The sequence below is a fragment of the Mustela nigripes genome, chromosome 3 (genome assembly GCF_022355385.1).
Source record: "Mustela nigripes isolate SB6536 chromosome 3, MUSNIG.SB6536, whole genome shotgun sequence".
NCBI lineage: Eukaryota > Metazoa > Chordata > Mammalia > Carnivora > Mustelidae > Mustela > Mustela nigripes.
This window is the reverse complement of record NC_081559.1, coordinates 73,665,619-73,897,787: the sequence shown is the minus strand read 5'-3', so window position 1 is coordinate 73,897,787 and position 232,169 is coordinate 73,665,619. Positions and strand designations below refer to the sequence as shown.

General features: G+C 37.4%; 1 protein-coding gene across 5 annotated transcripts; it reads left to right on the top strand.

Annotated features, from left to right (window-relative positions):
- The first annotated feature begins 81,488 nt into the window (after positions 1-81,488).
- SESTD1 (SEC14 and spectrin domain containing 1) lies at positions 81,489-218,606 on the top strand. Of its 5 annotated transcripts, none has more exons than XM_059394253.1 (18): positions 81,489-81,740; positions 125,531-125,607; positions 129,436-129,544; positions 148,884-148,974; positions 153,349-153,462; positions 163,542-163,655; positions 165,073-165,170; positions 167,369-167,424; positions 169,720-169,931; positions 189,434-189,556; positions 199,666-199,860; positions 200,389-200,503; positions 201,945-202,104; positions 209,981-210,062; positions 210,891-211,013; positions 211,766-211,957; positions 215,161-215,282; positions 217,885-218,606. In XM_059394253.1, the coding sequence occupies exons 2-18, from the start codon at positions 125,553-125,555 to the stop codon at positions 218,012-218,014; spliced, it is 2,091 nt and encodes a 696-aa protein (XP_059250236.1). In that variant the 5' UTR covers positions 81,489-81,740; positions 125,531-125,552; the 3' UTR covers positions 218,015-218,606. The 5 variants fall into 5 exon arrangements, with proteins under 5 accessions (XP_059250236.1, XP_059250235.1, XP_059250238.1 ...); XM_059394252.1 differs by having other exon boundaries at positions 125,528-125,607; XM_059394255.1 differs by lacking the exon at positions 125,531-125,607.
- The last annotated feature ends 13,563 nt before the right edge of the window (positions 218,607-232,169 follow it).

Here is a 232,169-nt window from a genome sequence, read left to right as displayed (position 1 = left end):
GGAAATAAATCTGGCTTCTGTCCCAAAGGGAGTCACTATCATCTAAGTCTGTTTGCTATACAATCAATCTTCAAAAGAGTCTAGAAGAAAGGCAGTTAGTGCCTCTAAGAGGTGCAAAAACACGGACCTGTGGAGAATTGTGTCCCAGTAATCAGCACCTAATAAAAACCTTCAAGACAGTCATTACTTCACTTACTTTCCAGAGAAGGAAATGAGGATGACAGAAGTGAAGGAACTCACCACAGGCCTGATAGTGGTGCAGTTGGGATTTACACCCAGACCTGTCTCCTTCCATATCCCTTCCCTACCAAACCACTGTGGAGACCCAAACATGTTTATGGTTAATGTTTATGACAAGCCAAAAATCATGACTAAATCCTTCTAGAAGGAAAATTTTCAGCTTATTATGCCTCCCCAGGATGAAATATGTTATTTCTTGAAAGATATCTGGAAGAACTATAGAAAAACATTATAAATGAGCAGCTTAGCATGCCTTCTCCAAAATGGAAGGTCTTTACAGTAGGACCCCAAATTCTCATTGTCAACAAAAGACAGAGAGGAAAGAAAGCTGTTATTCAAAGTGAAGGAATATCCTAGGAATCTGAATGGATTATTTGTCTTCTGTTGTCCATTTTCAGAAATTGAGCTGCCACAAACCTGGACAGATTTAGTAGCTTGTTTGCAAGATGGCCACCATCAATTTCTTCCCTTCCTGTATATATATATATTTCATTCTCCTCAAGAGAAGTAATGTCCATTCATCCCCCTTCTCCACTCTCCTCACCTTGAATCTGGGCTGGACTTCCTAAATTCCTCAAATAATAAAATACAATAGAAGTGACATTCCAGGGCTTTTAAGAGTAGGTCATAGGAAGCCTCATCACCAGGGTATCCTTGCTACACTAGGTCTTTGACCTCTGTCCAGGTCTCTTGAAATATATGCTCAGGGATAATGTAAAAAATCTGACTATTCTAAGCCTGCCATGCTGTAAGGAAGCACTGCTGGTTTCATGGAGAGATAGATGTCCAGCCAGCCCCACGCTTCCAACCACCCTGCTCCATATACACCAATCACATAAGCTAAGGAGGCATCTTGGACTTTCTAGCCCCAGCAGAAGCAACATGGAGGAAACTAGAGAAACTCAACCAGTAGGCAGAGCCAAAGTCCCATACATATGGCTCAAGTGAGCTGTCCTAAGCATCTCTAGCCACTACTACTATGCCCTGTCCAAATCCCTAACTCATAAAATCATGTATGTAACAAAACAGTTTTTGGTTTATTCCATAAAGTTTTGAGATGGTTTGTCTAAGAAGCAATAGACGACTATAACAATATGTATAATTGAAATACATGTTGAAAACTGGTTTCAAAAGATTTAAGGTAAATATTAAAGATAAATTTACATTGTGAGCTAATTGGAAATATAAAAGGGCAATTAAAACTTAAAACCGAAATGTTTCACAGAGTTAATAGTATTACATTTCTAACGATGTTTGAAAACTCTTCAGGTACTGACCAATTGACCTAAAGTTGGTATAGTTATCCTTCTAGGGTAGTATATCTCAACCAAGGTGTGCATTTGGCAATGTCTAGAGACATTTGATTATCGCAACTGGGGTTAGAAATGCTATTAGAGTCTAGTGGGTAGAGACCAGGGTGTTGCTGAATAGCTTTGATGCAGTGGACAGCATATCCCACACACACACACACACACACACACACATACTGAATTATCTGGCCCAAATTGTCAACAATGCTAAAGCTGAGAAACCATGTTCCAGGATACCAGAAGCAACTATATTTGAATAAAGGCTTTGGCAATCCATTTCTCAAACAAATATATAACCTCTTACATTTGAAGAGAGGCTCTCTTTGTTCAAATGCGCTTGTCCAAAATAAAAATTTAAGTGTTTATATGGATCAGAACACACGAGTTGAGTCTAATATATAAAGATATATTTCTTCACATATTTATTTGGCACTTTATTTGCAGTAAACAATGCACTAGGCACTATGGAGTTCAAAATAAGTTCCCTACCTGCTGCACACTACTGTCTAATGCAGAGACAGGACAGAATTCATATTACCATGGGATAATTATAGAACTAGAGATCGAAAAATAAGACAAAGAATACCAAAGTAGGCAGGCAATTCTCAGGAAAGGCTTCAAGAAGGAGGGGCTCTGCTCTGAAACTCTATGGATAAGAAGTATTTTAGACTGGAGGCTGGGGGAAAAAACCAAACAAACAAACAGACTTTGTAGCAGGGACACCCAAAAAACCATACCTCTAAGTCTAATTAGTTATATAAAATAAACGATGCTTTCCTTTAAAAGTATGTGGAGCAATTAAGAGTTAAATCAGATCTAAAATCATTAGAGGCTTCTGAAAACTTGATTGGAAAAAGTGTAATGGCTAATAATGTGAATCTCCAAGGGGAAAATCAAGAAAAATAAGCAAGTTTCCAGAATCTAACTTTCTTCATGGTCCAGAGATTTAAACTATAAAAGACAAAAAACACAAAAACAAATTTTGCCATGACTAAGAAGAGAATTTTTTTTAACTTTTAATTTTTTATTAACATATTATGTATTATTAGCCCCAGGGGTACAGGTATGTGAATCTCCAAGTTTATACAAGAAGAGAAGATTTAAAACAGAAAGAACATTTTAAGGACCCAAGGCTGGCATTAAACAAAGGGGTAAAGAATACAGGGACATTATAACAAGCATGCAGAAAGCATTAGAAGTAAAAACACAAATTAAACTCTGGAAATAAGTTTGCCTTTCTTGTTTTCTAAATTCTTTTTCAGGCTGGAACAAGCATCTTTTGAAATTCCATTTAAAACCCAGAAGATTTTTATGATAAACAACCTAGAGTCTCTATGCTATCTCATGCCTTCAATTTTCCCACATTTTCCCTTTAGAGATGCAAAAAAAATCCCCATGGGCTTCAGAATACATTAAGTACTTTAGTCATACAATATTCAATTTGAACTGGTATCACTTGTAAGTTTTTATGATTCAAAAATCATATGGTATGACATTTGAAAATAGCCCCAAAGATTACCATAGCATTTCTATAGTCATTTGCTATAATGATGTATTCTAACACCCAAGAAAAATGTACCTGATTTCAAAAGACACATTTCCCTTGGCAAACACCTGTTTCAAAGTGGAGCAAAGCTTCTTACTTCACAGCAGACTCTGAAAGCATGAAACATCACTGACGCGACATATGTCAAAGGGTTAGGGACTAACAGGAAACCAACACCAGAATCCCACTGTGGGATTGCCCTGGTTATGCTTAGCTAGGTAGGGCCCTGGCTCTCTCCTTAGGCATGGAGAAATCCTGTTTTCTAAAAATCAGTTGTTATATAATGATTGCAAAGTAGGTAAGTGGAACTTATGCTAGTATAACTGGTGCATGAGTGTCCCAAATAGAAAGCACATGATGTGATTATGCCTTTGCAAAAAGCAGAAACCAGATCAGCCCCAGAGGAGCTCGTCTAGATTGGTCTCGTCCGTGCATAGCTGCTTCCCAAAAATGTATCTGAAAATGTAGTTCTCAGACTACTCACATCAATAAAATCTGGGGTGCTTATTAAAAAGGCAGTTTTCAGGACACCTGGGTGGCTCAGTCAGTTAAGTGTCTGCCTTCAGCTTGGATCATGATCTCAGGTCATGGGATGGACACCTGCATCGTGCTTCCTGCTCAGGGGAAAGGCTGCTTCTCTCTCTCCCTCTGCCTCTTCCTGATCTTTCTCTCTCTCTCCCCCCCCCAAAATAAATTAATTTTAAAAATAAATAAATAAAAATAAAAAGGCAGCTTTCTTGGTGGTCTCTCAGAACCAGTGGTTAAGAATCTTTAATTTGGTTCTTAGGCATGCTAGAGTTTAAGACCTATGTCTTTTTTTTCTTTTTTCTTTTTTCTTTTTAAAGATTTTATTTATTTATTTGACAGAGAGAGAGAGAGAGAGAGATCACAAGTAGGCAGAGAGGCAGGCAGAGAGAGAGGGGGAAGCAGGCTCCCTGCTGAGCAGAGAGCCAGACGAGGGGCTCGATCCCAAGACCCTGAGATCATGACCTGAGCCAAAGGCACGGGCTTTAACCCACTGAGCCACCCAGGCGTCCCAAGACCTATGTCTTTATCAAGGGTCCAGCAAAATTTTGCATGGGAAAATTACTTATTTTGTGTTGAACTCAGTATGTAAAATAGTACTGAAAATATAAATTTTCACTTCCTTAACTAATGGTGTTGAGTGTTATTAGCCTAGGTCTACTATCCTAGGTGATGAGATATCAACATTTGGGGGTAAGAGGGGAATAACTACTGATTCTTTGCTTAAAAAATAACCTAATTCATCATAACACTTGTCTTAGTGGGCCATTATAAGTGTTAACACTGTTCCTCAGTTTTGGAAGATTTGGTGGAGTTATGTTTCTCCAGATAGAGGAGTCTAACTCACAAGTCCAATTTCTCTAAAAAATTTTTTTTCTTTTTTTTTTTTTTTAAAGATATTATTTATTTATTTGACAGAGAGAGATTACAAGTAGGCAGAGAGAGAGAAGGAAGCAGGCTCCCTGCTGAGCAGAGAGCCCGATGCGGGACTCGATCCCAGGACCCTGGGATCATGACCTGAGCCGAAGGCAGTGGCTTAACCCACTGAGCCACCCAGGCGCCCTAAAAATTTTTTTTTTCTTAATTTAAAGAATGAATATGGCCTGGTCCAGGAAAAGATGATTGATTTAACTTAAGAGTCAAGATGAAAGACCCCTCTCCCCTTGCTAAAGGCTTGTTTAAGTAACCTGATGTCCCCACAGCACCCACTCTCCCCTTGCTGAAGGCTTGATTGTCCCCATAGCCGGATGGCAACACATACCAGGATGTCTATTGTCTGTGATCACCCGGTCTGTCAAGAGAAAAGACAAATGAGGAATAGAGTGTACCTGGGACTTTCCAGAGTGCTGAGCCAAGGCCCATCAGAACAAACCGTTGTGTCCTTGCCTTAAACCCAGTGCCTGACAATGCTTGATTTAAGTTAACCAATCAGATCCCTGTAACCAAGCATCTGCTTCTGTAAGCTCGCTTCCCGCCACCCCAACCCTTGCCCTATATAATCTGCTCCCCAATCTAGCCCAGTGCGCTCAGCCCACAAAGGCTGATGGGTCCGCAGGCGCCTGTGTAACCAATAAACCTCTTGCAACTTGCATCCAGTGGAGGCTTGGTGTCTGCTTCTTGGGTGCGGATCGAGGATCTTTCAAACTCAGTAACGGTGATGTTAAAATGAGTTCAGTATGTGTGTTTACATGATATTTTTCAGACATATGATATATCACATAAAAACATCAGTCTTCAAATCATGCATAGATCTTCAGAATGTCCCATGATACCTAGCAAAGTGTTATTAATACCTTGGGGAGAAGGAATTTACATATTCATGACTGAATAAATGAAGTAAATCTTCCCTCCCTGCCCAGCTGATTGTTCCTGAAGTAAATTCCCAAGGGAGCCAATCCACTGGTTAGCCAGGGACCTTGGGCTCCACGGAAATACATAAGCTGGACAGGATTCCTCTCACTGCCGTTTTGGAGTCACGAGAAAGACGAGTGAGCAGAGGAAACTGTGAGTAGAGAAAAAACCCCAAGGGAGCAGAGATAAGACAGAGACAGAAAAAGAGACCACTATTTTACTATGTAAATACAATATTTTACTATGTAAAATAGTACTGAAAATATAAATTTTTCAGTACTATTAGTCTATCAGAGGCTTAACTAACGCTGGTTTTCCAGTTCTAGTTGGCGCCACTTCACTGAACACCGTTAGTTGTTCTTGCATTCGATGAAATCTGAATGCCTATAGGAGCCCTATTCCCCTTTGACGTGAGTGCTTTAGTGGGCCTCTGTTCTTCAGCCTTGAAAAAAAACCAAAAGGGTTCCAAAGAGAATATGATAAATAATCGTGTGAACTTCCATACAAAACATACAATAGGGACTCACCCCCTCACTTGGTTTCATCAGTAGCCTGGCTTCTCTGAAATAGTTTCTGTCTTTTCTCAGCACTTTGTTGCATATCATGTGCATAAAAATTACACAGAGAAGAAGGTATCTGGACTCAAGTCACACTGTCCTGATTGAGGTAGATAGGATCTTTAATCAGCTGAATTCCCTTTAAGGGACAGAAACTAACATTTGAGTACATTGCATAAGCAAAGATCTTTACGTCATTTAGCTCTTTAATCCTCGGAATTTTTTTAAGGTTCGAGCTCAGGGAAAGTAATTGATTTGCTCAATGATCAAAGTTAGAAAATGGTAATGTTTATGCCATAATCCAGGCTTGTACTATTAGTTCAAAACTCTTTCTACTCAGCCAGTGCCTCACGAAATATGGCACACATATCAACTTTGCTATTCAAGATTACTTTAAATAGATCGTTTAAAAAAATCTTAAAAAGTTAAAAGTTACACATTTATTTGAACACATTGTAGAGAAATCATTTGAATAAACTTTGATTTCATGAATATATATACATATATATAGTAAATAATAGTACAGATGGCATATAGATATGGCAAAAATCCTGAAGAGAAATTACTGAGATTTGAAACCCTCACCACAGCAAGTTCATGTGAAATTATAAACAACATATTGAAAATCTGTTTAGAAATGGTCCAGTGGCCATATTAAGTTCAAGATTTGGATGTAAATCAAAAATTTTTAGGAAAGAATATGTTGATTGTACATAGAAGTCATTATGCCATTTCTGTTTTTCTATAATCCACATCTAGTGTCATTGCTGTTCAGTATAGTAAAATATAAAAAATGATGAATATTTTTCTATATGCAATACATGGACATTAAATTTGCTGAATAGTAATATAAGTAAACACGGGCCACTAACTCTAATGCTTTAAAGAATGCTAAAGAGGGCTCCTGGGTAGCTCAGTGGGTTAAGCCTCTGCCTTCGGCTCAGGTCACGACCCCAGAGTCCTGGGATCAAGCCCCGCATCGGGCTCTCCGCTCAGCGGGGAGCCTGCTTCCTCCTCTCTCTCTGCCTGCCTCTCTGCCTACTTGTGATCTCTCTCAAATAAATAAATAAAACCTTTAAAAAAAAAAAAAAGGATGCTAAAGAGAGGGGGACCTGGGTGGCTCAGTTGTTAAACTTTGTTGTTAAGCCTTTGACTCGGGTTGTGATCCCAGCGTCCTGGGAGTGAGCCAAGCATAGGGCTCCAGCTGTGCCGAAAGCCTGTTCTCCCTCTCCCATTGCCTCTGCTTGTATTCCCTCTCTCACTGTCTCTCTCTGTGTCAAATAAATAAATAAAATCTTTAAAAAAAAAAAAGGAATGCTGAAGAGATTGAAGCATAAAAACTTTATTCATTTATTTATTTATTCATTCATTAATTCATTTGACACAGAGAGAGGGAGAGCACAAACAGAAGGAGTGGCAAGCAGAAGGAGAAGAAGACTCCCTGTGGAGCAGGGAGATTGATGTGGGACCCGATCCCCGGACCCCGAGATCATGACCTAAGTGGAAGGGAGATGCTTGACCGACTGACTACCCAGGCACCCCTCAACAACTTTATACATACTGAGAATGTTTTTCCAGGTAACCAATAAGACAAGACTGGGTAGTGTTGTAATGAAGGCCGAGAGACTTCAACCACTGGAGAAACACAACAACCCTCCAGTGACATACTGCCTGGGCTGTCATACCTAGGTGATGAAATGGGCCTAGGAAACTGAAAGGGCTATGAAATTGAAACTATTTATTCCTGATACTCAGGACACAAACACAAGCACATTCACAGACAAATAGAAAATTCTTCTCATATTAAGTCTAAAGTTCTTTCCGAGAAATATAATGTAAATGTGTCATTAAGGAGATTTGACACTGAATCATTGTAGATGAATGGGGACCAGAGTTTGGCACCAACAGGACTGGATTAAAAAGCGGTCCCAAGTTCCATTCTCCCAGAACCATCCTCTTCTAACTAAGAGACATTGGTAAGGCCTTTCCCAGCCCCTAGGCTCTGTTTTGTTATTCAGAAACAGTAAATAAAAATATCTACTTGGCTAGATCAGAAGATTATTATAAAGGTAAATTATACGTTTTAAAATGCTAGGCACCAGTTAAGCAATATTATACTTAAATAGTTAGGAATGCCTGGGTGTCATGATCTCAGGGTCCTGGGATCCAGTCCCGCATCGGGCTCTCTGCTCAGCAGGGAGCCTGCTTCCCTCTCTCTTTCTCTGCCTGCCTCTCTGTCTACTTGTGATCTCTGTCTGTCAAATAAACAAATAAAATCTTAAAAAAAAAAAAAAAAAAAAGGAATGCCTGGGTGGCTCCGTAGGTTAAGCATCTGCCTTCTCTGCTCAGGTCATGGTCTCAGGGTCCTGGGGTCCAGCCCCATATTGGTCTCCTAGCTCAGCCGGGAGCCTGCTTCTCTCTAGGCCTGCCACTCCCCCTGTCTGTGTATTCTCTCGCTCTCTCTTCCTCTCTCTGAAAAATGAATAAATAAAACCTTAAAAAATAGTTAGTAAAAAAAAAAAAATAGTTAGTAAAAGAAGGCTTAAATTTTCCTCCTTATAATGAGGTAAGATTGCTTTATTTTCCCCTATATTACAAAGCTTGATGTTTTTCTCTTAAGAAGCACAGTATTCTGGAACACACAACAGTATTCAAAAGTGAAAGGCTGAGTGCATGTTTATAATGGGAAATAGGAGAAATCCTATATTAAAGAAGTGATTTTTTTTTTAAGAACCATTATAGGAGATTAAGTGGTACATTGGGTGAGATGATCCAACTCTAACAAAAAAAAAACTGCTCTTCTTTGAATTCTAATGAGAAATGTATTTACTTTTCACAACATGGGCTCAATGGGTCTGGAGAAATACCTGAAGTGAGGAACTCAGAGGCTCTACATCTGGCCCCCACCACTGTCACTGGCTAGTTTGAGAATGTTGTCTCCTTTTACTGCCAACACAGATCTTGCTGAGGTTCTTAAGTCTGTGTCATCATTTTGTTTTCTATGCCCTTGTGGAGTTTATCTTTCCAGAGTAAAATCACTCCAGGAGAAGCTTTAATCAACAACAGGCTTGCTGAGTGAGATGGAGTCACAGTTTCACGGAAGTCTGAAAGGCTGATCTTTTTTTTTTTTCCTGTTTAATTACTTCAGAAACACTTCTGTGTTTCTTGATAAACTCACTTTTACCCAAGATAAACACTGCCCTTGAAAACCACTTGATAGCATCTGTCCTTGGTTACATGTCAAATCTGATGAACATTTCTAAAAGCCATTTCTCTTCCAGATGACCTGTGGGGGTTCTTCCAAGTACTGTGATTCTAAATTGCCTTTTGTTTCTCTGTAATATTCTTCTGCTCAAATACCTAGAAAAAAGACTGCTTATTGTACCCTCTAGTGGTGATTGTGACACTTTTGAAAAATATATTTAGTTAATATTTTGACCTTTTGCTATAAATGCGCTGTATATTTACTATAAAAAATATGTATTTAATTCTTTGGACTCCTACTATAAATTGTACAGTGTAAAATAAATTCACTAATCTTTAAAGCAATACAGATAATGAAAGTCATTTTCATTACACTTTCATCGTGTTGATAAATGCATTGAAAGTAGTTTAATAGGAAAGTGATTCATTTTCTTCACATTTTATTAACCCAAATTTTATTCCACTTTTTAAAAATGTTCTATTTCTTCTTTCTTCCATTTTGGAATATTGTCAGGAAGTATCTACAAGCAGGAAATAACTATAGCATGCTCCATATCACAAGATATCATTTTTCTTTGAGTTGAGAACTAGTTTGTACTCACGTGTAGTCACGTGTACCTCTTATTTTCTTTCTTTCTTTTTTTAAGATTTTATTTATTTGACAGAGGGAGAGAGATCACAAGTAGGTAGAGAGTCAGGCAGAGAGATAGAGGGAAGCAGACTCCTTGCTGAGCAGAGAGCCCAATGTAGGGCTTGATCCCAGGACCCAGAGATCATGACCTGAGCCAATAGCAGAGGCTCAACCCACTGAGCCACCCAGGCACCATACCTCTTGTTTTCTAAGAATTCACAGCATTTGAAATAAAATGAAGAAGACACACACTGAAATTCTGTTTCTACAAGCACTCAGAATTTAACCCCTACTCCTTTCCTTCTTTCTTTGCCTTCCCCAGACTTCATTTTCTCCCTGCCCCAAAATGTGCCCAGGTCCATCTTTAAACCAAAAGGAAGCACACACTTTGGAAGAGCCACTGCTTAAAGAATTACTGTCTTTCTGTCTCCATTCTCCTCAGGTAGAAACTTAATTCAATATTTTTATTTTAAAGTTCATGCTTCCAAATTCTAATGAGTTACACTTTGTATATAGAAGAGGAGAATAAAGGCAGTTAAGAAAAACAAAGGAGATAATCAAGCAGAACAGGTGGTTCTCAACAAAACCTTGAAATTAAGACTTGTTTTCAACTGAGAGTAATTAAGAGATACCCATAAATTAAAATGACTTTAATAAATAGATGAAAATGTCTTGTTTCTGGGTAAAAAGACTCAGTACTTTAAAATGTCAGTTTCCCTATCCTTAAATTCAGCGACATCCCCACAGAATTTCAATAAACTTGACCAAATGCTTCTAAAGTGTTTCTGAAAGAGCATGCAAGTGAAAATGGCCAAGAGCAAGAGCAACATAGAATAGGGGTAATACAGGGAAAAACTAGATTTAATACATTTTTAAAGGTGGTAAAGATCCATAATAAATAAAACAGTATGTTATCAGCCCAGTAAAAGAGAAGCCTATTAATAGAATAAAGAGTAACATGTGGTAATTTTGTAAACACCAGCATTGGCATTTTGAATCAGTGAGGAAAAAGGGATTTGAACTGCTAAATAACCATTTGGAGAAAAAAACACAAAGTCCTTCTTCTCTCACACCAAAATGTATTCCAGTTAGATCCATGGGTTAAGTTTGAAAAGATGGTAAAATACTGAAAATAAATAAGAATTAGTATTTTAATAAATCTTAGAGTGAGGAGAGCATTCATAAATGTGAAATGAAACCCAAATGTCATAAAAATAGGTATAAATACAACACAACACATATTTAAACTTTTAAAGTATTTATAAATTCTCCCATAATTGTGGTTAGAAGGCAAAAAAACTGGAAAAATATTTATAATATTTGTAAAGACAAGTGCTAACTTTCTAATTTACAAAGAGTTCTCTTAACAACTTCAAAAAAAAAAAAAAAAGACAACCTAAAAGAAGAATTGGCAAAGAACTTAAATAGGGAAACCACAGATGAAAAAATATAAATGGGCAGGAAACGAAAAGATGCTTCTTCTCACTAGTAATTACAAAAACACAAATCTAAGCAAGCTTAAAAATTTCACTCATCATCTTGGCAAAGATTAAAAGATGTGATAATGCAAAATTTGTAAGAGTGTGATGAAGCAGAGAATGTCAGTACTATAGATAGGAATGTAAATTAATACAATCTTCTGGGAGGTAAACTTGGCAATATTTATTAAAATGTTTTTACTCTGAAATTCCTCTTCTACACTTTAGGACTTTATCACACAGAAATACTTTATATGAATGTGCAGATATATATCTATATATATAGATATATATCTTTTTCTGTGATTAAAAATGACCCAGATGCCATTGTAGAAAACAACATGGTAGTTCTTCAAAAGCATTAAACATAATAATGTAAAAAAAAAAAAAAACCATGGTAATTCCATATAATCCAGCAATTCCACTTCGAGCATATTCCCCAAGGAAGTAAAAGCAGGAATATGGGCAGATATCTGTATACCCTTGTTCACAGAAGCATTATTCACAATAACCAAAAGTGTCCATGAACAGATTAATGGATCAACAATTTGTGTGTGTGTTTGTGTGTAGACACAATGGAATGTTGTTCAGCTTGGAAAAATGAAAGAAATTCTGATACATACTACAACATAGATGAATCTTGAAAACATGTTAAGAGACTAAGTCAGTAACAAAAGGAAAGATATTATATGAATCCACTTATACAAGGCACCTAAAGTTGTCAATATATAGAGACAGAAAGTAGAATGTTTGTTGCTGGGGGCTGGGAGAAGGAGAATGGGGAGTTAATATTACATCGAGTTAACCAAAGGTGAGGCCATCTAACTCAGATTATGGAAAAAGCAACCTCTTTGTGGTTTTCTTTCTGGGCACACAGAGGTAGGTCTCACTTCTATATATAGGTGTTGAGTATCCCTATGAGATGGATATTTTCCACTGTCAAACATACTAGGAAGAAATTCATCCTGGGAGAGAAAAGGAAGACTTAGGAGCAGAAATTAAACTGAGGTAAGATGAAAATATCCCTTTTTCCCCTGGGTTTGACACTTGGAGATTGGGAAAGGCTAATAGCCCTGACCTGTGCCTGACGACATGGAGACAAGCTGATGACAAGTCAGGAAAATGGCTCAGCTCATGAGGAACCCTAAGCAGGCAGGACTTCAACTGCAACAGCAATAGATTTTTCATGTTGGACTTCCCTTCCATTAGTTCCTGTCTTTCTGTAGGCTCTCAGGCTGGGGGAAATTTACTGGCGAGCCTGTGTCCATGCTGGTGGGCAGTGGCTACTGTCAGAGGGCTGCCATGTTCTCTGGACTAGAAATGGTGAGTTTCATCCTTGAAACAAGAAGAAACACTTTGACAAGAAGAGGGGACAAGAGGGAAAGAGCCCCAGGGATGTGTCCCTTAGCACATATTAGATATCAAAACCATTAGACATATCAGAGGGACATTCTTTGTTAAGTATTCCATCTTAATCAATAAATAAGACTGGTGAGAGGTCTTATCATCATGGTTTGGATAAGAGTAATTATAACCCGGCTATTATCTGAGGTCTTTCTGACCTTTCAAGATAAAAGCGGTTCAATATCAAACCCCAATTTCAAGTCCTGTAGATTCCAAAACTTCCCCTAAGTGTTCTGTGAATTCAGGGGAAAGAGACAGCAAAGGAGGAAGGGACTTGCATCCCACAGCTTCTAGTGTGGTCTCTCTTCATACAGCTTCAACATGGTTTTGACACTCTGCCCTTGAGTGTACACACTCCCACAAGAAAAACTGACACATACCAAGCATTTTGTAGACATAACAGTCATCACTAAATTACTGGGGTCCAAGAAAGAGGGGGCACTGTAACGACATAGCACATGGCATGAAGCCCATGGGAGAGAATGCTGGTCTCCAAATGCCTCTGGCATGCTGGTACTATGAATTCTCCTCACTTCTCCTCTGAGCAGCACCCAATCTTCCACTTGGGGTCCTCTCCCTGACCCCCATTTTTCCCCGATTATTTGTTCTTAGCTTCACCTTCTACCCATTTGGGGGAGAGAAATAAGGAGAACCCTCCTGACTCACATGGAGCAGTTCTGCCCTATTCTCTAGGTACACCTTGGTCAACATTTTTTAATTCGAACACTTAAGGTGTGTCACTCCAGCCTCAATCTACGATGTGTCACTCCAGCCTCAATCTACGATGAATGTTTAGGTCAGCAGTTAAGATAACAAAACTCTTTCCACCTTGTTATCTAGTATAGATAGATTAATAGTGATCTAGAGAGCCCCTTAGAAGACTAAGAGACAATTTACTGAACAGTCAATAATAAGTGATCTCTGGGGCAGCTGGCTGGCTCAGTATGTAGAGCATGGGACTCTCATCTCAGGATCTGGAGTTTGAGCCCCACATTAGATGTAGAGATTACTTAATAAACTTTTAAAAATAAATAAATAATTAAATACTCTCTAAATGAATAGATTATAGCTTACTTTCATTTCCTCCATTGTTGGGTTTTTTTTTCCCCCAGTGATTTTTGAATTGTTACACTGATCGTATATCTCTTTCCTCTGGGATTTTACAGTGATGTAGATGCACTCCCAATACTGGGGGGGGGGGGGCTCACAGTGAATAAAGCCCAGGTATCAAGCCTAGTGAGATCCAGCCGATCAGCGCTGCTTGCCCTAGCCATTCATAGAACCAAGATGTCTAATTGCATTATCTGTACTTGAATTCATTTTCTATTGCTGTGAAACATTTTCGGAGTGGCAGTAGACCCACTTTTTGTCTCCCAGAGTCAGAAGAGGCCATCAGTTCCTGGTTTTAATGAATCTCCTTAATGCCTTCTTTCTAATAAAATCAGCATTTGATTTTCTCTGTCATTTACACTGCAATTTATCTTTTGTTAGGTCTTAATTGAAAGTATCCAAATATTTCCTCTGGAGCTATAATGCCAAAGAGCCAGATATGGTATTAGCATACTTTCCTGCTTGTCTTGATAAGAAAGTCAGGGAATTCGAATTTTACCAATTTTTCCCTAGGTTTGAAATTTAAATTATTTCAATATATTTATGAAATGAGACAAGTTGATAGCAAGAGCGTACTTGGTAATCGAAAAGTCAGTTACCTTTTATCTCTTGGCTAAAAAGAGGAACTAGGTCAGTTCCTTGTTGTTATTATTATTAACAAATACTATTTATAGCATGGTATATATTACTGGAGGAAAGACATCCTAATTTTCATTTTCAAGCAGGAGGCGATAGTTAACTCGTTCTTATTCTTAAATATATTAAGAAGGCAGTAGACCAATTTTTTAAGTATCTAAGTCCTTGCTAAAGGACTAAGTCCTTACAAAACAAAACCGAGTCCCTAAGCCATGTTCACTATTCATATCCAGTATCTGCTAGAAATGTTTGTTACAGATGCATATTTCAGCCACATATCATAGGTCAATGTGACAGAGAGAGAAATAGGAACTTGAGAATAAAATATTTATGACAGGGAGTTACTCATGACCCTTTATTTATAGACACTTCTCTGTGTGTTTCTATCACAACTGTCAAACTAAAATGAGGGTAGATGCTTCTGTATTTGTATCTTCTAGTGAAGAGATAAAAATTACCCATCCACTAAATTGAGTGCAACTGAAATAATTCATGAGGTGTTTATAAATATCATCATTACAAAGGCCAGGAAATGATGTCCATGAGTTTGGCTTATTACTAAACTGAAAAGAAGGCTGCCTTGGAGGCAACAAGATTCCCAAACAGCCTCTGTGCTTGCACACATCAGAATAGATGTCGATTTAATGCAAGATACAAAAGCAAACATTTTTTAGGAAGAAATATGATTTCCTGCTGTCCAATTCTATCTCACTCAGGGTGGAAACTTTACCAAAAATCAACTTCTCTGCCTTGCTCCTGAAAAGACCTAAAAGAACTGGTGACATCACACTTTAGTGTTTAGAAAAGGAGGAAACTATATTTCAACTATAAAGACCGGAAACATTAAGACTCCTCAAACTCGAAATTTCCACAACAGCTGACAGTAGACCGAAAGCCGTTGGGACAAGTGTGCTCCCAAACACTGTTCCACTTCCAAGCTCTGTTCCTTTCTAAACGTTCCTCAGTCCTCAGCTTTGCTTCTGAAGAATGCTGGCCAGAGTCCCAGGGAAAATGGTTCCACAGGTAATGACTGCTTCATGCTGAACTCCTGCACAACCCAGGCAGATCCTAGACACCATCCTGTGAATGCTCACTCCAGGGCAGGTTGGAAATCTAATCTTCAGGAGAAGCCTTTACACCCGCCATGCTCCTGGCCTCCCCAGAATCAGTTCTGAGCCTTTAGATTGGGAATTAAAGCAAGAAAGCTAAAACTTTCGATACATTGCCTTGTATCAGTTTCAAAATTTAGAATAATCTTCAAAGACATGGGAACTCAGTCCTTGAGTTATAATTTTGTCAGTAGTTCTTTGCTTGCTACTTTCACTTTTAACACCTCTTCAAGTTCTGCAGTTAGGTAAACCCATGGATGATTTAACTTGAATCATAATTCTATTATTGGTAGCTGGGAAGAGTGACCAGGGATAGAATATGCTCAGTTAATGTTGAATCTTTATTTCCCTTCCCAAGGATATTTGTTTTCAGTCATTGCTGATCTCCTGGGCTTCCATTGCCCTAAATCCCTAGTCCTATATATTCCTAAAATACTTGAGTCCTTTATATGACCTATTTCTAGAATGCTTACATCCTTCAGCCAATTAAATTTACAGTTACATATTAGCTTATTGTTTCAGTTTTTAAGCATAGGAAAGAAAATACATTTGCCATGGTTTTCTCATTTTCTCCTCCCTTTAAGACATTGTTGAGTCACATTAGAAATTCAATTTTATTCTCTGATTGTTATCAAGGCAGTATCAAGTCTCTTTAGACTTGAAACAGTATCAGGTTTTAGCCTACAGAATTTTGCATGTCTTGTAAAATGTTCCTGTAGCTAACTTAAGAATATAATGAACAGGGGCACCTGGGTGGCTCAGCAGGTTAAAGCCTCTGCCTTCGGCTCAGGTCATGATCCCAGAGTCCTGGGATCAAGCCCCGAATTGGGCTCTCTGCTCAGCAGGGAGCCTGCTTCCTCCTCTCTCTCTCTGCCTGCCTCTCTTCCTGCTTGTGATCTCTCTCTGTCAAATAAATAAAAAAAAATCTTAAAAAAAAAAAAGAATATAATGAACACCTGAGGACTCATCAAAGAATTGCTTAATGAAGAGACAGACCATCTGAACTGTAGAATTTGAGAAAGTGGCCTTGGAGACCTCTCTGTTATCTCATCTAGGTCTTTTCCCCCACATCCACCTAGTTGCCAGCTACCATGGCTCTCACAGAAAGCTCACATTGTGCACACTTATCTTGGATGCTATGTGGGCTAGTTTAAAACTTAGATTGGGTGTGGTTCTGGTCTTTCTTAATGAAGTGGTTTTCTTCCAAAGTGTAAAGTAAAAATAAAGCTTACTTTAGAAACTGTTTTGGGTCTGTGTCCTTCCCAAACTTTATATGTTGAATGTAAGGACTTTACAGAGGTAATCAAGTTAAAATGAGGTTATTGGGATGGACCCTCATCCAATATGACTGGTGTCCTTATAAGAATGGGGAATTTGGACGAGACATACCTGGAAGATGAGTGCAGAGACATGGGGAGAAGACAGCTGTCTGTAAGCCAAGGAGAGAGGCTGGGAACAGACCCTTCCCTCACAGCCTTTGAAGGTACCCACCCTTTATCTTGGACTTCCAGCCTCCAGAACTGTGAAATAATAAGTTTCTGCTCTTTCAGCTACCCAGTGTGTGGTGCTTTCTTATGGCAGCCCTAGCAAACTACACAGAATCCAAATGTATTAGATTGCTTTCCCCTCTACCTTTCCTCCAGCACCTTTATTTTTTTTTTAATATTTATTTATTTATTTGAGAGAGAGAACATGAGGGGAGGGACTAAGGGAGAAGGAGGGAGAAACTCTAAGAAGATTCCACATTGAGTGTGGATCCCCACTCAGGGCTCGATCTCTCAATCCTGAGATCATGACCGGATCAGAAACCAAGAGTTGCATGCTTAATCAACTGTACCACCCAGATGCCCCCAGCATGTTATATTAAATACTAATGTGTTCACTGCCATATCTGACAAAAGGTTAGTATTCAAAATCTATAATGGACTTATCAAACTCAACACCGAGAAAACAAATAATCCAGTTAAGAAATGGGCAGAAGACATGAATAGTCATTTTTCCAAAGAAGATCCAGATGGCTAACAGACACATGAAAAAATGCTCAACATCACTTATCATCAGGGAAATACAAATCAAAACTATGATGAGATACCACTTCACATGTGTCAGAATGGCTAAAATTAACAACACAGGAAACAGCAGATGTTGGTGAGGATGCAGAGAAAGGAGAACCCTCTTGCACTGTTGGTGGGAATGCAAACTGGTAAAACCACTCTGGAAAACAGTATGGAGGTTCCTTAAAAATTTAAAAATAGGATTACCCTATGATTCAAATTGCCCTACTAGATATTTACCTAAAGGATACAAAAATACAGATTTGAAGGGATACATGCACCCTGATGTTTGTAGCAGGTTTATTAACAATAGTCAAACTATGGAAAGAGCCCAAGCATCCACCAACTGATGAATGGATAAAAAAGATGTTTATGTGTATTATGTATATATTAAATATACATATATATCATATATATGTATGTATGTATATATGTGATATACATACATATATATGTGATATATATATGTGGTGGCTGATTTTCATGTATATATGATATATATGTATATATACATGAAACTCAGGCACCAAAAAAGATGAAATCTTGCTACTTGCAATGACATGGATGGAACTAGAGGATATTATGCTAAGCAAAATAAATCCATCAGACAAATACAAATACCATATGATTTCATTCATATCTGGAATTTAAGAAACAAAACAGATGAATATAGGGGAAGAAAAGGAAAAATAAAATAAGATAAAAACAGAGAGAGAGAGAGGCACCTGGGTGGTTCAGTGGGTTAAGCCTCTGCCTTCAGCTCAGGTCATGATCTCAGGGTCTTGGGATTGAGCCCCACACCAGGAGCCTGCTTCCCCCTCTCTCTCTGCCTGCTTTTCTTCCTACTTGTGATCTCTCTATCTCTAGCAAATAAATAAATAAATAAAATATTAAAAACAAAACAACAAAACAAAACAGAGAGAGAGGCGAACCATAATAGACTCTTAACTCCAGAGAACAAACTGAGGGTTGCTGGAGGGAAGTTGGGTGGGGGGATGGGTGATGAGCACTAAGGAGAGCACTTGTGATGAGCCCTGGATATTGTATGTAAATGACAAATCACTAAATTCCACTCCTGAACCCACACTATAAGTTAACTAACTTGAATTTAAATAAAAACTTAGGGGGGAAAAAAAGAATTGTTGAATCACTGTATTATATACCTGAAGCTAATATAACACTGTATATTAACTATACTGAAGTTAAAATTAAAAACTTAATTTAAAAAAAAAAGAAAAAAGAAATACTGATGTTTTCATTGTGATAGCTGTGATGGTTGCCTCTTTCCCTGAAGCTTCAGCTCTGAGATGCTAACTCTCTTAGAATTGGCTACAATGCTTGGGGTCTCATACCTAAGATCTGAACTTAGACTTTGATGTCACAACTCTGGAAAGGCTCCTCTAAAAGATAAATTTGATCAGCCCTTTCTAAGTAGTATGTGACATATTATCTGTCAAAACTCTGGGAGATAGGTACTGATATTATCCCCACTATATGGATGAAGAAACTGAGAATCAGAGAGGTTAAGTAACTTTCTCAAGGTCACACAGTGGTTGAACTGAGATTTTAACTCAAGTAGTCTGAATGCAGCAACTGTGTATCTTTGCAGAAGCCAAGTGAGGTGTAGTCCCCTGACCAGAGTGACCAAAAAAAAAAAAAAAAAAAGGAAAAGAAAAATAGAAAAGAAATGCCCCAAATAGTGGAATGACTAAATAAGTGATGTTTTATCCATGCAATAAAATACCAAGGAATAATAAAACATAATAATGATTTTATAAAATTTAAGGACATAGGAAAAAGCTTATAATATTAAATGAAAAAGTACTACACAGAAAAATCCCTCTTTTGTACTTAAAAAAAAAAAAAGAAAATAGAATATCAATGCAGACTGTCTCTAAAGATTGGATGAAAAGTGATTTAATTTTCTCCTTTATGCTTCTCAGTATTTTCTTAATTTTTTGAGGTGGCCATATTTTGCCTTTAAATTTTAAAAATTAAAGCATAGTAAAACAAAAGGATTCCTAAAATAAATTTCTCCTAATTTCCAGCACTGAAAAGGAAGGAGTTTGTTTTGTTTTTGTTTTTGTCTGAGACAATCAGTGCTACCCCTATGGAGAGGTAGGTGGCCTCCTATCCATGCCTTTGTCTGGATTAGACTCCTTAGTTTTCATAAGAAAATGTCAATCCTACCACCAGTTCAACTAACTTTGATAGATGTGTCCTTCATTGTTGTCATAGATTATCTATTTTTGAGCATCTCTCCAGGGAGCAAAACCTTGAACTCTGCTGTCTAAGACCGTTAAAAAGCTTGACTCTAAAACGACAAAATATTCAGGTAAAATCCCAGATGACCGTAAAGTCTGTCTATTTCTCTGGTTTTTGACATTGTACCACCAAGTCTTACAGCTGTGTCCTGTAACCATGTTGTTGATCTTACAGAATTGGCTTTACTGAGCTGAATTGGGCTACAAAACCGTAAGTTTGCATTTGAGAAACTTTATCACCACCAACTCGGTGAAACCCGTTACCACATTAGTGTAGAAGTGCTGTTGGAAGAGTTACTCAACGCATTATTACATTTCAGGAGGAAATTTCTCCCAAGTTGAAAATCGCCGTGATCTTTCTAAGCAACAGGTTTTTTTAAAATCTTATAGACACTATAATTTGTATTATCAACTTAAAAATTACAGGTCGCACACACCCTTCTATCTTAACTGCTGTAAAGCTCCGGACCAAGTCTGCAAATGTCCAGATTTGCGTTTGGTGTGCTGATACCTAATTTTCTTCTGTACTGGTTTCTTCCGTTGTTTTTGTTTTGTTTTGTTTTTTGTTTTCATTTTTAGATTCTCCTTCAAAGCATATAAAGAGGGGGAAAGGAGGAATGACTGAATGAATGAATGAGCAAATACCCGAAAGCAATTTCCTGATGGGAACTTATGACTATGATATCAGATTAAGACAAAAAGGAGGAGAGTTTTATTGTTTCATCTGTTTTTCTAGAACAATCTACAGTGATTTAAGAGCTGCTGACATGATGAAAACCTGACAAATGGAAGATTCTCATCTTACTTGTTTTCAAGAAGAATGACAGATTCCAAGTCCCAGGCTCTGAGAAGATCCACTATGACAATACAAACAACCTAAAATGGACTATTTCCTCAGGAAACAGGCCAGCGGCTTTGGGTTCCCATGGACAAATCAGAGAGGCCAGGAAGAATGGCTTTTTTCTTTATTTCTCTGAAATTTTCCGAGTTCAGATTTGACATTGCATCCATTCTTTACACAGACTACTAACAAACTTCCAACTTCAGAAAAACGAAGACAGCCAAAAATCAGAACAAAGGCGTGTAGGCCTGTCCCCCAAGAGCAGTGTGATCACTCGCTCAGGGCCCCCTTGCTCATGGTACCAGTGGATTTACAAGCAGTGCCTGTCCTGTGCAGACCTAAGAGAATTCCCTTCTCCTTTACCTTGTCCTCACGGGATTCCCTTCAGCTGGTGTTTTTTCCATTCAGTGTTTTGAGTTTGGTGTTTCCGCTTTCCCTGTAGTCAGTATTTGATCTCTTTCTTTCCTGTAACCAGCAGCGTGGCCTGCCTTAACATTCCCTTCAGAACAGCGTTTCTCCCCAAGGTGCTGAGTCACTGAAGGGAGCAACACACATTCTGTGGGCAGTTGTGGTCAATGGAGAAAACAGAATCATTTCCCAGGACTTAAAATTTTACTTTCAAGAGGGGGCAAATTCAGGAGGATCCAGGAGTGTGGGTGAGAAGTTCCTTCAGGGTAAAAGGCACAAAGTCTATTTCCTACAGTTTGTGGAAGGTCAGATTTCATGAATGAAAATGGTATGATTGGAAATTTCCTTTATTTAGCAGCAGGGAGGTAGTGCATCAGCTCTGGGCTTTGACCGCAGAGAGTTCACATCCTTTCCTACTGGCCTCTGCCTTCAGCTTTCAGTTAAATGAGAAGACCTCTGTTCTGCCTGTAATAGAAGAGTACAGAGGGGCACCTGGCTGGCTCAGTCAGAAGAGCATGTGACCCTGGATCTCTGGGTCGTGAGTTCAAGCCCCACATTGGATATAGAGATTACTTTAAAAAAAAAAACTTATTTAATATAAATATATAGTATGCATATTTTAATAATATAATATAAAATGTATAATATAAAGTATATACGATTTGTTTTATAGGAGAGTAGTGAGAACATAAGTGTATGAGAGTTCTGAGATTTGGCTACCTTGATTTAACTATTGATTTTCAAATATCTACTGTTTCAAATCAGAGTCTAGGTACATGTGGATTTTCCATTTTCCATTCCATTTTATAAAGGTCATTCAATTAAAGGGGAAGTGGGTTTTTTTTGTAATTTTATTTTATATTTTTCAGTGTTCCAGGTTTCATTGTTTATGCACCACACCCAGTGCTCTATCCAGTACGTGCCCTCCTTAATTAAAGGTAAAGTTTTTAAACAAAAGAATGATGTGCAGCAGGATACACAGGTAAAGCTTGACATCAGAAACCTTTAAAATGGATATTGGCAGAGGGCATCTGGGGGTTGTCAGTTAAGCGTCTCGCTCTTGGTTTTGGCTCAGGCCATGATCTCAGCCCCAAGGTGGGTTCTGTGCCAGGTGCAGAGCCTGCTTAAGAGTTTCTCCCTTTCTCTCTGTCCTCCCCCTTCTGAAAAATTGGCAGCAATTTCTTGTGAATCAACAATATTTCAAAATAAAAACAATTTAAAAATGGGTATCTTCTTTACCATCTAACACAGATGGGCTTCCCATGAAATAACATGTAAGTGTAATTGTTAGGGCCGATTTAATGTTAAAACCTGTTTAACTCTTAGGGCCTGCTTAGCCAAAGTGACTCCACATTACCTGGGTAGCCATATTGTTGTTTATATCTACGGACTTCATTCTGGGAATAAATGCCCCAGCAGTTCTAAATGCCCCAGCACGCCCCAGCAGTTCCAAACATCCCAGCAGTTCCTGGTATCAGTTCCAGATATCGATTCCGGAAGTAAACGCCCTAACAATAGAAGCCATGTACCTTGAGGTCTGCAGTTATGCTCTATAAAACCAGCCTGTGAGGGGCGCGTGGGTGGCTCAGTGGGTTAAAGCCTCTGCCTTCAGCTCAGGTCATGATCCCAGGGTCCTGGGATAGAGCCCCACATCGGGCTCTCTGCTCAGCAGGGAGCCTGCTTCCCCCTCTCTCTCTCTGCCTGCCTCTCTGCCTACTTGTGATCTCTGTCAAATAAATAAATAAAATATTTAAAAAAAAAAACAAAAACACCAGCCTGTGAGATGGGGATGGGGCCGCTCTCTTCGGAGGCGGCCCTGGCCAGTCAGTCTGACTTCTAATGCTTGGCATAGAATAAGGCTTTGCATAACTTTCACTTTGCCTCAGTCTTGTTCCTTTGATAACGGACCCCAACAGTAATATTTCAACAGCTTCTTCTTTAAATGTTTCCCAAATCTCGATCATATGCCGGCTACTATTCAAGAGATCTTATTGTAAATACATCATCTAAAAAATACATTAGTAAGAAGCATGTAAGTGACATATAATTATCCCACATTTCAAATAAGAAAACTGAGTCTCAGAAATCAAGTAATTTATCTAAGATTATACTACAGTAAGAAGTAGGTGCCTGGCCTATCTCAAAGCCACTCTATTGCCACTCTTTGGTCAACCAATCCATTACATCAAAGTCTACCTAACTTCCTTCTCTTGGCTGCATTATAGACAAGGCATAAAATTTAGAATTACATTCTCTGTACCCTCACTGTGTCACTGGTTATGGTACACAGCTGTCTGAATCTTAATTGCCTCAGTTCTAAAACTGGGATAATAATGTCTACCTACTCATGTGTTAAAACCATTAAATGAGATAATGTATATAAAAAATGGAGCGCCATGCCTCGTTCATACTAGGTGCTTAATAAATATCAGAACATGATCATGCCATCATTTACCTATACCGAAATTCTCTGATCTTTACCCTTTTCTTTTTTTTTTTTTTTTTAAGATTTTATTTATTTATTTTTCAGAGAGAGAGAGAGAGCACAGGCAGACAGAGTGGCAGGCAGAGTCAGAGGAAGAAGCAGGCTCCCTGCGGAGCAAGGACCCCGATGTGGGATTCGATCCCAGGACGCTGGGATCATGACCTGAGCCGAAAGCAGCTGCTTAACCAACTGAGCCACCCAGGCGTCCCGACCCTTTTCTATATGTATGGTTGTCTAGCTGGATTGAAAAGCTTATGGCTCATACTTTTGCTGTATCCTCCTTGTGTCAATTAGCGTGCTATTGATCATATATTCTGGAAACTAAATTTATGTTGGTTTAAACAGGAAGGAAATCAATTTCATTACATGGGATGATGGCCAGAGCAGGCTTGAGGGATGGTTGGGTCAGCAGTCAACGATGTCCTTAAGGACCTAGATTCTTTCTCTCTGCTTTACCATCCACAGGATCAGCTTCCCCCTAGGCCATGTTACTCTCACTGGTGAAGAAAGGCTATGGTCACACTACTGTAGCAACTATACTTCATTTATGTCTGAAAGGAGAAAAAAGCTACCTCCTGCAGTTCTATTAAGGGCAAAAGCTTATCTTTTATTATCAACTAGTCTCTCCTTACATCTCATTGGCTCATGTTGGCTTTAGCTTGCCCACCCTGAACCATTCATTGGTAAAGAGAAAGGATTTTCAAAATTACTTTGATTAATCATCTGAAGGGAAATAGAGTTTATCTGCTACCCTCTTTAAAGCTTTATACTTCAGAGCTCAATTACGACTTCTGAAATGGAGCAAGCTTAGTTATGACTATAGATGAAGATTCTAGTAACATCCAGAAAATTGTCAGTGAATTGGCATAGAAATAAACCATGTCTTTCTGGCTTCAGAACCCACAATGCCTCCACCCCACTGGTTATGCAGAAAGGGGTGTAAGAGTGGCCCACACAGGCATACTTTACCTTAGACCAATTCTGATGTGACACCAATTAACATTGATCTATAAATGTACTTCTCAAGGACAAATGACATGAAAGTGCAGGAAATAAGACTCTTACACATTATCTACAGCAAGTTCCCTAAGAAATTATTTTGGTGGTGCACATCCACATTGAATTACATAGGACTTAATCTCTACTCAGCTACTTTTCAGTCCTTGTGATACTATCAAAGCAAATGCCAGATTTAGTGCTAGGAGTCTTTAACACTCTCTAACACTTTTTATAATCTCCCTTTAACAAAGACTTAGACTTGGAGCTTTGAAGGACATCTATCTGAACTTTTAAGCATTGTTTTGTTTTGGTTTCCTTTCAATTATTTTTACAGTTACCATGTATTTGTGATAAACAATATTGGTCTTTCCATTTGAGGTGATGATATAAGTTCCCTTTGAAAACAAATCTATTTAAAGAAAAGAAAACCAATTAAAATAATTATTTTGGAGTAGAGATTGCACATAGTTATGTTAGAAATTATGAGGGGATGTGTAGTGGTATTGAATATGGGAAAAATTCTAAAGTGTTAAACCAAGGTTTGAAAAACATTTACCTGGGAGAGTTACATAATGATGGAAGATCTTTGATTAAAGATAGTAATGTTGGGTGGCCTGGCTGGCTCAGTCAGTAAAGCGTGCCACTCTTGATCTCAGGGTTGTGAATTTGAGCCCTACATTGGGTGTAGAGATTGCTTACAAATAAAAACTTAAAAAAAAAAATGCTAGCACAGGGGGCAATTACTTCAGGAGTCACGAGAGGATAGCGTATCAGTGACTACAAAGCCAATCTGATCAGAGCAAGTCTTCCTCGCTAAAGACCTTATTCCTCAAAGTGTGCACAGTCAGCATCAGGGAAAGCATGTTAGAAAGGCAGTGTCTCTGGCCCCACCCCTGACCACTGAATCAGAATCCACAGTCTAACAAGATTCCCTACAGGATGTTTATGCACATTTAAGTTTGAGAAGCACTGATGTAGACTCAGAGCTCTTCGGCTACTTTTGAGGTCCTCTTTGTGAACTGGGTTGACAGTTCTAAAGAAGTATCTTTGTTCATGGATTCTACAGTCATACTGGTTAGTTTTCATTCCCAGTTCTTCCTCAAACAGTATGATGTGGGCAAGAAACCGCATTTCCAATGCTTAGAGCATTACTTTGATAAACAGATGGATGGATGGGTAAATGGACGAATCACTCAGATGCAGAAAATCACATTTCCTGACAATGTTCTATGTTTCCGCCATCTTCTTTATTGGTGGTCTGATGGAAGGTAAGAGTTTGTGTCTCTTGGTATCAACTGCTTTAAATCTTTTTGTAATAGACAGAAAAATAAATGTTCCTACGCATACATGTTCAGCTATTCCTGCCACATTCTGGTGAGCTTTCCAGGGCTTCCCCCATAATCTGGTACCTGTTCCTACCAATATAAGCCCTGAGTATGCAAAGCATGTATGGGTAGAGAGAAGTGATTTGTGCAAGCAAGCACTCACATCTGATCATTTCCTTGGTGTTATAACACCTAGGACTTAAGGAAGTCAAGTTAAGAGAGCAAAACACACTTATGTTTACTTGCCTAAAAATCAATAGGTATTCTAGACAAATATTAAAAATGACTTACATAGCTCAAGGAGTGGAGCTAACAGCCAAAAAGAATACTCCAATATATTCCCTTTTAAAAAGTACAAGCGCAGGAGATTGAAAAAGCAGTAGAATGCTCCAGAAGTCTTAAATGGGAGGCCTACCACTCTGTAAGCTTTGTGTGTTTTCCAATCATTTGCCCACTACAAATCGATTTATGGTTCAATAGTTCCTCTGTTTGTTCTAGTGCCAGAATATATTGAGGAGAAAGAGAAATCTAATTGATGGGTTTTTTCCTGGACTGAGGTGAATCTCCCAGGCTCCATCCTTGCAACAAGGTAACTGGCCAGTAACTCAAGAAAGCAGGGGTTGAGGGGAGAAAGTAGCATTGAGGGAGGAGGTTCTTATAACCCCAGTTTGTAAAGTTCTTATAAAACCAGTTTGTAAAGTTTTCACTATCACTAAAGACTAAGTGCTGGGATACACTTTTCTCCTTTCCGGAGATGCACTTTTGTGATTTTTCTTTCCATAATTTCATTCTTACCTCCATTCATTTGTTCATTCATTTTTTTTAAATTCATTTGTCAAATACTTATTCAGTGCCTTCTAGAGGATAGGGATATAGAAGGAAAAAGAATAATTAAGGTCTCTGCTTTGAGGAAACTGACTTGTATAATGTAAGAGAGGAGATACACAAAAACTAAATAATCAAAGAAGATTTGGGTTAATTACTGAAAAAGAAAAAAGAGGATGAGGTGATTGTCAGTAAACTTAGAATGAATTATCAGGCAAAGCCTCTTTTGGAATGTGGTCTTTGCTCCAAGACCTGGATAGGAATTAGCCTTGCAAGCCTTGCAGGAAGACTTCCAGAGGAGGACAGCTACAAAAAGACCTGAAATAAGACCAAGTTTTGCATGTTTGAGGAACAAAAAATAGCCATGTGTCTGTAACAAACTGATCAAGGTAGAGAGTGTATGTATAAAAATATGTTAGCAAAGATTGAATGAAAGGCTATATTTGTGTTAGATGGAAGGTTGTTAGAGATGACATGAGAGCACAATGTGCTGAGCCTGGAAGCCCCACACTCTCCTGCAATTCCACTTGTTTGTATTGCCTGTAATTAACTAATGGCTATAGGGAAAGGAAGATGCTCTGTATATTGGGGCTGGGTTGACTTGAGTTCTGTTGATGCTTAGAAGTAGACCTATTGGAATGATCTCCATCATGAGCAGAAGTGGCGTCTGAACCCCTCTCACTTTACGTTGTATGTTGTACGTTGAATTATTTTGGAAGCTGCTTAGTCATGGTGGCTCTCGAAGAGAAAATCATGATGTAAAAATACAACCCACTCGTGGAAAGTTTAAGGTTTTAAAAATTCTAGATCTATCAGTAACTGTTATAATTACTGTTGGCTGAGAATCCTTTTTTATTTTTTTCAGAACATCATTACTCTTCACAATTAGTTCTATAATTTCCCCATAGAATATGATCCATTTTATCTGAAGTGTAAAAACCAAGCACTAGTAGTTGATTACTGTCTGTCTATAGTTTATATTGTTCTTTGTCCAAGAAAATATTAGTTCTTATTAGCCAGATAGAGATCTATAATGAATGTCAATGTAGCTTAATTAAAGCATAATATTAATAATAACTTCCACATTCGAATACTTCCCCAATGATGTTTACTTGCCTAGAACTTCACTGATGAAATGTAAGATGCTTTTGATGAGTAGGGAGATTTAACTAAAGCCTTTCTTAATGAAAAAAATAATGTAATAGAAAGTATAGAAAGAATTGTCTGCTAAATTATATCCAAAAGAGGATCCCAATAAAATAAGAAATTTGTTTTACTGACTTCATATCTAAACAGTAAATAATATTTATTAAATCTCTGAGTATTTATTGCACTGTGCTGAAAGTTAGGCAACAAGACATAGTTCCTACCTTCTACTAGTTTCCCCAAATTTTGTTCATTATTATTTATGATGAAGAAGGCAATTTCAGACATTATAAAAATTTCAGCCATATTCATCATTTCTTGCCTAGTATTTTTTTTTCTTTATGAAGCAGATTTTTTAAATCTATGTAAATTTATTTGAATCTATGGATTCAGGAAAACATTTTTGTAAGGGTGGAGTTTTGAGATAAATTTTCTTAATATTAATCCTCATTGGTAATTTAAATGCACTTGTGTTTAAAGGAAGTTTGCTCTCAAAATTTCTTATTTCTTATATAGAAGCTATTATATTCTATATATGTTCTATAGTCTGATTTATTTATTTTTATTTTTTTATTAACACATAATGTATTATTTGTTTCAGGGGTACAGGTCTGTGATTTATCAGTTTTGCCTAGTATTTATATAATGTAATCGCATAGAAAACTAAATTGTGTTTTATATTAGTGGGGATGGTTGCAACTTCTTTGAGGAAAATTGTCCATTTCTTTGGAAAAATATTTTAATAAATTTCTGCTCAGTCAAGAAATGGCTTAAAACTTAGTGCTAGAATGGTGTTTGGGTGGAGTAGGAGAACATTCAGGCAATGAGGTGTTATGGAGAGATGATAATTCTGTCCATAAGCAAATAAAAGTCTGCCTTCCCTAAATATAAAAGTTATTATAATCACTAATTTGGAACTTCCAGGTTGGGATTGTAGTTTTAAGAAATAGCAGAGTCATCATGCTGAAACTAAAGTGGAAAAGAGAAAGTGGAAAAGCCACAAGAAAAGGCAACAAGAGAAACACAGAAAGAATCACACACCCTGGTCATCCTCAAAACAGTTGGAAAATGCATAGCACTTCTACCTGTCTCCCAGGATGAAAGCCTGAATTATGGTTTTAAGAGAAGGAATTACCCCCAGAAAGCTGAAGAAATTTGTGGTTACTCAGCTTAATTTATGTCAGCTGAAATTCTTTTGGATACAAGTATCAAAAAACTCAACCCGAACCGAATTAAATAATAAATGGGAATTTTTGACTCAAAAGTTCAGCAATTGTGTGGGGGTTGAGGCAACATTCAGTCAGGGTACACACCCTGTGAGAAATGGTGCTTTGAATCTACCTTGCCTCATATATCAGCTTGGCTCAGTTGGCTTCCCAATGTGACTGCCAACATCAATGGGAGCCACCTGCTCCATGTTCACATCTAAAACTAGAGAAGAGGGACACCTGGGTGGCTCGGTTGGTAAAGCATCTGCTTTCTGCCCAGGTCATGATCCCAGGGTCCTGGAATCGAGCCCCATCTCGGGCTCCTTGTTCGGTGAGAAGTATGCTTCTCCCTCTCCCTTTGCCTGCCACTCCTCCTTCTTGTGCTCTTTGTCTCTCTCTTTCTTAAATAAATAAATAAAACTTTTTAAAAAAATAAAACTACAGAAGAGGCACACTTCCCACAACCACCACCAAGGAAAATTCCATGTGCTGATTACTTAAGCCTGAGTTACCTGCACTAATAAAGGTGTCAAGGGTATATAATTACACTGATTGGTTTAGATATAGTAAGCCCTGGACCTGGAAAAAGGAATACTCAGAATAGTGTGAGGGAGTTAGGGAACATGTTTGGAAGACAACTCTGCTGTCCCTTATAAAATCTAATTACCTTTCTGAACTTTGACATCAGGAAGACTTTTAGGAATGAGTTTAAGATCCACTAAAATTTCAGTTAAATGGTCAAAAAAAATCCAATTTTAATTCTCTTTCCATAGCTCCTACAAATAAAATTATTTTAAATTTAATAACAATGCCACTTTCTCAGAGTTAGACGATACCCATTTAATCCATATATATATATATATTTTGGTGAAACCTGCTATACTTAGGACTGAGCATTAATGAATTGATAGTGTTTGAAAGCTTTTAAGAATGAATCAACTCAAGAATTCTTCTTGTGAAAGCAGAAACTGGCAGAAGAACTTGAAGATCCGAAGACAATACAGAGGAGTTGGCTTCTCCATCCCGACAGACAGAAGGTAAGTAAGGCACGCTGCGCCAACAGAATGCCAGCTGCGAAGTCTGGAAAGGGAGCCAGCTGTGAAGCTCAAAAGGATTTTCCAGGACTCCCTCTGGGCATCCTTGCACCAGGATTCGGTGCTCTCCCAATAAATACCAAAAGTCTGAGCAGCAGGAATTCCTGCCAGCCACACACAGTTGGAGGGATACTTTAAGCAGCGAACAATATTTTCCAGATGTAGAGACTCGGTGAGCTAGACCGGCTTGGGGAAGACAGGGTAGCTCTTAATCTAGGCTGACTGAAGAGGGTGTGTGGCTAGTGCCCTGCTAGACAAGAATTAAGAGATTCAGGTGTGTTTGTTATAACACAGTGAAGAAAGAACCAAAGAATAATGAAGGTGAAGGTTTTAAGACTCAGGAGACCCTGGGGCTCAGCCCCAGGCTGAAACTGAGAGTATGAATTTCACTTTCTTCCTGAAAGATTTGGCCATTAGCTTATTACTATTATGCCTCAATGTGGGAGGTTTGGGAACACACCAGTGAATGTCGGTCTGGCATTTTCAGAGATCTCCGAATACCTATGGAGGCGAGGGGGTCATCCTCTTCATGGTTTCCTTCTGACTTACTCAGGAATTTGTCAAACGCTTCCCTTCAAAAGTTTTCATGAAGCGCACCTGCTAGAGCTTGACTAATGGTCCACTTAGCAAGATCTTCAAAGATTAAAAACATGAGTATTTGCATGTTGAAGAAAGTTAACTCTCTTGATTGTGAACCCAGCCAGGAAAACAGAACAAAGCTAGGTGGCAAATACATTGTGTAAGTTTGCTTTTTAACTGGTTGATTTGAATAATCTTCCTTGTGCTGGTTCAGATGGACAGAGGGCTTAGGCTGTTCTCTAGCTGCTGCCACAGACGATGGTGGCCTTTTCTGAAGGAAGGCGATGTTCCATCTGTGCACACTGACCTCGGACAGGAGAACAGATTGTCTGCCTGCTGTAAACTCGTTCAGCTGCTACAGAGATTCTGCTTCAAAAATATCTGTCTTGCAGGTGCTGAAATCCCTACCCCTCTACCTCACGGCGTCACAAAGTTCATTTCAGGAGTTGCCTCCTAAAATGTAAATATTACCGGGAACAGCCTTATATTTAGCCAACACATCTGGTTCATATAGAACTCAATGTCTCCTTGAGTTAAAGTTTTTGTCTTGCACATTCCAGTCGGGGCTGGTACCTGAATTTTTTCCCCATACCATCTGAATTCTTTATGTTTGAATTATTCCTCCTTCCTTTTTTTTTCCCCCAAAGATTTTATTTATTCATTTGACAGACGGAGATCACAAGTAGGCAGAGAGGCAGGCAGAGAGAGAGGAAGGGAAGCAGGCTCCCTGATGAGCAGAGAGCCTGATGTGGGACTTGATCCCAAGACCCCAAGGCCACGACCCAAGCCAAAGGCAGAGGTCTTAACCCACTGAGCCACCCAGGCGCCCCGATTCCTCCTTCCCATAGACATGATTATAAAATTATGACACACACGTGCACACACACACACTCATTTGTTTATGCCACAATCCCCTGAAGCATGTGCCACAAATCATCATTTTATACTGATGTTGCTGTGAATGTAATTATAACCTCACTGATAATAGGCATTTTAGCCCCCCCGAGCTCCGCGTTGCATCCTATTCTTGATATTCTATTTTGCCATTTTCTAACAAAAACAAAAAAAAAAAGTTACCCTGTTGCTAGGTAACCTAGACAATACCGTCTGTAGCCCTCTACTTTCTGCATTCTTCCGCCCTCCTTCTTGTGGTCTAATTATAATTGTTTTTCTTCTGAAGACTGTCTCCCCATTCATGGCTGCCATTGTCATCAGATAACTGTCATCATATTATTGTGATTATTGAATTCAGTGATGAGAAGCCACAATTTGCTCTCCCTTCCACAGAATAGAAAATTGATGTGTTTTCATGATGCATCTGTGTACTTTCAGAGTAGTTCCTCTCCTAGAGGTTACGTTCCCAAAGAAGGTTTTCAACATTTGGCAACCCTCCCCTCTAATTTGCCTCATCTTTCCAACCCCCTTTTAAATCCTTTTCTTTCAAACAGTAGGCTTGTGACTAAAATATGGTCATGGTTTGTGTATGAGGATGAAATTCGAACAGAGTTAAGTTAGAGGGGCTTTGCCATGAAAGATGCTCAGTGTGTGGACAGGTAAATCTCAAAAGCAAAAAAGATGACAATAATTATGATTACATTTAGCTGCACATCTAGTGTCTACCAGGCACTGTTAAGTGCCTCACATACGTTATCTCATTTAATCTTCATAAACTCTAAGGTACCCTCACTCCATTTTGATAGATGAGAAAGTTGAGATAAGACTCAAGGAACCCAGGATATATGGTCTTTGGGCAGCAGAAGCAAGGTTTCTTCACCTAAAATGCCAGTGATTATAGGGGCACCTGGGTGGTACAGTCAGTTGAGTGGTCAGCTCTTTGCTTCAGCTCAGGTCAGGATCAGGGTCCTGGGATCGAGCCCTGCACCCGGCTCCACACTCCCCAGGGAGTCTGCTTTGGGATTCTCCCTCATCCTCTGCCCCTCACGCTGTTCTCTTGTGTGTGTGTGTGTGTGTGTGTGTGTGTATGTGTATGTGCTCTCTCTCTAAAAAATGAATAAATAAGTCTTTATAAAAAAAAGATGTCATTGTAGGATGCCTGAGTGGCTCAGTTGGTTAAGCATCTGCCTTCAACTCAGGTCATGATCCCAGGTTCCTGTGATTGAGTCCCTCATCAGGTTTCCTACTCTCCCTCTGCTTGCTACTCTTTCTCTCTCTCTTAATCTCTCTGCCAAATAAATAAAATCTTTTTAAAAGATGTCATTGATTCTAAGATGTAACATCAATTTAATAACAGCTTTATATTAAATATAAATGTTAATTGTGAGATGAATCTTAAATTCAGAAATATTACACTATGCAAAAAAATATGTCTTAGAATAACAAAATACTCTAAGTATATAGCTTACTACCACTATCTTGCTTTTAAATTGGAATTATTCCCTAGATACCTTGAATGGCTCATTCTGAAGAGCATGCAACTCTTAATCTCAGAGTCGTCGTGAGCTGGAGCCCCATGTTGGGGGGTAAAGACAATTCAAAAATAAATAAATAAATAAATAAATAAATAAAATTTTTTAAAAATATTTTATTCATTTATTTGAGAGAGAGCATGAGCAGGGGAGAGGCAGAGTGAAGGAGGAGAGAGACAAACAGACTCCCCACTGAGGACCGACTCCATCATGGGGCTCAATCCCAGGACCGCGAAATCATGACCTGAGCCAATGTCAGACACTTAACTGACTGAACCACCCAGGCGCCCCAATAAATAAACTTTAAATTAGAATTGTTCTTTAATTATAGTTCCCAATAAATAACGGAACTGGAATAATGTCTTCTAATTCCATTGTTGCCTTCCTCCATAGCCTAACCCTCATCTCCCCACCCCCATTTAATGGGGCTCCTTTCAGTACTAGTAATGCCTCAAAAGTATTCCTGTTTGTGAAAATGTACCTCTGAAACTGAAGACCTGGAGTCAAAGTCCACATCCGCCTCCTGCTTGGTAAATTTATCTGAAGTGAGACGATTCTCTGATTCTACTTCTCTGGTTATATTTTGTTTACCCTAATCACATTTTTGGCAGAGAGACAGATTTATATAAATGTCTAAGTTCCCCACCAGCTCGTGGCTTCTTTGATGGAAAAGTCTGTCTTTTATTTATCCTGGCATTCCTCTACTGTACTTAGCCTGGTACCTTAAACATATTGAGGTACATATTCAATAAATATTTATTTAATCAAATTCATTAATACACTTTTCCTAAATAAGCTACAGTATGCTGATATTATGAGAAGTAATCAAGTAATTGGAAGAGAACTCATTTCCATTTCTTCCCTAAGAAACATCATTTCAGAGCCATGCTTTCACTTGTTCCTTGAGGCTTTCTTTGCTTCAAGAGGCTGAAATAACATACTTAGCACAACAAAACTACAGCTTCTCAAAAGTTGGATGTGTGCCTTCTCCCTTTAAGAAATGAATGATGTAGGGAGAAGGTTGAGCACAGAAGTAATTTTACGAGGCTTGGATATCTTGTCATCTTTTGTAAGTTGACTTTTTAAAAAAATTCACAGAACAAATAGAACATATTTTGTCTGGGTCTTAGAGATGATTTGAAATGTTATTCATCATACATTGCATAATGTGCATACACATTCATAATCTCCCCGTCTTAAAAAAATAGCCAATTTAAGCACATAAAGTGAGCCATAAAATATGGTAAAGGACATCTATTTCCTAAATATTTTTACTTAGCTAGGTGTGAAATAAATAGATTAACTTTGATTGTGGCACTATTGTTTTGTAAAATACACTGAACTCCTCATAAATGTATAGGTATTAACCAACTCAGAATGTTGCCTAAAATAGATTCAGCCAGTCAGAGAGATAAGCCTCTAATTTAGTTAGGTGATTAGTCATTTTATTTCATTCACCTTCTCTTTGTTTCCTATTACATCTCATCTCAGAATTGTTTTATAAAAGAAACTAAATTAAACTGAAAGAGAGAGGTAGAGAAATTTCTTGACTGGCAAATTACAGAAAAAACTCTATTTGGAATCAGCATTTAAAAAAAAAAAAAAGACAAATGGGAAAAGACCTTGAGCATTAAGTACTTGTTCAAACCTTAGGCTTAAATGGTGTTTAGATTCAAGATTTTAAATCTTGGATTTAGCGGAACTAATCAGTGATGGTTGGATTACACATCTTTGGAAAATAGGAATGTATACTTTCTTTGTTTTGATTTAGTGTGTATCTCATTACTTATTTGATGATTAGCCTCATGTTTCATGCTATTTCAACTACATCAAAGTTCACAGATTTCAAATATATATATATGTACATATATATTTTTTAAGATTTTATTTATTTATTTGACAGACAGAGATCACAAGTAGGCAAAAAGGTAGGAAGAGAAAGAGAGGAAGAAGCAGGGTCCCTGCTGAGCAGAGCCCGATGTGGGGCTCCAACCCAGGACCCTGAGATCATGACCTAAGCGGAAGGCAGAGGCTTAACCCACTGAGCCACCCAGGAGCCCCACAAATTTCAAATATTACGAGATTGTAGAATTTCTTTCAAGAGCTATTAATTATTAATTATTTCCTATCAAGAGCTATTAATTATCTCTTCCCTCATCTTTTATTTAACCAATGTTTTACATACTTTGTGGGGGCCAAAAGATCAAGTTTTCCTTTCATTTTTAGGAATCCTATTTTCATATTACGCTCCAGACACTTTTTTAGCATGATGGTAGTACATTAGACTCAGTCGGGCAAATACACTGTGTGAGTGCTAGCTTCTCCAACTCCACACCCAAAGCAAACATCACTCATTGATCTTCCGTGTTTAGCCTGTACTTACACTTGAGATCCAATACTGATGAAGTTCTAGAACTTAGGTGAGGTTGGGTGGGCTGAGGTCCGGAGCCGATGACCAAGAAAGAATTCTTGAGATATCTTTGGTGCAAAATGGTGGTTTTTTTTTTTTTTAAAGATTTTATTTATTTATTTGACAGACAGAGATCACAAGTAGGCAGAGAGGCAGGCAGAGAGAGAGAGAGAGAGAGAGGGAAGCAGGCTTCCTGCGGAGCAGAGAGCCCGATGCGGGGCTCGATCCCAGGACCCTGAGATCATGACCCAAGCCGAAGGCAGCAGTCCAAACCACTGAGCCACCCAGGCGCCCCACAAAATGGTGGTTTATTAAAGCACGGGGACATGACCTGTGGGCAGGAAGAGCTGCTGCCCTGGGTTGTGAGGGATGGCAGGTTATATACCTTGCGGTTGGGGGAAGGTGAGGGGAAGGGAAATTTCAACGGAGTTTTCGTATGTTAAATAGGGCCTATAAGGTGCCAGGAGGAAGCCTTGCCCTTGTGGCTTGATCAATATCGTCTTTAGGCCAACCATTAACATCAAGATAGTTGGGAGATTCTTGGTGGGGTGATAGGATTCTGCTATCATTTAAATTCCCTTCTACCTCAGCCTCCTCCAGTTTCGTTTATGGTGGGAGGGAGGCATTACGGCTTGAGGAACTGAGAGTTATTTGCCTCTGGAAATTTGTGCTATTGATAAGGTAACCTTCCTGTTTGTAGATCTCCAGGACATTTGTAGAGCAAGGGAGATTCCTGTCTTGCAGGATTGTGATCTCTGCAAGTTAACTATTTGTTTATCGTTTATGGCAGTCAGGGGTGCCTGAGGAATGCTACACATATTACTGAGGGGGAGCAAATGGAGAGGGGGTACAAGGTGCCAGCCCTTGCTCTGTCTTCAGCCAGCCTCCTGCTCCCTCACCAATACCACACCTCAGACCTCCACTACTAAAGCTATCTCAGCCTAAAATTTTTTTTTGCCAATCTACACTAGACATTAATCTATCCCCTTCAATTTCTTGAGTTATGATAAGTACTGTGCTACTAAACTAACTTGCTCCTTTCTACCCCGATCACATTTTCCCTATCTTAATATATTTTTCTCTTGAATTATAACTTGATACTCATTCACTAGATCAAGGAGGATCCTTCACAAAGGAAAAAGCCCTCCCAACAAGAACTCTAATATTTTTTTTTTCCTAAATAAGCTCTAGGCCCAACATGGGGCTTGAACTCACAACCCAGAGATCAAGAGTTAACGTGTTCTACCAAAGGAGCCAGACTGACACCCTAGGAGTTCTAATCTTAAGGTTTGCTTTGTACTTTATTTGACAGACATGGGCAAAAAATCTAGGACTTTGTGGGTGAAGACATGGAATTGGAATCACAAGATAAACGTAGAATTTTAGATCTTTGTACCTTTCTTGTATACCTGTTTCAAGCATTCTTAGAACATTTTTTTTTTCTTGAGAGAGGGAGAAAGAGAAGAGGAGAGTGGGAGGAGTCGAGGAAGAAGGAGAGAGAGAAACCCAAGCAGGCTCCCTGCTGGGTATGAGGCTTGATCTCACAATCCTGAGATCATGACCTGAGTGGAAATCAAGAGTCAGATGCTTAATCGACTGAGTCACACAGGTACCCCTCTTAGAACATTTTTAAGTCAATCAGATCAGAAGTGGAGGATTTATCATTAATGTCCAGAATATACACTTTCTCTCCCATATTGCCTAAAACATACAGAGCCTGTTAGAAGTAACCAGCTTCTACAGACTGCATGTGAATTTTGGATTCCTACAAGAGCACAACCTTGTCCCTCTGATTATTTTTTCTACTGTGCTCATTTGCTTCAATGCAGAAGCCTTTCCTGAGTTTGCTTAGCAAAAATGCAGAGCATGTCAATTTTCATGCATAATAAATTCTGATAGAAAAAAGACATTTAATTAAAAGATCCATCTAATCTTTTCCTCTAGATCAACTTCTTCAGAATTCTGACTAATTTTGTTAGTTGGAGCAAAGTTAATCAGATCCTGCTGGAGTTGTTTGAAGCAGAAAATAAAGGGCCTAACACAATGCCTGGACTATGGTAGAGTCTTAATAAGCATCTGTTGATTAGTTTGATGGCAATAGTTGAAAATTTATTTCTCCAGGTAAATCTCAGTAAGATGTGGTAGGAAAATAGTGCTTGGGGCATCCCATCATCATGGGATAAGGAAATCTCTCCCATAACTATGTCTGGTTAGAAATATAAATATGAAATACTAATAAAAGATGGGAGTTGAAAATACAGTTAGGTCACCTTCACATCTCTATTGGAAATATAGATCATAACTACAGGTACTGCACAAAGATATGGAATGAATGGAACTCAAGAGAAAACAGATTTTCTTGAAGGAAGAAAGGGTCTACCTTATCAAAGCATTTTTTTGGGTAGAATATTTCATTTAAAGCAGAGTTGAGTTATGATTACAAAGAAAAGATGTATCACAGAAAGTAAAGGGAAGTTTACAGTTAGGATTGTGGAAAGTTGAAAAATTTGTTGACTAAGTCATTTCTCTGTTCATGAGAAATTGAAGGTAAAGTCATTCAATAAATATAAATGAAGGGAATTATGAAAGTTTGCCACAGCTGCTGTGCAGATGGAGAAGAGAAGCAAGTAGGAATAAGCAGAAATATTTTAGAGAGCTTTGAGAACCCAGGTGAGGCTGGAAAGTACAAGTTGTAATGGCACCGATTTATGTCACTATACAAGTTCTCTTAGCAGCCCAGGTGCTCAGAGCAGCAGGGAAACAGTAGAATGAATTCCTTCTTACTTATAACACAAGACTTTAAAAGGTTAATCAGAAACTAATGATAGCCGAAGTCGTACCTGAAATCATATTCAAAAGTATCCAGGAAGGATGGAATCCATTTTAAAGCTTGAGGTAGGAGTCAAATGATGTGGGTGCTAGTCATTGGTTCTGCCACTAACGGCTGTGTAACTATTTTAAATGACCAGCTTACCTGTCCTTCACCTTTCTACAACTCAGTCCTTCTATGCAATAAAGTAGAAACAGTTTATCTTAAAGCCTCTTAGAGTTCTTCCATCTGAAACCTAGGATTCCTTCTTTGTAATATCCATGTATTTATTTAACAAGTATTTACTGATTATCAATATGTCCCAAGCACTGTTCATGACCCTAGAGTTAAAGTAACAAACAGCTAAGATGAGTTTCTCTTCTGCCTTCTAGAGGGAGAACCAACAATATACAACTTAAATACAAATAGATTTTCCTCAAGTTTTAACAGGTGAGATGAAAAAAATAATGTGATGGGGAGGGACACAATGGGAGGTAGTCTTAAATGGAGAGTTAGGGAAAGAGGTCTCTAAGGAGATGACATTCAAACTAGCTCTTCTATGAATGACAAGCAAGGGTCAGCCATGCAAAGATCTAAAGGAATAAACACAGCAGGCTGCAGAGACAGCTGGGTCAAAAGCCCTGAGGTAGGACTGAGCTTGGTATGTTTGTGGAACAAGAAGGGCAGTGTGCTGAGTCATAATGACTAGAAGGAGAACAATACAGGTGACAGCTCATGAAACAGGCTGGAACCACATGGCGAGAGCAGAGCCTCTCAGGCGATGGGAAGGAGCTTGGATTTTAAGTATGATGGGAAGCCATTATGCGGTTTAATGCAAGAAGTGAGTGTTATATGTTTAGGCTGCAGTGCCAGTAGTACTTCACCTCTATGGTTTTCTCTCCCCCAACCCATAACTCTAGTCGAATCATGAGAAATCATGAAACAAACCCAAACCAAGGGGCATGGGACATTATTCCAAATGTCTGACCCATACTCTTTAAAAGTGCCCGCCAGAGTCCTAAAAGATAAGGCAAGACAGAAAATATGGCAGATTCAAGGAGACTAAAGAGACATGTGAGTAAGTGCAAGGTGATATTCTGGGTGCGATCCTGGGACAGAAGAAAAGGCACTAGTGGGAAAATTGGTGAAATGTGAATAAAGGGCACAGTTTACTTAGTAGCCCCATACCAAGGTTAATTTCTTAGTTTTGGTAATGCACTAGGGTTATATATAAGATGCTAACATTAGAGAAAACTGAGAGTGTATGGGAACTCTGTACTCCCTCTGCAACTCATCTGTAAATCAAACATTATTTCAAAACAAGAATTTAAAAGATGACTTCTAACTTATTTCCTAGCAATGTGGCATAGAGAAATTAAGATACACTGATTATGATCCACATTTTAAAAACTAATAAAAATTTGACTGTTCGTGGGGGAAAATAAAAATCACTTGGGTTGTTAAGACCAGTTAGATCACAGGTGCCTGGTGGCTCAGTTGGTTAAGCGGCTGCCTTCAGCTCAGGTCATGATCTCAGGTTCCTGGGATTGAGCCCAGCATCGGGCTCCCTGCTCAGCAGAGAGCCTGCTTCTCCCTCTCCCTCTGTCTGCCACTCTGCCTACTTATACTTTCTCTCTCTATCTCTCTGTCAAATAAATAAGTAGCAAATAAATAAATAAATAAATAAATGTTTAAAATCTTAAAAAAAGGGCGCCTGGGTGGCTCAGTGGGTTGAGCCGCTGCCTTCGGCTCAGGTCGTGATCTCAGGGTCCTGGGATCGAGGCCCTTGTCGGGCTCTCTGCTCAGCGGGGAGCCTGCTTCCCTCTCTCTCTCTCTGCCTGCCTCTCTGTCTACTTGTGATCTCTGTCAAATAAATAAAATCTTTGAAAAAAATCTTAAAAAAAAAAAAAAAAGACCAGTCAGATCAGTGTCTCGTGTAGAAGGTGTGGTGGCTTGAATCAGGTGATTGAACGGAAAATGAAGTCTCAGAGTTTGGAATCTATTCTGAAGGTAGAGCTGACAGGATTATCAGAAAGATCAGATGACAGGGGCAAGGGTGAGGATGGGGGAAATGAGACAAAGAGAAATATTGAGGCATACCCAGATCTTTGAACTTCACAGCGAGAGGCTTGTGGGTACCATCTTCTAAAACAGGGAACCTGTGCAAAGAACAGCTTTCCTAGAGATGGTCATGGAAGAGTTTTCAGCATTCTCTTTAGACATGTTGAGTTGAATATACATATTGCCATCCAGGGGACAGGTAGAAGAGGTGCAGTGACCACTAGATAAATCTTTGGAGGTCACTGGAGCATAAATGCGTTTTAAAGCCATGGGGCAAATGAGATCATCTAGGCGCAGAGAGTAGCGTAGATAGAGAAGACTGAATTCCACCCCACTCCAAAACAGAGAGAACAGGAAGAGGAGAAAGAACTAGAGACAGGAAGTGCTAATATTGAGGCAGGCAGCACAAGAGAACTGGGCACAAGAGGATACAAGGAGGGAGTTTTTGAGTGTGTCAGCCCTGCTGAGAGGAGGAGGAAAAGAGAGGACAGATACATAATCCCCAGGTTTGGCAATGTGGGGAGCACTGGTGACTTAAAAGAGTATTAGTGGAGTAAAAGGTCACAAACCCAATGGCGATAGAATTATGGAGCTGGCAAATAAAGATGTCTCTTTTCAGTATATTTGCTGTGAATGAGAAGCAAGGAAATGGGGTTGAAGTGGGAAGGGGTTAAGTTGTCAAGAAAGTTTTTTTTGTTAAGATGCATATTGTACAAACTCAGGTCAAGCACATTCTAGCCAAGTTATTATGCATTGCTATTAATGTTTGCTGCCTGTCTCCTAATCCTTGGGAAAAGAAAAAATCTTTCTTTATATGCTTCCTTTCTTTGTTGTAGATTCTTGGTCATTTTAACTGTAGAACCTACAGCTGTTCAACTCATATCAGTCCTGACACCTGATGAACAAATCAACTTCTTCCCATTTTTAAATTCTCAATATATATTGAACTAAATTCTAGAAGGGATTTTAGTGATTTAACTCAAGTATTTTATAGATGAGAAAACTGAAGCTCAGGAAAACAAATACAATGCCTCAGCGATGGATCCAGAAATATAATCGAGATTTTCATTGTTTGATAAGGCACATTTCTTCTCTTGAATTTACCTCAATTCCAACCCCAGATGTAGCAACCTGCACATCTGAATGCAATAAAGCTTCTCACCCTTTATCACTGATATGTGAAAGCTAAACCATTTCATACCGTATTCAATGCAATTTCTATGAACAGTTGATATACCTTTATTAATACATTGAAGAAATCCTTTGAAATTTTGAACTGGGTAATGAGTACTTTATTACAAATGGTAGGACATGCTTTGTTCTTACAGATTAGGAGCTCTCATTAGACCTGACGTCAGAGAAGGCAAAGATCTGAGTGAATTTCCAGTGCATGTTACAATGCCTTGATCATAGTAGATGTCTAAAAATTCTTACTGATGGAAAGCATGAACAGAAGAGTGACTGCACAGTCTACTTCTTAGAAAATGTCATTGTAATGAGGACTCACAATTCTGGTTCTTGCCTGCCTTTCTTTAGTTTAGTCTTCCTTTTTTTAACTTATTTTTTATTTTTATTTTATTTCAACTCAATGAACATATAGTGTGTTATTAGTTTTAGAAATAGAGTTCAGTGATAGTTTAGACCTCCGATGAACAATTATTACTTTAATATTCTAGGCTATATTGTTCATCTCCTTTTTTCTGGTCAGTTCTACATAACAGTTTCATTAAGAATTTGTAAAGCTGGGGCACCTGGGTGGCTCAGTGGGTTAAAGCCTCTGCCTTTCGCTCAGGTCATGATCCCGGGGTCCTGGGATCAAGCCCTGCATCGGGCTCTCCGCTCAGCAGGGAGCCTGCTTCCTTTCCTCTCTCTCTGCCTGCCTCTCTGCCTACCTGTGATTTCTGTCTGTCAAAATAAATAAAATCTGGGCGCCTGGGTGGCTCAGTGGTTAAGCCGCTGCCTTCGGCTCAGGTCATGATCTCAGGGTCCTGGGATCGAGTCCCACATCGGGCTCTCTGCTCAGCAGGGAGCCTGCTTCCTCCTCTCTCTCTCTCTCTGCCTGCCTCTCTGCCTACTTGTGATTTCTCTCTGTCAAATAAATAAATAAAATCTTTAAAATAAATAAATAAATAAATAGAATCTTAAAAAAAAAAAAAGAATTTGTAAAGCTATGTGTCTATTTATTATCCTCTCTGGTTCTTGGTCTAGTAAGAATCTCAACATCTAATCATTTTATGAATCCATAGTATTAATACTATGAATTAAAAATTTCTGTGACATATACATAGAAACACACCAAGGTATTATTTAAAGGAAATATTATTGTACACATCATCTTCTATAAATTTTCAGAGATCATATGGTTTGATAGTCTAAGCCTTGAATATAAGATCTATTATGTCTGTTTCTGAAGCTCACTCTATAAAAGTGGCTTCATCAGGAAAGTGATAAGTGAGTCTTATTAAATACTTGATATAAAAGTGAACCTTTGAGAAACCATCTGAAATATCACTTTAAATAGAAGATAAGAAGAAAAAGTCAAATTCTAGTTAGAGTAATTATACTTAGGTGGCTATTTTAATGTTTTAAGGTAAAAATTGAAAACTCAGCATAGAAATTTCAAGGAGTGGGGGAAACCTGTGCTATTTCTAATGGTGTTTTTTGGAATGTTCTGGAATATCCAAAGAGATTTGTCAGCCTTAAGGAAAATCTATTTAACTTTATGGTTTTCTTTTTTAAATTAAGATGAGGAGCAACTCAAAGGATAAGCTAGATACTCAAATCCAAGGCATCCAGATTCTCTGACAACTTTTAGGAAAATTACTTGTCTGTGGTACTTTCCACATCTGTAAAATTATTTGCCAGTAAGGACTTTAATAACAGTAAGCTTTAATGTCAGATAAAGTACTCTGTGTAAAACTATGGAAATCTGGAATTTTAAAGTCTAACTTTCCTTTAGAAAGTAAATCTATATCCTACTTGAGACTGGGTGAGTTTTGTGTTGGCATGATCTAGTTATAGCTAAGCCAAAAATGAAGAGAATTGAGAGGGTCAGACTCAACAGAGCAAACACCAAATATCTAATTGGAAGAATGGAAGGAGATTTATGAAGATTGAGATTTTCCTACCAGAATTGCACCCTTAAGATATGTGGCAAAACCCCCAGTTACCCCTAATGGTTCCACTACCACGTCAGAGCAAGTGGAACCCAGCCTAGTCACTTTATTCTCACCTGATATGTGTAAGAATTTCCATTTTACAATTCATGTGGAAAACATGCAAAAGAAGCAAAGGTTTGCCCCTACTGAGAAACCATCCACTTCACAGCAAGCACCAGCAAGCACCATATATATATATATATATTATATATATATATATATATAATATATATATAATATATATATTTATAATAATATATAATATATTATATAATAATAATAATAATAATATTCTTCTGAATATTATCTAGAGGCTGCCACAAACCCAATGTTTCCAAAGGCAAAGGAAGCAAATCATGCATGGCTAGGAGTTCAGTACTGGTTCGTGGTTGAAGCCAGGCTGGAAAAGTTTTTTGAGTTCAATGATGACTGAAGTGGAGAGCAGAAGAGGGAAAGGCTGACCCAGAAGGTAGATTTAGGTAGAAATGAGGCTAAAAGGATTGTTTTCTGGCATTTTGAAATTTTCCAAATGTAAACATTCAATATGCAAATAACCTCAGCTCCCTAGATACCAAATGTCTTCTTTGATGCATGGAAAAACATCTTTGCAGGGCAACAGCTAGAGCCCTTCCAGGGCTTCACTGATCATTTTGAAGTAGGAACCAGATGATAGATTTTTTTTTTCAGACTTTAATTTGTGCTTTTACATGAGCATGGTAGAGAGTGGGTGGGTGAAAATTTTATAGATATTTTTGTATCATTTTAAAGTTCTTCATTTTATGTGATAAATTATAGGAAAGCTGTGTGCAAACCAAATTATATTTTAAATGTACTCATTGAGACTGTGGAATAAAGGGATACAAGCATGTCCTCTTGGTAAAGTAAGCAATCAGCCCGCAATCTCCTTTGTGTGAATCTAGACATTCATAATTGGGTTTGATTAAAGCCAGGTCCACATGCCTTATTAAATTCCATATTTATATAGCAATTTTACTTCTTGTATGATGTAATATCACTAATTACTTCTTTCAATTCTCCTTTGAGAATGAGAGGGTAGCATTATTAATCCAATTTTATTTCTGCATCTGATTAACTAAGCCACTTTGACTCAAATGGAAGCTAGTTATTATCTCCCTATCATCCTGATACAAAGTAGTGGAGTATATAAATCAGTGAATTCAAAACTGTTAGAGATCTACCTATGAAACTGGATTTCTGGCTCCTAACTAACACTGTAATATTTGTTATGCCCCCAAAACGGGTCTGTGATTAAAGGAGCGAGACTGATACAAAAGCGAAGGTCAAGCAAAGCTTTATTTCGCACCAAGCATTAAGAATCTAACCGAACATTTGGGGCCGCACCTCTTAGAAGAGAAGGCAACCCTTCTCTGTTTCACAGCCTAGCTTTTAAGGGCAAAGGCCATGTGGTCGGGCCTGGCCACGCACAGGTGGCCAATGAGATTGTAACACACACAGGAAACTCCACAGTGATGCTAGGTGACCAATTGAGTTACAATTTATCCTAGTAGACATTTGATTTAGCCTATCACACCTTGGTTAGGATTGGCACCCAAAAGGCTCCCAAGGGGCAGGGCCCATACTCCTTGGTAACCAGGGAGACAGTATGCATGCCCTCCACTGATTGAATTTTCCACCTTCCCTGACCCACCCTTGTGTCTAGGCTTTGTTACCTGAAGCTGGTTTCCGGGACTTGTCTCCAAGTAAATCCCCTGGGGGAAGGGGAGCAGGGACAGTTTCTAAATAGGTCTTTACAATATTCATTCTTTACCATTAAAAGTGGATAGGAACCATCATTTTGAAAGTATTTCTAGTATGTATGGATGTGGCATAATACATAAGGTGTCAAACTATGGCCCATGGGTCAGATCCAGCCCATGATTTGTTTTTGTATGGCCCACATATGTGGTTTGTACATTTTTAAATGCTTGAAAAAAATTCAACAGAACATTTTGTGGTGAATGAAAATGACATCAAGTCTAAATTTCAGTGTCCATGAGCAAGGTTTTATTAGAATACAGCCACACTCTTTCATTTACATATTATCTGTGGCTGCTTTCATGCTACTAAGGCAGAGTTTAATAATTCTGACAGAAACTATATGTTTTGGGGCAAAACCTAAAATATTTACTAGCTAGTCCTTTACAGAAAAAGTTTGATGAAACCTTACTTTTTAATGTACAGGGTAGTTTTGCACCCCAATAGTAAATAACCTAAAATTGAAGAATGGTATTCCTATTTATTAAAATACTAAAATATAATGAAGTTGTCTGAGATTGATATACATACAAATGTTGTGGGCATGTAGGTCTAATACTCTAAAGAGAAAATAGTCATGCTGAGACATAGGTAATTTTAAAATGAAGTTCATTGCCCCTTAAATAAAAGAAAAATAATAATTATAAATAGATGTGGAAATGAATATAATTTCCATTTGGGGGCACTTTGATCTATGATACAACATTTCTTTTGGCCGTGACTCAAAAGAGCAAGGGATAGGAAAAACAATGAGAAAAGAAATAACTTATTCAGACTATGGAGAGAAGCAGGATAACACAAATGGTGAGACAGCATGTGAGTTGTAATAGAAGAAAGGGGCTCGGTAATGTTGTCAAACCCTTCCTGAGTTCTAGACATCACGTGCTTTTTCAATATTTAGTTCTGTTTTAGAAGTTTTGGCATTCTCGTGCAGCCTGTTAAACAATGCTGACATCAGGCAGAGCCAGAAATGAACTTACAAGGCAGCATGGTGTTCTGACCTAGCTGAGCCTAGGATTATACCGCATTTTCATTTAGGTAAAGCTATCCGATCAGGAGGGGGAAATAAAATCATTTCTTGCTCATCTATTGTACCTCCTTGAAAACCAATGTTAACGATCTTCAGTCATGCCCTGATTGATCCTTTAATTCTAAATTTGTGTGTGTGTTAGGGTCTTCTAACACCCTCAAATTACCTCCAATAAATTACAGTAAGGCGATATGTCACAATAGAGATAAGAGGGTTTTTACAGAAGGAACAGAAGTTCATTAAACGTAGTGTGGGCTTCAGGAATGCATGAATACCACATGGTTGACCAGAATGCCCACAACAACTCCAGGCGTGGGGCAGCAGGACATTCTCCACTTCCCATCTTTATGATAGCTTATTGCCTTTTGTCATTTCTGTGACTTTTGCCGTGACCTGCTAAATCCCCAACAATTATTCATCTTTAGAATTCAGAAACAAGAAATCAGGTTTCCTTGAAATTCCAAAATCAAATGTTTTCTGTATTGACCATAATGCTTTATTTATGTGTTGTTCACTAATTAGCAATGAATCATTTTTCTGTGATATACAAAAATTTTCAGAGGTTTTTCTATTAAATGATATAATTAAATGATATAATCATAAATTAAGATTATTACTTACTTTGCTTTATTTTATTTATTTATTTTATTTATTTTATTTATTTAAGTAGGCTCCATGCCCATGGAGCATGTGCTACAGACTGAAGCAGCCAGGTGCCCCTAAGGTTATTATTATTATTATGGCCTTGATATATTAACATGTAAATATATATAGCATCTAAATAGTATATATTAATATGTAAATACATAAAAACATGAAAAAATAATCTCTACCTGATCATAAACACTAAAAGAAGGTAAGAACAACACAAAATAAATCTCAAATAAAAATAACTTTAAAAATCAAAATAGAATGCCACGAATATTTACTATTTAAAATTATCATTCTTTTTTTTAAAGATTTTATTTATTTATTTGAGAGAGAGAGAGAGAGAAAGCATGAGAAGGGGGCGGGTCAGAGGGAGAAGCAGACTCCCTGCCAAGCAGGGAGTATTTGCAGAGGGCAAACCAGAAGACAGGAGCCAGAGAAAGGGAGGACAGGAAAAAAAAAAAAAAGAGAGGAGAGGCCAGGAAAAAAAGGAAAACTTCTTGGTGGTACAACCCAGGGAGGGACTTTAAAATCAACAAAGAAGCAAAAATAGGAATTGGGTATCTTTCATTACATGACCTAGTCTCTTCCAGAGGTTTATTTCCTTCTATTCTTTTCCCTCTTTGCTTTTTTATGGGGTTATAAAATGGTGTGAAAACAGAGACTTTCGGTCATCTTCCAAAATCCCTTCTCCCTTCCTGTGATGACAGAGCCTCTGACAGTTGACAGCACGAAAGACCATCCAGTTTGGAGAACATTTCCCAGCTTTCTCTGCAATTAGGAGTGGCCACTTGACTGAGTGCAGGCCACAGGGAATTAAGGAGAATGGTCCTGTGGCAATGTCTGGGAATCATCTTTTAAAGAGAGCACAAGTACCCTTGGCCTTTTTTCCTTCATTTCCCTTCCTCTTTCTGCCTGAAACACAGATGTTTTCATATTCAACTTTGAGGTTGAGCCCATGCACAGTGGAACAAGATTTGTATCTGTGGGCTGTTACCATGAAAGCATTGGACAGCCAAGTGGATGTTAATTTAGCAGAGAAATAAGTTTCTCTACTTTAAATCACTGTTATTTAAGATTTTCTTCAAGGATTTTCTTAAGTGATGTAGGAGCATGAATTGTGCTATATTCCACCCTTTTTACTGTATTTCTTTTTTTTACTGCCAAATACTCTTTATAATTCCTATATGCTGATTGTTTGCATTCCCCAAGATTCATATGTTGAAATCCTATCCACTAACGTGATGATATTGAGAGGAAGGCTTTGGGAAGGGATTATGTCATAAAGAGCCCTCATGAATGGAACTAGTGCCTTTACAAAAGAGACCCCAGAGAGTACCCAAACCCCTTCCACTACATGAGAACCCTGTGAGAAGACAGCCATTTATAAATCAGAACGGGGCACTTACCAGATACAGAGCCACGAACAAGTGTCTTAACCTTGGCAGCATCTAGAATTGTGAGAAGTAAATTTCTGTTGTTTATAAACCAAAGTATCATATTCTGCTATAGCAGCCTGAACAGATTAAGACAGTAATCATAATTTTTAATAACTGTTTACAATTTTGTCTCATAAATGTGCCATAATTTACATAAGCAATTCCCTATTATTGAATGCTTAAGTTGGCATTTATTTATTTGTTTATTTAGCTCTAAAAGCACCCTAGTTTTATTTATTTTTTTTTAAGATTTTATTTATTTATTTGACAGAGAGAAATCACAAGTAGCTGGAGAGGCAGGCAGAGAGAGAGAGAGGGAAGCAGGCTCCCTGCTGAGCAGAGAGCCTAATGCAGGACTCTGTCCCAGGACCCTGCGATCATGACCTGAGCCAAAGGCAGCGGCTTAACCTACTGAGCCACCCAGGCGCCCCAGCACCCTAGTTTTAATATGCAAATCCTTCTTAGAAACACTAGTATAGAGCACAAGATGGGGGTAATTATTTTTGTGGCTATCTGGTTACCATGACACTAGGTAATAATATTCTCATACCCTTTTGATTTGTTTTACTGCTGTTATCTGATATTGAATTCTTATACCATTAATTTCTGGTTTATTTATTCTCTCCCATTAATTGATCTGTTCTTAAGCCAATACTCAATCTTCTTAAATTATCAGACCTATAAAATGGCTTAACTATAAATGATATGTTAAAATACTTCCAACTTTTTTTTTCTTTTTTCTTGGGTCAATTTTATCCATATGTCATATAACCACTGGGTCTGTTATTTAAAAACAATGCCAATAATAGTGATACTTTATTTTCTTTCTAAACAGCATTCATTTCACAGACCTCTCTCTCTCTCTCTCTCTCTCTCTCTTTTTCTTTTTAAGAATTTATCCATTTATTTGACAGAGAGAGAGAGAGACAGTGAGAGAGGAAACACAAGCAGGGGAAGAGGGAGAAGCAGACTCTCTGCTGAGCAGGGAGCCCAACACGGGGCTCAATCCCTAGAAACGGGGACCAATCCGAGCTGAAAGCAGAAGCCCAAGAACTAAGCCACCCAGGTGTCCCCACAACTCCTTTAAATGTATTGTTTTGTTTGAGTTCTAAATGGAGCTATTATGACATTATTCAGATTAGCTTCATTCAACTACTTGGTCTCCAAAATTTGAAAGCAAAAGATTTTAAAAAGAGTTACAGTCAGGCTCACTGAAGTTGTTCTGAAATGCTTCTAAGGAGACAGCTGTCAACAACCTTGGCTTCAGCCGCCGGTGTTCCCTGCAGATTAGTGATGGTGTTCCACAGTCAGGTCAGAGCCCGTTAGCCTCTTGCTAACTTTGGTTGCAGCTGTCCACAGTCACGCTGAGCATGTGAGGTCCAGCAGCACAGACCATCCAAACCCTGTTCTCTGCCTGCTTTAAAAATAAACTCCTATAAAGTAGGACAAGAAATCGAAGCTTTTTAATTTTTCAGCTTGAGGCCTCAACTCTGATCTTAAGTTGATGAAGCATTAGTAGATCTGCTTAGAAGAAGGGTGAGAAACTGCTGTCCAAATAATAAAACACGAGAGAGACATTTTACAGATTTTCAGCATGTACTGCTGACAACAGGATGATATACTACCTCAGAGATCAACTGACCTCTCTGGATAATGTGCAAAGGGATATGGAAAGAATATGGTCTTCTGCACTTTCTGTTTTCTAACTACCAATAACGTATGGTTCACGCGGGATAGGACAAGAAATTGAAGCAATTTCTAAGATAATGTATTTTATAGAAAATTTAAGTGTCAACAAGATCAGCTGGAAAATTTGTATAAGTATGTAGCTATACAAATGTCTTAAAATGTTACAAAGAAAAAGCTATAGCCACTATAATCAGTAGCAGGAAAATAAAATGGAAGTCTTATAAGGTGGTGTGTATATAACTTTAAGAAATGCTATAGAGGGGCCCCTGGGTGGCTCAGTCCTTAAGCATCTGTCTTCAGCTCAGAGCTCAGCATTGGGCTCCCTGCTCAATGGGAAGCCTGCTTCTCCCTGCTTGTGTTCCCTCTCTGTTTCTCTCTGTATAATAATTTAAAAGAAAAAGAAGAAGAAAGGAAGAAAGAAGAAGAAGAAAGAAAGAAAGAAAGAAAGAAAAAGAAATGCTGTAGAAATAAATTCTTATATTGGGGCAGTCTGAAACAGAAAAATGGATTCAGTGGAGATAATGGTCTGATTGGAAAAGAATCACCCAGGGCACTTATCATGCCATGAAATAGTCCTAGCTTAAGTCAAGCTGCTTATACAAGGAAGTTTATGAATGACCAAAAACTAAAGGGAACAGGAGTAAAGGTTGCTCTCAGAGTTTCCCAAGTTGGTGCCATCATAACAAATTGCCACAGAATATGAATACATGCCCCATGATAAAAGTGTTCCACATTCACATTGGTTAGGGAAGTGCTGGATAGCACATTTCTACACTGCTAGACTTCTCTGAGCCTTCAATAAACCAAAATAGGTTGCACACTTTCAAAAAGGACTTTAAAATGCAGCAAGTTCCCAGATTTACTTGACCTCCGCTGAGGTGACCTATTTCCATCTCTTGGAATACTGGTTTGGAGAATACAGCTCAGAAGAAACATGTTGTTGTGCAGACTTTTTTTATCCCTCCCCAAAAAGTCAGGCATGCCAAGAGAGCAAATGAACACTTTCTTTGATACCTGCTACCCTGAGGTATTAAATGGGTCCTAGAGAATGTGGAATAGCATTTTTTTTTTTAAACATCCAAGGAGCATATAAATATTGCCTGAGAACAGAAGAAGGGGGCTCCAAGTTCTACTATGAAGTTGTTAATTCGTTCCATTTGTAAAATAGTAAAATTTTAGAGTTAGGAAATATTCTAGAAGAACAGCTAGTTTAGCCAATCCTGATTTTACATGGAGACTTTGAGGCCCAAAATAGTTAAGAGGTTTGGCTGGGGTTACTCACTTTGTTGGGAGTCTAGAGAAGGGCAAGTTAGGGCTGCCTGGGTGGTTCAGTTGGTTGAGCATCTTCCTTCAGCTCAGGTCATGATCTCCAGGTCCTGTGATAGAGCCCTATATCGGGGCTCCCTGCTCAGCAGGGATTCTGTTTCTCCCTCTGCTGCCCACCCCCGCCCCCGTCCTGTTCTCTCTCTCTTACAAAAATAAATAAGTAAAATCTTAAAAAAAAAAAAAATTTTAAAAGAGCAAGGCCCCAGTTCAAACAACTCTCATGTCTTTCATGTCAGGCTCTCTTGGTCTTATAACTTCTATACAGCCGGCCAGTTATTATTTTATTTTAAGATTTTATTTATTTATTTGAGAGAGAGAGAGCGTGAGAGGGGAGAAGGTCAGAGGGAGAAGCAGGCTCCCTGTGGAGCTAGGAGCCTGATGCGGGACTCAATCCCAGGACTCTGGGATCATGACCCAAGCTGAAGGAGTTGCTTAACCCACTAAGCCACCCAGGCACCCCAGTAATTATTTTTTTTAAATCAAGTGTATAAGGAGGAAAATGAAAATTCCTTAGTTGACCTTCCATCTCACAATTCCCTCCAGAGTCAACAGTTTTGCTGCCTTTTTATTTTGTGCCCAGATATCTATACTTCTCTAACTGTATTCAAGATGTGTTATGCAGCTGTTAATTTATTCAACAAATATTAACTGAGCATTGACTCTGTGCCCGTTATACACAGTTTGAGTTCCTGTTGTCAGATCTCTCAATCTTGTGGGAGAGAGAATATTCTGCGATGAGTGCCATGGCAGAAGTTAGATAGGGAACTCAAGAGCCACATATCTTGAATTGTGAGAAATCAAGGGAGGTTTTCTAGAAGGGATAGAATCTAAATGGAGCTTCCAAAGGGCAAAGAAAAGTAAGGCAGACAAATAATGGGGGTTGTCATGAGCAACATAGCAAAAGCATAGAAGCAGGGACGGTACAGTGCATGTGGCAGGTGACATGGAGATAAATTTGGAGACACAGAGAAATACCAGGTTACAAAAGGCCTCATATGCAATACTAAAGATTCTGGATCTCATGTGTTAAAAAAGACCCAACTGGCAGCAATGTGGGAAAGGAATTAGATTGTGCCAGAAAGCAAGAGGTGATGGAAGTGGTCCAAGGGCAAGTGATGAGGCTGGGAACATGACATGGGAGGAAGAATAGAAACAGGGACCTCTCATCTGAAAAGAGACAGACATCGCCTAGAAGTAAGAGAAGAAAGCAAGAGTGGAGAGTGGATTGGTTCAGGGTTTATTAAGGAGGTAATATTACAGGGCTTGCTATTCAACTGGATGGGATGGGTATACACAGGGAGAGGATGGAACGGAGGATGATTTCCAAGTTGTTGACATAAACATGTAGGTAGATGATGGTGCCCTGTTCTGAGCTGCAGAGCTAGGAAACAAAGCAGGATTGGAAGAAAACATGTTCTGCACATGTTAAGGGGGATATTCAGAGAATTACAGGTTCATAACTGGATATCCAAGCATTGAGGACAGAGGAGAGGTTTGGACTAGAGATGTTTATCTGAAAATCCTCAGCACATAACACAGATGTTGTATATACAATCATGAAATGGATGAGAATTTCTCTCTGGAGAACATGCACAGAAGAAAGGAGAAAGCTCAAGACAGAGAATATTGAGGTCAGGAAAAGGAGAGGAGCCAACCAAGAAGACCCAAGAATGGTCCAAGAGTGGGAGTAAAGGAATATGAGTGTCGACATGTCTGTGGGACTTATCAACTGGGAGCAAAGAGGGTGAGTAAGGAACAGGAGAAGAAGAAAATGGAGATGGAAGAAATATAAGAGGAAAAGTGCAACTCTGTGGAGTTGGTCGGAAACAGGGAGGGGCCCTAAAATAAGACTTTTCTACAGGAATTTGAGGCAGAGCAGGTGCCAGCGTGGAAGGGATGGGTGAGATGGATGAGATGGCAAGGGGAGGGCAGGTCACATGGGGCCTTGTAGATCATCATAAGGTCTTGGTGTATTATTCTGAGTAAAATGATGTCCAAGCTTTCAGTAGAACAGTGACATATTTGCCTTATCTTTTAAAAGTCAATGGCTGAGGGGCACCTGGGTGGCTTACTCAGTTGAGCATCTGACTCTTGATCTCAGCTCAGGTCTTGCTCTCAGGGTGGTGAGTTCAAGCCCAGAGTGGAGCCCACTTGAAAAATAAGTAAATAAACAAACAAACAAATAAATAAATAAATATGAAATAAAAGTCACTGGCTGCTGTGTTGAGAATAGACCTTCAGAAACCAGTGGAGGATAGGGACCAATAAAGAGCGTTGCCCAGGACCCAGGAGAAGGTGAAGGCTCAGGTGAGAGCCACAGCCGGTGGGATGGTGAGAGGTGCAGAATGGCAGGTTGCATTTTGATATTTATATATTCATCAAGGAAGCATTTCTTATGTACTTGTTATTTGTAAAGTCATGATTGCTAATGGAAAAACACTCGGTCAAGAATGTGAATAGAAAGATTCAAAGTAAAAAAGGAGATTATAGAAAAAAGAGAAACTAGGAGAACTTTTTTTCTTCGAAAAGAGGAAAATAAGAGAAAGGTTTATGAAGGTGGTGAAATGTACAATCATTAAATGGCTAGGAAAAAAACGATAATTTAACTAGAAGTCTATGGAAAAACCCTAGAATTTGACAAGGAAGAATGCCATCCCAATGATTGTCAAGAGCTCTGGTACCATCTATTGCCCCTTAACTTTCAGCTTCTCTATTTGTTCCATTCAAAATAAAACGACATTTTTTCCTTTGCCATATAAAGACATCTGGATGCAGTATGTGGGTCCTTTCAAAAGCACTGGAAGGGGAAAAGCTGAAGGGGAACAAAGGGCAACACACTAGAGGGAAGAATGGGTAAAAGGAAAGAACACAGGATGTTTCCTGAGGGTAAGAGGCAAACAAAATTTTTCCAGGCCCCATGCCAAGGTCTACAAAGCAAACAAACAAATAGAACTTTAAATTGCATTTAACCAAGGGCTAAAAGGATACGAGGGGCACCTGGGTAGCTCAGTCGGTTAACCTTCTGACTCTTGATCTTAACTCAGGTCTTGATCTCAGGATCTTGAGTTCGAGCCCCACACTAGGCTCCAAAATAAATAAATAAAAATAAGTAAGTGGAAAGTGACTTAATGGTTACAATTGTGACACTTTAAAAGAGCACTGTATTAGTCAATTAACAAAATGCCATAGGACCGGTGACTTTAACAACAGAAATTTATTTTCTCACAGTTTTGGAGGCTGGAAGTCCAAGATCAGCATGTTGGCTGCAAATGGCCACCTTTATTGTGTCCTCACATGGTGTTTCTTCTGTTCTGGTATATCCTGGAATCTATCTCCTTGTCCATATCTGCTTTTCTTTTTTTTTTTTTTTAAAGATTTTATTTATTTTTTTTGACAGAGAAGGACGCAACAGGAGAAGGAACAGAAGCAGGGGAAGTGGGAGAAGGAGAAGCAAGCTTCCCCCTGAGCAGGGAGTCCCAAGCAGGGCTAGATCCCAGGCCCCTGGGATCATGACCTGAGCCGAAGGCAGACGCTTAATAGCTGAGCCACCCAGTTTCCCCCATATCTCCTTTTCTTATAAGGATATCTGTCAGGTTGATTAGGGCTTATTCTAAAGGCTTCGTTTTAACTTAAACACCTCTTTAAAGGCCCCATCTCCAAATATAGTCACATTCTGAGGTACTGGAAGTTACTTTAAAATATGAATTTGGAGTTTAGGTGTGGGTGGAGGAACAACCAAGTTCATAACAGTACCTAACCAATTTCATTTAATTAAAAAAAAAAAAAGTCATATATTCCTTGAGTCCATGTTGGAGTTCAACTTACAGCTTTAGAGAATGTACATTTATTTTTTTTTAGTGTTTTAATTAATTAATTAATTAATTATCAGAGAGAGAGAGAGAAGGAGAACAAGCAGGGGGAGTGGCAGGCAGAGGGAGAAGCAGACTTCCTACTGAGTAAGGAGCTCAATGCGGGACTTGATCCCAAGACCCTGGGATCATGACCTGAGCCAAAAAACAGATGCCCAGTGGTCTGAGCCACCCAGGCTCTTTAGTAGAACTACAACAAAGAATTGCAATGTTTAGAATTGTAATAAAAACACAATAAATATGATTTAAATCTATTGCTTTTTCAATATAGGGAGACAAAAGTTTGATTAGCACAGTGAGCCTTCTGGCTATGTGTTACAACCATAGGCTTTTTCAGGTTAAGAACCTATGTTAATTAACTCTCTATTGTTTTATAAACAGAACAAAGATACAGGATCTATTTTAAGTCAACGATATTGTGTATGACTACTTGTATAAATAATGGAAAGCTAAATGCATAATTCCTATCATGAGACAATATGTTCAGTTGGGTTTCATTCATTATATTTTCTTAGGATAAAATATTTTGATTTTAAAAATTCTCCATGAGCTTGAGAATAATAGTTATTTGCCCAAATTCAAAGTCAGCTGATAGAGGAGTTTGGAGGGATATTAATTCTCTCCTAAAACAAAAAAATTTCACTTAAAATATTATGAGAGACCACTTCATATTTCTTATCATAGTTCACTCTTTGTGGAGCAGAGGGAACTATATTTGGGTGAAGTTCCCAAAAATGGGAGTGAAAGGCATCTATTACATTTTATGGAAATGAAAATGTGTGTTTGAGTATTATATTTTCTAAAAAAATTTTCTTTTAGGTGCAAATAAATATTTATCTCTCCGAACAATACCCTTTTTTCTTCTTCTGCCCTTCTTTTCAAAGAAAATATGAATCACTGATGAGAAAGCAAAATCTAATGCTTTGACTTTGCAGCTGCAGAAATTTTAGTCTCAAACTGTCCTGTGTCCAGTGTAAACATTTGCTCATACAGGTGTATGCAGAAAATGGCTCCTACCAGGTATTTGTTTCAGGGTGGCTAACACTGTCAGTCAGTCAGATTGCCACATTTTTTTTTCCTAGCTTATTTTTTCAAGTTGCAGATTCTAAATAAGTAATCTGCTATTTCACAAAATTTAAAAATAGTATGTCATTACCATCAAGCACGAAGCAGAATGATTTCATTTAAAATCCTTTCTCCATTCGTTTACCAAAGCAATGGTTCCATGATCAATTTGACCTTTTACCAGCATAATTGCCAAATAATTAACAATGATAAATGATTACAATCTGAAATATTTTTAACTAAATCATTAAAGGGCAGCATACGTTGCATAGGAACCAGGAGCTTTCTATAAAATATTAGAAATATTTATTTATTTATTTCATCAAGTGCCTACTATGTGCCAGAAACCATCATGGTGGGATTTGTATTCCTAAACTAAATAAGACAAATAAGTGATATAGCATATTAGAAGATATTAAGTGCCACAGGAAAGAAACAAATGCAGGGAAAGAGAATTGAGAGCGTGTGTGTGAGGGTAAGAGGGTATAATTTTTTAAATAGGATGGTCAAATAAGATGCAATGGAAGCAAAGATGGAAGGAGATGAAGGAGTAAAGCTTGTGGATATCTGGAAGAAGTTTAGGTAACCAACCATTCCAGCCTGTCAGGGACTAAGAGGGTTCCCAGGTTGTAGGCCTTCCTGGACAAAACCCCCAGCAAACCAAAACAACTGATCACCTTACAAGTGTTCCAGGCAGAGGGAACAGGAAGAAGAACAAAGGTCCCGAGAGGGGTGCATGTATGGTAGTTTCAGGATCTAGGAAAGAAGTCAGTGCGGTTAGAGAGGGCATGAGCTTGGTAATATGAAGAGGTCACATCATGTATGGCCTCACAGTAGATGCAATGGCCCTCTACCCAACCCTGCTTTTCAGGGTTGATGCACCCAACGCTAGCTGCTGCTAGTGGGCTCATGGTGTATCTTTCCATGGTCCGTGCCCTTGGCTTCATAGAACCGCATCCCTTTTAGGGAACAGCCCATGACTAATGACTGGCTAATGTGAGAATACAATGACTAGGCTGAGGCCCCTTCTGTCAGCTTGGTCCACCCAGCTTAGACCTCCCCTTCAAACTGGCCGAGACCTCAATTGTAACCAGCTGCAGTTCAGCTTTTTACTCTGCCTTTCTTCTTTACAGGTATATTTCCTGAGATAACTCCCCAATAAACTTTCCAGATGCAACTCTCCACCTAGTATCTGTGGGAGCCCAATCATCTTCAGAGGCCTTGAAGATGATTTTGAGAGGGATGTGAAAACTTTGAAGCATTTTGAAAGAAACGGAACCCTGAAATAGTTTCTCTCCTTCTCTCTCTCTCTCTCTCTCTCTCTTTCTCTCTTAGGTTTAGGAAAATATAGAACTTTCTCAGTTGTTTGGTTCAGATTATTCTTCTGAATAATATAATCTTATAAATTATAATATTTATAATATTATATATAATAATATATATATAATAATATATATTATATAATATATATATAATATATATATTTTATATAATATATATATAATTATAATATTATAAAATAATCTTCGTTGCAATGATTGTATAGGATGGGAGAACTGGGCTCTAACCCAACTGGAAACTGTAAGTTTGCTGAATAGTTAGAATTTCCCCCTATGTCTTCCAATGTGCTCTGTGGGTAGACCAGCTCTTCAGCTGAGGCTGTTCCCAGATGGATCACATCCCATACTGAATTCCATTGTTTTGGGGGCTCCAGTTGTTTTACATAAAACAAGTAAATAAAGTAGGTACATCAAAGTGCAACAAGCGCAAAGGAAATCCTTGCCCTCAAGGATTTTATTCTACTCTTTCTTCCATGAGCCATTTTATTGAAAATGTTCAATAATAAATGGCTTACTACGCATACCTTAGGACCTTAATTTCCTGTGGAACCAGCATTGGTAGGTAGCGGTCAGGGGGATGAAGCAATGTCAAGTGGGAAAACCACTATTTCCTTTCCAGTCACACACACCAACTTAAATATCCAGCCACCATGGATGTATTTTAGCTGCATTTAAAATGTCCAGCATTTTCATCCTTTAGGCTTCACTGAAGAATTTCTAGGCAAGCAGTGGACTTCAAATTCATATTACTTAGGAAAAGATCAACAGGAAAATATGAAGTAGGTGGAAGATCTATTATTTATTATACTCATGAAGAGGCCCTTTATCTCTCAGTTCACAGTTGTGTTTTGCACAAACTTTTCCCGTGTAAAAATCCCCCTGACATAAGGGTTTTTTTCTGCGTATACATTAATTTTCTATAAAATTAAAAATTCCTACAGAATAATATAGTTAACTGTGTATATGGTTTGTGTGTACAGCCATAACTGTTCAGATTTGAAAATGGAAAAAAATGATCTTTTTGCTTGATAACATATGTATAAGTTGTGGCAAGTACAGTGGTTTGAGAGTAAGCAGATCTGAACTTACTCCTGGCTCCAAAACCAATTCACATGTGGACTGGAGTGGCAGACCTTGAAAGGAAAGATCCTCTACGACAATGAGATTCAAAGAGAGAATCCTACCCAAATTTGACTTAACAAGTAGACAGTGGACAGTGGACACTGGGACCCAGTTCTGGATTCCGGGACTCACTAAACAGTTTCACAACCTCCAGTAAATCCCTTAAACCTTCAGAGCCTTGGCTTCCTTATCAATTAGATAGGATTGGTACCTACTCTAGCTCAGAATGGATGGCATGTGTTAAAAGCTGTGAGCATGATTTGGAAACTAAAAAGAAGAACAAGGTTTAGTTTTCATTTTTAAAATTTTTAAATGGAAATGACAGCCGCAAATTCTCTCCCTACATTAGAATGCAGTCTGGAAGTTAACTGATGCAGTATGTATGTAAAGTGATTTTAGCTCTTTAAAAAACATTTTATGTTCATAAAAGGTCAAATGCAATTACACACGCACACAAATAAATCAGTTAGCAGAATCCTGTAATGTACAGAGTGCAGCACATTTTAGGTTAATGAATAGGGCTGAAAAGCAGCAGAGGATTAGCACATCTATCATATTAAATCATGGGAAATATTTTTCTAATGTTTTAAAGCCAGTAATACCCACAAAAAATAATGAATTTTAATTTTTACAGTTACAGTTATATTTAAGTTTTTACAGTTATATTTAAGTTTCATAGATTTAGACTTATAAACAGAAACCTGGAGTCATCCAGTGATTTCAAGCAAATATTAGGTACTATTTAAATTAACAAATGGTAATTCTTTGAAAAGTATTAAAAGAATGAGTAAGTGTTACAGTCCCATGTTACCTTAGCAATACAAATAAACACTCAATTACAGAATTTGTTGTTTTCCTTCTCCTTTAGAGATTGGTGACTTTTGATGGTTGTTCTTTTACCTATCCAGAACCAGACAGATCTCTGACTATGGTCTTCCAAATACATCACAATTTCTCCTTACACTGGTTTCATCATCAGACATATTCCACTCTATTTTGATTATCAGAGCACTAATTAAAATAACATTTCTCTATTTTATTGTCTTAAATGATTTAGGAAATACAAAGTTATGTCAGCATTGCTTAACATAGTTAGAGCTGTTAATGACCCTTACTAGTACGAGAAAGTAGTCTAGGAGGTCTTTTTTTTTAAAAAGATTTTATTTATTTATTTGTCAGAGACAGAGGGAGAGAGAGCGAGCGAACACAGGCAGACAGAGAGGCAGGCAGAGGCAGAGGGAGAAGCAGGCTCCCTGCCAAGCAAGGATACCTATGTGGGACTCGGTCCCAGGATCCTGGAATCATGACCTGAGCTGAAGGCAGCTGCTTAACCAACTGAGCCACACAGGCGTCCCTAGGAGGTCTTATATGTGTTAAATTAACCTTCACAACAACCCTAGGAGGTAGGGGTGATTATTATACAACAAACAAAGGCACAGAATCTTGCCTAAGGTCACACAGCTAATAAGAGATAGAATCGTGATTTGAACCCAGGCCAACTGGTTCCAGAGCCCACTGGCTAAGTGATCAATTTTCTTGCTTCTGTTTGATCTTCTCAATTGAGTGTGCGATCCTTCACTTGTTTGGGGCTTCTACCTAGAAGCCTGGAAAAATATCATATCTTAGCAAATACACACTTGCAAAGAGTCTTTACCAGTCATCTGCAAACTTTTTCTATAAAGGAGCAGATAGTAAATATTTTAGGCTTCTTGGGATATTCACTCTCTGTTAGAACTACTCAAATGTGGTGTTATGGTGAGAAAGCAGCATAAGCAACATAAGCGAATGAACATGACTTTATTTCAATATAACTTTATTTATAAAAGCAAGCTGTGGTGGCGCCTGGGTGGCTCAGTGGGTTAAGCTGCTGCCTTCGGCTCAGGTCATGATCTCAGGGTCCTGGGATCGAGTCCCGCATCGGGCTCTCTGCTCAGCAGGGAACCTGCTTCCCTCTCTCTCTCTGCCTGCCTCTCCATCTACTTGTGATTTCTCTCTGACAAATAAATAAATAAAATCTTTAAAAAAAAAAAAAAAGCAAGCTGTGGGCCAGACTTAGCCCGTAGGTCATAGTTTGCTGACTCCTATCCTAAATCTTGACTCTGTTTGATTTGCCCAAGGACTTCCAGCTGTTTAAGAGTATAGCTTTAGTTTAGCAGGAAATGGCTACTATTCTTTTTTTTTTTAATTTTTTATTTATTTGACAGACAGAGATCACAAGTCGGGAGGCAGAGAGGGAAGCAGAGAAAGTTGGGGGTGGGAGGAAGCAGGCTCCCTGCTGAGCAGAGAGCCCAATGGGAGGCTCCATCCCAGGACACTGGGATCATGACCTGAGCCAAAGGCAGAGGCTTTAACCCACTGAGCCACCCAGGTGCCCAGTGGCTACTATTCTTGCTGGCATACATAGACAGCTCTTAGAGGAAAGAGACCCCTTGTTGGTATATTTCTTACTTCATAGCCTTTTCTTTGCTTTTCTACTGAAATCTCAGTTCTGTGCTTAAACCCAAGCGCCAGCTTCCCATTCTCTTCAGAAAGGACAATGCATTTTTGTTATTGGAGCTTCTAAAAGTTTTGATATTTTTTGTTATTTTTGTTGTCTAAAGGTGAAAGAATACCATTTTGTTACCGCAAATGTAATAGCGATTCAGGAAGTGATAATTAATTAGGCACTAAAATCATCAGATAAGAAGTTGTCAAGGAAGAGGGTATTTACCAGATCTGGAAGTACAACCCACAAGGAAGAAGCTTTATATTTTAGTACCTTTAATAACACTTTTTCTTTCTTTTCCAACCAGGGCTCCCCCTCCTCTTCTCCCCCTCCTCCTTCCCCCATCTCCTTCTCCTCCTCCTCTTTCTTTGCACTAGGCTGCACGAGTGATATCTCTGATCCTTAGAGTGTGTGTGTATGTAGGAGAGAGAGGTAGAGGGAAAGAGAGAGAGAAGGCACATATCCGTATATTTCAATTCAGAAGACATATATAAGCCTACTATGTGCCAGGCACATGGCCCTATACCAGGCACTGATATGATACAAAACTGAAGAAGACAGATTACACTTTGGCTAGTGGAGAACGATAATTAAAATTTGGAACTTGTTGAGTTAAAATAACAGCAGGGGTGCCTGGGTGGCTCAGTTCGTTAGGCATCTGACTTTTTTTTTTCTTTTTAAAATAAAATTTTTAGGGACGCCTGGGTGTCTCAGTGTGTTAAAGCCTCTGCCCTCGGCTCAGGTCATCATGATCCCAGGGTCCTGGGATTGAGCCCCACATTAGGCTCTCTGCTCAGCAGGGAGCCTGCTTCCTCCTCTCTCTCCCTGCCTCTCTGCGTACTTGTGATCTCTGTCTGTCAAATAAATAAATTAAATCTAAAAATAAATAAATAAACTTTTTATTTTGGAATAATTTTTGATTTACAGAAAAGGTGCATAAGTGGTACTGAATTTCCATATATTTATTCAGTTTCTCCTGATGTTGACACCTTATAGAACTGTGCCATATTTGTCAAAACTGAGAAATTAAATTAACATTGGTATAATATTACTAACTAACTTACAAACTTTTTTTTTTCTTTTTTTGATTTCACAAGCAAGCATCTGACTCTTGATTTCAGCTCAGGTTTTTTTTTTTTTTTTAAAGATTTTATTTATTTATTTGACAGACAGAGATCACAGGTAAGCAGAGAGGCAAGCAGAGAGAGAGGAGGAAGCAGGCTCCCTGCTGAGCAGAGAGCCTGACGCGGGGCTCGATCGCAGGACCCTGGGATCATGACCCGAGCGGAAGGCAGAGGCTTTAACCCACTGAGCCACCCAGGCGCCCCTCAGCTCAGGTTTTGATCTCAGGGTTGTGAGTTCAAATCCTACATTGGGTTCCCCATGGGGCTATGGAGTCTACTTAAAAAATAATAAAGCAAAATAAAATAACAGCAGAACTTTCAAGTGGAAATATCTAGAATATAACTGGCCATATGTGTGGTGCTTCTAAAAGACTCTAAGGTAGAGATATCGATTTAAAAGTGATTTGCACAGGGACACCTAGCTGGCTCAGTGGGTTAAAGCCTCTGCCTTCGGCTCAGGTCATGATCCCAGGGTCCTGGAATCTAGCCCTGCATGGGCCTCTCCGCTCAACAGGGAGCCTGCTTTCCCTCCCCCTCTCTCTGCCTGCTTCTCTGCCCACTTGTGATCTCTGTCTGTCAAATAAATAAATAAATTTTTTTAAAAATCTAAAAAAATTAAAAAAAATAAAATAAAAATGATTTGCACCGACATCACAGATGTTGTAACAGAACAAAAAGATGAAATATGAGAATAAACTTTAAAATAAATGTTCATCATTTATATAAGAAAAACACTACTGAAGGACACAAAAGAAGACCTGAACAAATCAAAAACATACATGTTTTTGGATTGGAAGACTCCACATCATACAGATGTTGATTCTTCCCAAATTAATCTGTAAATTTAAGCTGACTGCAATCAGCATAACAGTAAGCATTCTTTTTTTTTTTTTTTAAAGATGTTTATTTATTTTTTGACAGACAGAGATCACAAGTAGGCAGAGAGGCAGGCAGAGAGAGGGGGAGGGGAAGCAGGCTCCCTGCTGAGCAGAGAGCCTGATGCAGGGCTGGATCCTGCATCATAACCCTGAGATCATAATCTGAGCCGAAGGCAGAGCCCTTAACCCACTGAGCCACCCAGGCGCCCCAACAGTAAGCATTCTTTAAAAAAAAATTAGAGCTAGACAAGCTGATTCTAAAGTTCATATGTAAAAATACATAAACAAGGACAGTCATGAAAAGCTAAGAACAGAGGAATGAAAAGGGACTGCCCTACTCTATAATATAAACCTATAGTAATTAAAATATGTTGGAGCACATTCATCAATATAACTTGATAAAATATCCAGAAATGGACTGCAAAATGTAAGTAGGTGATAAAGACAGCATTTCAACTTGGGAAGGAAGGTATAATTATTCAAAAAATGGTGTTGCAGAGAGTAGATAGCACTTAGTAAAAAAAAAATTTTTTTTTATTCCTACCTTACATTTCGCATGTAAATAAATCCCAGATAGATCAAAGATCTAGATATAAAAATAGCTGCATATAAGTATAAGAATAAAACATTGGAAAATTTTGTCTTAAGTAATAACAATATGTGAAGACCTTTCCAAGTATAGCACAAACTCAGAAACCATAAGAAATGGTTTATTGGGGGCACCTGGGTGGCTCAGTGGGTTAAAGCCTCTGCCTTCAGCTCAGGTCATGATCTCAGGGTCCTGGGATGGAGCCCCGTATGGTGCTCTCTGCTCAGCAGGGAGCCTGCTTCCCTTCCTCTCTGCCTGCCTCTCTGCCTACTTGTGATCTCTCTCTCTCTCTCTCTCTCTGTCAAATAAATAAATAAAATCTTAAAAAAAAAAAAAAGAAATGGTTTATTGGTTTACCAATTACCAATTGGTTATTATAATAACTACAGAAGTTCTATAGAAAATAAAACACAGGGGCGCCTGGGTGGTTCAGTGGGTTAAGCCGCTGCCTTCGGCTCAGGTCATGATCTCAGGGTCCTGGGATCGAGTCCCGCATCGGGCTCTCTGCTCAGCAGGGAGCCTGCTTCCTCCTCTCTCTCTCTCTGCCTGCCTCTCTGCCTACTTGTGATCTCTCTCTCCGTCAAATAAATAAATAAATAAAATCTTAAAAAAAAAAATAAAACACAGCAAAATCATTCTATGTAAAAATTAAGGCATAATGTATATAACATATACTAGAAGCAAATTTCTATAAATTACTAAGAAAAAGACCAACTACTCAATACAAAATAGGAGTAAAAGTGGGAAAGGCTATTAAAAATAGTTTACTGAAAAGGAAATACAGATCTCTCTTAGATATGTAAAAAAGACAGCAGTCCTCGCCTTAATTATACACTACAATGAGATACTCTCACCTATCAGACTGGCAAAACCCCCCAAATTTTATAACACAATTACCAAGCATTGATAAAGGGGCTGTGCATTAGTACAACCTTAATAAAAGGAAATTTTACAATTAGTTAAAATAACAAATGTACATACTTTTTTAATTTAGCAATTCTAGTCCTAGGTAGTTATTCTATAAATACAAAAAAATGTTTATAAGTGATCGCAATAGATTTGAAGCTATCCATTTTGAATAAACGAAAGTTTATTTAGCATTAGAAGCCTGGTTTAAAATGTTATGGTATATTCACATAATGAAATACAATGCTGTCTCGTGTGTACTGGTAGGAAAAGATCTCCAAAATCTATTGTGAAGTGAAAATAGTAATATGTAGAACAGCATATATAGCTTGTTTGCTAATATTTGTATGAATATTTATAAATGCATAGAATATTTTTAGATGACTCCACAAGAGAGTGTGATAATGGTTGCCTCGCAGGAGAGAAAAAGACTGGGGATCATGGAGAAAAAGAGACTTATTTTTCACCTGTATACTATTTTGTACTTTTGAATTTGATACTATGTACATATTCAGAAAAGCTGTTTTGATTAAGAGAGTTGATATTTATAAAGACTGAAACATTTGGAATAGATTAGCTTTCCGAGCATAAGGACAGTGAGTAAAAAGGCCAAAGGCCATGAAAAATGTCTCTATTTGAAGAAGGAAGAAGTGCCATCTAGACACCATAGAGAATTAGACTGAGAAATAGGAAACAGGGCAAACAGCATCACAGACACGGAAAGAAAAGTGTTTGAGAGGAAAGCAAAGGTTCCAAATGAAAAAGTAAATAAATATAGCTATAAAATAATTCTAAAACTACATATATCGATATTTGTAAAAAAAAAAATGTCAGACAAAAAGGATCAATATACTTAATATATAAAGAATTAGAGATTCCTGGGTGGTTCCGTTGCTTAAGCATCCGACTCTTGATTTCACTTCAAGTCATAATCTCAGGTTGGGGGATTGAGCCCCACATGGGGCTCTGCGCTCAGCATGGAGTCTGCTTGTCCTTTTCCCTCTGCTCCTCATCCCCCCAAATAAATAAACAAATGAAATCTTCAAAAAAAAAAAAAAACTAATACAACTCAAGAAAAAAATTTCTAATAGAAAAATAATCCAAAAACATAAAGGAACAATTCACAAAACAAGAAAATACGAATTTGTAATAAGTATATTAACTTGTAATTCTGGAAATGCAAATTAAAAGAAGAAATCTTTGTCTCTACACCTAGAAAAGAAAAAAAATCAGTGCAATTCTCAGGGCTAATGGGAACATCAATTGGGACAGTGCATTTGAAAAACAGTTTGTCAATATGTATCAGCAGATTTTATTATTGTACATAAATTTAACACTCTTATTTCACTTCCAGGAATTTTTAAAAAATTTTACTTATTTATGTGACAGAGAGAGAGAGAGAGAGAGCACAATCGGGGGAGCTGCAGGCAGGGGTGGGGGAAGCAGGCTCCCTGCTGAACATAGAGCTCAATGCGGGGCTTGATCCCAGGACCCTGGAATCATGACCTGAGCCGAAAGTAGATGCTTAACTGACTGAGCCAGGAATTTCTACCAAGGAAATAATCAGAGTAATCTAATGTTATATGCAAGGATGTTTATCACGACATTATATCTGATAGCAAAACAGAAGTCAATCTTAATGTTCATCATAGGGAAATATAGTTCATTCATAGGATAAAACACCGTGCAGTTATTAAAGTGATATATTTAAAGATTATCTCAGGCAGAATAGTGCTTTTAGTATATAATTAAGTTTTAAAAGCAGGGTATAACATTCTATATAGGATATTAAACAGATTTTGAAGAATGTACAATATGAATAGTTCATACTTTTAGAATGTTTTGTAATATCTAGATTATCAGATATAGATATTATATAAGATCTGGTGGCTTTTCTTACTTTGCAAGATATTTCAAATCATCTGCAATGAAAGTTATATATTTTATAATGAGGAAAATAATCAGTATTATAAAAACAACAAAATCAAGAGAGCCAAAAAGTAATACATGGTCATCAGTTGGAGTAGACATCTTTTGGGATGCCAACCAGCCCACACGCCTCATCTCTGAGAGCATCTTCTTAAAACCTGCTCCTCTCTCTCCTGATGGGACTGTCATTCACTCAGTTCACCATCTCTCACACTTGCCTGACCCATCTTAGTTCAGACCCTTACCCTTTCTCACTCAGAACTGAAAAGTTTCCTAACTTCCTAACTTCCAATCCAGCCTCTATCTTCTGTCAGAGGGTTATTTCTAAATTGCAAATACAGTAAGAGGATGAAAAAAAAAAAAAAAAGAATGCCTTTAGCATCCCCATTAGTGCCCATAAGATAAAGTCCATGCTCCTTCGAATGGGATCAACGCCTTCCATGATTTTTCATCCCCTGTCATTTTAACTTAGTGCCAATTTTGGTTGTTTTGTCCCAAGTATATTGAGCTATTTGTGGTCCCAGCAACATACGTGGATGCTTTATGCCTCTATACCTTTGCTCATGTGCTCCTCTGCCTCAAATGATGCCATAGTCTTCGCCTATCCACCTGGCAACACACATTCTTTCAAGAAGATCCAGGTGGCAAACCTGTCCCGACTCCTTCAGGTGGAAATGAACACGCCCTCATTCATGGTCGCACTTTTTCCTTTAGTGTTTTATTTCACTTCATTGTGCACTTGTCTTCTTTGATAAGTAGACAGGAAACCACTTGACATCAGAGAACCATTTGATCTTTTTGTCTCCATGGCCTACGTATAGATTAGTAAAAATTAGGAAAAGGTTTGCTGATTAAAAGAAGGAAATGAGTGCTCAACAGTATCAAGTACTATAACATGGAAGGGAGGAAGAAAATTCATTGGACATGATAAGTAGTCACTGTTAACTTTAAGAGAGCTGTTTCAGGAGGTTAAGTAGGGAGCAGAAGTAATGAATGGTGATCAAATAATCATTTTAAGTCTAGTTGATTTTTTCCCCAAGAAATTTGTCACTGAATGGGAAGGGAAAGCAAAGATAATATCTGGAGGGGTGCCTGGGTGGCTCAGTGGGTTAAAGCCTCTGCCTTCGGCTCAGGTCATGATCTCAGGGTCCTGGGATCGAGTCCCGCATCGGGCTCTCTGCTCAGCAGGGAGTCCTCCTCTCTCTCTCTCTGCCTGCCTCTCTGCCTACTTGTGATCTCTGTCTGTCAAATAAAAAAAAGATAATAGCTTGAAAGAATTCTTTGAATTTTGGTTTTTATAAATAGATAGAAACTTAAGTATGCTTGTAGGCACAGAAGAAGAAACTACCCACAAGACAATTCTGATGTCACATGGCAAGATTAGTTGTACAGGAAGATTATAGTCCTTCCTTAAAACGGGTGCACTTTAAGTGCTCTGCTGTTTACACATCACATTTATGACTGGTAGCTGGGAGGAGAAACTCCTGTTGGCTCCGCCATTTTCTCAACTCCCTGCCAACTTCCCCCCCAAAAGGAAATAGAAATCAGATCAATCTAAAATCTAAAATTTGGTGGCTCAGTGCTGCTGTGTATGAACTACATGTGTTTTATCTTCTGCTTCCCTGCCTGGTGCTAGGTATAGGGAGCGAATGGGCTTTCTCTTTCTCTTTCCCTAGTAACCTCATATGACTATTTCCATAGCTATTAATCTTTCATATTTGTCAACTGCTATCTTCTGTACTGCATTCTGTATCATTTCTTCAGATCTGGCATCTAATTTACCAATATTTTTATTCAGCTATGCCTAATAAGTGTTTTAACCAATTAAGATTGTTTAACAATTTTATTTTTTAATTTCTAAAAGCCTTATTGGTTTGTTTTCAAATATGTCTTATCTTACAGGAGGGCCTCTTATTACTTGCTCTTCTTTTATTTCTTTAAACATTTCATAATTTTTTTTCCTATTTTTTTGTCTGCTAAGTCCGGTATATCTGAAATCCCTGGGGGTAGATTTGCTGTTTGTTTTTTCTGATATGCTCAAAATTTGCTTGCTTATCTCTCATTTAGTTGATATTAATACATTGAAGATATGTTTTTCCAAAACTCTTCTTCTCTTTGGAGAAGCCAAATACCTCAGTAGTGACCTGAGACGACTGTTACCCATTCTAGATCTCTAGCTTCATGCGAGAACTGCTTTCCATTAGTTGTCCATCTTGCCCAAAGGCTCTTTCTCTGGGTGCTCCCCAACCAGGACAGCCCCAGGGGCTGATAGCTCACTGTGTTTTCCTTCCCCCAGGTCCTGGGCCCCCAGAAATACATGGCATTTATGGTTTGCCCTAGAAGGGGACCTCCTCTCATTTTCTTGTGAACTCCTTTCAGTCAAGTTTTCTTCTCCCACCATTCCATCAAAGTGCTCCCTAAGGTTGCGAATAACCTCCATGTTGCTAAATAAAATAGCTACTTCTCAGATTTGTTTCACTTTTTGTGAAACAATTATTTTTATGTTTTGTCTTTGCTGAGGTAGAGTGACCAGCTATTTGGTCAAACATTTTTCTGAACGTTTGGTGAAAATGTTTTTGGATGAGATTTACATTTAAATTGGTAGACTTTGGGGGTGCCTGTCTGGCTTAGTCATTGAGTGTGCGACTCTTGATCTTAGTTTTATGAGTTCGACCCCCACCGCTAAGCATGGAGCCTCCTTAAATAAACAAATAAATGGGTAGATACATAAATAAATAAACTGGTAGACTTTTTTTTTTAAGATTTTTATTTATTTATTTGACAGACAGATCACAAGTAAGCAGAGAAGCAGGCAGAGAGAGAGGAGGAAGCAGGCTCCCTGCTGAGCAGAGAGCCCAATGCAGGGCTCCATTCCAGGAACCTGGGATCATGACCTGAGCCAAAGGCAGAGGCTTAACCCACTGAGCCACCCAGGTGCCCCAAACTGGTGGACTTTTTAAAAAAAGATTTTATTTACTTATTTGACAGAGAGTGATACAGTGAGAAAAGGAACACAATCAGGGGTGGTAGGAGAGGGAGAAGCAGGCTTCCCCCTAAGCAGGGACCCCAATGCAGCGCTCAATCCCAGGAGCCTGGGATCATGACCTGAGCAAAAGGCAGACGCTTAACTACTGAGCCACCCAAGCATCCCAGTTGGTGGACTTTGATTAATACATTCTGCCTTCCATAAATGTGGATGGGCCTCATCTATTTAGTTAAAGGCCTGAGTAGAACAAAGGACTGACTTTTCCCCCAGCATTAGATGTGATACAATATCTATCTATCTATCTATCTATCTATCTATCTATCTTTCCTATTGGTTCTATTTCTCAGGGAACCCTGACTGATTAACTTGCCCTGTTAGTAGCATTTGACAAAATTGATCACTCCCTCTTTTTTTTTTTTTTAAAGATTTATTTATTTATGAAAGAGATGGGGAAGGGGCAGAGGAGAAGGAGAGAGAAAGTCAAGTAGACTCTTTGCTCAGTGTGGAGTCTGACGCTGGGCTTTATCTTGTGACCCTGAGGTCAGGACCTGAGCCGAAACCAAAAATTGGACACTTAATTGACTGCACCAGCCAGGTACCCCAATCACTCCCTCCTTTTTGAGATACTTTTACTTAATTCCCAGGATAACATGTTCTCCTGGTTTTTCTCCAACCTCATTTGCTGGAGAGGTTACACCAAAAAATTCCAAATGCATATTTCTAGTTCAGGCCTCTTCCTTTAACTCCAGACTCATATCCAGCTGCTTATTTCAAATCTAGTCTCATTGTCTGATAAGTATCTTAAAGTAACATTTCCAAAACCAAATTATTAAGCCTCCCTTCCCAATCTTCCAGCCCAAACTGCTTAACCCCACAGTTTTCCCCAAAGTATGTGGAATATTATTGTTCTAATCACTTAAACCAAAAACACCACAGTTATCCCTGGATCCCTCTTTTTCTCTGACACCCCACAGACAATCTATCAGGAAGTCCTGGGGTTCTATCTTTAACATATAACTAGAATCCAGCCACTTCCTACCACTTCTGCTGCCCTCTCCTGGGCCAAGCCACCCTCTGTCTGTCCTGAGCAGTAGCTCTCACCCCCCAGCGGCTCTCTGTTTCTACCCTTCCCTCAAGGCATTCAGCTCTGCACACTGCAGCCTCAACGAGTCTTTAAAAAAATACAAAGCTCACCTATCACTTCTCTGCTCAAAATCACTGAAAGCTTTTTTAATTTTCTCAGAACAAAAGCCTTGATCATTACAATTCTCTAAAAGATCCTACGCAATCTCTCCCTCTCTTCCCATTCCCCTTAACCTCCCTTCCCAGGCAGGTGTGATCTCTCCTCAGGGCCTTTGATTGATGGTTTCCTCTGCTTGAAATGCTCTTCCTATAGATGTCTGCATAGCTCCCTATTTCACATCCTCTAGTCTCTGTTTAATGTCTGTCCTCTTGGTGAGGTTTTTCCTGATTATTATACCTAAAATCCAACCTATCTCCCATTCTCTATAGGTTGTCCCTCTTTTATTTTTCTCCATAGCATTTATCCAACAGCCACAACTTTTACTTCTTTATTTTGTCTGTGTGCCCCTCATAGAATGTAAGTTCCATGAGAATAGGAATTTTTGTTTTATTTGCTGCTGTATCCTCAATTCTTAATACGAATAGCTCACAATAGAAGGCATTTAGTAAATATTGGTTTAATGAATGAAAAGTACTCATCTTGGCAAGGCTATGGGAACAGGCAATCTCTCACATTTGGAGAGGTAAGTATAATTCCGTGCAATATTTTTTAGAGGTTTTGTGTCCTCTAGTGAGCCATCTGCTCAGGCACTCACAGCAAATACTTTTGTACCCAGACCTGCCAGCCTTCTTCAATCATTTACATCACCTACGGCTGGCAGGCTATTGAATTTTCCACCCCCACCCACATTTCCCTGCCTTAAATGACCCTCTGCTCATGCAGCCACAGCAAGAATACTCGAAATACCCCACCAAATGGCATGTTTTTTCAGAGCCTTGCAGCCACTGTATACACTCTTCTGCTTCTTCTCCCTTCTCCCAGCCAAACAGCGCTGACTCTACTAACCTCAGTTTAAGCATCAAGGCCCCCATGAAATCTTCACTAGACACATTGGCAGTGACTCCTGTGTCTCTTGGTAGCATTTTATGTAGAATTTAATAACAACTATGTAGCATGTTGCTTTGAATGTTTGGTTGGTTTCCTGTCCCCCAGTCAGACCAAGAGCAAACTCCCAGTGTCCTCATCATTGTCTCCAGGTCCGTAAAGCGACACTGGCACTGAATTCTTATTTCATGAACAAATTAATCCTTCAACATCTCTCCTGTTTCTGTTCATGCACAACTTTTTTCCAAGTAAAATGCTTAAAAGTTGGTCATATGATATTAAAATGTCACACTGGGATACAACCAGGAGCACCATCTCCAGATGCTGTTCCGGAGTAGGACACTCTCCCTCAGAATGTTCTAAGCAAGATTTCTGTACAGTTGTGACATCTAGGATCATCTTTCAGGAGGCTAAGTTCAGCAAGTGCAGCAGCTCTTGCCCCAAATCTGCCATCATCTCAATGGAGAACTCTGGACTATAGTTTTCCCCCTCTTTCAGAATGATGATAGAACATTCTTCTTGGTTTATTTGTATAATTAGTATATGGAAGTTAAGGTTTTGAAATAAAAGGATCAACCGGGGCTCGCTCTGTGGTTCCCTTTCTTCAAGTTTTGAAAGGGAAAGAAGCTTTCCTTTTTTCCCCTAAATTTCAGATACTATCAGCGAGCCACGGACCTAGCTTGTGTCACATGTTTTGGGCACACTGATCCACAGTGCCGGAATCAAGTAACTCCACACCCTAAGAAGTGGCTGTAACCCAGGATGACACAATCTGTGTTTGTCAAGTTGCCAATTCAAAAAAGAAAGAAATTGTTTAAAGGCTCTTTGTTACATAATAATGTTTTGTTCAGAAGGGGAGGAAAAGTTGGACTGATACAAAGGGCAATTCTTTCCATTTTCCACTTTATCCCACAACCAAATCAATTCTTTGCTTTTGTGTTGGCAGAGCCTCCTCCGACTTTAGGCAATGGGACTTCTCCTGGGCTTCATTCAGCTGCTGGGCTCGCAGACCCATGTCACACACCTCTCCAGAGCAGCTGGAGACGTTGACAGAGTGGAGGGAGCCTGACGATGGGTGGAGATTATTTTTAAATGTGGTTTGTCCCTGTTTTGCTCATGAACATAGGATTTTTTTCTTAAGTGTAGATAAACAAGAGAGCCGTTTCTGACCACAGGAGAATTGAAGCTAGGAAGGAAGACTTTGGTCTCTGGCTTCTGATTTTAGAGTCTAGAACAGAATACGTTGCTTGATGGCTGAGGTAAATGTTCTTGACCTTTGTATTCAGGCTGATGACTAGAGCACATTAGAAAAACAAAGTAGACCTTATAACTTGGACCAAGCTTGTTTTTAACATTCTTTTCTATCTTACTAATAACTAGGACCTAGCCCCATATTGAAACACCATGTTACAGAAACTAAAGAACTCTCTCTGTAACTTAACTATACTCTTTAAATGAGACCTATTTCACTGTGCTGATTGAATTTGATAATCAAGTGCTTTTACCTCTTCAGCTTTGAATAAAATATTTTTAGATCTAAATTTTTTCGACTTAAAATGTAATAACTAAAAATGCTCTGATCAAGTGAAATTGTAATTTCCTACCATAATCATGAATAGACTGAAGGATTTTTCTAGCCTAGGGTTTTAAAGTAGCATCAACAAACCAGAAAAAGGGTACTTGAGTATAGTTCTTAATATTATATGGTGAGGGGTGCCTGGGTGGCTCAGTTATTAAGTGGCTGCCTTTGGTTCAGCTCATGGTCCCAGGGTCCTGGGATCAAGCCCTGCATTGGGCTCCCTGCTAAGTGGGGAGTCTGCTTCTCTCTCTCCCACTCCCCCTGCTTGTGTTCCCTCTGTGTGTGTGTGTGTGTGTGTGTGTGTGTATGTCAAATAAATAAATAATATATTTTTAAAAATATTAAATGGTGAGACTCGATGTAATTTACATTACAATTTTAAGATTTGAGTAGGTAAGAAAATTTCATAAAAATCATCTTTTTGGGGGCACCTGGGTGGTTTAGTGGGTTAAAGCCTCTGCCTTCAACTCAGGTCATGATCCCAGGGTGCTGGGATTGAGCCACACATAGGGCTCTCTGCTCAATGGGGAGCCTGCTTCCTCCTCTCTCTCTGCCTGCCTCTCTGCCAGCCTGTGATCTCTGTCTGTCAAATGAATAAATAAAATCTTTTTTAAAAAATAATCTTATTAGTGTGAGCTTAGCAGACATTTTGTATTGCAGTAATTTGACTGGCCTGGTATTCCTTTCTCCTTTGTTCTGGTAATGCCACTAACTTCTTAGGAGATTTCCTCCCCTAGAGGGAGCTGCCCTTTAGGCCAGACCTGTTTTACTGTTGAGTGTTTGAATATTTGTGTGACCCAAAACATCAGCAACTCTTGACAGTTTTCTACATGAAGTGTCCGTAAGCTGAGGTTATACACCCCGTGCCACTGGGACTCTTCTCCATATGGTCTAAAACAGACTGGTTTGCAGCTGGACAGAAGGAAGGCAAGTCACAGAGAAACAGGTCTCACAGAAGGGGCTGAGAAAGATGCTGCCTTTCTTGGCTCTCTGCTCTGGTCTCAGAGGTCCCCCCATGTTGACAGGAGAACTGGGGAGAACCCTGACCCTTGCCCTGGGTTCTGAGGTCTCAATCCAGGCCGTCCCAAAGATATCGCAGAAGGTTCTTGGTCTTGTCATGAGAAAGAATTCAAGGACAGACACACAGTGTAGCAAATGAGGGACACAAATGTGAAAGTTTATTAAAGCTGAAGTACACTTTGGAGATGGGAGAGCTGGCAAACTCTAGAGAGCGAGAGTCCGTGAGAGAGAAAGCTGCACACCCTCAGGGCTGGGATTCTTTCTTTTACTGAAGGTTGTTAATTAGAGGGTGGAATATTCATTACTTGGGGCTGGGATTTCTTGGAAGCAAGGTTTCCATACTTTTTCTTCCTTATTTGGGCAGGGGTTTCCTGTCACGGTACCCACCATTTTAGGCCTGTCTGCTTTGATCTGGCTCTTGTGAAGTGCTGCCAGGACAGGCCTCTGACCTTCCTGATAGTTGGCCATGGTTTCCTTGTTGCTGGCCTCCGCATATCCTGTTAGGACCTAACTGCCTACTCGAACACCCAGAAATGCAGTTCTTCCTTTAGTGTGTTTGAGCTACCTCACTCTTATTCCAGAAAATCCACAGGACTGTTACAGAAAATTCACCACCCCTTCATCTCAATCCAGTTGAAATTGGCTCTGGTACTAGCAACTGAAGAATTCTGACTCAGGGACACCTATTTGAGAATATAAGACAGTGACAACGGTACTTATTGGAAGAAAATTTATTGGAGAGAACAATAAAAATTGGTATAGTCAGTTTACTGTATTTTATTATGTAATGTCTTGTATGTTGCCAGGAGCATTTAAAGCAATTTACCTAAGCAATTTGTTTTTAACTTGGCCTCCTTTGCTAATCTCTATTACAAAGCTTATGTTAATTAAGAGTGACAGTAAATTGCTGAAATTAGAACCTTCCCTTGGTCTGAAATTTTATTTCATTTTCTATTAGTTCTAATAGTTTTAAAGCACTACTGATGTTTAAGAGACAAATCTGTGTTATGCCTAAACTATGTACCACATCTACTTACACACAGATGATCCTACAAATATTCAAATGCTTTCAGCTTATATTAACAAATCTAGGTCAGGAGGCCTAAATTCTAGTCTTTGATGTTTTCTTAACTAACAAAGTGTTATTTAAATAACTTCAGGACCATGAAAGTATATTAAAAACAAAACCAAAAACAGGTCTTAACTTCCTTAGTGAGAGAAAATTTGAGCTTTGAATTACAATGTCAATTGTAAAAACTGATAAATTGAGTCCTCAAACTATTTTATAAATAAAATTATTAAATATTTTCTTAAAAATTCAGTAATATATTACAGGTACATTCCTAAAACAAATGTTATACACCTTAAGATTTTAAAATATGACATTTTGGCGATTTTTCAAATATTGATATGGAAATGTTAAAGAAATATCCCCAAACTTCCATTTTTGTTCTGCCCCTAAAGGTGAGCATTGCAGCACGGAGAATAGTAACCCAGGGCTACGGTTCCAGCACCAAAATTTCTTGGCTTTGTGGTTGTGGTATGTTACGCAATTCGGGATTACAAAATTCTGAAAATGCAAACATGTGACCTCAGGGAATAGGGTTGGGATTTGGTTCTTGTTCCTTCGTAAAGAATACATGTGCAAATTAGAAAAACTAAAACTCAGCTGTGGGTATCAGGCTACCCAGGAATAACAGAAAAGTTGAACAATGGGAAAGCGGGATACACACTGGGTTGGGCCAACTGGAACACAGAATTTAAAGAGTGTTTGGAATCCAAGGCAACAGTTGGTAGAGCAGGGGTTCCCATTCTGCTGAACATCCCAATCACCTGCAGGACATTTTAAAAAACTGAGAGTTGGGGCACCTGGGTGGCTCAGTGAGTTAAAGCCTCTGCCTTCGGCTCAGATCATGATCCCAGGGTCCTGGGATCGAGCCCCACATCGGGCTGTCTGCTCTGCAGGGAGCCTACTTCCTCTTCTCTCTCTCTCAGCCTGCCTCTCTGCCTACTTGTGATCTCTATCTGTCAAATAAATAAATAAAATCCTTAAAAAAAATAAAATATAAAAAACTGAGGGTTGCTGGAGGTGGGGGAAAGGGATAATTTGGTGATGAGCATTAAGGAGGCCCTTGATGTACGGAGCACTGGGTGTTACATGCAGCTGATGAATCACTAAATTTTACCTGTGAAACTAACAAAAAATATATAGATTTGTGAAACTAAACAAAAACAAAAACACAAAGCAAAACAATACAAAAAACCCTAAAACAAAACAAAAATACATGGATTGTGGGGGGGGGGTACCTGGATGGCTTAGTCCATAGAACAAGTGACTCTTGATCTTGGAGTGTGAGTTCAAGCCCCACGTGTAGTGTAGAGTTTATTTAAAAAATATAAAGAGAGGGTGCCTGCTCGGCTCAGTATTTAAATCTGCCTTTGGCTCAGGTCATGATCCCTGGGTCTTGGGATCAAGCCCTGCATCAGACTCCCGGCTCAGCGGGGAGCCTGCTTCTCCCTCTCCCTCTGCCTGCTGCTCCCTCCTTTTGCTCTCTCTGTGTCAAATAAGTAAATAAAATCTTTAAAAAGTATATGTAGATAGAAAGATAGATAGATGATAGAGACATAGATGGATAGATAAATAAGGTAGATAGGAAGACCCCGTCAGCAAAGGCTCTGGTCTAGTCCATGTGCATTGGTGCCCTGATCATTTGGTTGTTAAAAATCTTCCACATGGGTTTTGAATGCCCTGCTCTCTGCATTGCCTAATTTTGCTATTGTTTTATTGTCTGCTTCCTGATTAGCCCACTACAGTTGCTTCCCTCAGCTTCAGCTATATGTGTCTTTTTACTTATTTATTAAAGATTTTATTTATCTACTTGACAGAGGAATAGGGAGAGAGGGAACACAAGCAGGAGGAGTGGGAGACAGAGAAGCAGGCTTCCTGATGAGCAAGGAGCCCAATGTAGGGCTCCATTCCAGGACCCTGAGATGATGACCTAAGCTGAAGGCAGATGCTTAACAACTGAGCCACCCAGACCTTTTCACAGGATCAGCGCTTCATCTTCTTCAAGACTTAGCTCAAATAATACCTTCTCAGTGAAGCCTTTCCTATTCCTATGATTAAAAACTGTACCCCTACGCCTTACACTTTCTAGTCCCCTTTCCTGCCCAATTTTTATTAAACACTTACCACTTTTTAATATACTTTTTGATTTACTTATTTATTATGTTTGTTGCCTGTCCCATCCACCAGAACGCAAGATCGAAGAGGCAGAATTTCTGTGTCGTTTGTCCATACTGTATCCCTTCCACCTAAACCAGACATACTTAATAAATATTTGCTGAATACATGAGTTGAATGTATAATGAATACATGTTTTCTGTTTAGACACTGGCTGACATTATTCTGTCAGAGCCCTGCTCAGCCATGGACACCATCTGTGTCTTCTTTTGGATTCAGCTGGTCTGATTTGGTCTGATTGGACCAGCTTTTTGGGGATTGTGTGTTTTTTCCATACACCCCAGGTCATTTTTGAATGGGTGTGACCGGGTGTGTTTGTATGCCGGGGTAATCAACAGTGATTCAGGGATTACAGGAGTGCCGTGGTACTGCCTGGGGCCTCCCCTTCAGCATGGGCTGTGGGTGGGGCTGTTTCCGCCAAGAAGCCAATTTTGGTGCAGAGTGACTATTCAGCAAATTACCTAAGCCTGTTGAGCTTCAGTAAAATGGCCTCTTGGTCTGACTTACTTTGCTGAATTCTTCCGAAGTTGCAGTGAATAATGTGTGGGAAACACATGCACATAAAAGGTGTTTTCAACATTCATTTATTATAAAAATAAAACAAGAGGAGTGTAAAAAGTTATTTGATTTTAGGGAAAGTTTAAATGTGGCTTTTAATAAAAAGCCAGAGGGAAATTGTGAGGGAGAAATTAGGATGGAGGAATTTGTTACTTAAAGGGCCTTTGGGATTCTTTTGCCCCCATCACTCAAAGTTGTTTTCAATGTTATTCTCCTTTCACTGATTTCTATTATGGCAGGGGCTCCTGGTACATAACCTCCAAAGTGATATTTTAGAGGAATAAATGCAAAGATCTGCACTCGGTCTTCAAAAACAAATTGTACAAATACAGGCTGAAGGAGATATGGTTTTATAGCTAAAGCTATATTAAAAACTTCTAAAAGATTTGGGAGTATTTTTGTTTCTAATCAGCAACACATGACATTTATGAACAGTGGTGTGGTAATAGAAAATGATATTGTGATACCAACTGATTGAAAAATCATAAAGTTGTAGAAAATTGTATTTTACTATTCCTCTCTTCATACCTGGATTATTGGACTTACCTCCAAATGCCACAGTTTAAGAGTCATTAAGTTATGTTTAGATGAGAGGGTGTGGAGATGAAGGGGGCATGAGAGGGAAGCATCTTGTTGAAAGGTGTGTTCTGTGGTTGCTGGCTTCAAATATTTAGAAGATTATACATGGAGGGGAATAGGACTGTTCTATACTCAATACACATTACTAGATTCAGATTCACTGAGCACTTTAATATATGTTGTATTCATATTTGTAATAATGGTTTCCCTTTTAGAGTTGAACATACTCATCCTTGGAGTTGTTCTGTGCTAGTCCAAGTTTAACAGTTAAGAAGTTCTATAACTGGGATCTGACTACACTGCTTTGGAACTTAAACCCAGAGGTATTTCCTACCAAGACAATACCATGACTACCTACAAATTTATAAGGAGACACATTTCAGTTCAATGTAAGGACTAGAAGGACTGTTCAAAAATGAGTACTGCTGTGAAGTAGTGAGTATTTCCCCATCACTTGGAGTTCAAGTCTATGCTGCACAGCTACTTTCCAAGGATCTGGTAGTTCCTCAATTTATACATACACTGTATAAAGAAGGACATGCTTACCTCAATAACAAAATATTAAAAATGAAGGCTAGTCATGGAGCCAAAGGATCGTTATAAGCGAGGCCTAGTGAATTTAAGTGATTGAGCTACATTCATTATTGGAAAATATGGCATTCAAACTTCATTCTCTGGTTTTGCAAACTAATTTTTTTTCCTATTGCAGCAGTTATCCCTTATCTACTAACTGGGTAATACAGTGTGGAACTAGAGGATATGGAAAGAGGAAGGGCAGAGATGTTTGGGAATTATTGTAATGGATTGTTTGGCATGCTCTTGCTTTATTAAAACAAGCAAAGAATGTGAGTGGTAGTAAGAGAGGGTTTTAAATGATAAGCAGAGAATGCCACCTAGTAAAGGAAGAACAGAATACTGTGGAAGGTTAAGCAAGGCAAGGGCTGTGGGTTGTACTGTTATTTCCCTCCTGATGAGTAGATGCTCAACATCTACTTGCTGGAAGGAATGACGTCAGCCCTCAACACATGTTTAAAGGGAAACTTCTGAGTGCTGAGCACTTTGCGATGTCTGGGAACCAAAAATGAACTAGACAAAAATATCTATCCTTTTAAGGAACTCAGTCTAGTAACAAAAGACCACCAAGCCAAGCAATAGGAAAAAAGAAAAAAGTACTAAGGACAATCATGGAGAAGAGATGAGAGATTGCCGCAGGAAGGCATAAAGGAGAGTATCTAATTCCGCGGAAGTGCATAGGGAGAGCATGTGGGTGTGGGAAAAAGAGTGGATGTCAGGGAAGATTCTAAAGAGCAAGTGAAGCATTTATTATCTTGGAGGATAGTAGGAGTTCACCTGGTTAAATGAGGAATGGATTTCAGGTGGGGGAAAATGTATGGAGATACTGACAGAGCCTGTTGTATCTGTGTGTAAATGTGGGAGTCAGAGCTGGAGCTGAAGAGGTCTAGGGATCGGGTTATACACGGCTTTGCGTACCATGGTAATTAGCTTGCACCTGATTGTCCAAGTGGACAGCCTCTGAAGAATTCTAAAGAAGGAGGCTCTTTGGTTTCGCAGCATATTCTGACAGTCATGCGGAACAGAAGCAGAAGGGAAATTGGGAAGGCTGGACCTAGAGAGTGGCAAAGAGGTTGAAAGAGTGGAGACAGATTATTAGTCACAGAATTAAGAGGAAGAATTCATCCATGGGATTTCAAATCAGAGAACTTCAGTGGGGAGAAATTTGATTGCCTAGTTGTTGAAAGGGCAAGATTTTATCAATGGAATTAGGTGATACTGAAGTGAGAAATAGGGAAGGTCTGGGATTGGGACCATATGGCCCTCCCGAGCTTGTGTGTATCAGCTGATGACTCTTTTGAACTGAATTCAGGAAATGACACAAAAATGATTTGCGCAATAAAATCAGGAGAACGAAGACTCTGAAGTCTGTACATTTGTAGAAAAATAACTAGAGTTGGTGAAGGTGGGGGAAGTAGCCATTACCAGAGGGTCATTTGTGAATAAATTTGGGCTGAATGGAAAGATCCCCGAAGAAAACCAAATGCCCTGAATCCAGCTCTTCCTCACTACGACCCATTCCCCCCCAGGTGCCTTCATTCTTCAGGTTGTGGGGATCAGAATTTTGAAAATCTTGAAGACCATGTACTCAAACCTACGTATTTCAGGATGAGGACAGAGAAAAGCAACGACTTGCAAGCCGTCCAGTAGAGGGGTCTTTCCTTGAGCCCGGGCTTCCAGACTCTAGTTCCAGTGCTCCTTTCATTATCTACACCACTGCAGGCTGGGCAGCGCGGAGTCCCGGGCCCGGCCAGGTTCGCAGGGTCCACCAGCTGCACGTTGAAGGCCCCTTCCTCGCCCCGCCCCCGCTCCTGTGGGATTCCCTGTCCCGCCCCCTTCCCGCGCCGGGCGGGGTCGCTGCGCCGCCGCTTCTCGCGCGCTCGCGGGGTCGCGCGGACGCGGGTCGGGCCGCGGGTGCGGGGAGGTCGCCCGGCCGCCCGCGCCGCCGCCCCTTGCCTGACGCACGGAGGGGCCGGGACGCGATTTGCCGCGAGTGGCTGGAGTCGCCGCCGCCGCCGCCGTCCAGGGCCGCTCCGCCCCCCAGCCCGCCTTCCTCCCGCCTCGCCCTCCGCCTCCGTCCGCGCCTCGCTCGCGTCCCCGCGTCCTCCCCACCAACCCCGGAGGTGTCGGCCGCCCGCGCTCGCGCCAGCGCCAGCGCCAGCCAGGTGAGTGTGGCCGCCACGCGGCCCAGGCGGCCCGGGCGGGAGGAGCGCGCAGGCCCAGCGGCCGGGTAGCGGGCGCGGGCGGGTGGAGGCGGTAGCGGTGGCGGCGGCGGGCCCGGCTTTCTTCCTGGGCTCGGGCCGCGCGGCTGAGGGAGGGGCGCCCGTGTCCCCGCCGCCGCCTCCACCGCAGACAAAGCGCCTGAGGTGGGAGCCCCGCGGGCGGCCTCTGCCTCCGCGCTGGCTGCCGGGTGCGGCCGCGGCCCTCAGAGCCCGGTCGCTCTGGCCCCCTCCCCCCCAAGCGCCCTCGTTCATTAATGGGTGAAAGGGACCCGCATCATGCAACAGGTTTGGGCGTTAATCCTTATTTTCCGGCGGGTCTCGTCTTCCCGGCGTGCGGGCACCACATGCGGCGGCGCCCGGCCCCGGGGACGAGCCCAGCGACCAGCTCCGGCGGCCGGCTTCTTTGTGTGGCCGGTGACCAGCCTTGCCCGGTGGGTGGGGGACTCCCGTCCCGAGGCCCCCGGGGCTCGGGATGCCTCCTGGATGCCTCCCTCGCGGCGTGGGTCTTGGCTTCCCCCGGGCCTGCCGGATGTTAACATCCCTCCAGCCTTTGGAGGAGTCACAAAGGGAAGGAAGAGGGTTGGCAAGGATTTGTGGTTATGTATTTATTTTTTATATGTTAGGTAGACTGATAGCAGAAAGGAGCCGCAGTCTGGCCGGCTCGTGAGGGTGCGGGTGGGATTTCACCGTGGGATGCACGGTTTGGACTCGCTGCTGCTCTGACAGCAAGTGGTTTTCTTGGTGCTTTGACATCTTTCTCTCATACACAGATAGCGTATCGCCCCAGAAGTTGGAAGTGCTGTTGAGGGAGTAACTCTGTAGCAGCCGTTTGACAGGTCATCTCTTCCTGCACCTCTTAATGCACCTATTTCTGTGATAAATACACCCGTTACACATCGTGGCATAGGTTAAATTAAAATTGCCACTGAAAATACCCCCATTTTGGAAAATGTTAATCCATATGGTTTTCTTTGGCTTGATTTTGGCGTATTTTGTTAGATGTGAACACTCCCCCCCCCCCCCCAAGCCCCAAGGAAGAGTACATAACAAAGCACAATTTATTTTTGTTCACATACCTTGGTCATGGTGTTACCTAGCTGGTTTCATTGGTATGCTATTTTAGTATAACAATACTAAATGGAAGGAAAATATCTTACTTTTGCTTTGAGCAATAAAATGCTTCTTTGTTCTAGAACCAGGAAGCTTTTATACATAATACTTTCTGTGGACAAAAGTTGGTGACTCTCTTTACCCCATGACCCAATATGTGAAAAAATTCCCAAATGACTTAGCATTACACAACTCTATAGATTGTTTTTCTATCCCAAACTCCAGGAAGTCATTTTGCTGTGTTTTTATTCAGGCAATCTAGACTAAATTTCGTCTTAAAATTTGGGCCTTACTCTATAAATTTCCCAGCATTAGGGAATGAGTTGATTATATTTAAATAGTTTGCTAAGCATTTTGAGCCCTGAGAATAATAATAAGAAAGAGTAATGGAGATTAGAAGCTGGTGATGGATTTAGCAGAGTGACAGCAGATTGGAACACGGAATGTGGTAGAGGTTGCAAAGTTCCATCTACTTGGGTTTTAGTTGATCAGTGGCAAGGACATATCTGAAAAGTAAATGTCCAGTAATTAAAAAGGCAGAAAAGGGTGTAACATTTTGGCTTATCCCACCCCCCTCCCCCACCCTCTGGTGTACTCTGTAAAAACTCCTTGAAGCTCTTTCTACTCCCTAAAAACAAACTTGCTATTAATAGGGACTTTACTTTTAAAGAAATAAAATTATGCCAAATTAATCTGATCCATGGAAAGTTTTTCTAACATGATTAGTAGTTTTACTTTACCCAAAATACCGTTCATCTTTGTAACATCGAACTTCAAAGAGCTTTCATAGCTGTTCCAAGATACAGGAACAGCCTCTTGAGAAAAGTAGCACTTTGAATAATGAAAAGGAACAGAAACTTACATTTCTATAATAGTTTTCTTTTATAGAGATATAATTCATATACTGTAGAATTTACTCTTTTAACGCATACAATTCTGCGGTTTTAGTATACTTATAAGGTAGTGCAAAACATCACCAGTTCAAGAACATTTTCAATTGCTGAAAAGAAACCCTTATACCCATTAGCTATCACTCTCATTCCTCCTCCCCAGCACTTGGCAACCATTGATCTAGTTTCTGTCTAGAGATTTGCCTGGACATTTCATATAAACAGAATCATACAAATATGTGGCCCTTTGTGTCTTTTACTTAGCATCTTAGTTTTAGGGTTTATTCACATTATGCATGTATCACTACTTCATTCCTTTTTATGGCTGAATAATCTTTCTTGTATGTATATGCCACATTTTGATGATTATTTCATCCATTGATGGACGTTTGGGTTGTTTCCACTTTCTGGCTATTATGAGTAATGCTGCTATGAACATTCATTTACAAGTTTTTGTGTGTGCACATGTTTTCAGTTCTCTTGGGCATATACTTCGATGTGGTATTGCTGGGTCATATGATAACTGTTTAACTTTAGGAATTGCCAAACTATTTTCCATAGCTGCTGTAGCATTTTACATGTCCACTAGCAAAGTATGAGGGTTCCATTTTCTCCAGTACTTGTTAATGTTGTCTTTTTGATAATAGCCATCCTAGTGGGTGTGACGTGGTATCTCATTGTGGTTTTCATTTGCATTTCCCTAATGGCTAATGATGTTGAGTATCTTTTCATGTTCTTATGGATTATTTGTTTATCTTCTTTAGAAAAATGTCTAATTTATAATAGCTTCTAACTTTGTGTTTTCACGTGTATTTTCTATTTCGTCTTCGAAATAATTCTGTAAGTTAAGTTTATCCCTATTTTACTGCTGGGAAGCTAAGGTGCAAAGAGGTTAAATAATTTGCTTGTTTTTTAACCTTACAGAGTTAGTAGGAGGGTTTGAATATAAATTCAGGTCTTCTAACTCTACTTCCTGCATTCTTTTTACCCCAAGAGGCATACAGAAGTTAAATTGTGTTTGCAAATTTGCTTGGCTAATCATTGGCAAAGTGGGGGGAAATAAATAAAAGCAAACCAAACAACAAAAAGCAGGTAGTCATACTGCCTGATACTCATCAGATTTTACTATTTTCTTAAAAAAATATTTTAGTTTTTTTTTTTTTTTTAAGATTTTATTTATTTATTTGACAGAGAGATCACAAGTAGGCAGAGGGGTGGGGGAAGCAGGCTCCCTGCTGAGCAGAGGGCCCGATGCTGGGCTCAATCCTAGGATCCTGAGATCATGACCTGAGCCGAAGGCAGAGGCTTAACCTACTGAGCCACCCAGGCATCCCAGATTTTACTATTTTTAAATAAATTCTTTGGGTTCTCCTATCCTAAGAAATTAGGTAGGATTTTCACATTTCCTCTAGGGAAGCAGTCAGAACAATTAAACCTAGTAACCCACCTTATTGGTGGCATAGCTAATCCTAGAACCCACTCTTCACTGAGACATCGTGTTTTATATTATCCTGCAGCTTCCGTGTTCTCTATTTTTCCACTGATTTATTCACTGTATCTTAAAATAATTGAATAATATAACATTTTTCATAAACACTAAAATTCTGGGTGAAACTGAAATTAACTTTTATTTTTGAGCAGGGCAGTTTGCCAGTTTCATTTCGAAGTACAGGATAACTAAGATACGAATTTCAGTTTTTATGTGGAACTCTGTATCAGACATAGGTATACGAAATTATCAGCTCTTTAGAGGGTAGGTAGAGGCATATGTTAATTATTTATCTTTGCAAGTCCATTATCTGACATAGTGCCCAGTACTCTGAATACAAATGAATTTTTTTAACCTGCCCCCCCCAAAAAACCCAGCAAAAATTATCTAGTACTCTTTTTTAGAAGAAAGGCAGTACAAATTCCAGAAAAAGAATGTATTTCTTACCCCTGACACATGACCTAAAAATATAATAAATGATAAAAATTAGAACTTGATTTAAAATTCAGCACTTATGGAAGGAAGTAACTGTTGTTCCATCCTGTGTTTTAAAAGATAGGCTCTAGACGGGGCACCTGTGTGGTGCAGTTGGTTAAGAGTCCAACTCTTGGTTTTGGCTCAGGTAGCGATCTAGCCCTGTGTTGGGCTCTGTGCTCGTCTGCTTAAGACTCTCCCTCTCTGGGCCCCTGGGTAGCTCAGTGGCTAACTGCCTGTCTTTGGCTCAGGTCATGATCCCAGGGTCTTGGGATTAAGCCCCACCTTGGGCTCCCTGCTCTATGAGAAGCCTGCTTCTCCCTCTCCCACTCCCGGTGCTTGTGTTCCCTCTCTAGCTGTGTCCATCTCTCTCTCTCTGTGTCAAATAAATAAATAAAATATTTAAAAAAATTTTTTTTTAAAAAGAAAGATTCTAGCTCTCCTTCTGCACCTGCTCCTCGCCCTGTGGACACATACTCTTTCTGTCTCTCTCTCTCTCTCAAATAAATAAATAAATCTTTGAAAAAAAAAAAAATAGACTCTAGGGATGCCTGGCTGGCTGGCCCTGTTGGTAGAGTATGTGACTCTTGATCTCCGGGTCCTGAATTCAAGCCCCATGTTGGGCATAGAGTTTACTTAAAAAAAAAAAAAAAAAAAGGCTCTAAGTACCTGGTGGCTGGCACAAGTGTCTATTAGCTCAGTGCCCATACATAGGAACTACACCCTGAATGTTGGTTAAATAAGTGAATGTCCAATGAGTGAATAAAAGGATTAGTTTTTATTGTAGCATGTAGAAGAGATAACAGCAAATGAGTATTTAGGCTGTGCTTTTCATTTGTATATTTTAATAGCAAACATGATACATGTTGATTATAAAAATTCAAATAATATGTGGGTATATTCAATAAAAGCTGAAAATCTTCTTTACTTCTGGTCCCCTTCCCTTCCTTCACCCCCAAGATCATTCCTGTCCCAGGTAACAATTGTTAAAAGTTTAGGATTTATATTTCCACTTGTGTCTTTGGTTTCTGTGTGCATATGTATAAATATGCATTTACAAATCTGGCCATATTATATACATACATTCACAATGGTTTTTCCTTTACAAATAGGATCATACTACACTTTTAAATGAAATATATTAAGCATTTATAGTCACAAATGATAAATGTAATATTTATTACTATTGCCTGGGTTTGGTATCAGGATTAAGCTTACCTCTAAGAATGAATTGAGAAATATTCCTTTATTCCCCCGTGCTTTAGAATAGTGTAAAAATATCTGCCCTCTAAGCATTTATTAGAAATTCCTGGATAACCTTGGGAGAGGGAAGAGCTCTGAGGCAACCTTTCAAATTTTTCTTGTTTTTATTTGGTCTGTTAAGTTTTGGTTCTTATTTTCTGTTACAATTTTGGTGAAAGAATCCTTTAAAACTTTCTAGGCCATTTAGAGTTCGAGTTTAGTAGACCATGATTTGTAAATACTTGTATGGTTTTGAGGCAGCTTAGTAGGGAAAAGTAGTGGTGTAAACACTTGATTTAATCCGCTTTATGATTTACTAGCTTTGTGACTTTGGACAGGTTAATAATTTCTCTCAGTAAAATGGGATAAATATACTCACTTTATAGGGTAGGTATTAGGAAAGAGATTAGTATATGTTCAGCATCTAATAGGAGTTCAGACTTTTAATTTTTTTCTTTGTATGGTCATCAGTGACAAACATGAGGTATTGGGTTCTGCTGTTAGCATGCTGCTTGGTGTACTGGAAAGAGCATTAAGACCTTGGAGTTTTAGCCTGTGTCTCACGGTTATTAGCCATTGGCTTTGGACAAGTCTGTTTAGCTTCTGTTTCCTTACCTATAAAAAAAACAGTAGGAAAACTAACACTTGTTGAGCACCTATTCTATATGCATTTAGACAGTTTACAAATCTTAACCTCATTTAATCCTTTCAATAACTCTATCAAATAGAGATGACATTTATTTCCCATCTTAACAGTCAAAACAAAGGTGCAGGAATTGGATTTTCTGACATCCATTTAAAGGTACTGCCCACCCTCTACGCCTGTCCATGTTTGTTCAGTCTACTCGGTACAGCTATCCTCTCTTGGGGATGAGAGGGTGTGCCCCTGCGTACAGGGAATTCCAGATGAGCATACTGCAAACTGAAAGACCAAATTTATTAAAAAAAACAACAACCCCAAACTGAACCAGTATAGGATGAGACTACTTATTTATTAATGATTCCCATTAATAAAATACAAATACAGGATGGTTAATGTATCCTAATGCATATACTTGAGAGTAATAATTTAAGTTTTTATTATTATTATTTTTTAAAATTTATTTGACAGACAGAGATCACAAGTAGGCGGAGAGGCAGGCAGAGAGAAAGGGGGAAGCAGGCTCCCCGCTGAGCAGAGAGCCCAATATGGGGCTCGATCCCAGGACTCTGGGATCATGACCTGAGCTGAAGGCAGAGGCCTTAACCCACTGAGCCACCCAGGCGCCCATAATTTAAGTTTTTAAGTACTTGTGTTGTTCATTTACAGAAATTACAAATTCTTGGAAAGGAGTAGAGAAATGCATTATAATTCATTGTCTACTTGCAGACTTGCAGAGTCATTTAAAAAATGAACCTACCTTTGTCAGCTGGTGTATAAAGAGCTATTGATTATGTCCTTGAAAGGTAGTCAGTTGTATTGTATTTCCTTTGATAGGGTTTGCCAAAGCTTTTGCTCTGAGTTTCATTTTATTTGATCAGAGGCAATGATATTGATTTGGCTTTTTTGCTAGCTTTGTGCTAGGGATACTAAAAATAAAATGCTGTTAGGACATTACAAATTAAATTGTGATTGAATAATAGTATAGAAGGTCACGAAATTCTGTCTACTGAAGCTTCATTTATCATTTTTATTCTATTTGGTAGGAGTGGGAATTCCTATGTTTAGTTTAGAGAATTTTTATCAGAATTAGGTTTGAGTTGTGCTATGTAAATTCTCATTGATACTGAATTTTTCTTTTTGGCAGAATACAGTACAAAGTGTCATGAGCTCTATGTGTTGGAAAATATGGTTCTCCTCTTCAAAGAGTTTATACTCTTAGGGAGGCACTGAAGGAAGAAACAAAGTAAAAGGACAGAGTGAGTTCTTAAAGCTTGTGCCTGCTTTTTGGAAAATCAATTTTGCTGCATTGGGTTTTTGTAAGGTACCATATGTATCGCCTGATGGGCCCTATCACAAACATCCCAGTTCTTTGAAAACTGGTAGTTGTTTATCTTCTATATCTTTTGCATTTTATAGTGTTCTCTCTCTTTTAAAATTTTTTTTTTAATTTTAATTTTTTTTAAAAGATTCTATTTATTCATGCTACAATAAAAACTAATCCTTATTTATTCATCATTCATTCAAGAAGCAGGCTCCTTGATGAGCAGAGAGCCTGATGCGGGGCTTGATCCCAGGACCCCAGCTGGGATCATGACCTGAGCCGAAGGCAGAAGCTTTAACCCACTGAGCCACCCAGGTGCCCCCCCCCGTTTTTTTAAAAGACTTTATTTATTTGTCTCAGAAAGAAAGAGAGGGAGCGAGTGAGCACAGGCAGAGTGGCAGGCAGAGGTAGAGGGAGAGGGCTCCCCGCTGAGCAAGGAGCCCAATGAGGGACTGGATCCCAGGATGCTGGGATCATGACCTGAGCTGAAGGCAGCTGCCCAACCGACTGAGCCACCCAGGAGTCCTGTTCTTTTTGTTTTATAAAAATTCCTCTTTGGTCTAAGTAGATAGAAGTTCCTCATTGGAGTACCTTTCTGTTTTATCTCCAGGACTGTGGACTGGGTTTTCCTTTTTGTGATGGCTACTAGAAAGCCAAAGCCAGATTTGTGGCACACTCCAGAGCAGGCATAGTGATTTTGTGCTCTACTTTTTTTTTCTTTTTCTTGGCACCATTTTAGTGTATTCTTTATTCTTTTGCTTTTACTTTAAAAATTTATTAACTTTTTATAGTTCACATATTCTTGTCTCAATCATTTTCAGAACAAAATAGTGGTGTATATGTAAATAAATATACATGAAATCCATGGAAGAACATATCAAGGCAAACAGATTAATATAGTAGAGACCAGATGTGGCAAATAGGTTTTATTCATGGGCTAGCTTTGATTGATGGTGGCTTTGTGGAACATTGCATTACGGAGTAGTTGGAGGCAGCATGCAGATTTAGTGGGAAAGACCACTCTGATCACTGAGCAGTTTTGTTGTTTTGGGTGTGGGAGTAGTGATAGCACGGGTGCCTCTATTTGCCATCCCTTTTATAGAAAAAACATACAGCATACTGAATAGTACAATAAGTAGGTGGATTTTTATGTTTAGAGCTAGGTTTGGCTGGAAAAGATGTAGATTTGAGGAACAAGTTGGTGAATTTTTGAAACTGGCAGTCAGATTGGTTCATCTAGAATACAGTGTCTCTAGTGCATTAAGGAAAAATTAGGTCGGTGGAAAAATTGAGGAATGGAATGTGATAGCCTTAACAGGTAGATGGAGGTGATTAGACTTTTTTATCTCTTAAAATTCTAATTAATTCCTTATATTATTTCCAGTGGTTTTGCTTTAGTTCAGGTCTTTGTCATCCTTTTAATTTTAAAAGTTAAATTATTTTTTGAGTAGCTAATGCATTCATATATTTCAAAATTAAAAAGGTACGAAAGGACACATTAAAAACTCTTCCTTTTACTCCTGTTTCTCAACTACTGAGTTTTCTCCTCCATAGGGTCAACCAGTATTATCAGATTTGTAAGTATCTTTCCAGAAATATTTTCTGTATACATTTGTGTTTTCCTGTCCATTTTACACAAATAAATATTTCTGTACCTATATATGGAACTGTTTCTTCCATACTATATACAATATTCTGTATCTTACATTTATCATTTCTTAGAGATTTTTTTCATATCAGTACACAAGGAATTTTCTTCTTTGTAAAAAAATAAACCTTTTGGGGCGCCTGGGTGGCACAGTTGATTAAGCCTCCAACCCTTAGTTTCAGCTCAGGTTGTGATCTCAGGTTGTGGGGTTGAGTCATCAGTCAGGCTCCATGCTCAGATCAGAGTCTGCTTAGGACTCTCTCTCTCTGCCCGTCTCTACCCCCCATCCCAGCTCTCTTTTTCTAAAATAAATAAATCTTAAAACCAAAAACCTTTTGCTTTGGAATAATTTCAGATTTACAGGAAAGTTGTGCAAAACAGTACAAAAAGTGCCTATATATAACTCACCCACTTCATTTCCTCAAATGTTATTATCTTACTGTGGTACATTTATCAAAACTGGGAAACTGAACATCAGTACCTTATTGTTAACTACACTGTAGACTTTATATGGATATCACCAGTTTTTCCATTAATGTCCTCTTTCTGTTACAGGATTTCATCCAGAATACCACATTGCATTTATTTATCTTGTCTCCCTAGTTTCCTCTGACAGTTTCTCAGTCCTTTTTTTTTTTTTTTTAACTGTCTTGAGGAGTGCTGGTCAGATAGCCTACAGAGTCTCTCTCAACTTGGGTTTGTCTGATGTTTTCCTCATGATTAGAATAGGGCTATGGCTTTCTGAAAATAATACACAAAGTTGAGTTGCTTTTCTCATCATGTCATGTGAGGGAATACTTGATATTTCTGTGACATTACTGGTGATGTTAACCTGGATCACTTGGTTAAGGTAGTGTTTGCCAGTTTTCTTCAATGTAATGTTACTATCTTTTTTTCCCTTTTTGTACTTCATTTTTAAAAGTGAGTCACTGAATTCAGTCTGCCTTCAAAGTAGGAGGGAGAACTAAAGGACTTTCTTTTAAAAAATGTAATACCCTTGGGGGTGCCTGGTTGACTCTGGGTGGGGAGTTCGAGCTCCAAGTTGTGTGTAGAGATTAAAATGTAATACTCCTGGGGTGCCTGGGTGGCTCAGTCAGTGAAGCATCTGCCTTCAGTTCAGGTCATGATCCCAGGGTCATGGGATCAAGTCTTGCATTCGTCTCCTTGCTCAACAGAGAGCCTCCTTTTCCCTCTGCCTCCTGCTCTCCTTGCTTGCGATTTTCCCCTCTCTTTCTCTGAAAAAGAAATAATAAAATCTTAAAAAAAAAAAAAGTAATACTCCTTAAATGGATGTACTATATATTTTATTCAGTTATTTTCCTGTTGATCTATATTTAGATGATTTAACATAACAGTTAAGAAAACGGGCTCCAGAGCTAACACTACCAATGATCAAATCTTGGCTACATGTTAGTTACGTGATCTTGGGCTATTTTTACTTGGCCTCTCAGTTTCTTCATCTTTAAAATGGGGTTGTTAATAGCACATACCTTATAGTACTGTTGAGAGAATTTAATGAGAAAATATGCAAAGTGCTTAAAATAGTGTCTGCTGCTATATTAAGTGCTAGATAAGTGTTTGCTATTATTCACTTTTTTGTCCTTACAATAATACTGCAATAAGTAAGTTTGTATATGTTATTTCGTACACGGTGGTGGGGCAGGTGAGTATACCATATGATAAATTTCTAGAAATGCTTACTTGCCTTTGTAATTTTGATAGATCTTGCCAAATTTGCCTCCCATAGAAGTTATAGTGTTTTGCATATTCATCAGATACATGAGAATGCTGAGTTGTTCTAATAACAACGAAAAAAGATATGAGAGCATCTGTGTTTCTGTATCCATGTTATCAAATTATTTGATCTTTGCCAATTGATTGGTGCCTACTTTTATTATGAAATAATTTGAGCATCTTTTTTTTTAAAGACTATTTATTTATTTGACAGAGATCACTAGTAGGCAGAGAGGCAGGCAGAGAGAGAGACGGAAATAGGCTCCCTGATGAGCAGAGAGCCCGATGCAGGGCTTGATCCCAGGATCCTGACCTGAGCTGAGGCAGAGGCTTTAACCCACTGAGCCACCCAGGCGCCCTGAGCATCTTTTTATTGAGCCATTTAAGAGTTTAGATTTTGATGCTCCTTGTATTGTAACCTGGACTTCATCAGCTGGGAAATGATAAAAAATGTTGATGGTGGAAATAATTATAATTACTAGGTAAGGAATAATTTGTACCTGGGAAAGACTGTGGTTGCAAGAAGTGGGTCATTAGTGGGTCATTAAGTTGCCGGCCTCTCTTCTGGTGTGATAGTGGGGTGTCTTTGTAACTGTTATTTAAAAAGCTTTTTTTTTTTTTTTTTAAAGATTTTATTTATTTATTTGAGGGTTGGGGAGAGCATAAAGAGAGAAGCAGACTCCCAGCTGAGCAGAGAGCCCTTCACGGGGCTTGATCCCAGGACCCTGGGATCATGACCTGAGCAAGAAGGCAGAGGCTTAACCAACTGTGGCACCCAGGCCCCTGTTTTTTAAAAAGTTTTAAGAAGGGTTGCCACCATCCTACATTTGCAGCTAGAAATGAAGGAAGCTGTAGGGGTGCGGGTTGGAAGGAAAGGCTGCAGTTGCATTAAAGTAAGACTGAAAGTTAATCAACCTGACACATTTTTTTTATGATACTTATTTTTATGTTGCATAATAATTAGGCAGAAATTAAAGTATTTTGTTATTAGTTGTATATTTATAATTAAATTTTTTTTTAGATTTTATTTGTTTATTTGACAGAAGGATACACAGTGAGAGAGGGAACACAAGCAGGGGGAGTGGGAGAGGGAGAGGCAGGCTTCCTGCCAAGCAAGGAGCCGGATGCGGGGATCGATCCCAGGGCCCTGGAATCAAGACCTGAGCCAAAGGCAGACGCTTAACAACTGGGCCATCCAGGCGCCCTTGTAATTAATTTTAACATCCAGTTTTAGGAGTTTTTCTTTATTATTGCATTCTCTGGTATGTATAATCATGGTCAGTTTGTAGTTCTTTTTCTGATATCATGTATTTTTTTTTTTAAAGGTTTTTATTTATTTGACACACACAGAGAGAGGGAGTACAAGTAGGCAGAGTGATAGGCAAAGGGAGAAGGCAAGTGGACTTCCCACTGAGAAAGGAGCCTGACTCGGGACTCTATCCCAAGATCATACGAACATGACCTGAGCTGAAGGTAGCTGCTTAACTGACAGCCACCCAGCGGCCCCTCCGATATCATATATTGTGTACTGTTAAGTGGTTATGGTTAACTGCCCCCCTCTAATCCCCCAACCCCACCACTAACTACAGTATAAAAACCAAAAGTGTTGAATCTTACTTTACGTAACCTGGATGGGCAGGGTAGTGGGCTTGATGGCCCTTTGCTCTTTTCCTTTGTTGAGTTTCATATTTGGAGTTCATGAGCTTAACCTAGCCCATCTTGAAGGACACAGACCCTTTCCACCAGACAGTCCCCGCTACACACTGGAGGCTCTAAGAACTCTGAAATACGAGAACAGATTAGGGGGGATTGGAGGGGAGAAGAGATACAAAATGACCACCATTCTGAGAGAAAGAAAGAAAGATAAAGAGATACCAAACGAGGAGAAGGAAGTAGACACCATGAAATTGGAATCTGGGTCCTTAGAATTTGAGATTCTTGGCTTCCGAATAGGATTAAAAGAGTGGAGAGGGCAAAGTAGAGCTCTTGTAACCTGTGAACTCTTTTGACCTGGTTTCCCCAGGCAGAAAGCGGTATGAAAGCATTTCTAGAGGACTCAGCAAAATAAAAACAAACATCTCCTACTCCCTCAAATCAAATCAAACCAAAAGGAAAACATATCTCCTAGATGCCTTAAACCACGAAACAAGTCTGAAACAAGTCTGTTAAAAGATGGAGTTCAGTTCTTTATAAGTCCTTTTCTGTTTTGATAGAGTAAGCTGGAAGAAAGCTCCCTCCTGGGGGCCAGAAGCATGAAGGATATCCTGAGGGTGGTAGAAAACCCAGAAGGCAGGGGAAAGGGAAGCTCATAGGCAGCTGAGAGGACAAATGTGGATTTTTGCAATTTTCACCAGATTCTGGGTTATCTTTACTCAGACAAATAAAAGCTCTGGTCCAAATATTTCCTCTCTGCAGGACAGGCAGCTAACCAGAAAGACGTCTTGTCATATGATGGAAACTATTACTGCTGCTTTGTAATTTGGCCTTTGTATCCAGTTTACTTTAAAAAAAGCCACAACTCCAAGATCAGAAATTTAGAATCATGCTTTGGGGCACCTGAATTGAACAGATGACAACACTTGGAGTACAGTTAATTCTATTTTTTTTTTTAAATTTAAGATTTTATTTATTTATTTGTCAGAGAGAGAGAGAGAGAGAGAGAGCACAAGCAGGGGGAGCAGCAGGCAGTGGGAGAAACAGACTCCCTACAGAGCAGGGAGCTGGATGTGGGACTGAATCCCAGGACCCTGGGATCATGACCTGAGCTGAAGGCAGACGCTTAACTGACAGAGCCACCCGGGCATCCCCAGTTAATTCTTTCTTAAACATACAGTTTCTGTTTATTTTTTTTTAAAGATTTATTTATTTATTTGACAGGGAAAGAGTGTACGCATGAAAGAGGATAACAGGAGCAGGGGGAGCAGCAGAGGGAGAGGGAGAATCAGGCCTCCCGCTGAGCAGGGAGCCTGATGTGGGACTCAGTCCCAGGACCCTGGGATCATGAGGCTAGCTGAACACAGGTACTTAATGACTGAGCCACCCAGGTGCCCCCATACAATTTCTGTTTAAATGCCATTTGAGTTGGGACACCTGGGTGGCTCAGTGGGTTAAGCCTCTGCCTTCAGCTCAGGTCATGATCTCAGGGTCCTGGGATCAAGTTCCACATTGGCCTCTCTGCTCAGCAGGGAGCCTGCTCCCCCGCCCCCACTCTCTGCCTGCTTCTCTCCCTACTTGTGATCTCTCTCTGTCCATGAATAAATAAAAATCTTTAAAAAAATAAAAAAAAAGCCATTTGAATTAACTTGCTTTTGTAAATTGTGAGACTATTTAAGCCTATCAGTTACTATCTTAGTGTGAATCATTTAAGCATATAATTACTGCTTTTTTCGTTAATACTTGTCTAAGATAAGGTATTAAGGAAATAAGAATGTTGATAGAAGAGGAGAGGTAATTTTATAACTTATATCTTTTGTTCAGGATCATGCTGGACATTGGTTTTTAATTTTCCATGACATTGGAGAATTGAGCGTAGCCTGGTGAAGGAAGAATAGGTGTTGGAGCCAGGATAAGTCTGGCTTAGCACAGAGCCTGGCCCTCCTTAATCATCCACATATGGTAACTAATATCTCCCCATCCACTGCTATTTGATCATTATTATTCTTATAATTTACTTTTATAGCACATCATTTAAATATCAGAAAGTGCAAAGGTTTCAGTGAAACTTCCCACCCGTTTGTAGTAAGATACAAAAAGTTTTTTGTTTTTTCAGTCATACATAACTTCCTTCTTACTTACCCCCTTTTTCTTTAATACCTGTCAACTACTCATCTGTTCTCTCTTTTTATAATTTTGTCATTTCAAGAATGCTATGTAAATGAAATCTGCATTATGTAAACCTTTGGGATTGGCTTTTTTTCATTCTTATAATCCTCTGGATATTCATTTAAGTTACTTTGTATTTTAATGGTTTGTTTCTTTTTAATTGCTGAGTACTTTTTCACACTATGGATGTACCACAGTTTATTTAAACATTCACCCATTGAGGAGAACTAGATTGTTTTAAGTTACTGGTTATTATGACTAAAGCTGCTACATACATTTTTGTGTAGTTTTTTTTTTTTTTTTAAGATTTTATTTATTTGTTTGGCAGGGACAAAGAGACAGCGAAGAGCAGGAACACAAGCAGGGGGAGTGGGAGAGGGAAAGAGGCTTCTGGCCGAGCAGGGAGCCTGAGGTGGGTCTTGAGCCCAGGATCCTGGTATCATGACCTGAGCTGAAGGCAGACACTTCAGGACTGAGCCACGCAGATGCGCCATGTAGGTTTTTGTGGGAAAATGAGTCTTCCTTTTTCTGTGATAAGTGATCAGGAGTGCATTTGCTGGGTTGTATGGTTTTCATGGTTTTTTTTTTTTAAGAAGTTGTCAAACTCTTTTCCACATTGGCTGTACCATTTAATTCCCAGTAGCAGTGTATGAATATTATGTACTGATTTTTTTTTCTGATGAAACAGAATTTTGTTATTATTTTTAATAACTTTTGGAAACAAAGGACACTATCCAAAGCATATGCTTAATTATACACCACTAATATATAACTATTTTAAGGTATAATGAATTACTAATTTTTAGAAAATTTTAAATTTTTTATTAACATATAATGTATTATTAGCCCCAGGGGTACAGGTCTGTGAAGCACCAAGTTTACACACTTCACTTCACAGCACTCACCATAGCACATACCTTCCCTAATGTCCATACCCGCCCTCCCATCCCTCAGTTTGTTTTGTGAGATTAAGAGTCTCTTATGGTTTGTCTCCCTTATGGACTGGATTTTGATCCCTCCAGAATTGATATGTAGAAGTCCTAACTTTCAGTATCTCACAACATGATTGTTTTGGAGGTAGTGCTTTTAAAGATGCAATATATGTTAAAATGAAGCCTTTACAGTGGACCTAATCCAATCTGAGTGATGTCCTTATAAGAAGAAGAAATGTGGATACACATCCTTGAGAGATATCGATTCACAGAGGAAAGATCATGTCAGGGTGCAGTGAGATGAGATGGTAGTTATCTGCAAGCCAAAAAAAAGAGGCCTTAGAAGAAATCAAACCTTCCGACACCTTGATCTTGGATTTCTAGCCTCTGGAACTGTGAGAAAATAAATTTCTGTTGTTTAAGCCACTTAGTCTGTGGTATTTTGTTATAGCATCCCTGGCAGACTAATACAGTGAGTGATCCTTTTTTTTTTTTTCCTGCATTCTTGGTAACATTTGGTTTTTGACTTAATTTTAGCCATTCTGATAAGTGCATTGTGAGGTCTCACTGTTGGTGTAATTTGTATTGTGTTGGTGGCTGGATGATATTGAACATCTTTTCATGTGCTTATTTGTCATCTGTACATCTTCTTTGGTGGAACTCTATTCATGTTTTTTGCCCATTTTCTATTTGGACTTTTTTTTAAACTGTTGGAAATTTCAGGTATTGTTTTATATTATCTAGATATTAATTCTTTGTCAGATAGGTAGTTTGAAAATATTTTTTTCCACTCTGTAGCTTGTGTTTTTTCATTCTCTTAACATGGTCTTTCACAGAGCAATAGTTTTTGATTTTGATGAAGTCCAGTTTTTAATTTTTTTAATGGATTGTGCATTTGGTGTGAAATCTTGCTTAGCTATAGATCCTGAAAATTGACTTCTGAGATTTTGGAAAACTTTTTGTGAAAGTTTTAGAGTTTTTTACATTTAAGACTATGATCCATTTTGAGTTAATTTGTGTTAATTTTGTTAATTTTCTTTTTTTTCCTCCCATGTATATCCAGTTGTTCTAGTACCACTTGTGGGAAAAGTAGTCTTTCTGCCTTGAATTGATTTTGTACCTTTGTCAAAAAACGGGCACATTTATAATTCTATTTCTGGGTTCTTTGTTCTGTTCCATTGACCTATATGTTTATTCTTCTGCCAATACCACAGTCTTTTTTTTTTTTTTTAAAGATTTTATTTATTTATTTGTCAGAGAGAGAGCGAGCGAGAGCGAGCGCAGGCAGACAGAGTGGAAGGCAGAGTCAGAGGGAGAAGCAGGCTCCCTGCGGAGCAAGAAGCCCGATGTGGGACTCGATCCCAGGACGCTGGGATCATGACCTGAGCCGAAGGCAGCTGCTTAACCAACTGAGCCACCCAGGCATCCCTGCCAATACCACAGTCTTGATTACCATAGGTATATAGCATGTCTTGAGATCTGGTAGACTGATTCCTCCTACCTTATTCTTTTCCAAATTTATTTTAGTCTAGTTCCTTTGTCTTTTTTATTTTATTTTATTTTTTTATTATTTTTTTAAAGATTTTATTTGTCAGAGAGAGTGAGAACAAGCAGGGGGAGCAGCAGACAGAGGAAGAAGCAGGCTTCCCGCTGAGCAGGGAACCTGATGCAGGGCTCGATCCCAGGGCTTGATCCCAGGACTCTGGGATCATGACCCGAGCTGAAGGCAGCTGCTCAACCCACTTGAGCCACCCAGACATCCTGTTCCTTTGTCTTTTTATATAAATTTTAGAATAATCTATCTACAAAGGATCTTGATGGAGAGGGATTTTGCCAGGAGTTGCGTGAAACCCATGTATCAATTTGAGGAAATTTGACATCTTTATTATATTGTGTCTTCCAATCTATGAACATGGTATCTCTCCCCATGTTTTATAGGTCTTTTTAGATTACTCTCATCAGCATTTTGTAGTTTTCAGTGTGGAAGTATTGTATGTTTTATTAGGTTAATATCTAAGCATTCTGTTATTTAGAGTGATTATAAATCGTGTTGTATTTTGTGTTCACAGGCTTATTATTAGTATATAGAAATACAGTTGATTTTTGTATGATATTTTTTATCCTGCAACGTTGGTGAACTCATTTATTTTTAAAGTTTTTTTTTTTTTTTAAGATTTTTATTTATTTGACAGACAGATCACAAGTAGGCAGAGCGGCAGACAGAGAGAGAGAGAGTAGGAGGAGGCAGGCTTCCCGCTGAGCAGAGAGCCCGATATGAGGCTCGATCCCCGGACCCTGGGATCACGACCCAAACCGAAGGCAGAGGCTTTAACCACTGAGCCACCCAGGCGCCCCTATTTTTAAAGTTTTTTGATAGATTCCTTAGGATTTCCTATATAGACAAATGAGTCATCTGGAAGAAGGGCGAATTTCATTTCTTATTCATTGATCTGTATGCCTTTTCTTTCTTTTTCTTTTCTCTTCCTTTCCTTCTCTTACCTTTCCTTTCCCTTTCCTCCTTTTCCCTTTCCCTTTTCCCTTCCCTTCTGCATTAAGTTAACTGTAGTATATACTGTCCTACTGTAATAATTTTGAAGCCACTTTTTATTTCACATTATCTTAATTTCTGATGCCTAGTGTTATTAATATTCATAGTATCTATGGTTTTGTATCCTGTAGGACTGTATTGATGTAGATTTGTTAGTACAAACAATTCATCTTGTAAAAACAATGTAATCTTATAGTATCAATAAATGCAGTTCAGTACTGTAAATGTATTTTCCTTAGGATTTTCTTTCTTTCTTTCTTTTTTAGATTTTACTTATTTGACAGAGAGTGATATAGTGAGAGAGGGAACATAAGCAGGGTGAGTGGGAGAGGGAGAAGCAGGCTCCTTGCTAAGCAGGGAGCCCGATGTGGGGCTCCATCCTAGGATCCTGGGATCATGACCTGAGCCCAAGACAGGTGCTTAACGACTGAGCCACCCAGAGGCCCCTCCTTAGGATTTTCTTAACCTTTTCTCTAGCTTACATTATGGTAAGAATAAAGCATATGATACATACAAGATATAAAACCTGTGTTCATTGACTTTGTGTTGTCTGTGAAGTTTTTGGTCAACAGTAGTCTGTTAATAAAGTTTTGGAGAGTCAAAAGTTATGTGTGGATTTTCTACTGCCGTGTTCAGGGGCCAGCTGTACTGTATTTTTCTTTTATATTCTGTTCAGTTCAGTATATTTATTATTATTGTTGTTGTTGTTGTTGTTAGCTCAGTGTATTTTTAAATTTTTTATTCAGTTACTTTACCTTTTAGTTCAAGTTCCCATATGGGAACTTTTATCTTCTATTTATTTTTTTGCTGAGATTTTGTTTGTTGAGGCTAGTTTTTCTTTTGTTTCAAGTATGTTTACAATTGCTCATTGAAATATTTTTATTATGGCTGCTTTAAAACCTTTATCTAATTAATAATTCTAACAGCTTTCTATGTGGTTTTCACTTACATACAGGAATGGCAGGTACTGGAGGGTGAGGGCTCATTTCTTGGCTATCTGTGACACCATCCTGCTTGGGGTTCTAAGAGCACCTCATTACATACTCCTGAGGGTGGAAGTCTGGTCTCCTCACTCAGGTTTTGCTGACATGGATAAGAGTGGGGTCACTTTTTCGTGTATTGTTTAGCTAGAATATCACAGTCATTATCTAAAAGTTTTGTATCTTGCTAGACTGCCCTTTCCTGGTCTTTTGGCTAAGGAGAGCAAGCTTTTGTTGGGGTCTTTCTAATTTTGATCTGTTGGTGTTTGCAGGTGGTCAGCATTTTAACTCTAGCTGTGAGATACATGAAGACAAAAGAAAACCCAGGGAATTTACCACAGACTTGTTCCTTGGGTCCTGAGGTCCCTAGCCAGTCTGCCTTCCTTTTTCCACCTTTCACAGACTTCTTAGGTTTGTTTTATGTGTGAGGGTGTTCAGTTTTACCTAGTGAGAGGAATGAGAAAAGTATTCCATCTTGTCAGAAGTGGAACACCCTGTCATTCATTTTTAGTTAGTGCAAGTAGGACAGACTAATGAGTCTGTCATTCTGAGACTTTTCAGTCTGTACAGAGTCTTAGCTTTTCTTCCCATATCTGAGTATTCCTGTTTGACTCCATCACGCTGAACTTCCGCCTCTGTTCTGTACAGATTCTACACTTGTACTGTCTTTATAACATGGCCTTGATCAATTGATTCTTCTGCCTGAGAAGCCTCAGTTCTTCATCTCAAGGCATTTCCTATCACCCTGTAACTTGCAGGTTGTTAGGTATTTCATTGCATCTCATCAACTGTTCTGGAGAATTTGAACCTTGAATTACTGTAAAATACTGAAATAACATATTTGTATTATAGTAGCCCCATATTCCTTTTAAAATAATAATCATAGTTTTAATTGTTGAAATTTCTGCATCACCAGCAAATGATAGTGGAGGACCTCATTTTTGTTGAGGAATGGTCTTAAGTGCTGTCATACTGCTAGATTAATTTAAAGACTTAAATTAGTTGAATGGCAGTTCTTTAAGAATAAAATGTTGTTTGTGCTAAATGATAGCTTAATATTTTATTAAGTTAATAATTATGGACTCCTAATGGTTTTGAATTCTAATTGAACATTATAGTCACCTGGGGAGGTTTGAAACGGTTCTCATGTCCAGGTTCAAACCCTAGAGATTCTGATTCAGTTGACCTGGAGTGGATATTTCTTAAAAGTTCCCCACGTGATTCTCATGTATAGCCAGATTGAGAACCACAGGTCTAGAATGATACTATCAAAAAATACAAGTGAGTATTAGTGGTTTCAGTTACTTTTAAGGTTCTATTCTGAAATGCTTCTAGCTGTGCAGTTTTGAACTTTGTCTTTCATTGTTTTTACCATAGCAGGCTTTTAAAAACCCTATTGTCCATCCTACAAATGACACCTGTGTGATTGTAGTATGAAGCATTGCATGAAATATGATCTGATTTGCAAAGAGAAGGCATTTAATGAAAAAAGTATTTCTTTAGATACCTTAAATTACTAAAAATTGTTGGTTTTTTTTTTTTTTTTTGCAAGATAGTTGTAGGGACACTGCAGATAATGTAGCATTCTTTTATATAATCTAACTTTGAGTATTTATTTTTTGTCAAGCACTGAGATACACAGAAAAAATATAATAACTTAACTAATTGTAAAAAAAGGAATGTGCTACCAGAGCAATCAGACATTGGCAGTGATTAGTAAGTGTGGCACTCTTAAATGTCTTATGATAAAATTGGTAGACATGTATCATCTAAGTAGTGTATTTAACTTTAGAGGTAGACAGGACTTTAAGTTTCAATAATAAAAGCAGTTAGGGCTAAGGAAAAAAAAACACAAGTTAGAGGAGGAAGAAAGAAAAGAGGTCAGTTAGTAGAGAACACTAGAGAAAAAAATAGGATCAAAGACAAGAACTCAATTAACTTTTATGACAACAAAGCCTTTCCTCTGAGGAAGAAGAAATTAGGTGCTCTACTTTGTTCTTTATTTTTGGGACACTTACTCGGTTTGCTTTGTTATATAGGACCTTTATAAGGAAGATACACAAAGAAATATAAGATGACACTGACTTTGTTCTATAGTTAGTAATTTGCTAATTTCTGATTTTATATGGAAACTGGCATCACTGTGAGGGGACTATTTCAAAAGAGTTGTAGTTTATATTAAGAAAATTTTAATGCATTGTGAAGTGTTATTAGATTACTGTCAATTGTTAGATTTTTTGTTTTTCTAAATATAGTGTATGCTATAGATATAATGTTTTATTTAATGTATATTATGGAATATAAAAGTTTTGAAGGAATTTAATTCATGATCATCAGACTTTTTTTTTTTAAGGTGTTACTTACTTATTAGAGAGAGAAAACATGTGCACATGAGCAGGAGTAGAAGCAGAGAGAGAGGTATAAGCATAGTGCATGCTCAATGTGGACCCTGATGTGGGACTCGATACCACTACTTTGAGGTCATGATCTGAGTTGAAATCAAGAGTTGGATGCTCAACCCATTGAGCCACCTAGGCACTGCATGATCATAAGGACTCTTGAGGGAAGCTCAAGAGAAGGCATTTGTTTTCAGTATGCCAGCAGTTTCCTGTGGGTGTATCAGTGTCATTATACTTACAGAATCATTTCAAAATTTGTTGCCAGAGTTGTATCTCTGTCCTTCTAATAAGCGATAAAGGTACCAATGCCCGTGGACTCTGTCTTTGGTTAACAGTTGCAGAAGACGTTCTACAAACATTGAGGGGGAGATTTTGAAGTACCCTTTATTGCTACTGAAAGTAGGCCTTTAGACCTACTAAAGGTACGTCTAAAGGCCTACTTTGGCATACATGTCTGATTATTAGTGCTTATTCTGGAAAATAATCGCCTTCCTTATTCCTAAAGAAAATAAACTGTATTTATATGAAAATTACCACTTAAAATGTCTTCCAACTAATTCAGCCATTTCTCTCTCTTTTTTAAAAAAGATTTAATTTCTTTATTTGACAGAGAGAGAGAGAGAGAGATCACAAGTAGACAGAGAGGCAGGCAGAGAGAGGAGGGGAAGCTGGCTCCCTGCTGAGTAGAGTCTCCCCCCACCCCCCGCCCCCGATTGGGGGCTCTTTCCCAGGACTCTGAGATCATGACCTCAGCTGAAGGCAGAGGCTTAAATCACTGAGCTACCCAGGCGCCCCTCCACCCCCTTTTAAAAAAAATTATTTATTGAATTCTTTTTATGCTCCACACGCTGCGCTTGTCATTTGTAGGGAAAGGAGAGATGTCAAAGTAAAGTAAAATTGGCCCAGTCTTTGAACTTCTGGAACATATACTGTTAATAACAGATGCTAAAGTTTGTACTTGGAAATATAGGCTGTGATAGAAACACTTAGGAAGGACCAGGTAAGCAAAGGTCAGATCATGCCTGGTCCTCAAAATGCTAAGACAGAGTGACCATTGGAAAAACCAGGAGGGTTTTTTATCAAGACCAGAAGGAGATATCAAAGATGTCAACAACAGTGCTAATTTTTATAGTTATGATTTTGCATATTGGTATGTGACAGCACTTTTTTCATGGAAGCTTTAACATGGATTATTGATAATTTGAGCACTGATAATTGAGCATCTCTCTCTGAAAATTAGAAAGCAGTTTCATTTATCCCTATAATGTGTATATCATGAAGTAGTGCAAGTGTAATGATTGTAGTGTTTTTCTTTAAACTTCTTTGTGATAGATTATATAATCAGTTTAGTTTTAGATAGAGAAAACAAGATTAAGAGGTTTTTAGATTTTTATAGGGTTGAATTTAAATCAGGAGTTAACTGCTTTTAAAGTACTTTAGCCAAAACAGTGATTCTTGTACTAATTATTAGGAAATAAAATTCCTTTTGGTTTCCTATTATTTCATTTACATAAATTTACTTCAGTTTCATTTCATGATTTAAAGGCCTATGAAAGGGGCTTCTGAGTGGCTCAGTGGGTTAAAGCCTCTGCCTTCAGCTTTGGTCATGATCCCAGGGTTTTGGGATCGAGCCCCACATCGGGCTCTCTGCTCAGCGGGGAGGCTGCTTCCCTTCCTCTCTCTCTCTGCCTGCCTCTCTGCCTACTTGTGATCGCTGTCTGTCAAATAAATAAATAAAATCTTAAAAAAAAATTAAAGGCCTATGAAAAACAAAGTGTTCTTAATCATCAAATCATAGAAAATAAAAATTAAAAAATGACATCAGATTATTTTTCAGAGATAAAAGCAAAAAACCCTTACATTTAGGGCTTGTTCTAATTTATATTAAATAACAAGCAAAGCACATGTCATCTCCCCTGTGAAATATTTATTAATTTTATGATTATTTTTTATTTTCTCAACTTTTACTTTTCAACATATAGTTTGAGGCTTGCTTAACTTTTTTTTAAACCTGTATTCTCATAATTTGTATATTTGTAAATGTAATTACTCATGTTAATAAACACTACTTGAGGACCTATTGTATTCGAAGTTAATTCAGTGAGTGAGCATAACTTAATCCTGTCTGTCATGGAGTCCCCATTCATCTTAGAATGGGAGATAGTTATGCTGTGTGACAAGATAAAAGAGATGGCAGAAGATAAAATAGTAATACTGGGAAGGGAGAGAACAGTTACTTATCCTGACATTGAGTATTGTGTCAGGGAAGCTTTCATAGACAAGGTGAAGCTAAGATAAGTTTTAAAGAATAAATGAGAATTTCTTTGACAAGATAGAGAAGGGTATTTCAACAGAGAGAACTGCACATGCTAGAACACAAACAGTTAAATAGCATTGCAAGTTCAGAGAACTGGACTTGGTTTCTTGCTGATGAGAACATTAGGTAGAGAGAGTCAGGGGCATGTTCTGGAAAGACTGAAGGCTGACTCCAGAGTTGACCATGGAGGACTGTTCAGGATTTTCTAGTAGAGTAGTCAGGTGATTCATTTTGCAAGCATGCAAAAGACGAGATTCTGAAGTAGGGAATCTTTTAGAGGTTATACAGTAATTGAAGCTATAGTGCTGTTGAAGAGAAGAAGGTAGAGCTGGCAGTTTATGTGGCCATTTATATAGAGGTTTTAGGAAAAGAATAACTTGAAGGTCTCTCTTTGGTTTTTGGTTTCAGTTTTTGTAATAATGTGTGTGTGGGTGCACACATGTGGGGGAATGATGTAGAAAGCCCTATTATCAAATACTTAATTTTACCCAGTTTTAAAATTTTGAAGTAACTTCAGACACACAGAAAGATTGCAACAATAATTCAAAGAATTCTATATATTCCTTAGCCCCAGTTCACTAAATGTTGACTTTTTATCACATGTGATTTTCATTAAGCAGTAAATATATATATATATATATATTTTCTGAACCATTTGAGAGCAGTTGCGGACATTATGTCCTTTCGCCCCTAAATACTTCAGGATGCATTCCTAAAAACCAAGGATATTTTCTTTCTTTTTTTTTTTTTAAAGATATTTTCTTATATAACCACAGTACTATAACCAAAGTCAGAAAATTAACTTTGATAAAACAGTGTACTGGTTTTATTCAGATTTTGCTGAATTTTATAACAACCTTTGAGTAAACAAGAAACTTTTTTTTTTCCTGGCATAGATTCCAGACTAAGAGTGTGTATTATTTTCTCATGTCATACCTTTAAAATCTTTCATTTAGAACACTTCGTTGGTATTTCTTTGTGTTTCATGATAGGACATTTTTGAAGAATATATGTCAGTTGTTTTGTAGAAATATTGCACCATTTGGATTTGTCTGACATTTCTTCTTGATTAGGTTTAGGTTATATGGTTTTGGCTGGAATACTACAGAAGTGTATCTGTATATCTTATCTGGAGGCCCATGCTTTTGTTTTTCCAGTACTGGTGATGTAAATTCTTATCACGTGGATATGGTGGTGTCCTCCATGTTTCTCCACTGTAAACTTACTTTTTTTTTTCCTTTGTAACTAATAAGTATCTTTAGAGGAGATGCCTTGAGAATCTCAAAATATTTGATTTTTCATAATTTTTTTTACCTATGTGTTTTACCATACAATAATTCTTACCTGAATTATTCTGTGTTCTTCTGACATGTACCTATAAATCTTTAAGTAACTTTATATTCTAGAAACAAGATTTTCCAGAGTCAATTTACATATTCTCCACTGGCCTTAGAATATGCCATTTTTTCAAGGAGTCCTGATTTTTTTTTTTTTTAATGGTAATAGTAGCTAGAAATCATGATCCAGGCACCTATGCTCATTGCTACTGAGATGTTATTGATTTTAGACCCTTGTATTAGGGTTCTCCAGAGAAACAGAACCAGTAGGACATATGCATAAAGAGATTTATCATTAGAAATTTGCTCCTGTGACTATGGAGGCTTCAGGTGTAGTTTGCTGGTAGGATGGCAGGCTCTGGAAACCAAGGGATGATCCAGTTCAAAAGCCATCAGGCAGGAAGAGTTGATGTTGCAGATTAAGTCTGAAGGCAGTCTATTAGGGAATTCTCTCCTGTTAGGGAAGGGTCAGTCTATTTGTTTTATTTTTAGACCTTCAACGGATTGGATGAAGTTCACACACAGCACAGGGCAATCTGCTTTATGACTGAAGTGTTACTATCATCAAAAACACCCTTGCAGAAACATTCAGAATAATATTTAATCAAATATCTGGGCACTCTGTGGTCTAGTCATATGACACATAAAATTAATCATCAGAACCCTCTCAGTGGACAGAGCTAAGGAACATGTACACAAACTCACACACACAGCTCTGTATCTAAATGTTTTAAAAGCTGTGATTACATATTAAGGTTTTGTTTTCCAGCCATTATTATGGGGTGCATTTAGGCTCCCTCCCTGCTTCCATATTTGTAACTCCATTTGACAGTGAGAAATCTGACCCTCATTACTTATTTATTTGCTCAATCCTAGAAAACACAGAAAGTAACTCAGAATTGCTACTCCGTAATGTTGTAAAAACCAAACAAACCCATTTACTGGTGTTCAGTATTTACAGTTTTGTTTTGTTTACAGCCTGAGGGTATGTAGTAAAAATAAGGTATTCAGAAGTTACTTGGGTTAGTTTTTCCCCTCTTTTCCACATTTAGTGTAGAATGTTTGTCATTTGAAATGCTACTAGAGACTTTTTTTTTCTTTTTGATTTCATTTTGGGTATTATTTTTTCTCTCATTTTTGTTGATCTTGTTATATATTTTTTTTAGTATGTGAAACATTAGCATGGTTTCAAAAGTCAGAACTACATGAATCAGCTCTTCTCTTTTTCCAGCCTCCTAAGTTTGGCACACAATCTCCCCTGTTTTCTGTAGGCAACTATTCTAGTTTCTCATTTATCCTTTGTTTCTCTGCACAATGAACAGATAAATGTATATATTCTTTCTTCTCTTTATTACCTAAAAAGTAACACATTGCAAAAACTTTTGTTACTTTTTTCACTTAACAGTCTACTAGATACACTTGTTAGTTCATAGAGCTCTTCATTCTTTTTTAGAGCTGCATAGTACTTCATTGTGTGGCTATACCCATTCTTTATTAAAATACTCTATTACTTCTGGACATGCAGGTTATTTGCAGTTGTATTTTCCAACTCTGTACTGTAGTGAATAATCTTGTGTAACATGTATTTTTTTTGTATTGTTATATTTTTGAAAGCCTATCTTCCCCCTTATATATTTCTTATTTTGCATATTTGTGCTTTCTCTTTTTTCCCCTGAATTAACCTTGTGTATTTTCTTAATTTAAAAATTCCCTAGGATTTCAATTTATGAATTAGATACACTTTTTTTTTCTAATTCTCTACCTCATTAATTCCTCTATTATTACCATCCTTGTGTTTTCCTCTGATTTACTGTGTTCATTTTGAACGAGGAACTTACTATTTTTACTATTGATATAAATGTTCACAGTTCCAGATTTTCCTCTTTTCAGTACATTAGATTTATCATTTTGATATTAGTTTTTAAAAATCTAATTTTCGTTTTATTCAAGATTTGCTTGGTAGTAGAAAATTCTAAATTTTTGAAGTAGAATACTGTGATTGTTTTTGATTTTGTTAGTAATGTCCAGTTTTTTTAGAATTGTAATCAGTGTTTATATCATGAAATACACTGTTGCTTTCTCTAAGACCTACAATATGACCACTTCTTTTTTTTTTTTTTTTTAGTCAGTATTCATGTCCTCCTTGGAAGGAGGTAGAGTTTTTATTATCAGGCTGTAAAATTTGATATATACCTATAAGAGGTACCTTATTTATGTTATATAAGTTTATATTCTCAGTAATTCTTATATTCTAAGTTAACTTCCTGTGTGTTGGTTTTATGTATTATTAAAGTTGTTTTCTGTATTTTTGTGTGCCTGTAGTTTCTGCTTTGTAAAGGAAGTTGTTTTTTGATGCATACATATTCTTACTTGTTATGCATCTTCATTGGATATTGTGGCTTTTAACAGAGTTTCTCTGTCTTATTTATTGCTTTTTGGCTTGAATTCCTTAGTATCAAGATCACTGTTCTTGGTTTCTTATTGTTTCTGTTTGCTTGATATGCTTTTCCTATCCTTTTATTTTTTAGTCTTTCTGATTTGCTTTGTTTTAGGTTATCAGTTATCTCTTTATATAGCAATTAGTGAGATCTTTTTAAATGAGTCATATTAAAAATCATTTTCTTTTAATGACTTGAATATGATCTCAATTGTCAAATTATTTTATGTTATAAAAACTTTTACATTATATTATGCTTTTCTTTGTTTATGATGTGCTTTCATTTAAAGAAATTCTTTGGATATAATGGATTTTTTTGTTGGTACAGAAGCTACTTAAGTATTTTGCTTATTTTCTTGTTTTTTTTTTCTGCTATTCTTTGTTAGTTTTTAATGGTATGTTTTGATTCTTATTCTTATTTCAACAGTGAGTTTATTTTACACTTTTTTTTTTTTTTTAAAGATTTTATTTATTTATTTGACAGAGAGAGATCACAAGTAGGCAGAGAGGCAGGCAGAGAGAGAGAGAGGAGGAAGCAGGCTCCCTGCTGATCAGAGAGCCCGATGCGGGACTCGATCCCAGGACCCCGAGATCACGACCTGAGCCGAAGGCCTATCCCACTGAGCCACCCAGGCGCCCCTATTTTACACTTTTTTCTCTGCATTTTTAGTTGCATTTTATCTACTTTGCCTTCAAAACTTTGTTTTGCTTTTAGGTTTACAAATAAATATATTAAACCCTCACCATCAGTTCTTTGCTTAAGTTTCCTAGTCACCCACTGGTTAGATACAGCTCAATTTCTAGTAGATTTCTGAAGAAGCACTCAGGGCACAGTTTTCCCTAGTTCTTGGATATTTAAAGTATTTTGGTAGCCTTGCTACTTGAAAGACAGCTTGGTCAGAAATAAAATCCTTGGTTTTTACAATGTGGTCTTGAAGTGTGTGTGTGTATATTTTAAAGATTTTATTTATTTATTTGGCAGAGAGGCAGACAGCTGGGGAGGGGGAAGCAGGCTCCCTGCCGAGCAGAGAGCCCGATGCGGGGCTCAATCCCAGGACCCTGAGACCATGACCCGAGCCAAAGGCAGAGGCTTAACCCACTGAGCCATCCAGATGCCCCTGAAGTGTGTATTGTTTATGAGAACCCTTTTGTCAGCCTTAATTTTCCTTTTCCTTTTCCTTTTTTTTTTTTAATGTAGACTTAACACTCAATGTGGTGGATCCAGTGCTCAGTGTGGAGTCCAGTGTGGGGCTTGAACTCAGGACCCCGAGATAAGACTGGGGCTCAGATCAAGAGTCAGATGCTTAATCAACTGAACCACACCTGGGCCCCTACCAGTCTTCCAGTCTTAATTTTCTTGTTCTTTTAAGTTATTTCATCTCTTTGCTTGGAATACCTTGTCTTACTTATTTTTCCTTTTTTTTTTTTTTTTTTTTTTAAGATTTATTTATTTAGAGCATGCACGCTTATGAGAACAAGAATAGGGGTAGGGGCAGAGGGAGAGAAGTAGAGAGAATCTCAAACAGGCTCCATGCTTAGTGCAGAGTCCAATATGGGGCTCTGTTTCAGGACCTTGAGATTATGACCTGAGCCAAAATCAAGACTTTTGGATGCTAAACTGACTGAGCCACTCATGTGCCCCTTCCTTTCTTTTTTAATTTTAAAGTCTAATAGTCTTACTGGAATTTGTCTTAGAGTTTATTGTAGCAGTTCAGTTTTTCCTGCCATCTAGTGTGGGTCTTCTGTTTCTGAAGTTTTTTGGATTATAGTTTTTTTTTTTTTTAAGATTTTATTTATTTATTTGATAGACAGAAATCCGAAGTAGGCAGAGAGGAAGGCAGAGAGAGAGGGGGAAGCAGGTTTCCTGCTGAGCAGAGAGCCCCACACGGGGCTCGATCCCAGGACCCGGAGGTCATGACCTGAGCCAAAGGCAGAGGCTTAACCCACTGAGCCACCCAGGCGCCCCTGGATTACAGTTTTATTTATTTATTTATTTATTTATTTATTTATTTATTTATTTATTTTTTAGAGATTTTATTTATTTATTTGACAGAGAGAAATCACAAGTAGATGGAGAGGCAGGCAGAGAGAGAGAGAGAGAGGGAAGCAGGCTCCCCGCTGAGCAGAGAGCCCGATGCGGGACTCGATCCCAGGACCCTGAGATCATGACCTGAGCCGAAGGCAGCGGCCTAACCCACTGAGCCACCCAGGCGCCTCTGGATTATAGTTTTAAATATTAGTTCCATTCCAGTGTTTTGTTTTTCTTTAGGGGCTTTACTTACACATAATTATATCTTCTTTGTCTCTCTTCCATATCAAAAACTTTCTATTTTTACTTTATTATCTCATTTTCATTCTCTTCTTTCTTTTACTCTTTTCTTCAGTGTGTTTTATTAAATTCTTACTTGAATTTATTGTGAAGCAGCATATAATTTTGTCTTCAATCCTGATGTGATTTTCTTTTTATTTTTTTAAGGTTTTATTTGTTTGAGAAGGGGGGAGAGAGAAAGAGAGAGAGAAAGAAAGCATGTGCACCTGAGCAGGGAGAGAGGTAGAGGGAGAAGCAGACTCCCTGCTGAATAGGGAGCCTGATGTGGGGCTCCATCTCAGGACACTGGGATCATGCCTGACCTGAAGGTAGATGCTTAATTGCTTAAGCCACCCAGGCACCCCTTTTTCTTTTATTTCTTAACTGAGATTAGTCATCTTTTTTTTTTTCATATCTTTTTGCTTTTGTCATTTTTAGGATTTTACAAATTTTTGATTCAGAGTGTTTTTTTTCATATTCCAAATGCCCATTTAAAGAGATATAATTCAGTTTGGGATGTTTATTAAAGTTTCTGCTTCATTGTTGTTTGGGAGGTACGTTTCATCAGCATAATTTTTCTGATTTCATTTTTTTTAAATTTTTTTAAATTTTTTTTTAAAGATTTTATTTATTTGATAGAGATCACAAGTAGATGGAGAGGCAGGTAGAGAGAGAGAGAGAGGGAAGCAGGCTCCCTGCTGAGCAGAGAGCCCAACTCGGGACTCGATCCCAGGACCCTGAGATCATGACCTGAGCTGAAGGCAGCGGCTTAACCCACTGAGCCACCCAGGCGCCCCTCTGATTTCATTTTTTATAGTAGTATTATATAGATTAAGATTGGTTATTCCTCTGCATTTCTGTGAGCAAGGCTGATGTTTTTGGCGGTGGGGGGGGTGTCTTAGAATACTAAATCAAGAGTACCCTCTCTGTCACTGTAGCAAAATATAGTTTGTTAGACATCTTTATTTCTTCTTGTAGGGGAAAGGATTGAGTCTCTCAGTTGGCCTCAGTGGTAGATTCATAATAGATTGCTGGGAGGTGTAAGAATCAGTCCTAGGAAAGGGCTCTGGATGGGTGATAGGTGTGGTCTGTTTAATTTTAAGCGTTTAAGCTGGTATAATGAGCTTAAGTTAAAAGGGGGATTTAAAAAGACAATTCTGGCATATCACCCATCCGACAGACACAGAACTGCAGCTGGGCCTTCTTGAGGTACTGAAGACCAGGGTGAGATGTAAAGCAATTTGTCACAGCTAATAAGGGACAGAGTCAGGATTTGACCCCTTGTCAGTCTGACTTTCCTCTTAATCATGAACCCCTGTTGCCTCTGCTTGTTTTCAGGAATTCCATAAACAGTATTGAAGTCATTAAATGTGAGAAGTGCTGCTTTGTGCCTCCTACCTAAGTGGTATGCTTTGTACTAGAAGCACTGGTCACATCAAGAAGGCCCTTTTAAACTTCAAGAATTCTTTTAAGCAGTCGCCATTTCTTCTCTTTTAAAAATATTTTGATTTGTTTAATTGCCGTTGTCACAATCTCACATCTAGAGTATAATATTGGGTGATGGCAGAAATTACATTGCCTCGATTATTAGAAATATTTGCTAGTGAAGGGGCGCCTGGGTGACTTAGTCGGTTAAAAAGTGTCCGACTTTTGGTTTCAGCTCAGTCTGTGGGATTGAGCCCCACATAGGGCTCTGCACTCATTGTGGAGACTGAGATTCTTTGCCCTCTGCTCTTCGCGCCTGCTTATGCATTCTCTCTTTCTAAATAAATGAAATCTTAAAAAGAAACAAAGGAAGGAAGGAAGGAAATTTTTTTTTTTTTTGCTAGCAAAAAACTTCTTTTTGACTGTCTAGAGGAATCCCAGAGTTTCCTCTATGTTTCTTTTGTGAATTTTACAGATCAGATAATCTGCCCAGTGAGATGTGGGTGCTAGAATCGGGAGCCATCTAAATATTGCAAGAAAGAAATAGAAGCTGGGAAGTATTTATAGTTACTAAAGTGAGAAAATGAGTTAGTTGGAGGAGGGGATGATGGTGAATATTACAGTAAAATTGAAGATATAATTCAGAAAATGGAAAAATATTCATGTTATATTTAGTGATTTTTTTCCCCAAGCGTTGAAATATAGATAATGAAAACTCACTTAGGCTCTAAAGGTAGTAAAAAGTTAAATAAGCCAGTTCTAAAAGTCAGAAGTTAGAATGGGTTACAGCATAAAGAAGGCTTTTATAAAGTGCCTCTCTCCATTCATGATCCTGATGCGCCAGGTCCCAAGATGTTTCAGTAAAGGTTCCTGAACTATGTAATTTAATATTCTGCTCAAAGTAAATGCATGCTCTATTCATAGTGCTTTGTCAAGTTTAAAATTACCTAAGCTTGTTTTCTCTTACTCTTTCTCCTGCTTCCTAATTATTCTGCCCAGTGACTCCTAAATGAGAAAGCCACGGTGGGATCATGAGAAGGGAGTTAATTCAGCAAGTATTGTGCACTGGTCGGTCATGTGCCGAGTGCTGTCCTAGGCAAATACACATATTCAAACAAATTGAACTCCGTCACCTACTTTAGATTTCAGAAATAATCTTTTTGGTTCTGTTGACTATGTAGCTAAAATAAATTGATACTAAATTTGGAACTGTGCTCTCACCTGTTGAATTGTGTTGCATGCAAAACCTTTGGACTGTTTTAGGATTAAACAATATGATACTCATTCTTCACCTAAGAGATCTGCCTGTCTTGGACCAGCCACTGCTCTTCCCACATTACAGTGAATGCCTGTTGTGGACATATGCTTTTCTTAGTAATTTATTCACTTAAAAAAGAGTATGGTATGGTGATGGTGGTAGAGGGAGGGAGAGACTGCTGAGGAAGTGACCCCAGTCACAAAGAACGACCTGAAGAGACTGGAAATCAAGTTCTCTAGTGCCAACAGAACAGCAGGGACAAGGATCCAGCCTGCCTGCCTGCCTGCTTCTCTTTATCTTCTGGTTTCTGCCTCTGACAGAATTGGTCTCCTCCTCCTCAGCAGTTTTACATGAGGATCAAATATTCAGATCTTTCTCCATAAGGGGTTTAGAATATGATGGTGAATATGTGAATATTTAAAAATTATGTGTAGTCTAGTTCCTGTGTTTTCTTGATTTTTAAAATAAAATATTGCTAAATGCAAAAAAAATTTTAAGAATTGTAGCTTCCATTTTTACAGTATTGGTGTGTTTAAGGGTGAGTCTTTTTAATTTTATCATAGGCATTTTCAAACATATAAAAACAGAATAATAAAATGAACCACTGTTTACATATCTTCTGCTTTTGGCAGTTATCAACACATGGCCAGTTTTATTCCACGTATGCCTCTCCAATTATTGACATAAATCCCAGACATATTCCATTTGCAGATATTGAAGTATGGTATTAGAAGATAAGAGGCTCTTAACAAATAAAACCTTCATGTCATTATACTTTAAACATGAGCAGTTCTGTTCAAGAGCTATTAAAGACCTTTATTCACATTATAATAAAGGTTACTATATTAAACAAGAGCATGAGAAATAAAGTTCTTAGGCCTTGGACCCAACCTTAGGTTTAAATGCTAGTTTTGCTGTTTGTGAGCTACATGACGTTGGGCAGGGGATCTTTTCTTTATTTCACTAAGCCTAGTTTCCTCAGCTGTTAAATACTGACAACACTACTTCTAACAGGATTGTTAGAAATGTTAGAAATAAATGAAGCAGTGTTGCAAAGTGATTAGGATACTGTTTTGTAAAACATTCTAGTAATGTTATTCATTGTTACTTTTTATTTGGAGGTATAAGGAAATACACAGGTTAAGTAATTGAAGATTCTACCTTTTAGGATAGGTGTTATTTTAAAGTGACTTGCATTCAATTTTAAGCCCTTGATATTTGGGCCTACAGAACAGTCTTAGTATTGTTTTAATTCAAAGGCACATTTTATGCTTTTCTCAAAAGCAGTCTTGATTTGTTTTAAACTGTGATGATTCTCTAGATTGGATGTTTGTGTCCCCCCAAAATTTATATGTTGAAAGCTAATCCCCGATGTGATGATATTTGGAGGTGGGCCTTGGAAGGTGACTAGTGCTCTTATAAGCAAGACCCCAGAATGCTCCCTTGCCCTTCTTACCGTGCGAGGACACACATAGAGGATGGTCCTCTTGTGGGTCAGGAAGTGGGTCTTCACTAGACACCTGTGTATTGATCTTGGGCTTCTCAGCTTCCAGAAATGTAAGAAATAAATATCTGTTATTTGTAAGATACCCACTCTATGGTATTTTGTTATAGCAGCTTAACCAGAACTGTGAGAAATAAATTTCTGTTGTTTATAAGCCACTCAGTCTGGTATTTTTGTTCTAGCATCTCAGGGAGACTAAGACAGTTTCCTTATCAATAAAATGGAAAAGTTGGAGTGAATGCTGTCTGTGATTCTGTGATTTATAAATCTGTTAATTTTTGTATGATCTTGGGGAAATTCCCTGTACCTCACTTATCAAAAAAATAGACATGCTAACAAAGTAGTATGTTGTTGTGAGGATGAAATAATAATCTTGAACATAAAAAAAAAAGTAACAGGATGTATTGAGTTACTTAAAGATGTGGCCGTTTTAGCCTTGGGAGGGAATGCTTTGGCTATGGCCTGTGATGAATCAGTGGTAGTAAGTCAGTAATTAGTGGAGGAAAGAAAATTTACCTGCTGATAGATTTATTACCTACCATCCTGGAGTATATTAAATGCTATTTTTTTTAGCTCACCTAATCCTCAGTCCTGTGAGTTAGTTCATTGATTATGCTCATAAGAGAAACTGAAGTAATCGCCTAAGTCCCCTACTTTGTAAATGGCTGCTTTGAAGTCACACCTTGTCCCCAAGACCATGATCTTTACCATTGCACTAAACTGCCTTTTGGAAAGAATAGCTCTTTGGAACAGAATCCCATGGCAGAGAAGTTTTCAGTGGGGGAAGTCTTTGCTTGGGAAAAGGTAGCTAGTATTAATAGTCCTAATGAGGTATAAAAGAGGTGATCATTTTATAAATAGTTTTTCATATGTCTTATATTACTTTGTTCCATTGATGGTGAAGTGATATTTCAGTTAGTGGACAAGTTAAAGGGTTTGCAGTATGTTCAGTATTGCATTTGTAGTTTTGTAGTTTTACTTAAAAAAAAATACGTTACATTACACATTATTTTTTTTAAACGAGATGTTTAGTATGATGGAAAACAACTCTTTTACATGTTCACTGGCTTCTTTCTGCCAGGTAATACTGTAATTCCATTTTTGAGTAGTTTTCCATTGTATTAGTTAACTTAAATACTTTTAAACATTTTTTTAGTATTGTTTTTTACTTTTTTCCCAGTGTGGTGTTTGGTATGTGTCTTAAATTGACATCATATAAACAACAGAATGTGGTAGTGCCAAAATCTCAGTTCATGTTTTATGTATATTTCAGTTGAACAAAAGTTCTCTTGTGAATGTATGGTATCCAACAGATAAATGATTGGATACTAAAATTAGTTTTTATGCCAATTCTTTGGAATTAGAAATCTGATGATACATGTGAACCTTTGTTCAGATTCATTAGACTGTTAATATCTGGGATATTGGATTTTGTCTGAGATCATCTCCATGAAAGGCATGTATGTCTTTGCCAAGGATAGAGGAAAACCACTTTTTTTCTAGGGTTAAGGTTAAGAGAGAAGAAGTTTGGTGATTACCCAAAGAAATTCTGAGATGAAGAGAAAGGCAAGAGATACCTGTAGCAGGTAAAGAGGGTTTGAAATCTAGAAATGAGAGTTTGTGAAGTTATTATGGCTGGATGTGCTTTTTGCTTTGGTAATGGAGGGAGACCTACCCAGCAGGTGAACTCGATGGACATATTCATTGCCCTGGTGAAGGAAGTGGTCCAGGTTTCTTGGAGTTCAGGAAGACTGAGATGCAGAAACTGTGCTGGTAAAGAGCTTATCTAAGATCTTTGGAAACATATAAAGAGGCTTTAGCCACAGGCTTCTCTATAGCTGGGGAGGCCAGAAATATCTACCTTCCTGGGATTCTTCAATCCTGATTCATTTTACTAAAACAATATTCCCTTTTCCTTCACCTCACTTTTGGTGAAGAAGCAGCCAGACTCCTGAGTGTATCACTAAACAGACAAGAGGAACCAAAGATTTGAAAAATTTTTGCAGTTGAGGAATTTTTAAAGTTGGACTTTCAAAAAATGGAGGTTTGCAGCTGCTAAGGGTTTGATAGAATAGCTGGAGTTGTGGAGAAATCTTTAAGGAACTGACTTCCCTTTGTTTCTTGACCTTCTGATATTTTCATAGCAAACTCAAAATATTTCTCTTTCTAACCTTTCTTCCTTTTTTCCTCCCTTACTGAATAAACTAGGTCCTGATGCAGTTTTATTATAGAAATTATAGTTTTGGCTAGATGTATATTATGGTGCAAGTTTATTGTTATTAATATAATAATATTTATATTAATTATGGTAATTAATATAATTAATATATATTACATAGCATACATATAATAAAATTAATGATAATTATTATTTAATCACTTTTATTTAAAATCTTAAAAAGTGTTGTTATTTCATTTAGAATTGTCAATACTATTGCAAAACTAGATTAATAATCATCCTGGCATAATGAAAAATTACATAAATTTTTAACTCTTGATTTGCTTCACTGTTGTATTATTGTAAATCTGGATAAGTTTATTTCTGTATAATTTCATATATGGATATGTAGAGTGATATATCTAGTATCTATATGTGTGCTTGCTTATTTTCATCCCCAAGATTGCTTTTATGTCATAACAACAGTTGAAGGTATTTCTAATCTGAATTTAAGGACAGCTGTAGTATTTCTTCTGGAAATGTAGGCTAAGGAGCCAGCATTCTGATTTTGTTCATCGCCATTATGTGTCTACATGATGTAGACTTATTAGAGATGATTTAGTTAGCCTTAGGCTATCCTAATGGGTTTTCACTGGTTGTTAAAGCTCTTTGAAGAATCTAACTAAATTTTCCAAATAAACTGGTTGATTTATATTTATTGAGAGAGGAGTTCCAGTACACCCACTCATATCATCAATTACAATCTGTTATGAAGTGTAATTTGCCCAGTCTTGATTAAAAGGCTTGCAATTCTCTTTCCCTGACACTCAGCACATCCTCTGCTGCCCTCTAATGGCTGCCCATTGGTAGCATCATTGTTGTCCCTCTAACTGCCATCATGGACCTGCATTTCTCCAGCATCTAGCAGTTTAGTTTATATGCCTCCTGGATCTGTGAGAGACTGTCCCAGTAGAGAGAAACTGGGAAGAGCTTCTTTGAAGGAAAAGCATGCATATATGATCCGATGATTGCTCCACACTTGGGGTGATGTTAATATTTGTAGGGTGTTTGTTTTATATATTTCTTTATTTGTTCATTTATTTATACATTCATTTATTAGATATTTTTTGAATGCCAGGTCTATCACCTAGTGTTGCCTAGATCTATTAGGTGCTCATTATAGTTTTGTTAAATGAGGAATGAATGAGTGAGTAAATACAAAGATAAATCAGAGAAGATCTCTGGCCTTGGGGAGACACATACCAATTTACCTATTTGGCTTTTCCAATTTTCCTCTTTTAATGCTCCAAGATCTTGGGAGAGATGTTCAAAGTAGAAGATGGATACAAATAATAGTTGAAACTTAGCCTCCTTTACATATCTAATTCTCAGAATTCATCATCTCTAATTGTAAAGGGCTCTGTTTAATTTGCTTATTTTGTTTATTTATTTATTTTCCCACTCATATGATGTGCTTAGAGTAGTGAAACTCATAGAGACAGAGAAGAGAATGGTTGCTTCTTTTCTTGTTTGAGAATATGATCCACTCAGGTATATATATCTGAGTTAATATATTAACTATATATATTATATATAATATATTAATATTAGTTAATATATTAAAGTTGTGAAAAATAATGGTCTGTATCTATCTTATTGGAGAAGAGCATGAACAGATACCTTTGTGTTATATAACATTTTATTGTGGTGATGGTATTGGGTGATTATATTTTGCAAGATTTTCCTTTGTTTTTTGTGTTTTGCACTTTAACTATTTTGTGAGATAGAAGATAACCAGAGATAGGCAATTTTTTTTACATGGCTGTGCTAATGAGTTGAAAAATCTAAAACAAGTAACTTTTGAAAAACTATTTAATTGGAACTAGTAGTACAGTAATTATTTTCATTACCCATCTCCTTTGTGATGAGGACAATGAAAAATTGGTGGGAAGCAGATTCTAGAAGGATTAACATCACAGCTTTCTTTTTTCTTAATTTTTCTATTTTTTAAAGTTTTGTGTTTTTTTTTTTTTTTTTGAGAGAGAGAGTGAGTGGAAGTGGTAGGAGGGTTAGAGGGAGAGGAAGTGAGAGAATCTTTTTAAAAATTGTTTTATTTAAATTCAATTTAGGTAAGGTATACTGTATTATTTGTTTCAGGGGTATTAGTGATTCATCAGTTGCATACAACACCCAGTGCTCACCATATCAAGTCCTTCATTAATGCGCATCATCTAATTACCCCATCCCCTCCATCCACCTTCCCTCCAGCAACCCTCAGTTTGTTAACTGCAGTTAAGAGTCTCTTGTGGTTTTCCTCCCTCTCCGTTTTTATTTTATTTTATTTTTCCTCTCCTTCCCCTACGTTGATCTGTTTTGTTGTAAGTTCTACATATGAGTGAAATCATATGGTATTTGTCATTTTCTGACTGACTTATTTCACTTAATATAATACCCTCCTTGCATATGGCAAGATTTTATTCTTTTTGATGGCTGAGTAATATTCCATTGCATATCTAGGTAGATAGATAACACATCTTTATCCATTCAGGTGTTGAAGGACATCTGGGCTCTTTCTATAGTTTGGCTGTTGTGGACATTACTGCTATAAACATTGGGGTGTACATGCCCCTTAGAATCACTATGTTTGTACCCTTTGGATAAATACCTAGTAGCTCAATTGCAAGGTCATAGGGTAGTTCTATTTTTAACTTTTAGAAGAACCTCCATACTGTTTTCCAGAGTGGCTGTACCAGTTGGCATTCTCACCAGGTCTGTAAAAGGGTTCCCTTTATTCCCCATACTTGCCAACATTTGTTGTTTCCTGACTTATTAGTTTTAGCCATTCTGACTGGAGTGAGGCGCTATCTCATTGTGGTTTTGATTTGTATTTTTCTGATGATGAGTGATGTGGGACATTTTTTCATGTGCCTATTAGCCGTAAGAGAGAATCTTAAGCGCAGGCTCCACACCCAGTGTGGAGCCCAGGGTGGGGCTTGATCTCAAGAACCTGAGATCATGGCCTGACCCGAAATCAAGAGTCAGACACTTAACCAGCTGAGCCACCTGGGTAGGTGCTTCATCGGCTTTCATTTCTTGGCTGCTTTACATTTTATCCATGAGGTCATTTGAAGTGGCCTACACACCCAAAAGCCTTTATTTCTCATTAAGCTACTTTTTCATCACTATCAACATGTTCTTAGGGAAAAAAAATTCTTTGTATTTTCTCAAAATGGGATGGTTCTACAAAGTAATGGAAAGTTTGGATAAAACATCCATCTCTCAGGAGACAGTGACAAAAAATAAGATTGCTTCTGGATATCGTAGTGTGTCAAGGTAAATCTAGACTGGAGACTAAGACCATCTGTCTTTTTCACTTTTAAGTTTTTTTTTTTTTTTTTTTTTTTTAAGATTTTTTTTATTTATTTGACAGACAGAGATCACAAGTAGGCAGAGAAGCAGGCAGAGAGAGATGAGGAAGCAGGCTCCCCGCTGAGCAGAGAGCCCGATGCGGGGCTCGATCCCATGACCCTGGGATCATGACCTGAGCCGAAGGCAGAGGCTTTAACCCACTGAGCCACCCAGGCGCCCCATCACTTTAAGTATATGGAGAATAATACAATGGTGAAGAATTTGGCCTTGTCTGCATACAATCAATAACCTGACTTGCAAAGCTTGGATAACACGGATACTACTTTAAAGGTCAGCTGCAGTTATCATTTCTTATGACTCTTGGAATCCTAGGAATTCCATATATTCTTTTCTCTTGGGTACTGGTTAATTAGGTTTTATTGTGGCAGTGGTTTAAACCTTAGTGTTGATGGACATTTTCAGTCAGAATAAATGGCAAAAGATTTTTTAAAAAGCATTAAATGATGGCAGATACTACTAAACTTTGAATTACAGTTTTGCTTTCTATACCAAGCAAGTTTCTCTATTGACTAAATGAGAAGGGTATTCTAGCTAACTTAAGCAGAAAAGGGATTTATTGGAAGGATGTTATATAACACGCAGAATTGATAAGAATCATGGAGAAATAGACTCAGAAAATAGGAAGGAACCAAAGACAGTTGAGAATTGGTTTGTGCTTATGCCAAAGGGAAAGTTTGATTAGAAAGCCCCTTCTGTTTCTATGACTAAGTTGTTCCTGCATCTGTATTACCTCTTCAAGGTTGAAATTACTTCGTGGCTGCATCCCACTGACTACCTAGAGCAGTAGTTCTCTTGTTTCCAGCTTATTCTCTTGGGTCAAAACTTTTTGTAACAATTCTTGTATCACTTGGCATTTGCACTGTTGTTTGTGGAAGCAGTGGTAGCAAAAGTTACAGCACCTAGCATGAATTAAGACAGCACACATGTATATATCCTGTATATATAGGATACACATATGTGTGTGTGTATTAATTTTGTATATAGTCTAGAGCTCCATCTTTCTCATTTGGCCAAATGTCACTGGATATTTTCAGAGCTATTTTACCAGTAAGTTGATAATGCAATGTGAGAATATCATTATGGAATATATTGCCTGGGTGTGAATCCTAACTTCCCCACTTAACTAGCTGTGAGATGCTGGGCAATGTTTAAGTTGTCTAAGCCCCAGTTACTTCTTCTGTAAAATGGGGATGATGATACTTACCACATAGAAAAATTGTGAGGATTAAATAAGTTAATACAAATAAATTATTTAGAACAATGCATGGTTTATGTAAATATTAGGTGAATATTAATTTTCATTATCATTTTGATTATTGTTGGGGAAGAAGAATTTTTCTCTGCTTCTGAAGGTTCTTTTGCTCTAAGTTTTTTTTTTTTAAGATTGTATTTATTTATTTGAGAGAAAGCGAGCACAAGCAGGGGGAGTGGCAGAGAAAGAGGGAGGAGCAGGCTCCCTGCTGCAGGTGGGTCTTGATCCCAGACCCTGGTATCATGACTTGAACCAAAGTCAGATGTTTAACTGACTGAGCCACACAGGCGCCCTGGAACTGGTCTGAGAATTAAATTCACATGAGACAGATTGAGAGAAGAAAATCAAATTAATTACCTATAGGGAATCCACATAATTATGAGATTCTAAAGACAGCCAGGCAAAATGAGATATATATGTCATCCTGAACTTAGGAGAAAGGGGTAGGAAAACAATTCACAGGAAGATGAAAAAGAGTAAATGTTTGGTAAACAAATGTTAGGCCCTATAGCAACTGTAGGAACAATAAGCTATAGAGAGAACTTAATCAAAGATCAAAATTGCTTAAGTTCCTCAAGGTCTACTGCCCTGAGTTCATATTTTAATGCGGTTTATCTACAGTGATTAATAGCTCTCCCTGGAGCAAGTCCTTTATTTGAGTTCACTTAGGCAGTTAGGGGGAAGGTCAGAGTTTCTAATTATGTCTTTTGGGCCTTGATTATTTTTGTTTTTAACTCAAAAATATCTGAATGTCCCAGGGACTTGTCTGGGGGCAAATAACTCACTCTGAACCCCCACATTATCTCATTTTCAAATCTGGTCTCTGATAAGGTGGTCACAAGAGAGGGGACCGTAGATATGAATCTGAGCTCTCTGGTTTTTGTAGAGCTGGGTAACTGACTCCTCAGGTTAGGGTATTGACCTGCAAGTATGAACTACTGATTTAATTTAATTTAATTTATATTTGAGATAGAGTGAGAGAGAAAGAGTGAGAGAGCACAAGTTGGGAGAGGGGTAAAGGGAGAGGGAAAAGCAGGCTCTCCATTGAGCAGGGACCCTGATGTGGGGCTTGATCCCAGGACTGTGGGATCATGACTTGAGCGAAAGGCAGATGCTCAACCGACTGAATCACCCAGGTGCTCTTGCTACTTGTTTTAGATTTAAAATGTATAATGTGAGTTTTTCCATCACATTTCCTACTAGTTGTATGTCAGCAGCGGCCAATGTAGAACAAAAATGAACAAATTGCAAACAAATATTCAAGAATAAAACTTGAGAAAAATCTATCCTATTTAGTTTGATAGCGATTTTTTTCTTTGTAGACAGGTACAAATAATGGTGATTTTTTTTTTTAGTTGTGTATATAGAAGCTGTAAAATAATATATTTCTTTAAGTAATCTTGTTTAATTAGTGATTATTTGACAAATATTAGGATCACATCTTTTTTTGTTAATATCTGAGGTTTTTTTTCCTTAATAGACTTTTTTTTTCTAGGGTAGGGCTATGACTTGAGTTTTTAGCTCCAGCTAATAACATAGTATCTGTAATGGGATAAGTTCATAGCAAATTTTTGCTGAATAAGTAATATATTTTCATTTGGAGTCACATTTTCTACTCTGCTCGAAAATTATTTTCAAGAAAGTATGCTTTGTGGTGACTATGGTTTATAATACTATACTGCATATTTGAAATTGCTAAGAGAATAGGTCTTAAAAGTTGTCATAAGAAAAAAAATTTTGAAACTGTGTATGGTGACTGATGTTAACTAGACTTATTGTGGTAACTTTGCAATACATGTAAATAGTGAATCATTGTGTCCACTTGAAACTAATATAGTGTTATATGTCAGTTATATCTCAATTTTAAAAAAGGAGGCTGTTAAAATTCGCTAAATACAAAGCAAATTCATGGAGTATTGCAGGGAGCTGTCACTATATTGTGATGGTGGGTGGGTGTGAGGTGGGATGGGGAAGGAAGAATAAAATGTGCTGGAGAATACATCTCAGATGTGTAGTTAAGTATAGGTGGATAATAATAATTGAAACTTTGATTTTTTTTTTTTTTTTTGCTTTGTTTTAAATGGCCTGCTCTCCTCAAAATCCTATTTTAATAGTATATGGGGCTGGCCAAGTCTCCAGATGCCTATGCTGTTAAAGCTCCCTTTCAAGGGAAACTGTCTTGTCCTTAGGCCTTGCTGTGTGGATAGTCCCATTTTGTATTTAGGCATAACCCCTCTCTGTGGCCAAGTGAATACTAGAAAACGAAACCAAGAACAGTGAATTATAGCTTGATAGGAGATCAGCTGGGTTAATCAGATCTTTCCCTGGAGATTTAAAAAAAAATTCATGTTGTGGAGAGACGGAGATAATTAACAGTGGTGACAAAAGTTGAAACAGTATATTAGGAAATATCTTGAGGTAAACATGAGGATAAGAAGTGATATGGAGAAGCAAAAGTATGAGAAATTAGGAATAGCTATTTAATAGTGCAATGGAAAGAGTCAGATATTTGGAATTAAGCTGTATAATTAAGGAGGAGAGCAATAGAGAAAAGATTGCCTCTTTGAGTAATTGATTCATTCCTTTATTCAGCAAGAATTATTGAATTACTATTGTTCTACCCCAAGAGTATTGCTCCGGAGAAGAGTTAAGTCAGTGGGGCACCTTGCTGGTCCGTAGAGCATGTGCCTTTTGATCCCACAGTCCTGAGTTAGAGCCCCATGTTGGGTATGGAGCCTGCTTAAAAAATAAAAAAACAAAAAACAATAACAAAAAGAGTTAAGCCAGTGATTCTCAACTGGCTGTGATTTTTGCCTACCAGAGTATTTGGCAATGTCTATAGAGACATTTTGGTTGTCACAGCCTGGAAGAGGGAGTGTTGTTTGTATTCTAATGGGTAGAGGCCAGGGATGCTGCTAAACACAATGCCCAGAACAATTCTTATAAAAAAAAAATCTGACTCAAAATGTTAGTAATGCTGAAATTGAGACTCCCTGGGATAAGCCATCATAAGTATGTATTTCACAGAATAGTTACTTTCTTGTAGTTAACATTTACCTTTCTTTGTTTTCAGAAGTGAGGACATTTACTGGAATAAAATGGAGGCCTCAGTAATACTACCCATTCTGAAGAAAAAACTTGCATTCCTTTCAGGTATGCTTTCTTCTTAAAACTGGAAGAGTTTCATATATAAATTTGTTTAAACTTTTTCCTTTGGTAAGTTCAACAGAAATGCATTTTTCTGTGAAGGTTTCATTTCAGAGATATTTCTGAGACCTCTGTTAATCAGAGTGGATAGCTGTGTGCAAGCCACCTCTGTCACTGTTGGTACTTGGCAGTACAATATTTACTCTGTAATTGATTAAAATGACCTCTGCAAGGTAGATGTCATATCTTTTTATATAAAAATGAAATAATACGGGCCAAGAATAATTGACTAACCAGCACCTAAGTAATTGTTTTTGAAATATAGAATTAGTTTTTATGATATCCTGCGTCATAGCTTTTGTCTTCCATCTTCCTGTGAGATAGTTTCAGTGCAGTAGGAGTAGTTAGGAAATACCAGTTACATGGTTTTCACTTTTTACTCTTCGAATTGGTTTATACAGGCTTGAATTTTTCTCTGGCTAAATACCTAAAGTGTGTATTTGCTAAGAATCGGAGAGAAGCTGAAAGATACTTTATTAGTTGCAGGGTACTTCAGGTATAGTGATTATCTGGAATTAAGGATCATTGAGTAAATGATATCATTTGCATATGCTTTAGAATAGGTAATATGGCCTGCCTGTTTAGAGTTACTTGGACTTTTTTTTATCTTGCTTTTTATTTCTTTTTTACTTTGGATCCTATCATAATTGTCTTGATCATTATGCTACCAACAATCTTTTTTAAAAATTATATTGTATCTCTGAATTGCTATGTTTTTCTAGTGCAGATTATAAAGGACAAAATAAGATATTGAATTCCATTAGAATTCTTGTTTCCTTATTTAATGTATTTTCTTTTTTCTTTCTTTCTTTTTTTTTTTTTTTGGTAAGATTTTATTTATTATTTGACAGAGTCACAGTGAGAGAGGGAACAAAAGCAGGGGGAGTGAGAGAGGGATAAGGGAGCTTGCTTAGCAGGGAGCCAGATGCAGGGCTGAATCCAAGTACCCTGGGATCTTGACCTGAGCTGAAGGCAGATGCTTACTGACAGAGCCACCCAGGCATCCCTGTATTTCCTTTTTTAAAGAACAACTTCTTTCCTTACCAGTTGATGCTGATGTTTTTTCCATTCTTTTCTGATATTAATGGTGTTACAGGAAACATTCATCGTTCATGCACTTTGTACAAGTTCAGCAGTATAGATTCCCATGTAAGTAGAGCTGTTAAAGAGAATTTACATTTAAATTTAGTAAGGTTTTGTCAGATTACCCTCTAAGAGTATTTCAATTTCTGTTTCTCCCACCAGTGTAAGAAAATGCCTTTTTGCCCACATTGTTGCTGTGTGGATATTATTCTGTAATTTTTATCATTGACATATTTTCATCTTTATGATACTTATCTATGTGCAGCATTTCATTCTGTTGGACATATCTACTTTTTAAAAAAATTTTTTTTATTAACATGTAATGTATTATTAGCCCCATGGGTACAGTTCTGTGAATCGCCAGATTTACACACTTCACAGCACTCACCATAGCACATTACCTTCCTCAATGTCCATAACCGCACTACCCTCTCCCTACCTCCTTCCCCCAGCACCCCTCAGTTTGTTTTGTGAGATTAAGAGTCTCTTATGGTTTGTGTCCCTCGTGATCCCATCTTGTTTCATGTATTCTTTTCCTACCCCCAAATCCCCGACGTTGCCTCTCAACTTCCTCATATCAGGAAGATCATATGATAATTGTCTTTCTCTGATTGACTGATTTCGCTAAGCATAATACTCTCTAGTTCCATCCACGTTGTTGCAAATGGCAAGATTTCATTTCTTTTGACGGCTGCATGGTATTCCATTGCTATATCTACTTTTTTTTTTTTAAGATTTTATTTATTTATTGGACAGACAGAGATCACAAGTAGGCAGCGAGGCCGGCAGAGAGGGGGAAGCAGGCTCCCCGCTGAGCAGAGAACCCAGTGTGGGACTTGATCCCAGGATCTTGAGACCATGGTAGCCGAAGGCAGAGACTCAACCCACTGAGCCCCCAGGCGCCCCCATATCTACTTTTTAAAAAACACATTATATTTATTTATTTAGAGGGTGTGGGTGTGTGTGCACATGTGCAAGGGTAGGGGGAGAGAGTCCTTGAGCAGACTCCCTGCTGAGGATGGAGCCAGTTTCCAGGCTTGATCTCAAGACCCTGAGATCATGACCTGAACTGAAACCAAAAGTCAGTTGCTTAACTGACTGAGCCACCAAAGCACCCTAGCCATATCTACCTTGAAGATCTTTTTTCTCTTGGCTTTTTCTTTTACTCTAGTAATTATTTTATTGTTCCTTAGTGAAGGCTGAGGACAGGAGGTTAAATGTAGCTCTGTATGTTAGAACTGTCCTCTGAAGACCAAATGCACAGTGGGTCAGGATGCTGCAGTACAGATATGAACCTTTTTTGCACATTTAGTTTAATGTAGGCATAAAACTTAGCAGTTTTTGACTAACAAATGAAATTTTCCTTAGCCATACTTCTTTACTTTCTCTATTGACTATTCATTTTATCAACCCATAATTTTCACCTTTTTTAATAATAGAGAAAAACTTTTCAAACCAAAATCATTTCAGGGATTCAGCTTGAAAACCATGGGTGCAATCCACTTAAAAACAAAAAACAAAAAACAAAAAACTTGAACAAAAACCGATAGTAGTTGAAGTCACTATTGATTATCTATTAAGTTGAACCATTTGAAATTACATTTATTCATATTACACAGACTGGTTGAATGTCATTCATTTATAAGTTTAGCCTAATAAAAAGAAGATTGTCTGTGGTTGGTCCATCATGAATTGCCCTCTTGTCACTCAAAGGATTTGTTTTTTTCACTTCACGGCTTTCAGTTTTTAGTGATAGATTTCTAGAGATCATATAAATTTTTTACCTTTAGTATTTACTGTTTCTTAAGCTTCTGAAATTGCCAGAAATGTCAGTTGGGTCAGAGAATGGACATCAGTGTCAAAGCTAGTCACATGGGGAATTTTCACAGAAGATATGTGTGTATAAAAGTATTAGTTAGATTTTAATGCCTATGGAAGATTGAAGAGGGCTTGAGCATCCACAAAATGCGAGTATGTTCCACTGCCTGGCTTTCAGGCTTCCACAGCAAGGTCCCATGTGCTCTTCACAGCTGGGCAGAACTTTCTTTCTTGCCTCCTGAATGCAGAAGTCCTGTCTGACCTCTATGAGTTCACTCAGATCATTCCTCATCACAGAATATTCTAATACTCTTAACTTGGTTTATAAATTCTACCCATTTTTCTTGTCTTAACTTTTCTACGAAGCTTTTCACCTTTATCACAGCTCTTATCATTTTCTCATTTTCTAAATCCTTTTTTATAATACTTTGTATGTATTATACAACACAGCCTAGCAGATAAACTTATATTTCATACTGTTATTTCTTATGATGTAAAGCCTTTCTTCCTGGGTTGATTGGAAATTTACTTTACTTGTAAATGCTTATAGTGCTGGGTGTACAGTAGGAGCTCGATGAATTGATTACATTAAGAAGCAGCCTGAATGAAGAAAATTAAACAGAATGATAATAGCTGTGCTTAAGTGAAGTTTTCATGGATGAATTTTTTTCTCTTATTCTTTCTAAATTTGGTATAATTTTTCTATACTACTATAAACATTTACAATGTATAAAATAAGCAGCTATTAGATAGTTCTATTTACTTATATCTTAAATACTATTTGTTTTAGTAGCATTGGACCCAAACATATTTATTTAGTTAGTGCTTTAATATCTATTACATGTTGTATTTATGTCTTTTTTTTTCTAATAGGAGGAAAGGACAGACGGAGTGGCCTCATTCTGACAATTCCATTATGCCTGGAACAGACAAATATGGACGAGCTGAGTGTTACCTTAGACTACCTACTCAGCATTCCAAGGTGACTCTGCAGGTGTTTTTTAAAAAGCTTGATATGTTATTGTTCACTTATTAATGTTTTCTGTTATTAAGGTGTATGTTGCTATGTCACCTGCTTTAATTAGTGAAATTATAATTAAAAACACTAGAATCAGTCTTTTCTGATACAACACCAAATAAAAGAATTATTGTATGCTTTTAAGTCACTGGATAATGTGATACAGATTTCCAAAATGTATGCATTGTCAACTTTTAAGGAACACAAAGACTGAGCATCTATGTACCATGCAACTTGAGAAAACACAGAGAAGTGAATTTGGTAGAAAGCATCTTTTATTTAAATAGCTATTTCACTATATAGATATAAATCTGTAAGTTTATACACTGAGTAAAGGCTATTAAGGAGTTCAAAGCATTTTCATTTAAAAAAAATGCAAAAAACGTTTATGTTTTAATCGAAGATCCTTGGAGTTTGTATTTCTTGGGTGAAGACAGACAGACTTTTCTTTTTGCTTGAGCTTCCCCATCACTTCAAAAACAAAAATAAGCTCCTTCCCCAACCTCCTCTTTTATATGTGATATTTGGAGGCTGAAATCTGTGTGTTAGAATCATCTGGAGATTTTTTTTTTTCTTCAAAATTCTAATGCTCTTGAGAGAATCTGATTGTATTGTTCCTGGGAAGTCTGCTCATCAGATGTTTTAAAAAAAATTCTTTAGTGGGGTGCCTGGCTGGCTCAGTCGGTGGAACATACAACTCTGGATCTTGGGGTTGTGAGTTCAAGCCTGACATTGGGTGTAGATATTACTTAAAATCTTTAAAAAAAAAATCCTTGGGGCTCCTGGGACCCTCAGTTGATTAAGTATCTGACTCTTGATTTTGGCTTGGATCATAATCTCAGGGTCCTGGGATCAGGCCCTGTGTCGGGTTCCATGCTAAGTGTGGAGTCTGATTGGGATTCTCTTTTTCCCTCGGCACTCCCTCATCCCTCTGTTCATTTTGAGTAAAATCTTTTTAAAAAAATCCTTTACAAACCTTTAAGCTTCCCAGATAATCCTTATTTACAAGCCACTGCAATAAAGAATGAGAATGAGGACAGACTTTTTTGTTTGTAAAATATAGAGGTGGTAAAAGGAACAAAACTCTCTTATATAATGCTCTTAAGCTCCAGATAATGAATTTTAAACATTTTAGTCAGAACAGTTCTTTGTATTCTTCCCATATTTGCATTATTGGTACAATAGATTATTTCATCTTAAGCCACTTTGCCGAGAACAGGGTTAAAACTATATTTTAGAACCACTGACTTTAATCATACCTGCTTCCAGTATTGGCCTGTAATTTAATGATTCTCTTGCTGATTGGTTTTTCTATGTTGGGGAAATAGATGTCTTCAAGTGAGAATTTTCAATTTTTTTTTACTTCTGGAAAGGAAAGTTAGCAGAATTGACAGTGTGTTAGTATTTAATAATCTTCCTAATCTACTATGAGCTGAATGCTGATTTGTATTATTCACCATTAAATAACTATTTCTAGGTAAATGATACCAGCTGGAGTACAGCTAACAAATTCTAAAAAAGTTTGCATGATTCATAGATGGTTACATGTGGTAACCATCTATGAATTAGAGGCCATCTGAACCAACTGCCTTATTATGTAGACGAGGGAATTGAGACTCAGGTTATAGTTACTTGCCCAGGATTACACAGCTAATTAGTAGTAGAGCTGGGACTAGAATCTGTCATTGCTGATACCAATCCAGAGCTCTTAATATTTCAAATGACTAGAGTTTAGTATAGTTGAATCTTAGGTGAGGTGAGGTTAGGTTCTGAAGTTGGAATGTACTATGCAAATTACTGACGGTCAAAATTATCCATGAAAAATGCCTGAGTAAGGATTAGAGATTAGAGACTTACAAACTGTTTTTTCATGAACATGCTAGTTTTCCTAGCATGGACACTGGAGAAATGTGTCACTGAGGCTACGTTCCAGAAGACACATTCAGCTTGTGATTTAGTTTGTAATAAAAAAGTGCATGCTTACGGGGTGCCTGGGTGGCTCAGTTGGTTAAGTGTCTCCCTTTGGCTCAGGTCATGATCCCAGGGTCCTGGGTTCTGCTCAGCAGGGAATCTACTTTTCCCTCTACCTCTCCCCTCACTCAAGCTCTCTCTCTCTCTCTCAAATAAATGAATAAAATCTTTAAAAAAAAAAAAAAAGAAAGAAAATGCATGCTTGTATATTCTAGACTCACACTCAGCCTAGCAGGTTGCTCCTATTATAAGGGGCACTGGGTGACTGAGGCAGGCTAAGGGACCAATAGTTTCACTCACCTCTTTTGTCTGTTCATTCCGGGTATATGAGCAGCAAGTACAATGGAGGGCAAAATAGCGTACGCTATTGGAATTTCTCTTTTTCTTAGATAAATATACATATAATGCTATTCCAGTGTAAATTATGAATCAGTTTCTGCATATTTACACATACCTGCCATCTAATAGAGAAGATATGAATTGAAGCAAGATGAAAGAACTTATTTTAGCAAGGCAGAATAGATACCTGGATACTTTATTTTTGAAAATTGTTTTGCAAGGTTTTGGCCCTCAAATATTTGTGAAAACTGAATTGTTAACCTTCTGTTTTCTTGCAGTAGCCTCCTATAACTTTGGCAGCTCTCTATATCAGTACTTGCTAAAGCGCTGGAGTATTTTTGAGCTCTTCTTTGCAACTCTGGAGATCAGTTTATTAGGTGCAATCTTTTTTTTTTTTTTTAATTAGGTGCAATCTTAAAAACTGATTTTTCTCCTTCAAAATGTCTACCACTCAAAAGTGCATTTACTTTATTATTTTTTTTTTTAATTTATTTTTTTAGAGCAGGGAGGGGGAGAGGGAGAGGGAGAGAAAGAATCTCAAACAGGCCTCATGCACAATGCAGAGCCCGACTCATGACTCAGATCATGACATCAGCTGAAATCTATAGTTGGACACTTAACTGACTGAACCACCCAGGTGCCCACCAAACTGCTTTTCAATTATAATTGCCCCAGGATTTTATTGTGAAAAATTTCAAATGCACTGAAAAGGTTAATGGATTGTATAGTAAACACCTTTATGCCCCTCACTTAGAAATTTCCAACCAAAATTAGACTTGATCACATATGTATTCATTTATCCATCTCTCTTTCTACCCCAGAACTGTTTCTAAGTTTACCCTGTTAGACTGTGCTCAGCCTGGAAAGTTGTCCATTTTAGTAGTATGTTTTCATTTTTTTTGTGGGACCTGCTGTGTCTCCCAGTCTTTGGCTGTTAAAGTTTGACCCCTCCCAAGCTGTGACTGTCTCAGGACAGGTCCAGTAGTGATGCTTGTCTGGTCCCTTCCTTACAGCACATGCCCCAAAGTGGTCTCTTTTTGCAATGAACATGTTAATATTTTGAAGGTAACATTAGATTTTTAAAAGTTTTGTAAAAATGAAAAGAAACTATTCAGCTTCTTATCTATACTTCATGCATATTTTATTTGATACATATCTATTTTATTTTTAAAAAATATTTTATTTATTTATTTGACAAAGAGATCACAAGTAGGCAGAGAGGCAGGCAGAGAGAGAGAGAGGGAAGCAGGCTCCCTGCTGAGCAGAAAGCCCGATACGATACGGGGCTTGATCCCAGGACCTCGGGATCATGACCTGAGCTGAAGGCAGAGGCTTTAACCCACAGAGCCACCCAGGTGCCTCCATATCTTGGCTCTTGTGTATAATACTGCAATAAACATAGGAGTGTATATATCTTTTTGAATTAGTATTTTTGTTTTCTTTGAGTAAATACTCCTTAGTGGAATTACAGGACTGTATGGTATTTCTATTTTTAATTTTTTGAGGAACCTCCATACTGTTTTCCATAGTCATGGTATCATTTTATGTTCTTACCAATAGACCATGAGGGTTCTCTTTTCTCTACATCTTTGTCAGTACTTGTTATTTCTTCTCTTTTTGATACTAACCATTCTTACTGGTGTGGGGTGTCTTCTTGTGATTTTGATTTGCATTTCCCTATTAGTGATATTGAGTGACTTTTTATGTATTAGTCATCTGTATCTGGAAAATACAGATGACTTTGGAAAAATGTCTTTTCAGGTCCTCTGCCCATTTTTAAAATCCTATTATTGTTTTTTGGTGTTGAGTTGTAGAAGTTCTTTATATATTTTGGATAGTAGCCCCTTATTGTATATGTCACTTGCAAACAGCTTCTCCTAGGTTGCCTTTTTGTTTTGTTGATGATTCCTTTGCTGTGCAAAAGCATTTTATTTTTGTGTAGTCCCGGTAGTTTATTTTTGCTCTTGTTTCCCTGGTCTGAGAAGACATATCCATAAATACGTTGTTAAAGCCAATGTCCAAGAGATTACTGTCTGTGCTTTGTTTGGATTTTTATGGTTTCATTTCTCACATTTAGGTCTTTAATCCATTTTGACTTTATTTTTGTGTATGGTGTAAGAGTGGTCCAGTTTCATTCTTTTGCATGTAGCTCTCCAGTTTTCCCAAAACCATTTTTTGAAAAGACTTGTTTTCACATTGTATGTATATTCTTGCCTCTTTTGTAAGAGATTAATTGACCATACAAGTGTGGGTTTAGTTCTGGTCTCTCTATTCTGTTCTGCTAATCTTGTGTCTGTCTTTGTGCAAGGCCATACTGTTTTGATACTTGAGTATCTTGAGATCTGGGATTGTGATACCTCCAGCTTTGTTGTTCTTTTTTTAAAAAATATTTTACTTATTTATTTGACAGAAAGAGGGAGAGAGATTACAAGTAGTCAGAGAGGCAGGGGGGGGGGGTAAGCAGGCTCCTTGCTGAGCAGAGAGCCTGTTATGGAACTCGATCCCAGGACCTGAGCCAAAGGCAGAGGCCCAACGCACTGAGCCACCCAGGTGCTTTGTTGTTCTTTCTTAAAATTGATTTGGCTATTCAAGGGCATTTGTGGTTTCATATAAACTTTAGGATTATTTGTTCTAGTTCTGTGAAAAATTTTGTTAGGGATTGAATTGAATCAGTATTGCTTTGGGTAGTGTGGACATTTTAACAACATTAATTCTTCCAGTCTGTGAATATATATCTTTCCATTTGTTTGTGTTGTCTTCAGTTTCTTTCATCAGTCATAGTTTTCAGAGAACAGGATTTTATCTCCTTGGTTAAATTTATTCCTAGGTGTTTTAATATTTTTGGTGCAATTGTAAATGAGATTGTTTTCTTTCTTTCTTTCTTTTTTAAGATTTATTTGTTTATTTGAGGTACAGATGGAGAAAGAGCGAAGGAGAAGGAGTATGGGTAGGGGCAGAAGCAGACTCCCCACTGAGCAGGGAGCCCAACTTGGGGCTTGATCCTGGGACTCTGGGACCATGACTTGAGCCCAAGGCAGATGCCCAACTGACTGAACCACCCAGGTGCTCCGAGATTTTTAAAATTTCTCTTTCTGCTGTGTTGTTACTAGTGTATAGAAAAGCAACAGATTTCTTTAATTTTGTATCTTACAACTTTACAGATTTCATTTATTACTTTAAATAGTTTTTTGATGGCATCTCTAGAGTTTTCTGTGTATGTCTTCAGATAATGACAGGTTTACTTCTTTCTTGACGATTTGGATGTCTTTTGTTTCTTTCTGTTGTTTGATTGCTGTGGCTAGGACTTTCAGTTCTATGTTCAATAAAAGTGGTGAGAGTGGACATCCTTAGTCTTGTTCCTGATCTTAAAGGAAATGCTTTTCATTTTCACCATTGGGTATGATGTTAGCTGTGGGTTTTTCTTACATGGCCTTTATTGTGTTGAGGTATGTTCCCTCTAAACTCACTTTGTTGATAATATTTATCATGAACAGATGTTGTGTTTTGTTAGATGGTTTTCTGCATCCATTGACGTAATCATGCAGTTTTTATCTTTTCTCTTGTTAATGTCATGGCATCATATTGATTGGATTTGCAAATATCAAACCATCCTTTCAACCTTGGAATAAATCTTACTTGGTCATGGTGAATGGTCCCTTTAAAAAATGTGCTTTGCTTACATTTTGTTGAGGATTTTTGCATCCATGTTCTTTAGGCATATGGCCTGTATTTTTCTTTTTCTGTATTATCTTTGTCTGGTTTTGGTATCAGGATAATGTTGGCCTTATAGAATGAATTTGGAAGTTCTCCTTCTTCTTCTACTTTTTAGAATAAGTAATTATTCTTATTCCTATTCTATTCTAGAATAAGAATAGGTATTAGTTCTTTAAATATTTGGTAGAATTTACCTGCAAAGCCATCTTGTCCTGGACTTTTGTTTGGGAGATTTTTGATTACCAATTCAGTTTTGTTACTAGAAATTAGTCGGTCCAAATTTTCCATTTCTTCCTGATGCACTTTTAGAAGATTGTGTTTCTAGGAGTTGATTCATTTCATCCAGGTTGTTTAATTTGTTGGCATATTTTTTATAGCATTATCTCCTAATTCTTCATATTTCTGTGGTGTCAGTGTCCTTCAAGCTTTCTGACTTTACTTGAATTCTGTTTTTTGTTGATTAGTTCAGCTAGCAGTTTATCAGTTTTATCTTTTTAAAGAATCAACTCTTCATTTATTTGAACTTTTCTAATTTTTTTTATAATCTCCACCCTCATCTTTATCATTTCCTTCCTTCTGATATTGGGTTTTGGTTTTTGTTCTTTTTTTAGTTCCTTTGGGTGTAAGATTAGATTGTTTATTTGAGATTTTTCATGTTTCTTGAGGTAGGTTTGTATCATTAAAAACTTCTGTTGTAGAACTGCTTTTGCTGCATCCCAAAGATTTTATTCTCTTTTGTTTTTGGTTTTGTATACATGTATTTTTTTTTATTTTTTCTGATTTCTTCAATGACCTGTTGGTTGTTTAGTGGCACGTTTGTCTTCCATCTTGTTTGTGTTTTTTCTAGTTCTTTTTCTTGTAATTGATTTCTAGTTTCATAGTGTTATGATAGGAAAAGATGCTTTATATGATGTCAGTCTTCTTAAATTTACTGAGACTTTTTTTTTTTTTTAAATTTTATTTGTCAGAGAGAGAGAGAGTGCACACAGTCAGACAGAGTGGCAGAGGGAGAAGCAAGCTCCCTGCGGAACAAGGAGCCTGATGTGGGACTCCATCCCAGGACACTGGAATCATGACCTGAGCTGAAGGCAGCTGCTTAACTAACTGAGCCACCTAGGCGACACTTAAATTTACTGAGACTTATGTTGTGACCTAACATGTTATCTATCATGGAATGTTCCATGTGCATTTGACGGTATATTTATTCTGCTCTTTTTTGGTTGGGTTGTTCTGTATTTACTTTTATATTTTTTAGGTCCATCTGGCCTAGTGTGTCATTCAAAGCCATTGTTTCCTTGTTAATAATTCTGTTCAGCTGATCTATCCACTGATGTAAGTGAGGTGTTAAAGTCCTCTACTATTGTATCACTGTCAGTTTTTCCCTTTATGTCTATTAAAATTTGTTTTATGTACTTAGGTGCTTTTATGTTGTGTGCCTAGATATTTACAATTGTTACATTCTCTTGTTGGGTGATCCTTTTATCACTATGTAATGTCCAGTGTTTGTCTTTTGCTGCAGTCTTCCTTTTAAAGTCTGTTTTGTTTGATATAAGTATTGCTAGCCCAACATTTTTTCTTTTTTGCTTCCTTCTGCCTAGAGTATCTTTTTCCATCCCTTCACTTTCCATCTGTGTGTGTCTTGGTTAGAAATGAGTCTTTTGTAGGCAGCTCTTTTTTTTTTTTTTAAAATCCATTCAGTCACCCCATGTCTTTTGATTGGAGTAGTTAATTTATATTAAAAGTAATTTTTGATATGTATGTACTTACTGCCATTTTGTTAATTGTTTTCTGGTTCTTGTATGTTCTTCTCTTCTCCTGCTCTCTTATGACTTGATAGCTTTTTTTAGTGTTTTGCGTGGAATCCTTTCCCTTTATTTTTTTGTGTATCTATTATAGGTTTTTGATTTGTGGTTACTGTTAGATTTATATGTAATATCCCATATGTATAGCAGTCTATGTCAATAGTTGCTTAAGTTGGAACACATTCTAAAAGCACTACATTTGGGGCACCTGGATGGCTCAGTTGTTAAGCGTCTGCCTTGCCTCAGGTCATGATCCTAGGTAGGGTCCTGGGATCAAGCCCTGCATCGGGCTCCCTGCTCAGTGGGAAGCCTGCTTCTCCCTCTCTTGCTTCCCCTGCTTGTGTTCCCTTTCTTGCTGTGTCTCTCTCTATCAAATAAATAAAATATTTAAAAAAAATCACTAAATTTTTACTATCCCTCCATTTTATGTATATGTTGTCATATTTTTTATCTTTTTATTTTGTGTATCCCTTGGAATTTTTTGGATATAATTGACTTTACTTTTTTTTGTGCTTTAACCTTGATATTGGCTTAAAAGTAATTAATCTATGTTTACTTTTACCTGTGAACTTCTCTCATAATTTTCTTCTAGTTATGTTCTCTTGTTTTCCACTAAAGAATGCCCTTTCACATTTCTCATAGGATTGTTTTGGTAGTGATGAACTCCTTCAACTCCTGTTCGGGAACCTCTTTATCTTTCAATTCTAAGTGATGATCTTGCTAAGTAGGGTATTCTTGGTTGAAGATTTTTGTTTGTTTGTTTTGTTTTCTTTGAGCACTTGAAATATATCATGCCATTCCCTTCTGGACTGTGTAGCTACTAGTATTCTGAAAGGTATATATTCTGTATATTCAGAATTTTAAAAAAATCTATCTATGGACATTTTTCTTCAGTGAAATTTATTTATTTGACAGATAGAGATCACAAGTAGGCAAAGAGGCAGGCAGAGAGAGAGGAGGAAGCAGGCTCACTGCTGAGCAGAGAGCCCGATGCGGGGCTCGATCCCAGGACTCTGGGATCATGACCCGAGCCGAAAGCAGAGGCTTTAACCCACTGAGCCACCCAGGTGCCCCTCTTCAGTGAAAATCTGACACGGAAGCCAAATTTATAAAACATATAGAATTGGAGGGCCATAGCCATTTCTGCTCATTATCATCTTCCCTTCTCAAACTCCACTTCCACTGCTATGCCCCCCTCTCCCAACTTTAAGGAGCCTTCTTGGAGTGTTTAGGACTCTGCAGAGCAATTAGAAGATAGTTTGAATATGAATCTAACACCCTTAATTGATCATTGATTTGTCTTCTTAGACTTTGGAAGTTTCAGTATAGTCTATAAGAGTATGACTGGGATGGCTTTCCTCTTTTTTTTTTTTTTAATGAGACTTGTAGGACCAAGGCCGTTTGAGCCACAGCACCTTGCTTTTTCCTCCTTAAGAAATGTACTTTTAGCAAATGGGGTTATAATTGCCTTGACCTTAGAGTTACTTCAAAACACTGTGGTTAAGTGCTTTGAACATACTTTTTGTTTTGTTTTAATTTTTAGATTTTTTTAGTTTTTTTATAGAGGGAGAGCAAGCAAGCATGGGATGGGGAGGGGTCAAGGAAGAGAGAATTTTGCGAAGACTCCACATGCAGTATAGAATCTGACACAGGTCTCAATCTCATGACCCTGAGATCTTGACCTGGACTGAAATCAAGAGTAGGACATTTAACTGACTGAGCCACCCTGGCTCTCCTGAGCATTCTTTATGCTCTTGATGAGTGTTGTTGTTTTCAATAATCATCTCACTTCATACAACACATATGTATTGAAAATTTATAATGTGCAATTTCAAAGCCAGTCCAATACTAGACTACTAAGCCAGTATTTGCTTTCTTTGTCATGTAGTTTTTTTTTTTCTTTACTTTCTCTTTCCTTTTCAGATATGCTTCAGTTCACATCAAGGGATGGCTGAGTTGTCAAGCTGGACTAGTACAATAGCCAAGCTAACTTCTCTGTCCCTATTCTCTTTCCACTTTGCGCACAAGAACAGGATTAATTTCACTGATGTGATGGTTTCATCCTTCCCAGTTTTCTCTGACCTCCTCTTTTTCTTACTGCACAGTGAATTCAGTTCAGTAGCCACTTATTTTATTTTATTTTTTTTTAAAGATTTTATTTATTTATTTGACAGAGAGAGATCACAAGCAGGCAGAGAGGCAGGCAGAGAGAGATGAAGGGAAGCAGGCCCCCTGCTGAGCAGAGAGCCCCATGCGGGACTTGATCGCAGGACCCCGAGATCATGACCCGAGCCGAAAGCAGTGGCTTAATCCACTGAGCCACTCAGGCGCCCCAGTAGCCACTTATTTTGTATGTCTTGCATTGTGAAGGCAGGAAAGAGTAGGTCTTTGCTCTCAAAAGCAGTCTTTCAGCCTTCTTAAATGCTGTGCCAAGACCTTATATGATTCGACTCATCTTTTCAGTTAATATTTCTTAAATACTTACTATGCAAAGCACTTAGTTTTAAGTATTGTATTAACTCAGTTTTCAAAATAATAAGGTAGTATTATTATTTCTGTTTCATAGATGAAAAAGGGCAGAGAAATTAAGAAACTTTATCAAATTAGTATTTGGTGCCTTTGATCATATTCTTTATGTTCTATATTCTTTATGCTCTTTAACACATCCTCCTTTCACATTAGATTTTATTATCTTCTTTATGTAGATCTCTTCCAGATTCTGCTGTTATCCACACTTACAGTCCTTGCTGCTTCTGATTCTTTAGGAGTTAAGCCATGATATGTTTAATGATGATTCTTAAGTATTTATTTATTTACATGTAAAGATTTTATTAATTTGAGGTAGCAAGAGAGAGAACATGAGCAGGGACAGAGGGAGAGGGAGAAGCAGGCTCTCTGCTGACCAGGGAGCCCAATGTGGGGTACAATCCCAGGACCCTGGGATCATGACCTGAGCCAAAGGCAGATGCTTAACTGATTGAGCCACCCAGGTGCCCAAATTTTTATTTTATTTTTACATATATTATTTGTCTTTTTTTTTTTAATTTCAAAAGCATATTTTGTTTCCCTAGTAACATTAAATAATATAATGTCAATGAATATAGAGTAGACACTAAGGGATTCTGAGCTCCTTGAGGGGAGAAACTCTTATAATTTGTATTTTTCACAAGTCAGTGTAGTACCTCATTCTTAATCAGTGGTCAGTATGGCTTATGGGTACTTTTTATTTTATTTTACTAGTTTGGTTTCTCAAGTGTGGGCTGACTGGACCTAGTAACTGACCATTCTCAGCACATCTTACATTTTGTTGGAAAATCAAATAAGCATACTGAAGTTGGTGGCTCAGTAGAAACTATTTTGATAGATAAGAAGATTTTCTAGGATGGTCTTGCTTTCCTTTTTAGGACTTTAAATTCAAATGGACCTGAGGATTTACTTACGGATGATTGGGAGGCATATATGAAAAGAATATCTTATATTTAAGGAAATAACAGATAACATTAAGTCATTTAATTCTCATAACAAACATGATGAATATAGTCATCATTATCCCTGTCTTGTGTATGAGGGATCTGAGACATAGAAAGAGTGGGCAATTTTAGGTATCTTGACCGAGAGCATGTGGCAAATCAGGGGAGAAGGGGTATTTGAACCTGGCAGTTTGGCTGCTAGCCTGTATTCCTAATTACTGCCCTACAGCCACCTCTGCTGTAATCACAGTGCAGTACCTATTGATAAGTGTCCGTATTTAGTCACATTTAATGTAGATCTCTCACAGTTGATAATTAACAAATTAAATAATACAGTATTACAAAAGAAATATTGAAAACTTTTTTGTCTTAACATTTTCTTTCAACAGTGTATTCAGTGTATACAGGCAAATCTTGGAGATAATTGCAGGTTCAAGTCTAGACCACTGCAGTGAATGAATATGACAGAAAAGCCTTATTTGCATTTACTTCCTCCACTGAAGTCTTGAATCCCTAAGTCATTCATGAGGGTCGGAATCAGCTTCTTCCAAACTTTTGTTAATGTTGATATTTTAACCTCTTCCGTCAATCAATGAATGTTCTTTAATAGGACCTAGAACAGTAAATCTTTTCCAGAAGGCTTTCAGTTTACTTTGCCCAGATCCATTAGAGGAATCACTATCTCTGGCAGCTATGGATTAATGAAATATTCTCAAATAATAAGACTTGAAAGTCAGAGTTACTTCTTGGTCCATGGGCTGGAGAATGGATGTCATGTTAGCAAGCCTGAAAATAGCATTAATCTCATTGTACATCTCCATCAGAGCTCTTTGGTGATCAGAAGGATTCTCAACGAACAGTAATACTTTAAAAGGTATTTTCCTGAGCAGTAGGTTTCTACAGTGAGCTTAAACCCATTCAGTAAACCATGTTATAAACAGATGTATTTTCATCCAGAGTTTGTTTCATTTATAGAGCACAGGCATTGTAGATTTAGCATAACTCCCTTCTTTTTTTTTTTTTTTTTAAGATTTTATTTATATTTTTTTAACAGACAGCACAAGTAGTCAGAGGCAGGTTGTGGGTGGGGAGCAGACCCCCTGCTGAGCGGAGACCAATGTGGGGCTTGATCCCAGGATCCTGAGATCATGACCTGAGCTGAAGGCAGAGGCTTAACACATTGAGCCACCCAGGCACCCTGGCATAATTCCTTTTTATTTTTTAATTTTTTTTTTAAGTAGTCTCTATGCCCAGTGGGGCTTGAATTCACGACCCTGAGATCAAGATGTTAGCTGAAATTGACTAACTGAGCCACTCAGGTGCCCTAGGATTGTCAGAATGGTAAATGAGCATTGGCTTCAATTTAGTCACCAGCTGCATTAGCCTCTGAAAGAGTCAGTCTGTCCTTTGACTTTTTTTTTTTTTTTAAAGATTTATTTAATTATTTTAGAGAGAGAGAGTGCACATGAGAGAGCATGCCCTGGGGTGGTTGGGGGCAGGGGGAGAGGGAAAGAGTCTTCAGCAGATTCTGTGCTGAGTATGGAGCCAGACATGAGACTCAGTCTCAGGACCCTGAGTTCACAAACTGAACCAAAGCCAAGAGTCAGACACTACCTGACTATGCTACCCAGGTGCCCCTGTCCTTTGAAGCCACATTGACTTCTCCTTTCTAGCTCTATAAGTGCTAGATGGCATCTTTTTCCAGTAGAAGGCTGTTTGTCTACATTGAAAATCTGTTGTAGAGTATAGCCACTTCCATTAATGATCCTAGCTAGATGTTTTGGTGGAGAACTTCCTACAGCTTCTTTATTAGCACTTGCAACTTTACCTTGTACTTTTACATTACAGAGATGGCTTCTTTGGTTAAACCTCATGAACCAACCTCTGCTAGCTTCAGACTTTCTCCTGTAGCTTCCTCACCTCTTTCAGCCTTCCTAGAATTGAAGAAAATTAGGGGCTTGCCCTGGATTAGGCTTTGACTTAAGGGAATGTTGTGGCTGGTTTGGTTTTCTAACCAGACCACTCAAACTATTTCCATGTCAGTAACAAGAATGTTTTGCTTTCTTATTATTCATTTGTTCACAGGAGTAGCACTTTTAATTTCCTTCCATAAATATTTTTTGTATTTACAACCTGGCTGACTGGTGCAGGAGACCTAGCTTTTATTTAGCCTGTGTTATTTTTAGCCTATAGCTCATGCCTTCCTCACTAAGCTTAATCATATTTAGCTTTTGTTTCAAAGTAAAAGACATGAGACTTGTCACTTCATTTCAACACTTAGAAGCCACTGAAGGGTAATTAATTAGATTAATTTCAGTATTATTGTGTCTCAGAGACTAGGGAGGCCCAAGGAGAGGGAGAGACAGGGGAACAAACAGTAGATAGAATCAGAACACACAACACTTATTAAATTCTCCATTTTACAAGGGTATGGTTTTTGGTACACCAAAACAATTACAGTAGGAACAGCAAAGATCACAGATCACCATAACAAATATAATAATTTAAAGTTTGAAATATTACAGGAATTACTAAAATAAGACACAGAGACATAAAGTGAGCAAAAGCTGTTGGAAAAACGGCACCTGTAGAGTTGATAGATGCAGGGTTGCCACAAACCTTTAATTTGTAAAAAATGTAGTATCTATGAAGTGCAGTAAAGCAAAGTACAATAAAAATAAAATACCTGGGGGGCGCTTGGGTGGCTCAATGGGTTAAGCCTCTGCCTTCAGCTGAAGTCATGATCTCAGGGTCCTGGGATCAAGCCCCACATTGGGCTCTCTGCTCAGCAGAGCCATACATGCCATCTTCCCTCTCCCTCTGTCTGCCTCTCTGCCCACTTGTGATCTCTCTCTCTCTCTCTTTATCAAATAAAATCTTTAAAAAATAAAATAAAAAATAAAATAAAGTAAAATACCTGGGGCGACTGGGTGGCTCAGTTGGTTAAGTGACTGCCTTCAGCTCAGGTCGTGATCTGGGGTTCCCAGGATTGAGTCTCACATCTGGCTCTCTGCTTAGCAAGAAGTCTCCTTCTCCCTCTGACCACCCCCCTCCATGCTCTCTCTCTCTTTCTCATTCTCTCTCTTAAATAAATAAAATCTTAAATCTCTCTCAAGTAAATAAAGTCCTAAAAAAAAAAAAAAGAATGTGGAACAACAGTTAAAAAAAATAAAATACCTGTATTTAAAAATCAGTATTTTTCTAGTGTAAAGGGAACTTGTTGATCATCCAATTGTAGAATCATGGAACCTCATTAGGGTTGGAAAGTACCTTAACAATCATCTAGACTACCACCTTTTCTATTCTTAAATCTTTTGTAGAAATACTGCCAAGTACTTGCCCAGATTAATCTTTATCAGATTACTATTGATTCTGTAGTGATTCAAAATCTATAAAATTTACCTTTCCACTTTTTTCAAGTTTTGATTTTTTTTAAAAATTCAAACTTGGATCTTAAGTCAGTTCTTCCTAATTGTAGAAAAACTCATTTATGTTACAGAATAAAGATCAGAATGCAGAGGTTTAATGATTTACCAAAAATCACATAGGCATTAAGATCATAAGTCTTCAAGTCATTCAGTAAATATGTAAGACCCTATAATAAGCTTCTCATTGTTCTAGATGCTAAGAAAATTGGTGAACAAAGGAGACCCAGTCCCGCCCTCATTATGGGCCTTATACATAATGATCCAATGAATATTACAAATAAATTCACAATATATTGGATATTCATAAATGCTATGAAAACAAAGCATGAAAAGAAGAGAAGATGGCATGTGTGGCAATATTTTTTAAAATGAGAGGATAATGTTTTACCAGAGATGATGGGAGTGAGAGACAAGCTGTACAGATATCTAATGGAAGAGCATTTAAGAAACAACATTTATGACAGAGAGAGTTAGTGCAAAGACCCTGAGGCAGGAACAGGATCAGCACAATGTGGGATCAACAAGGAGGTGATATGGTGGGAGCAGTTTGAGAGAGGTTCAGAGTTTTAGAACTGTGGTCAGGTGAGAAAGGCTAGAATCAGATCATAGAGGATGTTGTTGTAGGCCATGGTAAAGGCTTCAGTTCTGAAGGAGAAGGAAAACCATTGTTGCTTTCTGATTAGGGAGTGATGTGTAGTGCACCCTCTACATTTTTGAAGGCTGTTTGTGTTTAAAGCACTGTCTAAAAGCTGCCAGGGTATCAGTAAGATAATATCCTTGCTTTCTGGAAGCATGTTATCTAATGAAGATAAATTGTAAACAAGTAATTACAATAAAAGCATAAGTGAAATTAGTTGTAAATGTAATAGATGTAAATAATGTAAATGTAAGCAGAGCTGTATGAGTGGAAGAAGAAGGAACCCTTAATTGTAATCACAGAAATTAGTGAGGAGCTACTGGACCCAAGAAATCAATTGACCATCTGTTTCTAATCAAAGTGAGTAGGCTTGTTAAGGAGCCTCTCCTCTTAACAGAAGTTTTAACTCAGCCACCTCACCCTCAAAAAGCTCTAACGGGAGAAGAACAAGGAGATAGTGTTAAGAGATTTCTTTATCATTGCTTTTTTTTTTTTAAAATATTTTATTTATTTAACACAGAGAGATCACAAGTAGGCAGAGAGGCAGGCTGGTGGGTGGGAAGCAGGCTCCCTGCTGAGCAGAGAGCTGGATGTGGGGCTCAATCCCAGGACCCTGAGGTCATGACCTGAGCCGAAGGCAGAGGTTTAACCCACTGAGCCACCCATGTTAAAAGCTGTAAGAGTTTATTAATACTAGTACTGCAGCTCCTCTGACATTCCCTTTTATAAAGGACAGAGCATGCTTCTGAAGTATGTTAAAAAACACTTGAAACTATCACTTCACTTGTAGGAATGAAGAAAAGAAAAAGAAAAACAATCCTTTCATGTATTTGAAAGATCACTTGGTTTTGCAGTTTTCAAATAATATCTTTCAGTTGGATGAATTTTCATTATATTAGCAAAATGTGGAGAAAATTATGATTAAGTCTATTTTTAAGTGGCCTAAGAGATTAAATTTAGAGTACTTTATGCCCTTAAGATCACTGCAGATGGTATTTGCAAGTGTCAATATTTTTTCTCTTAATATACAGATTAATTTAGAGTGTGCTTTGAAATAAAAATGTGTTATTCATGTAGAACTTCTTTAACAAAATGGTTATGTAACCTGTATCTCGGCAGAAGCACATGCCATTTGAGAAGAAAGTACCACATTATAGGGATGGCACACTTCTCTTGGCTGTAGTACCAACAAGGGAAGGCCTCCTACTGGACAACTCTGTGTCTTATCTCTCCCACTTTCAGATTTCTGTAAGGCATTGGTAGAGACCCTGAGTTGCACTTACTTTTCTGAAGACCACTCAATAGCCAGCTGCCTCACCTAGGTCGGTCTCTTTTGGTGAAGTTTCCTTATCTAAGTTACTTGTATCCTATTTGAGTTATAGTGGTCTTCCTAGATGGCTTGTTGGTGGAACTCTAAGAATTTCCTCCTTACTTGATCCTACAGCTAGCAATTAGATGTCAGATTTGCTTCCCCAACCAAGTTTTTTATATGTTTTTGCTAATCCAAAGTGAACACTGTATTGCCTCACATTCCCCCTGCTAAAGAATACTCAGAATACTCAATACTTCATTTTAAAATACAAAATCCAAAAAAGGAATACTTCACCATTTTTTTTTATTGAGTTGTAATTCACATACCTTAAACATCGGCCTTTTAAAGTATACAATTTAGTGTTTTTCATTGTATTGACAAGGTTGTGTGACCATTACACACATTCATTTATTGGCCCGAAAAGAAATGCTGCACCCATTAACAGTCACTCCCTATTCTCTCCTCCTCCTAGCCCTTGGCAGCTACTGATCTGCTTTCTGTCTCTGCATATTTGTTTATTCTGAACATTTCATATAAATGGAATCGTACAATATGTGGGTTTTGGTTTCTGGCTGCTTTCACTTAGCTTAATGTTTTCAAGGTTTATCCATGTTGTAGCATGTATTAGTGTTTTATTTCCCCCCCCCCCCCTCCTTTTTTTTTTAAAAGATTTTATTTATGTGAGAAAGAGAGAGCACCAGCACAGGGGGAGGGAGAGGGGGAGAAGTAGACTCTGTCTGAAATAAAAATGTGTTATTGTGTAAAACTTCTTTAACAAAATGGTCATGTAACCTGTATCTCTGAGAAGCACATGCCAATTGAGAAGAAAGTACCACTGGACATCTCAGGATCCAATCCCAGGATCCTGAGATGGCCTGAGCTGAAGACTTAACTGACTGAGCCACCAAGGTGCCCCAGTACTTCATTCATTTTTATAGTGGTTAATACTCTGTTATATAGATTGCCATGTTTTGTTTTTCTGTTCATCACTGATAGACATTTGATTCTACTTTTGGCTGTTAGGAATTACGCTGCTGTGAACATTTGTGTGCACGTTTTTTGTATGGACATATATTTCAGTTTGTCTTGTCTTTTGAACCGTTGCTTGTTCTTTGGAAGCTCAGCTTCTGTCCCTGCCTACAGAGGCCCCTGTTCATATAAATCTTTAGCAGTGACATCCTCTTACTTATAATCTTACTGTTGTTTGGTAGATTTAGACATTACTTCTCCAAGAAACCTCTTGAGTCTAATGTGAAAACTTGGAGGAAGTAAGGCAGGATTAGTAAAATCCCCTGGATTGCTGGATTTAAATCTTAGGAAAGGGTCTGCCAATTACCTTTTCTATAATGTATGTGATTGATAGGACTTTGAGTGTGGAGAGGTTTCACTACCAAATCCTTGCTCTGCTAAGCAAAACTGCAGTTTCTTACACTGTATTGAAGAGAGAGCAGTTGAGATCCTCGCACTGAATTTATTTTATAGGTAAAAAAATAATAATCATGAAGTAGCTATGGAGTTTGGTCTTCAGCATGGAGTTTTTTAAGTGTAGTTGTATTTTAGTAGGGTAGGCTTCTGAGAAGTTTTTAGATAATACTGGAATAATTGAATGTAATATATAGCAGTAACATATTCTAACACTCAAGAGAATATTTTGCTGGTCAAGTAACTGAGAATGCAAAGGTGAAGGGGGTATATATTCAGACATGGTGTAGTCAAGTTTTCAACTACTATGTAGACCAAATACTACCTCATTTCATTAAATTTTCCCAAAAGAACACCAAAAAATCCATTTCCAGTGGTTTAATAATAGCTTACTCTATTTTCAGCCCCCCCTTTTAAAAGATTTTATTTATTTATTTATTTGACAGAGATCACAAGTAGGCAGAGAGAGGCAGGCAGAGAGAGAGAGAAGCAGGCTCCCTGCTGAGTAGGGAGCCTGATGTGGGGCTCGATCCCAGGACCCTGGGATCATGACCTGAGCCAAAGGCAGAGGCTTAACGCACTCAACCACCCAGGTGCCACCCCCTCCCCTTAAAATTATTTATTTATTTATTTGAGAGAGAGTGAAAGCGAGAGAGATTATGGAATGAGAGGGAGAAGCAGACTCACTGCTGTGCAGAGAGCCCGATGTGGGGCTTGATGGGATCATGATCTGAGCCGAAGGCAGCTGCCTAACCATCTGAGCCACCCAGGTGCCCCTATTTTCTACCTGTTTTAAACTATTACTTTTACTTCTGGCAGGAAGGAGAGGCAAGAAGTATGTATGCACTTGGCAGTCATTAGTTAAATACTTCACTAGGATCCTATTTTATAAATGAAAAAATTGAAAGGCTCTTGAGGTGGAATGTTGTTCTGATTTCTTCTCTTTTTAGGACATTTTCCCTGTACTTTTAGGGTAATTTTCTTGCCAGATTAGTTTGTAAATTGTCAGTGTTTCCTAAAAGGAGAAAACTCAAATTGCTTGAAAAAACTGAAAGGATACTCTGAAGAATTTTATTAAAGACAGTGTAAACCAAACCAAGTGAGATTAATTCTGTGCCATATATGATTAAGCTATAGACTTTATCTGGAATTATAAAGTATGACGCCTGTTTTAATACTTTGTAATTTTGTTTGTTTGTTTGTTTCAGTGAAAAGTGTAAGGCTAGAGGATTTACCGTGATTGTGGATGGCAGAAAATCACAGTGGAATGTGGTGAAAACAGTAGTCTTAATGCTACAGGTAATTTTATTTTTGACTATTAGGAAATGGTTTTATTTTATAGCAACAGATAAAGTGATAATGGAAATGCATTTCATTTATTTCACTGTGCCCAACCTTCTCAGCAGTGACTGAGTTCTGAAATGCACATTACTGGATTTTTAAAATTCATTTCTGAGTAATAGAGGTTTGATTTGAATAGTAAAATAAATTTGAGACCTATTCTAAAGATTCGTAAATGATAAAAAATAGTATGTTGTGTTTAAATAATTTAGTAAGTAGGCCAGTGAATCCAAAAGTGTAAGATCTTGTCAGACTTACCTGGGAGTTTCTGTGTACTGTGATATCTACATCGTCCCCTGTCTTCTCCGTTCTGATACTGTAGGTGGCAGCAGGACTGGGTAAGTCTAGGCTGGAAGAGCTTCTCATGTGGTTCTGAGCAGTCTTTTCCTTCTGTTCGTACTTTCCTCTCAAGAGTACCAGGATTTGTGGTACTTCCTGGAAGAAATGTACTTGACAGCTGTGTCCTTGGGAACTTGAGCAGCCCACAAACCAGCATTTAATAAACAGCTGCAGTTGCAAAGTCTTTGGTCTGATACTAGTTTTTGTATTGTGTTCCTCACAGGAAGATTTCACAATCTTTGCTTGTACTAGGTACCTACCTACCTAGTAAACATTCTTAGCTTTATTATTAGGGTATTGAAGACGTTGTGATCCGAAATGGAAAAATAAACCATTTGAGTGATTTAAAGGCGGCAGATTGCTCTAATGTATCTGTGTTTCCTTAGAAAGTCTTCAAGAGAATGTAGAAATTAAGTGAGTTAAATAAAAGAGATTATCTAATTTAGATGAAAGAAAGTGAAAAGTACATTCCTAGCAGGGACACTGACTTAGTGATAGCTCAGAGATAAAACAAATATAATGAAGGGATTTGATGGCAGGTCAGTTTGGAGAAAATAGAAGTTGACAGTTATATGGGAAAATGAGTATTCAGTTAGGTAAATATCACTGACATTGAAAGAAAGATCCAGTATTTTAAATGAATTGAGAAATAATTAGTAGCTGCTTTTGGGTTCTGTGGAAAGAAGTATAATTTCAAATTTTATTTCATTTTCATTTATTTTTTTTTTAAGATTTTATTTATTTATTTGAGAGGGAGAGAGAAAGAGCACAAGCAGGAGTGGCAGAGGAAGAGGGAGAAGGAAGCTTCCCGCTGAGCAGGGAATCCTCTGCTGACTCCATCCTAGGACCCTGAGATCATGATCCAAGCTGAAGCCAGATACTTAACTGACTGAATCACCGAGGTGCTCCATAATTTAGAATTTTAAATGCTAACTAAGAAGAATGGTTCTTAATGTTTTATTTTTTATTTGGGATTAGAAAAAAGGGATTTTGGGGGGTGGGAACTAGTAATTTCAGTGCTCAGTATGGTTTGGGTAGTGTACTAAACTTTCTATAAATTAATCTCATTTAATTTTATCCTCACAACCTTGGGAGGCAGGTTCTATTATCCCAAAGATCAGCTGAGGCTCAGAGTTTTTATTTTATTTCATTTCATTTTATTTCATTTCACTTATTAAAAAGATTTTATTTATTTATTTGAGAGGGAGAAAGCATGAGAAGAGGAGAGTGAGAAGCAGACCTCCTGCTGAGCAGGGAACCTGATGCCAGGCTTGATCCTAGGACCCTGAGATTATGACCTGATCTGAAGGCAGATGCTTAACCTACTGAGGCACCCACACACCCCCATGCTCAAAGATTTTAAATAACCAGGTTCTTATAATGAACATGGGAAAGAGCTGCAGTTGGAATTTAACATGGCCTAACTCCCAGGTCTTGGCTTTATCCTTTACAAAGGGGATATTTACCAATGTGGGGGGTATTGGAGGTCTATCCAAAGGATCTATCCATTATCTTCTTCTTAAATTTGTGGCCTAAACCTTTATCATTAGAATCACTCCTTTGGGTTGGAAAGGCTATAGCCCACAGAGGATCAGTTTTTTAAGGGAGCACAGGTTGGTATTCCATCACTTTTTTTGTCTGGTGTATTCCCAGCACTTTTATATTCCATCCCTAAAGATGAACTCTTCTTGTAAAAGTTGTTAAAATAACTATTAGGTGAGAAATCCATTAATTATGACCTTGTGTTCTTCCTTTCATCCTGTCATTCAACTGTGTCACAGATGACCTGTTTGGGACTTGCTGTATGAACTGGACTTTGATCAGTGGCAGTTTTGAAGAACAATCAGTGGATGATTTAATCCCCTCTTGCGATTTCTTTCCTGATAGGTATTTTAACAACTTTTGGATTTATTAATAGTTAACATTTTCAGAAGTTGCAATGGCCTTTTGTTTACTCCTATTCAAACAGTTTTTACATACGTAATCATTCATTGCTTTTATTTCAGAAGGTACTAGTACCAGTTATTTGGGATCCCAGAGCTTAATGTTGGCTTTGTTTATAACTAATATTCTCTAAAATGAGTGGTTTGGTTTTTCTTGTTTCTCACTACTTTAATATTCAATCATTTTGAAGTAATAGCCTTCCACTAGTCAATATATAAATAAACCTCAGTCTAGCCTAGATTTCCCAACCTCTGATAACTTTTGATACTGTTGAATTTTTTTTATCTTACTCATAATCCAGTCATTGCAGCAGGCACCAGATTTGTTATGTGCCCAAAAATGTGTTTAAATTGAAAGATTTCTATTTTCTCCTAATTAATAATAATTAATTGTAACCATAATTTATTATTATTCAGTTGTGCCATTTATCATCTTAAATGGTATTTGACCCCTAGAGTTTGTAAATAAAGTTTTACTGAAACTCAGCTATGTCTATTCATTTATATTTTTTATAGTTGCTTTCATACTACAATGACAGACTTGAAGTAGTTGCATTAGAGACTTTGCATAGCCTGCAAAGCCTAAAATATTTATTATCTACACTTTTGGAAAGAATTTACTGACTCCCGGTGTAGAACATTTGAAATGGTGTGGTAGAACTTTAGAGTCAGACCTGGTTTCTGTTTTAGTACCACAAGTAAACAACTCTGTTATATTGGACAAGCTTCTTTGAAACTCAGTTTACTCTCCTGTAAAATTGGGAGAATGAGATTTCCTTGTTAATGTGAATTCATTTCTTCAACAGATATTTATGGAGTGTTTTCTATATGCCAGGCACTGTCATAGGCTGGAGATATAGGGGTGACATGTAGATAAGGTAATTGCCATTGGGAGGCTAGTGTTCTACTTAAGGAGTCAGTAAGTAATTATGCTAAGTACTAATTAATGTAACAGCAGACAGTGATAAGTGCTATGAGGCAACATACAATAGTAGATGATCACTGAATCAGATGGTACAACTTTAGATAGGGTGGTCAGGGAAGGTCTCTCTGTAACTTAATGGAGGGAGCATTCTTCCTAGGTGTATAGGACAGAAAACACTCCAGACAGAGGAAACATCAAGGGTATAAGCCTCAGGTGGAAACAGACTTGTTACATTCCAGCAACAGCAGGAAACTTAGTATGACTGGGGGGGGGGGGGGGTAATGAGCTAAGAGGAGAGGGTGTGAGCTGAGGTCTGAGGGTCAGTGGGGCCCTGAGCCTGGAGGGCGTTCTAGGCTTTGGAAAGGAGTTTGAATTTTACTGTGAGCATGGAAAAATGTGAAGAAAGGAAGGCAGCCTGTTTTTTTTTTTTTTTTTTTTAAAGCTGACTCGTTTGGGGATGTTAGCAATGTGGGTGGTAGAAATGGATAGGTTTAAGATCTTATTTAAAGATAGACTGTATGGGGTTTGCTGATAAAATATACATGGAATATTTTATTAACTCAGTAAATGTTAACTTCCATTCTTCTTTAGGTAATATGAATAACCATATCTATTAAATGTGAAATATTTGTCAGAGATTAGCTAGTCCTGTTCTTCAAGTTAATAATCAAGCAGAATCTGGGCTTTTTTGTATAATGGCCAGTAAGAAATTTATTTTATGAGAAAATTGATTTTACACTTTTGAAGAAATTCTCCCAAGGTGATTGTGTTAAAAAAATTTCTTTTCATATGTAGAAAAACCAAATGTAGTAGTTTGCCAATTAAAAATTGTCTTACAGCTTAATCTGAATATATACCTATTAGATTCGGTACAACACAAAAATAATTCACATGTACTGTGTATATTACATTGAAATCTTTTCTGAATTGACTTGTCTTTCCAAGTATTTCTTTATTGCCATGTATGTTTTGAAGTTTGGAGTATTTCTTATTATATTAATTCTTTTCCAAGGGTCTTTTAATTACTCAGCCCAACCATGAAAACCTAGTAATTTATAACTTTAATAAATTATTCATTTTACATGTATAATTTATAATTTATTTTTTTATTTTTTTATTTTATAGAATGTTGTTCCAGCTGAGGTGTCCCTTGTTTGTGTAGTGAAGCCTGATGAATTCTGGGATAAGAAAGTAACACATTTTTGTTTTTGGAAAGAGAAGGATAGACTTGGCTTTGAGGTAAATAAACTCTGTTAAAAAGCAGAAATGTGTTGTATCTTTAAAAATAGCATATTGCTGCTATTTTATTTGCTCATCGTTGGAAACTAAGCTGAGCTTGTGCAGTGATGAGTCAGTGCCTAAGCAATGATGAGTATATAATTGACATTCAGATACTTGTGGAATATATTATGATTCTTTGTCAAAGACTATAAATTTTTTCTTGTTTTCATTTGTATCACTCTTTATAAACTTTGAGTAAGTAGAACTTTTTATTTAAACAAAAAAAGTATTACTGAGAGGACATTTAGCTAATACTAGGAAACCCTGGACATTTTGAAATTGGAGTCTATTTTGTGTGATATGTCATAATTATTTTTAGTATCTGGTTTGGTTTTCATCCATGAAAAAAAGTTATTTGTCCTTTCCTATGGACACTCTCTGTCTTCATCTGTCTTGTGTAAAAAGTACATCTTATTGTAGATCAGAAAAGAAGTTCCAGATGGAATACAAATTTAAACAATTCTGTCATATTTTTCCTGCCACAACCTGTTAAAAGTTTTTTTTATCTGTGATACTATATCTGGTTCTGAACTGTACCTTGTTTGACATTAATATAGCTATTCAGCTTACTTTTGACTAGTGTTGGCATATTGTATCTTTTTCCATAATACCTTTTTACTTATCATCTATTTACCTATTTCTTTATATTTAAAGTGGGCTTCTTATAGTATCCTTGGGTCTTGCTTTCATATCCATTCTGACAATGTCCTTTGCAGTGTTTCATAAAACCATTTATATTCAGTGTAATTATTAATACAGGTGGATTAAAATCTATCATCTTGCTAGATTTTATGTACTTTTTGGTTCTTTTTTTGCCTTCTTTTGGATTATTTTTTATTATTACATTTTATCTCCATTGTAGTTTACATCCCTTATTAAGAAAAATTTTTTATGTCCATGCCCTAAGTTCACAATGTATATCTTTAATTACCTAAATACTATAACACTTAATATGTAGTAGAAATTATTTAAAACAGTATATATCCAGCACTTCCATTGTAGTCATACATTTTACTTCTCCTGTTCTATAAACACACAATAGATGGTTACTATTTTTGCCACTGATAGTTTATTTACAGCAATTAAAATAATAAAAAAATGAACTTTATCTTTCTTTATGCCACTTACGGTGTTCTTCATTTCTTTTTGGAGATTTCATCTTTTTGTTTGATATGTTCCTTCTGCCTAAAGGACTTCCTTTAACATATCTTGCAGAACAGGTCTGTTGGCTTTGAATTTTTTTAGCTTTTGTTTTCCTTAAAAAACCTATTGTTTCTGTTATGTTTTTGAAAGATATTTTCAGTGGGTATGGAATTTTGTTGCATTATTTTTTTCTGTTAGCACATTAACTATATAACACCATTGACTTCTCATTCCCATATCTTCTTCTTTTTTTTTTTTTTTTTTAAGATTTTATTTGTTTATTTGACAGAGAAAGATCAAAAGCAGGCAGCTGAGAGAGAGGGGGAAGCAGGCTCCCTGTCAAGCAGAAAGCCTGATGCAGGGCTTGATCCCAGGACCCTGAGATTGTGACCTGAGATGAAGGCAGAGACTTCACCCACTGAGCCACGCAGGCTCCCCTCATTCTCATAGTTCCTGAGGAGAGTTCTATTATTTGTATCGTTAGCCTGCTGTGTGCCATATATCTTTTTTCCCCTGTTGGCCACCTATAAGATTTTCACTTTAGGAGCTCCTGGGTGGCCCTGCGTCAGGCTCTCTGCTCGGTGGGGAGCCTGCTTCCCCTTTCTCTCTGCCTGCTGCTCTGCCTACTTGTGATCTCTCTCTCTCTGTCAAATAAATGAATAAAATCTTAAAAAAAAAAAAGATTTTCACTTTATTTTTGGGTTTTCAGCATTTTTATTATATAATGCCTAGGTGTATTTTATTTGGTATTTGTTCTCTTTGGTGTTCTCTGCATTTGTTGGATCTCTGGTTTGATGTCAGCCATTAATTTTGGAAAATTCTTAAAAATTTTTTTTAAATATTTTCTTCATCCCATTTTCTTTTTCTATTTCTTCTAGAAGTCCAATTATATGTAACTTAGACTATTTGAAAATTTCTCACCATTCTGTGTTGTTGTTCTTATTTATTTTTTCTGTTTTATCTCTTTGTGTTTCAGTTTGGGTATTTTCTGTTGATCCATTTTCAAGTTACTGTTTGTCTTTATTGAGTTTGTTGAAACCCATTCATTGTAAGATTACTTTATCTACGTTACCATGTTTTCAGTTTGTGACATTTCTTTTTTTATCCCTTTTTTTTTTTTTAAAAGATTTTATTTATTTATTTGACAGAGAGAGAGGGAGGGAGGGAGGAAGAAAGGGAGGGACAGTGAGAGAGGGAACACAAGCAGGTAGAGTGGGATAGGGAGAAGCAGGCTTTCTGCTGAGCAGGGAGCCTGATGTGGGGGCTCAATCCCAGGACCCTGGGATCATCACCTGAGCTGAAGGCAGATGCTTAACAACTGAGCCACCCAGGTGCCCCAATTTTTTTAAATTAGCTTATAATGTAGTATTTGTTTCAGGGTTACAGGTGTTGATTCATTAGTCTTAACATAACACCCAGTGCTCACCACCACACATGCTCTTCCAGTGTCCATTACCCAACTGCCTCATTCCCTTCATCCTCCTCCCCTCCAGCAACCCTTAGTTTGTTTCCTAAAATTAAGAGTCTCTTACGGTTTTTCTCCCTCTCTGGTTTTGTCTTGTTTCATTTTTTCCTCTCTTCCCCTATGATCCCCTGCCTTGTTACTTAAATTCCACCTATCAGTGAGTTCATATAATTGTCTTTCTCTGATTGACTTATTTCACTTTGCATTATCCCTTCTAGTTCCATCCATGTTGTTGCAAATGGCAAGATTGCTTTTTTTGATGGCTGCTTAATATTCCATTTAATATATACACCACATCTTTATCCATTCATCTCTCAGTGGATATCTGGGCTCTTTCCATAGTTTGGGTGTTGTAGACATTGCAGCTATAAACATTGGGGCACAGGTGCCTCTTTGGATCACTATATTTGTATCTTTGGCGTAAATACTCAGTAGTGCAATAACTGGGTCATAGGGTAGCCCTATTTTCAACTTTTTTGAGGAATCTCCATACTGTTTCCAGAGTGGCTGCACCAGCTTGCATTCCCTGTTTGTAACATTTCTATTTTTTAAATTTCTATCTCTGTTGAAATTCCCCATTTCTTCTTGCATGTTGTCTTGCACTTTTTCCACGAGAACCTTCAGCATGTATTATATTATCTTAAATTCCCTACTTGATACTTCTACTATTCTGGGTCTTCCTCTAGTTATATCTTTTGCTTTGTTTCCTGACAGTGGGTTGTTGTTTTTTTTTTCGTGCCTTTTGCATTCCTTGTCTTTTGTTGCATGTTGGACATCTTGTTTAGGACTGAGGTAAACAGTATTGTACCTAAACATGGGTCCATCTTGGCTTTTGCTAGGGTTTTTTTGGGGCAGGAGAATTACCCTAGCCAGGAGTTGAATTGACTTTGACTTTGGTTGGTGCTATTATTTTCTTCAGTGTACCACAGGCTTAGGTTGTGTTTATTTATTATTATTTTTTTTATTTTTTAAAGATTTTATTCATTTATTTGACAGAGAGAGATGATAAGCAGGCAGAGAGAGAGGCAGGCACAGAGAGTGGAGGAAGCAGGCTCCCTGCCGAGCAGAGAGCCGATGCAGGGCTCGATCCCAGGACCCTGAGATCATGACCCAAGTTGAAGGCAGCGGCTTAACCCACTGAGCCACCCAGGCGCCCCCTCCTTTTTTTTTTTTTTTTTTTAAGATTTTATTTATTTATTTGACAGAGAGGGAGAGATCACAAGTAGGCAGAGAGGCAGGCAGAGAGAGAGGGGGAAAGAGGCGCCACACTGAGTGGAGAGCCCGATGCGGGGCTTGATCCCAGGACCCTGAGATCAGGACTTGAGCTGAAGGCAGAGTCTCAACCCACTGATCCACCCAGGCGTCCCCTAGGTTGTTTTTATACCACCCTTAACTATAGGTCTTTCCTTTGCACCTTGCCTCAGAAAAGGTCTCTTTGCAATTTTGACACTCCATTAGCAGAAGACTGCTCTTCCTTGTTATTCAGTATTTATCAGAGGGGCATTTTCTGTTGTTCTGGTTCAGCCTCAGTCTTAGGCTGGCTTTGTGACACTGAGTCTAGGGAATAGGGCCCTCAACTCAGGTTTAGAAGGCCTATGATACCCTGGGCTCATCATATATTCTTGTCTCTAGTAGGATAGAGGGCTTTTCTTTTCCTTCCCTCTAGCTACAGTGGGACTGTTTTTGTGCTCTAAGGTCATCTGGGTTTGCTGCTTTTCCCTCAGGTCATGAAGTTTTTTATTTTCTAGAAGAGATAGAGTTGAATCTCTGCCATTCTTCAGCTTCATGCCTTTCCAGCGGTGGCTACTATTTGCATCCCCCAGGATTGTACTCTGAGAGAGGCTGTTTTGTTGAAGTTTCTGATCTTTATTATCCCAGTCTTTCTCATGATTCCCAGGAGGTCTGTGAGAAGAGCCCTCAAGTGGTGGAGTTCTTCGTGTCCATGCTTCCCAGGGGTTCTCTATTTTCACATTAGTTCACATTTGGCTTTTAACAATTCATTAAATGTTAGCTGGATTCTTTCCTGGCTTGTATCATGTCAGGTATTTTTTTTCCCAGGTAAACAAGTGCTCCAGCCCCATCTTTTCTCAAAGGCACTGGTCTATCCTTAGATTTCAAGTTAGTTGGTTGTCCTGTTGACCCTCATGGGTTCAAGAAAAGTTTTCATTTTTCACATTAACTTGCATCATTTTGATAGTGGAGATAGTGGTGTAAAGGTTGGAGCATTGTTCTTTCCAGCTTTCTACATCCTAAGCAGAAATGAGTTGCATTTCCCCCCTGCTTTTATCTTATACGCTTTAATCATTGATTAACTTGACTGGCGTATAGACTTAGTGGAAAGGTGTGCTAGCATTGTAGGGGAAAGCAGTCTGGGCTGCTGGGTTCCATTAGGAAAGGTGTTACCCTGATAGTTGAATGGGAAACTGCATCCGAAAGAGGAGAAACAAAAGTATAGTGAGGGAAGAGGGTTAAGTAAAGTTTGAATGTTGCCATGGTGAGTGAGTACTTTTGACTGGTGGGAGGTGTGCTGTTCATGCCAAGGGCACACAGGAAATGTTGCTCTGGGATGATACAAAGTGAGCAGAAGCAAGTGGTGTAGAAACTAAAGCTGCGAACACTCAGTAGGAGAAAAGATCCCTTTTATGAAGAGCCCATCACATCCTGCTTAAGCATAGGCATCTGCTCAGAAATGCTTTGCTTTGTTGGTCTCATGATATATAAGAATTCACAGTGGCTAAACACCTTGCATCTTAGAGGGTAAAATAGAAGACACATTTCCTGTCTGCTTGGATCTAATGTTATAGATTGCTGTTTAAAACTCAACTATGAAGTTTCTCATTATCTCCATATTGTTTTCTTTTAGACTCTGAAGATTCAGCTAGAGTATCTTCCCAAGTAAATAAGCACTAGGCACTTATTAAAAAGCCTGTAATATCCCTAATGAGATGAGAGTAAGTCATTTCAAATGCTGGCTAATGCACTGACAAACATATTTGACTTTATGGTACAGTTCAACACAGCCATTTTTGATACTTAGAGCTATATATAATTAAATTCAGTGTAGATGTTTGTTTAATTAAAAATTATTTTCCTTGGTGTTATTTGGATCATTTGGGCTGTTGTAATTAAGCTTGTGTTTTTGTTTATATTCTAAATATTTTTATTTTTTATTTTATTTTATTTATTCATTTGACAGAGGGAGAGGTGAGAGAGAGCACAAATTGGGGAGAAGGGGCAAAGGGAGAGGGAGCAGCAGACTGAGTAGGAAGCCTAACACAGGGCTCCATCTCAGGACCCCGGAATCATGACCTGAGCTGAAGGCAGACACTTAATTGACTGAGCCACCTGGGCACGCCTGTATTCTAAGTATTTTTAAAGTATAACTTTGGTATAAATACTGCTGTTCCTAGAAGCAAGAGTATGTTTTACTTCATAGAATTATCCATAAGAAGGATTTATTACCAGGTGTTGACAGCATTGATCAAATAAACACATAGTAGTTGTTTTAATGACACCTTGTTCTTCCCACATGATTTCACATTTCCTTCCTCGTCATCTTTTCTTATTTTTCTTCTAGATGACTTTCTTCCTCCTCACTTCTCTGTTGTTTTTCATTAGCGATTGGATATTCTTCTCTTGTTGCTCACCTAAATATTTCCTTATGTCTTATCTCTGAAATAGTTATCTACCTGTCCACTTTCCCTTTTAGTAATTCAGAGATTCATGTACTTTTATCTTAAGCAGCATTATACCTGGTGACTCTGAAAGCTTTTGTTGCTTAGATGATAGTATCTGTAGTCTATCAAATGACAAGATAAAATTGAAGTAGTACTGGTATTAATCTTATCCTCAAATTGGGAGACTAATAATCAAAAGGATCTCTACCCTATTCTGTATTGTCATTCATGAGAGTGAAAGTGTAATTTATTGGCAGTGATAATCAGCCACCATTCTAAATTGTTTTCTTCTCTCTTGTTAATACTGCATCTGATTCTGGTTTTTGTTTTTTATTTTTTGTTTTGTTGTTTTTGTTTTTGTTTTTTGAGGCCAGTGTGTATAGAAAGTGACAAATGCTCTTCATTGCACAAAATAGGTCATATATAAAAGAGAATGGCCCAAATTAAATGTATAGGATGACACCTTATTAGAATCCTCTACGGAGCTTAAAGAGCCTGTAGAGCTCACATCACAGATAGTTTAATGCGGGTGCCTTCTTTGGCAGTTTGGGGAAATAAGCCTGGAGTGAGTTCCTTTAGGTTGACTTCTTATAAGGCCAGTGAATTTGTGGCAGAGCTAGGGTACAAACCTGGAGTGATTGGCTCCTAGTGCCTAGTATCCTTTCAGTTATATTGGTGCTTAACCTAAGACAGTTATTTGGAAATCATTTGGCATATTCTAGTAAAAACTTTGTCCCTCTGTTCTATTATATCAAAGGGACAACAACATTTAGATTTAGAGTATTTTTTACTAAGGCTGTAGAAATAAACCAGAAAACTTTAATCTATTTCTTTTTGTGAAAGCATTGCACAACTCTCTCTGGAATACTGCAGGAAATAAAAGCTCATTTCTTTTGTAGAAACATATCTTAGTTTATCCTATTCTCAGCAGTAGAACACGTAACTTCTACTAAATAATACTTCTAATAAATAAATTTAACTCATATTAAGTAAAAAATGTTGAACAAATGAATGACACATGACTAAAAATTAAATTATAAGGGACATGATAGATTTTTCAGGAGATATTATTTCAGTGTTTAAATAAACCACTGTGCCAAATAGGGCACACTAGAAGAGCAGAGAGATCATTCATTATATTTTATATTTGTTACATTTTCTATTCAGTTGTCTTTTCAGGAGAGAGCATTGTGGGGGGGTATCTTTCAGATGTGAATTGGTGCTCAATTTAGCAAAGTAGTGTATTTCCTCATAAATACATGTTTCTGTTTCATTGTTGGTATATATATAGTTAATTGATTACTAGGCACTTCCTAGAAAGGAAAAGCCCCCTTCGTAGGAGGTGACTGTGTGGAAGTATCTGCCTAGATCCGAGAATGGCTTGCTGGCCGATGAGATTGTTCCTGCGGCCTTATTACACTTCCAGTGACAGTTTAACATCATGCCGGTCTCTAAGAGCTAGTCTAAATAAGGCTTTTTGGAACAAAAGGATAAAGCTGTCTATGACAAGTTTTTCAATAAAAGAGTAATATTTTTCTGTGTTCTTTTTATTCTAAGATGTTTATTTTATTTAAAAAGTTAAGATATTTATTTTAAATTAGCTCTTATTGTTACCTAAACAGGAAAACAATGAAATTGAGATATGCTAAACTCATAAAAGAGAGATTACATTAATTGCCATTTAGGCATAATATAGTTTGCTGTTTCTAAACTAGTCAAAAATGTAATTTGAAGTTCTTTATCTTTTCTTTCACTTTTTAAATGGGGAAAAAAGGCATATAAACTCCCTCAGTTTTTCTCTTACCACCATCTCTAGATTTTTCTTTGTTCTCACTGTAACCTCCCTGAAAGCTGCCTCAGAGAAGTTACATTTTTTTTTTAAAGATTTTATTTATTTATTTGACAGAGAGGGACACAGCGAGAGAGTAAACATGAAGCAAGGGGAGTGGGAAAGGGAGAAGTAGTCTTCCCGCTGAACAGAGTGCCCATTGTGGGGCTCTACCCCAGGGTCCTGGGATCATGACTTGAGCCAAAGGCAATTACTTAATGACTGAGCCACCCCGGTGCTCTGAGAATTTACTTTCTTCAGTTGCACGAGATTTCCTTGTGCTCCTGCTGTTAGTAGGTCTCTTCTCTTGGTTTTTTCTTGAGTCTTTCTGTTTTCAGGTTTTTTTTTTTTTTTAAGTTTTTATTTATTTATTTGACAGAGAGAGAGAGAGAGAGAGAGAGAGAAAGAGAGCGAGCGCACAAGCAGTGAGGATGGTAGGCAGAGGGGAGGGAGAAGTAGGTTCCTTGCAGAGCAGGGGAAGCCAGATATGGGACTCAGACCCAGCGCTCTGGGATCATGACCTGGGCTGAAGGCACTGGCTTAACCAACTGAGCCACCCAGCTGCCCTGTTTTCAGGTTTTTAACACAGTATTTGGTATATATTCTTTTTTTAAAAGATTTTATTTATTTATTTATTTATTTATTTGTCAGAAAGAGAGAGAGAAAGCACACAAGTAGGCAGAGAGGCAGGCAGAGGCAGAGAGAGAGGCAGGCTCCCTGCTGAGCAAGGAGCCTGATGCAGGGCTGGATTCCAGGACCCTGGGATCATGATCTGAGCCAAAGGCAGCGGCTTAACCCACTGAGCCACCCAGGCATCCCTTGGTATATATTCTTTAAAAATGTATGTATATATAGAAAACAAAACTAAAACACTTGGATACCCACGATCCAGCCCAAGAACCTAGCTATCAGTGTCTTGAAATAAAGGTATTGATTTGTATTTATCCATGTTTTGTTCATTTTCTCATTCTGTGTGTTTGTGTGTGTACATATTAAAAACTTAAACGGGAAGGACAAAATCTTCAGAAGAAAATAGGGAGTGTTTATCTTTTATTATTTTACATTTATATCTGTAGAGTTGCCATTTAAAGATACTATTTATTATTAAACACGTTGTTTCACTTGCACATTTTGGGGGTGGGTATTAAACTTTCCATGTATCATTTTGCATTGACACTACCATTTGAATTTCCTTTTCTCACACATATATTTTCTTATGTATTCTTGTATATCCTCATTGAAATTTTATTTAGCACACAATGATCTCTTAGGTCATTCTATAATTTGTACTTAAAAAATTTTGGTATTTTAAAGTTTAGCATTAAAGGTTATCAAGTTAATATGTAAATTTCAAATTTATGAATTCTCTGAACTTCTCCTTGCTTTTTAGTTCTGATTTTCAAATTAAATATTAATATATATTATCCTGAGTTTTACTTTACTATTACAGGACATGTTTTGTTAATACATAATAAAAAATTGTTATAGAAACTTTAATGTGTATAATTTTTTGATTGCAGATTTATCATGATTTGTGTTTATCTTCTTATTGTAATTAGCTAATTTTAAGGCCCTATGCAAGCTTTTTTGCTGAATACAGTGTATCAAAATAACTGATTTTTATTATCAAGAAGTTATTAATATTGATAAAATTTTGAAAATATTTCATCTCAGCTGCATCTCATTTTTTAAAATGTGGAATTATATATGGGTTATAATAACTTATTCTTAGCAGATACCCATAATTTTTTAATTGATTTTAAATGCTTCTACTAATGTATTAAATATTGTATTAATCAAATACATGATAATATCATCATTTTGGAAACAGTATTGCATATTTTAACCTGATTTTACATCCGTATTGCTTTCATTGCCATTAACACTGGCTTGCTAAATCGTTCTTTTCTTTTTACTTCTATAGGTTATTTTAGTGTCTGCCAATAAATTGACTCGTTACATAGAACCGTGCCAGTTAACAGAAGATTTTGGCGGGAGTCTCACCTATGATCACATGGACTGGTTAAATAAGAGACTGGTTGGTATATTATAGTGAGATTGTTATTACATACAAATAGACATATTTTGGTGACTTTATCATTTTAATTAAGTAGCATGTAGATTGTTCTTTGTTATAAAAATAAAATATATAGTGCATACCATTTGATAGCATAATGCTTGAAGGCAAATCGTCTATAGTCAGTCTTGTAAGTGCTTGCTTTTGTTGTTGTCATTTGTAGCAGTATTACTATCAAAATTTTGAATATTTTAGTTGAATGACAGAGTAGCACAATTTCTTGAGAGGTAATCTAATTGGTGTACCATTTTCAGAGAGGATATTTAAACATCAGTTTGACTGGAAAAGCAGTTTGACAGGTTAAGGTTTTCATTTCTGAAAATGTATCTTTGGCCATATTGAAGTCAACTCCTTTGCTTGCTATGGCATTGTTTAACAAACTACTGGGGACTAAAAGAAAAAATGTTAACTAACTCAGTTTAGATTACAGTTATTCTTTGAATGACATGGGAATTGGTGGTCCTAACCCTCTCCAGAGTTGAAAATCTGCGTATAACTTTTGACTTCCCAAAAACATGGTCAAGGGTCAACTGTATAAGGTTAATTTTATTGAAGAATAATAAACTGGGATATTTCAGAATGGATAACTTGATTTTGATCATATTTGGACAGTTACATAAAACAAATGAGTGTCCCCTTTATTATAAACAGACTTGCCCAAATCCGTTTTTAGAAATATTTTAAGAAACCATGTTAAAAGTTATAGCTAATTTATTTTTATGCTACATGCTTATATATAAAAGTCTTCAGTATATGCAACCAGTATGGATTGGTGATAGGAAAACATAAAGAAAAGTTCTGTATCTGGAATTAGAATATTAATAATGGCCCAAAGCATGTTCATGTAGTTAAAACTGTTACTAGTGCAGATGTTTCTTCACAAAACACAGGAATTTTATTCCTCCTTGTCTGAGGAATAAAAATAATTTCTTTAGGGGCTCCTGGGCAGCTCAGTGGGTTAAAGCCTCTGCTTTCTCATGAACCATGGTTCTGGGATGGAGCCCCATATCAGCTCTCTGCTCAGCAGGGAGCCTGTTTCCTTCTCTCTCTCTCTCTCTCTCTCAGGGAGCCTGTTTCCTCTCTCTCTCTCTCTCTCTCTCTGCCTACTTGTGATCTCTGTCAAATAAGTAAATAAAATCTTTATAAATATTTCTTTTTTAAATTTTAAAAATTTCTTACATTGAAACTATTCATTGTTCTAGAAGGGGGATTTTGTTTTCTCTTTTTTAAGTTGTGCAGTGGTTGTTGAATTGTACGAAGTGGCATCAGGAGAGGAAAAGGGAATTCTGCCTGCCTAATTCTATTCCTCTTAACTGAAAATCCTTATGTAAATAACTTTCAAGATTATTTTTAATATGTTAACAAAATCTTATTGTAGGTTTTTGAGAAGTTTACAAAAGAATCTACATCATTATTAGATGAACTTGCTTTGATTAACAATGGAAGTGATAAAGGAAATCAGCAAGAGAAAGAAAGGTAGGTGGCTGGTGTCTTGCAATTATACCTTTGCAAGGCTGTGATTAACCTGAAGAAGAATCTCTCTATTAATGCAAGCTAAAAGAGGTAAGATGTAGCAATTCTCCAGTCAAAATTGACATACAAAAGTTGTATTAAATTTATTAATTCATGAGAATTTGCTTTATATGTAAAATTTCTTGATTTGAATCAGAGTTTCTCTATAAAGGCTTTTTGATGTATAAAAATGTATTTACCTTAAAAATTCATCTGCAAGAACATGTTCTCAAAGTGAAACCATTTTCTTTTTAGAGTTCTACTTTGCTTATAAAGGAAAAGGTTGTGGCTTGAAGTAAAATTATTATAACCTTATTTAAATACCTCTTAAATGCCTACCTTCTAGAACTCCTAGGTCCTTATAAAATATGTGATATTTATGAATTCAGTTTGGAGAATTTAGTGTTTTTGACTCTGGATGAAGTAATTGTTCAGCTGCATTATCTAAATATAACTATCTAGATTTATCATTTTAACAGATTTCCAGGCTTAACAATTTTCATTTTTCTGTTGATAAGCCAAATCCTTCTCCTGAGGTTAAAAGCTTTTTAGAAGCAAATTAATTCTTTCTGGTCTCTCTTACTAGAACAATAATTTTTCATTAGGAAATTGGAAAGGATCAACATTCATCCTTGTCTATGTCTTTTGAATCTGATCTTAAGAATGTAATGAAACCTTGATAATATTATTATTATTCCTTGAATACAAATTTAGTCAACATACCAGTTAACTGAGATAATAAGGGAAGTGGGATGTGAGAAGGTCAGAGTTTAACACCCAGTCTTGATTAAAACAAAGTGAAAATGTGAGAACAAATGGTTTGAATGGAAATCTAGTTAAAGTTACAGGAAGCATTTAGGAACATTATTGTCCTGTAGATATCATATAAAAATATAAAATGCAAAATTTTGACATACACATAAATGTGTGTATATAGATAACCCATACACTCCATGCTATGGCTTAGGAATTGAAAACATTGCATAAGTTGGTTGACAAAAATTAGCCAAACTTCTTGCTTTCTGAGTAGCCCAGCAGAGTAAGTTTGATGCTTCTTAAAGTCATTTTCCTTAGGAAAGATGTCCTAAGAGGGTCCCTGTAGAAAACAAGTTCATGGTCATAGCTTAATGCTGTTTACCATATTCCCTCTCTGAGAATGACTGTGAACATTTATAGATTACAGGTCCTGAGAAAGCATTGCAGTAAAGAAACCTGTTTCGTGTACTTACATGCCAGTGGGACCCCCTTTTCTCCATCTAATAATATCTTGTTCAGTGTTTTGGGAAACACTTTGGGAAGTGCTAGTTTGCATGACTACATGAAATATCAAATAAAATCTTGTATTTCCAGTTCCTCCCTAGGGAATTCAAGTGTTACTACTTAGTCTTTTTTAAATCTCGATAATAAAGTCCCTCTACTAAATCACAGATAATGCAGTCCCTCCACTTGAAATTTTCATCACCTTTTTAATGTTATTACTCCAGAAATGTCCAGGCTACACAAGAGGCAAGGGCCCAGATTAATTGACAAAAGTGGAAGATTTAGAGCAGGACCTGTCATTTACAGCATCAAGGTCCTAGGGTTTGATTTACTGTGTACCCTATCTTTCCTTCATCTTCTACTTCCTATATGTGTTTAAAAAAATACAGAGCATGGTCCAACTGCAAATTAAGCACAATTAATACAGGGAAGAGAGTACAACTGCGTGGGGATACACATGCACATGAATATCAGAGACTCCTTTTAGCTCTCAAACGTTGCTGTAGATAAGTAAATGCTTAATTGGAAGATGGCTTCATGCATTTTTAATGTTCACATTTCTGGGTTGCTATATAGTTACACATTTCATTTTGGAATAAAGATGCAGTGGGAAAATACTAAAATGCATTCCTTTGATGTATTTGAAATAATACCATAATAATAATAAACTTTTTTTCAAGTAGTATATTCTATGATTTATCACACAGTTTTTTGGGTTTTTTTTTTTTGGCTACTAATATTTAATTATCTCTAATTGGTTTCTTAATGCTTAAGAGCATTAGCCTGGTAGAATAGTATACTTCAGATTTCCACACCATATGCTCCTGTTTGATATGCATACATAAATGATTTTCTTTGGTCATATAGATAAAGTTTTTAAAAGTTATTCTTGTGTTTGCCAGGTCTGTGGATTTAAACTTTCTTCCATCAGTTGATCCTGAAACAGTTCTCCAGACAGGTAAGATAAAAAATGTGTTTATTGGTGATAGTCAAATCCAATAAACCAATCATATATTGATTGATTCATGAAATAAACATTGATTAAGCATATATTATGTGAAAAAACTCAAGGGGAATTTAAAAACTGGCCTTTGGTTTAACCTAACGGTGTGTTAATATACTTTACAATATTTTTAGAAAGTATTAATAATGACAAATTGTTAAATGATTTCTCCCTTGAAATATTTGTATTTGTTTCCTTGTCTATGAAATGGAGAGAAGTTTCAATTTCATTGGATTGCTATGAGGATTATTGAATACTCCTTGGGTTCTAAGATTGTATTTTTATATTCCATTCTCCTTAATAACCTCTCTCTCTTTTTTTTTTAAGATTTTATTTATTTATTTGACAGAGAGAGAGACCTCACAAGTAGGCAGGGAGGCAGGCAGAGAGAGGGGGAAGCAGGCTCCCTGGGATCATAACCTGAGCCAAAGGCAGAGACTTTAACCCACTGAGCCACCCAGGCGCCCCCTTAATGACCTCTTGATGTAGTTAGTATCAGATAGTAGATATAAGCTCAGGTATATTAGAGATAATGAAAAAACTTGCTCATGATGGAGTAATTATTAAAACTGTCACCATACTACTAAAAACAGGTACTATTATCATCCTAAGTTTAAGATGGGGAAACTGAGGCAAAAAAAAGCTCAGTAACTTATGCAAGTTACACAACTGGTAATGCTAGAGTTGGGACTTGAACCAAGGCAGTTTGGTTTCAAAGTATGGTCTCTGAAATCATTATATGGTGCTGCTTCTCGATGGAAATGTTTCTATATGGAAAACATTAAGAGTAATAACAATTGTAAAGGAAAAAAATAAATGACTTCTGATCTTAATGGCTTTATATGTGTGTGTGTGTGTGTGTGTATGAAAAATGTATGTGAATATATATAGAGACTTTGTTTAAAAGTCTTTAAAACAGTTGTTTTTCTAATTATAACATGTAATGAAGAGTAAAGAAAGTAATTCTGAATATTTTCATTGTGTTGATACCATTGAGGCAAGTGTTTTCAGTATGATACTGATCTTCCTTAGAGAATAAGGAAATAATTGTAATCTATGAATTCCTACATGTTGAGCAGGTACAGTAGACTGTCAGTAAAAATATGGCTTGGTTTAGGTTTAAATTTTAATTCCACTGTTATATTTAATGTTTTGAAAGCTACTGAAGCCCTTGAATTAAGAAGCTTTTTCAATTTGTATTTTGAAATTAGCTTTATATGCCACTAAGATCTTTTTTTAGATGCTTTTGACTCTTAGAGTAGGGATAAAAAGAGAATATACAAATGGAGAGTTTTAGAACAATTTGGGGTATTTCTTAGAAATTGGTAATACCTTCAAATCATGATAAAAATTCTGTTTCTAAGTATTGAAAGCCATTTAAATATAGGATATTTTTCTGAATAAAGATGAAGAGAATTTAAGTATTTGCATTTATTTTTGGTCCTTAAGTAATAATTGGAATAGTATTATCCTGAAAAAACAGTTTGCGATTTATTCACTTTTAAAATTCCAATTTTGATGTTGGATATTCTGCAATTTTAATTTCTCATGCATGAATGGATTTTTACATGAATATGATATAATTGGATAACATTGAATGAATTTTTTATACTAGTGTAGTCCCTCATGATTCACAGTTAATATGTTGTAGAGATTCCTTAAATAGAAACTATTTAAATTTTATTTTGTACCAGTAATAAAGCTTTCTCCCTTTAACCATACATTTATTTGTTACACTGTCAACTTTTATTTTAGATAGTAGGACTAAAGGTATGGATTGATACTGAAATTCTACAACATATTGCTTAGTATTGATTAGTACTATCAAATAGAACATACTGGTTAGTACCATACTAGACACAAATCCCAGAATGTAATTGTGCTCTACAGGGAAAGAGAATTGGTTGACACAGTTTCCTGAATAATGAATCCACCAATAACAAGAATGTGATGACAGATAGATATAGAAAAAAAAAATGCCATATATTTACTAAATAGTGTAGCCTACATAGTATATACTTCATGATATATATGATATATAGCATATAAATATACTATGTAGTTATATACTAAAATATGCTATTTCCCATCTCTATATAAATTTAAAAATTGCATTCAGTAATTATGACCTATTTAGGCAGACGTATAGGCAGATAGATTCTAAAAATAAGGGCCTAAAATTGAGGAGACTGAGAAGTAAGAATTGTATTTTTTTAGGATATTAATTATAAGTATCTTTCATTTGTAAAGGGCATGAATTGTTGTCCGAATTACAGCAGCGTCGATTTAATGGCTCAGATGGAGGGGTCTCATGGTCTCCTATGGATGATGAACTGCTGGCCCAGCCACAGGTTATGAAATTATTAGATTCTCTGAGAGAACAATATACTCGATACCAGGAAGTTTGTAGACAACGTAGTAAGCGTACACAGTTAGAGGAGATTCAGCAGAAGGTGATGCAGGTAAGTGTCTGATTTGAATATGTTTAATTTTTAAAAAATCTAAATGTTAAGGTTTTTAAAAAAGCAATTTCTACTGTGTGACTGATTTTATATTAAGCCTTATTATACTGTGTAGAGAACCTGAATCCTATCAAAACAGACTAAAACTATTTTATGTACATTTTTACAAATAATATTTCCATTAAAACTATATTATTTCTACAATGATGACTTTGAACGTTCCTTTTACTCTATCATTATGAACTTTAAAAGTGACTAGTTGTTGGAAAATATCACCTATGATCTCTACATTCTTGCAATAAGTAACACTTTATTAATGATGATCAGGTTATCCTTAATTTCTAATGACTTGTTAGTGTTATTTTTTTTAATTTAGGCATTATGAAGAGGTTTTCTTTCCTAGCAAAATGATGACATAAAATGTAAGGAATTTTAATATTAGATTTCATTATTTTTTGATGCTGCTAGAAACCTCTAATGTATTTAATACTTCGGAATTTGTATTAGTTCCTTTGAGAGTTGATTTTTATAAAAACAGTAGGTTAAAAATACTGAAGCTCAATACTAAGACATTTCTGTAACTTAGATCACATTCTGATTTTCCTTTGTTGAATTAAGAAATAAATGTTAAATGTTTTACCTAAAAAATGAAGTGTAGAAGACATTGTGCTGGGTTTTCTATAGAATAAAGAGATAGCTTTGGTTTTTGCTAAAATTAAGCTAAGGGGATAAAATCTTAAGTGTTAAAGCTGAAGACAGAAGTGTTGTGGGCATCTCTAAGAGGGACTATTCCTCTGATTGCAGGGGATCTAGGAAGATTTAGCAGAGGAGGTAGTAGTTGAGCGTTTTCTCCAAGAATGTGTAAAGATTTCACTAGGCACCTCCTTTAAGTTTTAAAGAAGAATTGGCATTTTATGCAAGAGAAAGGATAGCATAAATAAACACCGGTGCATGAAATCCCAAGTTCTGTGGAGGAAAAAGCAAGCAGTCAGGCACCACAGGAAGTTTTTGGCCTTTGAATCACAAAGCATGGTCAGCAAGTATGATTTAAATCCCAGTTCCTCCGCGTACTTACTGTGATCATGGTCACATTATTCACCAACTTGTGCCTCAAACTCAAAAGGACTTCCTTCTTTATTAACACCCCTCTCTTCTTACCCTTCCTTCCTTCTTCCGTTAACTGAAACAAGGGTAACAAGACCTCTTTTGAAAGGTTTGTTGAAAGAATCCAGTGCTGGATTAATGGTATCTATTACATTTATTTTCATTGTACGAGGCTCTAGTCTGTAAGTCTGGTCCCATTGTTGGCAAACTTTTCCTATAAAATAGGGCCAAATAGTAAATGTTTACGCTGTGTGGACTATACAATTCTTAAAGCTATGGCTGTGAAGCCCTGCTGTTGTAGTGTGTAGACATCATATAAACAAATGTGTGCGGCTGTGCTAAAATAAAATTTTATTTGCAAACATAATGGGTAGTTAGAATTGGCCTGTAGGCAGTAGTTTGCTGACCCCTGACTAGAAAATCAAGGTGTTAGAGTAGAAGAGGCTTGAAAGGAAGAAGACAATCATGGAAGATTTTGAATTCCAGGCAAAGAGATTTAATCTTTCTTGTGATAGCCATGTGTACACTGAAGATTTCCAAGCATACATTTTCTTTGTAATATATTTATAACTTATAGATAGGATTTATAGCTTACAGATAGTATAGATAGTACAGGTAGGTAAACTTCAGCCAAGTAGCTTGAGAGTATCTTTGAAAACCATAAATACAGAATAACGTAGTGGCATACAAGTCACTGACATGATCTGGGTCCACCTTTTTCTACTACTTCCAAGTTACTTACTTTCTCAGGAAGTAAATATAATTTCTCAGTGCCCTAGCTTCCTGAGGATGACAGCAACAACAACAACAACAATAATAATACCAATTTAATAGGGCTGCTACAAAGATTAAAGAAAATAATATTTATAAAATATTTAGTACTTGGCATATAATGAATTTTCTATAAATAATACCTGACGTTTGCTCACTCGTTCAAAAAATGAATGTCTACAATAGGGTGACTTCGTGCTAGGTAGAATATAATGGTGAGTAAGAATAGATTGCATTCCCACTTTTATGGTACATGATTACATATTACACAAATAGTTGTAAAATTGCAATTGTGCCAAGTCCCAATAAGGAAAGTGGTGGGAGTAATGGTAAGAAGAAAATATCAGAGATGAATCATTTTTCTGATTTGTAAGACTTGTTGGGTGGTCTTGTTGTTCAGTTAGTAAACACTGGACAGGATTTGGGTTTAGGTATGGGTGAAAAAGGGTATAGAGAATCATAAGTTTGGTTTTAGACATGTTGGTTTTTTGTTTTTGTTTTTGTGCCATTTTGGTTTCTGGAGTAGAATTCAGTGTTTCATCTCTTACATACAACACCCATTGCTCATTATAATGAGTACCTGCCTTAATAACCATTACCCATCTAGTCCATCCCACACCCTGCTTCCCTTCATCTAGTTTGTTCTCTATGGTTAAGAGTCTCTTATGGCTTATATCCCTCTCTCCTTTCCCCTCTGCCTTCCAATGTGTTCATCTGTTTTGTTTCTTAAATTCCACATATGAGTATTTGTCTTTCTCTGACTTCTTTCACTTAGCACAATACACTCTAGTTTCATCCATGTTGTTGCAAATGGCAAGATTTCAAGATTTCATTCTTTTTGATGACTGAATAATACTCCACATATATTTTATATATATATATATATATATATATATATATATATATATATTTTATATATATACCACATCTTTTTTTTTTTTAAGATTTTATTTATTTGAGAGAGAGAGCACGTGGGAGCATGAGCAGCAGGGGGCGTGGGGGCAGGGGAGGGTTGGAGGGAGAGGAAGAAGCAGACTCCCTGCTGAGGACCCTGGGGTCATGACCTGAGCCAAAGGCAGACACTTAATTGAACTGAGTCACCCAGACATCCCTATACCGTGTCTTCTTTATCTGTTCATCTGTGGATGGGCATTTGGGCTCTTTTCATAGTTTGGCTATTGTTGATAATGCTTCTATAAACATTGGTGTGTGTGTACCCCTTCAGATCACTGTATCCTTTGGGTAAATACCTAGTAGGGCAGTTGCTTGGTCATAGGGTAGTTCTATTTTTAACTTTTTGAGGAACCTCCATACTGTTCTCCAGAGTGGCTGCACCAGTTTTCATTCCCACCAACAGTGCAAGAGGGTTCCCCTTTCTCTGCATCGTTGCCAACACCTGTTATTTCTTACGTTAATTATAACCATCCTGAGGGGTGTGAGATGGTATCTCATCGGGGTTTTATTTTGTATTTCCCTGATGATGAGTGGTGTTGAGCGGCTTTACATGTGTCTATTACCTTTTTTGGAAAAGTGTCTATTCATGTCTTCTGCCCATTTCTTGATCAGATTATTTGTTCTTTGGGTGTTGAGTTTGATAAGTTCTTTGTAGATTTTGGATACTGACTCTTTATCAGATATGTCATTTTTGAATATCTTCTCCCATTCTGTAGACCACCTTTTAGATTTATTGATTTTTTCCTTTGCTATGGAAGCCTTTTATCTTGATGAAGTCTCAGTTGTTCATTTTTGCTTTTGTTTGCCTTGCCTGTGGTAAGTCTGGTGAGAAATTTCTATGTCCAAGGTCAAAGAGGTTTCTGCCTATGTTCTCTAGGATTTTGATGGTTTCCTGTGTCACATTAAGGTTTTTCATCCATTTTGAATTTATTTTTGTGTATGGTATAAGAAAGTGGTCTAGTTTCATTCTTCTGATGTTGCTTAGACTTGTTGAATTTGAGGTGACTTTGAGACACCAAGAGAAAATATGGAAGGGTAGCCCCACACAGGTCTGGGCTGGTGACTTAGTTATTTGTCATCATGTATGAATGGCAATTAAAAGCTTTGATTTGGGTAAGAGTTGACCAAGGAAAGTCCTAAGAGTATGTGAAAAGAGGGCTTTCTGACTGAGCTTTGAGAAACTCCAGCATTTGATGACAAGATAGAGGAGCATACTCCTGAACAGAACGGAAGCATTGGCCAGAGATGGAGGAGAAAAGTGTGAAGAGTTCTGTGTCTCGGAAGCCAGGGGAAGTATTTCAGGATGGAATTGGGATCCTTGTAGAATGCTGCTGAAAGATCAAATAAAAGGACAACTTAACATGTCCATTATAATGTATAAGATTGAGGCCACTGGTGACCCTTGAGCATGGAGTAAAGCACACAGGAGTGAATTTGGAATGACAGTGAAGTGTAATGAGGGAGACACTGAGTATGGGCAACTCATTGAGAATTTGTCTCTGAAGGAAAGATGAGAAATATTGATGCCTAAAAGCAGTAGAAAAAGGGTGGTATTAGTTGCTAAGTCTGCTGTAACCAAGTACCACAACCTGGGTGGCTTAAACAACAGAAACTTATTTCCCCATGGTTCTAAAGGGTAAAAGTCTTAAGATCAGGGTGTTAGGAAGGTTGATTCCTTCTAAAGGCATTGAGGAAAAAATCTGTTCCAGATTCTTGGCTTGTTGATGCTCCGTCTTATTTCTGTATCTTTACATTATCTTAACTCTCTACCTTTCTGTGTCCAAATTTCCTCTCCTTTTAAGGACCAGATTAGGTCCACCAGATTAGGGTCCACTGTAACAACCTCTTTTTTTAAATTAACATATAGTGTATTATTTATTTTAGGGGTACGGTCTGTGCATCATCAGTCTTACATAATTCACAGCACTCACCATAGCACATACCCTCCCCATTGTCCATCCCTCAGCCACCCCATCCCTTCTACCCACTTCCCCTCTAACAATCCTGTTTGTTTCCTGAGACTGAGTCTCTTATGATTTATCTCCTTCCCCGGTCCCATCTTGTTTCATTGCCACCCCGCCCCCAACCCCTGCCCTGCCCAGCCCTCGACTAACCCCTGCCCTGCCTCTCAAATTCCTTATAGCAGAGAGATCATATGATAATTATCTTTTTCTGATTGACTTATTTTGCTTAGAATAATACCCTCTAGTTCCATACATGTCATGCAAATGGTTAGATTTCCTTTTTTTGATGGCTCCATAATATTCCATTATATATATATATATATATATATATATATATATATATATATATATTACATCTTCTTTATCCATTCATCTGTTCATCTGTTGATGGACATCTAGGCTCTTTCCATAGTTTGGCTGTTGTGGACATTGCTGCTGTAAGCATTGGGGTGCACGAGCCTCTTTGGATCACTTCGTGTGTTATCTTTAGGGTAAATACCCAGTAGTGCAATTATTGGTTCATAGGGTAGCTCTATTTTCATCTTTTTGAGGAACCTTCATACTGTTTTCCAGAGTGGCTGCACCAGCTTAACAGCCTCATTTTATGTATGTATGTAAGAATGTATGTATTTTCGACTTCAATTTAATTGCCTCTTAGAAGACCCTATCTTCAGATAAATAGGGGTACATTCTGAAGTACTGAGGCTTATTAGCATTTTAAAATATGGATTTGGGGGAGGGAGGACAACAAAACTCAGTCCACAGCAGGGTGAGATATAATTTTGTTCTATTTTTCTTTTTAAAGTAATATGGAAAACTCTCAAAGCTTTAAAGGCCAGTGGGGAGTATCTATGTGGAAAGAGGGGTTGAATATACACGAGAGAAAAGATATTTAGTACTATCAAGTTCCTCACAAGGTAGAAGTGAATCATTTCCAAAAGATGGTGTTGAAAGGATTAGTGTTCGCATGGAATAGATAGAACTCCATTGTTAACAGGAGGAACGATGGGTAGGATGTATCCAGAGATGTCTCCCTGTGTGAGTCAGATGTGAAGATGAAGGGGTTCCAATGCAATGTGTTCTTTTTTTCAATAACGTAAGAAAAAAGGTCATCTGCTTAGTGGTACAGATTTGAAGGTGAGGTGGGTGGTGGTGGTTGAAGAGTATGATGTTACAAGAGGTTTCAATGTTTTCTCTGTGGGAATTGGACATGTAAAATACCACAGACATGTAGTTGTATTTTTAGGTCATATTGATTTTGGATTTATGGTGGAACCTTTCTGGTTTATTGTGTGACCTTATCAATTCATGGCTAGATGTTGAAGTGAAGGTACAGAGAATGTGGGTGATGGGATTCATTCAGCATTTGTGCCTTGCTACATGGGATCAGTGGGTATGATTTAAAAAAAAAAATGGCAGAGGAGTTAATGTATGGGCAAATGCATTTTTGAAATGATAGACCAGCTCAACTGAATAAAGAAACTAGAGAAGGGAGGTGATGATGATGATATTTATGATGGTGATGATGGTAACGAGATTATTGTTAAAAACAAATAACCTTTATTATAAGGGTATTGTCTGAGTGTTACACATTAGTTGGTTAGAACATTAATCTGCATCATGTAATGGTTCCTCCTCTTTCTTTTTCACAGGTCACTTTTTAGGCAAAGATCTCTTTCCCTTGCCAGAATAATTACTTAAACTTAGCTATATATTAAATGTGTATTGATCATGTCAGCATCCACAGAGCATAAAATGCACTTTTGTCTTTCGTCTTACAAATTTGGGGAAAATAAAAAAAATTGTTTATATAAAGATAATCATAAAGTTGATTATCACGACTTATGTTAAATTAGTGAAAACTGAATTTTTCCATATTTCTTCTTCACTGTCTTATCACTGAAAGCATAATGAAAGAAATCAGAGGTCTCTGGGTGGCTCATTCAGTTAGGCATCAGACTCTTGATTTCAGCTAGGTCATGATCTCAGGGTCCTGGGATAGAGCCCCGAGTTGGGCTCCGTGCTCAGTGGGGCGTCTGCTTGAGGATTCTCTCTCTCCATCTGCTCCTGCTCTCTGCTTGCATTTTCTCTCTTTTTCTCTAAAAGAAATAAATGTTAGGAAAAGAATAAATCAATAGCTCTAATAGATAAGCTCTATGATAAGTAATAGCCATTAAAATTATCATTTATTTCCCAGTTTAAATCAGTGGCATTAGAGTTTATGTGGTATGCAGAGGTTCTCCGTGCTGCTGTTGCTATATTTAAAAATTAGATTTTCATCAACTTTTAAGTGGGAGACGATGCTACTTCAATGAAATATGCTGTTGTTATTCTCATTATTTACTGAGGCAGTAATTATAGCCAGCATTACAAATGTTATTTCTAGAATCATCCATGTGCTTTTCTTCCTTTGTAGAAAGGAATCATAGATGCAAAATAGGATACATTAAGAGTTGCATAAGAATATAGCTGGAGGCTATGCTTCTAGTTCCCCCAATTCTTTCTTCAGGTCACATGCTTGACATTTGTTTAACATGCCCTTCTGCCTTGTTTGACCCCACATTCTTCCAGATACTCTCTCATGAAGTCTTTAGAAATTAGCCCGGCTAGGAAAGAATGTTGTGTAGTCACATGCATTTTTGGCCTCTGCAAATATTTGTCATGGTAGATTTTAATACCATATCTCCAAGGTTATACTTTGCATATAAATGTAGGCATTTGAGGGGTCACATTGATATGGATTGGGCATGAAACTGCTCTTGCTGTAAGTTAATATTCAGATTGAGCAAGATGTCCTGATTAAAATTAAGTTTTATAGCCTAGTTTGGCAAACTACCATCATTAATGCATTTAAATATACTTGTTTACTGGGCATCAACCTCAATTTGCATCATTTTTATTAGAAAGAGTCATACATTTACTCTGTCTACATTACTGATGTTGCACAGTAAGGAAAAATTACTTTTAGCATACATTAAAACTATATGTGTACTTGACTATGAGAGTGGTTTTTTGCACCAAGAGTATGTCTTTGCTTTATTGAAAGTTTATTTTTAAATTTACGGCTCTTTGAAAGTTCCATGCTAATGAGTTGTTTTTCCTCAGGTATCATGATTTATATTAGCCTGCTTCTTTTGCTTATAGAATATTCTGAAGTCAAAGCTTAAATGTTTAAATAGCATTTTAGGTTTTAAAAAACAACATATAACACATTTTTTAAAATTTTTAAAAAAAATATTTATTTATTAAGATTTTTAAATTTTTTATAAACATATATTTTTATCCCCAGGGGTACAGGTCTGTGAATCGCCAGGTTTACACACTTCACAGCACTCACCAAAGCACATACCCTCCCCAATGTCCATAACCCCACCCCCCTTCTCCCAACCCCCCTCCCCCCAGCAACCCTCAGTTTGTTTTGTGAGATTAAGAGTCACTTATGGTTTGTCTCCCTCCCAATCCCATCTTGTTTCATTGATTCTTCTCCTACCCGCTTAAGCCCCCATGTTGCATCACCACTTCCTCATATCAGGGAGATCATATGATAGTTGTCTTTCTCCGCTTGACTTTTTTCGCTAAGCATGATACGCTCTAGTTCCATCCATGTTGTCGCAAATGGCAAGATTTCATTTCTTTTGATGGCTGCATAGTATTCCATTGTGTATATATACCACATCTTCTTGATCCATTCATCTGTTGATGGACATCGAGGTTCTTTCCATAGTTTGGCTATTGTGGACATTGCTGCTATAAACATTCGGGTGCACGTGCCCCTTTGGATCACTACATTTGTATCTTTAGGATAAATACCCAGTAGTGCAATTGCTGGGTCATAGGGTAGTTCTATTTTCAACATTTTGAGGAACCTCCATGCTGTTTTCCAGAGTGGTTGCACCAGCTTGTATTCCCACCAACAGTGTGGGAGGGTTCCCCTTTCTCCGCATCCTCGCCAGCATCTGTCATTTCCTGACTTGTTGATTTTAGCCATTCTGACTGGTATGAGGTGATATCTCATTGTGGTTTTGATTTGTAATTCCCTGATGCCGAGTGATATGGAGCACTTTTTCATGTGTCTGTTGGCCATCTGGATGTCTTCTTTGCAGCAATGTCTGTTCATGTCCTCTGCCCATTTCTTGATTGGATTATTTGTTCTTTGGGTGTTGAGTTTGCTAAGTTCTTTATAGATTTTGGACACTAGTCCTTTATCTGATATGTCGTTTGCAAATATCTTCTCCCATTCTGTCAGTTGTCTTTTGATTTTGTTAACTGTTTCCTTTGCTGTGCAAAAGCTTTTGATCTTGATAAAAATCCCAATAGTTCATTTTTGCCCTTGCTTCCCTTGCCTTTGGCGATGTTCCTAGGAAGATGTTGCTGTGGTTGAGGTCAAAGAGGTTGCTGCCTGTGTTCTCAAGGATTTGATGGATTCCTTTCGCACATTGATGTCCTTCATCCATTTTGAGTCTATTTTCGTGTGTGGTGTAAGGAAATGGTCCAATTTCATTTTTATGCATGTGGCTGTCCAATTTTCCCAACACCATTTATTGAAGAGGCTGTCTTTTTTCCACTGGACATTCTTTCCTGCTTTGTCGAAGATTAGTTGATCATAGAGTTGAGGGTCTATTTCCGGGCTCTCTATTCTGTTCCATTGATCTATGTGTCTGTTTTTGTGCCAGTACCATGCTGTCTTGATGATATTGGTCTATAGCTCTCTTTTTTGATGGGATCCTTGTCTGGTTTTGGGATCAAGGTGATGCTGTCTTGATGATGACAGCTTTGTAATAGAGCTTGAAGTCCGGAATTTTGATGCCACCAACTTTGGCTTTCTTTTTCAATATCCCTTTGGCTATTCAAGGTCTTTTCTGGTCCATATAAATTTTAGAATTATTTGTTCCATTTCTTTGAAAAAGATGGATGGTACTTTGATAGGAATTGAATTAAATGTGTAGATTGCTTTAGGTAGCATAGACATTTTCACAATATTTATTCTTCCAATCCAGGAGCATGGAACATTTTTCCATTTCTTTGTGTCTTCCTCAATTTCTTTCATGAGCACTTTATAGTTTTCTGAGTATAGATTCTGTGCCTCTTTGGTTAGGTTTATTCCTAGGTATCTTATGGTTTGGGGTGCAATTGTAAATGGGATTGACTCCTTAATTTCTCTTTCTTCTGTCTTGTTGTTGGTGTAGAGAAATGCAACTGATTTCTGTGCATTGATTTTATATCCTGACACTTTACTGAATTCCTGTACAAGTTCTAGCAGTTTTGGAGTGGAGTCTTTTGGGTTTTCCACATATAGTATCATATCATCTGCGAGGAGTGATAGTTTGACTTCTTTGCCGATTTGGATGCCTTTAATTTCCTTTTGTTGTCTGATTGCTGAGGCTAGGACTTCTAGTACTATGTTGAATAGCAGTGGTGATAATGGACATCCCTGCCGTGTTCCTGACCTTAGCGGAAAGACTTTTAGTTTTTCTCCATTGAGAATGATATTTGCGGTGGGTTTTTCATAGATGGCTTTGATGATATTGAGGTATGTGCCCTCTATCCCTACACTTTGAAGAATTTTGATCAGGAAGGGATGCTGTACTTTGTCAAATGCTTTTTCAGCATCTATTGAGAGTATCATATGGTTCTTGTTCTTTCTTTTATTGATGTTTTGTATCACATTGACTGATTAGCGGATGTTGAACCAACCTTGCAGCCCTGGAATAAATCCCACTTGGTCTTCGTGAGTAATCCTTTTAATGCACTGTTGAATCCTATTGGCTAGTATTTTGGTGAGAATTTTCGCATCTGTGTTCATCAAGGATATTGGTCTATAGCTCTCTTTTTTGATGGGATCCTTGTCTGGTTTTGGGATCAAGGTGATGCTGGCCTCATAAAATGAGTTTGGAAGTTTTCCTTCCATTTCTATTTTTTGGAACAGTTTCAGGAGAATAGGAATTAGTTCTTCTTTAAATGTTTGGTAGAATTCCCCCAGGAAGCCGTCTGGCCCTGGGCTTTTGTTTGTTTGGAGATTTTTAATGACTGTTTCAATCTCCTTACTGGTTATGGGTCTGTTCAGGCTTTCTGTTTCTTCCTGGTTCAGTTGTGGTAGTTGATATGTTTCTAGGAATGCATCCATTTCTTCCAGATTGTCAAATTTGTTGGCGTAGAGTTGCTCATAGTATGTTCTTTGTAATAGTTTGTATTTCTTTGGTGTTGTGATCTCTCCTCTTTCATTCATGATTTTATTTATTTGGGTCCTTTCTCTTTTCTTTTTGATAAGTCTGGCGGGTTTATCAATTTTATTAATTCTTTCAAAGAACCAGCTCCTAGTTTTGTTGATTTGCTCTATTGTTTTTTTTGGTTTCTATTTCATTGATTTCTGCTCTGATCTTTATGATTTCTCTTCTCCTGCTGGGCTTAGGGTTTCTTTCTTGTTCTTTCTCCAGCTCCTTTAGGTGTAGGGTTAGGTTGTGTACCTGAGACCTTTCTTGTTTCTTGAGAAAGGCTTGTACCGCTATATATTTTCCTCTCAGGACTGCCTTTGTTGTGTCCCACAGATTTTGAACCGTTGTATTTTCATTATCATTTGTTCCATGATTTTTTTCAATTCTTCTTTAATTTCCCGGTTGAGCCATTCATTCTTTAGAAGGATGCTGTTTAGTCTCCATGTATTTGGGTTCTTTCCAAACTTCCTCTTGTGGTTGAGTTCTAGCTTCAGAGCATTGTGGTCTGAAAATATGCAGGGAAAGATCCCAATCTTTTGATACCGGCCGAGTCCTGATTTAGGACCCAGGATGTGATCTATTCTGTAGAATGTTCCATGTGCACTAGAGAAGAATGTGTATTCTGTTGCTTTGGGATGAAATGTTCTGAATATATCTGTGATGTCCATCTGGTCCAGTGTGTCATTTACGGCCTTTATTTCCTTGCTGATCTTTTGCTTGGATGATCTGTCTAGTTCAGTGAGGGGAGTGTTAAAGTCCCCTACTATTATTGTATTATTGTTTATGTGTTTCTTTGATTTTGTTATTAATTGGTTTATATAGTTGGCTGCTCCCACGTTGGGGGCATAGATATTTAAAATTGTTAAATCTTCTTGTTGGACAGACCCTTTGTGTATGATATAGTGTCCTTCCTCATCTCTTATTATAGTCTTCGGGTTAAAATCTAATTGATCTGATATAAGGATTGCCACTCCTGCTTTCTTCTGATGTCCATTAGCATGGTAAATTCTTTTCCACCCCCTCACTTTAAATCTGGAGGTGTCTTTGGGCTTAAAATGAGATTCTTGGAGGCAACATATAGATGGGTTTTGTTTTTTTATCCATTCTGATACCCTGTGTCTTTTGATTGGGGCATTTAGCCCATTAACATTCAGGGTAACTATTGAGAGATATGAATTTAGTGCCATTGTATTGCCTGTAAGGTGATTGTTACTGTATATTGTCTCTGTTCCTTACTGATCTACCACTTGTAGTCTCTCTCTTTGCTTAGAGGACCCCTTTCAATATTTCCTGTAGAGCTGGTTTGGTGTTTGCAAATTCTTTCAGTTTTTGTTTGTCCTGGAAGCTTTTAATCTCTCCTTCTATTTTCAATGATAGCCTAGCTGGATATAGTATTCTTGGCTGCATGTTTTTCTCGTTTAGTGCTCTGAAAATATCATGCCAGCTCTTTCTGGCCTGCCAGGTCTCTGTGGCTAAGTCTGCTGCCAATTTAATATTTTTACCATTGTATGTTACAGACTTCTTTTCCTGGGCTGCTTTCAAGATTTTCTCTTTGTCACTGAGACTTGTAAATTTTACTATTAGGTGACGGGGTGTGGGCCTATTCTTATTGATTTTGAGGGGCGTTCTCTGAACCTCCTGAATTTTGATGCTCGTTCCCTTTGCCATATTGGGGAAATTCTCCCCAATAATTCTCTCCAGTATACCTTCTGCTCCCCTCTCTCTTTCTTCTTCTTCTGGAATCCCAATTATTCTAATGTTGTTTCGTCTTATGGTGTCGCTTATCTCTTGAATTCTCCCCTCGTGGTCCAGTAGCTGTTTGTCCCTCTTTTGCTCATCTTCTTTATTCTCTGTCATTTGGTCTTCTATATCACTAATTCTTTCTTCTGCCTCATTTATCCTAGCAGTGAGAGCCTCCATTTTTCATTGCACCTCATTAATAGCTTTTTGATTTCAACTTGGTTAGATTTTAGTTCTTTTATTTCTCCAGAAAGGGCTTTTATATCTCCCTAGAGGGTTTCTCTAATATCTTCCATGCCTTTTTCGAGCCCGGCTAGAACCTTGAGAATTGTCATTCTGAACTCTAGATCTGACATATTACCAATGTCTGTATTGATTAGGTCCCTAGCCTTTGGTACTGCCTCTTGTTCTTTTTTTTGTGGTGAATTTTTCTGCCTTGTCATTTTGTCCAGATAAGAGTATATGAAGGAGCAAGTAAAATACTAAAAGGGTGGCAAGAACCCCAGGAAAATATGCTTTGACCAAATCAGAAGAGATCCCAAATCTTGAGGGGGGAGAAAGGGGATAAAAAGAGGTTCAAAAAGAAAGAAAGAAAAGAAAAGAAAAAAAAAAGAAAAGAATTTTAAAAAGAAAACGAATAAAGAAAAATATAAAAAAGAAAAAATATATATATTAGATAAACTAGTTTAAAAACGTTAAAAAAGAAAAGGGTAGAAGTTAAAAAAAATTTTAGCAGAAGAAGAGAAAAAAAAAATGAAAAGGAAAAAAATTAACTGCAAGACTAAAAAAATCACAGGGAGAAAGCCATGAGTTCCATGCTTTGCTTTCTCCTCCTCTGGAATTCTGCGGCTCTCTTTGTTATTGAAACCACACTCCTTGGTAGGTGAACTTGGTCTTGGCTGGCTTTCTTGTTGATCTTCTGGGGGAGGGGCCTGGTGTAGTGATTCTCAAGTGTCTTTGCCCCAGGCGGAATTGCACCGCCCTTACCAGGGGCTGGGCTGAGTAATCCGCTGGGGTTTGCTTTCAGGAGCTTTTGTTCCCTGAGCGCTTTCCGTAGAGTTCCAGAGGATGGGAATACAAATGGCGACCTCCTGGTCTCCAGCCCGGAGGAGCGGAGAGCCCGGGGCCCCTCTCCTCAGTGTGCCCTTAGAGAACAGCGTCTAGTAACTCCTGTCTGCCTGACCTCCAGCCGCGCTCTGAGCTCACCGAGCCTGTGACCGGTCCAAGGTAACACGGAGCTCTGAGGTTACTGTCGGCTCTGTCTCCGTAGCCGGCCCTCCCGCTCCAATACCCGCAAACTCTGTGACACTCAGACACCCCCGATCCTTCTGTGACCCGCGGGACCTGAGGCCACGCTGACCCCGCATGGGCTTCTCCCCGGTTTAGCCTCTGGAGCGATGTCCCAGAGGAACAGACTTTTAAAAGTCCTGATTTTGTGCTCTGTTGCTCCGCCACTTGCCAGGAGCCGGCCCCTCCCCCTGGGGTCTATCTTCCCGTCCCTTTGGATTCACTTCTCCGCCAGTCCTACCTTTCAGAAAGTGGTTGTTTTTCTGTTTATAGAATTGCTGTTCTTCTTCTCTTCGATCTGCCGATGGATATGCAGGTGTTTGCAATCCTTAGATAAGCTCTCTAGCTGATCTCCTGATAGCTGAATTAGTCTCAGCCTGCTACTTCTCCGCCATCTTGACTCCTCTCCATATAACACATTATTAATTAATTAAAAACTTTTGAGATGCTCTTATTTCATCCTTAGTTTTAGAATTTAGATATTTCTAGTGAAATAATTATGTTATTTAAAATACTTACAAGCCAGAGCTCCTGGGTGGTGCAGTCTGTTAAGTTTCTGACTCTTGCTTTCAGCTCAGGTCCTCATCTTTGGTTTGTGAAATGTCAGGCACCATGCTGAGCCAGTGTCTGCTCAAGACTTTATCTCACGGGGCGCCTGGGTGGCTCAGTGGGTTAAGCCGCTGCCTTCTGCTCAGGTTATAATCCCAGGGTCCTGGGATCGAGTCTCGCATTGGGCACTCTGCTCAGCAGGGAGTCTGCTTCCCTCTCTCTCTCTCTCTGCCTGCCTCTCCTTCCACTTGTGATTTCTCTCTGTCAAATAAATAAATAAATAAAATCTTTAAAAAAAAAAAAAAAAGACATTATCTCCCTTGTCCCCTGCCCCTCCCCGCACACTCTAGGGTTCTCTCTCTCAAATTTGTAAATCAGTAAATCTTTAAAAGAAATAGAACACTTGAAAGCCATTGTGTATTTGTCTTTATATCTTTAGTCATAATAAATAGCAATAGTTGAGGCTTGAATTGCATAAAGGAAATGGACAATGGTTTCAAAATGTTTACATAAGCTTCCTTAAAACTTATACTTTTTATTTCCATTTTTCCCCTTATAGATTTTATTTATTTGAAAGAGAAAGAGAGCATAAGCCAGAGTGGCCAGGGGCAGAGGGAGAGGGAGAAGCACATTCCCCACTGAGCTTGACAAGGGGCTCAATTCCAGGACCCTAGGTCACAACCTGAGCAGAGATCCCAACCTGAGCCACACGGGAGCTCCCACTTTATATTTCCATTTGAAAAAATGTTGAATAAAACAGTTCAGGGACTTCCTTAAGAAGCTCAGGATCTTACTGTAAAATGCAGGTGTGAGACAAACTTTATAAAGAATGAATGGACACACATCAGTAAGAAAAAGGATAAAAACCAAATGGTCATTTAAGTAGATGCAGAAAAAGCATTTGACAAAATACAGCATCCATTCACGATAAAAATCCTCAACAAAGTACGTCTAGAGGAAACATACCTCAACATAATAAAGGCTGCATATCAAAAACTCAACAATAAACATCATAGTTAAGTATGAGTGCTTTTCCCCTAAGATCAGAAACCCCAATGGTCCAACAATCAGACTATTGGGTATTTATCCAAAGAATATGAAAATGCTAATTCAGAGCAATACGTACATCCCTGTGTTTATTGCAGCTTTATTTACAATAGCCAAATTATGGAAAGAACCCAAATGTACATCAACTGATGAATGTATAAAGAAGGTGTGGTGTGTATATATATACAATAGACTATTACTCATCCATCAAAAAAATGAACTTTTGACATTTGCAACAACATGGATAGAGCTAGAGAGTGTAATGCTAAGTGAAATAAGTCAGAGAAAGACAAATATGATATGATTTCACTTACATGTGAAATTTAAGAAATAAAACAAATGAACGTAGGAGAAAAAAGACAAGTCAAGAAACGGACTCTTAACTATAGACAACAAACTGATGGTTACCAGAAGGGAGATGGGAGGTGGGTGAGTAAAACAGTTGATGGGAATTAAGCGGCAGGCTTATCATGATGAGCAGTGAGTAATGTCTAGAAATGTTTAATCACTCTATTGTTCACTTGTAACTAATATGACACTGCGTGTTAACTATACTGGAATGAAAATAAAAAGCTTAATACTGAGTGAATAGATAGAAGGAGCTATGCTTTTCTCTTCAAGAAAGTGGGAAAAGCAAAGAGAATAACAAATACTAGTATTTATCTATTGTGCTAAGTGTCTTACATATAATGACTGGAATAATCCTCCCAGCACCTTTGTATGGTAGGTAGCATTAACACCATTTTAAAGATGGACAGACTAGTCTTAAAACTGGTAGGAGCAGAACCAGAATTTAGAATTGGGACTCGTGCCCAGTGTTTTCTTATGACTGTGAAAGAGTGATCCTTTCCACAGGCTAACAGAAACAGAATCCTAGGACTCTGCCCTTCCAAAGATAGCTAATACAAAGTTTAAAGGGGAAGACTAGAGATGCTGAGGAGCCAACCTTTGTATTCCAAAGAACACTTGACAGTAAGGGGTTGCAGATTAATTTAGGACTGCGAAAACAGCCAAGAAAATTAAAGCACTTAAGTCTATTCCAGTGAATCCAAAATAATACTTTGGCTTTTTTTGTTTTTAAATTTTTGTACTATATTATTAAAGCCTTGTAAAGAGAAAGTGGAAGCTGAGAATATATTAATAGATAAGAAGGTAGAAGATAAGTGGGGAACTAACTTGAAGGGATAATTTACTAAAGATCTTAAACTTTCAGTAGCCAAACATTTGCAATGCATTCGGTATACTAATATTGAAAAGTACACCTGAAGAGGTTTCTGTTTTTCAATTTGGCAGAAGGTGTTTTGTTGTTGTTGTTGTTGTTTTAACAGTCTTTATACTTTATTCAGAATTCCTTAGTTTTTACTTAATGCTATTTTTCTTTTCCATGACTCCAAACAAAATATCACATTACATTCCATATTAGCTTTATTTATCTTACTCCATCCCTTTGGCAGAAGTTTTTTAAAAGCATTAGACAGTTTGTATACTTTACAGAGGTTTCTCAGTTAAAACTTTCATTGCTTAGATGTTCATATAGAAAAAGGTGGGTTTTTTTAATAATCTTTTGGTTTTTTTTTTTTTTAAGATTTTATTTATTTGACAGACAGAGGTCACAAGTAGGCAGAGAGGCAGGCGGGGAGGTGGAGAGAAGTAGGCTCCCTGCTGAGCAGAGAGTCCAATGTGGGGCTCGATCCCAGGACCCTGGGATCATGACCTGGGCTGAAGGCAGAGGCTTTAACCCACTGAGCCACCCAGGCACCCTGAAAAAGGTGTTTTAGAGAGCAATTTTTTAATGTGTACTAACATTATATTGTCATTGAATTCAGATCTCTACTGAAAATCTTTCCTAGGGAAACAATACAGAATTAGCGAAAAAAAAAAAAATAACTACATATGAACTTCTGTCTCTCTATATATCCTAAGTTTATATTTAGGGTGTGTGTGGGGGTATATTTGTATATATGTATATATATTATATATATATAAAGTAGCTGTTGTAGATATACAAATATATATGTATATAGGTTGGTTGATTAGTTGGTTAGGCAGATGACAGGGAGGGAAGAAGGCAGTCAAGTTTTGCCTTCTTAAAAAAGAGGTTTGTAACTATTGTAAATTATAACTGTAGCCACATAGAAAATCATTATAGTTTTATAGTGTAATGTTAAGTGAAAAACACAGGATAGAAATAACTGTACTGTAAGAATTGGCTGTAGTGCTTAAATCTGGAGTAATGTGAAAATGCAATGCGTGTCAAAAAATAATGGAAAGAAATAGACATGATTTTTCCCTATGATGTGGTACTTTTATATAACTACTAAAAATTCCATGAACTATTAGATTTTTAAAGGAATATATTTTAACCTGATAATAATAAAAATGCAGCATGGGTCTGTTATAAAGTTCTGAGTTAAGCCTGTGTATCCACTGGGTTATAACATTATGCTACGGACATACCCTCATTTGCTTCTTACCAGCAATCCTAAGTTTACATTTTAGGGCCTAACCATACATCTGTTGTTGAATTCCTTATTTTAATTCAGTAACAAGTAAAATTTGATAATATTTTTTCTGTTAAAATTACTTCACTGTGTCCATGTAGTTTTGTAGTGTGTGTGTGTAGGGGGGGTGGGTAGAGAGTTAGAAAAACTCTTTCTGCATGAGGCTTTGATCTTTGCTTAACTGTCTAGCTCTGTTTCCTTGAAAACCTATAAAACTTGGAATGTCAACTACTGCTTTTATGGTAAAAATTATTCTGGGTCTGGACTAGGAGAACTGTTAGTACTTGATGGAAGGCATAACTTTGAGCATCCTTGAATTCAGAACTTCTGTAGCATGCATGAGCACTGTGGATTCTGGAGTTTTGATACCAGAGTCTTCCCTAAATCTGTCCCATATGGATCTCATCACCTCATGCCTGAACTGACTTGGCAGAAGAAGAATGCCTCATGCTGCTTTGCTAACCTCACATCCTGCTGAGTGGTGCCAGTGGGACCTCAGATGGTATGTGGGTCTGCAGATTTTAGTTCATCCTAAGACCCCTAGAAGGTATTGCTGTAGTATAATTCTACAGTTAGTTTGTAATTTTCAAAGTGACAAAAGTAGCATTTTAACTTCATATTAGTTAATTACTTAGTCCCTTTAGTTTTATCAGTACTTTGAGAAGAACATTTGACTACGAGTCTGGAGACAGGGATTTTAGTCCTAGGTTTTTAATAATGTATTATATTACCTTAGGCAGGTCAGTTAATCTTTGAAATTAAATTTTCTTAAGTGTTAGATAAGAAATTTGACCAGTATCCTTTCTGGTGTCTCTTCCAATGCAAAATCCAATAGTTCTTCTATTTTCTTTCATTGTAAGTTAATTTTTAATTTTCTTTTATGGAGAGCATTCCAGATTTCTTTTAGCCTGGCAGATGATCAGAAAGCTGAAAGCCTAAGGTGCTACAGTGTGCATTCTTTCAAATTTTGCTTTTGGAAGAGTTGTCACATTATAGCCACGTAATTAGAAAAGAAACATTTACTGCCTTTACAGTAGAATTTAAAGAATTTAAAAATACTTGAGGAACTGGGGTGCCTGGATGGCTCAGTCGGTTAAGCATCTGCCTTTGACTCAGGTCATGATCTGGGGTCCTGAGATCAAGCCCCACATTGTCGGGCCCTGTATCATTGGGCTTCTTGCTCAGCATGGAGCCTGCTTCTCTTTCTCCTTCTGCCTGCTCCTCTCCCACTTGTGCTTTCTTTCTGCCAAAGAAATAAACGTAAAAATCAAAAATTAAAAAAAAAATTTTGAGGAGCTTTGGGAGGAGAAAACATTGAATGTTTGAAAAGCTTTTCATTATTTTAAGATTTTGGTCTCAACTTTCATTTATAGGTTGTAAACTGGCTTGAAGGCCCTGGATCAGAACAACTACGAGCCCAGTGGGGGATTGGAGACTCCATCCGAGCCTCCCAGGCCCTACAGCAGAAGCATGAAGAGATTGAGAGCCAACACAGTGTGAGTCCCTCTCCTCTGCAGGTTACAGGCTGTTGTTACTGGGCATAATTAGGAGCCTGTGTGGTGCTAAGGGATAAGTTGCTATAAACTTTGGTATAGGACATAAAGTAGAGTATGTTTAATATTTAGAGGCCATAAAGAACATTTTGACCATTTAGTATGTATTTATTGGAAGTTTGGTTTTGCTTTGCCTCCAGTATAGTTTATATATTTCTATAGAAACAAACCCATGTGAAATTTTTAAAAATTACCATGACAGAATAAAGAGTGATAGTGCAAAAATAGAACCTTCGTCTGCAGTCCTGAGACAGAAATTATAATCCTTAAATCCTCAGAGGGAGGCTTGCTTGGGATGTTCATGCTTTATTAGGGAGAGTACAGTACAGTTAATGCCTGAGAATAATTGCAGAACTGTTGCATTAATCACAACTAATTGAGAGTGAGTGCAGAGGGTGCAGGATATTTTTCCATTCTTTGTGCATTTAGGGGCTCCCACTTGTAATTCTGAAGAAGATGATCAAACAAATCAGTTATAAAATTAGAAAATGATCTGTGGGCAGATTATAGATAATCATTCAGGAGAGCTTAAAATTTAACAACTTGTGTATGGAGGAAGTTGATATATGTTAAGCTCTTGCTCTGTTAAAGTTAACTCTTCATTATTGAGAAAGTGATCATCTGGGGGTGGGAGGTTGGGGTACATGGTGGTGGGTATTATGGAGGGCATGGATTGCATGGAGCACTGGGTGTGGTGAAAAAATAATGAATACTGTATTTCTGAAAATAAATAAATTAATTTATTTTAAAAAAAGAGAGAGAGAGAAAGTGATCATCTGCTTTGTGGATCAATTAGTTCATCATTTTTCCCCCCCAGTCATATTATTTCTGATAGCAATTTAAATAGGTTGACTAGAAAAGTAGAAAAATAAACAGATTCATTAATTTCTATCTCCTTAGATTATCTGGCTTAAAAAAAGCGATGAGTTTACACACACACACACACACACACACACACACCATTCAACCTTGCATTTAATATGAAGAATAAAACATCTTTCCCATAAATAGGTAATAAAAGAAGTTAGCCTTCCCCTCAAACAAAAGCAAAAACAAATCCAGATGCTCAGAAGACACTCTGATTGGATTTATGTGTTAATTGAGAAAAAAAGTCATGTGTTCAGATGAATCCCGATCACTAGGCTCTAAATGCACAATAATAGAGAACTAAAAAAAAATTGTTCAATAACAGTTTTAAACTCTGGGCCCAGATAAGATTTATGTATTATGTGAACATCTAAGTTTTTCTTTTCCCTTTAACTTCCCCAATTGAAGTGGTAGTTAAAAGTTGAGTAGTATTAATAAATGTATATTTTAACTACTGTTTACTAAAGATATTTTAAACAATATTTGACATTATTTTCCTCTTTTATATATACCATTCTGTTCAGTTCCTTATATTGTTTTCTTTGTAATATTCCCCAGATCAGCTTTAATAATATGTTGTATTGGCAGATAAAATATATACTGTACTCTGTAGTATCTGTAATCTAGCTGAGAGAATAATATGGAAGAGATATCACAAGATTTGGATTTGAAATCATCTAAAGATTGTATATTGTCTGCAGTTTTCCTAATTAATATTCTTAAGAGATTGATTGATAGATAAAGAGGGAAGGGGAAGAGGGAAGGACAAAGGGAAAGGGAGAGAGAATCTTAAGCAGGCTCCATGCCCACTGCAGAGCCCTATGCCATGCTTGATCTCACAACCCTAACCTGAGCCAAAAATTAAGAGTCGGGTGTTTAACTGACTGAGCCACCCGAGCACCCCAGTACTTATAAAAGATTGAAATGAAATCTTATGAAATCCTATAATTGAAAAAAATCTGTATATTTTATTCATTTCACAGGGTCCAACATAATGCTTTTTCCTTTTATGCTAATAAAATATACTGAGTAATTTGTATTTAACTTCTAACTCCTGTTCCTGAGGTTATAATCTTTTATTGTTCTTGGTACTTTTTATTTTTATTATTTTTTAAAATTTTATTTATGTATTTTTAAGATTTTATTTAAGGGATGCCTGGGTGGCTTTTTCGGTTAAACGTCTGCCATGGGCTCAGGTCATGATCCCAGGGTCATGGGATTGAGCCCCATGTCAGGCTCTGCTCAGTAGGGAGCCTGCTTCTCCTTCTGCTTGCCTCCCCACCTGTGTCAAATAAATTTTAAAAAAATCTTTAAGGATTGTATTTATTTATTTGAGAGAGAGTGCACACACTTGCGCACAGGGTGAGTAGAGAGGAGCAGAGGGAAAGGATCTCAAGCAGACTCTACACTCAACCTGCCACAGGGCTGGATCTCAGGATCCTGAGATCATGACCTGAGCCTAAACTGAGAGCTGGAGCTTAACCCAGGCGCCTCTCTTGGTACTTTATAAATAACGTAATTCTTTTGATATTTTTGATACTGTTGTGACTTATTTGAACCCTGTGGATTGTTCTGGAGCATGTTACTATAGGGTAACAATATCCTATAGTCTGTACCCCCCTTTCTTAAAAGATTGTATGTATTTAATTATTTATCAGAGAGAGCATGAGCATGTGTGCACAAGAAGGGGAGTGGCAGGCAGAGGGAGAAGCAGGCTCCATGCTGAGCAAGGACACTGATGCAGAACTCGATCTCAGGACCCCGAGATCATGACCTGAGCTGAAGCCCACACTTAGCCAACTGAGCTACCCAGGCATCCCACTATTTTTGGTTCTTGAAAACAGTATTTGCTGTAAAATATTGTAGACTTCCATCTAGAGGATTTGGTTATGAAGGTATCCCCAGAGTCCTTTATGTAAAGATACGTGACACTTGAGGGCCCTAAAGACAGGATTTATCTGCATTATATTATTTTTTAAAGATGTCAAGAGGAATAATTATACTTTGAAGTTAGATTATGTACCTATTATAAAGAAATTCACAAAAGGAATTGAAAAACATCTTTTATGTTGCATACAGTATGGATGAAATTATAAATAGTATACATAGAGATTCTTGTGTTTAGATTTTTATTTTTGTATTTTTATTTATAAAGTTTAAAAATCAATTTATTTTACTTATTTTTTTTAAATATTTTATTTATTTGAGAGAGACCTCTGTAAGAGATAAATACAGCATGAACTGGGGTTGGGACAGAGGGAGAGGGAGAAGTAGACTCTTTGCTCGATGTGGAGCTCCATCCCCGTACCCCAAAATCATGCCTGCAGCCGAAGGCTGACACTTAACCAACTGGGCCACCCAGGTGCCCCTAAAAATTAATTTAAATGAAAAAATTATTTATGGATAGCTCTGTGTGTTCAGGTTTACTTATAATGTGAATAAAATTTTAGGACTTTTGAATTGGAGAGGATCTTACAGATTCTTCTAATGTCATCACCTTATTTTTATATGAATAAACTGGGAGAGAACATTTTTCGGTCACTGGGTAGCTAGACTCGGTTGAAACACCAGTCTCTTCATACTCTTGGAGTTCTTTTTCCTCTCTCTGTTTCTCTGTATTTCTCTCTCTCTTTCTCCCTTTTTATATTTTTCTGTCTCTGTCAGTCTGTCTCACCTGCTTACTGGCTAGCTCGCAACGAAAGCTACTCATGGATGTACTTAAGATAATAACATTTTTTTTCCTTCCTATACTCTTAATATTTGAGGACATATGCACATATATTGTTTGCATTCATGGACCTGGTGCTTCAGAGAAAAGAGAAACGCTGATGGTTTATGGATTTCATTTCTTTAAATGATGTATGTCAGTTTCAAAATTGGGAGGTGGGGACAAATTGAATGGGAGTGTAGAAGAAACAGAATTGGTCAGGAGTTGATAGTTATTGAAGATGGATGGCACATGAGATTCATTATACTGTTCTTTCCACTTTTGAATAGTTTGAAATTTTTCATTTTACAAGGTTTACAAATGAGAATTGCACTGTAACCAATAGGTGGCACTACATTGTTACCTTGAGAATAGGTTGATTCAGGATGAGTATATTAGCTTATGATGTTCCAATATTTTATTAAAAGCTTTTCTCTTTGTAAAAAGAGGAACGCTTTAAAGCATATGTTAGAGTTGTTCAGGTCTTAATGAAATTATGACAAATTTCTGATATATTGATTGGTTAATAGGTATAGAAATTAACATACCATTTTGTGTTAAATCACTCTGTCAAGTATTAAATTTTAGATTCTTATAAAAGCATAATCTTAAAGCTAAAAATAAACCCAAATTTATTAGAATATTTAGTTTTAATATACAGAAAATGAAAATATTACAAATATGTAGTTCTTTGTCAAAAGGAAGTTTGCTTTTTTAATATGAAGGAGGTAAGCACAACAAAAAATAACAAGATATAAGAAAAACGGTAATAGTAACTTAAAGTACATTTTAATGTGTTTTAGTTCAGTAATCAGATTTTTTATTTTGGGCTGAGGTAGGTGGTTGTTAGGGAAAACATGTCATAGGACTGTGCAGAAGTATAAATCTCTGAAGCTTTAGGATTCCGTTCGTATCTCCCATCTCACAATGCTGACTTTTGGTCTTCAAAGAGAACATTGTTGTGTCATGCCTAATAGTAAGCAGCAAAACAGGTGTGCATGAAGGGTCAAAACCCATCTCTCACGAACATACTGACCTTAATCAAGTGATCTGGCAGTGTTTCTTTCCTTCTAGATTAGAATTCCTGTGTCTTGGTTTGAGCATAAATACCCATTATTTCAGCAGCTGTGCATCACCACCAGTTCCTGCACTATTCCATTGTCAATCGAGATGACTACCTCTGTCCTACCATGTGAGCATTCAAGCTCATTTCTTACCTACCGTCTAAATACAAACTGCATGTCTTAGAATTGATTTTTTTCCTGCGCAGTTAAATGTTCATAAAAGGTAGGCCCGAGGATGGCCAAAACTGAACTGAATGCAGCCTGTTCAGCTAAGGTTCTATAAATTTTATATTTTCCTATTTCCTAGGAAAAAAACATTTTGATTAATCTGAAGAGAGAGAGTGTGTGTGTGTGCCTGTGCATTCCAGATTTTATTCCCTTACATCCCAGAGAGACTGATTATTTCTTTAGGAAAACCTCAGTTCCTAATGTGAGTTTCTTTAATTTCAAGTGCTAATTTCAAGAAAAATACTAGTTCTTAAATTGTTTACCTCCTTGTTCTAGTTATTAGGGCCTTTATTTTATAGGTTCAGACTAGGAAAAAAAATCAACCCCAGTATGGTTGTTCTTAAACCTTAGTGGTTCTAAGAGTCACCTGAAGCGACTGTTAAACTGCCTACAGACTCTGACTTAGTAGGTCAGGGGTGGAGCTTTGGTATTTTTAGTAAGCAACCTGGTAATATGGTATAGATAGTTCTCACTGTAAGACATGGTGACCCAGGATGCTAATCCTTTAGCCTACTATTTTTCTTTGAATCATGACTCTTACTTCTTCAAAGAATTGGATTAATTATTTGTTTAGAATATTAACTAAATTTACAAGTACTATAGAGAATACTGTGAAATCCCTTTTTATTTTAGAACACTACTGTGATATTTTTCTCAAGTTGTATTTTCTGCTTTAAATCCACCTCCGTTAACCTTTATAATCACTCTGTGGGGGCGCCTGGGTGGCTCAGTGGGTTAAGCCTCTGCCTTCGGCTCCGGTCATGATCCCAGGGTGCTGGGATCGAGCCCCGATTTGGGCTCTCTGCTCAGCAGGGAGCCTGCTTCCTCCTCTCTCTCTGCCTGCCTCTCTGCCTACTTGTGATCTCTCTGTCCAATAAGTAAATAAAATCTTTATAAAAAAATTAAAAAATATATAATCACTCTATGGTTTCAACAGTATTTTACACATAGTATTATGTAATTAATTTATACAATAACCAATAAGGTAGGTAAGACCGATGATATCATCACTGTTATACAGAACAGGGTTTCTCAGTCTTGGCCCTATGACACTTTGGGCAGATGGATCTTTGTTGTAGTGGCTGTCCTGTACATTATAGGGTCATTTGGCCGCATCACTGGCCTCTACCCACTGGATGCATTAGTATTGCGCCCTCTCCATTGTGGCAAAAATGTCTCTGGATATTGCAAAATATTCCCTCTGAAGCAAAATAGCCCCCAGTTGAAAATCACTGCTCGAAAGGAAAAACAAATAAACAAAAAAACAGGTTCTGAGAGATAAGTGAGTTAATGAAGATGACACCCCTTTATAAGGAAAAAAGACCTTGAGTTCGTCTTTCACATCCATTGTTCTTTTCTCTACATCTGACTACATTGTCTATATAATAATATTCAGAAATTTCATAGTAGTTCAAGCAATAAAACAACATGAAAAAATAGAGAAGCCCAAGTTTTAGGTACAGGGCACAAGAGTATACCACATTTAGAGCAGTACCTATTACCTACTTAATTTAATGTCAGCTAATCTACAGTATCTGATATGAAGCGCTTTATATGTTCATTTGCTACATATTAACTGAACACATAATAAATGTCACATGTTCTAGACTCTTGGCTATATAGCACTGTCTTATAATATGGAATTTAAGTTCATATTGGAAAAAAGGGAATGGAGAGAAGGTAAGGCAAGGCTTTTAGGAAAGGCCTCTCTGAGATCACATTTAATCAGAAACCTTGAAATGATGTGAAGGAGCAATTCAAGCAAAAGGCAGTTCAGATTGAGGACACAGAAGTAAAAACACTGTAGGTAGGTGCTTACTTGCCATTGTAATGGAACAGCAAGTTATGTTGGTGGTGTTGTAGTGCAGTGAGCAAGGTCACACAAAACAATGTTTCTAAGGGAGTCCGGAGCCAAATCATGTCCATTTCACCCCCAAAAAGGAACTTGACATTTATTTTATTTTTTTTAAGGATTTTATTTATTTATTTGGGGGGAGAGGGAGAGAACACAAGCAGGGGGAGCAGTAGGCAGAGAGGGAGAAGCAGCCTCCCCACTGAGCAGAGAGCCAGACATGGAGCTTGATCCCATGACCCTAGTATCATGACCTGAGCTGAAGGCAGATGCTGAAACGACTAAGCCACCCATGCGTCCCTTGTCATTTATTATATTTTTTAAGATTTTATTTATTTGACAGAGATCACAAGTAGGCAGAGAGGCTGGTAGAGAGAGAGGTAGGGAAGCAGGGTCCCTGCTGAGCAGAGAGCCTGATGCAGGGCTTGATCCCAGGACCCACTGAGCCACCCAGGCGCCGCTTGACATTTATTTTAAATGTTACATGAAATCATTGGAGGGATTTTTTTTTTTCTTAAAGATTTTATTTATTTATTTGACAGAGAGAGATCACAAGTAAGCAGAGAGACAGGCAGAGAGAGAGGAAGGGAAGCAGGCTCCCTGCCGAGCAGAGAGCCTGATGTGGAACTCGATCCCAGGACACTGAGATCATGACCTAAGCCAAAGGCAGCGGCTTAACCCACTGAGCCACCCAGGCGCCCCCATTGAAGGGATTTTTGAGCAGAGAAATGATACATTTTTTTTTCTTTTCTTTTTTATTAACATATAATGTATTATTAGACCCAGGGGTACAGGTCTGTGTGATACATGTTTTTAAAAAGATCTCTGGGAGGGGCGCCTGGGTGGCTCAGTGGGTTAAAGTCTCTGCCTTCAGCTCAGGTCATGATCCTAGGGTCCTGGGATCGAGCCCTGCACAGGCTCTCTGCTCAGCAGGGAGCCCGCTTCCCTTCTTCTCTTTCTGCCTGCCTCTCTGCCTCTGTCTGTCAAATAAATAAATAAAAATCTTAAAAAAAAAAAAAATCTCTGGGGGCACCTGGGTGGCTCAGTAGGTTAAAGCCTCTACCTTTGGCTCAGGTCATGATCCCAGGATCTTGGGATCAAGTCCCGCATTGGGTTTTCTGCTCAACAGGGAGCTTGCTTCCCCTTCCCCCACCCTCACCCCGTCTGCCTCTCTGCCTGCTTTTGATCTCTGTCTGTCAGATAAATAAATAAAATATTTAAAAATAAATAAATAAAATTAAAAGATATCTGGCTACCATGTGGAAAATAAGGACTAGGAACAAACAACAAAACAGGAAGACTGGAGACTAATAGTATGGAGGCAGTAGATGTAGTAAGCAGTTGTCACATTGCTGAGGTTGAGCCAGCAAGTCTTGCTCTTGTTAAGAATCAGGTGTTTGGCCTTAGCCACTCTTAAGTTGGGAAAGACTGTGAGAGAAGCAGGTTGGGATTCTACAGAATTTGTAGCTTCAGGGGCAGGTTAAATTTTAGATGTCTAATACTCATCCAAATGGAGATAGTTGGTGGACACTTGAGGATCACTGTCGGGTTCAGGGAAGGGGACAAGGTGAGGATACTAATGTGGGAATTATCAGCATATAAATGTTATTTAAAGGCATGGGACCAGACGAACTCATCCAAGCCCAAAGAGTACTAATTTAGAAGAAAAGAGCCTTTGGAAAACTGAACCCCAGGTCACTCCTAAATTTAGAAGGCAAGAAGCAGAAGGAGGGCAGCAGAACTGTTGTGTCTGAGGAAAGAATAGAAAAAGGCATTTCAAGAAGGAAGTGGTTGCCTTTGTAAAATGCAACTGAGAGACCCAAATTAGGTAAAGACTGAGAATTTGCTAAGAGCAGGAAGGACAAAATCCTGATGAGAATGGGTTAACAAGGGAATGGGAAATAGGAGATAGAATGAGTATAGAGTATTCCTTTAAGGGACAGCCTTGGTCTTGAGTGCAGTTCTGTTTTTTAATATAAGATACTGCACCTTATTTGTATGCTGGTAGAAATAATCCAATTAAGAAGAATGAATTGATGATGGGAGAGAAAAGATAAGTGCAAGGGCAAAGCCTTGTGTAGGTAATAGAGGACAAAGAGTGCAAGTTAAGTGGCTACTTTAGAACCAGGGACAGTTCATCTGCTATTTTAGTGGGGAGGGCGAAGCACAAGGCTGCAGAAAAGAGGGAGGGTCATAGGTTTGTCGGAGAGAAAATGAAGTTAGAGTTTTGGCTGGGAACGAAGAGAGGGAAAGGGAGTTGGAGATTTAAGAAGTGAAAAAAACAAATAATCATGAGAGTGGGAAAATGCATTGACTAGAGAAATAGGATTGCTGAAGGTCTATTTGAGGTTATTTATATACTTTATATACTTTTATGTGGAGAGAGTCTATATATTTACATACACTATAAAAAGACACCTGTTCACATCATTGTTATTATCCAGCCATATTGCTGCTCTGGTGTAGGTATACAGTAGGCAGAGATACCAGGTCTGAGGTCTTGACAGGTGGATTGGAAAAGGAAGATGCAGGGCATGAGTATGGGTTATGCTCTGGGAGGTGATTATAGCCTCTGATCAAAGACAGAAGTGAGGATGTGAGACTCTTTCGTGCTGGGCCATGAAACAAGCAGGTCAGTGGATTGGGTAGTCTCATGGAGCTGTAGGAGTGAGTTGTCCTTAAGAGTGTGACCAAGAGAGTCAGTAGCTGGTGGTTAGAGAATGAGATTCTTGAAGCTTTGGGAGCTGTATGGTAATACATGATTACAACAAGTATTTACATGTGTTGGAGTAGGTAGCTGATTTGGGGTAGGGACAGGATGGTTGCAAGTGAGGGAGGGAATCAGGAGACAGAGTTAATAAGAGTACTGCAAGGATGTGTACATGGTGGGAGTCAGTGGAAACGCTGACCCAGAGCGGAGGGCCGTGACCATTGTCAAACTCCCTGGAAGAAGGTGCTTAATGGGAAAGGTTTGGAAGGATGTTATCCAACAGCATGCACTTTAAAGGAGATGTAGGTTTTAAGAGAAAGAGAGAAGAAATGATCTGGTAATAATTTTCTCTGAGGATGGACAGGTTTCAGGTAGAACTGGAAAGGAAAGGAACCATTTAGATACAAAGATGAAGATATAGGATAGATACTGAAGTTGATAAGAGTGAGTTCCGGGAGTCATGTGGAAGGATTTGGGGGTTGGGGACTTCTCATCCTCACTTTAAGTAATTCTGCCTTACAGAATTATCATATATGTTACTTAGTTTATCTGGAAGAATTATAAAATGTGGTGTGGTTCTTCAGGAGCCAATTTGATCCTTAATGTACAACATGTGTGTTACAGGAATGGTTTGCAGTGTATGTGGAACTTAATCAGCAAATTGCAGCACTCTTAAATGCTGGGGACGAGGAAGATCTTGTGGAACTGAAGTCACTGCAGCAACAACTTAGTGATGTTTGCTATCGACAGGCCAGTCAACTGGAATTTAGGCAGAATCTCTTACAAGCAGCTCTTGAATTTCATGGTGTTGCCCAAGATGTAAGTTTCTACTCTGATTGCTTTTCTGTTCTTCAAATGATCTGAACACTTATCTGCACATAAATTTTGCAGGTTTGCATGTCTCCTAATTATTTTTCTGGAAAAATAAAATAATTTAGTCATGGGGAGATGATAAAAGTCTTCGATGTTTTAAAAAATTTTCTTTTCATTTTTAAGTCATTTTGCATGCAACTAAACATTTTTTGTCTAAATAGTGTTTGAACTTAGATATATTTCATTTTGATCATTTCTCTATTTATGCTTTATAACCTAGATTGCAATGGACGTTTGAGTACTTTCCTACATTCTGCTTACCTGGATATAAATCTTTGTCTTCCTGGTGCATGCCTCTATGTGTTCTGTCTTTTCAGATAACATGTATTCTAATTATTTGCCCTTGTCTTTTAACAGCAAAGACTTTTTCAAGTGTAATTGTGATAACCTCATTAGATATAAACCTCATTAATCATTAAACACTTTAGATGCTGATCACATCAGGGTTATCTCTTTGGTGTCCCTCTGCTTTAGTTGTCTCAGCAGTTGGATGGCTTATTAGGGATGTTGTGCGTAGATGTAGCACCAGCTGATGGAGCATCGATTCAGCAGACTTTAAAACTGCTTGAAGAGAAGCTGAAAAGTGTTGGTAAGCAGATTTTAACAATGCTGAAACATAAGGTTCTTTTTTTAGAAATATCATTACTATGGTTAGAGAAGTCAACTTACACTGAGCTAATTATAATTATTTATAGGAAACACAGGAAAAATTAGTATAAAATAGGTTTTATTCCCTTGAAGGGTGTAATACATGGTAAAATTACTATTTTTCATTGATGGTCTGTCACCCTTCCTTCATTGGGCCTTTAGCCTTTCTTCTTTACCCAGGTATATCTATAGGTGCTATGTCTTGCATATACTACGAACAGTTATTTGTAGTGCATGCATAAGCTGTAATTAGCTGTGAAGTGTTCTGTGGTAAATCCTGTATGCCCCAAAACTGTGTTTTATGCAGTGATTTTGGTTGTTGCTATATCCTAACCTTGTGAATAAATAGTTGGTTTGGTTCTGTGCATTTGTTTCTCCAAATTGGGAATATTGCCAAGGTTACCTACTCTCCCAAGGGGAGGATGATCCCAGTTCACTTGACACTTCACATTTTACTACAGTAGGAAGGAAGTACAGTGAATTTCTCTAGGTCATGACTGTAGAGGAGATAGTGGATGTACAAAAGGGAAGAAAGGGTTGTTCTGAGTAGGATAGGAGGGCAAAGGGGAATGGAGGTAAGGAAGCAGAAACCTAAGACAGACTTAGTAGAAAATGGTGACACATGATTGAACCAAATCAATCAATTATTGAAAAGGATTTGAGGGAATGTGTTTGAAAAATCATGTTTGTATGGGCATTTGTTTGCAGCCTTTGTTATTTTAACACATGATAGGCATAATACGTATTTTGTATTTAATTTGCCAAATGCAGTTTATTTCAAAGGATCAGAAGCTTTCTAGAACCATACATACTTCTCCTTTAAAAAAGAAAGGAATTCCTGTGTGCTTGTTGGTTTGGGGTACTGTAAATCTATCCTAAATGTTCCCTCTCATTAGGTGTAAACTGGAAGATGCCTGAACTCAAAATATTCAGCATCCTTTTTCAATGATATTGCATTGCTTGAATGCTTTGAAGTCTTGTAACTCTTAAACATTATCTTGAACAAAATGTTTGGCGTGTTATCTTAAAAATTGGACTACATAGAAGCACAAAGGAAACAAACTGAAAAATATTACTAATCAAAATAGAACTTCTCACATTTTCTTCCTGCTTTCAGTTTTCAAAAATAAGTATCATCAGTGGAAATTCACCTTTTGGAAATTATCTTTAGGCAAAATCTGGTGTGAGAGGGAGCTCAGTTTGAACCACGTTTAAATGGGTTTATTCCTTGAAGTGTTCAGAGAACCTCCTCCCAAGGTAGTTTAACATACAAAGCTATCAGTGCGTAGAACCTGAGTACAGTATCTGCTGGGGGGATTTCCTTGAGGGAGGGAAAGCACCTCCTTTGTTTAAGAGATTAAATCTAGGAACTTTTGTTTTAGATGTAGGATTACAAGGTTTGCGTGAAAAAGGTCAAGGACTTCTGGATCAGATCTCCAATCAGGCATCCTGGGCCTATGGAAAGGATGTAACCATTGAAAATAAAGAAAATGTGGACCACATACAAGGAGTGATGGAAGATATGCAGCTTAGGAAACAAAGGCAAAGTTTGACTGTTAATGTTAATTTTTGCTAAAATGACACAATAAAATGAGAAGTGATATAATTTATGTTTTCCGTACAAAATAGAAGTTCTAACCTGTTAATATAGAAGGCTTGTAGTAAGTTTTGGTGAATGTAATTGTTGTATATAATTGTACTAACAAATTGTGACAATTTGTTCAGCTAATGGTACTTTTCCCCTTTTTAATTTAGTGATAAAATTTTAGTTACACCCAAGGACTTTGTATTCCATATTTCTACTATAGCCTATGACCCTTTCATGTTTTAAGAAAACCCTTTTTGGAGAATTTTGATTTTCTGTTTTCATTTGGTTTAGAGTTGCTATTAAATATGTCATCTACTTTCATCAGTTTCTTCATCTACAGTTCTCACAAATTGTCACACTATCATTGTACTCATATGTGCTCTGAAAGGATTAGATAGTGGACTCTGGGCAAGGGGCTATTTAGTTTTATTTCATATAGAGTCAGGAATTTAAAAGATTCTTTGAAAATTCAATTTGCAGTAGCACCTGAGAGAACATTACAAAGTAAAGTATTAAATTCATATATGAAAGTATATACAGTATAGCATGGTTTATGAAATTTTTGGACACTTAAAAATTTTAGGATATCAACAAAACCTCACAGAAACTATTTCTACATTACAGAGAAAATACTCATTAGTGAGGAATTCCTTCTAACCTCACATGCAAACTTACCCATTTCATTATTTTATTCTAATCACATGCAAACTTACCCGTTTCATTATTTTATTCTAATCACAAAGGATGCTGTAGCTTTGTATTTAATAAGTCACGTACCCTCATGTCTCCCCTGTCTACTCTCATTCTCTACTCTGATCTCTGCCTCTCATTTAAATGCTTAAATCTCTCATTAAAAAAAAAAAAACACACACACATGCATGTACTTTCCTCCTCAACTCTTTCTTTGTGTCTTCTAGCCCTAGAATTCTCCTTCCTGACAGCTAAGTCATTTGAAGGTCTAATCTATACTCATACTGTTTCCTAACTGCCTCCCATTAACTTTTCAGCCTTCCTCAGTCTGACTTCTACCCTATTTCACTGGATTTGCTCTTACTGATATCATCCGTGACTTTATAATTATCATGTAATAAATGCTTGATCTCCCTCAAAATCCAGGGAGTATTTTTGGTCTTCACCATTGCTTGATCACGCTGAATAGCATTGGAAAGTTTCTTCGTGAAACTTTCTGACAACCCTGTCTTCTGAAAACACCCTCATGATCCCAATAATCTGTTTCTTCTTAGTCTTCTTCACTGTTTTTTTTTTTGTCCTCTAGCTAATTTCTCTGCTTTCAGGGTTTGAGGCCCAGTCGTTTTAGTCTACGTGTTCTCTCTGGATGGTTTCACTACTTGAATGACTTTATTTTATTTGGTTGTGATTGAGTATTTATGGTTCTGACCCAGACTCCTGTCCTATGCTTTGGACCCATAACTATACTTGGCCTACTAAGTATCTCTAGGTGGGTGCTGCACACATTCCTCAAACCTAGTATGTCCAGATACTTGATCTTCTTTTATTCATTTATTTCACAGACAGAGATCACAAGTCAGACGAGATAACAAGTAGGCAGAGAGGCAGGCAGAGAGACGGGGAAGCAGGCTCCCCGCTAAGCAGAGAGCCTGATACGGGGCTCGATTCCAGGACCCTGGGATCATGACCTGAGCCAAAGGTAGAGGCTTTAACCCACTGAGCCACCCAGGTGCCCCTTGATCTTCTCTTTTAATATCTTATCTAGGTTAAAGTTAGTATCAGGTACCAAATTTGGGATTTATCCTAAAATCCATACTCCTCCTCACCCCATATAGCCCGATCAAATATTTTAAGTTCTGCTGTCTCTGAGTCCTGAAATTTTCTATTTAAAATCTTCTCTTTTATCTGCCTCTGGCCTTGATCCTCTCTAGTCTGTTGTACATGAGAATAATCGTTGTAAAGTGCATATCTAATCATAAGACCCCACTTCATGATTTCCTGTTTTCTCCGATGAAGTTCAGTCTCCTTGAAATAGTGTAGGAGATTCTTCATAATTCAATCCCATATAATCTTATGTCCTGCAATTTTTACAGACACAGTTGTTCACTTTCTTGAATGCATCATGCTGTTTCATGAATCTATGACTTAGACTACTACTTTCTTCATTTTCTTCTTGCTGGATTCTTAAAGACTTGGGGATACTTATTTTTGGAAGGTTTTTTAGATTTGTAGGACATATTAATTACTTGTTCCTCCCTGCTCCCATAGAACTCTTTACATAGCTCCATAGTAGCCCTCACCACATTGTTTGTTTAGAACTCTGCTGCCAAAAATGGAACCAACATAATAGTTGAGACCATGAAGCACATTATTTGACACCTGACAGTATGCATTAAATATATCTATGATATCATCTTCATCATTAAAATGTTTTACATTGTTTAGCTTCAGATTTTAAAAATACTTCTAATCATCACTTCCTTTTAGTCCCTTGTAGGATAACTGTAACCAGATTCATTTTAGTACTATGTTAATAGGCTTTTATAAAGGGCGCTCTTTATAAAAAATAGCCTTGTGACAATGATTTCTGTATTATTATTCACCTTCTTTAAGAACACTGACTGTCATGGAGCTCAGTGCCTTCTGGGTAACTGGTCATTAGTGTTTGAGATTGTAGTGAGTTCACTCTTCCTCTAAAATACATGAAATTGCATGAGGACAAAGCGAATAGATCAGAGCTGAGGTAGCTAAAGTCACCTTGAAAGTTCAGTCGTCTATTATATAGGACAGACCACACTAAAATTTTGAAGTACTCTGAATTGTTTCTCTCTACACCCAGAGATCAAGAGTTGTTTTGTTTTGTTTTTTTTTTTTTCTCTTTTGGAACATAGATGGAGTGGGTTTTTTTGTTTGTTCTTTTTTTAAAAAAATTCAAAATTAGATATTACTTTGGGTGATGAAATATAATGAAAAGTGTTAACTTTTTTTGCTTATTTTCAAGATTTATTAAAATGCCCTTTCAAAAAAAACTCAGATTATGTTTGAGAGATTCAATACCAATAATTCATGTATTGCAGGTCAGTCTTTACACTGCTATAAAAGTTATGTTTTCTATGAATATTCCATAATTTTTTATTTTTCTATTGTACACTTACATTGTTTGCTGTCTTTTTAAAATTTAAATTTAGTTAATTAACATGGTGTATTATTAGTTTTAGAGGTAGAGGTCAGTGACTCATCCAACATATATAATACCAAGTGCTTATTACATCATGTGCCTTCCTTAACACGCAGTTACGCCATCCCATCACCTCCCCTCCTTCAGCGACTCTCATTTTGTTTCCTATGATAAGACTCTCTTCTAGGGGTACCTGGGTGGCTCAGTGGGTTGAGCCTCTGCCTTCAGCTCAAGTCATGATCTCGGTGTCCTGGGATTGAGTCCCGTATCGGGCTCTCTGCTTGGCGGGGAGCCTGCTTCCTCCTCTCTCTCTGCCTGTCTCTCTGCCTACTTGTGATCTCACTCTGTCAAATAAATAAATACAATCTTAAAAAAAAACAAAACAAAACTCTCTTCTAGTTTATCTCCCTCCCTGATTTCATCTTGTTTAATTTTTCCCTTCCCTCTCTTATGATCCTCTATTTTGTTTCTTAAATTCCACATATGAGTGAGGTCGTATGATACTTGTCTTTCTCTGACTGACTTATTTTGCTTAGCATGATGCCCTTTAGTTCCATTCACATAATTATAAATGGCAAGATTTCATTTTTTGATAGCTGAATAGTAGCCCATTCTTTTTTTTTATTCTTTTTTTAAATTGTGTTATGTTAGTCACCATAGAGTACATCATTAGTTTTTGACACAGTGTTCCAAGATTCTTTGTCCATTCTATAGATACAGATAGATAGATAGATATCTATAGATAGATACCATATCTTATTTATCCATTCATCTGTTGATAGACATTTGGGCTCCTTCCATAGTTTGGCTGTTGTGCACATTCATTGCTGCTTCAATAAATACTGCTTCAATAAATATTGAAGTGCAGGTGCCCTTTCATATCATTACATTTTTATCTTTGGGATTAGTACCTAGTAGTGTAGTTACTAGGTCATAGGGTAGGTCTATTTTCAAATTTTTGAGGAACCTCCATACTATTCTCCAGAGTGGCTATACCAGCTTGCATCCCTACCAGCAGTGTAAGAGGGCTCCCCTTTCTCCGCATCCTGGACAACATCTGTCATTTCCTGACTTGTTAATTTTAGCCATTCTACCAGTGTGAGGGTGGTATCTCATTGTGGTTTTGCATTGTATTTCACTGATGATGAGTGATGTTGAGCATCTTTTCACGTGTCTGTTGGCCATCTGGATGTCTTCTTTGGAGAAATGCCTATTAATGTCTTCTGCCCATTTCTTAACTGGATTTTTTGTTCTTTGGGTGTTGAGTTTGATAAGTTCTTTATAGATTTTGGATAAATCTTTATCTGATATGTCTTTTGCATTTATCTTCTCCCATTCTGTAGGTTGCCTTTTGGTTTTGTCAACTGTTTTCTTTGCTGTACAGAAGCTTCTTATCTTGATAAAGTCCCAAAAGTTCATTTTTGCTTTTGTTTCCCTTGCCTTTGGAGAGGTAACTAGCAAGAATTTGCTGTAGCCAAGGTCGAAGAGGTTGCTACCTGTGTTCTTCTCTAGGATTTTTAATGGATTCCTGTCTACATTTAGGTCTTTCATCCATTTTGAATCTATTTTTGTGTATGGTTTAAAGAAATGGTCCCGTTTCATTCTTCTGCATGTGGCTTTCCAATTTTCCCAGCACCATTTGTTGAAGAGACTGTCTTTTTTCCATTGGACATTCTTTCCTGCTTTGTTGAAGATGAGCTGACCATAGAGTTGAGGGGACATTTCTGGGTTATCTATTCTTTCCATTGATCTATGTGTCTGCTTTTGTGCCAATATCATACTATCTTGATGACTATAATTTTGTAATAGAGGTTGAAGTGGAATTGTGATGCCGCCACCTTTGGTTTTCTTTTTCAGTGTTCCTTTGGCCATTTGGGGTCTTTTCTGGTTCCATACAAATTTTAGGATTATTTGTTCCAGCTCTGTGATGGTATTTTGATAGGGATTGCTTTGGATGTATACATTCTTCTAGGTAGGATAGACATTTTAACAATATTTTTTCTTCCAACCCATGAACATGGTATGTTTTTCCATTTCTTTGAGTCTTCCTCAATTTCTTTCATTTGCCTCTTTGGTTTATTCCTACGTATCTTAAGGTTTTTGGTGCAATTTTAAATGGGATTGACTCCTTAATTCTCTTTCTTCTGTCTCATTGTTAGTGTATAGAAATGCAACTGATTTCTGTGCGTTGGTTTTATATCCTGCCACTTTGCTGAATTCCTATATGAGTTCTAGCAATTTTGGGGATGGAGTCTAGGGTTTTCCATATAGAGTATCATGTCATCTGCAGAATCAGAATTTGACTTCTTTGCCATGTCAGAAGCCTTTTATGTCTTTTTGTTGTCAGATTGCTGAGGCTAGGACTTGTAGTACTACATTGAACAGCAGTGGTGAGGGTGGACATCCCAATTGTGTTCCTGACCTTAAGGGAAAGGCTCTGTTTTTTCCCCGTTTAGGATGATATTCACTGTGGGCTTTTCATAGATGGCTTTTATGATATTTAGTATGTTGCCACTATCTCTACACTGTGAAGAGTTTTAATCAAGAAAGGCTGCTGTATTTATTCAAATGCTTTTTCTGCCTCTATTGAGAGGCTCGTATGGTTCCTGTCCTTTCTTTTATTAATGTAGTGTATCACGTTGATTGATTTGTGGATGTTGAACCAGTTTGCAGCCCAGGAATAAATCCCACTTCGTTGTGGGGAATGATTCTTTTATTTTTTTTTTAAAGATTTTGCTTATTTATTTTTTCAAGAGAGAGAGCATGAGCTGGGGAAGAGGCAGACTCCCCGTTGGGCAGGGAACCCAAAGTGGGGCTCAATCCCAGGTTCCTGGGATCATTACCTGAGCTGAAGGCAGACACTTAACCTGCTGAGCCACCCAAATACCCCAGAATGATCTTTTTAAAAATGTACTGTTGGATCTTATTGGCTAGTATCTTGGTGAGAATTTTGGCATCCATGTTCATCAGGGATATTGGTCTATAATTCTCCTTTTTGGTGGACTCTTTGTCTGGTTTTAGGATCAAGGTTGCCGCCCTCATAGAAAGAGTTTGGAAGTTTTCCTTCCATTGCTGTTTTTTGAAACAACTTCAGAAGTGTAAGTATTTTTCTTTAAAAGTTTGGTAGAATTCCCCAGGGAAACCATCCAGCCCTGGACTCCTGTTTGTTGGGAGATTTTTGATTATTGCTTCAATTTCCTTGCTGGTTATGGGTCTGTTCAGGTTTTCTATTTCTTACTGTTTCAGTTTTGGTAGTTTATACATTTAGGAATACATCTGTTTCTTCTGGAATGCCCAATTTGTTGTCATATAGTTGCTCATAATATGTTCTTATAATTGTTTGTATTTCTTTGGTGTTGGTTGTGATCTCTCCTCTTTCATTCATGATTTTATTAGTTTGGGTCTTTTTTCTTTTGAATAAGTCTGGCCAGGGGCTTATTGATCCTACTAATTCTTTCAAAGTACTAGCTCCTAGTTTTGTTGCTCTGTTCTACTATTCTTTTGGTTCCTATTTCATTGATTTCTGCTCTAATCTTTATTAATTCTCTTCTCCTGTTGGGTTTTGGCTTTCTTTGCTGTTATTTCTCCAGCTCTCTAATTGTAAGGTTAGGTTGTGTTTTGAGACCTTTCTTGTTTCTTGAGAAGGGCTTGTATTGCTATATATTTCTCTTAGGACAGCCGTTGTTGCGTCCCGAAGGTTTTAAACAGTAGTGTTTTCATTTTCACTTATTTCCATGAATTTTTTGAATTCTTCAATTTCCTGTTGACCCATTCATTCTTTGGTAGAATGCTCTTTAACCTCTGTGTATTTGAATTCTTTCTAAATTTCCTCTTGTAATTGAGTTCAAGTTTCAAAGCATTATGGTCTGAAAATATGCAGAGAATAATCCCAGTCTTTTGGTACCTGTTGAGACCTGATTTGTGACCCAGGATGTGATCTATTCTGGGGAATGTTCCATGTGCACTCGAGAAGAATGTGTAAGTTGTTGCTTTAGGATGGAATGTTGTGAATATATCTGTGAATCCACCTGTTCCAGTGTGTCATTCAAAGCCTATGTTTCCTTGTTGATCTTCTGCTTAAATAATCTGTCCATTGCAATGAGTGGGCTGTTGAAGTCCTCTAATATTATTGTATTATTATCAATGTGTTTCTTTAATTTTGTTACTGGTTTATGTAATTAGCTGCTCTCAAGTTAGTAGCATAAGTATTTGTACAATTGTTAGATATTCTTGTTGGATAGATCCTTTAATTATGATATAGTATCTTTCCTCAATGTTTTTATTTTGTTTTATTTCCTTGGCGCATCATTGTCAAAATTATTATTTAAGAAACTTCGTATGTTTATCTTTGAGGCTTGTTTAATGCTAACTGGCAATGGAGATTTCTTTGGGTTTTAGTGTACTACTTTGTTGATGCTTTGCTTCGGTATTTCACAGAATCCATTCTGTCCTCAGGGGTTTGTAATTAGGAATCTTTCAGGTATTTTGAAGTTTTGAAGTATTTTGATGTAATATAGATATCCTTAAAATTCTTACAAATCAATACAAAGTAGTTGGAAGTCTCCATGGTGTATAAGATTAAGTATTTTAGTATACTATAAAACATGCATGCCAGATGATGATGTTAAAATAATTATTAATGAAACTGAAATGATGTTCTGCCTTATGTTTTTGTTTATTAGATGTGAAGACATGGTGGATGTGCGAAGATTAAAGATGCTTCAAATGGTGCAGTTGTTTAAATGTGAAGAAGATGCTGCCCAGGTAAAAGATCAGTCAGGCACATGATGTAGTTGTCTTCTCTTAAAAGACTGATTTCACCTAACTGTTAAAAAAGTTTACTTTTCATGGTCCTAAGAAAGTAAATGTGTTAAGTCAAATTCTAGTTTATCTTATTAAAATAGCAAAGTGTTTTTAAATTTCCAGTTATTTTACTGGTCTCATATGACTCATCTTCTTAATGAAATCCTCTATTAAGTGAGAAATTGGGATTATTTATTATTTATTATTATTGACTTGTTAGTTACATGCTAAGATTAAGGCTGGTTTAAGCACAATGCTTTTTTAACTTGCAAGAGGGTTTTTCAACTAGAAAAACTATATGCTGTCTTTGTGTAATTTTCATCAGAGAACATCAGTGCAGCTTGACCTAGAGGAACTTTATGATTTTAAATAAGAACATAAATCTGTAATGAGATTCCACACAATCTTTTTTTTTTTTAATTTAAATTCAATTAACTAATATATAGCATATTATTGGTTTTAGAGGTAGAGTTCAGTGATTCATCAGTCTTCTGTAATACCAGTGCTTGGACATTAAGGAAAACACATGATCTATTAATATGAATCATGTGCTATTAATTTTTAAAAAGTGCTTCTCTTTAATATATCTTGTTCTTAGATTTTAAAAGTTTTGAGGGGGTGGAAAGATCATTAATTCATGTAGCTTTCTTAAATGAAATAAGCTATTAAGGACTTTTAACTAATAGATTAATTAATCATATGGTAGTAATTTTTCTTTTGATAAACATGTTGATTTGATATAATAAGAGTTATGGATCCAGCGTCACTCTTCTTTATTTTTTTATTTAGGCAGTAGAATGGCTAAGTGAACTTCTGGATGCCCTGCTTAAGACCCACATCAGATTGGGTGATGATGCTCAGGAAACGAAAGTTTTACTAGAAAAGCATAGAAAATTTGTTGATGTTGCACAGGTGCAGAACTGGTTATCTTCCTTTTCTACAAGCTCAGTGTTTGAATAGCTTTCTGCATGATTATAATGTAACTTAACCCTCCAAGCCCAAGAAGGTTAGTTATATTATTCCAGAAATATCACAGAACTTAGAAAATGTCAGCTGGTGCATCAAAAGCAGGCTGCATAAACTTGAGAGGGTTTATGTTTTCCTGAATACAGGTTCTGTATGCTCCCTCTGATTTGTTTTAGATTATGCCATTTTTAGGCAATCCATCTGTTCACTCACGAAAGTGAATAAGAAATAGAGGAGTTAATAGCGGTATAGTAAAAACCCCAGTTTCTCTATTTCACCAGTGTTAGTATAACAATGCAGATTTTGTGTGTGTGTTTGTGTGTGTTAAAAGTATCTTTATTTATTTTCCCTAATAATTGAGTTTTCTGCATGGGATATAAAGTGCCCTTTGAAGAGCCCATCTTTATCAGCCATTATTTTTGGATTGTGGAGTTGATAAGAATGAGATGGGGAAAACACAAGACGAGAGCAAAACCTAACAAGAAAGAAACTTACTAAAAATTCAAAGTGTTGTCTTCCCATCCTTTTTTATGCCTGCAGTTAATTTTTAGTATTAAGTGTCAGTAAGTAAGTAAGTCATTCAGTACTGATTCCCAGTAGTGTTATTATTTGCAACGACAACCCTTCCCGCACACTTTTCCTGTCTCTCTTTTCAGAATTCTTATACTATAATTTCACGTTTACTTTTTCTTCTTTAGAGCACTTATGACTACGGCAGACAGTTGCTACAGGCCACGGTGGTGTTGTGTCAGTCTCTGCGCTGCACATCTCGGTCATCTGGAGACACACTTCCTCGACTGAACAGAGTATGGAAACAATTTACAATAGCATCTGAAGAGAGAGTGCATAGGCTGGAAATGGCTATTGCATTTCACTCAAATGCTGAAAAGGTTCGCTTTTTTAAAAATTGTAGTCTCAGTAATACTTACTTTATATGTTTAAAATGCATTAATTTTAATATTAAAATTATGTGATTAACCTTTGTGTTTTTTCCACCTTATTTTAATCCAATTGTTTAAAGTTTGTTTAGATATAATATATTGTCTTAGAGAGTTCAAATCAAATTCTTGTAGTATAATGTATACCAGTGCTGGCTTACTGTGGTTTGAGAAATCCAAAACCATCTAAGAGTCTTCTCTCAACAGTGCTTCTCTTCTTACCAAATCTGACCCCCAAAATGAACTATCTTTAGGGTGTGACAACTCCCATTGCTTTCATTATGCAAGGAAAGGACATTTTGCCTCAGCAACTACAACTAATTGTCATAAATTCTTTAAAAGGGCACTTTGTAATTTTATAAGGTTTCAAGTATAGACTCCCAGCTAAAAATAATGAAAATAAAGATAAAAATAAAATATTTTTTCATTTGCTATCTTTAAAGATTCATTCTAGAATTTTTTATTTAATGAATTCATCAGTCCTGGAAACCAGAAATGCAATATGTAGTGTTATTTGGGCAGATTTTCATTAGAGCTCTTCTTGTAACTCTGCGCAGAGAAACTTTATAGCACTCAACCCTTACATCTCCACTCTGAAGAGGAGCTTTGTTATATAGTTAACTTTGTTTTGATCTCTCACAATGGAAGTTTATGTGTAGGGGATGTTCAGTACCATATGAAACGTGAGAAACTGAAGGCGTAAATGTGATATAGCCTAGTCTGTAGAACAGAAGAGATGTGACTAGGAATTCAGGAATTGCGCAGTGTTCTACTGTATCTCTGTTGGGAAGTGTTTATAGTTAACTCTTGCTGAGCTGGTCACAGAACTCCACAGGTCAGTGTTTTGGTTTAAAATAGGCCTAACAATAATGAAGGTGAAAGTATATAAGCGGCTTCACCTATTTACCTACTGATTGTTTTATTTTTTTAAAAAGATTTTATTTATTTATTAGAGAGAGAGAATGCACACAAGCTGGGGGAGGGGCAAAGGGAGAAGGAGAAGCAGACTCCCTGCTGAGCAGGGAGCCTGATTCAGGGCTTGAGCCGAAGGCACACGCTTAACAACCTGAGCCACCCAGGTTCCCCTACTGATTGTTTTAATGAAAAGTTTTTATTTAAGTATATTAACACAGAAAAGTGTACAGATCGTAAATGTTTATTGAATTCAGTCTGTTCAGTGAATTTTCACAAAGTGAGCATGCCTGTGAAATCACTGCACTATTCAAACAACAGACATTACCAGCACCTCAGAATCTCTTTTAGTCACATTGTTCCTGCAGCCCCTGCCTCCTGTGCAAGGGTGACTACTGGCCCAATATCTAACAACCCTGATACATTTTGAAAGCAGTATCTTAAAAAGTTATCTGCAAGGCCACTCTGGAAAACAGTACAAGGTTCCTCAGAAAGTTAAAAATAGAACTGCCCTTCAATCCAGCAATCCCACTGTTAGGGATTTACCCAAAGAATGCAATATACAAAAATACTAATTTAAAGTATACATGCACCCTGATGTTAATAACAGCATTATATGCAATAACCCAAGTTATAGAAGCAGCCCAAGTATTCATTCATAGATGAATAGGTTAAGAGGATGTGGAGTGTACACACAATGGAGTATCACTCAGCCGAGAACGAAATCTTGCCCTTTGCCACTACATGGATGGAACTAGAGAGGATTATGCTAAGTGAAATAAGTTAGAGAAAGACACACACCATTTGATTTCACTCATGTGGAATTTAAGAAACCAAACAAATGAGGAAAGGGGAAAAAAAAGAGAGGCAAACCAAGAAACAGACTCAACTATAGAGAACAGACATGTTATCACAGGGGAGGTGAGTGGGCGATGGGTTAATAGGTGATTGGATTAGGGAGGGCACTTGTGGTGAGCACCAAGTGTTGTATGTAAGTGATGAACCACTGTATTGTACACTTGAAACTAATTACATTCTATGTTAACTGAATGGAATTTCAATAAAACTTAAAATTATCTGCAAGGACATTAAGATCTAGACTTCTTTATGAGGCCATATAAGAATGTAAATGGTTGAGAGATTGTTTTGCATAGAATATTCTCTTATATTGCCTTTATCATACTTAAAGCAAGCACAATTTAAGGTTCTTTACTACTCAAACCTTTGTAAAGTTTTTTGTTATCAGGTATAATTTTCTTCCTGTGTTTTATTTTATACTGGTAAGCATAAATATAACCATAACTATAAACAACTTGTATAGTATAATGACTGCGAAGATATTTTAAGGTGAATCTAGGATTTTATATAAAGTTATTTGAGTAGTGCTGAAATAAACAGATTAGATTAAGTATAATGCAAAAGCAGTTGCAAAAATAAATACTTCTTTTTCTTTTCTCTTCCCCACATTTTGCAGTTTTTTCTTATAACATAGTGTGTATCTTGGACTTACAACACATCTCAGTTTGGACTAGCCACCGTTCAAGTGTTCACTAGGCTGTTTGCTAATGGATTGACTAGTGTGGATCAGTACCTATAGACTTAGCTATTATAAATTATAGCAATTTCTTCCTTTTTCTCCTCCCCTTGTTAAATTTAAATGTTAATAGCTAAGGAAAATAGTATTTTTATCAAGGACTGTAGAACTTCCTGTATTTGAATCATAACCTTTCCAGTTTATATCAGGTAAGTCAGCAGATCAGTTTTTAAAATAACTGTGCCTATGTAGGTCATCCTATCAGTTATTTATAATGTAAGCATATGTTGTTTTGGATTTTTATTTTCCTCTCATTTTTGAAGTCTGTAAGCTATTTGAGGTCACAATCTATATTTCAGTCACATCCAAAGCTGCTAAATAAACATTTAGTACAATAAGGAATGAATGAATGAAGGCTATTTCTCAAGCACAGTTTAAACTTACTTTCTGAATAATAGTCTGGTATTATTTTTTCCTTAGAAATCACTATAGACTTTTTTTACTCCGATTATTTATTATGATTAAGGATTATGTGTTTCCTTTTATTTGAATTTTTTGAGCCAACTTCACTAGTAATCAGTCTTGTGCAATGGCAGTGTACATGGGGATGCTAAGAACGAAACAAAAACAGCTTCAATCTACTGAATTCACATGAGCTTGATTGCCTTTCTCTATCTCTTGATCGAGGTTGCCATTTTACTTGTTACAGATTTTGCAAGACTGTCCAGAAGAGCCTGAAGCTATTAATGATGAGGAGCAATTTGATGAGATTGAAGCAGTTGGGAAATCACTTTTGGATAGATTAACTGTTCCTGTAGTTTATCCTGATGGGTATGATACATGTTCTTATAATTTTGTCTTTTTATTGGTGAATTCTTAAAGTGAAATCATCAAGAGAGGAATATCTGTTTTTTAAAAAGCCAAGTAAAAATTAGCTTTGGTTCACGTCTTCTATTTCACAATAAATTGGTTTGTAATGAAAAGAAATATAAACTTAGCTCTTAGAAACAGTAGCAGTTGGTACTTGACACTATCAAATGTGGTGCTTCTTGACAGCTTATTGCAGAAGGCTGATAACCTGGGTTCTAGCCATGGCCCTGATGAGAGGGAGTAGGATGCCTCTGGGCTTCGTCTGGCGCAGGGAAGGGGAGTGCAGGGCCGTAATGTTCAGTTAGCTGATAATATATTAAACATCAAGTTTAAACACTTCACTTCGTTATTTTTGACCAAACAGTACTAGACCAATATGGTTAATCCTGATTTACAGATGTAGAAATCTGAAGCTTAGAAAAATTAAGTGAGGTGCTCAGGATTTCACAGCTTCTAAGTAGAATTGGAATACAGTCTCATGTTGGTCCAACTCTGAACACATTCTTTTTTCTCTATGCTATATGGAATCTGAATTTCTTCACTTGTAAAATGATGGGGTCCTGCTTCCCACATTGCTTTGCATTTTGAAAGTTAATAAAAGAAAGAAGTGATCTCATGCAAATAAATGGGCCATTAAATGAATCTGAAGGAGCTTCATCCCTCAGGTTCTCGACCTCAGTGAAAATAATTTAGAGGTAATCCAGAGGATATTTACTTCAAATGACAGAGCAACCACATCATTGAATGTATTTATCTTTACTCTGTAGTATAGTGTAATTGATAGGATTGTAAACTCTGGAATCAGATTTTGTGGGTTTAAATTTCAGCTCCACCACTTACTAGCTGTAACACCTTGGGGAAGCCACTCAGCCTTTCTGTGTCTCAATTCCATCATCTAAAAATTAGGGATATATTATTCATACCTTTTCAGGTTACAGGGGCAAGGGAATTACATGAGCTAAATGTATATAAATTACTTACAATGAATCTGGCACAGGGGCTCCTGGATGGCTCATTCAACTGAGTGTCTTACTCTTCATTTCAGCCAGGTCATGATTTCAGGGGTTGTGGGATCCAGCCCAGAGTCTGTGCTGGGCATACAGCTTGTTTGAGATATTCTCTCCCCAACTCTCCCTTCCCCTGCTTGCGTGCTCTCTCTATAATAAGTAAAATCTTAAAAAAAAAAAAAAAAAAGAAAGAAAGAAAGAAAGAAAAAAGAAAAAACAACAAAAAAAAACCCAAATCTGACACATAGTAAGTGCCACTACTACTGTGTCATGAACTTCAAGTGATTATTTGAAATTGATTTTGGGAAGATACAATTTTATTCCCTTGAAAGCATATAATTCATAGTCTATATTTAGATAATCTTTGGTCATAGGCAAAATTAAACCATCAGAAGTAGCCTAAATTCGTATTAGGTATCTGCAATGCAGTGTAAAAGAATAAAATCTAAAAATTTATAATTTAGCTTGCAACAGTATTGGAGGGATGCCTTCTGGTTATTCCATTCCAGGGAGTCCCCATCCCCATTTCTGTGCTTCACAACCAGTTGTTAACACTATCTCTCTTCTACTGAGGTCAGCCTGGGAGCCTTTATAACTAGGATTTTTGCTTGGTCTTCTCCTCCTACTACTGTGTTCTACAAATAGTCCATAGCATTTCTTCATGTTTTTAAGATTGAGGAATAAGTTAGTACTGTGTATTCACATTTCACAACCACCACCTTTAATATTTCAAATTGTTATTTTGTCATAAAAATGGATAACTTGTTGATACTGTATAGTTTGTTTGACAGCAAGCATATTCAGATGTATTTTTTGTAACACTGTCCTGGAAAAAATAAAAGAAATTAGATGATCTGTCTGGATTCACTGCTTGAAGACTCCAGTTCAAATGTTGGTTTTCCCACTGTGTGATCCTAGTTAAATCATTTAATTTTCTAGGCCTTAGTTTTCTGATCTTAAAAAATACAAACCTTAACCAAATAATTTCTAAGAACTCTTCTAGCTCTAAAAGATTCTGTGACTCTGAATACAGTACCTTTTCAAGTAGGATAAAATTAAGTGATTTTATCTTTTAAAGTCTCAAATGATCCCTTAACATTAAACAGGTATTTCGCTTGCCAGCTATATTAGACATATATTAGACACACATTTGGTGTACATAGCCCTTATCCTTGAAGAACACATACAGATTTTATATTTGTATATGCATATGCACCCAAAACTGAAAAGTAGAATATCTCCAATGTTGCATTGTTTCCTTTATTGTTTCATTGTTTGGTTGCATTGTTTGATTTATTGAGATTATTATAAGTACATATGCTACAACATTTAATGCCACTAGGCTTTTTCTCTCAACATGTCTTAATATATTTAATGCCATTTAAAAATGTTTTTCCCACTGAATTACTATTCAAAGGTAAACAGTATGGTCTGCAAGTGAACTGTCTTATCACGTGTATAATATTTATGGTAATCTTTGCTCCCTTTTGTATTTGCTGTAGTCCGTGGATTTGTATTAATCTGATTGCGGTTTTTCTGTTTGTTTTGATTTTTAGAACTGAACAATATTTTGGGAGTCCAAGTGACATGGCTTCCACTGCAGAACACATCAGAGACAGGATGAAACTGGTTAGTCTCAAAAGGCAGCAGCTGAGACATCCCGAAATGATGACCACAGAGAGCTAATAGCTACCAGCTTCCCACAAATCTACAGTTCATAATCCCGCATGTTGTTGGCATACTACAGCATTAGCCGCAATACATTAAGATACATTTCACAGCCAGGATAAGCCTCATTTTTTTCCATTTTACATTTCTTTATACACATTAACACCTTGCAACTACAAGGCATCATTACTTAACTTGCTTTGAGACCATAGACTCCAAGTATCTTAAAAGAAGGAACTGTAAACATTGCACTGAAAACACTTGCTTTAAAGCTTTACCTGACCTGTCAATTTGTAGGTGAACAACTGATAATAAGCGTTGAATGGTGCTAATAAGAGTTTAAGAATTCTCTATATAAAAAATGGTTGACCTTCCTCCAGGTGATGTAGTAAATTTAGACTATAGTTAAATTGTTATTAGTAGACAGTGGTGTACTCAAAGATTTTACTTTGTAATTCTTCTTCAAAATTGATTATTTTTATTGTGTCAGTATAAAGAAAACTTTCAGATCTTTGATATATCATATTCATTAAAGGACATTTTCCTATTTGTATTGATAATGTATTAAAAGTTGTTTGTGCTTAATAAAAGGCTTCTTTTAAACATCTTATTTAATTTGGTGGTTATATCCTGTTTCCAAACATGAGTGCCTTATTTAAAAGGGCATTCTTAGGATTGTGAGGATGGTTTAATATTTGTTCTTTCATGTTGGTTGCATGTGTTTTAGCCAGGAAATTCATATGTAAGCATGTGTATATAATAAATAAGCATGTTTAATACTGAAAAATAATTGTGAAGAGCAATTTAGATCTTAACTTAAAAATAATGGAATACTATTTCTAATTGTTCTTCTCTTCAAGTTGAAAATATCCAAATTATTAACAACCCTGAAGATACTTTTGTCTTTGGGGAGGAGGGCTGGGGAAGAAGGCATACATAATTACTTAAGTATAATCCTGTATATCAGAGGAATCTTTCTGGATTGAATATGGCAATTGTTAATAAAGTTTAATTTCTCATGATAGATGAAGCAAAATTCTGAAGCAGTCTAATAATAAAAATTGTATAATTCTTTTAGAGAGATAAAATTTATAAAATGTTAGTGCTTTTAAGTTTATATTAAGTTTAAATGGTAAAATACATATTTTTGTGTTCATTTTTTTTCAGAAAATGTTTTTGAAAAAGATTAAAAATAATTTTTTAGCTGTGATTAATCCAGAATTATGCAAAGAATTGTATGCTGGTTCCTTTTTCATGTCCATAAAAATGTTCATGTATCCTCCAAAGCAAAAAACTCCCTCTCAGCCTATTGGTTTCTCCAGCCTTCTTCACTGCCAGACCTCTTGGAGAAATCCATATCATTCCCTCTGCATCCTTCTCACTCACTGTTCAACACCTTGCAGTCTGATTTTATACACTTCAGTGAAACTGTTCTCAGTGGACATGTAACTCTCAGTTACAGAATTGAATGATTGTTTCTTTCAGTCTGGATTACTTATCCTTCTCTGTCTCTAATATTTACACCATTGAGCAGCCTTTCCTAAATGGTGTCCCTTGAAGATGTCATCCTCTGCCATAACTTTGAGTGCAGTCACATAACTTCTACTTAAAGTGTATCTACTAAAATACACTCTCAGATTCTGTCTTCAGAAGGCTTCTGGAACGATCTCATCCTTAGATTTCTGTGTTATCCATGTTTTGTGTTCCATATCTGGTCCAAAATTTCAGACCCATACTTTCAACTACCTACTTGTCATTTCAGCCTAGAGAAGTCATCCTGTTTTTTCACTTTTGTTCTTTCTGAGCAATTTGGTTAATTTTTTTCTAATCAGCCATGCCAGAAAATCTGGGAGCGATGCCTAATTGCTCCCTTTTTTCTTATGCTCCCACTGCTTCTGAGAACATTCTAGAAATTCCTTCTATATTTGATATCCTCTCAGTCTTTTAGGACTTAACTTCTGAGTACAAACTTTTGTGATTCTTCATTTCAGTCTTCATAATGGTGCTAAGCACATGCTACAATTGTTTATTGATGCCTTTGCCTCCTACGTCATAGTCTCTGTTGAGGGAAGGGATTTTGTGGGATTCTCCTCTTCCCAGGCTTTTGCTCATATGTAATAATTGCTCACTTCCTCTGTATGTGAATGGTCTGTTGTAGGCATTAGTAATAATCCCCTCTATATTGCAGTCTGAAGTGTGTTTTAAATATACTTCCTAAAATTATGACTGACTTATGAATTAAACAACTCATCAGGAAGTCATTTGGTATTTTAGATACTTATGTATTAAGTAATATAGATATTTAGTTACACTCAATATTCTACTGAATTTCAGAGTAGTAAGAATGTTTTTATTAAGACTTTGCTAGAAAGGAACTGCACTATAAGTAATGGGACTCTTGGTTTTATCATCAACTCGACTACTTACTGTCCAGTAAGTTAATTTTTAATATGCCTTAAGCAATCCAGCCTACAGCAAGAGTAAAATGAGGCATCATCTGGAAATGTTATTTGTAATTTGAGGATTTCAGATGAAACCGAATATGCTTTTGACATAATACTGTTGCTCTTCATTTGTAAATTTGCTGCTACTTTCTATATGTATATCTGTATGTATACATACAATGATGATTAAAAACCCAACAGTGTCCTAATGTGGTTTTTTTTATTCATAGCGTTACTTAGAGTACATGTGAAGGAAGTGACAGAAGTCTGTTTGAAAGCATGAGTTCTTTGTTCATCGTGAATTAATGTTGGCCCACAAATGGAGAAAGAACCATCATTTGTATATGCCATTGTTGGTATATGCCACAACTTTCCACATTACTTTGGCTCATCTCAGGGAATTCTTGAAGTGTTAATTGGGCTAGTTTTGTTTTGTTTTTTGTTTGTTCTGGTTTGGGGGATTTTTTTTTTCTCTTGCCTACTTACTATATATTTGCTCCTCTATAAGCTCAGTACATAACAGTTTTGACATCTGTTCTTCACACGTCTCACCCAGCAGAGCTAAGATGCAAAGATGGTAACTTTATTTCAGATAAAATTAACTTCATTACCAGTCCTTATTGGTGAACTTATTCTGCTAAGGTGACTCATTGATGATGGTGATGAAACTGCTCAGCCTGTCCAGCCAGGATGTTGATGGCAGGTCTAGGCTTCATTACTGTGTGGAAGATTGAATACTACTATCACTTTGTAGGCATTTAAATTGGCCAGTGCTCCCGAGTGTTAACTAGTATTAATGTGTTGTTTCATTACCTGTCAGTTGAAATATGGGGTGTGCTATTTAGTTTGTTGTTACTGTTGGTGGCATACACTTAAGGTGAACATGACGATTACATTCTGATAGTGGTGAGCTAACCATACTCTGTTGTAAACCTGTTGTAACCAACAGCACGACTGTGAGATTAGCTGAATGGAACTCACTGTATAGTCTACAGTCAGAGAACTCAGAATTCTCTACTGCATTGTAATGTTCTTTGCCAGAGAGATTGGATATTGCTGTGTACTCTTCCTATCCTGTGGTTCCTAAGAACTAAACATGCTCTGGTTGTGAAAGTCCTCCACATCTTGAGTTTACTGAAAATGGCATGGGAAACTAACATAAGTATCATCAGTGACAAGAGTTATATGGTTGAGGTATCTTTGGCTAAACCCCCAAAGGAAGAATTCCCTAATTAAGGAGTTAGGCTGGAACATACCTAGCCAATTAACCCAATTAGTAGACTTAGCACTGTTAACTTTCGGTTCTGAAAATAAAAATCTTCAGTTAGAGGTGGAACTATACTTCTGCTGTGGAGGGCAACAAATACCTTGATAAGGCAAAATTAAGTATTGATTTAACATCTGACATTACACAGCTTTAGTATGTGCTATGGAAACATCTATGTTTAGCTAAGAAGCATAAGTAATGGCAAACATATTAAAGATCATAAAAAAGCCAAAGTAAGAACTGTAGTGAATATAAATGGAATGAGTTTGGAGTTTGAATATCTGGCTCAAAATCTGGCTTGGCCATTTACTGACCCTTATAAAAATGGCTAAACTTCTCTGGGTCTGTAAATATAATCATATTAAAAAATAGGTTGAAAACTACAATATTATCCAAAGTGGAAGGAATTATTAATATAATTATCTTCTCAGAATAGAAAATAGAGCGTCTTTAATGTTGCTCTTTTCTCTGATGACGAGCATGGGGTCATGAGGGAAATGGCACTATGCTCACCTCTCTGAGTTCCATTTCCCTTGCATTCAGAATTACGTACTGGAAATACTAAGGGTGGAGTCGATGAGCTCATCAGTAAGAAACAAGACTTAAATCTGACAGATTTAACTCTTTTATGGCAGGATGATAGACCAGCGAAATAGAAGACAAGTGAGGAGAATCATCTACTTTGAGGGTGACAGGACATGACACAGTGGCATTAATAAATAAGTAAGTAAAAATCATACTCAGAGTGGATTTCAGAGAGTCAGCACCAGCCGGTGAAAACAACAAAAGCACAAAGCTGTTAAAAGTATCCTAATAATCAACAAGCATGACTTGAGACCACCATTAGTACTGTTACGGTTAGAAAAGAGCAATCTTGATAAATTTGAGCCGTGTTAATGAAAAAGACTAGTCCTGTCATTGACTGCTAGAACTAGGGATGCTCCATGAAATAGCATAAATGCAGGGGAAGGTTTTAAGACTAAAAAGATTCGTAGATATGATCCTGAATAACATGACTGCAGTATTTTAAAGCAAACTTGAAAGCTTGACAGCACTAGTCCATGTGCTTCAAGAAAAGCAGAGCCTGTACTAGAACATGAAGCACTTAGAGAACCAAGATTATTTGGTTATTTTTGTTAGAGAACCCTTAGGCTGTGTGTGTGTGTGTGTGTGTGTGTGTATTCCTTATACAGTTCTATAGAAATTCTTAGCAAACACCTAAAGATAGCTAGCAGCCACTAAATAATAAGCACAGTATTGTTAATGGGTTTTAAGTCAGGCATGTGGAAAACTACTTCTGACAAAAGGCTAATGAAGTCTGAAGCCAGTCTTAGTGACTCTAAAGGTGTCGCCTTAGAAATATTTATAAGTTACATGCCATCACTTCAGGGCATCCCCAAATGAGTCCCTCCTTTGAGAGACAGGATAATTCAGATGTCCTTCCACTCAAAACATAGGGGCCTGTCTGTATGATCAAACCTTACACTGTGTTTTGGGTCTACACATCTTTTATTATAGTTGCCATAGTTCTTTTTTAGTTTAGAAGTCGGGTAAAAATTTCTGAGCTTGATTTTTCTCTTAAGAATGTTTCTTCATCTTAACTCTTACATTAGTCTACACAGCCAACAAATTTATTGAGAATAATATATATATATATATATATATATATCAAAATGTAACTGATAGTTTTGAGCCAGTATAGATTTGAGAGCTGACTTGTCACCTCACACTCGGGAATATCTAAAACAAGCTCTTAAATTTCTACGTTAACACTGATTGGAAGAATTTGATGATTATCTTGCCATGAGATCAATAATGCAATTCTCAGTGGCATTACTTGGTAAGTGTTGCACCGTGGAATTTTTCTTCTAACATTTTATGAAATCTTGCAAACATACAAAATTAAAATTTTACAGTGTATCAGCCACCCAGACACTAGTTAGCATTAACTATGCTTGCATTATCATCTCCATCCTACAGTTCATCCAAGTGCAGGCATCTTCACTCTTCCTACTAATAACTTCAGCATACATATCATTAACTCTAGAGCTCAGTATGTGCTTAACCACTTTTTTTTTTATGTAAAATTAGCATACAATGAAGTGCATAAATCTTAAGTGCGCATCTCTTAGTTTTGGACAATGTATACAGTGCTATAAAAATATATAATCAGAAAATTCACCTCTGATCCTTTCTAGTCAATCCTTGACCCCACTCCACCCTCCCAAAGGCAACCACTGTTCTTTTGTCTACCACGAATCAAATTTCTCTCTTCTAGACCTTTATGTAAATAGGGCCACATAGCATGTACTCTTTCTAGAAGCCTCTTCCCTTGCCATGGTTTGAAAATATATCCACATTGTTAGTTGTTTCAGTAGTTCATTACTTTTTATTGCCGAGTAGTATTCCATTGTATGACTATATTGCAATTTATCCATTTTTCTATCTATGAATACCTGGGCTGTTTCCAGCATTAGTAGTTATAAATAAAGCTGCTATGATTATTCTTAATGTAAGTCTTATGTAAAGATAAGCTTTTGTTTCTCTTGGGTGAGTACCTAGGATTAGAGTTTCTGTGTCATAGGGTAGTTTTAAAAGAAACGGCTATACTTTTCCCAATGTGGTTATACTGTGTCCTGGATTTTCACTATATTTTGGATGTGTAGAAAGGTGTAAACTATTTTTATGATTCATATTTGAAATATTAGAAGTGGGTTTGTGATAGAAATGGCATTAACGCTTGGCAGTTGGTGTTCTTTGAGGAAAGAAATACCTGTCTGCCCTAAACAGCACCCAACAGGTTCCTATACCTGAAATTTTAGCATTAGTTTCACTTCTTGAAGGATTAAAGCATTTCCCAAGCATGGTGATATCTTAGCTAGAAGAAACAGCACTGGTTTATCTTACTAACTTGCCACCCGTTTTCAGTAGGTGAAGGAAGACCAATTAAACAAAAGATTACTTCTGTTCAATTGAGGTAGAAGGGGTAGTGAAAAATGTGTGCTACTAGTCTGTCCTGAGTACAGCAATGTGAGAGAGCGCCATCTGGATGGGAAAGGCCCCTAACTAGTGGTCAAGAAACCAGAAAACGGGGTGGGAAGAATTCTACCTCACAGTTGTGATAGAGGATAGCTATGTTTTTGCAGGACATTTTAGCCTTTACAAATCACATTTCCTGTGTTGTCTTTTTGTTTAGTACCACCTAGTTATAGTTATTTCACACCCCAGTGACTTTCTTATTCACTGTGTTTTACCCTTCCTGCCTGTTATATTACATACAGCAATTACTTGTATAAGCCTGTGAAATTATGATCATATGTATGTTTCTAATGCTTATGTTCAAAGATACTTATGTATGGTTCATCCAATCTTTCCTATTCAATTTTTAAGGGCTGGGATATTTGGCCTCTATTGTAAATCCCTATAATGTTCCACACATTGTAAATGTAATAAAGATGTTAAAAACTATTAATAATGGCAGTATATTTTGATATGTATTTCATTGACATGTTATCACTTTGGACAATAATTTTGGTTTCTGTTAATAAAGATCGTTCATAAAATCTAGGGAGAATTCAGTCATATTGGTTTCTATAACATAATCTGATGAGTTCTGTATTTTTGAATCTATTTGAATTATGTTCTCTAAAGCTTTAAATTTATTCTAACATTGTTTTCTAAAATGATTAAAGCAAAATGTGTCCTCTTCTGAAATCTGGAGTCATAGAAGACAGAGGCTAAATACCCCTTCCCTTGTGCTTCTCATTCTCTGTCAACAGCCCCTCATCTCACCCACAGGTTTGGCACAGAAATTCAGGGTTTTCTTTAAATCTTACATTGTGTGAAATTGTTAGGTTCTTACCACAATAGGTAGTGGTTAAATTCCTCTTTTCCCTACCAAGAAGCTGATTATTAAGACTTAAAAGGTGAATATGTATTTGGACTGGGGAAAGCATATTGGAACAAATTTATCTATATTTAAAATAAAAAAATTAATCATACTATGCTATAAATAATATCAGCTCCAGAATGGCTGCCAGGAATTTAGAATTGGAAATTGCCAAAGTTTGGAAATTGGTGAGCCTTATATCTTGTCCAATGAAGTTAAGTACATTTGGGTGACAGTTCAACATATGATCAAAATATGTATATAAAAAAGAATGTACCTTTATTTTTAATAGATATTTTCATTTTACTAGTTGCACTTTTCACCCACATCTTTAGATTTCCCATTAGAGACTTAGTGTATCCACAAAGCTATTCCATCTAATGTTTAAAGTCTACCCAAAAGTATTCTGATAATCATAAACCCTTTTTTGAAAATATATATATATTTGACACAGGGAGAACAAGCAGGGAGAGTAGCAGAGGGAGAAGCAGGCTCTCCACTATGCAGGGAGCCTGATACCGGGCTCAGTCTCAAAACCTGGGATCATGACACGAACTGAAGCCCTACGCTTAACTAGTTGAGCCGCCCAGGTGCCCCCATAATCATAAACTCTTATGTGAAAATCAATATGTGCACAAGAAATTCCCCAGTTTTTGCCAGGTCCAGAAGGAAAAGAATTAACCTTGATATAGGAGACAAAAGGCATCTAACAACAACAACAACAACAACAAAAAGTGGAAAAACTGGAAAAGAAGTGAACAATAAGCATAAAAGCTCATTTGTGACCATTATTAAATAAAATGTAGTGGTTAACAAGTCATACTCCCTTATTAAATAGCCTCGCACTACAACACGTCATAGGGAGTTTATCTTCCACTTTACTTTGATTATTTAACAAAAAGGGTCTAGTCTTGAAAAGATTTAGTTTTCAATGTTTATAAGAACAAAAATTTGAAAATAACCCAAATGTTTTAAAAAGATATTCTGTAAGAATACTATACCATTGAAAATGTTATAGAACTTTATTTATTGAAGTTGGTAGAAGTCTACTAAAAAGATATTCATGATGCATTGTTGAGTGAAAAAACGTTTTCAAAACCATAGGAATAGTATGACCCATTTTTAAAGATAAAAATAGCTATTTGCAGAACTTTAGTAAGTTACCTTTGAGATAGAGAATTAATAGATCATTGTAATTTTCTTATGTTTATTTTCTAAATTTTCTATTAAAATCAGTGTTCTAAAAACACTTGTAAGTATAAAATGCCTACCAAGTATATTCTTATCCTGAAATACCCGTTGCAACAAGAATTCTCAAGGTGAAATAATATATAAGAAAATCTGGGGCAATACAATTTTAAAAGTATAAATCAATGTACCTTTTTTATTTTTAAACTGTTATAGAAAGTAAATCTCAATTGAAGTCATAAGTATCTGAAATATGGAGACTATAACATCATGGTTTAAATACCTCATGAAAACAATGTGCACTGAAATTTGCTAATATCCCTCTCTTCAGGTCTATTTCAAACATTATTTTGTGTAGGACAAAACTGCACTTTAAGAGTGGAGAAGCAAAGAAGATACTCTTAATGGATAGTTCAGTTATAAATCCTTTGTTACCAGTTGGTGCTAATGAAGCCATGCCTGTTTGGAAAGGTTAATTCCCTCAGTCCCAGGATGAGGGTTCCTCCAAACCCCTGAAGATAAGTAATCTTGCCAATGTCTGTTCTTAGTAAAAATGAAGACTGGGAGACAACATGAATGAGTCAATAGCAACACCTAGCATTCTGTCTTTCTATCCAATTTATTGTATCTACAACACTCTCTGAATTAGACTATTAGCTCTACCAGTTGTCTACATAGTTGCAGCTATGCGGAAGTGCTGTATTGATGGCAGGACCAGGCTTTCTTAGACTCTTCTGCTAGGACTGGGAACAAATTTTCCCATCAAAAACAATGATTAAAATGCAATTTGATCCGCTTTAGTTACTTGTGGGTTAAGCAAGCTACTCTGTAGGGTGACCTAGACATATAGTTAGTATTAATAATATTACTGTATGTTGCAAGTTGTAAACAATTGACTTACCTACCAATAGATTTTTAGAACATATTTCATTCAGTAGTTGGAAACTGCTTTTGTTTTTATTTTTGTTTTTAAGATTTTATTTATTTATTTGAGAGAGAGAGAGAGAGAGAGCAAGGGGAAGAGCAGAGACAAGACTCCACACCAAGCAGAGAGCCTTACATGGGGCTCAATCTCATGACCCTGAGATCATAACCTGAGCTTAAATCAAAAGTCCAGCACTTAACCAACTGAGCCACCCAGGCACCCAGGCATCCACATTTGTCCTAAAAAAATGTTTAGAGCTGGTAAACCACAGAGATATCTCTTTGGTGCTTAGGACATGAACATAGATTTAACTTCAAGAGAGGAACATAGTTACGTTGTAGACATGTAGTTTGAACTAAAATATGTGTTCTAGATCAGTAATTATTAAATCTGACTATGCCCATAAATTAACTGGAGATGTTATTAAAGTGCAAATTCTGATTCAGTAAGTTGGGTAGGAAGTGAGGTTCTGCATTTCCAATAAGTTTCCAGATGTTGATGCTAACACCAGTCTATAGACCACTTTGGATTGCAAGATTCTAAGATATCTTTTATAAAAAATTTAGTATATGAACCTTTCAAAGTCATTGTCTGATCATCTTTCAAATTATCTGATTTCTGTAATTTAAATAAAATAATGCAGTGGTGGCATTTTGGGAAATACGTTACATACCTCAGGGGCCACAGAAACCAAATATATTTATAAAATTAACAGGTTCAGGAATATAAGCACATTCCATATGTGGTTAAAGTTTAGTAAACTCAGAACAGTGAAGCCTGAACTGAAATTTCCACTATCTCATGACTGAGTGATGATTGTGGTCCACTGTGCTTTTTGCTTTATTATTTAAAATTATGTTTCTGGGAGGCTCAGTCATTTAAACATCTGATTCTTGATTTTGACTCAGCTCATGATCCCAGGGTTGTGAAACTGAGCCCAATGTCAGATTCTATACTGGACGTGGAGACTTCTTAAGATTCTCTCCCTCTCCCTCTGCCTCTCTCTCTCTCTCCCTCTTTCAAAAAAAAAAATTCTTTTTAAACTTCAGAAAGAAGTACAGCTATTGTTTTTAAAAGTACCCTAGTAAATGAGAAAAATACATAAAGCAAAAACTGTCCATAATTCATCAACACAGAAAATATAGTTAATATTTGATGCATTTCATTTGTATTTTACCTAACAAGATTATCTTAATATTCAACTTTATTTCCCAATTTTTATGGTCATTGTATCATAAAATTTTCCCTTTATTAAATATTTTTTTTCTTTAGTGTAAGCCAGTGATTGTGTTAATATTCAATATGTAGATATCATAATTTAACTATTAGGCAAAACATTTCATTCAATTCCTTCTTTTTGGTCTTTCCTAATGCTGTGATAAGCAATGCTAATATGAACATCTTTGTACTTAATTGTGACAGCATCTGTTCTTAAGATTGATTGCTGAAGTAGGAAATATTAGATTGGAATTTATCCACATTTTAAGGCTTTTGATAGATATAACTGAATTGCTTTCCAGAAGCTTAGGTATATTTCCCCTCTACCTCCACGACCCCCCACTCTGCCTCTTAAACTCCTCATATCGAAGAGATCATATGATAATTGTCTTTCTCTGATTGACTTATTTCACGTAGCATGATACCCTCTAGTTCCATCCATGTCGTTGTAAATGGCAAGATTTTGTTTTTCTGATGACTGCATAGTGCTCCAGTGTGTGTGTGTGTGTGTGTGTGTGTGTGTGTGTGTGTGTGTATACCACATCTTCTTTATCCATCTGTTGGACATATAGTTTCGTTCCATACATTGGCTACTGTGGACATTGCTGCTATAAACATTCAGGTGCACATGCCCGTTTTGATCACCACATTTGCATCTTTAGGGTAAATACCCAGGAGTGTGTTTGCTGGGTCTAGGGTAGCTCTATTTTCAAATTTTTGAGGAACCTCCATACTCTTCTCCAGAGTGGCTGCACCAGCTTACATTCCCACCAATAGTGTAGGAGGTCTCTCCTTACTCTGCATCCTTGCCAACATCTGTCATTTCCTGACTTGTTAATTTTAGCTATTTTGACTGGTGTGAAGTGGTATCTCATGTGGCTTTGATTTGTATTTCCCTGATGCCAGTGATGTTGAGTACTTATGTCTGTTGGCCATCTGGGTGTCTTCTTTACAGAAATGTCTGTTCATGTCCTCTGCCCATTTCTTGATTGGATTATTTGTTCTTTGGGCATTGAGTTTGGTAAGTTCTTTATAGATTTTGGATAATAGCCATTTATCTGATAGGTCATTTGCAAATATCTTCTCCCATTCCTGTCAGTTGTCTTTTGGTTTTTTGATGTTTCCTTTGCTGTGCAAAAGCTTTAGATTTTGACGAAGTCCCAATAGTTCATTTTTGCCCTTGCTTCCCTTGCCTTTGGCGATGTTTCTAGGAAGAAGTTGCTGTGGGTGAGGTCAAAGAGGTTGCTGCCTGTGTTCTCCTCAAGCATTTTGATGGATTCCTGTCTCACGTTAAGATCTTTCATCCATTTTGAGTCTATTTTTGTGTGTGGTGTAAGGAAATGGTCCAGTTTCATTCTTCTGCATGTGAATGTCCAGTTTTCCCAACACAATTTTTTGAAGAGACTGCCTTTTTTCCATTGGACATTCTTTCCTGCTTTGTCGAAGATTAGTTGACCATAGAGTTGAGGCTCTATTTCTGGGCTCTCTATTCTGTTCCATTGATCTATGTACCTGTTTTTATGCCAATGCCATGCTGTCTTCATGATGACAGCTTTGTAATAGAGCTTGAAGTCTGGAATTGTGATGCCACCAACTTTGACTTTCTCTTACAACTTTCCTCTGGCTATTTGAGGTCTTTTCTGGTTCCATATAAATTTTAGGATTATTTGTTCCATTTCTTTGAAAAAATTGATGGTATTTTGATATGGATTGCATTAAATGTGTAGATTGCTTTAGGTAGCATAGACATTTTCACAATGTTTTTTCTTCCAATCCATGAGCATGGAACATTTTCCCATTTCTTTGTGTTTTCGTCCATTTCTTTCATGAGTATTTATAGTTTCTGAGTACAGATTCTTTGCCTCTTTCGTTAGGTTTATTCCTAGGTATCTTATGGTTTGGGGTGCAATTGTAAGTGGGATGGACTCCATAAGTTCTCTTTCTTCCGTCTTGCTGTTGGTGCATAGAAACACAACTGATTTCTGGGCATTGATTTTATATCCTGACACATTTTATATTCCTGTATGAGTTCTAGCTGTTTTGGAGTGGAGTCTTAGGGGTTTTTCATGTAAAGTATCAGATCATCTGCAAAGAATGAAAGTTTGACTTCTTCTTTGCCAATTCAGATGCTTTTATTTCTTTTTGTTGTCTGGTTGCTGAGGCTAGGCTTGTATGGCTATATGCTTTCCTCTCAGGACTGCCTTTGTTGTGTTCCAAAGATTTTGAACAGTTGTGTTTTCATTTTCATTTGTTTCCATGAATTTTCTTAATTCTTTAATTTCCTGATTGATTCATTCATTCTTTAGTAGGATGCTCTTTAGTCTCCATGTATTTGAGTTCTTTTCAACTTTCCTCCTGTGGTTGAGTTCTAGTTTCAGACCATGGTGGTCTGAAAACATGCAGGGAAAGATCCCAATCTTTTGGTACTAGTTGAGACCTGATTTGTGACCCAGGATGTGATCTGTTCTGGAGAACGTAAATGTGCACTAGAGAAGAATGTGTATTCTTTGTTTTGGGATGCAATGTTCTAAATATATCTTGACGTCCATCTGGTCCAGTGTGTCATTAATGCCTTTATTTCTTTGTTGATCTTTTGCTTAGATGATCTGTCCATGTCAGTGAGGGGGTGATAAAATCCCCTACTATTATTGTATTATTGGTGATCTGTTTCTTTGATTTTTTTGTTATTAATTGGTTTATATAGTTGGCTGCTCACATGTTACGGGCATAGATATTTAAAATGATTAGATCTTCTTGTTAGACAGACCCTTTAAGTATGATATAGTGTCCTTCCTCATATCTTATTATAGTCGTTGGCTTAAAATCTAATTTATCTGATGTAAGGATTACCACCCCAGCTTTCTTTTGATGTCCATTAGCATGGTAAATTGTTTTCCACTCCCTCACTTTAAATCTGGATGTGTCCTTGGGACTACAATGAGTTTCTTGTAGATAGCATATTGATAGGCCTTGTTTTTTTAATCCATTTTGATACCTGTGTCTTTTGATTGAGGTATTTAGCCCATTTACATTCAGGATTAACTATTGAAAGATATCAATTTAGTGCCATTGTATTGCCTGTAAGGTGCCTGTTACTGAATATTGCCTCTCTTCCTTTCTGGTCTGTTGCTTTTAGACTCTCTCTTTCCTTAGAAGACCGCTTTCAATATTTCCTGTAGGGCTGGTTTGGTGTTTGCAAATTCTTTTAGTTTTTGTTTGTCCTAGAAGCTTTTTTTTTTTTT

Coding starts and splice junctions, on each gene's coding strand:
- SESTD1 (XM_059394253.1), top strand. CDS start 125,553: ATGGAGGCCTCAGTAATACTACCCATTCTGAAGAAAAAACTTGCATTC. Junction 165,171..167,368: donor AATCAGCAAGAGAAAGAAAG/GTAGGTGGCTGG, acceptor TGTGTTTGCCAG/GTCTGTGGATTTAAACTTTC. Junction 199,861..200,388: donor TTCATGGTGTTGCCCAAGAT/GTAAGTTTCTAC, acceptor CCTCTGCTTTAG/TTGTCTCAGCAGTTGGATGG.